The 251,740-nt window shown below is 54.5% G+C and overlaps 8 protein-coding genes and 1 pseudogene across 37 annotated transcripts; 6 read left to right on the forward strand and 3 right to left on the reverse strand.

Moving 5' to 3' along the window:
- The first annotated feature begins 13,190 nt into the window (after nucleotides 1–13,190).
- Nucleotides 13,191–56,282, forward strand: SPIRE2 (spire type actin nucleation factor 2). Of its 2 annotated transcripts, XM_030820974.1 has the most exons (15): nucleotides 13,191–13,533; nucleotides 29,062–29,105; nucleotides 34,265–34,621; nucleotides 37,583–37,663; nucleotides 37,784–37,948; nucleotides 39,702–39,788; nucleotides 40,185–40,308; nucleotides 42,419–42,588; nucleotides 43,244–43,433; nucleotides 44,766–44,878; nucleotides 47,605–47,739; nucleotides 47,921–47,988; nucleotides 52,198–52,225; nucleotides 54,536–54,651; nucleotides 55,018–56,282. In XM_030820974.1, exons 1-15 carry the CDS (start codon nucleotides 13,290–13,292, stop codon nucleotides 55,238–55,240), a joined length of 2,145 nt encoding a protein of 714 aa, XP_030676834.1. In that variant the 5' UTR covers nucleotides 13,191–13,289; the 3' UTR covers nucleotides 55,241–56,282. The 2 variants fall into 2 exon arrangements, 1 of the variants encoding a protein (XP_030676834.1); XR_004032023.1 differs by lacking the exon at nucleotides 52,198–52,225 and having other exon boundaries at nucleotides 55,018–55,162.
- Nucleotides 56,283–58,719: 2,437 nt separating this feature from the next.
- On the forward strand, nucleotides 58,720–99,802 carry TCF25 (transcription factor 25). Of its 6 annotated transcripts, XR_004032024.1 has the most exons (20): nucleotides 58,720–59,009; nucleotides 69,679–69,840; nucleotides 71,157–71,231; nucleotides 72,004–72,122; nucleotides 74,034–74,099; nucleotides 78,883–78,965; nucleotides 81,530–81,660; nucleotides 82,742–82,841; nucleotides 83,679–83,772; nucleotides 86,058–86,150; nucleotides 86,266–86,371; nucleotides 88,369–88,528; nucleotides 90,303–90,390; nucleotides 91,146–91,304; nucleotides 92,405–92,495; nucleotides 93,425–93,504; nucleotides 96,476–96,548; nucleotides 96,984–97,271; nucleotides 98,557–98,707; nucleotides 99,291–99,802. XR_004032024.1 is itself a non-coding variant. In XM_030820988.1 (18 exons), exons 1-18 carry the CDS (start codon nucleotides 58,818–58,820, stop codon nucleotides 97,140–97,142), a joined length of 2,031 nt encoding a protein of 676 aa, XP_030676848.1. In that variant the 5' UTR covers nucleotides 58,720–58,817; the 3' UTR covers nucleotides 97,143–97,288. The 6 variants fall into 6 exon arrangements, 2 of the variants coding, with proteins under 2 accessions (XP_030676848.1, XP_030676863.1); XR_004032025.1 differs by lacking the exon at nucleotides 98,557–98,707; XR_004032027.1 differs by lacking the exons at nucleotides 98,557–98,707; nucleotides 99,291–99,802 and having other exon boundaries at nucleotides 93,319–93,504; nucleotides 96,984–97,288.
- A 5,072-nt stretch (nucleotides 99,803–104,874) lies between these two features.
- Nucleotides 104,875–120,437, forward strand: LOC100581245 (tubulin beta-3 chain). Its single transcript, XM_012505305.2, is given in 6 exon segments — nucleotides 104,875–105,828; nucleotides 106,212–106,221; nucleotides 106,223–106,354; nucleotides 117,288–117,396; nucleotides 118,134–118,244; nucleotides 119,066–120,437. Coding segments are annotated over 6 exon segments (2,388 nt in total). The 5' UTR covers nucleotides 104,875–104,878; the 3' UTR covers nucleotides 120,142–120,437.
- An 11,097-nt stretch (nucleotides 120,438–131,534) lies between these two features.
- Nucleotides 131,535–150,885, forward strand: DEF8 (differentially expressed in FDCP 8 homolog). Of its 12 annotated transcripts, none has more exons than XM_030821037.1 (13): nucleotides 131,535–131,773; nucleotides 132,056–132,191; nucleotides 136,880–137,013; nucleotides 137,801–137,898; nucleotides 140,489–140,638; nucleotides 142,033–142,174; nucleotides 143,750–143,914; nucleotides 144,570–144,697; nucleotides 144,845–144,958; nucleotides 146,227–146,307; nucleotides 147,012–147,152; nucleotides 147,308–147,417; nucleotides 148,689–150,885. In XM_030821037.1, exons 1-13 carry the CDS (start codon nucleotides 131,677–131,679, stop codon nucleotides 148,789–148,791), a joined length of 1,599 nt encoding a protein of 532 aa, XP_030676897.1. In that variant the 5' UTR covers nucleotides 131,535–131,676; the 3' UTR covers nucleotides 148,792–150,885. The 12 variants fall into 12 exon arrangements, 11 of the variants coding, with proteins under 11 accessions (XP_030676897.1, XP_030676936.1, XP_004087524.2 ...); XM_030821076.1 differs by having other exon boundaries at nucleotides 147,063–147,152; XM_004087476.3 differs by having other exon boundaries at nucleotides 132,095–132,191.
- Nucleotides 150,886–154,580: 3,695 nt separating this feature from the next.
- Nucleotides 154,581–155,705, reverse strand: CENPBD1 (CENPB DNA-binding domain containing 1). Its single transcript, XM_030821137.1, is given in 3 exon segments — nucleotides 154,581–154,766; nucleotides 154,769–155,008; nucleotides 155,011–155,705. Coding segments are annotated over 3 exon segments (549 nt in total). The 5' UTR covers nucleotides 155,195–155,705; the 3' UTR covers nucleotides 154,581–154,641.
- Nucleotides 155,706–155,861: 156 nt separating this feature from the next.
- On the forward strand, nucleotides 155,862–186,219 carry LOC100587595 (AFG3-like protein 1). Its single transcript, XM_030821126.1, is given in 16 exon segments — nucleotides 155,862–156,019; nucleotides 160,908–160,995; nucleotides 162,005–162,073; nucleotides 164,959–165,108; nucleotides 168,927–168,994; nucleotides 169,834–169,958; nucleotides 170,168–170,376; nucleotides 172,825–173,094; nucleotides 175,135–175,243; nucleotides 176,944–177,051; nucleotides 183,551–183,666; nucleotides 184,181–184,375; nucleotides 184,454–184,648; nucleotides 184,841–185,015; nucleotides 185,018–185,104; nucleotides 185,107–186,219. Coding segments are annotated over 9 exon segments (1,092 nt in total). The 5' UTR covers nucleotides 155,862–156,019; nucleotides 160,908–160,995; nucleotides 162,005–162,073; nucleotides 164,959–165,108; nucleotides 168,927–168,994; nucleotides 169,834–169,958; nucleotides 170,168–170,376; nucleotides 172,825–173,028; the 3' UTR covers nucleotides 185,148–186,219.
- Nucleotides 186,220–188,933: 2,714 nt separating this feature from the next.
- On the reverse strand, nucleotides 188,934–203,772 carry DBNDD1 (dysbindin domain containing 1). 2 transcript variants are annotated; one of them, XM_030821206.1, is made up of 4 exons: nucleotides 203,519–203,772; nucleotides 192,341–192,487; nucleotides 191,884–192,024; nucleotides 188,934–190,567 (listed from the first exon to the last, which is right to left on the reverse strand). In XM_030821206.1, exons 1-4 carry the CDS (start codon nucleotides 203,547–203,549, stop codon nucleotides 190,410–190,412), a joined length of 477 nt encoding a protein of 158 aa, XP_030677066.1. In that variant the 5' UTR covers nucleotides 203,550–203,772; the 3' UTR covers nucleotides 188,934–190,409. The 2 variants fall into 2 exon arrangements, with proteins under 2 accessions (XP_030677066.1, XP_004087529.1); XM_004087481.2 differs by lacking the exon at nucleotides 203,519–203,772 and adding an exon at nucleotides 193,147–193,285.
- Nucleotides 203,773–203,837: 65 nt separating this feature from the next.
- GAS8 (growth arrest specific 8) lies at nucleotides 203,838–232,705 on the forward strand. Of its 12 annotated transcripts, none has more exons than XM_030821144.1 (13): nucleotides 206,252–206,497; nucleotides 206,704–207,015; nucleotides 210,145–210,231; nucleotides 213,725–213,922; nucleotides 216,773–216,979; nucleotides 219,969–220,023; nucleotides 220,724–220,929; nucleotides 221,518–221,685; nucleotides 222,049–222,135; nucleotides 224,536–224,745; nucleotides 228,221–228,351; nucleotides 230,177–230,242; nucleotides 230,890–232,705. In XM_030821144.1, the coding sequence occupies exons 2-13, from the start codon at nucleotides 207,013–207,015 to the stop codon at nucleotides 230,984–230,986; spliced, it is 1,515 nt and encodes a 504-aa protein (XP_030677004.1). In that variant the 5' UTR covers nucleotides 206,252–206,497; nucleotides 206,704–207,012; the 3' UTR covers nucleotides 230,987–232,705. The 12 variants fall into 12 exon arrangements, 10 of the variants coding, with proteins under 10 accessions (XP_003280689.2, XP_030677019.1, XP_030677052.1 ...); XM_030821171.1 differs by having other exon boundaries at nucleotides 206,253–206,497; nucleotides 213,602–213,922; XM_030821177.1 differs by having other exon boundaries at nucleotides 206,253–206,497; nucleotides 213,616–213,922.
- Nucleotides 231,125–234,145, reverse strand: LOC115837237 (annotated as a pseudogene).
- Between the last annotated feature and the right edge of the window lie 17,595 nt (nucleotides 234,146–251,740).

Below are 251,740 nucleotides of genomic sequence, written 5' to 3' on the forward strand. Positions count from 1 at the left end.
GAGGGTCACTTGAGCCCAGGAATTCCAGACCAGCCTGGACAATAGAGCGAGACCCCATCACTTTTCTTTCTTTTCTTTTTTGTCTTTTTTTTTGAGACGGAGTCTCCCTTTGTCGCCCAGGCTGGAGTGCAGTGGCGCGATCTCAGCTCACTGCAACGTCTGCCTCCTGGGTTCAGGTGATTCTTCTGCCTCAGCTTCCCGAGTAGCTGGGATTACAGGTGCGCGCCACCATGCCTGGATGATTTTTGTAGAGACAGCGTTTCGCCATGTTGGCCCAGGCTAGTCTCGAACTCCGGACCTCAGTTGATCCGCCCTCTTCGGCCTCCCAAAGTGCTGGGAGTACAGGGGTGAGCCCCCGCACCCGGCCGAGACCCTATCTTTTAACCAGCCTTGGCGGCAGAGCGAGACTGTCTCAAAACCAAACCAAACATAAGAATTCGTAAAAGCGAGTGCCTAGGGGAAGCTAATGTGCCTCAAAGCCCTGGGGAAGTAGAGGCCCTGGAGACCGGTCCCCATCCTCTGGCAGTGGCCTTGGAACCACTGAAGGGATTCAGCCCAAGGGCCGTGTTCCCGGCAGGCGTCTTTATTGTGTTGACTGCTTAGATGATGTTCAGCACCACAAATGCTCTTTGTGAGCCGAGGCAGAGAGTGGGGCCTTGGATTCCTGAGCTGGGGATGGAGCAGGAATGAGAATTCGGAGTTCATGAAACCCCCACAAAGACTCCTGCACGGCCCGACTCGGACACTGCAATCTGCTGGTCGAGGGCGATGGTGTGAACTCAGGGAACAGCCTGAGATCGCTCCACTGCACTCCAGCCTTGGCAACAGCAAGACCCTGTCTCCAAAACAAACAAACAAAAAACACAAAGCAATTAACAGAACTAGGCTCAGAGGTGACCGAGAAATTGAAACAGGCTGGAAATTTAAAATAACTGTGATTAATATGTGGAGGTCTCTTATATGAAAGGTGAGCAATATGCATGAGGAGGAAACTCATCAAATTGTAAGAAAGAACGCGATAACAGTTAGTGCTTCTGATGGGGCAGCAGTAGGATCAACACAGCTGAGAAAAATAGGAATTACCCACATTGGGAAACAAAGAAGAAAAAAAGTTTTTTTTTTAAAAAGCATCCAAGAACTGTGGGAAAATATCAAATGATACGCATGTAATAGGACCCCCAAAAGAAGAAGAAAGAACAAATCAGAAAAAATGTTTAAAGAGAAAATTACCAACAATTTTCCCAACATAATGAAAGACCACAGAATGTAGACCTGAGCTCAGAGCACACACAAATCTTGATAAATACGAGCTCCTGCCTCACACATGCACTGTATTCAAACTGTGGAAATCAGAGAGAAAACCATGAAGATGGCCAGTAACAAAGGTAAGAATTCCAGCCTGGGCAATATGTCAAGTCCCCGTCTCTACAAAAAATACAAAAAATTTGTATTTTTGGTATTGCGCAGTGTGGTGACGAGCTTGTAGTCCTGTGGGTAGAGGATTACCCAGGTGCCGAGGCAAGAGACTGAAGGCACAAACTGTTTCAGTATAATAAAATCGTTAGAATAAGAACAGTCATAATACAAATTAGATATAGAGATGATCATGGACAATTATCAATTATTATAAACATTAGGCCAGGCGCAGTGGCTCACGCTTCTAATCCCAGCACTTTGGGAGGCCGAGGCGGGCGGATCACGAGGTCAGGAAATCGAGACCACGGTGAAACCCCGTCTCTACTAAAAATACAAAAAATTAGCCGGGTGTGGTGGCGGGCGCCTGTAGTCCCAGCTACTCGGAGAGGCTGAGGCAGGAGAATGGCGTGAACCTGGGAGGCGGAGCTTGCAGTGAGCCGAGATCGCGCCACTGCACTCCAGCCTGGGTGACAGAGCGAGACTCGGTCTCAAAAAAAAAAAAAAAATTTTATAAACATTAATCATTAGCTTTTAATACTACTCTTTGTTGCATTACTAATATAACCTAGGAATAACTGGTGGGTATAGGGTCAGGTGCTGAAGGGACATTGTGAGAAGTGACCTAGAAGGCAAGAGGTGAGCCTTCTGTCACGACTGCGTCGGGGCCGCTTGAGGGCTCCATGGTCAAGCGGTAATGCCAGTGTCTGGGAAGGTACCCGTTACTTAGCAGACCGCGAAAGGGAGTCTCCTTTCCTTGGAGGAGTCAGGGAACGCTCTGCTCCACGAGCTTCTTGTGGAAGGCCGGATATCATGCAGGCCTGGCCGCAGTCATCCGGAGGCCTAAACCGCTTCCTGTGGTGCTCGGCTTCAATGGTTATACTCCTTGTCCACTTTCATGCTTCTCCGGTACTCCTGGTTCCTCTTTGAAGTTTGTAGTAGATAGCAGTAGAAGAAATAGTGAAAAGTCTTAAAGTCTGATCTTTCTTGTAAGTGCAGAGAAGAAAACGCTGACGTATGCTGCCTTCTCTCTCCCCTTCACCTACCTAAGAGGGAAGGGCCCCTATCCTGTAATCACGTGACATGCTTCACCTTGTCAATCACTTGGAAGATTCACCTTCTTTAGGCTGCCCCCTTGTCTTGTATGCAGTAGATATCAGAGAGCCCAGCCGTTCGAGGCCACTACCAGTCTCCGTATCTTGATGATAGTGGTCCCCCCGGGCTCAGCTGTTTTCTCTGTATCTCTTTGTCTTGTGTGTTTATTAATTACAATCTCCCTCTCCATACACGGGGAGAACACCTGCTAAGCCCCTTAGGGCTGGACCCTACATAGTCCCACCTACCTGGGAGGCTGAGGTGAGAGGATCAGTTGAGCCCAGGAGGCTAAGGCTGCAGGGAACTACCATCACGCCACTGCACTGCAGCCTGGGTGACGCAGTGATACCCTGTCTCAAAAAAAAAAAAAAAGGTGGGGGCACTGGGCGTGGTGGCTCACACTTGTAATCCCAGCATTTTCGGAGGCCAAAGGCCAGTGGATCACCTGAGGTCAGGAGTTCGAGACCAGCCTGGCCAACATGGTGAAATCTCATGTCTACTAAAAATACAAAAATTGGCCGGGTGTGGTGGCTCATGCCTGTAATCCCAGCACTTTGGGAGGCTGAGGAGGGCGGATCACCTGAGGTTGGGAGTTCAAGACCAGCCTGACGAACATGGAGAAACCCCATCTCTACTAAAAATACAAAATCAGCCGGGCATGGTGGTGCATGCCTGTAATCCCAGCTACTCAGGAGGCTGAGGCAGGAGAATCCCTTGAACCCAGGAGGCGGAGGTTGCAGTGAATCAAGATCACGCGATTGCACTCCAGCCTGGGCAACTAGAGCAAAACTCTGTTTTGGCTGGGCGCAGTGGCTCACGACTGTAATCCCAGCACTTTGGGAGGCCGAGATGGGTGGATAACTAGGTCAGGAGATCGAGACCATCCTGGCTAACACGGTGAAACCCCATCTCTACTAAAAATACAAAAACAAAATTAGCCGGGTGTGGTGGCGGGCGCCTGTAGTTCCAGCTACTTGGGAGGCTGAGGCAGGAGAATGGCGTGAACCCAAGAGGAAGAACTTGCAGTGAGCTGAAATTGCACCTGCACTCCAGCCTGGGCAACAGAGCGTGACTCAGTCTCAAAAAAAAAAAAAAAAAAAATTACAGCAGAGTTCTCATGAGAAATGATGCAAACAGAAGATAATGGAGCAGCATAATTAAAGTTCGGGAAAACACCATCAACCTAGGGTTCTTTTTTTTTTTTTCTTTAAGACAGAGTCTCACTCTGTCGCCCAGGCTGGAGTGCAGTGGTGCGATCTTGGCTCACTGCAAGCTCCGCCTTCTGGGTTCACACCATTCTCCTGCCTCAGCCTCCCGAGTAGCTGGGACTACAGGTGCCCGCCACCACACCCAGCGAATTTTTTGTATTTTTTAGTAGAAACAGGGTTTCACCGTGTTAGCCAGGATAGTCTTGATCTCCTGACCTTGTGATCCCCCCGCCTCTGCCTCCCAAAGTGCTGGGATTACAGGCCTGAGCCACCACTCCCGGCCTCAACCTAGATTTCTATACCCAGCAAAGATATTTTTCAAAAGAGGGAGGCCAAATCACGGCTTTTACAGACATACAGAACCTGACAGGATTTAATACCAGGAGACCCACATTGCAAGAAATGCTAAAGTTCTTCAGGTAGAAGAAATATGATAAACAGAAACTTGGATCTACACATAATAAATGAAAATCTCGGCCAGGCACGGTGGCTGACGCCTGTAATCTCAGCACTTTGGGAGGCTGAGGCGGGCGGATCATGAGGCCAGGAGATGGAGACCGTCCTGGCTAACATGGTGAAATCCCATCTGTACTAAAAAGACACAAAATTAGCCAGGCGTGGTGGCGGGCGCCTATAGTCCCAGCTACTCCGGAGGCTGAGGCAGGAGAATGGCATGAACCCGGGAGGCAGAGCTTGCAGTCAACCGAGATCGAGCCACTGCACTCCAGCCTGGGGACAGAGCGAGACTCAGTCTCAAAAAAAAAAAAAAAAAAAAAAAAATCCAGAAATAGATAAAATTAAGGCAAATATAAAACACCGTAAAAGATAATTGTCAGCCGGGGATGGTGCTTACACCTGTGATCTCAGCACTTTGGGAGACCGTGGTGGGCAGATCACAAGGTCAAGGAGCTCGAGACCAGCCTGGCCAACATGGCGAAACCCTGTCTCTACTAAAAATACAAAAATTAGCCGGGCGTAGTGGTGGGTGCCTGTACTCCCAGCTACTCAGGAGGCTGAGGCAAGAGAATTGCTTGAACCTGGGTGGTGGAGGTTGCAGTGAGCCAAGATTGTGCCACTGTACTCCAGCCTGAATGACAAGAGCAAGACTCCGTCTCAAAAAAAGAAAAAAATATATATATAATTTTCCGTCTAGGCCAAGTGGGGTGGCTCATGACTGTAATCCCAGCACTTTGGGAGGCTCAGGTGGGTAGATCACCTGAGGTCAGAAGTTGGAACTTGGTCTGGCCAACAGGGTGAAACCACATTTCTACTAAAAATACGAAATTAGCTGAGCGTGGTGGCGAGTGCCTGTAATCCCAGCTACTCGGGAGGCTGAGGCTGAGGCTGACGCTGGGGCTGGAGAATCACTTGAACCCAGGAGATGGAGGTTGCAGTGAGCCGAGATCATGCCAAGTACAGCCTGGGCGACAGAGCGAGACTCTGTCTCAAAAAAGAAAAAAAGCTGGGTATGATGCGTCATGCCTGTAATCCCAGCACTTTGGGGGGCGAGGTGGAGGTGGGTGGATTACCTGAAGTCAGGAGTTTGAGACCAGCCTGCCCAACATGGAGAAACCTGGTCTCTACTAAAAATACAAAAAATGAGCTGGCTGTGGTGGCGGGCACCTGTAATCCCAGCTACTCGGGAGGCTGAGACAGGAGAATCGCGTCAGCCCGGGAGGCAGAGCTTGCACTGAGCTGAGATCGCACCACTGCACTCCAGCCTGGGCAACAAGAGCAAAACTCCATCTCAAAAAAAGAAAAAAAGTTCATCTGTCCTTTGATCTGGCACATATTTTGTGATGGCCTGTTCTGCCTCTGCCTTCTCACTGAGCAGTGTGGGGAGAATTATGCCCATCAGTTGTGAGGAACTTCTGCATTTTTTTTTTTTTTTTTAAGGTGGAGTCTCGCTCTGTCGTCCAGGCTGGACTGCAGTGGCATGATCTTGGCTCATTGCAACCACCGCCTTCCAGGTTCAAGCCATTCTCCCGCCTCCGCCTCCCGAGTAGCTGGGATTACAGGTGCCTGCCACCATGCCCGTCTAATTTTTGTATTTTTAGTAGAGACAGGGTTTTGCCATGTTGGCCAGGCTGGTCTCAAACTCCTGACCTCAGGTGATCCGCCCACCTCGGCCTCCCAAAGTGCTGGGATTACAGGCGTGAGCCACCGTGCCCGGCTTTTTTTTTTTTTTTTTTTTTTTTGAGACACGGTCTCACTCTGCCACCAAGGCTAGAGTGGCGCAATCTCGTCTCACTACACCCTCTACCTCCCAGGCTCATGGTCCTCCTGCCTCAGCCTCCCAAAGTGCTGGGAGGACAGGTGTGAGGCGCCACGCCCAGCCTATTTCTCTCATCTTACAACATTCAGGCCCCTGGGCAGGCACTGGAGGTGCTTTCACCATCTGAGACGATGTCTGCTGTCACATGTGGGGAGGAGCTTGTCCACCCCATGTTCACACAGGAGCTAGTGTCCAAGTGACACATGTCAGCGTGTCCCATTCTTTTTTTTTTTTTTTTTCTGAGACACAGAGTTTCACTCTTCTCACCCAAGCTGGAGTGCAATGGCGAGATCTTGGCTCACCGCAGCCTCCACCTCCCGGATTCAAGAAATTCTCCTGCCTCAGCTTCCCGAGTAGGTGGGATTACAGCCCTGCACCACCATGCCTGACTAATTTTGTATTTTTAGTAGAGACGGGTTTCTCCATGTTGGTCAGGCTGGTCTCAAACTCCCAACCCCCAACCTCAGGTGATCCACCCGCCTCAACCTCCCAAAGTGCTGGGATTACAGGTGTGAGCCACCGCGCCCAGCAAGGACCCATTCATTTTTAAGCACCTTGCTTTATCTGTTGAAAAGAGAAACAAATTCAACATGTGTAAATAACTCTGACGGCCCTCAATAGGAAGCAGACAGAGCCTTGAATATTTCTCTCATCTCCTGACCCGGAATCGCAGTGTGAGTGTCTGTCTTCACCATACCGCACGGGTCCTGCTCGCTGACCCAGCCCGCCTGCTGTCCAGGGCTTCCTCTGTCTCCGCTTTGGGACCTCCCCATGGCCACACATTCCGCCCCATGGTCTGGATCCCTCGGGGTGTCTGGGTTCAGCCAAGCTCAGCCTCCGTGTCTTCTTGGTCACCATCCTAGAAACCTTGGAGCACCCCGGGCCGGAACCCTTCCCTCAGATCTGTCCTGAGTTCCCTTTCAGAGATCAAGCCCAGCCTGGCTCAATCTTGCACCCCTTGGGATCCACGGCCTGTATAGTTACTCTAAAATAAACTGAAAGCACAAAACCAGGGCTCTCAAATGTCTGCTTTTCCTCCTGGGCCCCGAGCTCTGACCCTGCCTGGCTGCACAGACCGTGACAAAGAGAGTATTCAGGGGCCTTGGGGGTGCAGGAGGCCCCGCTGCTCACCTGTGCAGTGTGCACAGAATCCCTCGGGAGGAGCCGACCTTGTTTTTGAGTCTGAAATGGAATGAGTAAGGCATGGCCAAAGAAACCTCTGCACTCCACTGGCCACAGGTGAAGTGGCTCTGCCTGCGGCTAGATGGTGGAGGAGGCCTTTGACCTGAAGTTGACTTTGTGTCTGACTTGGTCTGACTTCTGTCCCAAGGCACTCAGGGCTCTTGCTATGCCGCCTTCGACCCTGGGGGCCTGCACTCCTCTCCTGAAATGAAGAACCCTGGAATTCTCTGTGTAATTAGAGCCACAGAACACCTGGGGAACCAGCGCCAACTTACCTTCTTAGCCTCCAGGAACCTACAGTTGAGATCTTCTAGGCTCTGTCTTAAAGATGCTGAGAGGTATAATTCCCAGAGCTTTTTAATCTGTGGCCAACTGCAGTCATCAGCCACGCAGCCCCTCTGAGTGCACTGCCATGGTGTGCAGAAGATTTACAGCCCCTCAAAGGGCTCCATCTGATACTTTTCAAAGCACCAAACACAGAGCATGGGAAAAAGCAAACATGACCAGTGGGTTCCTGATTGACGTCGGCACCTGGAGCCCTTCCCCGCCTGCTGTGTTGATCTTTGTTTCCTTGTGTACCGTTGCTCTGCCTGTAAGAACAGAGGGACAGGCGCCTACCTGGGGTTGCCCTACTCTTTCCCCAGGCATAAGAAATCAGTGCCTGGTAAATTGGCATGAATGAGAAGCTTGTACCATAAGATAAACGTTTTGGGGGTGTTTCTGCTAATGTGATAACTTGATAAAGTCATTATCCAGCCCCAAGCACTGGTGGATTAATTGTCACACTAAATGTCTCTAGTTTGTCCCCAAGTGGAGCAGCCTAGTTACTGATAATTTCCCTCTCCCAGGATTTCCTAATCTACTGGAAATGAAGGACAAGGAGCATGTTTTTAGACGTAGGCAATCCATAACTGTACAAATGGCCTTGGTCTAAAGCGAGCCTGTCCAACCCACGGCCTGCGGGCTGCATGCGGCCCAGGAAAGCTTTGAATGCAGCCCAACACAAATTCCTAAACGTTCTTAAAACATTGTGAGATTTATGCACAGAGCTGTTGTTAGTGTATTTTATGTGTGGCGCAAGACAATTCGTCTTCCAGTGGGGTCCAGGGAAGCCAAAAGATTGAACACCCCTGCTCTAAAGCTTTCCAAGCTGACTTAATGACTGACCTACATCAATCTCTACAATGCTTCTCGTTGAGTCCCTTTTTTCATTTTTTGTTTTTTGAGACGGAGTCTCTCTGTGTCACCAGGCTGGAGTGCAGTGGTGCAATCTCGGCTCACTGCAACCTCCACCTCCTGGGTTCATGCGATTCTCCTGCCTCAGCCTCCTGAGTAGCTGGGACTACAGGCACGCGCCACCATGCCCAGCTAATTTTTTTATTTTTATTTTTATTTTTATTTTTTTTTTTTTGAGACGGAGTCTCGCTGTGTTGCCCAGGCTGGAGTGCAGTGGCACAATCTCAGCTCACTGCAAGTTCTGCCTCCCAGGCTCATGCCATTCTCCTGCCTCAGCCTCCCGAGTAGCTGGGACTACAGGCGCCCGCCACCACGCCCGGCTAATTTTTTTGTATTTTTAGTAGAGACAGGGTTTCACCGTGTTAGCCAGGATGGTCTCGATCTCCTGACCTCGTGATCTGCCCGCCTCGGCCTCTCAAAGTGCTGGGATTACAGGCGTGAGCCACCAAGCCCAGCCTTTTGTATTTTCAGTAGAGACAGGATTTCACCGTGTTGGCCAGGATGGCCTTGATCTCCTGACCTCGTGATCCTCCTGCCTCGACCTCCCAAAGTGCTGGGATTACAGGTGTGCAGGTTGGAGCCACCATGCCTGGCCATGTTTTATTTGTTTATTTGTTTTTTTTTTTTTTCAGATGGATTCTTGCTCTGTTTCCCAGGCTGCAGTGCAGTGGTGAGATCTCGGCTCACTGCAACCTCCACCTCCCAGGTTCAAGCAATTATTCTGCCTCAGCCTCCCGAGTAGCTGGGATTATAGGCATGTGCCACCATGCCCTGCTAATTTTTTTTTAAATTATTTTTCTAGTAGAGATGGAGTTTCACCATATTGGCCAGGCTGGTCTCGAACTCCTGACCTCGTGATCTGCCCCCTTGGCCTCCCAAAGTGCTGGGATTACAGGCTTGAGCCACCGTGCTCAGCCCTAACTTTTAAAATTTTTCCGTAAAATCTCAGTGTTCTAAGTCCTGCTGGTGAGTCCATAGGGATCCCAGGTAGGATGGTGGATGCCAGTTCAGAGAGGGTCACTGTACCCCACTCAGCTGACCTCAAGGGTCACTGTTCAGCCAGGTGAGTCAGCACTAAGTCCTTGCCAGGATGCAGCAGTGGCTGGAGGACTGAGCTCACAAATTACATCCTAAAACCTTGTGGTCGGTAAGGGACACGTGAGGCCCTTTGAGGAAGAGAGAAGGTGTCCCCTTGTGCCCCAGCCAGCTTCCCATTAGGGTAATTACCATCTTCTGCTCAATGTCCACGGCCAGTGCTGCACTGTGGCAGTGATGAGGCTGCAAGTCTGAAGAGTGCTCTGGGGTGGTGGCCAGTCGTGGTGAGAGCAACATCCCCCACCTTGACTTCTGGGAAGAAGCGGTGAGACCTACTCAGTGGTGTTGCAAATTGAAGTCTTTTTTTTTTTTTCTTTAAACAGAGTCTCGGTGTCCCCCAGGCTGGAGTGCAGTGGCGCAATCTCGGCTCACTGCAGGCTCCGCCTCCCGGGGTTCACGCCATTCTGCCTCAGCCTCCCGAGTAGCTGGGACTACAGGCGCCCGTCACCTCGCCCGGCTAATTTTTTGTATTTTTAGTAGAAACGGGGTTTCACCGTGTTAGCCAGGATGGTCTTGATCTCCTAACCTCGTGATCTGCCCCCTTGGCCTCCGAAAGTGCTGGGATTACAGGCGTCAGCCACCGCGCCCGGCCTTTTTTTGAGATGGAGTCTTGCTCTGTCGCCCAGGCTGGAGTGCAGTGGCTCGATCTTGGCTCACTGCAAGCTCCGTCTGCTGGGTTCACACCATTCTCCTGCCTCAGCCTCCGGAGTAGCTGGGACTACAGGCGCCCGCCACCATTCCCAGCTAATTTTTTGTATTTTTTAGTAGAGACGGGGTTTCACCATGTTAGCCAGGATGGTCTTGATCTCCTGACCTTGTGATCTGTCCGCCTCAGCCTCCCAAAGTGCTGGGATTATAGGAGTGAGCCACTGTGCCCGGCCGCAAATGGAAGTCTTTATCCCCATGCATTCTGAAGGGAGAAACCACCCTGTGTGTGGGCCCAAGGATCAGCCTCAGACGTCAGCAGAGAACAATTCCCCATCATCACACACCTGGCAGTGTGTGGGCCAGGGACTTTGGTTACCACGAATGTAGAAATTGCTGCTGCTGTGTAATCAGATGCCTCATGGAAGGTTTGCTGCTGCTGCTCTTCTGAGCCAGAACTTGAGATTCCTAACATCCGTTGTTGGTACCCATGCTAGGGGCGGCAGGGACACATCAGGACGGGAGATCTGCTTGAGTGCCAGGTTTGTCGTACACGGTGTTCAGGGCATGGCACCCCATCCCCACCCCGCTCATCTCCAATTTTCCTTCTGCAAAACCCTAGTGCGCCTATTAGTCTTTATGCATCTATTTACTAGCGACAGGGTCTCACTGTCACCCAGGCTGGAGTGCAGTGGTGCAATCACAGCCCACTGCAGCCTCGACCTCCCAGACTCAAGTGGTCCTCCTGCCTTACCCTCCCAAGTAGCTGGGACCACAGGCACACACCACCACACCTGGCTAAAGTTTTTAGAGTTTTGTAGCGATAGGGTCTCATGTTGCCGAGGCAGGTCTCGAACTCCTGGGTTCAAGCCATCGGGTTGCCTCGGCCTCCCAAGGTGCTGGGATTACACGCATGAGCCACCGTGCCCAGCCCACTCCTGTTACTTTTGTTTGTGTTTTAGCTGGGGGAACCAAAGAAAGATGTGAACGTTGCCCCGCTGTTGATTATAAAAACTTTAGGCATGGCTGGGCACAGTGGCTCACGCCTGTAATCCCAGCACTTTGAGAGGCCAAGGCGGGTGGATCATGATGTCAGGAGACCGAGACCATCCTGGCTAATACAGTGAAACCCCGTCTCTACTAAAAAAATACAAAAAATTAGCTGGGCATAGTGGCAGGCACCTGTAGTCCCAGCTACTCAGGAGGCTGAGGCAGGAGAATGGCGTAAACCTGGGAGGCGGAGCTTGCAGTGAGCGGAGATCACCTCACTGCATTCTAGCATGGGCGACAGAGGGAGACTCTGTCTCAAAACAAACAAACAAACAAACTTTAGGCACAATTCATCCTCATCAGACTCCTTTCTGCTTACAGATGAAAAGTCCAGCTGGACTAGGCGACGTGGCTCATGCCTGTAACCCCAGCACCTTGGAAGGCTGAGGCAGGGGGATCACCTGAGGTCAGGATTTCAAGACCAGCCTGGCCAACATGGTGAAACCCCCCAAAAAATTACCCGGGCGTGGTGGCAGGCACCTGTAATTCCAGCTACTTTGTGGCTGAGGCAGGAGAATCGCTTGAATCCGGGAGGTAGAGGTTGCAGTGAGCCAAGGTCGCGCCACTGCACTCCAGCCTGGGCGATAAGAGCAAAACCGCTTCTCCAAAAAAAAAAAAAAAAAAGAAAGGAAAATAAAAGAAAAGTCCAGCTGGACTGGGTGCGGTTGCTCACGCTTGTAATCTCAGTACTTTGGGAGACCAAGGTGGCCGCGCTGCTTGAGCCCAGGAATTCAAGACCAGCCTGGGCAACATGGTGAGATCCCATCTCTACAAAAAATTTAAAAAATCAGCTGGGCGTGGTGGTTCATGCCTTTAGTCCCATCTACTCAGGAAGCTGAGGTGGGAGGATCACTTGAGCCCAGGAATTTGAGGTTATAGTGAGCTACGATTGTACCATTGCACTTCAGCCTGGGTGAGACCTTGTCTCTAAAAAAAAAAGAAAAAAAAATCATTGTGGGACTTCTTTTCTGGCATGGGATCTGACTACGTTGTCCAGGCAGGTCTAGAACTCCTGGGTGACCAGGGAACTTTAAGTGCCCCAAGTTTCACCTCGGACCTGCATCAGAATCTCCAGCCCTGGAGCCCAGGGATCTGCATTTGATGCCCCTGGGTGGTACTGGCAGCACCCAGGCTTGGGACCGTTTATGCCCCAAGTGCATTTTCTTGCCCAGTTACTCAGATCTGGCACAGCTATGGAGAGGCCTCGGGATGAGCCCCAACCGAGTTCCCCTTGCGTCCCTCAGGCGAACACCCAGTCTCCAGGAGTGACCCGGCCTGAACATACAAACACGCCCCAAATGCGATGCAGGCCATCAGTGGCCAACCGTGTGTGTTTATTTTTCAAGGACACCCTGGAGACGTCACTGCAGGCACATTCCCTGCTAGGCAGAGGCATTTATTAAGGGCTTCATACCTGAAGGCCGGATGCGGGGAGTCGCCCTCACCCCAGCTACCCTGCGACAACCCCCGGAGGTCACCTTGCCCGGGGCTAGGGGAGGCCACTGCGGGCTTTGTCTGCTCAGCTCCTCCCGGCTCCCTCCCGCGTTCCCAGCGGCAAACCTCTCAGGCTCCCCGCGGTCACCGCAGTGCCCCCTGCTGGATGCCGGCCTGGGCTTGCGTGGGCATCGGCCGTCTGGGTCTGAGGGGGAGCGCCGGGGGTGTCACCGCGTGTCCGAGCGCGCGGGCCCTGGCCCATGTCTGCACTCCCCAACCCTCACCCCGGTCCTGCCCAGCACCCCAGAGGGGTTCTCACCCCGGCCTCGACCCCGCGCCCCCGCGTCCCCAGCCCTGAGCCCCAGCCTCTCCGTACCTGCCCGCGCCCCGCCCTCCCCCGCCGGGCCTCTCCCCCTTACCCCTCCCCCTCCGGGCCTCTCCCCGCGCGCCCTCCACTCCCCGCCCCCCCCCGCGTCCCTCCCCCACCTCACCCCTCCCCCTCCGCGCCCCGCCCCCTCCGCGCCCCGCCCCCGTCGCCGCCCCGCCCCCACCTGAGGCGCTCGCGCGGGGCGGGGCGGCCAGGCTGACCCTGCGCGGCGGAAGGCGCGGCTGCATGGACGCGGGCCCGGTGCGCGGGAGGCGATGACGGCCCCGCCATGGCCCGGGCGGGCAGCTGCGGCGGCGACGCGGCGGGCGCGGGGCGGCCGGAGCCCTGGGAGCTGTCCCTGGAGGAGGTGCTGAAGGCCTACGAGCAGCCGCTCAACGAGGAGCAGGCGTGGGCCGTATGCTTCCAGGGCTGCCGCGGGCTGCGGGGCTCGCCGGGCCGGCGCCTGCGGGATACCGGGGATCTCCTGCTGCGCGGGGACGGCTCGGTCGGGGCGCGGGAGCCCGAGGCCGCGGGTGAGGCCGGGGGCGGGGCAGCCGGCGGGGACCGCGGTCTTGGGCGTCCGTCCCGCCTCCTGGGTGGGGGTTGGCCAGGCGGAGAGGCTGCGACCGGTTCTGGAGCGGGAGACCCCCCTCTCTGCGAGACCCGGAGCTCCCTCCCTCCCCCTTTCCGTCCCTCCTTCCCTCCTTCTTTCCTCCTCCTTCCTCTCCCTCCCCCGCCCTGGACGTTCCCCTCCTGGACCCCCCCACCTGACGCCTCTCCCAGCGCGGGGCAGGCTGCTCCCCGGTGGCCTGGCTTCCTCCGGGAGAGGGACTTGGGCCGGTGGCTCAGGGAGCACGGAGCTGGGCCTTTGCTGGGGCGACTCCTCCCCTGCCTTCAGCAGGAAGGGAGACAGAAGCGTCCCCTTGGGGCATTTTCTCCTGGGTGGGAGGTGGGGGGCTGTGCCTCACTTGGCGTCTGAACTGACACTAAATTCCTGGGTTTAATTGGGAGAGGAAGGGGTGTGTAAAGTTGGGGGGAGAGCCTGCTTGGCGTTTCTATTCTTAACCATCAACCAGAACCAACAATTAAGCCCTAGAAAGATACTTGAAGTTAGTGAGAATGATGAGCTGAAGTGATTATTTACCCTTTACAAAAAAAAACCGAAAGTGATTTCCTCCCTGGAGAGCTGGAGTGCTGGCTTGGAGCATGTGATATCACCCCAAAAGCTGGTACCCTGCCGGGGGGCAGAGGCAGGCTGTGTGTTTGCTGGACTGTCTCCAGGCCTGAGAGCTGTGGGTTTGCATGAGCAGGCCTCTGTGGAGGACCAGGAAGGGCCAGGGGAAGGCCAGACAGAAGCAAGTGACAGAGCCACGCGGGGTGGGGGCCGCTGTGCCCCACCCAAGAGCCCTTCCTTGTTCCTTCACCAGGTCCTGCTCATCCTGGAGCCCCCCCCAGCTGCCTCCACACTCCTGCCATTTGCAGTATCCCACACAGGTGACAGCAAGAGCAGGCCCTGAAGTTTTACTCCCTCTGGAGAAACCCAAGGCGCAGGCTCGCCCGGGCCCCCAGACAGTGGCAGCGTTCAGATTCAGTGTGGCATCCCTCAGGGCTGTGCCCACTGCCGCCCAGAGGGTGGGCTGAGACGGCAGGTGCATGGGGCCCAGAAGGCTGCATGCTCACAGAGCCTCTGTGAAAGGGTGCCTGGACTTCACCCCATCCTTGGAGATAAGTGCAGAGCAGGAGGGGGCCGTAGGCAGCCTGGTTGGTCTGACCCTCTGCCCTCTGACTGTAAATAGGCAGCCTGGTCGGTCTGACCCTCTGACTGTAAAGATGGGGAAACCGAGGCACACAGTGGTAAGTGTTTGCCAGTGGTTAGAATGCAGAGCTCCTCATCTGTCTGAGCTGTGCGGGGAGCCCAGCCACCTGCTTCCTGTTGGTGCTGTGCAAGTCGTCCTCAGAGCACTGATCTGATTCTCTCCACCTCCATCCCTGGGTGGTGTGGCCCCTTCCTGGTCCTCACAGCCCCGGCAGCAGTTCCTGGCTGGGGTTCAAAGTTCAGGCAGGGCACTGTGTTGACCTTAGGGGGCGGTACCCACCTGTGGTCCAGTTCATTTTTTATTTGATACGATCTTTGTTTTCTGTTCATAACCCTGTCTTATGAAGGTGAATGAGGTTTATGACTTGCTGTCTCTTGAAGGTTTAAGAAAAATCTATTACCCTGAACTTTCTCTGCCATCCTTGTGGTGCTTCTGAGTCAGCTGAGACATCAGGCCAGCTGTCTCCTCAAAGGTGGCCAACCCAGCCTTTCTCTGTGACTTAAGTGATAAGTAAATACATTAAAAGATGCATATTTATTTCTGCCTGTAAATATCAATAGGAAAACATCCACATCTCACTTGTTGGCATTTTAGTCTCAGTTTTTTAGGCCAGTTGAATTTCTCAACCTGTAACCTTGGGTCTTCAGTACCCACCCCCTCACACAAACTGAATATGGGCAGTAGGTGTGTAAAACAACTTTGAAAAAAACCAACAACAAACTAAATCATATTTAGGAGGATGAATAATATTATCTTAGCATACAAGTAGTAATACTTCTCATTTCCAAGCTAACATTAGGAAAGAAATGACTAGAAGAGACTTCTTAATCTATACTCTGAAGACTTTGTAACTGCTTAGAAGCTTTTTTTTTTTTTTTTTTTTTTGAGACGGAGTCTCACTCTGTCACCCAGGCTGGAGTGCAGTGGCACAATCTCGGCTCACTGCAAGCTCCGCCTCCCGGGTTCACGCCATTCTCCTGCCTCAGCCTCCCAAGTAGCTGGGACTACAGGCGCCCGTCACCACGCCCGGCTAATTTTTTGTATTTTTAGTAGAGACGGGGTTTCACTGTGTTAGCCAGGATGGTCTCGATCTCCTGACCTTGTGATCCGCCTGCCTTTGCCTCCCAAAGTGCTGGGATTACAAGCGTGAGCCACCGCACCCAGCTGGCTGGTTTCTCAAATACATCTCGGACACAGTAGTAATGAGGGTCTGTGTAGTCCATGTGCGAGGTGGGTGGGATGGCCCTTCCTTCCATCACCTGCCCTCTTCACCCTGCTTGGCCACTTTACACGTGACCCTATTTTTTGAATGTTTTTTCTTGTCAACTTTGGATGCTAACCTTTTTCTTTTTTTCGAGACAGTCTTGCTCTGTCACCAGGCTGGAGTGCAGTGGTGCGATCTTGGCTCACTGCAAGCTCCGCCTCCCTGGTTCACGCCATTCTCCTGCCTTGGCCTCCCGAGTAGCTGGGACTACAGGTGCCCGCCACCACGCCCGGCTAATTTTTTTGTATTTTTCTTAGAGACGGGGTTTCACCGTGTTAGCCAGGATGGTCTCGATCTCCTGACCTTGTGATCCGCCCGCCTTGGCCTCCCAAAGTGCTGCGATTACAGGTGTGAGCCACCACACCCGGCCTGGATGCTAAACTTTTTCACAGGCAGGCCCCGCTCTTTACGCTAGGATGCCCCACGTTGCTGGTCCTCTAGGTATCTCCTGCCCTTGCTCCTGCCCCTCCCCCTTCTGCCTGGCTCTCAGGCCATCTGCCTCTAAGGCACCCCTAGAGCACTGGCTCTGGGGTTCTGTTTCGCAGCCCTGCACAGTCCCAGATGTCTAAGCCTTCCCAACCCGTTCATCTCGCGGCCTGTGTTCCAAACAGAAATGTCCGTAGTGATCTAGGCAGCACGGGGCACCGTGTCCATGTCTGGAGCTCTGCAGAGGGCAAAGCTCTTCCCTCCCCTGGTTCCCTCTCCATCCCACGACGTGCTGATGTGCAGGCCCCAGCTTCTTGCTCCCATTACTCCTCAAGGCAGAGTGATGGCAGCGCGTGCCCGCGTGAGGCGAGAGAGGGGCTCTGGGCCCAGGAAGCACCCCATGGTTATGGCCTGTGTGAAGGGGCATCCTTTTCACCCACGGAAGCCCGTTTGTGTGTCTGTGCTGGAGTCTGCCTTTCCGAGGAATGCCGTGGCCTCGAGCCCACAGCCAGCCTGCCTGTTCTGCCGCTGGATCTGGGCTGGCTGGGCCTCCTCGGTGGCCAGGATGTCTGGTGAGCTTGCCTTTATTTTAAAATAGCACTCTGCAAACGTGTGCACGTGAGTGTTTAGTTGTTTTCTGGAGATGGTGTCTGTAGTTGTGCTGGAGAAAAGCAAGAACTGATTGGAAAGATGAAATTCTCCTTCCAGAGGAGATAATATTTTCCTCCTGCTGTGTCTCCCTCTGGAAGCCAGGACACTTCTGGTTGGAATGCATTCCTTAAACCAGGTGGCTTCTGTCAGGCCTTCCTGACTCCTCACCAGAGCTGAGGGGCATCACGGCCAGCGTCACCTGCCCTCACTGTCCCCGGGCACCCTCGGAGCTCAGGCCCTGCTTCTATTGCACGCTGGGAGGGGCACTCAGTCAAGACATGGTATGGAGATGAGGCCAGGCAGCCCTGACAGGTGGGCATGTTTCAGCATCCAGGGGCGTTTGCGGAGCCGGGCTGAGCCGTGCCCTTCCATTCTCTTGTTTGCTCCTGTGATGAAGGGCCCTGTTTTTTGTTGTTGTTGTTGTTGTTTTTTGAGACAGAGTTTCACTCATGTCGCCCAGGCTGGAGTGCAATGGCACCATCTCGGCTCACTGCAACCTCAGCCTCCTGAGTTCAAGGGATTCTCCTGCCTCAGCCTCCCAAGCAGCTGGGATTACAGGCGCCCACCACCAAACCCAGCTAATTTTTTTTTTTTTTTTCTGAGATGGAGTTTTGCTCTGCTGCCCAGGCTGGAGTGCAATGGTGTGATCTCAGCTCACTGCAACCTCTGCCTCCCCAGGTTCAAGTGATTCTCCTGCTTCAGCCTCCCGAGTAGCTGGGATTACAGGCATGTGCCACCATGCCCGGCTAACTTTTGTGTTTTTAGTAGAGATAGGGTTTCACCATGTTGGCCAGGCTGGTCTCGAACTGCTGACCTCAGGTGATCCGCCTGCCTCAGCTTCCCAAAGTGCTGGGATGACAGGCATGAGCCACCGTACCCGGCCATTTTTTTGTGTTTTTAGTAGAGATGGGGTTTCACCATGTTGGCCAGGCTGGTTTCGAACTCCTGACCTCGTGATCTGTTGGCCACAGCCTCCCAAAGTGCTGGGATGACAGACGTGAGCCACCACACCCGCCTGGCCAAAGGCACTGTTTTGATTCCCATTTTACAAATGAGAAGACTCAAGTCCACAAAGGGAAAGCAGCCACCCAGGTGGAATCGGGGGCAGGTTCAGCTCAGCCCCTATGGCCTGCTGGGCTCGTGGGCAGGTTCAGCTCAGGCCCCTACGGCCTGCTGGGCTTGAGAAGCTTCGCCTTTGTTCCTCAGTTTCCTTCTCTGTGAAATGGGAGGGACAAGCCGCAGCGCTGCTGTTAACGTCTGTGCAGCCCCTGGGGCACGTCCGGCTCCGGAAGCACTGGCCAGTGGGGGTGGCAGCAAGGGATCCACACCTCTGCGCTCGTGGGACCCGCCTCGGGGAGCAGCACGTGTGGGTCCAGGCTGCGAATCCTGACTGGATTCTCAGGGAGGGATTCTGCAAAGTGCACCCGGTGGGGGCTGGGCACTCCTCCGGGGCATGTTTCCCTGTGATGTAAAATGACCTCCATCCCTGAACCCTCCCATGTAGAAAGCGGGAAGGAGGCTGGCCGCTGTGTGTGGGTGTGGGCGTGAGCTGGGTGTGTCTCTGTGAGCTGGCGTTTGTTTGTACATGGCATTCCCGATATAGTCTCACCTCTGAGCAAGGATTACCTCACAGGAAGGCAGTCCTGCAGCAAGCCTGTTTTCTTTATGGAGACATCTGTGAACCTGCCTGCGCTCGCGGTTGGCCGTCGTCGCAGACGCCCCATAAGCATAGCCCATGTGACTGTTCGCTGAGCCCTGGCTTGGGCAGCTCTTGCAAGTTCTGCCTTGTGCTTTTGAGCAAAGGCGTGGGGTCCCCGTGCTACTGTTGAGATTTGGTTAATGGTGGGGACGTGGCCCCATCCTCACTGCCACCTTCCAGGCCCTCGTACACCGACTCACCACCAGCCTGATGTCCACAGAGAGTAGTTTGTCTGCCCCAGATAGGAAAGAGTCTGCTATGTCTTTCTAATTCAGCAGCAGGGGTATTGGAGTGCTGGTGAGAGCTGGCTCCCACAGCCTGTAGGGACTGGTTGGTCTGGTCCTGGGATGCGGCCCATTTAAGCAAACATACTAGTGGGTCTCAGCACAGGAAGACAGGTTTCGGCTCTGATCGTTCATTCTGACTCCTCTGAGGGCGGATAGGGTTGAGGCCCGGTTTAGGAGGAAGGCGGGCGGGAAACACACCTGGTAATTAGGCAAATCAGCTCGTGCCAGGGAAGTCGAGGACACCTGGAGGAAGGGCCCAGCCTTGCCTGGCTACTCTCCTCCTCATTCCGAAGACCCCTTCATTCCAGCGCGTGTGTCTCTCTGGGACTAAGGAGCAGGAGGAGTGCGTGGGAATAGTTAAAGGAGTGTATGGGCCCGGTGCGGTGGCTCACGCCTGTAATCCCAGCACTTTGGGAGGCTGAGGCCGGCGGATCAAATGAGGTCAGGAGTTTGAGAACAGCCTGGCCAACATAATGAAATCCCGTCTCTACTAAAAATACAAAAATTTGCTGGGCTTGGTGGTGGGCGTCTGTAGTCCCAGCTGTTGAGGAGGCTAAGGCAGGAGAATCTCTTCAACCTGGGAGGTGGAGGTTGTAGTGAGTCGAAATTGCGCCACTGCGCTCCAGCCTGAGCGACACAGTGAGACTCCATTTCAAAAACAAAAACAAAACAAACATAGGTTATTCTCTTACAGTTTAAGAGGTCAGAAACCCAGGACGATCTACCTGTCGGGTCAGCACCCGGACCCTCACCTGCCACTGAAGCTCCTCTCGGTACATCTGCCTTGTCAGGGGTCAGCACCCGGACCCTCACCTGCCACCTTAGGCTCCCTTTGGTACATCTGCCTTGTCAGGGGTCAGCACCTGAACCCTCACCTGCCACTGAGGCTCCTCTCGGTTCACGCTCACAGGTTCTGGGGTTAGAACACAGACAGCTTTAGGGGCCGTGATTCTGCCTACTGTGGCGGGCCGGGGGTCGAGAATCTCAGGGAGTACCCACCACCCACCTCCAGATCCTCCTCCATGTCTCCAGGTATTTCCTTGCGTCTCTCTCCATCCTCCCTTCCATCTCATTTTAATGCATTTCAGGGAAGTAGTGGACGATAGGACAGGGTAGGACAGTTCCCCTAAATACTTCAGCCTGTGTGGTATTAAGCAGACACCGTTTGTTTATAGTTGTTTCTTTTGAGGTGAAATTTATATACAGTGAAATGCAAGAATCCTGAATGTACATTCACCCAGAACCACCTTGACTTCTGCTGTGAAGGTCTCACCACACCCAGAGAGCTGTGAAAAATATCCCCCGGCCGGGCACGGTGGCTCACGCCTGTCATCCCAGCACTTTGGGAGGCCGAGGCAGGCAGATCACCCGAGGTCGGGAGTTCAAGACCAGCCTGACCAACATGGAGAAACCCCATCTCTAGTAAAAAATACAAAATTAGCCAGGCATAGTGGTGCATGCCTGTAATCCCAGCTACTCGAGAGGATGAGGCAGGAGAATTGCTTGAACCCGGGAGGCGGAGCTTGTGGTGAGCCAGGATCCTGCCATTGCACTCCAGCCTGGGTAATGAGTGAAACTCCAGCTAAAAAAAAAAAAAAAAAAAAATCCTGCACCCAGATTCCAGTTCTGTAGGCCTTTGCAGGCCCCAGGAATCTGTGTTTCCAAAGCTGCCCGTGCCTGGCCCATCGCTGGGTTCTGGAATTGCAGGTCTTCTCCCTCGAGCAGGACTCGAGGCTCCGTTGTCGGGCCTGTTAAATCCAAATCCGAGTCCTGCTCCGGAACATCTGACCCTGACCTTCCCAAGTCAGCCTGAGAATCCGCATCTGTAACAAGTTCCCTGGTCTGCTGCTGCAGGAGTGAGGCACTCCCCCTCTCAGGGGACTCGGATGGTGGTGAGGGGGAAGAGTCCAGGTCCCCATGTCAGCCCTGGAGCCAAGGCTGGGCCCAGGGTCAGACTCAGCTGGGTGGCCTTGGGCCAGTTCCTCAGCTTCTCTGGACCTCTTGGACTGGGATTAATGGCATAGCTGCATCGTGAGGCGCATGTGACAGGGGTGCTTATTAACCAAGAGAGAGGGCACCCTCTGAGGTAGCATCTGACGCTGTCACCTCTCAGCTGCTGCCTTTCTGCTGTGACCAGCGGTGGGGTCCCCTTAGGGCTGATCTCAAGACTTGAGACACGCCAGGCAGGGGCTGAGTCGGGATCCCTGCAGGAGCGGAGAAGTGGGGGACCCAGGAGCACTGCTGAGGGCAGTTCTGTGGCCAACACACACCTCCCCGAGTCGGGTCTCTGTACACATTAATGCCTGGCATCCTGGGAGGACGCCCCGCGCGGGGGGCGTGTGAGTTTAAGGAAGAAGTGGGTTGCTGTCAGCCAGGGATCAGCCACCGCCCTCTGAGAGGGCACTGGCGGAAGTGAAATGCAAGCGGAAGCGCACGGCTCAACCACGTGGTTCCCTCTGACCCAAAGAACACGCTCTGTTTGCTAAACAAACAGACTCCCTGGTTTCGTGAGGGCGTTTCTCCCTCTGGGCTTCCATTTGCCTGCTCTCAGCAGCTGCTTTTTTTGTTTTTTTTGAGACAAGTCTTGCTCTGTCGCCCAGGAGTGCCTCGGCTCACTGCAGTCTCCGCCTGCGGGGGTCAAATGATCCTCCCACCTCCGCCTCCAGAGTAACTGGGACCACAGGCAAACACTACTACGCTCAGCTATTTTTTTTTTATTATTATTTTTAAGAGACGGGGTCTTACCATATTGCCGAGGCTGGAGTGCAGTGGTGCAATCTCACCTCACTGCAAACTCCACCTCCTGGGTTCGTGCCATTCTCCTGCCTCAGCCTCCTGAGTAGCTGGGACTACAGGCACCTGCCACCACGCCCAGCTAATTTTTGTATTTTTATTTTTTTATTTTTATTTATTTATTTTTTTTTTAGACAGAGTCTGGCTCTGTCGCTCAGGCTGGAGTGCAGTGGCGCAGTCTCGGCTCACTGCAAGCTCCGCCTCCCGCGTTCACGCCATTCCCATGCCTCAGCCTCTCCGAGTAGCTGGGTCTACAGGTGCCCGCCACCACGCCCGGCTAATTTTTTTATTTTTAGTAGAGACGGGGTTTCACCGTGGTCTCGATCTCCTGACCTCGTGATCCGCCTGCCTCGGCCTCCCAAAGTGCTGGGATTACAAGCGTGAGCCACCGCGCCCGGCCTAATTTTTGTATGTTTAGTAGAGATGGGGTTTCACCATGTTGGCCAGGCTGGTCTTGAACCCCTTCCCTCAGGTGATCCGCTTGCCTCGGCCTCCCAAAGTGCTGGGATGACAGGCGTGAGCCACCGTGCCCGGCCTACAGTAACTCTTATGGTAGGTGATGTCTCTGTTTCATCAGCGGGAACCAGGGAAGCAAGGAAGCCACACAGGCTGTTGGACAGCACATCTGTGTTTGCTCCAGGCCACCAGGCCCCCACCCTGAATTCTAAGACTGACGTGGGTGCTGCGGGCTTGATCACTCTCACACCTTGATTTCCTTACACTCGCACCTCCACATGCTCCAAATCAAAGTGCAGAGTGCAATGAAGGGTGTCCGGCAGCCAGGGGTGAGAGTGTGTTTTGTCTGTGCAGCAGGCAGGTGGCTCTGTCTCCTCCTGAACTCAGGGGCTGCCCTCTCTTTCCCTCAGTGTGGGTCTTGGGTTTTCTCTGCACAAAGGGCTCTCGTTCTCTTTCATGGCTGCCCAGTGTCCCCGTGTGAAATCTAGTAGAGATGGGGTTTCACCATGTTGGCCAGGCTGGTCTTGAACCCTGTACCTCAGGTGATCCACCTGCCTCGGCCTCCCAAAGTGCTGGATTTACAGACGTGTCTCAAGTGGACACATCTGTGTTTCGAGTGTTAAACTGTTTGGAGGGGGCCAGGCACTGTGGCTCACGCCTGTAATCCCAGCACTTTGGGAGGCCGAGGTGGGCGGATCACGAGGTCAGGAGATCAAGACCATCCTGGCTAACACGGTGAAACCCTGTCTCTACTAAAAATACAAAAAAGTAGCCCGGCGTGGTGGCGGGCGCCTGTAGTCTCAGCTACTCGGGAGGCTGAGGCAGGAGAATGGCATGAACCCGGGAGGCAGGGCTTGCAGTGAGCAGAGATCATGCCACTGCACTCCAGCCTTGGCGACAGAGCGAGATTCTGTCTCAAAAGAAACCTCTTAGGAGGGATGTCGTGAGTGTGTGGCCAGGTGCCTGTGCCTTCCAGGAGTGTTGGCGGTGGGTGTAGGGGGGCGGTGCGTGATTTGAAAGTTGCTGCAGGGTGCCTGCTTTGGACTGTTACCAGTTCATGCGTCCACCAGGAATGGGTGTGCTGCGTCCCCCTGTCTGCCCTGGCCCTGGTGCTTCTGAGACCTGGGAAGCAGGAAACCCCTCGACGTGGGACAGATCAGAGATGGCTTCACTCACTGTCAGTCAGCGTTTAAGCAGGGGCCACGCGTGGGGGTTGGGCCCGATGTAGCCAAATGCTATGGCCTCCTCAAGATGTGTGAGATCTTCCTCTGGGGGTGGGGTGAAAAGGGAAGTCGTACCCCTTCCCATGCAGAGAGCATGGGCTCCCCCAGAGCCATCCCTGTCCTGACCCCAAGCCTAAGAGAGTCCAGGGCAGGGCACCCTTGGGCCGAGCCTGGCCAGGGGGCCCTGGTGGCCTCACTGCCATTGTCACTGATGATCGTGCCTGTGTGTCTGCCGCCTGACTTTTTATTCGAGGTAACGCCATGTCTGGGAAGATTGAGCAGGAGTCATCTCTGTCCTGCAGGTGAGGAAGTGAGGTCACAGGGGCAAGACACCCAGCGCCAGTAGCCACAGGTTGGTCAGGATCCGACCTCCTCCCACCAAACCCCTTGTCTGGCTGGGCTGACGCTCCCAGGCAGATGGAGGCTGAGGCTGCCTGGTAACCTCCGTCCACCACCCACCTCCCTGCAGTGTGGGACGACCTTCCTCTCGAAGCTGCCGGGGGAACTGCAGGTGGCAAATGTCCCACAGACATCTGTCTTCCAAATGAAATCTGTCATCTTTTTTTTTTTTTTTTTTTTGAGTCGGAGTCTCGTTCTGTCGCCCAGGCTGGAGTGCAGTGGTGCGATCTCGGCTCACTGCAAGCTCCACCTCCCGGGTTCAAGCCATTCTGCTGTCTCAGCCTCCTGAGTAGCTGGGACTACAGGCGCCTGCCACCAGGCATGGCTAATTTTTTGTGTTTTTAGTAGAGACGGAGTTTCACTGTGTTAGCCAAGATGGTCTCGATCTCCTGACCTCGTGATCCGCCCGCCTCGGCCTCCTAAAGTGCTGGGATTACAGGCGTGAGCCACCGCGCCCGGCTGAAACCTGTCATCTTTTACAAGCACACACAGGATTGTTTCAAAGAAGACTCCCTAGCATCTTTGTTCTACTCATTTGTTATTTTACACAAAAGAAATCTGAGTCAGGTGCAGTAGCTCACACCTGTACTCCCAGCACTTTGGGAGGCTGAGGCGGGAGGATCGCTTGAGCCCAGGAAGTCAAGGCTGCAATGGGTCATGATTACACCCCTGCACTCCAGCTTGGGTGTCAGAGCAACACCTTGTTTCAGAAAAAAAAAAAAAAGGAAAAAGAAACCCAGGTGGCTTTTCTTCTCTCACTGCGGCTGTGCTTCCCTGCAGGGAGAAATAGGCTCTTAGCTCCTAGCGGTGGATGGAAACCAGGTGACCTGGTTCTGGCTCCCGCCTCGGCGTCGCACTAATAGACTTGATGAGAACTCTCGGGTCCTCCCTGCCCCCATCTCCTCCACCCTGGAGAGAATTTTTTAGATAAGCAAAAGGTGGTTTGCATCACCCTATGTGGCCACGTTGGTGACGTGGTTGTGGCAGCTCTGTGGCCACGTTGGTGACGTGGTTGTGGCAGCTCTGTGTGCACTTATACCTGGGTGTTCGGCTGGGTTGCTTGCTGTGGTCTGGCCATGCTCGGTGACCCAGTTGCCCCATTTATTAGGGGTATGGTCTTGGGTGAGTTTCTCAACCTGCCTGAGCCTCGATTTCCTCATCTCTAACAAGGGAATCATGGCACTAACCTTTGTGGGATGTCCGTGCAGATAGAGGCCACAGTAAATAATTTTTTTTTTTGAGATGGAGTTTTGCTCTTGTTACCCAGGCTGGTGTGCAGTGGCGTGATCTTGGCTCACTGCAACCTCCACCTACCAGGTTGAAGCGATTCTCCTTCCTCAGCCTCCTGAGTCACTGGGCATACAGGCATGCGACACCATGCCCGGCTAATTTTGTGTTTTTAGTAGAGATGGGGTTTCTCCATGTTGGTCAGACTGGTCTCCAACTCCCGACCTCAGGTGATCCGCCCACCTCGGCCTCCCAAAGTGCTGGGATTACAGGCATGAGCCACCGCGCCCCACAGTAAATAATTTTTTAACATCTAGTTTTATAACATCCTAGGCTCGGGCTCTGACTACAAGGTCTCTGTCAGCCTCCAAGTGTCCCCCAGATAATCTCTCATCTCAGAACCCAGAGACACCCCAAATCTTCGCAGCTTAAATACGTGATTCATGAACACGTAATTTTTTTTTTTTTTTTTGTGACGGAGTCTCACTCTGTTGCCCAGGCTGGAGTGCGGTGGCACCATCTTGGCTCACTGCAACCTCCACCTCCTGGGTTCAAGCGATTGTCCTCTCTCAGCCTCCCGAGTAGCTGGGATTACAGGCATGTGCCACCACGCCCGGCTAATTTTTATATTTTTAGTAGAAACGAGGTTTTGCCATGTTGGCCAGACTGGTCTCGAACTCCTGACCTCAGGTGATCTACCCGCCTTGGCCTCCCAAAGTGCTGGGATTACAGGCGTGAGCCACCGCGCCCGCCATGAACATTTAATTTTGATACTTTTTTGTTAACCTGTGGAGTATTTGAGCCAGAGGCACAAACGTTAAAATTATTCCAGCCAGAAGCTTCCCATACACTGAGGACCTCGCCTGACGTGGGCTTGGTCTGTGAAGGTACTGAAGGGCCAGCCAGCCGCCAGTCAGCCCTTCCCCACAGGGCCCTGGTCTTCTCCAGGGAGCACCTTTGTTTGGGTCTCATGTCTTCCACCTTCCCATGGCCTCAGCCCAATCACAGCTGCGAACGATCACAGCTGCGAACGTGCTGAACGCCCAGTGCGGGCCAGGACGGCCCAGGCCCTGGGGACCCCCACCGTGGGCCACTCACTGTTTTATTAACTCCATTGATGCAGGGGTGGATTGCTTTCCATTATGTTAATGGATCATACTCCCTTTATCTTTGGCAATCTACCTGGTTCTTGATGGCATTTTGAAAATATTTGCGGAGGTAGCAGGTCCACTGAGCAGACGATTTCATGGCTTAGATATAGATGCATATATACATCTTACCTCGTTCCAGAAAGAATTTCAGGCAGCTGGAGCTCTTGTTCTAGCACGGTTCCACCTGCATGTCCAGTTCAAGGAAGGCTGTAGAATCGGGTGGATTTTTTGCATCTCACCCAGTGCAGCATCTTGGGAACCCCGTGGGGAAGAGGGTTGGGGAGCACAGACCCTGGGGCCCCACTCCTGGCACTTATCAGCCTTGATACCTTGGAGGAAACATATTCGTCCTCCGGGTCTCTGTTTCCTCATCTGCGAAATGGGAAGGGGAGCAACCAGCTCCAGAGTTGTAAGTCGGCACTTGCAAAAGGCAGGTTTGCTCCCTGGCCTCCCTCAGGGCCAGGGTTAATAAACGAAATGCGTGATTCCAGCTTCCACCTGCATTTCCACTCGGACTGTGGTTCTCTCAGACAGGCATAAACAGTCTTGGGGGAACATCTCCAAATCGGGGGGTCTCGGTCAGACCTGCTCTGCAAAGTCTGTCTCTCCCTCTGACCCGGTGTTTCTCATCTGACTGCTGTGATTTCGGGGTGCATAACCTCAGTCCTAGGCAGGTGGTGTGTCTCACTTCAGACCATGGGGTCTTTCCTGAAGATGTGCCTTGATGGATGGAGCTGCTGCCTTGATGCCACATTTTTTTTTTTTTTTGGAGACGGAGTCTTGCTCTGTCGCCCAGGCTGGAGTGCAGTGGTGCGATCTCGGCTCACTGCAACCTCCGCCTGCCGGGTTCAAGCAATTCTCCTGCCTCAGCCTCCGGAGTAGCTGGGATTACAGGCACCTGCCACCACGCCCAGATAATTTTTGTATTTTTAGTAGAGATGGGGTTTCACCATGTTGGCCAGGATGGTCTCAATCTCAGGACCTTGTGATCCGCCCACCTTGGCCTCCCAAAGTGCTGGGATTACACGCATGAGTCACTGTGCCCAGCTTTTTTTTTTTTTTTTTTTTTGAGACAGGTCTAATTCTGTTGCCAAGGCTGGCACGCAGTGGTGCAATCTTGGTTCACTGCAACCTCCACCCCTCAGGCTCAAGTGATCCTCCCACCTCAGTCTCCCGAGTAGCTAGGACTACAGACATGCACTACCATGCCCAGCTATTTTTATGTACTTTTTGGAGAGATGAGATTTCGCTATGTGGCCCAGGCTGGTCTCACACTCCTAATCTTAAGTGATCCACTTGCCGTGGCCCCTCAAAGTGCTAAGATTACAGGCATGAGCTGCCGTGCCTGGCCTTCTTTTTTTTTGAGACAGGGTCTTGCTGTGTCGCCCAGGCTGAAGTGCACTGGTGCAATCTTGGCTCACAGCAACCTCAACCTCCTGGGCTCAAGAGGTCCTCCCAAGTAGCGGGACTACAGGCACCTGCTACCACGCCTGGCTAATTTTTTTATTTTTATTTTTATATATTTTTTGAGATGCAGTCATGCTCTGTTGCCCAAGCTGAAGTGCAGTGGCATGATCTTGGGTCAGCCTCCACCTGCTGCCTCCGCCTCCCGGGTTCAAGCAATTCTCACACCTCAGCCTCCTGAGTAGCTGGGATTACAGGTCTCCACCGTGCCTGGCTTATTTTTGTATTTTGTACTTTTAGTAGAGATGGGGTTTCATCATATTGGTCAGGCTGGTCTTGAACTGCTAGCCTCAAGTGGTCCACCCACCTCGGCCTCCCAAAGTAATTTTTTTTTTTTTTGAGGCAGAGTCTCGCTCTGTTGCCCAGGCTGGAGTGCAGTGGTGAAATCTCGGCTGACTGCAAGATCTGCCTCCTGGGTTCACGCCATCCTCCTGCCTCAGCCTCCCAAGTAGCTGGGATTACAGGTGCCCGCCACCACGCCCGGCTAATTTTTTGTATTTTTAGTAGAGACGGGGTTTCACCATGTTAGCCAGGATGGCCCTGATCTCCTGACCTTGTAATCCGCCCGCCTCGGCCTCCCGAAGTGCTGGGATTACAGGCATAAGCCACCGCGCCCGGCCCTCCCAAAGTAATTTTAAAATTTTTTGTAGCCACAGGGTCTTACTATGTTGTCCAGGCTGGTTTTGAACTCCTGGCTGCTAGCAGTTCTCCCAGCTCGGCATCTCAAAGTGCTGGGATTATAGGTGTGAGCCACCACATCTGGCCACCTCCTCCTCCTCCTCCTCCTTCACTCTTACTCACAGCCATGTTTCCCTAGGGCTAGCCCCCTGCAGTGCCCGAAACAGATGGTGGGACCTGTTGGCTGCTGTCCAGCCCTGACTCGCCTCTAAGTGGTCACCATGGAGGGGCTGCTGCGTGGGGCACTGGGGGTCTGTCCACCAGCTGACCATCATCCTTCTGCAAGCAGGGGTTGCCTTGCTCTCCCGGCCCGGGTACCTGGGTGTCCTGCTTAGAGCCAGCTGGAGCTGGGCCTCATGGGTGTGCGTCCAAATGACCGAGTGGCTGGGCCTGCTGTGAGCTTTCTGGTGTTCCGGCGGAGACTGGGGCTGTGGTGTGTGACCTTGAGGGGGAGGTGGGTGGACCGCAGTGTTCATCGGGGTCCTGGGGATGCTGACAAATACCTTAACTCTCTCTTCTCTTACAGAACCCGCAACCATGGTCGTGCCACTAGCCAGCTCAGAAGCCCAGGTACTTTTTAAAAAATTCCAAATATTACTTGATGTGTATTAAAACGTACCTCCATCTTAAAATGTAAATTATAAAGCATATATAGTTACACAGTTGTTTCGGGCAGGCAGGGTAGATAAAATACCCAGCAGGCTTAACTGCAGGGACTCGATGAAACGCCGTTCACGGAGAGTAGATGTGGAGGAGACCACGGGGTGGGGAGGGTCCCCGTGGTGCGTCTGGCCTGGACCACCGGGGTGGGGAGGGTCCCCATGGTGCTTCCGGCCTGGAGAAGTGGAGGCAGTGGCATTACCTCCTTCCACAGCTGGACAGATGAGGAGCACAGGTGATGTCTACAGGGCCGGCCTCCCAGACACAGAGCCGGGGTCAGGGAGAGGACTTCAGGTGCAAACAGGAAAAATCAGCCTGGTGACCAGTGCCCAGAAACCCCACCCGACCAAAACTCGAACCTCACCACAGGGCAGGGCCTTCCTCTCCCACTCACCTGCCCTGAAGTCATGTCTGGAACTTCACGTTTTCACTTTCTACTGCCATTTTAGTTTTCTTTGTTTGTTTGCTTTTGTTCATTTTATTTTATTTTATTTTTTTGAGACGGAGTCTCGCTGTGTCGCCCAGGCTGGAGTGCAGTGGCACGATCTCTCTCTGTCACCAGGCTGGAGTGCAGTGGTGTGATATTGGCTCACTGCAACCTCCGCCCCCCAGGTTCAAGCAATTCTCCTGCCTGAGCCTCTCAAGTAGCTGGGACTACAGGCGCCCGCCACCATGCCCGGCTAATTTTTGTATTTTTAGTAGAAATGGGGTTTCACCATGTTGGCCAGGATGGTCTCAAACTCCTGACCTCATGATTCACTCACCTCAGCCGACCAAGGTGCTGGGATTACAGGCGTGAGCCACCACGCCCGGCCTTTTTTTTTTTTTTTTTTAGATCTACCCTCTTGTTGCCCTGGGGGGAGTCCAGTGACGTGATCTCTGCTCACCGCAACCGCCGCCTCCTGGGTTCAAGCAATTCTCCTGCCTCAGCCTCCCGAGTATCTTCTGTGTTTTGTAAAACAGTTTTTCATGCCCAAGTGAGATTAATTGTTTAAAAAAAAAAACAAGAAGAAAACAACATAGATGGCCGGGCGCGGTGGCTCACGCCTGTAATCCCAGCCCTTTGGGAGGCCGAGGCGGGCGGATCACGAGGTCAGGAGATCGAGACCATCCTGGCTAACACAGTGAAACCCCGTCTCTACTAAAAATACAAAAAAAAAATTAGCCGGGCGAGGTGGCAAGCGCCTGTAGTCCCGCGACTCAGGAGGCTGAGGCAGGAGAATGGCGTGAACCCCGGGGGGCGGAGCCTGCAGTGAGCCGAGATCGCACCATTGCACTCCAGCCTGGGTGACAGTGAGACTCTGTCTCAAAAAAAAAAAAAAAAAAACAAAACATAGATTTATCACAGACCTATTTATATCTTATTAAACATAGTGGTATACTCAGGGTGGGTGTGACACAGACCAGAAGAGGCTATGTGTTTTGTTGTTGATAATTTAAAAACAATAATAAAACCGAAGTCTCTGTCACCACAAGCAACGCGTAACAATTCAGTGGTAAGACACCTGCCACCGTGGAGAACCTCGGGGTGCAGACATTTAGACAGCATACGCTCAGGTTGCCTGGCAGCTCTGTGGAGATGCCACTGTGCTGTACGTAGTGTCCTGGGACGTGAGTCGGGGCCCGTCTGTGTGGCTGTGTCCGGCTGCTTGTCATGTGTCTCACTGTTGTGTAATACGCGGGACAGTTTACCTTTCTGAAGCCCGGGACTCCAGGGCTGGGAGGCCGGCTGGCCCTGCTGTCCCGAGTCTGCAAACAGAGCAGCTGCTGCCTACCGCCTGGAAGACTTTCCAAAGGGGGCCTGCCGTGGCACATCTTAAACGTTTTACGGAGAGCCTGGTATGCGGGGACGCAGCCTGGACTGTTTGTCTCGGAGGCGCATACATTAACCTGATCGCCCTGTCCCCAGGAAAGAGGGCAGAGGATCTCCTTAACGTCTCACTCTTGGATTCCATGAAATGACTGCACAGCCCCTCAGTTACTGGGCAGGTGTCCTGGGCTGGCAGTACTGCCCACATGCTGCCCCAGGCCTGCACCTGCTGTGGGCGGGTGGAGGTGGGAGGCCCTGAGACTGGCTGCCTGCCCAGAATTTTCCTTATGGGAAAGCAAGTTTTTTGCTTTTCAGAGAAAGCTGCCACTGTCCTGGGCACAGAAGAGCTTTTATGGATACAGCCTTCAGATAAGAGGCTCGGGTTGGAGTTAACCCTTTCACCGATGTGATCGGGAAAAGCAGGGAGTGGTGCAGAGGGGCTGGGTGCTGCTCTGGACAGTGTGGGGGTTGGGGGCTTTGCTGCTTCCTCCCTGTCTGTCCTGTGCCACGAGGCAGAATCGGAGCCACACGACCAGGGACAGCAGGAGCTGAGGCCAGCCCCACCCGGCGCAGGTGGGAAACGCACTTCCTGCCATGCTGTCCTTCCTTGCCCTTCCCTCTGGGAATTTGTGTGAACGGCAGCTCTTCCAGTCGGCTTCCTCACACTCCGCCCTCCGTCACTGTGCCCAGGAGGGGCCCTCAGATTCCTCTCTGGAGATCCCTTGCCCCAGGAGACCCCCTGAGCCCTGGCCAGGGCCCTGCTGTCACTGGTCAGGTGTGGCTGTTAGGCCTTGGCTGCCGCGGCGCCCTCTGACTCTGATTCTAGGAGGTGTCTTGCCCGTCTACAGCAGAGATGAGACAACAGTGAGCTCCCAGGGTGGGCTGGGGCTCCACTCCAGTGACACGCTTCCCACCAGTGCCCCTGTAGGTTCCAGGGCCTTCTGCAGCGTTTCTGCAGGACAGACGAGGCAGGTTCCAGGACCTTCTGCAGTGTTTGTGCAGGACAGACGAGGCAGGTTTCAGGGCCTTCTGCAGCGTTTCTGCAGGACAGACCAGGCAGGTTCCAGGACCTTCTGCAGCGTTTCTGCAGGACAGACGAGGCAGGTTCCAGGGCCTTCTGCAGTGTTTCTGCAGGACAGATGAGGCAGGTTCCAGGGCCTTCTGCAGCATTTCTGCAGGATAGACGAGGCAGGTTCCAGGGCCTTCTGCAGCATTTCTGCAGGACAGACGAGGCAGGTTCCAGGGCCTTCTGCAGCATTTCTGCAGGACAGACGAGGCAGGTTCCAGGACCTTCTGCAGCGTTTCTGCAGGACAGATGAGGCAGGTTCCAGGACCTTCTGCAGCGTTTCTGCAGGACAGACGAGGCAGGTTCCAGGGCCTTCTGCAGCATTTCTGCAGGATAGACGAGGCAGGTTCCAGGGCCTTCTGCAGCGTTTCTGCAGGAAGACGAGGCAGGTTCCAGGCCTTCTGCAGCGTTTCTGCAGGACAGACGAGGCAGGTTCCAGGACCTTCTGCAGCGTTTCTGCAGGACAGACGAGGCAGGTTCCAGGGCCTTCTGCAGCGTTTCTGCAGGACAGACGAGGCAGGTTCCAGGGCCTTCTGCAGCGTTTCTGCAGGACAGACGAGGCAGGTTCCAGGGCCTTCTGCAGCGTTTCTGCAGGACAGACGAGGCAGGTTCCAGGACCTTCTGCAGCGTTTCTGCAGGACAGACGAGGCAGGTTCCAGGACCTTCTGCAGCGTTTCTGCAGGACAGACGAGGCAGGTTCCAGGACCTTCTGCAGCGTTTCTGCAGGACAGACGAGGCAGGTTCAGCCTTCTGCAGCTTCTGCAGGACAGACGAGGCAGGTTCCAGGGCCTTCTGCAGCGTTTCTGCAGGACAGACCAGGCAGGTTCCAGGGTCTTCTGCAGTGCTTCTGCAGTGCTTCTGCAGGACAGACGAGGCAGGTTCCAGGACTTTCTGCAGCCTTTCTGCAGGACAGACGAACTGTGTTCTTGGGCCTTGTCCCTGGCCTGACTCACCTGTTCTTGTTCTGCCCACCTCAGGCTCAGGTTTCCTGGGCTCCCAGCGGTGGGTGGGGGGAGCGAACACAGGAAATGAGAGGCCAAAGGGCCCCCCTGCAGGGCCACTGAGGCAAAGCGGCCCCAGGAAGTGGACAGTGCCTGGGGGAGGCGTGGCTCCATTGCCACACCATGGCCCCCCACCCTGGCAGCGTGGCACAGAGCTGAGAGGGGCCATGAGCAGCTGCCCGTCCTGATCCAGGTTGGCCAGTCGAGACTGTGGTCAATGGGAACGACCTCTCTATGCCTCCGTCCCTGTCCCCACGTCAGTGTGGCTTGAGGTGAGGTCGGTACATGATGTGCAGGGCCCGGCACAGCATCTGACGTAAGGAGTGCTGTCGTCATATTTGTGTGTGTGGATCTTTCTTTCCTTGTCGTAAAGGGAAACTATGAGAACGCTTTAAGACATGGAACACAGCGCTGTGCAACTGAGAGTGTCCTTGTAATAGTCATCGACCTCCTGTGTCTGGCTGTGCTGCCTCTGCCTCCCTGTCCCAGCAGACCTGACCCCCTGGGGGCCACCTGGGCCTGTGGCCTGGAAGTTGGTCCAGATGATGGTGACTAGGGTGGGCATGTCGGCACCCCCCAGATCACTCCACAGAACTGCTGGTGCCCTTTGTGGTAGATTATGAAAATCAGGTTCCCTGTCAAGTAAAATCGAGAAATGCTGAGTTAAGAGGTCGCTACTGTGAAACTTCACTGATTTTTAACGTGCTTTTAAAAAAACTTTTTGTTTTTTTTGAGACAGAGTCTTGCTCTGTCGCCCAGGCTGGAGTGCAGAGGCCCGATCTCGGTTCACTGCAACCTCCACCTCCCAGGTTCAAGCGATTCTCCTGCCTCGGCCTCCCAAGTAGCTGGGATTTCAGGCATGCACCACCATGCCCGGCTAATTTTTGTATTTTTAGTGGAGACAGCGTTTCAACATGTTGGTCAGGCTGGTCTTGAGCTCCTGACCTCGTGATCCGCCCGCCTCGGACTCCCACAGTGCTGGGATCACAGGCGTGAGCCACTGCGCCCGGCCGGGAACGTCCTTTTCATCCGGTCCATGTCTTGCTCGTGCCTTGGTCTTCTCTGGACCGACAGCTGCTGTCTCCCTGGCCGGGTGCTGGGCCCTCTGCACCCACCAGCCACCTTCTCCCCTCCCCGCCTCCCCCACCACCCCCCTGCAGTACCGCCCGGTTACTGCGCCCCTGTCCCGCAGACCGTGCAGTCCCTCGGCTTCGCCATCTACCGCGCCCTGGACTGGGGGCTGGACGAGAGCGAGGAGCGCGAACTCAGCCCGCAGCTGGAGCGGCTCATCGACCTCATGGCCAACAACGACAGCGAGGACAGCGGCTGCGGTGCTGCCGATGAGGGCTACGGGTGTCCCGAGGAGGAGGAGGAGGCCGAGGGCGTTCCCCGCAGCGTGCGCACCTTCGCCCAGGCCATGCGGCTGTGCGCGGCGCGGCTGACCGACCCCCGGGGCGCACAGGCGCATTACCAGGCCGTGTGCCGCGCCCTCTTCGTGGAGACGCTGGAGCTGCGGGCCTTCCTGGCCAGGGTCCGGGAGGCCAAGGAGGTGAGCAGTGCGTGGGGGCGACCGTGGAGGGTCCGGGAGGCCAGGGAGGTGAGCGGTGGGTGGGGGCGACGGTGGAGGGTCTGGGAGGCCAGGGAGGAGAGCGGTGGGTGGGGGCGACGGTGGAGGGTCCGGGAGGTCAGGAGGTGCCTCCCTGTGGAAGGGGACTGGCAAGGACAGTCTCTTTGTGGACAGAAAGTCAGGTTGTCGCTGCGACTGCCGCTGGCGTTATGTATTCCCACTTAACCCTCACGCTTTCTTGTTCTTTTTTTTTTTTTTTGAGACAGTGTCTCACTCTTTCACCCAGGCTGGAGGGGCAGTGGCTCGATCTCGGCTCACTGCAACCTCCCCCTCCCAGGTTCAAGCAATTCTGCCGCAGCCTCCCAAGTAGCTGGGATTACAGGCGCCCACCACCATGCCTGGTAGTAGAGATGGGGTTTCACCATGTTGGCCAAGCTGGTCTTGAACTCCTGACCTCAGGTGATCCGTCTACGTCGGCCTCCCAAAGTGCTGGGATTATAGGCATGAGCCACCATGCCTGGCCTCACACTTACTTCTTATCAGAGAGTTAAGTGATGGGCTCAGCCTCTTCCCCAACTGCTCTCTCCTGTTGCCTCTAAGTTGTTATCTTCTCCTGGCACCCGTCATTCTCTCTTCCTCCACTTGTACATCTGCAAGAGAGCGCCCTTCCTCCTGCCTTCCCACCAGCCTCTCCAGGCCCTGGTTCCTTCTGAAATACGATGCCAAAGATGGCCCCCTCTATACTCAGGAACCACAGAAAGGCTCTGCGACTTGCTTGGAGCTTTGGGTGGGGACGGGCCGTTCAGTGAGGAAACCCACTTGCTGGGCCTGTGACAACCCAGCCTCATTCTCCTGCCCCTTACAGGCGGAGGAGCCATTTGACAGATGAGCAAGTAAGTGCAGGCCCTAAGGCTGGGACCCTTTCCCGAAGCCACAAAGCAAGAGTCGGGCCGTGCTAGGCTCTGGCGTGGCTCCCAAGCCAGAGCTCTCCCCTGGGCCTCCTACCTCTCCATGGACTCAGAGTTAGGAGCAACCATCCCTCTCTGACTCTCTCAGCCTCTCCCCGGGCACGGCTGCTGCCCCAAGGGAGCTGATATTTTTCTGTGTCGTGGGGTCTCTGCACACGTGGGCTGTGCCTTTTATCCCATCAGCATCTCATGGAGGAGAACGAATGCCAGGCCTTGGAGAGGCAGGGGATTCTCTCGTGCCTCAGTGGCAGAAGGTGTTTTCGAAGTTAACTGGTGCTGGTTCGTCATTCCTCCCTGACCCTTTATGGTGCTGTGTTTCTCCTGTCCTCTAACCGAGAAAGGTTCCTGGCCAGCTTCCCTGACCCTCTAAGCCTTAGCAGGTGGTTTAGACACCCGGGGGGGCAGCCTGAGCTGCTTGGCCTCATCTGCAGCCCAAGCATGTGCCGAGGTTGGACGGCTCTCCCCCCACCCCCCAGATCCCATGGCCCATCTTCCATCCTCCCCCACCCCCTGGATCCCATGATCCATCTTCCATCCTCCCTCTCAGCTCCCGGATCCCATGGCCCGTCTTCCATCCTCCCTCTCACCCTCCGGATCCCATGGCCAATCTCCTGCCCTCCCCCCACCCCCCGGATCCCATGGCCCATCCTCCATCCTCCCTCTCAGCTCCCCCTTGGCCCCCTGGGTCATGCTTCTAACGTTCCCCACAATTAGCAGATGGTCCTCATGCTGTTGTGTCTCTGATCAGGCTGTTTTCTGCTGCTGAGATCAGTTTCTTACCCAATGAAACCTCTTTTATTCTTTTCTTAGAGACAGAGTGTTACTGTGTTGCCCAGGCTGGTCTCAAACTTTTGGGCTCAAGTGATCCTCCCACTTCGGCCTCCCAGAGTGCTGGGGTTACAGCTATGAGCCACTATGCCCAGCCAGGAAGCTCTTTCTTTAGGAGGAAACGGTTCTGTATGCAGGCAGTTGACCGAGGCGAAGTTTGGGGAATTGGTAGTGGGAATGAGTGAGAGAAGGGACTCTCCATGGGGTGGCTGTGTCTACCAAGGTGAAGTTTGGGGAATTGGTGGTGGGACCGACTGAGAGAAGGGTCTCTCCATGGGGCATCTGTGTCTGTTGGCATTTTGGCCAGGGGCGGCCTGTTCAGGAATAGGTACAGGTGCTCCCGGAAGGACAGGAGTGCCACCCTCTGTGCCCTTTGCCCTGTGCCCTGAGGCCTGTGGGCAGACACACACCTCACGGTGCCCAGGAGTGTCCCAAAGCAGTGTGACGGGTACCTGGGGCCGAAGCCAGGGTGACCGGTTCTGCCTTGGTTGTGGGGGCTGCGCCAAAGGGCAGGTGCTTCTCTAGGGTTGGAACTTCTTGAGAGCAGAGGCTCCATGCCACTGAGATCGTGCGTGACGGAGGCAGCAGGTGCCGCACCTTCTTCCCAAGTTCTCAGCACAGAGCGCTTCCCAAACAGGCCCTCACCACAGTGTTGGCACCTTCCCCAGTTCACAAAGTACATACCCATGTCTGTTTCCCTGGACTTGCTGGGCAGCTGCTCATCCACCCTCCCATCCACCTGTCCACCATGTATCCATTCACTCAAGCCACACACAAAGACTGGCCTGTGCCATGCTGCGCCGAGCCCCAGACGCTACTCAGAGAAGCAGCTCAGCGTAAAGGCCCGGCTGGGACCTCGAGCAGCTGCAGGGGCTCAGGGGGGTGGTAGGGTGCATGGCCCACCTGGGGAAGTGCTGTGTGAACTGAGAGTGGAGCCTCCACACCTGTGTCCGCCACCTGTGGCGATGGCTTGGTTTCCCCAGGTATCTTTTCGAGTCCTAAAGCCTGGGCCAAAATGCCCACTCATCTCTTTTCCGGCTGGTTGAGTGGAGCCCCCGTGACGTGGTCGTGTCCCTGACGGACGGGGCCGGTCTTGCATCTGCCATTCTCGTACCTCCCCTGGACTAATGAGCATGTGTGGTCACAGATGCTGCAGAAGCTTCGGGAGGACGAGCCGCAGGTGGAGACGCCCCGGGCAGAGCTGGACAGCCTGGGTCACACAGACTGGGTAAGACTCGCTCCCACCTGACCGGGCCAGTGACGCAGCCCAGCCTGCGGAGGGTCTCTGCCTGGGGGGCCGTGGAGCTTCACCTGGGGCTGAGAGCTGTTCTCTTCCCCCGGGGCCCAGGCCCGACTGTGGGTTCAGCTCATGCGGGAGCTCCGCCATGGAGTGAAGCTGAAGAAAGTGCAGGAGCAGGAGTTCAACCCCCTCCCCACCGAGTTCCAGCTCACGCCCTTCGAGATGCTGATGCAGGACATCCGGGCCCGGAACTACAAGCTGCGCAAGGTCATGGTGAGCGGCGCGGATGCAGAGACGCAGGCTGGATGCAGAGGTCATGGTGGGCGCAGAGGTCATGGTGAGCGGCGCGGATGCAGAGACGCAGGCTGGATGCAGAGGTCATGGTGAGCGGCGCGGATGCAGAGACGCAGGCTGGATGCAGAGGTCATGGTGGGCGGGGCGGACGCAGAGACGCAGGCTGGATGCAGAGGTCATGGTGGGCGGGGCGGACGCAGAGACGCAGCCTCGATGCAGAGGTCATGGTGGGCGGGGGTGGACGCAGAGATGCAGCCTCGATGCAGAGGTCATGGTGGGCGGGGTGGACGCAGAGACGCAGGCTGGATGCAGAGGTCATGGTGGGCGGGGCGGACGCAGAGATACAGCCTCGATGCAGAGGTCATGGTGGGCGGGGTGGACGCAGAGACGCAGGCTGGATGCAGAGGTCATGGTGGGCGGGGTGGACGCAGAGATGCAGCTTCAATGCAGAGGTCATGGTGGGCGGGGCAGACGCAGAGATGCAGGCTGGATGCAGAGGTCATGGTGGGCGGGGCGGACGCAGAGATGCAGCCTCGATGCAGAGGTCATGGTGGGCGGGGTGGACGCAGAGACGCAGGCTGGATGCAGAGGTCATGGTGGGCGGGGCGGACGCAGAGATGCAGCCTCGATGCAGAGGTCATGGTGGGCGGGGTGGACGCAGAGACGCAGGCTGGATGCAGAGGTCATGGTGGGCGGGGCGGACGCAGAGATGCAGCTTCAATGCAGAGGTCATGGTGGGCGGGGCAGACGCAGAGATGCAGCCTCGATGCAGGGGTCATGGTGGGCGGGGCGGACGCAGAGATGCAGCCTCGATGCAGGGGTCATGGTGGGCGGGGTGGACGCAGAGGGGCAGCTTGGCTGTTGGGCAGCCCACCCCGGAGAGTGGCCCAGGGTCCCTGCTCTCTGTGCTGGGTACTGGGTCATAGAATATGGATTAGGGAGATGTGGTCCCAATTCCCACAGCTCGATATCACTTCAGGGACCGTGACCAGGCAGGGAAAGGAAGTGCAGAAGGTTCTGGAAGACCAGGAATGGCCCCTGGAGGCCACAAGAGCCAAGGCTGTAGGATTTTTTTTTCCTTTTTTCTTTTTCGAGATGGAGTCTTGCTCTGTCGCCCAGGCTGGAGGGCAATGGCGTGATCTTGGCTCACTGCAGCCTCCACCTCCTGGGTTCAAGCGATTCTCCTGCCTTAGCTTCCCAAGTAGCTGGGACTACAGGCGCCCACCACCACGCCTGGCTAATTTTTTGTATTTTTAGTAGAGACATGGTTTCACTGTGTTGGCCAGGATGGTCTCGATCTCCTGACCTTGTGATCTGCCCACCTCGGCCTCCCAAAGTGCTGGGATTACAGGTGTGAGCCACCTGCCTGGCCTGGCTGTAGGATATTTTTGCTTTAACAAAAATGGAGCCCTTAGGACGCGCCAGCATGGTTCTTATGATGCCCCTGTGAGGCGTGTGCCACCCCACCCCACCTCCAGATGAGTCCCAGGTGCTGGAAGCTGGGGCACCCGGGTCGGGACGCGTCAGACCATGGATGCTGTGGCCGCCGAGAACATGGCCTGTGAATCTGCTTTGCATTTACTAGGGAAGCAGCTGGGTCCCTGCGAGCAGAGAGTGGGAGGGCGGGTAGGTGTGAAGATCAGGCTGTCCTTGGGCTGAGCGAGCCTCTCCCAGTCGCCCTGCACTAGCGGATGGTCCCTGCGGGGCCTCAGATCAGCCGTCCTCCCCGCAGGTGGATGGGGACATCCCGCCCCGGGTGAAGAAGGACGCTCACGAGCTCATCCTGGACTTTATCCGCTCACGGCCTCCACTGAAGCAGGTGCCGCCCCGGCCTCCTCCTCCTCCTCCTCAGGGGCCGCCCGGGGCCTGGTGCTGTCCTGTGGCCAGCCTGGGAGGTGTCCCACTGCGTCTGCATCACGGGTGAGGCGGGCTGGCTTCCTCTTGCCTGTGTGCCAGCCGGGGGCTCTGTGGCCCTGGGCCCTTTTTCTGGGAAGGGGCCATGTGAGCGATGCCCACCCCACCCCAGGTGCATGTGGAGCCCAGAGCCCCCTGGGAGCAGCACTCCCTCCAGGTGGGCCTGGCCGGCTCTTCCGACTCCAGAGTGGGCCCGTATCATGGCCACTTCCCCGCCGCAGGTCCCGCTTCCCCGCCGCAGGTCCCGCTTCCCCGCCGCAGGTCCCGCTTCCCCGCCGCAGGTCCCGCTTCCCCACCGCAGGTCTCTGAGAGGCGGCTGCGCCCGTTGCCACCGAAGCAAAGGTCCCTGCATGAGAAGATCCTGGAGGAGATCAAGCAGGAGCGGAGGCTGCGCCCGGTGCGGGGCGAGGGCTGGGCTGCCCGCGGTGAGCGAGGGGATGGCGGAAGAGAGCCCTGTGCCCCCGGCTGGGGTCCCCCATCCCCCTGGTCAGGTTGCATGTTGGAAGGTGGCGTCTCCCTGAGGGCGCCTGAACCCATGGAAGACACAGAACATCTTAATTTTTGAGGCACACAGGCTTTTGAAACTCAGCTTACTTGGGGATAAAAAATTTAAATTAAGATAATATGTATATATATATATATATATATACTTGTTTGAGATGGAGTCTCGCTCTGCCACCCAGGCTGGAGTGCAGTGGAGCGACCTTGGCTCACTACAACCTCCGCCCCCCCGGGTTCAAGCAATTCTCCTGCCTCAGCCTCCTGGGTAGCTGGGACTACAGGCACCTGCCACCACGCCCAGCTAATTGTTTTTTTTGTAGTTTTAATAGAGATGGGGTTTCACCATATTGGCCAGGCTGGACACAAACTCCTGGGCTCAAGTGATCTGCCCGCCAAAGCCTCCCAAAATGCTGGCATTACAGGTGTGAACCACTGCACCTGGCCAAAAATTAAAAATTTTGAGGCTGGGCTCAGTAGCTCATGCCTTTTAATCCCAGCAGTTTGGGAGGCTGAGGCGAGAGGATCACTTGAGCCCAGGAGTTCGAGACCAGGCTGGGCAATATAGTGAGACCTCATCTCTGACAAAAATTTCAAAGAAAAATTAGCCAGGTGTGGTGGCACATGGCTGTAATCCCAGGTGCTCCAGGGGCTGAGGTGGGAGGATTGCTTGAGCATGAGAGGTTGATGTTGCAGTTAGCCATGATTGCACCACTGCCCTCTAGACTCTAGACTGAGTGACAGAGTGAGACCTAGTTTCAAGAAAAAAAAAAAAAATCACTTTTTGAGGCCGGGCGCAGTGGCTCACGCTTGTAATCCCAGCACTTTGGGAGGCCGAGGCGGGCGCATCACGAGGTCAGGAGATCGAGACCACGGTGAAATCCCGTCTCTACTAAAAATACAAAAAATTAGCCGGGTGTGGTGGCGGGCGCCTGCATTCCCAGCTACTCGGAGAGGCTGAGGCAGGAGAATGGCGTGAACCCGGGAGGCGGAGCTTGCAGTGAGCCGAGATTACGCCACTGCACTCCAGCCTGGGTGACAGGGCGAGACTCCGTCTCAAAAAAAAAAAAAAGAAAAAAAAATCACTTTTTATGCCTCTCATTAAAAACTTTACGAGGCCATTGGAATTTCCTATGTCTTTTTTTTTTTTTTTTTTTTGAGACAGGGTCTCGCTCTGTCACCCCGGCTGGAGTGCACTGGCACCATTATAGCTCACTGCAGCCTCAACCTCTCAAGCTCAAGCGATCCTCCCACCTCAGCCTCTCGAGTAGCTGTGATGACAGGCATGCACCACCACGCCCGGCTAATTTTTGTGTTTTTTGTAGAGACAGGGTCTCACTCTGTTGCCCAGGCTGGTGTTGAACTTGTGGGCTCAAGTGATCCTTCTGCCTCAGCTTCCCGAAGTGCTGGGATTATAGGTGTGAGCCCCCACGGCCTGCCTAACATGATCTTATACCCTATTATCCTGCTCTTGGCCTGTATTTGCCACTCTACGTAGTTTACAATAGTATGACATATTTCAGCATTTAGAAGAAAAATAAAATAAAAGCAAAATTTTTAAATGTTTTTCTTTTCTTTTCCTTTTTTTTTTTTTTTTTTTTTGAGACGAAGTTTTGCTCTGTTGCCCAGGCTGGAATGCAGTGGCACCATTATAGCTCACTGCAACCTCTGCCTCCCGGGTTCAAGCGGTTCTCCTGCCTCAGCCTCCTGGGTAGCTGGGATTACAGGCATGCACTACCGTGCCCAGCTAATTTTGTATTTTTAGTAGAGATGGGGTTTCTCCATGTTGGTCAGGCTGGTCTCAAACTCTCAACCTCAGGTGGTCTGCCCACCTCGGCCTCCCAAAGTGCTGGGATTACAGGCGTGAGCCACCGTGCCCAGCCTAGTTCCTCATTTTTTTAAAATGGCTGGCTAGCCCTCAGTTTCCCCTTCTGCAAAGTCAGGGAATTAAGCCAGCTGGTGCACACAAAGCTGTCAGCTCCTGCCTACTGTCTCCCCGTTCACTGGCCCGTCCTGCCTTGGCTCCCGTCTCCCCAGGGTTTGGCTCTCTGCCCTGCATCCTCAACGCCTGCTCCGGAGATGCCAAGTCCACGTCCTGCATCAACCTGTCGGTCACAGATGCTGGGGGCAGCGCCCAGCGCCCGCGGCCCCGCGTGCTGCTCAAGGCACCCACCTTGGCCGAAATGGAAGAGATGAACACGTCTGAGGTGAGAACCCATGGGGATTCCTGAAAATAGACCAGGAATGGGAGGGTGGGGGCCAAGGAAGTGTGAAGGGCTAAGTTGAGCCGGGGGCAGCAGCGATTGCAGTGTCTCCTGTCCAGGGGCCCTCCCTTGAAACTGACGTCCTGCTGTAGGAGGAGGCCTGTGGGGCTCGGGGACCCTGCCATCTTGGCCGCTCAGAAGGGTGACTGGGAGAGGGCCTGGGCTGCCTCCTCCCACAGATGATGGAAGGCTGACAGCGGAAGTGCCTCGCTGTCCCAGGCCCCAGAAACAGCCCCCCGCTAGTTGATGTGACAAGGTGGACCCAGCAAGGCTCCCTGCCCAGCCTGGCTGCCTTGTGAATGGGACGCTCCTCTCTTCACAGGAAGGGCTGGCGATGGCCTTGTTGGGGGCCATCCCAGAAGGCTCTGCCTCCATCTGACCCTAGACCTGTCCTTTTCTGGAAGGGCTTGGGAAGGGCTTGGTTACTCGGGCGCTTACCATGAACTGTCCAGAGGCAGGCAGGCTGGGAAGTGGGTGGAGGCTGCCCCACGTCGCAGCAGACCCAGCGGCACCCCTGGGTCCTTTGCTTCAGTCCAGGCATGGGCAGGAGGCACTGGTGGGCATTGTCAGGGCAGGGCCGCATCTGGTGTGTCCACAGGAAGAAGAGTCTCCATGTGGGGAGGTGACGCTGAAACGGGACCGCTCCTTCTCAGAGCACGACCTGGCCCAGCTCCGAAGTGAGGTGGCCTCTGGCCTGCAGTCGGCCACCCAGCCCCCAGGAGGGATGGAGCCACCACGGCCCCGAGCTGGCAGCGCCCATGCATGGAGGCCTGGCTCCCGAGACCAGGGCAAGTGCTGCTTCTCACCCCCGTACCCCCCTTCGCCCCCACCCCGATCCATCCTGTGGGCACCCATCCCTCCACCTCAGCCCATGTCTTCCTGAGCAGGCAGCTCCCAGGGACCCAGGGAGCTCGTGCCTGCAAGAGGGCACCACCTCAGGCAGGCATCTCCCTTTTTTTAACTTGAAAACTTCTTAAGTAGTGCATGTTTATTATGAAAATATTTTTTAATATTTAAAAAGAATTCTCATGATTCTATTACCTACACATAATTATTATTAACATTGGGATATAGAAAGATAGCTAACTAGATGAGTGATAGACCCTTCTAGGCCTCTGAGAAGGGAGCCATGTGTCCGTGGTGAGCTGGCTGGGCTCGCAGCACATGGCTCTGGAACCTGAGCCATGATTCCTTCGACTCCTTTTCACGCTGCTGAGCACAGAACGATTCTTGCTGGCTCTGCAGGGCTGGTCCTACCACTGTGAGAGCTGAACTTCACAGACAGCCCTGGCGACTCAGGGTTCTCGTCACCCCACCCACCACATCCCACCAGGCACAGCCAGGCCTCCTTGTCTGCCTGCAAGGCCAGAGTCTTGGGACAATCACGTTTGGTGCTTATGGCTCCCTTCCCAGTGTTAAGAGGTCCAGGCCAGGCCAGTTCCAAACCTCACACTTAACCTAGGTCTCCCCCACCCGGAGCTGTGCCTCAGCCCCTTGGAGTTGGTGGAGGGAGGGAGGTCGACCCCCAGCTCCAGTGTGAGGTGTGGACTATAGAAGGAGGGTCCTGCCCGACGCATCTGTAGTCTGCCTCACTGGTGCTGTGGGACTGCCCATGCCAGCTCGTTCTGGGGCTGAGACACAGGGACCCTCTATACCACATGGGCCCCAATGCGTCCCAATGTGGAAGCCACACTCTTCGCTTTTTTTTCTTTTTGAGACAAGGTCTTCCTCTGCTGCCTAGGCTGGAGTGCAGAGGCCCTATCACAGCTCACTGCAGCCTTGACCTCCTGGGCTCAAGCAATCCTCCCGCCTCAGCCTCCTGAGTAGCTAGGACTACCGATGTGCTCCATGATGCCTGCCTAACTTTTATATTTTTCTATAGAGATGAGGGTCTCGCTACATTGCCCAGGGTGGTCTTGAGCTCCTAGGCTCAAGGTTCCACCCACCTCGGCCTCCTAAGTGCTAGAACTGCCGGTGTAGCTACTGCACGGCCGCTTCTCCACTTGACCTTTTGCTTGGTTCCCCTGGAGCCCTCCACCATCTCTATCATCCCCTCGTCACAGTCCTCCTTACCACAGCTCCTGCCAGGCAGTCCTGATGGAGCTTCTGCTCTCTGCCAGGTACCTGTCCCGCGAGTGTCTCTGACCCCAGCCACCCCCTACTCAGCAACCGGGGCTCCTCAGGGGACAGACCCGAGGCCTCCACGACCCCTGATGCCAAACACCTGTGGCTGGTGAGTGAGGGTGCAATTGTTGTCCAGGGCGGCCCAGGGGGCGTCTTTGCACCCAGCTTCCCGCTGCCAGCCAGGTGTGGGGGATGGGTCTGAGCACCTGTCTAGAGACTGTAGTCTGAGCACGTGCCTGGGGGCGTGGCCTGAGCACGTGCCTGGGGGCGTGGCCTGAGCGTCGGGGGGGGGAGGGTGGGGCGTGGTCTGAACGTCTTCCTGGCACCAGTGGCAGAGCTGCTGGCCTGGGGCCGTGGTCTCTGCTGCCGCCTGCTGGGGCTGAACCGCACTGCACTGCGGCCCTGGAGCCTGGTCCCTAATTGAAGGGTTCAGTGTGGGGTTAGGGCAGACGGTGAACCTGCGTGCCCTGTGCCTGGAGGTCAGTGTGAGGGGGGTTCACTTGGTTGAGACCTTGACTCTGGCCGTGACGCCGCCACGGTACTGCTCAGCCCCTCTGCCCTCGGTTTCTTATCTGACCTGTAATTGTGAGGAGCTCACCTTTGCTGACATCTTGAGGCCCACGTGGACCTGAGTTCTGGTGCAGGATTTAATCAACTGAGGTAAGGGGAGTGTGCAGCCGTGGGCCACGGTGGCAGCATGCAGGTGTTGGAGGGATGTGAACCATGTGGTTGCTGTCACTATTTGAGGTTTTATCCAGAGGCTCAGATGAGAACAGATGTTAAAATGCTTTGAGAACTATAAGCCTTATATAAATGCAAGGCACTGTTTGTATCCCCTGCCGAAATGCAGAGCTTGTCCCGTCAGCCTCGGTCATATCCCACCGAAACGCAGGGCTTGCCTAGGTTTAGCTATATATCACTGCATCAAAAGTTACCTCAAAACGCAGCATCTGAAAATAACAAACATGTATTATCTCACCCAGTTTCTGAGGGTTGGGACTCTGGCAGTGTCTTAGCTGTGTGGCTGTGGCTCAGGGTCTTTCGTGAGGCTGCAGTTAGGATGGCAGTGGGGCCTGATCTTGACTGAAGGCTCAAATGGGGGCCGGAGGAGCCGCTTGAAATGGCGTCCTCACCCAGCTGTGAGCAGGAGGCGTGAGTCCCTTACTGTGTACGCCTCTCTCAGGCTGCTTGGGGATCCCCACAGCATGGTGGCTGGCGTCCCCCAGAGCACGTGGTTCAAGAGTGAGCACAATGAAAGCCACTGAGTATTTATGACCAAGTCCAGAAGTGCCACATTGTCTCAACTCATTAGGAGTGAGTCACTAAGTCCAGCCTATTCTCAAGGGGAGGGAATTAAGGTCCACTTCTTTTTTTTTTTTTTTTTTTTTTTGAGACAGAGTCTGGCTCTGTCACCCAGGCTGGAGTGCAGTGGCACCATCTCGGCTCACTGCAAGCTCCGCCTCCCAGGTTCACGCCATTCTCCTGCCTCAGCCTCCCGAGTAGCTGGGACTACAGGCACCCGCCACCACGCCCGGCTAATTTTTTGTATTTTTAGTAGAGATGGGGTTTCACCGTGTTAGCCAGGATGGTCTCGATCTCCTGACCTCATGATCCGCCCGCCTCGGCCTCCCAAAGTGCTGGGATCACAGGTGTGAGCCACCGTGCCCGGCCAAGGCCCACTTCTTAAGGAATTAGAGGACGCATTTAAGATGACCACAAGTCACATGAGTGGTTCTTTAGCTCTGAAGTCTCAGAAGTGCTTTCTGAAGGGGGGCTACTGAGCATCACAGAACCTGGCCTTCCATCTGCCCTGGGCTCACAGCCTCACCTGGGGAGCAGGCGGCTCTTCTCTGTACCTGACCTGAGGTCTCCTGGCCACGGACGTTGTTAGCGTAACATCTGTGACATCTGAGGTGAATTGTTCAGATGGAAACAGCACTATCAGGCAATTGGCAACAGAAGCCCAAAGCCCTGGGTGCCTCAGGTCGGAGTGAGGAACGAATGCAAGGGCCCCAGCTCCCCCAGTGCCAGGAGCATGTGTTCATAGCTTTAGACAGGATAACCCACTGCAAATCCAAAGCAGAAAACATGGTCCAACTCCATCTCTGTGGCACCTTCATAGATGGTGCCCACCTGCCTTGGCAGTAATGACCAACACTGCGAACACTGTGCTGGCACTGTGTTTAAGGGCTTTAACTGAATCATCTCGATGGAGCTGAAATCTAGCCCCATTTTACAGAAGGGAAAACTGAGGCTTAGAGAGATCAGGTGTCAAGTTCTATGCGAAGCACAGGGAAGCAAAAATGGGACTCACTCAACATAATGTGGCCCCAGGAATCGGTGGCCAGGACACGGGAGGTGTGCTGAGTGCAGATGGGCAGATGCAAGCTGAGCCCCAGGAGTGAGGTGGCCTGCTGGAGGGTCCTGGACCTTCCGGAAAAGAGGACATCAGTTGTTCAGGGAGGGAAGATTTGAGATGGACTCTGGCTGGTGTGGATCAGCCCATGGTGTGTTTGCAGGCAGGGACACCTTGAACAAACATGGGCTGAGGGGAGTTTGTGTGGAGCGTGGCCAATGAAGGCTGGGCTGGCTGGCAGGGTCCGCTGGTCATGGGAGGCCTGGCCTGAGGCGGCAGGACCCATGAAAGACATGGGGATGGATGGCTGATGGACAGATGGCTGACGGACAGTGTTTTAGAAGGTCGCAGGCTTGTTTAGGCTGAGGCCAGGGAGGTGTGAGGGTCCTCAGGGAAGGAGAGTAAGCTCGGGGGGACTCCTGCGTAGAAAGACTTTCTGCCTGAGGCCGAGTGAGCACAGCCCCTGGCCCTGCCCCTAGGAGTTCAGCCACCCCGTGGAGAGCCTGGCGCTGACCGTGGAGGAGGTGATGGACGTGCGCCGTGTGCTGGTGAAGGCCGAGATGGAAAAGTTTTTGCAGAACAAGGAGCTCTTCAGCAGTCTGAAGAAGGGGAAGGTGAGGCTGCCTAGACGCGGGGCTACGCTCTTGCCCGCTGGGTCGGGCAGTTGCTGACAGGGCCAGATCCCAGGACTGTTTGCTCATGATCTGGTTGGGAGCCCTGAGGGGGCAGCAAGGACAGGGCGGTACCCCAGGGAGCTGTGGACAAAGCCGGGCTCCAACCTGTCTTTCCTGACAGATTTGCTGCTGCTGCCGGACCAAGTTCCCGCTGTTCTCGTGGCCGCCCACCTGTCTCTTCTGCAAGAGGTGAGCCTTCCCTTTAGCTGTCAGTTCACAAGGGAAGGAGGAGGCGAGAAACCTCTGGGCAGTGCCGCCCACAGAACTTCCTGTGATTCCAGGAATGTTCTAGCATGTTCCATGGCTGATAAGTCCACAAGATATGGTTAGTATGAATGAGGAGTTAAATTTTAAATTTTATTTAAATTAAATTAAATTTAAATTGCTAAGCAACTCCCAGTTTCAGCCAAGATGGGGTAATAGGCATCTTCCACAGCCAAGAACACACAGGATGTGAAACAATGGTTTTCAAGACAGCAGGCAACAAAAAGGAAACACAACAGGGCAGGCCTGCCATCAACACAGTCATTGCCTGGAGAGTTTCTAGGTCATGAGCCACAGCTGCCGGACTCCCCGAATGGAGGAGGTAAAGCTGAGAATCCAGGGAGACCACAGCAGCTCGAGTCCGCCGTGCAGAACTCTAGAGGAGAGGGCTGCACCGAGAAAGCCTCAGAGAAGGCCCCCCTCTCTGAAGGAAATGACTGAAGGCTGCAGAACATTTATCCTAAAGCAGAGGTTGGCAGACTATAACCTCGGGCCAAATCTGGTCCTTGGCCTGTTTTGCAAGTAAAGTCTCATTGGAACACAACCACACCCATTTGTTACTCGATCAGCCACGCCTAAAAGGTTTATTCTCTGGCCCTTTACACAAAAAATTTACCTTCCCTTGTTCTAAAGATCTGAAGGGACGGTGCTCAGGGCCAGGGATGAGTAACATCCGTTTCCACCAGCCACAGCCAGAAATGTCATAATTCACAGGGCACTAACTGGAGCGCACAGGAAGGCCTGGCCTCACTAGTGTGGAGTAAGTAGCCCAAAGTATCATAAAAGCAAGACCTGAAAGGATCAAACTGTTCACAGGTTTCTTAACTGATTCTGAGAACAAAGCTCAAGGATAAGAATTTTTTAAAAACCAACAAAAAAAAAAACCAGTACTCAGCAAGATAAAATGTCTGGCATGCAAAAAAAAAGACAAAAGTAATTACAATGTATTGTGGGTTTTGTAACACATGTATGAGTAGTGTTGATAACAACAGCATGAAGGTCAGGGAGAGGGGAAAACTGGAAGTATACTTTTCTTTTTTTTTTTTTTGAGACGGAGTCTCGCTCTGTCACCCAGGCTGGAGTGCAGTGGCGCGATCTTGGCTCACTGTAAGCTCCGCCTCCCGAGTGAGTTCCCACCAGTCTCCTGCCTCAGCCTCTCTAGTAGCTGGGACTACAGGCACCTGCCACCACACCCGGCTAAATTTTTGTATTTTTAGTAGAGATGGGGGTTCACCACGTTAGCCAGGATGGTCTCGATCCCCTGACCTCAGGATCTGCCCGCCTCGGCCTCCCAAAGTGTTGGGATTACAGGCGTGAGCCACCGTGCCTGGCCAGAAGTATACTATTTTAAGGTTCACTATGATAAGGTGAATCACTGTGATAAGGTATAGTAAGGTATTATACACGCTATACGAATATTACTTAAAGGTAGACTGTGATAAGTTAAAGATGTATACCATAAGTCCTAAAGCAACCACTAAAATAAAAAACGGTTACAGCTAATAAGCCAACAAAGGAGATAAGATGGAACCATAAAAAGTAATTAATCCAAAAAAAGGTAGGAAAAGAAGGAGAACAAAGAAATGAGTGCAAAAGAAAACAAATAGCAAATGACAGCCTTAAACACAACTGTATGTAGCATCACATGAACCGTTAAGTGATCCAAACCCAGGAAAAGCTAGAGTTCCCAGACTGAATGAAAAAGTAAGGCTGGGCCGGGCGCGGTGCCTCACTCCTGTGATCCCAGCACGTTGGGAGGCCGACGCTGGCAGATCAGAAGGTCGGGAGATCAAGACCATCCTGGCTAACATGGTGAAACCCCGTCTCTACTAAAAATACAAAAAATTAGCCGTGCGTGGTGGCAGGCGCCTGTAGTCCCAGCTACTCGGGAGGCTGAGGCAGGAGAACTGCTTGAACCTGTGAGGTGGAGGGTTCAGTGAGCCGAGATGGCACCACTGCTTTCCAGACTGGGCGACCCAGGGAGACTGTCTCAAAAAAAAAAAAAAAAAAAAGATAAGGCTGGGTATGGTGGGTATGGTAGCTCATGCCTATAATCCCAGCACTTTGGGAGGCTGAGGTGGGAGGATCACTTGAGCCAAGGAGGTCAAGGCTGCAGTGAGCTATGATGGTGTCACTGCACTCCAGCCTAGGTGACAGAGCAAGACCCTGTCTGGGAAAAAAAAAATCACCTAATTTTGTCCGTAAAATTACGTATATTTCTGTTGATACATGCTTGGAAAAGCCTGAAGGATGGAAACCATTACTAGCAGGGATCATTTCTGAGGATGTGGTGTCTACATTTTAATTCTCTCATGTTTGAATTTTTTTTTTTTTTTTTTTTTTGAGATAGAGTTTCATTCTTGTTGCCCAATCTGGAGTGCAATGCTGTGATCTCAGCTCACTGCAATCTCTGCCTCCCAGGTTCAACTGACTCTCCTGCCTCAGTCTCTCGAGTAGCTGGGAATACAGGCATGTGCCACCACGCCCGGCTAATTTTGTATTTTTAGTAGAGATGGGGTTTCTCCATGTTGGTCAGGCTGATCTCCAACTGCCGACCTCAGGTGATCGCCCACCTTGGCCTCCCAAATTGCTGGGATTACAGGGGTGAGCCACCATGCCCAGCCTTGAATTTTTTTTTTTTTTGAGATGGAGTCTTGCTCTGTTGCCCAGGCTGGAGTGCAGTGGCGCAATCTTGGCTCACTGCAAGCTCCACCTCCCCGGTTCACGCCATTCTGCCTCAGCCTCCCTAGTAGCTGGAACTACAGGTGCCTGCCACCACGCCCAGCTAATTTTTTTGTATTTTTGGTAGAGACGGGGTTTCAGCGTGTTAGCCAGGATGGTCTCGACCTCCTTACCTCGTGATCCACCCGTCTTGGTCTCCCAAAGTGCTGAGATTACAGGCTTGAGCCACCGCACCGGGTCTTGAATTTTTTATAAGAAGGTATTTTTGAAATCAGATATGGGAATTAAAACAAAATTGCATCACTGTTTAAAACTGAGCATCTCAATTAAGGCCCCTCTGGCTTCCATGGGGCTTTTACGGTGAGTAGTGTCAGGTACACACCAATGTCTACACATCTTCTTAGAAGGAATCTTAGATGTCTTTCCAAGACAGTGTGCAAGTGTTTTTTTGTTGTTTGTTTTTTTAAGACAGAGTCTCTCTCTCACCCAGGCTGCAGTGCAGTGGCACAATCTCCGCTCACTGCAACTTCCACCTCCTGGGTTCATGCCATTCTCCTGCCTCAGCCTCCTGAGTAGCTGGGATTACAGGCGCCCGCCACCATGCCCGGCTAATTTTTTGTATTTTTAGTAGAGATGGGGTTTCACCATCTCGGCCAGGTCGATCTTGAACACCTGACCTCGTGATCCACCGGCCTTGGCCTCCCAAAGTGCTGGGATTACAGGTGTGAGCCATCGCACCTGGCCGACAGTGTGCAGTTTTTAAAGACCCTTGTAGGTTTTTGTTTTTAAACATTTCAGAAGTATGTGACCCATCATGCCTCGGTTCAGAAACAAAAATCTGCTTAAGAGGGACTTTTACCATCAGTATTTGTTTGTTTTTTTTTGAGACAGAGTTTCGCTCAGTCCCCCAGGCTGGAGTGCAGTGGCGTGATCTCAGCTCACTGCAACCTCCACTTCCTGGGTCTCAGCCCCCCAAGTAGCTGGGATTACAGGTGCCTGCCACCACACCCATCTAATTTTTGTATTTTTAGTAGAAACAAGGTTTCACCTTGTTGGTCAGGCTTGTCTCAAACTCCAGACCTCAGGTGATCCACCTGCCTTGGCCTCCCAAAGTGCTGGGATTACAGGCATAAGCTACACGTCTGGCCCACCACCACTATGTTTAAACCTTACTCTATATCCTACTGCTTGGCAATAGAAAACTTGGCAGGAGAAAACTCCTGGAGCCAACCTTCCTGAGAGAATGCCGAGGAGCACGTATATTTTGGGTGGATACCTAAGTATAAAGAAAAGCAAGATTTTGGAGTAAAATAAAGTACTGAAGTAACCAAGCATCAAGCAGAAGGCAAGGATGGTTTGAATTCGGACGTGTGGAGGCCAGGATGTGACTCTTAGCTGTTTGTTTGTGGGCTTCCTCCCTGCTGACGCTGCATTTCCTCTGTTCCCTTCCAGAGCTGTCTGCACTTCCTGTAGCATAAAGGTGAGGACCATGTGGGATCTCTGGGGTCTGAGCAAGGTAGATGAGGGGCTCCACTGGCTTTGATTGGATGTGTTGGATGATGCTGCCCTCACCAGGCACCTCATCCATTTCCTTTCAGGCAGAATCCATTCCTGTACTTTCCAAGATAGTGTGCAGTTTTTAAAGACCCTTACAGGTTTTTGTTTTTAAACATTCCACATTGGTAGCCTCGTGCCAAAAAAACCCTTCACTTCCCCTCTAAAAGTCCTACCTTCTTACATTCTATAACTTTTTGGGTGTTTTAGGAGGGGTTCCTTATTGCAGTTGGGGTGTGTGCTTATGTGCAGGTGCACAGAGGTAAAGGGATCCTAACATTTAAAAGTATGTCAGCTGGGCTCAGTGGCTCACACCTGTAATCCCAGCATTTTGGGAGGCCAAAGACGTTGGCGGACCACTTGAGACCAGCCTGACCAACATGGTGAAACCCCATCTCTACTAAAAATACAAAAAAATTAGCTGGGCATGGTGGCACACACCTGTAATCCTAGCTACTCAGGAGGCTGAGGCATGAGAATTACTTGAACCTGGGAGGTGGAGGCCACAGTGAGCTATGATTTTTTTTTTTTTTTTTTTTTTTTTTTTTGAGACGGAGTCTTGCTCTGTCGCCCAGGCTGGAGTGCAGTGGCGCTATCTCGGCTCACTGCAAGCTCCGCCTCCCGGGTTCACGCCATTCTCCTGCCTCAGCCTCTCCGAGTAGCTGGGACTACAGGCGCCCGCCACCACGCCCGGCTAATTTTTTGTATTTTTAGTAGAGACGGGGTTTCACCGTGGTCTTGATCTCCTGACCTCGTGATCCACCCGCCTCGGCCTCCCAAAGTGCTGGGATTACAAGCGTGAGCCACCGTGCCCGGCTACAGTGAGCTATGATTGCACCACTGCACTACAGCCTGGGTGACAGAGACTCCGTCTCAAAAAGATAAAATACAAATAAAAGTATGTCACCATTCAGGCATGGTGGCTCATGCCTGCAGTTCCTGCACTTTGGGAGGCTGAGGTGGGAGGATCTCTTGAGCCCAGAAGTTCAAGGCTGCAGTGAGTATGGCTGTGCCTTTGCACTCCAGCCTGGGCAACAGAGCAAGATCTGTGTCTTCAAAAGAAAAAAAAAATATATATATATGTGTATATATATACACATATATATATACACATATATCTATACACATATATCTATATACATATATATACACACACACACACACACACACACATATATGTATATGTTACCCGTCAGGCCTCACTTCAGAAGCAAGACTCTGCTTAAGGAGTACTCTTACTACCACTATTTTTAACTCTTACTCTATATCCTGTCACTTGGCAATGGAAAAACTTCCACCTCATCCATGTTAAATGTTGATTATGAGCAGGAAATGTGGCAGGTCCGTATGGTATAAAAAGGGACAGTTCTTGCCCCCTAAGAAGTCCCTGTCCAGATGAGCGGCAAGCAGGAATCCCGTGCCAGTCTTCAGCCAAAAGGCACAGAGGAGACATCAGAGAGCACAGGGACAGAGAATATTCTCCAGGCAGCTCTGGCTGCCACGCAGGTCCCAGACTGGGGAGGGAGGTCCCCTAGCACCGAGTGTACCTGAGTGTCTGGTGATGGGAGGGAGGTCCCCTAGCACCGAGTGTACCTGAGTGTCTGGTGATGGGAGGGAGGTCCCCTAGCACTGAGTGTGCCTGAGTGTCTGGTGATGGGAGGGAGGTCCCCTAGCACTGAGTGTACCTGAGTGTCTGGTGATGGGAGGGAGGTCCCCTAGCACGAGTGTACCTGAGTGTCTGTGGTGATGGGAGGGAGGTCCCCTAGCACCGAGTGTACCTGAGTGTCTGGTGATGGGAGGGAGGTCCCCTAGCACCGAGTGTGCCTGAGTGTCTGTGGTGATGGGAGGGAGGTCCCCTAGCACGAGTGTACCTGAGTGTCTGGTGATGGGAGGGAGGTCCCCTAGCACTGAGTGTGCCTGAGTGTCTGGTGATGGGAGGGAGGTCCCCTAGCACGAGTGTGCCTGAGTGTCTGGTGATGGGAGGGAGGTCCCCTAGCACCGAGTGTACCTGAGTGTCTGTGGTGATGGGAGGGAGGTCCCCTAGCACCGAGTGTACCTGAGTGTCTGGTGATGGGAGGGAGGTCCCCTAGCACTGAGTGTGCCTGAGTGTCTGTGGTGATGGGAGGGAGGTCCCCTAGCACTGAGTGTCCTGAGTGTCTGTGGTGATGGGAGGGAGGTCCCCTAGCACTGAGTGTGTGGTGGTGCCTGGTTCATACCTCCTGCCTCTGTGCTGCAGGTGAAGATGCCATCTAAGAAGTTTGGACACATCCCTGTCTACACACTGGGCTTTGAGAGTCCTCAGAGGGTATCAGCTGCCAAAACTGCGCCAATCCAGAGAAGGGACATCTTTCAGTGCGTTCTTTGCCTTGCTGCTGATGTCACTGTGGTGGCTGGGCGTGAAGAGGGACTTGGGAGCTGGGGTAGAGGGGCGGCTTTGTCTGTTTGCTAGGACACCCCAAGGAAATGGAAATCCAAGGCAGAGACAGATCGTTGTGTAGGACTCTGGGAAGCTGAGCAGTATGAGATGGAAACTGGACTTGAGTGGTCAGGGAACAGGCTTTGCTGAGATGAACACTGCTAGCTGTGTTTGCTGCCTGAGGGCCACGGGGGGGCCTAGGGTGAAAGGCAGCCAGGAGGGGGTGTGGGATGCACAGGCAGGGAGGGGGGTGTGGCACCCTGGCTGGCTCCTCTCCCTGAGTGTCCTCTCCCACTCCCCAGGTCTCTGCAAGGGCCACAGTGGCAGAGCGTGGAGGAGGTGTTCCCTCACATCTACTCCCACGGCTGTGTCCTGAAGGACGTCTGCAGTGAGTGCACCGGCTTTGTGGCAGATGTGGTGCGTTCCAGCCGCAAGAGCGTGGACGTCCTCAACGCTACGCCACGACGCAGTCGCCAGACCCAATCCCTCTACATCCCGAACACCAGGACTCTCGATTTCAAGTGACAGCCCCAGGTGGCCAGGCCTCCAGGAGGCACCAGGCAGGCCCTGTACCAGGCTAGGACGCTCTGAGCTGTGCATGTACATATATACATATATAGATACATTTATAATATATACACACAGCCTATATATTTATATACACGGTTTCCTGGCCCCAGAGCTCATTTGGGTTCAGGCGCACTTCAGAACCCTCCCTGGGGGAGGCTGTTTCTTCTCAGGATTCCTTGCCAGGGAGGAAGGGGAGGGAACGGGGTGGGTTTTCTCACTGAGGAGACAGAGCAGAAGGTTCTAGATCCTGGCACAGACTGCATCCCATGTTCCCATTCTCTTCTGTGTCCCCAGGAATGAGAACGGCACTTTCCCCTCCCCAGTGGATGTCTAGGTGGGGATAGGGAATCTTGGCTCCCAGCTGGACCAGAGCGCCCTGCTTGCCTCTGCTCTCCCTTTGTGGGGACTCGGGCAGCAGAGGCATCTGGGAAGTCTGAGTCGGCGGGGTCCTCCTGGGAGGCACCCCCGCCTCTGTTTGAAAGGTCTGGCCAGGCACGGTGGCTCACGCCTGTAATCCCAGCACTTTGGGAGGCCGAGGAGGGAGGATCACCTGAGGTCAGGAGTTTGAGACCAGCCTGGCCAACATGATGAAATGCCGTCTCTACTGAAAATGCAAAAATTAGCCAGGTGTAGTGGCAGGTGCCTGTAATCCCAGCTACGCAGGAGGCTGAGGCAGGAGAATCGCCTGAACCCGGGAGGCGGAGGTTGCAGTGAGCTGAGATCGTGCCACTGCACTCCAGCCTGGGCAACAGAGGGAGACTCTGTCTCAAAAAAAAAAAAGTCTGTGCCAAGCTGCTCCCTGCTCTTTCCCGTTCCCTGGGGTCCAAACCACATGTGTGCTCCCTCTCCTGGCCCTACCACATTCTGGTGCTGTCCTCACTCGCCCTGGCCCAGAGGCCCCTGCAGATGCTGGGCAGTCCCAGTCCAGGGAGGAGCAGCTCTGCTGATCTGTGCACATGGCCACTCTCGGCCTAATAAAGGAGGTCTCACAGACTTCTGTCTGGGATGTGCGCTGAGGATTCACCCAGCATGCAGCATGCCACGTTCTCCCAAGGTTGAAGGTGGGCTTGAGGGGCCACTTGCCCTCCAGGACGAGGAAAGGCCTCCCTGGCTTAGCACAGTCAGGTGCCCACCAGGCAAGGGCTCCAGGCCTGCTCTGTCCATGCAGCCCTGGCTGCCTCTACCAGCTTCGTGGTCCTGGCCACCTCGGTCAGGGCTGCATGCAGACAGCACAGACTATGGCCCATCAGCTCCTCTGGCCACACCTGCTGGCCTGGGGGGCACTTTGGGCTCATTTCCCAGATCCCTATTCTTGTTCTCTAGGGAGAGGATTCACAGGGGCAGGAGGTGTGACTGCAGGCTCTAGACAGGCCCTGTGCCGAGTGCTGTCTGCTCACCGGCGCCCGGCTTATCCTGTTACAGGCCCTGCCCTGCTCCTCTGTGACGTTCTGCTGTCATCTCACCTTACAGATGAGGGAACTGAGGCTCAACACGGTCAAAGAATTTGGCCAAAAATACACAGCTCACCCAGGAATTTTGACTCCAGGCTGTAATGCTGGCCATGCGGCCTGGAGGTCAGAAGGGACAGGACTTGTAACTGATGGGCCTGCGGTAGAAAATACTCCTGTCAGCTGGGGTCCAGGAAATCCAAACACACAAAATTAGAGCCCCCAGTAAAAACAGCCAGCTTCTAGCACGTGTGTAAGCACTTCATGGACTGTCCGGCCTGGATTTTTATTCCTGTTTAAAAATAAGAAAACAGGCACAGAGAGGGTCAGCGATCTCCTCCGGTCACACAGCCAGCAATAAGCTAATGTGTAGTGCTTGGTGAGGACGACACTTGTTCTGGTTCTACGGGGGTTCACACTCCCTATCATGGGGAGACTGGGTTGTAATTCATACAGGAACACTTGGAAATGAAAGCCCACGTTAAAACCCTAACCCACAGCAGGTGCAGTGGCTTATGCCTGTAATCCCAGCACTTTTGGAGGGTGAGGTGGACAGATCACTTGAGGTCAGGAGTTCGAGACCAGCCTGGCCAACATGGTGAAACCCCATCTGTACTAAGAGTACAAAAATTAGCCAGGCATGGTGGCACATGCCTGTAGTCCCAGCTACTCGGGAGGCTGAGGCAGGAGAATCGCCTGAGCCTGGGAGATGAAGGTTGCAGTGAGCCGAGGTTGCGCCACTGCACTCCAGCCTGGCCAACGGAGCAAGACCTCATCTCAGAAAATAAAACCCTAACCCACCCTGGGACGGGCCAGGCCGGCCCACCAGGGCTGCTTCCTGGGTTCATGAAGCCACGGTAAGTCGGGCAGGAGGCTGCTGGCACCTGTCTTCTCTGTGCCTTCCTGCCCCCATGTCCCCAACCCCAGGTACAGGAAGCTGTGCCGTCCGCCCACTGAATCGAGCGCTGTCTAAGCCTCATCTACTTTATTTTTTTCATTTTTTTGAGACAGGGTCTGGCTCTGTCACCCAGGCTGGAGTGCAGTGGCGCGATCTCGGCTCACTGCAGCCTCAGCCTCCCGAGTAGCTGGGATTCCAGGCACGCGCAGCCACGCCCGGCTAATTTTTGTATTTTTAGTAGAGGCTGTTTCACCATGTTGCCCAGGCTGGTCTCGAATTCCTGACCTCAGGTGATCCGCCCACCTCGGGCTCCCAAAGTGCTGGGATTACAAGCGTGAGCACCGCGCCCGGCCCTCAGATCGTGACAAACGCGGGCGGCCTGTCCTAGAACTGTCGGAACCACTGTCCCTAAGGAGTCCTCAGGCGGGCAGTGAGGGCCGCGTCCCTCAATGGTGCCCGAGGGGCGGCGGCTCAAGGCCAGGGCAGAGGCGGGCATCGACGGCTGGATCACTCTAATGACACCGTGACACGAAAAGGACCAACTAGCAGCGCACGAGACGCAGCTGAAATGTTCCAGGCCCGGTGCGGGGACAGGACCTGGCAGGCCGAACGCGGCTGCGGGTTCTGGGCCACACGGATGGGCAAGGCCGGGAAGGGCCGACTGTCGCCGGCTGCGCACCCCTTACCCCCAATCAAAGCCCGTCATCTCCGCGGGGCACCTCTCTATGGCCGGTGCCCACGGCGCGCAGGCACCCAGCTCTCCTGAGACCTGGCCCGGACCCACTGGAGCCGGCCCGGACGCCGCAGCTGAAGCGGGGAAGTTCCGGAGACTCGCGACGCGCAGGCGCCGCAGCCAGCTCCCCCGCCCCCGCACCCCGCCCCAGGAGTGCGCAGGCGCCGCAGCCAGCTCCCCCGCTCCCCCACCCCGCGCCAAGAGTGCGCAGGCGCCGCAGCCGCTCCCCCGCTCCCCCAGCCCGCCGCCAGCCCCCCCCCCCACCCCCGCCAGGAGTGCGCAGGCGCCGCAGCCAGCTCCCCCGCCCCCTCCCACCCCGCGCCAGGAGTGCGCAGGCGCCGCAGCCAGCTCCGCCGCTCCCCCACCCCACGCCAGGAGTGCGCAGGCGCGCCGACCGCCGAGTTTTCTGCACTTCCTTCTCCCTCTGTCCAGACGTCGTGGGTGTTCGGTCTTATGTCGCGCCGGGCCCTCCGGAGGCTCAGGGGGGAACAGCGCGGCCAAGAGCCCCTCGGGCCCGGCGCCCTGCAGTTCGATCTCCGTGATGAGGATGACGCGGAAGAAGAAGGGCCCAAGCGGGAGCTGGGTGTTCGGCGCCCCCGGGGCGCAGGGAAGGAGGGCGTCCGAGTCAACAACCGCTTCGAGCTGGTGAGGAGCGCGGCGGCCCCGGTGGGGGCGGGGTGGCCCGTGACGTTGTGGGGCGGGGCGAGCGTCCAGTCGGGTCGGGGAGCGGGGGTCCTGATGCCAGGGGTGGGAAGGGTGACGTGGGTCCCAGCTGCAGTGGGGAGGGCGGGGCCGTGCGGCGGGGCCAGGGCGACGCGGGTGGGCGGTGGCGTGGCATGAAGACGGCGGGCCGCGGAGTTAAATTGGGTTCTGATCCCGGCGGGGTGGGCGGGGCTAAGGGATGAGGCGGGGCCATGTCGTCGGGGCGGGGCGACCGAATGGGCGGAGTTAAGCGGGGTCCGGGCTGTGGAGAGGGCGGGGCCTTGATGCCAAGGGCGTGGCCAACGTCCGCGGGGCCGGGCCACGACGTGGGCGGGGTTAAACGGGCCTGCGGCCACGTGGCTGTCGTGGGGCCCTGATGCTAAAGGGTGTGGCTAAAGATGGGGGGCGGGGGGGCGAGGCGATGGCGTGGGCGGGGTTAAATGGGGCTTGGGGCCACCGTGGGGGTGGGGCCATGGCGTAGGGACAGGAGTCGGGTGGGGCAGGAGTCCGGTGGGAGTGTAGAGTCTCTCGGTTCCAGGGTTGAGGAGTTGCCAGGCCTCTGCGAGCATTCTCTTTTAATCCTCGCAACAACCCTGCCTAACTCAGGGCCTTGCTCTTCGCTGCATCCCCATCAGGCTAACCCAGCGGGTTAGTCTTACTCTTCGCTGCATCTCTGGCAGCCCGTTTCTGGCACAGAGAAGTAGCAGTTTGACTGTATGGTTTGCTCATGCGGTCCTGTGACGTTTTCTCCTAAGCCCTGGCCTCCGTCTGTAGCTCTGCCTCTACGAGCTCTGCGATCCTCCCACCTCAGCCTCCTGAGTACGTAGGACTACGGGTGGTTGTCACCACACCCGGCTAATTTTTTTTTTTTTTTTTTTGTAGAGATGAGGTTTCGCCTTCTTGCCCAGGCTGGTCTAGAACTCGTGCTGAAACAATGTGTCCACCTCAGCCTCACAAAGTTCTGGGACTACAGGCGTGAGTCACCATGCTTGGTTGACTGCCCTTCTCACATCAATTCCACCTGTAGGGGTCCCCAAGACCACCGTGAAGGTTCAGTAATTTGCTAGAGTCACAGCAGTTACTGAAAGCTTTTTTTTTTTTGAGATGGAATCTTGCCCTGTTGCCCAGGCTGGAGTGCATTGGCACAATCCTAGCTCACTGCAACCTTGAACTCCTGGGCTCAAATAGTCATCTCACCTTGGCCTCTCAAAGTGTTGGCATTACAGGCGTGAGCTACTGTGCTTGGCCCCGTAAGTCTTTTTAAATTTTTGTCAGTGTAATTTGTGAGAAATGATATCACATTATTTTATTTTACACTTCTTTGTTAGTGAAATGCAGCACCTAGCTATATATTCGTTGACCATTTATATTTCTCTTTGTGACAACCTGTTTAAATCCTTTGCCTTTTTATAGGGAGTTTGGACAGTCTTTTTGTTCGTGGAAGCTTGCTATCAATTGTCTCTAACGTATTTTCTCAGTTTGTGTTTGTTCTTTAACTTCTTTAATTTCTGCATGCTGAAAGATACTGGAGCCACTTTTCTCATTGTTACACATCTGTCTCTCTAGAGTGTCTTCACATAACTCTTCCCTGACGTGACTTTTTTTTATTTTTTGAGACAGAATCTTGCTCCGTTGCCCAGGCTGGAGTGCAATGGCATGATCTCGGCTCACTGCAAGCTCCGCCTCCCGGGGTCATGCCATTCTCCTGCCTCAGCCTCCCAAGTAGCTGAGACTACAGGTGCCCACCACCACGCCCAGCTAATTTTTTGTATTTTTAGTAGAGACGGGGTTTCACCATGTTAGCCAAGATGGTCTTGATCTCCTGACCTCGTGATCTGCCCGCTTTGGCCTCCCAAAGTGCTAGGATTACAGGCGTGAGCCACCGTGCCTGGCTTTTTTTTTTTTTTTTTTTTTTTTTTTTTTGTTACAGACAGGGTCTCAATGTGTTGCCCAGGCTGGCTGCTGGTCTCAAACTCCTGGGTTCAGGTGATCCTCCTGCCTCGGCCTCCTGAGCAGCTGGGACTACAGCATACCCTACTGTGCTCAGCTTGTTCTTCTAATGCTTTTTTTTTTCCATTTAAATATTTAATCTTTTTGGTTTTTATGTTTGTGTTGGTGGGAATTTGGAAAAAGTGTGGTTCATGAGTTGACAGGATAAGAGTCTGTAAGGTCAAAACCACACAAGCCCTTGTGGACTTTCTGGAGTGAGTTTGAGTGTCAATAACACTAACAGCCTCCATGGATGAGTGACTGCTTATCGTGCTGTGTTGTTAGGAATTTCAGAGAATTTTATCCAGTGGCACACATAAGTCTTAATTTAAGCATTCTATACTTTTTTGCCCTTAAAACTCATATTTGGAAATAATATAATCGACATGTTTATTGGCATTCTGTTAAATAGCTCTTAGTAAATGGAAGTATGTGAGACGGTAAACACCCACTTACGACTGAATGGTTGTGAATGTGAATGCATGGATGAGAGACATGGTGTGTCTCTTTTTAAAAAATGTTATTTATTTAGAGAGAAGATGTGTATGTGTTGCCTAGGTTGGTCTTGAACCCCTGGGCTCAAGAGATCCTTCCGCCTTGGCCTCCGAAAGTGCTGGGATTACAGCTCCCAGTACTTTGGGAGGCCGAGGTGGGCAGAACACCTGAGGTCAGGAATTCGAGACCAGCCTGGCCAACATGGTGAAACCCCGTCTCTACTAAGAATACAAAAATTGGGCCAAGCATGGTGGCTCACACCTATAATCCCAGCACTTTGGGAGGCCGAGGTGGGCGGATCACAAGGTCAGGAGATCGAGACCATCCTGGCCAACACGGTGAAACCCCGTCTCTACTAAAAAAATACAAAAAAATTAGCCGGGTGTGGCAGCGGGCGCCTGTAGTCCCAGCTACTCTGGAGGCTGAGGCAGGAGAATGGCGTGAACCCAGGAGGCGGAGCTTGCAGTGAGCTGAGATCGCGCCAGTGCACTCCAGCCTGGGCCACAGAGCGAGACTCCGTCTAAAAAAAAAAAAAAAAAAAGAATACAAAAATTAGCCAGGCATGGTGGTGGGTGCCTGTAATCCCAGCTACTTCAGAGGCTGAGGCAGGAGAATTGCTTGAACGCAGGAGGCGGAGGTTGCAATGAACTGAGATTGTGCCACTAGACTCCAGCCTGGGCGACAGAGCGAGACTCTGTCTCAAAAAAAAAAAAAAATAAAAATAAATCATAACAATAATTGTGGATTTGTCTATTTATTTCTACTTTGAACCCTGTCAGTTTTTGCTGTGTGTGGGTGTGTGTGCGTTTTGGTTTTTTAGAGACAGAGTCTCGCTCTGTTGCCCAGGCTGGAGTTCAGTGTCACCATTATAGCTCAGTGTAACCTTGAACTCCTGGGCTCAAACCATCCTCTCACCTCAGCCTCCCAGCTAGGTGGAACTACAAGTGCGTGTCACCACACATGGCTGATTTTTTCAATTTTTTTTTTGAAAAGCAGTGTGCTGGGATTATAGATGTGAGCTACCATGCCTGGCCTAGAATATTTTTTGAACTGATTGGTAATGAAAATAGCCTATCAAAATTTGTGGGATGCAACTGAAACAATGATTACAACTTTATCATCGTAAATTTTAAATTAGAAAAGTGTTTAAAAATCTAGAAATTTACCTGAAACTTCTACCTTAAACTAGAAAAAGAGCAAATTAAACTCAAAATGTGTAGAAGGAAGAAACTAATCAAAGAGAGGAATGCATATGGACACAAAGGAGAAAATCAGTAAGACCGAAACTTGGTTCTCTGAAAAGATGAATTGGCAAAACCTCTAGATTGACAGATGGAGGGAAAAAGGGAAGGTACATTACCATTCTGAGGGATGGGAGCGTGTTCACAGGTGCAGATGGTGCAGATAGTAACGGGCGACAAGGAACTTCCTGCTAATAAGTTTTCCAGGTTAGACAAATGGGCAAGTTCCTTTAAAGATAAAACTTATCTAAATTGACATGTGAAGGAATAAAAAAATCTGAGTCCTTTTATCTATTAAAGATACTGAATTTTTAAAACTATAAAACATTCCAGGCTAGGCTTGGTGGCTCACAGCTGTAATCCCATCACTTTGGGAGGTCAAGGCGGGTCTATCGCTTGAGCTCAGGTGTTTGAGACCAGCCTGGGCAACGTGGCTAAACCCCATCTCTACAAACAATACAAACAAATTGTCCAAGTGTGGTAGCACTCACTTGTGGTCACAGCTACTCGGGATGTTGAGACGGGAGGATTCCTTGGACCCAGGAGGTGGAGGCTGCAGTGATCTGAGATGACGCCACCGCACTCCACCCTGGGTGACAAAGTGAGATCCTGTCTCAAAAAAAAAAAAAAGTTCCAACAAAGACAACCCCAGGCCGGGTGTGGTGGCTCACGCCTGTAATCCCAGCACTTTGGGAGGCCGAGGCGGGTGGACCACCTGAGGTCAGGAGTTTGAGACCAGCCTGGCCGACATGGTGAAACTCCGTCTCTACTAAAAATCACCATTTTTTTTTTTTTTTTTAGGAAAAATGGATATTTTCCTCTCCCCCTAAAAAAAGATAAAACTCCTTCCTGGTTATTAAGTGAAATGCCCATCGAGCTTTGTCCTAAAGAAGATCAGCCGTGGACAAGAACTTTGTGAAATGTTCCCCATTTGAGACCCTAAAACTAATGAAAGTCACAGCTTTTGGGTAGGTAATAAGGCGTTTTGTTTTGTTTTGTTTTGTTTTGTTTTTTGAGACGGAGTCTTGTGCTGTTGCCCAGGCTGGACTGCAGTGGCACCATCTCGGCTCACTGCAAGCTCCGCCTCCTGGGTTCACTCCATTCTCCTGCCTCAGCCTCCCGAGTAGCTGGGACTACAGGCACCCGCCTCCCACGCCCGGCTAGTTTTTTTGTACTTTTAGTAGAGATGGGGTTTCACCGTGTTGGCGAGGATGGTCTTGATCTCCTGACCTCGCCATCCGCCCACCTCTGCCTCCCAAAGTGCTGGGATTACAGGCGTGAGCCACCGCGCACAGCCAGTAATAAGGTTTATTTGAGGGTGATCGACAGCATTTTAGAGCTGATGCATGCCAGTAGAGATTGCAGCAAATCATGTGTCATCACCAAAACTTCACTGAAGAAGCAGAACTGGGCCTATCACACGTGCTGTCCGTGTATACAGATCTACAGACAGGCTCTTCTGCCTATGACACGTGCTGTCCGTGTACACATATGGGCTCCTGGGTCTATCACACGTGCTGTCCGTGTACACAGACGGGCTCCTGGGCCTGTGACACGTGCTGTCCGTGTACACAGACGGGCTCCTGGGCCTGTGACACGTGCTGTCCGTGTACACAGACGGGCTCCTGATCCTATCATGCGCTGTCCGTGTACACAGACGGGCTCCTGGGCCTGTGACACGTGCTGTCCGTGTACACAGACGGGCTCCTGATCCTATCATGTGCTGTCCGTGTACACAGACGGGCTCCTGGGCCTGTGACATGTGCTGTCTGTGTACACAGACGGGCTCCGGATCCTATCAGTGCTGTGTACACACGGCTCCTGATCCTATCATGTGCTGTCCGTGTACACAGACGGGCTCCTGGGCCTGTGACACGTGCTGTCCGTGTACACAGACGGGCTCCTGGGCCTGTGACACGTGCTGTCCGTGTACACAGACGGGCTCCTGGGCCTGTGACACGTGCTGTCCGTGTACACAGACGGGCTCCTGATCTGCCTGTACACGCCTGCTGTCCCGTTGTACACAGACGGGCTCCCCTGTGCGTCCTGTCCTGCACACGTGCTGTCCCGTGTACACAGACGGGCTCCTGGCCTGTGACCGTGCTGTCCGTGACAGCGGGTGGGCTGGCAGTGCTGTCCGTGTACACAGACGGGCTGGGCTCCTGGGCCTGTGACACGTGCTGTCCGTGTACACAGACGGGCTCCTGGGCCTGTGACACGTGCTGTCCGTGTACACAGACGGGCTCCTGGGCCTGTGACACGTGCTGTCCGTGTACACAGACGGCTCCTGGGCCTGTGACACGTGCTGTCCGTGTACACAGCGGGCTCCTGGGCCTGTGACACGTGCTGTCCGTGTACACAGACGGGCTCCTGGGCCTGTGACACGTGCTGTCCGTGTACACAGACGGGCCTGGGCCTGTGACACGTGCTGTCCGTGTACAGCGGGCTCCTGGGCCTGTGACACGTGCTGTCGTGTACCAGACGGGCTCCTGGGCCTGTGACACGTGCTGTCCGTGTCACAGACGGGCTCCTGGGCCTGTGACACGTGCTGTCCGTGTACACAGACGGGCTCCGGATCCTATCATGTGCTGTCCGTGTACACAGACGGGCTCCTGGGCCTGTGACACGTGCTGTCCGTGTACACAGACGGGCTCCTGGGCCTGTGACACGTGCTGTCGTGTACACAGACGGGCTCCTGGGCCTGTGACACGTGCTGTCCGTGTACACAGACGGGCTGGGCTGTGACGGCTGGTGTCAGACGGGTTGGGGTGACGTGCGGTGACACAGACGGGTTGGGGTGACACGTGCTGTGGTAACAGACGGGCTTGGGGTGACGTGTGTCCGGTAAGCGGGTTGGGTGGAACGTGCTGTGTGTACAGACGGGCTCCTGGGCTGTGACACGTGCTGTCCGTGTACACAGACGGGTCCTGGGCTGTGACACGTGCTGTCCGTGACACAGACGGGCTCCGGATCCTATCATGTGCTGTCCGTGTACACAGACGGGCTCCTGGGCCTGTGACACGTGCTGTCCGTGTACACAGACGGGCTCCTGGGCCTGTGACACGTGCTGTCCGTGTACACAGACGGGCTCCTGGGCCTGTGACACGTGCTGTCCGTGTACACAGACGGGCTCCTGGGCCTGTGACACGTGCTGTCCGTGTACACAGACGGGCTCCTGGGCCTGTGACACGTGCTGTCCGTGTACACAGGCAGGCTCCTGGGCCTGTGACACGTGCTGTCCGTGTACACAGACGGGCTCCTGGGTCTATCACACGTGCTGTCCGTGTACACAGGCGGGCTCCTGATCCTATCACGTGCTGTCCGTGTACACAGACGGGCTCCTGGGCCTGTGACACGTGCTGTCCGTGTACACAGGCAGGCTCCTTTCCACTGAAGTTCAGCTTGGCATAGAGCTTTTTATGAATTCGATTTGTCAAACACCTCAAAATAAGAATTTTTTTCTTAGGAAGTCAGCATGAGTTAATAAAAGTAAATCGGGTGTTGGCCGGGTGCGGTGACTCACGCCTGTAATCCCAGCACTTTCGGAGGCCAAAGCGGGCAGATCACCTGAGGTCAGGAGTTCGAGACCAGCCTAGCCAACATGGTGAAACCCATCTCTACGAAAAATACAAAAATTCGCCTGGCATGGCGGCGCATGCCTGTAGTCCCAGTTACTCGGGAGGCTGAGGCAGGAGAATCACTTGAATCCGGGAGGTGGAGGTTGCAGTGAGCCAAGATCCCGCCATTGCTCTCCAACCTGGGCAACAGAGCAAGACTGCGTCTCAAAAAAAAGAGAAAAAAAAGTAGGCCGGGCGCGGTGGCTCACGCCTGTAATCCCAGCACTTTGGGAGGCCGAGAGGAGCGGATCACGAGGTCAGGAGATCGAGACCATCTTGGCTAACACGGTGAAACCCCGTTTCTACTAAAAGTACAAATAATTAGCTCGGCGTGGTGGCGGGCGCCTGTAGTCCCAGCTACTCGGGAGGCTGAGGCAAGAGAATGGCGTGAACCCAGGAGGCGGAGCTTGCAGTGAGCTGAGATCGCGTCACTGTACTCCAACCTGGGGGACACAGCGAGACTCCGTCTCAAAAAAAAAAAAAAAAAGTAAATTGGGTGTGGTGGCGTGTGCCTGTAGTCCCAGCTCCTGGGGAGGCTGAGGCAGGAGGATCCCTTGACCACAGGAATTTGAGGCCAGCCTGGGCAACACAGTGAGACCCCATCTCTAAAAACAGAAAGTAAACCAGCACCCAGCTTCACTAAGAGACCTCGTCATCATTTGAATGTTGGAGATGGTGTAGATCCAGTTTACCAGTGACCACCCACAGGTTAGAAACATTTCACCAGCAGGCTTTGTTTCAGCTTTCTTCCTTTACTGCAGGGTGCAAAGCAGCCAGCCCATGCCTCGGCCCCAGCCTCGCCAGCAAAGGCCAGGCAGAAGGAGTTATCACCATGAGAATCACTGTCATGGTGCTGCTGGGATGGGATAAACCTCGTTTTGATGGGGTGTCAGTGTTTTCAAGTCAGGGCTCTTTTTACATAACACATCTCTACTACCACGGATTTTCTCGACGGGTGTAAGATGCTGCTGACTTGTCTCAGCGGGCGTAAGATGCTCCTGATTTGTCTCAGCAGGCGTAAGATGCTCCTGAATTGTATCCTTGTCATGTGGGAGCCTCCACTGGAGAGAAAGCCGGCCGACCGGCGAGCACAGACCTGCCCTGTGCTTTCTTGTCTTCGGCAACCACGGCCGGGTTGTCTGTCTTGCGATCCCGCCAGGAAGAGTCCCCAGGTGCAGCCGAGTCTCAATTCTGTTTCAGAAAATATCTCAGGGCTGTGGGGCTTGGACCTGATTTTGTCTTCTGAGCTTTGTGGTTTTCAAGATGTTTTAAATTAAACAGGCAGTTTTATTTATTTTTGAACCTTAGTGCATCCAATTGGATCAATCAGAATCTCCTAGTTCATAAAGAATTGTTGATGCTGGTCTCTGTTAGCTTTTTAAAAAAAAATTTACAGATAGAGTCTTGCTCTGTCGCCCACGCTGGAGTGCCGTTGTGTGATCACTCCAGGTTCCAGATTCCAGGTGCTGGGCTCACGCAGTCCTCAGCCGCCTGAGTAGCCGCGACTCAAGAGGTGCGTGCCACCACACCCTGCTAATTTTTTGTAGAGATGGGGTCTCGCTGTATTGCCTGGGCTGGTTTTAAACTCATGGGCTCAGATGGACCTCCTGCCTCAGCCTCCCAAAGCGCTGGGATTATAGGTGTGAGCCACTGCACCCAATCTGTTAGCCTCTTTTTTTTTTTTTCTTGAGATGGAATCTTGCCTTGTCGCCCAGGCTAGACGGCAGTGGCGTGATCTTGGCTCACTGCAACGTCTGCCTCCCGGGTTCAAGTAATTCTCCTGCCTCGGCCTCCCGAGTAGGTGGGATTACAGGCACGCGCCACTGCACCCGGCTGATTTTTTTATTTTCAGTAGAGACGTGGTTTCACCATGTTGGCCAGGCTGGTCTTGAACTCCTGACCTCGTGATCCACCCGCCTCGGCCTCCCAAAGTGCTGGGATTACAGGCGTGAGCATCCGCGCCCAGTCAGCCTCTTTTATTTGTTCATTCTTTAACTAGCTGAAGAGCCAGAACTTTCCAATTCTCACCCTTCTCCCACTGCCTGTCTCCCCTCCAGTCTGTATGTGAATGTATGTTGTGAGGTTTTATCCATTTAATATTATGCTCCTAAGATTCATCCATATTGTGTGTGCAATGTGCTTCATTCATTCATTCATTCTCACTGCTATAAAAGGTTCCAGACTCGGCGTGCTGGCTAACGCCTGTAAATCCGGCTCTTTGGGAGGCTGAGGCAGGAGGATCGCTTGAGGTCAGGAGATCGAGACCAGCCTGGACAATGTGGTGAGACCCCATCTCTACAAAAAATTTAAAAAATTACCCAGGCATGGTAGCTGATGCCTGTAGTTCCAGCTACTTGGGAGGCTGAGGCAGGAGGATGCTTGAACCCAGGAGGCCAAGGCTGCAGTGAGCCAAGATCACACTGCTGCACTGCAGCCTGGACGACAGAGCGAGACCCTGTCTTAAAAAGAGAGAGAGAGAGAAGGTTTCATTGTATGAATTATTTTTGTTGTATGTCATTTTCTTTTTCTATTTTGAGACGGAGTCTTGCTCTGTCGCCCAGGCTGGAGGGTGGTGGTGCGATCTTGACTCACAGCAACCTCTGCCTCCCAGGTTCAAACGATTCTACCACTTTAGTCTCCCAAGTAGCTGGGATTACAGGCGCCCGCCACTGTGCGTGGCTAATTTCTGTGTTTTTAGTAGAGACAGGGTTTCGCCATGTTGGCCAGGCTGGTCTCGAATTCCTGACCTCAAGTGATCTGCCTGCATCGACCTCCCAAACTGCTGGGATTACAGGCGTGAGCACCTCACCTGGCCTATCATTTTCATTAGGAAAAGTTTGTAGGTTGATGGGTCCTTGGTGCCTTTTTTTCCTGCCTACTGCTGGAGAGGAGTTGAGGCTTGAGGAGAAAGGAGGAAGAAGGAACTTCAATGCATTGGCTGGATATATATATTTAACTTGCAGGTGGTCTTCCGTAAACGGAGTGAATTACAATATTTGAGGAGTCTTCCTTACCTAATTTCTGAAGGCAGAGATACCCCATAGCCTCGTCCCGGCTTTCTGTAGAGCTCACTGACGAAGTCCCCCTGAGCCAGAGCTGAGTCACTGCTGTGTCCACCAGTGTCGGGTTCTTGCATTCTTTCCCATCCAGCGTCTCGCACTGACCCTGGGCGTCCCCAGCGCAGGCCCGTCACATCTCACTATTCATATCTCAGCATCAGCGTTCACACGGTAAGTAACGCCCTGGCTCTTCTCCAACCTCTTTTTCCAGATAAACATTGACGACCTTGAGGATGACCCTGTGGTGAACGGGGAGGGGTCTGGCTGTGCGCTCACAGACGCTGCGGCACCAGGGCACAAAGGAAGGGCTCAGCGTGGAAACACAGAGAGCAAGACGGATGGAGACGTCGCCGAGACAGCGCCCCCAGAGCAGGTGGGGGGCTGAGCGGTGAGGAGGTGGCATCAGATAGGACAGTTCCAAGGCACCCAGCCACATGTGTCCTGTGCTGTGATTTGCCTTGGAGGTGTAATTTTCTGACTTCAATTTTGGTTAAATGCTAGTTGCCCCCAAATTTACTTGGGAACCATGATGAGATTTGCATGAAATGAGTAAAGGTCGCAGGCCTGTCTCCTGCATTCAGGAGTCTGCGTGTGCCCAGCAGTGTGTGTAACACGTGTGTTCTTCCTAACCATACAGGTGCGCTCTTCCTAACCAACCACACACGTGTGACCTTCCTAACCACACACGTGTGTCCTTCCTAACAACCACACACGTGCGTCCTTCCTAACCATCCACACACGTGATCTTCCTAACCATCCACACACGTGCGTCTTTCCTAACCATCCACACACGTGATCTTCCTAACCATCCACACACGTGCGTCCTTCCTAACCATCCACACACGTGATCTTCCTAACCATCCACACATGTGCGTCCTTCCTAACCATCCACACACGTGCGTCCTTCCTAACCATCCACACACGTGATCTTCCTAACCATCCACACACGTGCGTCCTTCCTAACTGTGCCCCGAACGTTCACTTGACTGGGTTGGGGGTCTGGGTGCTGGCGTAAGTGAACTTTGAAGAAACACGCAGGTCAGGTTAACGTGGGATGGGCAGAGATGCAGACAGCCTGCTGCCGCCCTCCACAGCACAGAAGAGGGGCCCTAAAAGGAGAGCTTGTGTTCATTTATGCAACAAGTGTTCTTGGGCGCTTGCTGGGTGCTGGGAACGCGCCTTTGCCCCCCAGGAGCCTCTGGTTAAGAGGGCAACATAGATGTGAAGTGACAGGTGGGTCCTGACTTAAGGCTCGGGGTCCTGGGGGCTTCTTGCTGTCAGAAGGGGTTGGCCAGGTGCAGGCGTAGGGGACCACAGATAGGTTCGGTGTCAGGCGGCCAGGGCACAGCAAGGCCCCGGTCTTAGGGTGGCTGCAGTGTGGCAAAGAGTGGCCGACACAGTGAGAAATGAGAGCTGGACCCGGTCAGAGTCCTGTGAGCCACTGTGAGGCTGGACACTAGAGGGCCCTGGGGACTCCTCTAGCACAGCCCAAGGGACATGAGAGCAAAGGGCTCAGAGGGGTGGGAAGGTGCCTGCTGGAGAGAAGAGAGTGAGTTGAAGGGCCTTTCAGGACATGGAGGGAGGGGTGGGGACTGCTTAGATGAGGGTAGAGTCACGCTTGCTGCTTTAATTCTCAGTTCTTGAGATTTACTTCTCATTCCACTGATTAAAATGTGTTTCTATCATTAGTCTAATGCAAGTGGCAAACTCCGGAAGAAGAAAAAGAAACAGAAAAATAAGAAAAGCAGCACGGGAGAAGCATCGGTATGTGAGTCGGGCCTGGCTGTGCCCTCTCCCTCTGCCTGACGCCCTCTCCCTCTGCCTGACGCCCTCTCCATTCTCTTCTGGCTGTTTTTCAAGGTGGTGTTGAAAGAAGTTTACGTTAATATTTTTATTCCTTCCTATTAGGGGTATAACTGAGAGATCAGAGAAAAAGAAAAGGAAAAACTACTTGCTAAATTGTGCTTCCTGTTTTTACCCTTGTTCCTTGGAGGGTCAGCGCTCTGCTGTGTCTCTGTGGGAATGTGTGATCTGATGGGGGCGTCCCTTCTAGTTCGGGTGCTCCTGTGGCCCGTGGGACACTTGCTGTTTACCCTGACATCTGTCCCATGCTTTTGGGTTAATTGGATGGTGGGTATAGAACCCACCACTGGAGCTAGTCTGTCATCAGAAAAAAATATGTTTTCATCATTGCCCTTCGTCCTCGTCTGAGTGTGTCCTGAGACGAGGGTGTAGCTTTGTTGCTGTTTAGTTGGAGCCACAAGTCCCAACCCTGTTTACCTGAGGAGGTGAGCACACCTGTAGGATGTGGAATGCCCAGTTTTTTCTAGGGTCCTTCTGGTTCTGTGAGCGCTTCTTAGGAAACATCTCTTCTTTTTTCTAAATGGGTGGTTGGTACATAGTTTTTGACGTATAGTGTCCTTTAGGAAGTAAATACAACGTAATAGGTGTCTTTTAAGATAAGTAATTTTGTTATTGTTACAACATTTAAAATAATGTCAGTGTGGTGATTAAGAGGTTGTTTTGGGGCCTTTAGGAGAACGGACTAGAAGATATCGATCGCATCCTAGAGAGGATTGAGGACAGCGCTGGGTGGAACCGTCCCGGCCCAGCTCCCCTGAGCTCCAGGAAGCACGTGCTCTACGTGGAGCACAGGTGTGGCCCCCGCCTTTCTCTGCCCCCGCCCTTCTCTGCGGCTGCCACTGAGACTCCGTGGGAGGAAAAGGTTCTCTAAAAAAGGAAAAAGAAAATGTGCTATCTTTATTTAAAAATAATACGAGTTTATTGGCCGGGCGCGGTGGCTCACGTCTGTAATCCCAGCACTTTGGGAGGCCGAGCCGGACAGATCATGAGGTCAGGAGATCGAGACCATCCTGGCTAACATGGTGAAACCCCGTCTCTACTAAAAATACAAAAAATTAGCCGGGCGTGGTGGCGGGCGCCTATAGTCCCAGCTACTCGGGAGGCTGAGGCAGGAGAATGGCTTGAACCTGGGAGGCGGAGCTTGCAGTGAGCCGAGATTGCGCCACTGCCCTCCAGCCTGGGCAAGAGTGCGAGACTCCGTCTCAAAAATAATAATAATAATGATAATAATAATAATAATAATAATAATAGTTTGTTATTAATCATTTAGGAAATAGGCCGGGCGTGGTGGCTCACACCTGTAATCCCAGCACTTTGGGAGGCCGAGGTGGGCAGATCACCTGAGGTCGGGAGTTTGAGACCAGCCTGGCCAGCATGGAGAAACCCCACCTCTAGTAAAAATAAAAAAATTGCTGGGCGTGGCGGCTCACGCCTATAATCCCAGCACTTTGAGAGGCTGAAGCGGGCGGATCACCGGAGGTTGGGAGTTCGAGACCAGCCTGACCAACATGGAGAAACCCCACCTCTAGTAAATGTACAAAATTAGCCAGGCATGGTTGTGGGTGCCTGTAATCCCAGCCACTCAGGAGGCTGAGGCGGGACAATCACTTCAACCTGGGAGGCAGAGGTTGCAGTGAGCCGAGATCACACCACTGCACTCCAGCCTGGGTGACAGAGTGAGACCCTGTCTCTCAACAAAAGGAAACAGGAAGAAGGAGGAAAGGAAGTCATCCATATTCAGAGGACTTTTAGCTTTACTTGTTACGTATCTTAGAGAGTTCTCTCTTTTTTCTTTTTTTTAAGAGACAGAGCCGGGCGCAGTCGCTCACGCCTGTAATCCCAGCACTTTGGGAGGCCGAGGCGGGCAGATTACGAGGTCAGGAGATCGAGACCATCCTGGCTAACATGGTGAAACCCTGTCTCTACTAAAAATACAAAAAATTAGCCAGATGTGGTGGCGGGCACCTGTAGTCCCAGCTACTCAGGAGGCTGAGGCAGGAGAATGGCATGAACCCGGGAGGCGGAGCTTGCAGTGAGCCGAGATCGCACCACTGCACTCCAGCCTGGGCAACAGAGTGAGACTCCATCTCAAGAAAAAAAAAAAAAAAAAAAAACAGGATCTCTATCACCCAGGCTGTAGTTCAGTGGTGTGATCATAGCCCACTGCAGCCTCAACCTCCTGGGCTCAGGAGATTCTCTTGCGTCAGCCTCCCAAAATGCTGGAATTACAGGTGTGAACCACCATGTCTGGTCAAAAAGTTCCTCCTTATCCTGTCATCCTTAGATGATTATTCATCTCTTGATCTTACAGATGCTTAATGAATCGTTGTCTGTACTTCTGAAATTATTGCCAGCTTAAAAAAAAAAAAGCGCCTTGGAGTCAGTTAAGACGCAGTAGTATAGTCCCAGGGCGCGTGCGCTGCCCCGACTCAGCCTCAGAAACAGACGTGTGCCGCTCACAGTGCCTCTTGACACAGCACTCACTGAGCGTCCTCACGGCGCAGTGACAGCAGCTTCCCCGTGGTGCCCGCAGTGGCGAGGCCTCAGCCGTGGATGGGGTGGTGATTTTAGAGAAGGGCTTGGAAGCTGCCTGTGAAGCCAAAAGTCCGTGTTCTCTCCTTGACCGTTAAGTGGCTTTCTGACGTTTTTGGAATTGTCGTAGAAGATAATTTCATGTTTCTTTCTACGATTTTCAATTCCCAGACACTTGAATCCAGACACAGAACTGAAAAGGTATTTTGGTGCCCGGGCAGTCCTGGGGGAGCAAAGGTAAGGTGCACACTAAACTGCATTCTCACAGCTGCTTCATTCCTTCTTAGACTCTTGGCCGGGGGTGGTGTTCCTGAAGCCAGTTCACGATTGAGGGAGAGCATTTAAAGCCAGAGTGCACACATAACCCTCAGAATTGGGATCTGAATGGGAGTCCACAAGTCTGTGAACAACCTTGTCTGTGACCGTGGGTTGTGGAGATGCCCAGAGTAGTTGGTCTCCATCCCTCACACTGCCTTGTCCAGCATAAGGTTTCAAAAGCCAGGCCGAATGCAGTGCTCACGCCTGTAATCCCAGCACTTTGGGAGGCTGAGGCGGGCAGATCACCTGAAGTCAGGAGTTTGAGACCAGCTGGGCAACATAGTGAAACCCCGTCTCTTCTAAAAATACAAAAATTAGCCAGGCGTGGTAATCCCAGCTACTCAGGAAGCTGAGGCAGGACACTTGCCTGAACCCAGGAAGCGGAGATTGCAATGAACTGAGATCACACCACTGCACTCCAGCCTGGGCGACAGAGCGAGACCGCGTCTCAAAAAAAAGTTTTCAAAAACTGTTAAATTTTAAGATTCTAGTTTTGTCGTGGTGGCTCACGCCTGTAATCCCAGCACTTTGGGATGCCAAGGCGGGTGGATCACCTGACGTCTGGAGTTTGAGATCAGCCTGACCAACATGGAGAAACCCCGTCTCTACTAAAAATACAAAAAATTAGTCAGGCATGGTGGCGCATGCCTGTAATCCCAGCTACTTGGGAGGCTGAGGCAGGAGAATCGCTTGAAACCGGGAGGCAGAGGTTGCGGTGAGCCGAGATCGTGACATGGCACTCCAGCCTGGGCAACGAGAGCGAAACTCCATCTCAAAAAAAAAAAGATTCTAGTTTTGCTTCTCAGAGCAAAACTAACATGAAGTTCAGGTTCTGAGATAAGTTTCTTTCTTTCTTTTTCTTCCTCTGTCACCCAGGCTGCAGTGTAGTGGTGTGATCCCGGCTCACTGCAACCTCTGCCTCCTGGGTTCAAGCAATTCTGCAGCCTCAGCCTCCCGAGTAGCTGGGATTGCAGGTGCACGCCACCACGCCCAGCTAATTTTTTTTTTTTTTTAGTAGAGATGGGGGTTTCACAATGTTGGCCAGACTGGTCTCGAACTCCTGACCTCAGGTGATCCACTTGCCTTGGCCTCCCAGAGTGCTGGGATTACAGGTGTGAGCCATGGCGCTCAGCCCAGATAAATTTCATCTGTGTCCATTCAGTAGTTCTTAGCGGTTGGGCAGCCCTAGATGAGGGTGGCTGGCTGTGACGGGGAGCCCAGGGTCTTTCAGCTGTTAGAGGAGGAAGAGCTGGGGCGTCGGCTTCTGGGTCTTTATGTAGGACGTATGTTTCACCTCCGGACTCTCCAGTGAAGTGTCCAGAAGGCTTTGTCTTTTTTTTTTAGAGACAGGGTCTTGCTGGATTGCCCAGTCTGATTTTGAACTTGTGGTCTGAAGTGATCCTCCCATCTCAGCCTCCCAAATAGCTGGGACTACAGGCACATGCCACCGCTAATTTATTTTATTTTATTTTTTATAGAAACAAGGTCTTACTTTGTTGCCCAGGCTGTTGTCAAACTCCTGACTTCAGGCGACCCTCCTCCCTCTGCCTTCTAAAGTGCTAGGATTACAGGCATGAGCCACCATGCCTAGCCAGACACCTCCTGTTTTATTGGACCATGGAGAGGATTGCTAGTCTATAATGTGTCCTGGTTTTGCACTTCTGAGTTCGTTTTGTTTGTTTTTTTTTTTGAGACAGAATTTTGCTCTTGTTGCCCAGGCTGGAGTGCAGTGGCTCTATCTTGGCTCACCACAACCTCCACCTCCCGGGTTCAAGTGATTCTCCTGCCTCAGCCTCCTGAGTAGCTGGGATTACAGGCATGCGCCACCATGCCCAGCTAATTTTGTATTTTTAATAGAGATGGGGTTTCTCCATGTTGGTCAGGCTGGTGTCGAACTCCAGACCTCAGGTGATCCACCCGCCTCAGCCTCCCAACGTGCTGGGATTACAGGCGTGAGCCACCGCACCCGGCCTGCACGTGTGAGTTCTAAGCATTGTTTTTTTTTTTTTTTTTTTTTTTTTGAAGTGGAGTCTTGCTCTGTCGCCTAGGCTGGAGCTCAGTGGTGCGATCTCAGCTCACTGCAACCTCCGCCTCCTGGGTTCAAACGATTCTCCTGCCTCAGCTTCCCAAGTAGCTGGAATTACAGGCGAGTGCCACCATGCTCAGCTAATTTTTGTATTTTCAGTAGAGACGGGGTTTCACCGTGTTGGCCAGGGTGGTCTCGAACTCCTGACCTCAAGTGACCCGCCCGCTTCGGCCTCCCAAAGTGCTGGGATTACAGCCCTGAGCCACCGCACCCGGCCTCCCAAAATGCTGGGATGACAGCCCTGAGCCACCACACCCAGCCTCCCAAAATGCTGGGATGACAGCCCTGAGCCACCACACCCAGCCTAAGCGTTGTCTCTGCACCACGGTGTACCCAGGTCATTTCCTCACCCCAATGGTAGCATGTGTCCAGATGTTGGCTACAGTCCCCGGTGTCTGCAGGCATTTCTGTGAAACTGCCCAAGAAAGTATATATCCTGCATGCTGCCAGCACCTTCAGTAGAGTCACGCAGCTCACACCCAGGTCCTTCACCTTCTTACTCGTAGTGGACGGTAGTGGTTTGGAAACCTGCCATCGTGTGTGGGCAGAAGTGTTGGTGTTTTGATCATGGGTGGATCAAGGATGTTTTCATTGCTGTTGTTCACACTGTCCCTGGATTTCTAACAGGTTTTGCTTCGTATTTTACTTTACATTTTTGGTGTTGATGGGTGTCTTCGGGAATATTAATGAAAAACAGACTTTAAAATGTCGCTTTGTCATCTGTATTTCCCTGAGCTGAGGGCTCCACCTTGTCCCACCCTTTGTTTGCATCTGCTTGGTCTGTCTTGGCTGTTTCTTTACATTTTTGCATGGTTTTATTTCTGCAAATTATAATTATTAATAATAGTTAGTATTATAGTTATTAATACTGATTACTCATAGTAATTAGTTGACAATAATTGCCTTTATTATGTTTATAGCATTGTTAAACTTTTTGTTTATTTCTTTAAAAATTTAAGACCTGGCCGGGCGCGGTGGCTCACGCTTGTAATCCCAGCACTTTGGGAGGCCGAGGCGGGCGGATCATGATGTCAGGAGATCGAGACCACGGTGAAACCCCGTCTCTAGTAAAAATACAAAAAAAAAAAATTAGCCGGGTGTGGTGGCGGGCGCCTGTAGTCCCAGCTACTTGGAGAGGCTGAGGCAGGAGAATGGCGTGAACCCGGGAGGCGGAGCTTGCAGTGAGCTGAGATTGAGCCACTGCACTCCAGCCTGGGTGAAAAAGCGAGACTCCGTCTCAAAAAAAAAAAAAAAAATTTAAGACGTACCAAAAGACTTCCATGGAGAAGCCACAGTTCCCTTTTTATTCATTCCTTGTCCTGGTCCTCCAAGACAAAGACCTGGCCTGTTTCCATTTCTCCTTCTGGTGGTTCTCTCGGAAGCTCAGAATAACAGGCACTGCTTTCTCTTGGGTCCCTGACTTCCTGCTGCGACGGGAATAACAGGCACCGCCTTCTCTTGGGTCCCTGACTTCCTGCTGCGATGGCCGGGTCAGCTCGTTGACCCCGGCACTTCAGCACTCCTCCCGTTGCTCAGGACGCCTGCCAGCCTTCAGAGCTCCTCCAGGCGCCTGTCCCCTCCCCACTCCCGGCATCTGCCCAGGCTGCCTCGTTAGGTCTGTTCTGGAGGCTTCCTTACTTGTTTTGTGGGACAGCTCACCGTGGGTCAGGCTGTCCCTGGGATTCTGTACATCTGTCCCAGGAGGGTGCTAAAGGGCTGACTCTCCTAGGCCTGGGTGTGTGCTGCAGGCAGGAGCAGCAGGCTGGGGCCACCTTCACGTCAGGAGGACCCACCACACTGGCCTCCACTCTGCGGTGGCTGAACTGTGGGGGGCCTGGGGCCAGGGCAGGGATGGCCCCGTGGGAAGGGAGCTGCACCGTGCTGATGGTGACCGTGGGCATGGCTGCTGCTGTCTGTGCTGCCGCGGCTACCACGCCCCACCTCTCCTGCACCTGTGTGCTCAGGCAGAGTGCCCTCAGCTCTGTTATTTGGGGGTCTCTGCCACAGGAGTCAGGCCCACCCTAAGCACTGGTCAGGTAGTATCTGAGCTGGGCGGGGAGGGCAGCTTGGAAAAGGCGTGGAGCTGCTGCTACCTCTGAGATGGTTGGTTTCTTAGGTTGAGTGATGGGCATGTGGATATGAGCATGTTATTCGTTCTTTTCGTTTTCTTTTTTTATTTTCTTCTTGAGAGAGGGCTTTGCTCTGTCGCCCAGGCTGGAGTGCTGGGATCACAGGTGCAGGCCATCACACCAGGCGAATTTTTAAAATCCTTTGTAGAAGTGGGGTTTAGCTGTCTTGCCCAGGCCAGTCTCGAACTCCTGGGTTCAAGAAATCCTCCCATCTTGGCCTCTCAAAGTGCTGGGATTACAGGTGTGAGCCCCTGTGCCCGGCCAGAATTGTTTCTTTCTCTCTATGGGGCCCTCCCTGCTCTACCCGTCCCTGCAGCAGTTGCTGACGCTTGTTTGCATCCTGTCCTTAACGCGTCCCCACCCTGCGCCACATGCCTACTCTGCCCCTCAGTTTTGCTTCCACGGCCCCTGCAGGGATCAGGCAGCCAAGCCTTGGTCCCCACACACCACAGGAAGTAAAGCTGCACCTGTGTCCCGTTCTCCCCAGGCCACGGCAGAGACAACGCGTGCACCCCAAGTGCACATGGCTGACCACCCCTAAGAGCACCTGGCCCCGGTACAGCAAACCAGGTGAGGGTCTGCAGAGGCTGCTGGGGTGGAGGGTCGGGGGGTGGTCTGTGCACTGGCCCCGGTACAGCAAACCAGGTGAGGGTCTGCAGAGGCTGCTGGGGGTGGAGGGTCAGGGGGGTGGTCTGTGCACTGGCCCCGGTACAGCAAACCAGGTGAGGGTCTGCAGAGGGGCCCCGGTACAGCAAACCAGGTGAGGGTCTGCAGAGGCTGCTGGGGGTGGAGGGTCGGGGGGGTGGTCTGTGCACTGGCCCCGGTACAGCAAACCAGGTGAGGGTCTGCAGAGGCTGCTGGGGTGGAGGGTCAGGGGGGTGGTCTGTGCACTGGCCCCGGTACAGCAAACCAGGTGAGGGTCTGCAGAGGCTGCTGGGGTGGAGGGTCGGGGGTTGGTCTGTGCACTGGCCCCGGTACAGCAAACCAGGTGAGGTCTGCAGGGGCCCGGTACAGCAAACCAGGTGAGGGTCTGCAGAGGCTGCTGGGGGTGCAGGGTCGGGGGGGGTGGTCTGTGCACTGGCCCCGGTACAGCAAACCAGGTGAGGGTCTGCAGAGGCTGCTGGGGTGGAGGGTCAGGGGGGTGGTCTGTGCACTGGCCCCGGTACAGCAAACCAGGTGAGGGTCTGCAGAGGCTGCTGGGGTGGAGGGTCAGGGGGGTGGTCTGTGCACTGGCCCGGTACAGCAAACCAGGTGAGGGTCTGCAGAGGCTGCTGGGGTGGAGGGTCAGGGGGTGGTCTGTGCACTGGCCCCGGTACAGCAAACCAGGTGAGGGTCTGCAGAGGCTGCTGGGGTGGAGGGTCGGGGGGTGGTCTGTGCACTGGCCCGGTACAGCAAACCAGGTGAGGGTCTGCAGAGGCTGCTGGGGTGGAGGGTCAGGGGGGTGGTCTGTGCACTGGCCCCGGTACAGCAAACCAGGTGAGGGTCTGCAGAGGCTGCTGGGGTGGAGGGTCAGGGGGGTGGTCTGTGCACTGGCCCCGGTACAGCAAACCAGGTGAGGGTCTGCAGAGGCTGCTGGGGTGGAGGGTCGGGGGGTGGTCTGTGCACTGGCCCGGTACAGCAAACCAGGTGAGGGTCTGCAGAGGCTGCTGGGGTGGAGGGTCAGGGGGGTGGTCTGTGCACTGGCCCCGGTACAGCAAACCAGGTGAGGGTCTGCAGAGGCTGCTGGGGTGGAGGGTCGGGGGTGTGGTCTGTGCACTGGCCCCGGTACAGCAAACCAGGTGAGGGTCTGCAGAGGCTGCTGGGGTGGAGGGTCGGGGGTGTGGTCTGTGCACTGGCCTGCGCTGGGCACCAGGGGCGTCAGTGACTCTTGAGCTGAGACTCTGCTCCAGGAGCGCCGGTGTGCAAAGTGTGCCACACTGAGGGCCTGAGTGCTGGAGGCCTGGCCCAGTACCTCAACACGGAGCCTCCCAGGCACAGTCTTTGTGTGACTGTCTTTTAACGCAGGTTCTTCCTACCGTTCTGCCATCGACCTTTCCCTTACGGAAGCAATCGAGTTCATTTTAAACGGCAATATTTTGTATATTATTTCAAACTAATAAGTGCGCGTGATTTTAAGATAAATCGCAACAGTGAAGACGGGCATGGAGTGTTGGGTGCCTGGTTGTGTGGTGTGGGGAAGTGCCAGGAGGCCCTCCACACTGGCCTCCGCTCTGCGCAGTGGCTGAACTGCGGGGCCCTCAGGGGCCAGGGCAGGGACGGCCTGTGGGAAGGGAGCTGAGCGGTGCCCTTGGTGATTGGCATGGCTGCTGCTGTCAGTGCTGCCACGGCTCCCACGCCCGGCTCTCCTGCGCCTGTGTCTGAGGGGGTGCCGGAGATTGCCGGCGTACATTCTGTAAGGACACATCTAGGAGCGAGGCCTGTGCTGTCAGAAGGTGAACCCTGCTGCCTACAGCCCCTTCCCTTCCTAGCAGGAGCCCTGCTCACTGCAGACAGTGGTTCCATGGCCTTGTGTTCCTGCAGGACTCGGGCCTTGGGCAGGGCCATCAAGAAGGTATCACTACAGGAGACCTAGTGCATGGAGGTCCTGGGAGGCTAAGCTTTTCAGGGTTATCAGAAGAAACTGGGTCCCATACACCCAGTCAGACAGGAGGAGCAAAGTGAGAGGGTGGCCACACGTCACAAAGCTCTGTGGCTTCAGAGGCCTGGCGCTGTGGCCGGCTGTGCCACCGCACTCCAGCCCTGCCTTTCCACGGCCACCCTGGACATTCACCTCAATCAGATGTGGTCTGGGGACAGTGCTTGGCCTGGTCAGATCTGGTGATCTGTGGACTGTGTGTGTCCTTGTCCCTGAGATTCCCTCCAGGCCAGTGGGGCTTGAGCTGTATCCGAGTTCTGGAGGGAAACAAGTCTTGATAGGAAACTAAAGCAGATGGGATGCCGTCTCCTGGTGTAGGTCAGACGGCGGGTGTTTTGGGAAGGTGCCCGGACTGGGTGGTACGCGTGAGACACACTCAGGTCAAGTTTGTCGTTATCGCAGAGGCCTCCTCAAGAGCACCATGAAAGTGAGGGCTGTGCTGGGAGCTGCCCACGCCCCTGCTCCCGGCACACCCTCCCTGAGCACTCTCCCCTCCCAGGTCTGTCCATGCGGCTGCTGGAATCAAAAAAAGGCCTCTCCTTCTTTGCGTTCGAGCACAGTGAGGAGTACCAGCAGGCTCAGCACAAGTTCCTGGTGGCCGTGGAGTCTATGGAGCCGAACAACATTGTGGTGCGTGGTCCTTGCAGCCCCTGACAGGAGCAGGGGCCGTGTAGCCACCACTGCCCTGGGCCGCCTGCTTCCCTGGTGACTGGGGGAGGCGTGCTGCCTCCTGCCCTTCCCAACAGAAAGGGTGCCAGTCTCTGCAGGGCGGTCTGGCCCTGTGACCAGAAGGAGATGTGTTCAGAGGCTCTAGGCAAAGTGAGCTCCATCCATACTCAGAGAAGAGGCTGGAGCGCTGCTCTCTCAGCCGTTCCTGGGGACCGTTGCAGTAGTGCCATGTGACACAGGCCCAGGACTCTGGGGCTTCTCACTGCTGCCCTTGCCTCCTGCGGCTCAGCGCAGGGGAGCAGCTCAGATTCCCTGCCCCTGGACAGCCCCCGCACAGCCCCGGACGGCGCCCGCGCAGCCCCGGACAGCCCCCACGCAGCCCCCATACAGCCCCTGCATAGCCCCCGGACGGCCCCCGCGCAGCCCCCGCAGAGCTCACCGTCATCTCCCTGTGGGAAAGGCAGGCTGCTGCTTTCCATTTCTCTTTCTTGGGGCTTAGTGGGGAGTTAGGTGGCCCCTGGCCTGGGCATGTCAGCTTCTGAGTTCTTGCTTTAGGCTGTGTAATTGGTTTAGCTTAGCGATAATAACTAGCCTATTTTGAGTTGGGGGGACATTGTGAGTGTCGACCCTGGTAATTCCCCCGCTTTTGTTTTTGTTTTTGGAGTCGGAATCTCACCCTCTCGCCTAAGCTAGAGTGGATTGGCGCAGTCTCGGCCCAGCTTCAGGCGATTCTCCTGCCTCTGCCTTCCGAGTAACTGGGATTACAGTAGGCACACGCCACCACACCCAGCTAATTTTTGTATTTTTATTAGAGACCAGGTTTTGCCACGTTGGCCAGGCTGGTCTCGAACTCCTGATCTCAAGTGATCCTCCTGCCTCAGCCTCCCAAAGTGCTGGGATTACAGGCGTGAACCACTGCGGCAGCCTCCCCTGGTTTTAAATGTCTGAAAGAAAGGCATGCCTGGGAGCTGGGGCCTTGCTGAGTGTCTGTCCCCGAGGGCTGCGTGTGCCTTTCCTCCAGGGCTGTCCTCCCTTCTGGTAGGTTCTGCTCCAGACAAGCCCTTACCACGTCGACTCGCTCCTGCAGCTCAGCGATGCCTGCCGCTTTCAAGAGGATCAGGAGATGGCTCGAGACCTCGTAGGTAAGGCAGAGCCCCCACCCCATTCCCCTCAGCTGTGGGAGCACCTCAAGCCATCAAGACAGATGCGATGGTGTCAGATGACGGGGGTTGCCAGGATATCCATGACAGCTTTATTGAGATCCAACCTACATAGCACAAAACTTACCCATTTAAAGTTTTTGTTTGTTGGTGTTTAGTATATGCCACAGCCTCCCGAGTAGCTGGGACTACAGGCGCCGCCACCACATCTGGCTAGTTTTTAGTATTTTTAGTAGAGACGGGGTTTCACCGTGTTGGCCAGGATGGTCTCGATCTCCTGACCTTGTGATCCACCCACCTCGACCTCCCAAAGTGCTGGGATTACAGGCGTGAGCCACTGTGCCCGGCCCTCTGGCTTTTATTTACAATGAAGTTTTCAAGGTTCATCCTCATTGTAGCATGGATCAGAACGTTGTTCGTTTTTATGGCTTAGTAGTACTCCACTGTGTGGACAGACCACATTTTGTGTATCCGTCATTAGTTGACGGCCGTGTGGGCTGTTGTAAATAATAGTGCTGATGTGAGCGTGCACCAGCAGTCTTAGGTGGACACGTCTGTGCTGCACACGTGGACGCCTGGTTCTGTCAGGACGTGGCAGCAGTTGTGCCTTCTGGTGTTGAAGGTGTTTCCGTGTCAAGCTCACAAGTTCTGTGGTTGAAATAAATGCAGCTTGGCATCTGGGGAGCCCAGGGTCATGTCTGCCCTCTAGTGTCCGGGACTCTAGTTTCGTGGCCGTCCGTCCAGACCTTTCCTTGTTGACCATCATCAGAGGAGGGGCCGTGGCCATGACACCCTCCCCTGGCGTCCCTGTGCCCGCAGAGAGAGCGCTGTACAGCATGGAATGTGCGTTCCACCCCCTGTTCAGTCTCACCAGCGGGGCCTGCCGGCTGGATTACCGCAGACCCGAGAACAGGTGAGTGCAGCCGCCCTGGAGGTGACGCAGCTCCCCCTCCGTTCTCCTGCGAGTGAGGCTGGGGAAGGTGTAGCGGGCACCTCATGGCTGCCCTCCAGGGTGGACCAGGGCCCACAGGTCTAGAGTGACCCACCTTCCTCTCTCTGGGCTCAAGGATAGAGGGATTGGATTGTCTCAGCCCAGGTTTACATTTGTCTGTGGAGATGCCTGACGGTACTCTGGAGGTCAGAGTGGGAGGTCTGCTGAGCCCAGGAGCTCAAGTCCAGCCTGGGCACCACAGTGAGACCCCATCTCTTAAAAAATAAAAATAAAAATAAATGTTTGTGTTAGAAGTGAGCCTGGCTGGGCACAGTGGTTCCTGCCTGTAATCCCAGCACTGTGGGAGGCCGAGGTGGGAGGGTTGCTTGAGCGCAGGTGTCGAGACCAGTCTGAGCACCGTGGCAAGATGCAGCCTCAAAAGAACTTTTTTTTTTTTTCTTTTGAGACAGCGTCGCTCTGTGCCCAGGCTGGAGTGCAGTGGCGCGATCTCGGCTCACTGCAAGCTCCACCTCCTGGGTTCAGTCAATTCTTCTGCCTCAGCCTCCCAAGTAGCTGGGACTATAGGCACGTGCCACCGTGCCTGGCTAATTTTTTGTATTTTTTAGTAGAGACGGGGTTTTCACCATGTTAGCCAGGATGGTCCAGATCTCCTGACCTCGTGATCCACCCGCCTTGGCCTCCCAAAATGCTGGGATGACAGGCGTGAGCCACTGCGCCCGGCCACTACAGAACATTTTAAAAACTAGCTAGGCCTGGTGGCGCGTGCCTGTGGTCCCAGCTACTTGGGAGGTTGAGGCGAGAGTATCATTCAAGCAAGCCCAGGAGGTCGAGGCTGCAGTGAGACGAGATGGTGCCAGTGCACTCCAGCCTGGGCAACAGAGTGAGACCTTGTCTCTCAAAAAAAAAAAAAAAAAAGAAGAAGAAGAAGTGAGCCTGACACACCACATCTGCACAGTGGGCTCTGCAATGTCTGGCTGAGAAAACCCATCCCTGGCAAGTTTAGAAGCTTTGGAAGGCTTTGCAGGTTTGACCTTAAATCATTGAGGAGCTCAGAGTCAGCCTGACCCTCGCTCCCCCTGTGCTGAGCGGCCGCATGTGCGGGACTCTCTTCTTTCTGATACTTCTGCCCCTAAAGCCATCCCTCTGGCATCAGGCCTCGCTGGTCAGACCTGGACTGGCTTCCACCAGGCCTTCCCGCAGCCTGTCCTGTGGGCCCTTTGTGGAGCAGACCTGCTTCTGCCTGCTGTCCTGCCCTCCTGTGTGCGGCGCCTGTTTCTCTGGCCGCCCTGGGTTGTCTCCAGTGTGGGATCCGCTCCTACCCCCTTGGCCCTCCTGGCTAGCCAAGGTCCGCCGACCCGTTCTGCACGGATTGTCTGCGCTGTGTGCTGGGCTGGAATTTCCTCCACTGGTTTTGTCTGTGTTAGTTTTGTCTCTTCCAGTGAAATTCTTAGTTCTTTGAAGTAGATAATAAAATATTAATATTTCCAGACACGAGAGACAGTGGGCTGTTGATGGAAGTAGCAGCCCACCAGCATTGGAAAGTCACAGGGCTCCATGTATCCAGCCTGAGTGCTGTTAGCCACTGCTGAGATTGGAGGATAAATTAAGATCATAATTGTAACAAGAGATTTTAACTCTCTTCCCGTAAATGATAAATAATAAAAAAACAAGATAAAGATTTCAGCGGGGCGCGGTGGCTCACGCCTGTGATCCCAGCACTCTTGGAGGCCGAGGCGGGCGGATCACGAGGTCAGGAGATCGAGACCATCCTGGCCAACACGGTGAAACCCCGTCTCTACTAAAATTAGAAGAAATTAGCCGGGCGTGGTGGCAGGCGCCTGTGGTCCCAGCTACTCGGGAGGCTGAGGCAGGAGAATGGTGTGAACCCGGGAGGCGGAGCTTGCAGTGAGCCGAGATCGCGCCACTGCACTCAAGCCTGGGCGACAAAGCGAGGCTGTCTCAAAAAAAAAGAAAAATTTCAAAGAAGTTTGATTTTCAGTATGCAAATTCGTGTATAACTCTTTAAAGGACGAGGAGAGCGCTCACCTCCTCTCCAGACATGAATTCCTGTGTGCCAGGCATGTAGGAAATGCCAGCAGAACCCAGAGAGCAGAATGGGGGTGGAGTGGGTGGTGACCGCAGTGCTGAGCAGAGGGGTGGGGTGGAGCGGATGCTGACCTGGGCGCTGAGCAAAGGGCATTCTCTTTTGTGTTGCTGTAATTCACGTGGAACTATTTTGGATCTAGGAGCTTCTATCTGGCCCTCTACAAGCAGATGAGCTTCCTGGAGAAGCGAGGCTGCCCGCGCACAGCGCTGGAGTACTGCAAGCTCATCCTGAGGTGAGTGTGCTCAGGGTCAAGCCCGCCCACGCTCCCTGTCCTGGCTGCAGGCCCACTCTCAGCCTGACGATGCCCCTGTTCCCCTTTGCTCTGCCCTCTGCGCTGCCTCCGGAAGTCTCGAGCCGGATGAGGACCCCCTCTGCATGCTGCTGCTCATTGACCACCTGGCCTTGCGGGCCCGGAACTACGAGTACCTGATCCGCCTCTTCCAGGAGTGGGAGGTGGGTACGAGCCTGGTGACGCCCTGTGGAGGGACGGACACCTGCTTCTCCTCCGGTTTTCTTGGTTCGGTATCTGTGTGCTCAGGGGACAGTCTGGGGATGAAATGGTAATCGTCCGAGGGCAGAACCACGTCCTCCTGCCTTGTTTGTCTCCCTTGCCGCCTCTACGGAGTGGAATCTGGTTTTCTTAGGGACAGTACAGCAGCCTTATGTCAGAATCCTCATACATGTGTACACATGCACACGTCTGCCTGCAAGGACCGTGATGCTGGTAATGATGAAAAACTGAGAACTCCCTGGCTGGGCGCGGTGGCTCACGCTTGTAATCCCAGCACTTTGGGAGGCCGAGGCGGGCGGATCAGCAGGTCAGGAGATCGAGACCACGGTGAAACCCCGTCTCTACTAAAAATACAAAAAATTAGTCGGGCGTGGTGGCGGGCGCCTGTAGTCCCAGCTACTCGGAGAGGTTGAGGCAGGAGAATGGCATGAACCCGGGAGGCGGAGCTTGCAGTGAGCCGAGATCGCGCCACTGCACTCCAGCCTGGGCGACAGAGCGAGACTCCATCTCAAGAAAAAAAAAAAAAAAAAAAAAAAGACCGAGAACTCCCAAGCTCCTCATGGGCAGTTCAGGAAGATGCAGCCAGGAGGTAGAAGGAGGGTTGGTTGCGTGGGGCTGACACAGGGACCCCCAGCACATCCGTCCTGTTCCACGGGAAGAGTATGAGTATAGCAGGAGAGACTCTTAGACAGGTGTTGGAAAGATAATTTTGGTGTATTGGGTTAGACATAATGCATTAAAGTTAATCTCAGCTGTTTTCTCTTTAATGCAGCTCCTAGAAAATTTAAATTGACACCTGGGCTCCCATTAGGTTCCTCTGTGGTAGTGCTTCTCTGGAAGGACACGTGGGGCTTTGTAATGCTAACCTCCATCGGGGCCTGGGGCTGGGGAGAAGGCGGCGCCAGCTCTTGACTTTGTGTTTCTGTGTTGAATTTTTTTCATAGCACATGTTCATGGATAATGAAAGTGGGTAAATTATTTTGAATTTGTAAGCATTTGGCATAGTTGGCCAGGAAGTGTCACCCCCAGGAATGTGGTTTATAGAAACTCCTAGAGCTTACAAAAACGACGGTGCAGGGAAACCTCAGGGAGTCCCCCAAAATGGGGCTGCATAAGATTGTTGATGATGGTGCTTAAGGTCACAGAACTGTGAGTCTGTGATCCCATTTTGATAGAAGAAAATGCAGAGTCACATGTCTACAATGTGTGACACAGGCTGAGAAAGGCAAGAGAAACTCGCGCGGTGGTGGGCTGCTCTCGTCTTTGTAAACTTTCCACATGGGGAGTGCCAGCTGCTCAGCTTCAAAGAGGACCCCGTGCAGCAGGTGGGACCCTCACTCCGCACAGCCTCCTCACTCCGGCTCAGTCTACGCCTCAGGCCCCCCCACATCCTCTGTCTCTTCTGCACGCGGAAAGCTCCCAGGTGGATGTTTTAAGTTATCTTTATGCTGAGTTAGGAAGAGGCCCTTGCATTGCCTGCAGAATATACCTGCTCGCCGCACGGCTCACGGGTGACGTCAGAGCGTCACTGGAATACACCTGCTCGGGGCAGGGCTCACGGGTGGCGTCAGAGCGTCACTGGAATAAACCTCCTCGCGGCAGGGCTCACGGGTGGCGTCAGAGCGTCACTGGAATAACCTCTCGCGGCAGGGCTCACGGGTGGCGTCAGAGCGTCACTGGAATAAACCTCCTCGCGGCAGGGCTCACGGGTGGCGTCAGAGCGTCACTGGAATACACCTGCTCGCGGCAGGGCTCACGGGTGGCGTCAGAGCGTCACTGGAATACACCTGCTCGCGGCAGGGCTCACGGGTGGCGTCAGAGCGTCACTGGAATACACCTGCTCGCGGCAGGGCTCACGGGTGGCGTCAGAGCATCTGCAAAGTCACGTATTTTGTCTTTATGACTTAGGCTCCACACTCTGTTTCTTCGTCCCTTGTAGGCTCATCGGAACCTGTCCCAGCTCCCAAATTTTGCCTTCTCCGTTCCACTGGCATATTTCCTGCTGAGCCAGCACACAGACCTCCCTGAGCATGAGCGGAGCTCTGCCAGGGAGAAGGCCTCTCTCCTGATACAGCAGGCGCTCACCATGTTCCCTGGAGGTGAGTGCTGCGTCTCGCCTGGGGTAGGGGTGTGTCCTGCCAGCCGTGGGGGCTGCTCTTCCTGGTGGTGGAGGCCAGGTCCCAGTCCTTCCCCACACCTACAGAAACATGCATTCTCTGGTAGGGCCTGCAAACCTGCCCTACCAAACCTTAAAGATGGTCGGCTCATCTCGGAACCCGCTGCGTGCCACACCAGGCACGAGGAGGTGGCAGGCATCCCGACCGCTGTGGGCCCTGTGTTCTAGAGACAGAGAGAGAACTGGCTGGGAGGTGCAGGGCACTGGATTTTACCACTGCTGGGGAGGAGAGCAAAGCAGGGGAAGGTCTCGGTAGTGCCGAGGTGTGGCCGAGAGGGTCGTGCTCTGCACCATGCTGGGATGCAGAACGGAGGCCTGTGCCGCCCAGACAGACTCAGCCTGCACAGCCCTGAGCCCTGACTGCATCTGGGTAGCTTTGATCCACACACATGTGGCGGGCACAGTGAGGCTGCCACCCGGTCAGACCTTGGGGGCTGACCCTGCCTGACAGCATGTGTGAAATGCCTCTTTAAGACAGGTCTCCTCTGAGGGGCTGTGAGGGGTGAGGGTTATTTGCATGCAGCTAGTACACACACACTTTGTGACCACTCATCTCCTATTAGAACGTCCTGGAAGCAGCATCCTTTCCGCGGTTCTGGGGGTTTCTAGGGCTCTGTCTGGGCCCCGTGGAGGCCCATGGCGTGGGGTTAGGGCATCTTCTAGCACAGGCGGAAATGTGCCCCCGAGAGGGGCCTGGCCAGGCCTCGGTCTGCTCGCTGACCCCAAAAGCTTCGTCTCCTGTGTCTAAGAAGCACCTCTGTTCTCCTCTGGGGCTGAATGCAGCTGGCCATATGCTCCACCGGTGCAGCCGTGTCTGGGAACAGGGCTGGGAGGCCCTGTCCTTTGTGGCAGAGCTCTGCTGCCGTCTCCCACGCTGTAGTGTCAGCACCTCCCTTGAAGGCAGGCGGGCTGCCAAGAAGCCGCTGCCACTTATCCCAGAGCACTGGAGATCACTGCAGGCGTGGGGGTGGAGCAGGCTCTAACCTCGGGGACCATTCCCCCACATGGCAGCCTCTGACCTCAACCTGCAGTGCTGGCTCTTCCACTGGGCACAGGTGGCCTCTGCTCCCACCAGCCTGCCATGGGGTCCAGTCTTTGTGATTAAAACATCCAACCAGCCAGGCACGGTGGCTTACGCCTGTAATCCCAGCACTTTGGGAGGCCGAGGCAGGTGGATCACCTGAGGTCAGGAGTTTGAGACCAGCCTCGTCAACACGGTGAAACCTTTTCTCTACCAAAAATACAAAAATTGACTGGGCGTGGTGGTGTGTGCCTGTAATCCCAGCTACTCGGGAGGCTGAGGCAGGAGAATCGCTTGAGCCTGGGAGTTGGAGGTTTCAGTGAGCTGAGATTGCACCAATGCACTCCAGCCTGAGCGACAGAGTGAGACCCTGTCTCAAAAAAAACCCAACCCCGTGTTTGTGGAGGGTGGTGGGTGAGTCTCCCTTGGATGCAGATGGGCCCTGGGAGGCTCCTTGGGGTTGGTGTGAAGGAGACCCCCAGCCTCAGGCCCTGGGCACGCCAGCAGCAGCAGCTCAGAATGCCACCCAGAAGCAAGCCGCTGGCCCTGCAGACTCTCCACCGTGGGACAGCTGTGTCTGTGACAAGGACCTTGCTGTGTCCCTTACCACCTCGGGGGCTGGGAGTGGCTGGGGTGTGTGCTGAGGGCCCCCACAGAGCCTCCGCTTCCCCTGCAGTCCTCCTGCCCCTGCTTGAGTCCTGCAGTGTGCGGCCCGACACCACCGTTTCCAGTCACCGCTTCTTCGGACCCAATGCTGAGATAAGGTAAAGAGTGGCTGGCGGTGCCCGTCTGTGGGTGCCTGTGGGTTCGGAGCGTGGGGGCCGTTTTCACTCATCCTGAGAGGCCGTGAGGGACCTGCTCCCAGCAGCAGGAGGGGCTGTGGTGGCCTTGGGGACTGTCATTTGACATGGGAGGGCTCTGGAGCCCCCATCTGTGGAAAAGCCCAGGTGGGACAGGTGAGCAGCTTCCAGCTTAACACCGAGTCTCATATGAAGAGGCTGCCAGGCGCGGCAGCTCATGCCTGTAATCTCAGCTTTTTGGGAGGCCAAAGTGGGAGGTTGGCTTGTGCCTGGGAGGTCAAAGCTGCATTGAGCTGTGTTTGTGCCCCTGCACTCCAGCCTGGGTGACGGTGAGACCCTGTTTCAAAAAACAAAATAAAGAGGAAGCAAACACAGGAGAAAGTGCACGCCACGGGGTCCTCCCTTGGCCCTCGGGAGCCAGTGTAGCCTCCAGGGCTCACCCTGTGTGCACACAAATGGCCCTGCCCTGGGTGCATTTTCACATTTCTGTGACGTCAGTCCTGCTTCCTAAAGAACATAAACAGTGCCCAACAGGCTCACGGCATATACCTGTGTGCCCCAGCCCCCGCCCTCAGGCCAGCAGCCCAGGGGCCTCCTTTCACTCCAGGCCACAGGGCACTCCCTGGACCCTCCGTCTGCCCTTCCCTGGGGCTGTGCTAGCCTCGAGGCAGGCCCTGGCCTGAAGAGGGGTTCTGCTCACAGCCCTTGCTCTCCCCCAGCCAGCCGCCTGCCCTGAGCCAGCTGGTGAGCCTGTACCTCGGGAGGTCACACTTCCTCTGGAAGGAGCCAGCCACCATGAGCTGGCTGGAGGAGAACGTCCACGAGGTTCTGCAGGCAGTGGACGCCGGGGACCCAGCCGTGGAAGCCTGTGAGAACCGGTGAGCTAGGGGTTGACACAAGTCCTGCCACGCCCCCTCCTCAGGGACCCTCATCCCAGACATGGGGGCCTCCAATTCGGGAGGTGAGAAGGGCTGTCAGCAGCTTGGCCTCCGTTGCTGTGGGGCCTGTGTGGAACCTACAAGACAGCGCACAGTCCCTGGCCTGTCCCAGAGGCTTCCTGGGAGGCAGCTGTGGTCATCAGCACAGGGTCCCCAGCTGCTGTTCCCAGGTTGCTCCGGCTGGAGTGGTGGCTTCTGGTCTTGCGGTGTTTCCACATGAGCTGAGATGATGACGAGTCTCTCACACCAGCATCTTGGGAGTAAAGAAATCTCCTGGCAGAGATGAGACAGTCTCCTGTCCTGCGTGTGAACACTTTGGAGGCTCATGCCCTGATACGCTGCATCTGACAGGCAGCCCCTTGCTGTTCTTGTCTCGTTTGCCTGTGCCCTTGGCCCTGTGCTCGTTCTGTGCGTCAGCACCGTGGCTCTGCGCGGCGGTGTGGCCAGGCTCAGCGAGGCCGGCGTGGGAGTGGTGCCCATGTGCATCTCCACGGTGAAGTCTGTGTGTGCGGACGTGAGGCTGTGCCCGGGGGCGCCCAAGAGGTGCCGGTACCCCAGCCGCTGGCAGTCATGGGCCCTGTCTGCGTGTCCGCTGTCCCCACTGGACTAGACATTTCTCATGGACAGGAGCATTTTGTTCCCTGTACTGCCGACCGAGAGTGATTTCCAGTGGGGACGAGTGGCTGCGCGTAGCCGCAGCAGTGACGGTGGTGACACACCCAGGTGTCCCTTCATGTAGATGAACTCAGTGAATTCCCAGAAGAAGCCACTGGCCACGGCTCCCGTCGTCCTTGTTCTTCGGATGAAGAGGCTGAGTCACAGGCCATGTGGCTGGGATTGGCCCCCAGAGGCTCCCCTGCCTCAGGCCAGGGTCCAGCCATGCTGCCTCTGCTGGAGAGTAAAGTGTACAGTTTTCGGAGCCACCAGAGATGGCAGCGAGATGCCTCGTGCTGGGTGGGGGTGGGGGCCGCGGTGCCATGGCGGTTACCGTTTCCTTTGCTGTGCTTTATCTACTGTGCCTTGTTTCTCCCCGGCCTTAGGCGGAAGGTGCTCTACCAGCGTGCACCCAGGAATATCCACCGCCATGTGATCCTCTCTGAGATCAAGGAAGCCGTTGCTGCCCTGCCCCCGGTAAGGGAGAAACGCCGGTCACATGCACGTCCCTTCTGCTCCGGGCAGTCCACATGCAGGCGTGTGTGGTGCAGGCTCCCTCACCAGCCCAGCCCTGCCACGGCAGGGGCAGGGGTAGTGCAGAAGGCTCCTCCTTTCCTGGCAGCCAGGGTCCGGATGCTTGTTTTGAGAGAGAAATCCTTTGGGGCTCAGAGCACAAGCTGAGTAGGCACCATGGTGAGCTGCTCCATCCGTGGTCTCGTGAGCGCGTGGTGCAGCTGCTGGGGATTCTCTGTAGTCACAGGGTGTGGTCCTGCTCTGACGCCTCCTGTGCTGGAGGTGCTGTTTCTATCCCAAAACCTAAAGATTTTATACTGTTGTTAAGGGATAAGATAGAACCAGTGAGAAAACCAGCAAGTCAGTGGGTCGCAGGACCATTGGCCTTCCGCTGGGGACAGCTTAGTGCCTCCTGGTTTAACTTCAGCTGCTCTGCGGGCCCTTATGACCGGCATGGCTGGCTTTGTCTGGGGCTGTGAGCTGCTGACTCTCCTCAGTAGAGTGGCAGCACGTGGCACTGTGCAACCCGAGGGCAGCTCAGGGTCCTTGTAGCCTGCATTCGCTGAAGTGGGAGCTTCTGACACGTGAGGACGTTGGTAGGCGTGAGCGGCACATGACCCCCTTCCTTCCCCACCACACACACTCTGGTGTGCAGGGCAGACGCTGCGCAGGTTCGCCTCGACTCCTGTGAGTGTCCTGGTGGCAGAAGGACCGTCCCACCCTCACCCAAAGCTCGTTGGTACAAAAAGCACAGCCGTTTCTGTCAGACTCTGTGGCTATCTCTCAGCAGATGCATCCAGTCCACGCTGGAGTCGACTGAAGGACTCTGCTGGGAGAGGCAGAGGCCCCCTGGCAGCATCCGTAGCATCTTCGTTTTATGTCCCTTTCTGAAGGACGTGACCACGCAGTCTGTGATGGGGTTTGACCCTCTGCCTCCTTCGGACACAATCTACTCCTACGTCAGGCCAGAGAGGTACCTCCCTCCTTCCAGTTCCCACCTCCCAGCTCCCACCTCCCTCCTCCCACCTCCCAGCTCCCGCCCCCCACCTCCCAGTTCCCACCTCCCAGCTCCCACCTCCCTCCTCCCCTCCTCCCAGTTCTCACCTCCCAGCTCCCACCTCCCAGTTCCCACCTCCCAGCTCCCAGCTCCCAGCTCCCACCTCCCAGCTCCCAGCTCCCACTTCCCAGTTCCCACCTCCCACCTCCCACCTCCCAGCTCGTACCTCCCACCTCCCAGCTCCCAGTTCCCAGCTCCCACCTCCCAACTCCCAGCTCCCACCTCACAACTCCCAGCTCCCACCTCCCAGCTCACCTCCCAGCTCCCACCTCCCAGCTCCCACCTCCAGCTCCCAGCTCCCACCTCCCAGCTCCCACCTCCCACTCCCAGTTCCCACCTCCCAGCTCCCACCTCCCAGCTCCCAGCTCCCAGCTCCCAGCTCCCACCTCCCAGCTCCCACCTCCCACCTCCCAGCTCCCAGTTCCCACCTCCCAGCTCCCACCTCCCAGCTCCCAGCTCCCAGCTCCCAGCTCCCACCTCCCACCTCCCAGTTCCCAGTTCCCACCTCCCAGTTCCCAGCTCCCACCTCGCAGCTCCCAGCTCCTACCTCCCACCTCCCAGCTCCCAGCTCCCACCTCGCAGCTCCCAGCTCCTACCTCCCACCTCCCACCTCCCAGCTCCCAGCTCCCAGTTCCCAGCTCCCACCTCCCAGCTCCCACCTCCCAGCTCCCAGTTCCCAGCTCCCACCTCCCAGCTCCCAGCTCCTAACTCCCACCTCCCAGCTCCCAGTTCCCACCTCCCAGCTCCCAGTTCCCACCTCCCAGCTCCCACCTCCCAGCTCCCAGTACCCCACCTCCCACCTCCCAGTTCCCATCCTCCCAGCTCCCAGCTCCCACCTCGCAGCTCCCACCTCCCAGCTCTCCAGGTCCCACCTCCCAGCTCCCAGCTCCCACCTCCAGCTCCCAGCTCCCACTTCCCAGCTCCCCCAGCTCCCACCTCGCAGCTCCCAGCTCCCAGCTCCCACCTCCACCTCTCCCACCTCCCAGCTCCCACCCCAGCTCCCAGCTCCCACTTCCCAGCTCCCAGCTCCCAGCTCCTACCTCCTACCTCTACCTCCCAGCTCCCAGCTCCCACCTCCCAGCTCCCAGCTCCCACCTCCCAGCTCCCACCTCGCAGCTCCCAGCTCCCAGCTCTCTCCTGCAGCTCTGAGGTCAGGGCTTTGGGGCTCACAGGGACTGGCGGCCTCCTTCCGACCCAGATGCTGAGAGATGGGGTGCAGGGTTAAGTGGGTCCTTCCCCTCACAGGAAGGGAGAGGAGGAGTGGAGCATGTTATTTGGGGGTCACAGCTCTGCGTTTGCAGGCCACGTTCTTTCCCATCTCCATCGAATGTTCGAGGGCTTGCGTGTCAGCCTCTGTGGCAGGTGCGGGTGACACAATGGAAGCAGATGTGTAGTGAAGTGGGTAAAACACACTAATTTTAGAATCCAGAAATAAATATAAAATCAAAACTGCACCAGCCTGGCCAACATGGCGAAACCCTGTCTCAACTAAAAATACAAAACTTAGCCGTCTGGGCGTGGTGACTCACACCTGTAATTCCAGCAGTTTGAGAGGCCAAGGTGGGCAAATCACAAGGTCAAGAGATCGAGACCAGCCTGGCCAATGCGCTGAAAACCTGTCTCTACTAAAATACAAAAAAATTAGCTGGGCGTGGTGGCGCACACCTGTAGTCCCAGCTACTTGGGAGGCTGAGGCAGGAAAATTGTTTGAACCCGGGAGGCAGAGGTTGCAGTGAGTGGAGATCGCGCCACTGCACTCCAGCCTGGCGACAGAGCAAGACTCTGTCTCAAAAAAAAAAAAAATTAGCTGGGCGTGGTGGGTTGTGCCTGTAATCTCAGCTACTCAGGAGGCTGAGGCAGGAGAATCACTTGAACCTGGAAGGAGGAGGTTGCAGTGAGCCGAGATCACGCCACTGCACTCCAGCCTGGGTGACAGAGTGACTCCATCTCAAAAATAAAAAAAAAACTCCAGTAAGCTGTTTGGAGGAAGAAGGGGTGGCTGTGCTGAGACGCAGAGGAAGGATGGTGGCTGTGCTGAGTTGGAGAGGATGAATGTGCCCTCACCAGGCTCAGGGGAGAGAGGGTCCTCGTGTTCCACAGCAGTCACGATGTGCCGGGAGCAGAGCACACAGCACGTTGGGAGAACAAAAGCCCCATGGCCAGGCCGGGAGAGCAGGGCTGCGGGGCAAGAGGGCTGACTCCCAGGTTGCCAGTGTGTCTGGCTTTCAGAATCTGGGTCATTGAGAGGCTTTTTACCTTTCCTTCTGGGCTCGAAAGTACTTGCCTTACTCAGGCCCCGTCACCCACACGGTGGCCATCGTGATTCTTCCTGCTGGTAGGGTGTCGTAGCATTGAGGAATCGCAGTTCTTTGCTGCCTCCCTCCGCTGTGGACCCCAGGCTTTCGCCCTCCCTAGAGCTCCTTGGGCCTGGGCCGCTCAGAGCTGGGCTGCGGTAGCCCTTTGCACCGTGAGAGTCTCCGCTTAACTCAGGCCCTGGAATCTTCTGCCTTCGTATAAGGAGTGTGTGCTCTCAAATCTTCGGTGCTGAAGGAGACATTGAAACTGCAGCTTTTCTGAAAAGGAAGGCAGCTGTGCAGTGGCCGATGATGGCTGTGGGAGCCTTGCTCCGGACCCCATGCCTGCCTCAGCCGAGTTGGTCTCCCTCATCCTGTTCCCGCTGTCCACACCCCACCCTGAGCTGATGAGGAAGCCTCACGGTCCCCCCAGGGAATCCAGGGCCTGTGCTTAGCTGCTGCTGCTCTGCCCCCTGGCGGCCCCTCCGTGTCCCTGCGAGGGAGGCAGCTGGCAGGCAGCCCCGTGAGCTGGGTTGGGTCCCACAAGTCTCATTTCGGTGTCATTTCCGACTTTTCTTGACTTTCTCTTTCAGGCTAAGTCCCATCAGCCATGGAAACACAATTGCACTCTTCTTCCGGTCACTGTTGCCAAACTATGCCCTGGAGGTAGGTGGGGCTCGTCCCAGCCCCTGCCTCCCAGTGGGTGCGGGCACATCCGTTCCATATCCATTCCGTGCGGATGTCGAGCCCTCCTTGAACCGGGACTGTGCCGGCTGGCACAGGGAGCAGGGGAGGACCAAGGCTGCACTGTGCCAGCGGGGTGCCCGTTCTGCCGGGGAAATTGGGGCCTGCCCAGATGGTAGCAGATGCAGGGCCTTGAGTCAGCCCAGCTTGATCCCACTCTCTGTGCCTGGCTTGGTCTAGACGCAACATTTGGTTTTGAGAGCTTCCTCTTCTCACAGGGACCTGGGGAGGGGAGGGTTCAGGGCCTGGTGCTGGGGCAAGGGCAACCTCAGGCTCCACGGTGCCTTCCTGCTTGGGCCCTGGGCCCCTAGTCCCAGCACATACAGCCCCCTGCTCAGGCGTGTCCCAAATCTGCAGGGGGAGAGGCCCGAGGAAGGAGTGGCCGGGGGTCTGAACCGCAACCAGGGCCTGAACAGGCTGATGCTGGCTGTACGCGACATGATGGCCAACTTCCACCTCAACGACCTGGAGGCGCCGCACGAGGACGACGCTGACGGGGAGGGGGAGTGGGACTGAGCGTCCGCAGAGGTGACCGAAAAGCCGTACGATGATGTTCCTGATTTCTGTGCTGGTCGGAGTCGGCCAGTTGCCTGAAGTAGGGGTGCTGACTGTGTCGCTACCTGGTCCACTGTTTCTCCTATAAATGTAAATGGGTCACGCTCTGCTCTCCGCACGTTCTCCTTTCCCAGGCACTGAGCGCCGTCCCGTGCCCTCGGATTCGAATCACGCTCAGTCCATTCTCCTCCCAGTTGCCTGTGGGTGAGGTGGGGCCCAGACCACATGCTTCCCGTGCTCCCAGAATCTGGGCACGGGTTGAGAAGGGGCCCCACGGGGTCTTCAGTGCAGGTCCCTGCTGAATGCCAAGGCCCTGGGTGCACGTCCTCCTTGAACTTGCTCTGGAGTTCGCCTTGTTGGTAGAGGGTCTCGGGGCAGGGGTGGATCAGACACAGCCGGCCTTCAGTCTTGTTCCTCCAAGCAAGTGGGGTGGATATGTTGGGGTCCTATGGCTGGGTGCCGCCATCTGTTGAATCTGACAAAATAATTTTTTTTTTTTTTTTTTTTTTTTTTTTGAGACAGAGTGTCGCTCTGTCAGCAGGCTGGAGTGCAGTGGCACAATCTCAGCTCACTGCAACCTCCACCTCCTGGATTCACGCCATTCTCCTGCCTCAGCCTCCCGAGTAGCTGGGGCTACAGGCATCCGCCACCACGCCCGGATAATGTTTGTATTTTTAGTAGAGACGGGGTTCCACCATGTTGGCCAGGATGGTCTCTCCCTCTCTTGCCCTTGTGATCTGCCCGCCTTGGCCTCCCACAGTGCTGGGGTCACAGCCGTGAGCCGCTGCGCCCGGCCTCCCACAGTGCTGGGGTCACAGCCGTGAGCCGCTGCGCCCGGCCTCCCACAGCGCTGGGGTCACAGCCGTGAGCCGCTGCGCCTGGCCTCCCACAGCGCTGGGGTCACAGCCGTGAGCGCTGCGCCCGGCCTCCCACAGTGCTGGGGTGACAGCCGTGAGCCGCCGCACCCGGCTCAGCCAAAATAATTTTATTAGCGAACTTGAGGGCAGTGCCCAGAATTGAAGGCGAAGCCCCAGAAGCATGTTTTGCAGAGAAAAGTGCCCAGGGAAGCTCTGAGGGCCCATGTAGCAAAGATCAGGGTACAGTCGGTCTGAGGGTGAATGGGCCACTCGGACCAAGATCCCAGCCTGGGGGGAGGGCTTAGCTGGAGCAGGTCCTGGCACAGTTGACTGATGCTGCACAGAACCTGTGCATCGCACGGTCCCACGGTGCTGCAGCTGCAGGAGGGGTGGAGGCTGTAGCCAGACAGCATCAGAAGCCAGCGTGGTTCTGGAAGGATGAGAACACCAAGGTGTTAGGGCTGCAGCAGGGGTCCTGTCCCCTGGCACCCCTCACCGCCCTAATCTTTTACCCTTAGGAGGCAGCAGGCAGGAGGGGCTGCCCAAGGCTCTAGGGCGGCCAGTGTGGCAGGAAACACGTTCCAGCCCCAGCTAGGTACTGGTCCGTGGACCCACCTCCCAGAAAGCCCATCACTGTGTAATCCTCTAACCTGGGGTTCCCCGAGGCCTGTGAGTTCATCCTTTTGGCAGTTCCTGGTGTCTCCTTACTCTGCTCAGCATTTCCTGGGCGGGAGTTTAGGGCGCAGGACCCTCCCCAGGATGAGAGGGCCCCACTGTCCATGACGAGAGTCGGCCTGAGGGCTGAGCCACGTGTGCCCACCTCAGACGCGGGCCTGAGGGTGCAGCCCTGGCCCTGTGCTGGCCGTTTCTAGGAGCGGTGCCCTGAGGTCCCAGCTGTGACAGCCCCACGCTCTGCAGGAAGACATCGTGGGGGTGGGGAGTTGGTGCTGCGGCCTCGTTCCTCTCTGCAGTGAGTGAACGATGTTTGTGGTCAGCAGGAGCCTGTGGGGAGCGCAGGCTGGGCCTCCCGGTGTCCCACCCAACCCTTTTTCCATGGGGGATCTGCACTCAGCTCCAGGGAAGATGGTCGGGATAACCGCAGTCTGCCGTAGGTCCCCACCCTCCACAGCCAGGGTGGTCCGTGGTGAGCTCCAGCCATCGAGATGGGGGGTCTGCTAGAGTCTTCACGGTCTTTTCTCTGAAAATGACAGGCAAGCAAGGAGAGCCGGGTCCCCTGCCTCTTCCATTCCAGATGCCTTGAGTCCACCCAAGTGGGGATGTGATGTTTAGAGCTGCAGCAGCCGCCCTACGGTTGGGAGTCAGAGATGAGCCGGTGTTCCAGGGACAGTGCAGCAGAGGCTGAGCGCAGGCCTGCTGTGCTGAGAGGTGGCTGGATCACTGATGCTTTGGCAGTGGTGCTGGGGTTTCTGTCATGACCTGCAGCTGAGCCTTTTTCTAATGACCGTGAGATCTGAAAGACTGCTTTGAAGGACACCTTCAAAGGAAGCCTCTGCCATGCGTGTGGGGAATGCTGGATGCTGCTTCCTCCTTTGGCCCTGCTCAGCCCAGCGAGAGGCCAAGGCACATGTGGCTCCTGGGTGCCCATAGGCAGCGTGGCTACCCGCTGGGCCCGTTTCCACCGAGCCGGAACCCCCCAGTCTTCAATGCAGGCACCACGGGGGGCCCACGAGAAACCCTGCTTGCCACCTCCCACACCCCCACCCCCAGGTTCAAAGGAAATGGCCCCTGAGCCAAGGGCTGAGACCAGCCGTGGGTCCGGCTGTCCTGGGGAGCTGTACTGGAGCCCACCACGGTGGGACCGTTGCTCCGGCGGTGACCCCACCTCCGTGTCTGTGGCATCGGCTGGACAGGCCACTCCCTGGGCCACCGAGATGTTTCACCTCGCAGCCCTCGGGCACGCATTGAGCAGATGCGTCTGCGCTTGCGTGTGTGTGTGGGTGGGTGTACATTTGTGTGTGTGTGTGTGTGTGCCTGTGTGGGTGGGTGCACATTTGTGTGTGTGTGTGTGTATGTGTGTGGGTGGGTGCACATTTGTGTGTGTGCCTGTGTGTGTGCCTGTGTGGGTGGGTGCACATTTGTGTGTGTGTGTGTATGTGTGTGGGTGCACATTTGTGTGTGTGGTGTGTGTGCGCGCGCATATGGTGCACATTTGTGTCTGCGCATGTGTGGGTAAACGTGTGTGGGTGTGTGGGTGCACATTTGTATGTGCGCACGTGTGTGGGTGCACATTGTGTGTGTGTGTGCACATTTGTGTGTGTGCATGCCTGTGTGTGTGCACGTGTGTGTGTTGCAGGCCCTGGATGCCAGACACTGAATAAACGCAGGAAGGCGTCTGTGTTCATTCTCCTCGTGGGTCACTGGTCCAGAAACACCTGGGTGGAAAGTGCTCTGCGGGAACGGTGCCTCTGCCTGTAGGGGGGACCCTGGTGAGCGGATGGGCCAGCTGCACGTGTCTTCCGGCCACTCAACACGCAGTGTTTCCAGGGGCACGAAGAGATCAAAATTGAGATGTGATTAGCTGTAGGATTTCATTTAATCACAGATCATCCCGAGGCTAATTTATCTCCCCCATGACCATAACGCATCAAAAAGTTGACTTTTTCCAGCTCAGCTGTGCCTCATCTCCTTCCCACGAAGCCCTGGCAGGCACATCCAGTGAGAAACCACAGTGGGAGTCCTGTGGCAGGGTCACCCCACTTCCGATGCCCTCCAGCTGCATCTTGGCAGGAAAAAGGCTGCCCAATTCTCATGACCTTTGAAGTCCCGGGCTGGGGCGTAGCAGTGGAGGCTGGCGTTAACCGCCGTACATCTCAAAGGCCTCATTGGGGAGCTGCAAACAAGAACATCCCTGAAATGCAAGGACACAGCGCTCGGGGCAGGGGCTGCTCACCGGCTCATGGCCAGAGGTGAGCGGGGTCTGGGACTGTGAGGTGCTGTGGACGTCGGGGGCTCCTGGGGCAGGGACACAGCCACGGCCCTCACACCAGTGGAGCCGTCTTCCTTCCCCAGGCAGGCTCGGCCTCCTCACGCCCCAGGACCCTTCTCTCCCCTGTGCTTATGCTGGAAGCACAGCGTGAGGGGGCAAAGGTCACGGGAGGCAAAAGGCTGGGCTGAGGCCGAGGCTGCGTGGCTGCGGCTGGACACCAGGTCCTGTGGTGGTGTGGGCAGGGTGCGCTCTCTCCTCTCAGCAGCCTGGGGCTGCATGTGCTACCAGAAACAGGTGTGCCTATTTGAAGGTGGTTTGACCAAGTCTCCCAAAGCTGAAGATAGGTCCCTGCCCATGTCCCCGGGTGGCACTCCACAGATGCACCTGTGTCCATCAGATGGTATCGTTGATAGTCTGGAGCCACCCAGATGCCACGTCGTCTGTTCACGCCGTGGACACCACAGTCTGAGGCAGAGGATTGCAGCCACCGGCATGGGCGAATCTCAGCCAGAGAGAGTGAACTGGGACACCATTCACGTGATGGGCCAGATGGGCCGGCAGCGGCTCGCTGGGGCCATTCTGGGTGGGCTGTGTCTGTTGGTCTGGTGCTGTTTATGTGGCTGGTTCAGGTTTGTCATCCCTCAACTTGCATATTTATCATTGGTACATTTTTATGTATGTTGTACCTCAATTTAAAAATTAGGGCCAGGCGCGGTGGCTCACGCCTGTAATCCCAGCACTTTGGTAGGCTGAGGCGGGAGGATCACGAGGTCAGGAGATCAAGACCATCCTGGCCAACATGGTGAAACCCCGTCTCTACTAAAAAAATACAAAAATTTGCTGGGCGTGGTGGCACGCACCTGTAGTCTCAGCTACGCAGGAGGCTGAGGTATGAGAATTGCTTGAACCCGGTAGGCAGAGGCTACAGTGACCCGAGATCATGCCACTGCACTCCAAGAGACATTTAAAGCAGACGGGGTGTGGGGGCTCACCCCTGTAATCTCAGCATTTTGGGAGGCTGAGGCGGACGGATTACCTGAGGTCAGGAGTTCAAGACCAGCCTGGTCAACATGGTGAAACCCCATCTCTACAAAAAATACAAAAAATAGCCAGGTGTGGTAGTGGGTGCTGTAGTCCCAGCTACTTGGGAGGCTGAGTCATGAGTACTATTTGAACCCAGGAGGCAGAGGTTGCAGTGAGCCAAGAATGCACCACTACACTCCAGCCTGGGCGACAGAGTGAAACTGTGTCTCAAATACATAAAAATAATATATATATATATTTTTGAGACTGAATCTCTGTTTCCCAGGCTGGTGTGCAGTGGTGTGATCTCGGCTCACTGCAACCTCCGCCTCCTGGGTTCAAGCAATTCTGCCTCAGCCCCCCAAGTAGCTGGGACTATAGGCTCCCGCCACCACACCTGGCTAATTTTTGTATTTTTAGTAGAGACAGGGTTTCACCATATTAGCCAGGCTGGTCTCGAACTCCTGACCTCATGATCTGCCTGCCTCGGCCTCCCAAAGCGCTGGGATTACAGGGGTAAGCCACTGTGCCCGGCAATAATAATTTTTTTTTTTTTTTTTGAGACAGAGTTTTGCTCTTGTTGCCCAGGCTGGAGTGCAATGGTGCAATCTCAGCTCACGGCAACCTCCACCTCCCACGTTCAAGCTATTATCCTGCCTCAGCTGGGATTACAGGCACCCACCACCACACCTGGCTGATTTTTGTATTTTTAGTAGAGACAGGGTTTCTCCATGTCAGCCAGGCTGGTCTTGAACTCCTGACCTCAGGTGATCCACCCGCCTTGGGCTCCCAAAATGCTGGGATTACAGCCCTGAGCCACCGCGCCCAACAATAACAAAAATTTTTAAAGCAAAACTAAAGATTTATAAATTGTAAAATGCAGATATAACAAGTGATTAATATTTACTGTACCAGCAAATATGAATAATGTTAATGTGCTCACAGACGGAGGTGGCTTGTAAGTGGTGTGAGCATTTCTTTTTTTTTTTTTTGGAGACGGAGTCTCGCTGTCACCTGGGCTGGAGTGCAGTGGCGCGATCTCGGCTCACTGCAAGCTCCGCCTCCCGGGTTCACGCCATTCTCCTGCCTCAGTCTCCCGAGTAGCTGGGACTACAGGCGCCCGCCACCACGCCCGGCTAATTTTTTATATTTTTAGTAGTGACGGGGTTTCACAGTGGTCTCGATCTCCTGACTTCGTGATCCGCCGGCCTCGGCCTCCCAAAGTGCTGGGATTACAGGCGTGAGCCACCGCGCCCAGCTGGTGTGAGCATTTCATGGTCAGAGTTTGGCATTGGGGCGAGAGACAGGATGGATTTTAACTCGAACATCACAGACACAAACTGAAAACCCTGATGCGGTGCCTGCACCGTTGCCTCCTTTTCTGCACCTGTAAATGGGACGAGTAATTCCATTCCCCCTCCCGCTTCCGCCTTCAGAAGGTTTTCGTCAGCACAGACGTTGTCTTCAGCAAGGAAGTGCTGGGAACGCCCTGGAGTGAACCCAGGAAGATGCCTGCAGTGGGTGCCAGGGCGCCTCCCCACCGTCCCTGCTGGGCCTCGCGGCCACGCCCAACTGCTGTGAGCGGCCTGCGGAGCACCACGTGCGACAGCTGGCTGGAGGCGAGAGGTCTGCCTTTGATGTGGCTGTTGGTGCAGGACCTGTGGTGCCTTCCGCAGCGGAAATGGCGCGCCGCCCGGGGAGGACGGAAGCAGCATCCTGGGTACCCGTGTGAGGATGAGCGACAAGATGACTGGAGGGTCCCGGAGGACCTCACCAGGGTGCCCCCCAGCCGGTCCCCTGCCAGGAAGCGACACCCCCAGCCCCAGGGCTGCAGCTGAGGGGGTCGCTACTCTCACTGGGCGAGGCTGGGCCCTTGGGGGCAGGGACCAGAGTGGCCTCAGGCTCTACGAGATGCCTGAAAGCACCGACCCCTCCAGGGCTCACTCGCATTGGACACTTTCATGCTCTGCCCTGGCCGGAAGCCCCCTCACCAACTCCTGCAGGGTTCACTCAGTTTCCAGAACTTTAATTATTGGAAAATTCTCCCTGGTCCAGCCCCCGAATCTCCCGTGAACGTTGACAGCTGAGTTGCTGCTCCATGCATGCTTTGGCTGAGAGCAGAGGGAGCCCCTGTCCTCACTGAGCTGCTGCCATGGGGAGGGGTGAAGGGTGGGGCCATCCATGGCCAGTGACTGAGGCAGAGGAGCCTCTGGAGAGGGCAGGTCCTGGGGAAGCTCCGGACTCCCAGAGGGGCCAGGTGGGGGCCCTGGTGACCAGGACAGACTGTGGTGTTTTTTAACGTAAAGGAGATATGCTATGTGAGGGACCCCCTGTGTACTGCGTGCCGCCTGGTGGCAGGCTGGGCCATGGTAGGTGCTCACGCCCCCGGCATATGCCCATCATGTGGCCGCCCTCCATGGGAGGGGCTCCGAGGATGACTTTTAAAAATGCAGAGAAAGGCTCCATTCTTCCCAGGACCTCAGCGCAACCCTGGCCCAGGGAGGCAAGAGACAGAGGCCAGGAAGGGTCCAGAGGTGTGGAAATGTCCTGGGGACCTGAGCAGCAGCCACCAGGGAAGAGGCAGGGAGGGAGCTGAGGACCAGGCTTGTCCACGTTGGTTGTGAGAATCCCTGAGCCCAGGGGGTTGATTCCAGGAGGTGTCTGGATTGGCTGGGCCATGCCTGGGCTGACCTGTCCAGCCAGGGAGAGGGTGTGAGGGCAGATCTGGGGGTGCCCAGGTGGAAGGAGGCAGGCATGGGGGACACCCAAGGCCCCCTGGCAGCACCATGAGCTAAGCAGGACACCTGGAGGGGGGAACTGTGGGGACCTGGAGGCCTCCAACGACCTCTTCCTGCTTCCTGGACAGGACTATGGCTGTGCAGGGATTTCAGAGAAGACTCCTGGGCTCCCTCAACTCCACCCCCACAGCCATCCCCCAGCTGCGGCTGGCTGCCAACCAGACAGGAGCCCGGTGCCTGGAGGTGTCCATCCCTGACGGGCTCTTTCTCAGCCTGGGGCTGGTGAGCTTGGTGGAGAACGTGCTGGTGGTGGCCGCCATCGCCAAGAACCGGAACCTGCACTCACCCACGTACTGCTTCATCTGCTGCCTGGCCCTGTCGGACCTGCTGGTGAGCGGGGGCAACGTGCTGGAGACGGTCGTCATCCTCCTGCTGGAGGCCAGCGCACTGGCGGCCCGGGCTGCCGTGGTGCAGCAGCTGGACAATGTCATTGACGTGATCACCTGCAGCTCCATGGTGTCCAGCCTCTGCTTCCTGGGCGCCATCGCCGTGGACCGCCACGTCTCCATCTTCTACGCGCTGCGTTACCACAGCATCGTGACACTGCCGCGGGCGCGGCAAGCCATCGCGGCCATCTGGGTGGCCAGTGTCCTCTTCAGCGCGCTCTTCATTGCCTACTGCGACCACGCGGCTGTCCTGCTGTGCCTTGTGGTCTTCTTCCTGGCCATGCTGGTGCTCATGGCCGTGCTGTACGTCCACATGCTGGCCCGGGCCTGCCAGCACGCCCAGGGCATTGCCCAGCTCCACAAGAGGCAGCGTCCGCTCCACCAGGGCTTCGGCCTGAAAGGCGCTGTCACCCTCAGCATCCTGCTGGGCATTTTCTTCCTCTGCTGGGGCCCCTTCTTCCTGCATCTCACACTCATTGTCCTCTGTCCCCAGCACCCCACGTGCAGCTGCATCTTCAAGAACTTCAACCTCTTTCTCACCCTCATCATCTGCAATGCCATCATCGACCCCCTCATCTACGCCTTCCGCAGGCAGGAGCTCCGCAGGACGCTCAAGGAGGTGCTGATGTGCTCCTGGTGAGCGCGGCACGGGCAGCTCTAAGTGTGCTGGGCAGAGGGAGGTGGAGATACTGTGTGGCCTGGTTCTGGTGTGACCCTGGGCAGTCCCTTACCTCCCCGGTCCCCATTTGTCAAAGAGGATGGACTAAATGACCTCTGAAGGTGCTGAAGCGCGGACCCTTCTGGGACCAGGGAGAGGGGTCCCTGCTAAACTCCAGGCAGGACTTCTCACCGGCAATCGTGGGGAACGGAGGAGGACAGGGGGAGTTTGTGGGGCCTCAGGCTCCGGGCACCAGGGGCCGACCTCAGGCTCCTGAAGAGACATTCTCTGCCCACTCCTGGGACACTCCACCAGCCCCAATGACTGAGCAACATCCACCCCACCCCATCTTTGCTGCCAGCTCTCAGGACCCGTGCCCTCGTCAGCTGGGATGTGAAGTCTCTGGGTGGAAGAGTGTGCCAATAGCTACTCCCACGGCAGCCCCAGGGGCTTTGTGACCAGAAAGCTTCATCCACAGCCCTGCAGCGGCTCCCGCAAAAGGAAGTGAAATCCCTGCCTCAGGCCAAGGGACCAGGTTTGCAGCAGCCTCGAAAGTGGTGTGGGGCTGAGCCCTCCTGAGGGCCAGTTCTAAGGCTCAGACTGGGCACTGGGGCCTCAGCCTGCTCGCCTGCAGCAGTCGGCCAGGCAGACAGCTGTGGCAAATGCCTGACTCAGTGACCAGTGCCTGGAAGCACGGGGCCAGGAAAGTCTGGTAATAAATGTGACTCAGCATCACCCACCTTAGCCCCTTCCAGAAAGTGCTTGAAGTTTGCGGGTGGAGGGACAGGGGAGGGGAAGGTGGGCAGGGGTGAGAGTCAAGAGAGGGAAGAAAAGAATCCCGGAAAACGTGGCTGCCTCCCCAGGTGAGGAAGCCACAGCCCCAGAGGCCCCAAATGCCTGGGGAGTGTGGAGGTCCCAACTAGGCTTCTGCTGACCCTTCTTCTCAGTTTTCTCTCTGTGCTTACAAACCCCAGCCTAGAGGAAGGACGAGCAGGTGCAGCAGGGCCCCAGTCCCCTCCACTCTGACGCTGTCCTAGCTGCAGAAGAGGCGGGTGCCCAGCCTTCCCTGTGACCACATGTGACCTCAGCCGGGATGCATCCCGTTGCTGGCCCCAGCCCTGAGTCCCTCAGCCATGATGAGCCATGAATGGGACCCTCCCTGTCCACTCTGAGATGCCTGGAAGGGGGCTCAGTGCAGGCGGGCTGGGGGCTGGGTCGCTGTCTGCCCAGCACTGCCATTCTGGGAGGAGGCAGGTGGGGAAGGGGTGGGGGGGTCTGTGTTCAGCCAGTCCTGGGAAATGCTTGATGTGAGGCCTCTGAAGGTGGGGATGAGGCAGAGGTCCAGCCAGTGGACAAGTCCCTGGGAGTGAGTACCTGAGGATGAACGATGCTGCCTGGTGCTGGGGAGCAGTGGAGCCCCTGGGCCATCCCTTTGCTGAAACCTGGGCATCTCGCTGAAGAGACCACCTCCATTTCCTCTGCAGAGACTGAGCACTCAGTCAGCCCCCTTCCTGGGACAGGCTCATTGGAGGCTGCAGGGCTGCCATCAGCCGACTCCTAGGCAGGCTCAGTCAGCAGGCCCCTGGCCAGCCCCACCCCTGCGTCAGCTCCAGCCCTGACTGCCGGCCTCAGGACTGGGAGCTGCTTCCTGGCAGGGCCCGCCTCTGCTGGGAGACCGTACGGTGAGTCAGCCTTAAGCCTGGCACCAGAGCCCTGCGAGGATGGAGCAGGAGCTGGCTGGCCTGAGGCTGCAAAACTTCCTCCCTCGTGGAGACAGGGAGGCACCTCAGACGCTCACCCGGGACTCCCTTGAACAGGGACAGGGAGGAACCCCAGGCAGCTAGACCCCAGTCACAGCCACATGAGCACATTGTGGGGCAGGGAGGGGCATCTCTAGAGAACAAAAGATCCATTTCTCGACTTTCCAAACTGGAGAGCTTCTTGAGAGAAAAGAGAGAGACACAGGTACAGGGACGCGCCACCCACACACAGCCCTGTGCACACAGAGCGGACACAGGCGTCCACAGGCAACTTCGCAGGTGCTCATTTTGTGAAGGGAATGCGGATCTGGGGGCGGGGTGGGGTTCGTCTGTACATCGTGCACTGTCAGACCCTTCCTGAAGGATTTTTGTTATTGAAATATCAGAAGGCCCTCGTTATAAGGTGGCGTCACTGTCATATCTGGCCCAGGAGGAGGCCAGTGCCGTGCCGGCGAGTCCTGTGCTCCCTCCCTTCTTCTCTGACCAGTAAACGCATCTGCAGTCGTTCCCCCGAGGCCTCCCTGCACGCAGTCTCCGACCTCAGAGAGTGAGTCAGATAGAAACCGCTGCCCACCCTCCCCCACCCTGGCCGGGTTCTTGCCTGGCTTGTGCGTCCTTGTGACAACTCCTGACACCGATGCGCACCGGGCAGGGGCACGTCCAGGTGTTGTGCGCGCCCGGGCCCACAAAGGTCTTTTGCACTCTCATGGCAGCCCCTTGGTGGAGAGGGTCAGGTGGCCCCCCCCCACTGCGGAAGCCGGCGACCCAAGGAGCTCACTCTCGGCCGCCGCCACCCCTGTGTCCGCGCCCTTCCGAGCTCTGATCGGACGCTTTGTTTCTTCTCAGGGGGTTCAGGGCCTGCGCCAGCCTTTACCTCCCTCCCCCACCCAAAACCGGCAAAGCTCAGAGCACCTTGTCTGCCAAAAGACAGGGAGCTGGGAAGGTGCGGGTTGGTGCCTAACCCGGCGTGGGGAAAAAAGATCCTCCTTACAAAGCCGCAGGGTGGGGCTGTCGCAAGGGCGGAACCGAGAGGGTAGCTGGGGGCGGGGTTCCCAGGGCCGAGATGGGCTATTGTCCTCCCTGGAGCCCGGCACCCCCACTGCCAGCTCCTCTGGGAGGCAGCCCCTCCTTTCGAATGCGCGGGGCCCGCAGACCGCGCCCGGCCCAGCGCTGGGGGTTCCTTGGCTGCGGGAGGGGCGCCGCATTGCGCGCGGCGGGCGGGGACGCGCGGTGCCGAGGATGCGGGCGGGGACGCGCGGTGCGGAGCCTGCGGGCCGGGCGGGGTTCTGCGGCGGCGCCTCCCGATTGGCCACCCGCGGTGACATCAGCCGATGCGAAGGGCGGGGCCGCGGCTATAAGAGCGCGCGGCCGCGGTCCCCGACCCTCAGCAGCCAGCCCGGCCCGCCCGCGCCCGTCCGCAGCCGCCCGCCAGACGCGCCCAGTATGAGGGAGATCGTGCACATCCAGGCCGGCCAGTGCGGCAACCAGATCGGGGCCAAGGTGAGGCTGCGTGCCCCGGCCTGTCGCGGGCCCCGGGGCGGGAGGAGGGAGGCGCCGTGCCCCGCGGGCCGCACCTCCAGCTGCCCCCGCCCCTGAGAACCTGCAACAAAGGATGCGCCCAGCGCCGCGCTGGGCGGCCGGGACGCGGGGCCCCCGCCCTGGGACTCTCGCCCGCACCTCTCTGCCCCTGCCCAGGTGACCTCGGGCTGCCGAGGCTCAGCTCACGTCAGTCGCGAAGCCTCAGCCCCCTCCACACCTGCACCCCCTCCACACCTGCGCCCCCTCCACACCTGCACCCCCTCCACCGGGCCTCCGCAGGTGCAGCTGGGAGCCGTGTCTGGGCGTGGCCCTCTTTTTCCGGGCCGCGGCATAGCCTTCAGTGAGACGGGTGGGGTAGTCAGGTTTGGGTGGGGTGGGGGGTTCTCCTCACAGCCGTGATTCCCTCGGCCCGAATCCCCCACTGGAGGAGCCGAACGTCCCCTGAGAGGCTAGAGCCGCCCCGATGTCCCCAGCCTGCTCCGACACCCCTCGGCGTCCTAGCTCCACCCTGTCCCTTTGTTGGAGGGGTTGGGCCTGGACTCGAGATGACCTTGGTCCAGGATCAGGCATTCCATCGGCGCAGCGGCTCCTGGGCAGCCCCGCGGGGCTTGACCGCGCCCACCCAGGGTCTACCAGTCTGGGGATAGGATTGGATGTGGGAACAAAGCCGGGCTGTGGGGTGTGGAGGCTGCACCATGGCGCGCCCCTCCCTCCATTGTTAGCCCACCTCGCAGATGTTGGGGCCACGCAGGAAGGGGCGTTGGTGCAGCTGTGCAGGGATCCCCGCCTAAATCATTAAGGGGACGTCGTGTCCCCTGGTCCTGGGAGGCTGTCCCTGGCCCAAGGTCACAGAGCAGGTGCGAGAGAGCCGGGTTGGCCCTTGGTTCTCAACCCCTGCAGGAGTCAACCTGGGGCTCGGGCGGGGCGGGTTGGGGGGGGCTGCTTGCCAAAGGATCTGCCCTCCGAACAGTGTTGGGGAACGGGGGATGGGGGAGGCTGGCTTTGTCAGGACCAAGGCCAGGGACCCAGCTCAGGGCTGGTGCGGCGCTGATTCTGGGAAGGAGGGGTGGAGGAGAAGGTCCTGGAGGGGAAGGGGCCAGAGAAAGGCTTCCTCCGGAGGCTGTTGCCATGGAAACCAGGCAGGAACAAAAAGCTAATTACAACAGGGCCAGCCACGTGGCTGACATGTAAATTGCAACTTTGGCTCCGGGTGGAGGCGCCTCTGAGGGTGGGAGGCCCAGTAGTGGGGAGACTCTCTAATCACCCAAGGAGACAGCTGTGCCTGCCAAGGAGAGCCTGGGGGAGGGGAGGCGTGGGGGACAGTGGCCTCAAATCAAACCAGGACTCCCGGAGCAGCCTCTGACAGCTGCCTTGGCCTGATGGGAGGGGCTGAGGGCTCATTAATGTGGTCACTGGGGCCAAGCCTGCCCTGAGCATCTGTTCCTGGGAGGGTCAGGGGTCGCTGGGGGGTGGGAGGGCAGGCAGCCCTGGGGCCCACCTGGGGTTTCTCCTTCTATGGCTGGTATGGGCCCAGAGCTGTGGTCCCGCAAGGCACTTATCAGGCAAGAGCTGGGACCTAGAAGTCAGGTCCACACGCAGACATCTCCTGAGGCTCCATGGTTAGCAGAGGGAGCCCTTGTCCCCTGGACCCTGTCCTTGGCTGCCTTGTGCTCTGCTTCTCAACACTGGAGCTCTTAGTTTGCTCACTACTTTTTATTCCTTTTGAGTTGTTTGTTTTTTCTTATTTTGTTTTAAAAATTAATACCTGGCCGGGCACGGTGGATGAGGAATCTCATGTAATCCCAGCACTTTGGGAGACTGAAAGTGGAGGATCACTTTAGCAAAGGAGTTCAAGACCAGCCTGGGTAACATGGTGAAACTCCGTTTCTAAAAAAAAAAAAAAAAAAAAAAAAAAAAAAAAAAAATTAGCCTGGCGTGGTGGGCCGCACCTGTAGTCCCAGCTACTTGGGAGGCTGAGATGGGAGCACCACTTCAGCGTGGGAGGTCGAGGCTGCAATGAGCTATGACCGCACCACTGTACTCCAGACTAGGCGATAGAGCGAGATCCTGTCTCAAAATAATAATAGTAGTATCTGATTCTTTTTAACAACGCAAACAACAGAGAAGGAAATTTTCTCGGGGGGCAGCAAGAGCGTCTTCCTTTCCTCTGCTGCCCTTGTGGAATCCATGGGAAGCAGTTCAGTGGTTTGCGTCCAGCCGTCCCCTCGACCTGGAAGGTCTCCAGAGGTCAAACGCGAATTCCCCCGGGCCAGGCCCGGCGTAGGGGATTCGCCCCCTGGCGGGAAGTTCCTTGGCCATTCTCGGCCTCCACTCCCGCAGCTGGTAGGGGGGCAACGCGGCTGCTTCCCTGTCTGGGGTCCTCGGGGGGTGCCTGGCTGGGCAGGAAGGCCCGTGCACTCTGGGCAGAGGGAAGTCGGGGTGACTCGAGGCCGGGAGCAAAGCCGGGTCCCGGGCGGTCACGCGGCAGCGCGGACGACTCACCGCGGTCACCCCTGCGCTGGGAGCCGAGCCCCCAGCATCTCGCGGGGATGCGGTAAGTCGGGCGCAGCCCGCCCGGAGGATGAGAAAACCCGCAGCCCGGAAAGCCGAGCGGCCGCCTGCAGTCACCCCTGGGGGGCAGGGGCGGGCCGGGCTGTGCAGAAACACCGGGGCCGGCGGGACGCAGGACGCTGCCCCGCTGCCGCAGAGCTGAGTCTGGAACCCCGGGGTGTCCTTTCCTGGGGCCTGTGCTCCTCCCTCCCCGGGGCGGGGCGCGCCTGCAGCGGCGGGGGGGGGCCTTTGTCCTCTGCGCGGGCTTCGGCGCCGCCTCCTCGCGGCCGCGGGGAGGGGCGGGGCCTGGCTCTCTCAGCCAATGGGAGACGGCGTCCCTGGCTCGCCCCGCCCCCTCGCCTGAAAGACCCCGCGGAGCCGCGGACCGGGCGGGAACCGCATTCAGGTCCTGGAGGGGCTTGGAGGCCCCAGTCTCGCAGCCCCTTCATCGGGGATCCCCGCTCCCACCTGCCTTGGCCACTGCCCTCAAAGCCCGGCCCTGCTTTCCCCAGGATCCCAAGCGCAGCGCGAGGTCAGCACCAAGGACAGCGCCCGGGCCGAGCGCCTGGCCTCGAACGCGGGTTCTGCTTTGTGTTTCCAGGTTTTTGTTTTTGGTTATGAGACGAGGCCTGGCTCTGCCGCTCGGGCTGGAGTACAGTGGCGCGATCTCGGTTCACTGTAGCCTCGGCCTCCCGAATAGCTGGGACCACAGGCGCTCACCACCACGCCTGGCCACAATTTTCGTTTTTTCTTATTTTCTTTTAAATGGAGTTTCGCTCTTGTTGCCCAGGCTGGAGTGCAGTGGCACGATCTCGGCTCATTGCAACCTCCACTTCCTGGGTTCAAGCGATTCTCCTGCCTCAGCCTCCTGAGTAGCTGGGATTACGGGCTCCCGCCACCACGCCGGGCTAGTTTTTTGTATTTTTTAGCAGTGACGGGGTTTCATCATGTTGGCCAGGCTGGTCTCAAACTCCTGACCTCAGGTGATTCACCTGCCTCAGCCTCCCAAAGTGCTGGGATTGCAGGCGTGAGCCACCACGCCCGGCCGATTTCCTTTTCCGTAGTGATGTTAATAATTTACTTTATAAAATTATATTTTATTGTTTATTAAATATGTAATATAGGCCGAGTGCGGTGTCTCACACGTGTAATCCCAGCACTTTGGGAGGCCGAGGTGGGTGGATCACCTGAGGTCAGCAGCTCAGGACCAGCTTGGGCAACATGGCAACACTCCCTCCCTACAAAAAATAAAAAGCAAAAAAAATTAGGTGGACATGGTGGCACACTGGCCTGTGGTCCCAGCTACTTGGGAGGCTGAGGTGGGAGGATCACTTGGGGGAAGTGGGCAGAGGTTAAAGTGAGCTGAGATCATGCCCCTGCATTCTAGCCTGGGCAACAGAGCAAGACCCTATCTCAAAAAAAAATAACAATATATTTTACTACTTTGTCTCAAATTATAATTTTATTAATTTTAACTACAAAAGCAATTAATATATTCTTCTGGTTAAAAAAAACTGAAATATTGGCCGGGCGCGGTGGCTCACGCTTGTAATCCGAGCACTTTGGGAGGCCGAGGCAGGCGGATCACGAGGTTAGGAGATAGAGACCACGATGAAACCCCGTCTCTACTAAAAATACAAAAAATTAGCTGGGCGTGGTGGCGGGCGCCTGTAGTCCCAGCTACTCGGAGAGGCTGAGGCAGGAGAATGACGTGAACCCAGGAGGCGGAGCTTGCAGCGAGCCGAGATTGAGCCACTGCACTCCAGCCTGGGTGAAAAAGCGAGACTCCGTCTCAAAAAAAAAAAAAAAAAAAAAAAACTGAAATATTGCAGATAAGCCTGGTGCCCATCTAGCCACCTCTCTATCCAAGTGGGAACAAATTTCTTTTTCTATCCTTCTGGTCCATTTTTTTTAAGTGACCTGTGCATGTGGTTTTAGAACTTTAAATAGTATCTAAAACCTTTTAACAAAATGAAGCCAACATGTGCTGAATGTTTTCATGTCAAGCTTTGTGCTAAGGCCTGGATGTGGGTATCATTCACATGTTCATCTCACAGATGAGAAAACAGGTCCCGTGAGGCACAGCGCCTGGCCCATAGCTGTGCTCATACTGGGCCTTGAATGCACTCTGGTCCATTGCTTCTGCTGCCCTGTGCCTCACTCTGCAGAGGACTTCCCATAGATGTGTTTGTTACTCTCTCCACCCCTCCTTTACAGGGGCTGGTGGTTGTGGGTTCCCTGGAACCATAAATTTGGGGTGTCCCAGTGCTTTGGGGAGCAAGGTCCCCGACTCAAGTGGACTGCCAGCAACTAAATTAATGGAGGGTCCTCAAAGACGGCGTTAGGGAGGCAAGCAGTAGGTGGGTAGCTTGGACAAGCCCCAAATGCCTCTGTGACCTTTCTGTACTTTTTTTTTTTTTTGAGACAGGGTCTCACTCTGTCACCTGGACTGGCATGATCTAGGCTCACTGCAACCTCCCTGGCTCAAGTGATCCTCCCATCTCAGCCTCCTGAGTAGCTGGGGCTATAGGCATGCATCACCATGCCCAACTACTTTTTTTGTTTTTTGGTAGAGACAGGGTTTCACCATGTTGCCCAGGCTGGTCTTGAACTCCTGGACTCAAGTGATCCACCTCTCTTGGCCTCCCAAAGTGCTGGGACTATAAATATGAGCGACCACGGCCAGCTGAGTCTCACTCTGTCGCTCAGGCTGGAGTGCAGTGGAGTGATCACTGCAACCTCCACCTCCTGGGTTCAAGCAATTCTCCTGCCTTAGCCTCCCAAGTAGCTGGGATTACAGGCACCCGCCACCACACTGGCTAATTTTTTTTTTTTTTTGAGACGGAGTCTTGCTGTGTCGCCCAGTCTGGAGTACAGTGGCATGATCTCGGCTCACTGCAAGCTCCGCCTCCCAGGTTCACCCCATTCTCCTGCCTCAGGCTCCCAAGTAGCTGGGACTACAGGCGCCCACCACCACACCCGGCTAATTTTTTGTATTTTTAGTAGAGACAGGGTTTCACTGTGCCCGCCAGGATGGTCTCAATCTTCTGACCTTGTGATCCGCCTGCCTCGGCCTCCCAAAATGCTGGGATTACAGGCGTGAGCCACCGCGCCCGGCCTTTTTTCTTTTTTTAAGTTAGGGTCTCGCTCTTGTCCCACAGGCTGATGTGCAGTGGCTTGATCTCAGCTCACTGCAACATCTACCCCCTGGGTTCAAGCGATTCTCGTGTCTCAGACTCTGAAGTAGCTGAAATTACAGGTGCACGCTACCACGCCTGGCTAATTTTTGTATTTTTAGTAGAGACGGGTTTTGCCCTGTTGGCCAGGTTGGTCTAGAACTCCTGACTTCAAGTGATCTGCCTGCCTCAGCCTCCCAAAGTGCAGGGATTACGGGGGTGAGCCAGCGTGCCCAGCTATAAGCGGTTTTCTTTCTATTTATTTATTATTATTCTATGAGACAGAATCTCGCTCTCGCCCAGGCTGGAGTACAGTGGTGCAATCTTGGCTTGCTGCAACCTCCGTCTCCTGGGTTCAAGCAATTCTTTTTCCTCAGCTTCCTGAGTAAGTAGCCGGAACGTGTGAGCCAGCACACCTGGCTAATTTTTGTATTTTTAGTACAGACAGGGTTTCACCATATTGGGCAGGCTGGTCTCGAACTCCTGACTTCTGGTGATCTGCACACCTCAGCCTCCCAAATTGTTGCTATTACAGGCATGTGCCCCTGCATCTGGCCTCTATTTATTTATTTATTTTGAGATGTGGTCTTGATATGAATTCCTAGACTCATGCTTCTCATGCTTGCTACCGCCAAGTCCTGCTTCCTGCACAGCAGTTTCCACTAAAGTCACCCCTTTACGAGAGGCATCTTTTTTTTTTGAGATGGAGTCTTGCTCTGTCGCCGAGGCTGGAGTGCAGTGGCGCGATCTCAGCTCACTGCAAGCTCGGCCTCCCGGGTTCAAGCGATTCTCCTGCCTCAGCCTCCCGAGTAGCTGGGACTACAGGCGCCCACCACCACGCCCGGCTAATTTTTTGTATTTTTAGTAGAGATGGGGTTTCACCGTGTTAGCCAGGATGGTCTCGATCTCCTGACGTCGTGATCCACCCGCCTCGGCCTCCCAAAGTGCTGGGATTACAGGCGTGAGCCACCACGCCCGGCCTACTAGAGGCATCTTAAAACACATCTCCTGTGTCTCCTAAGCACATGTATGTCTCCACTCCTGGGGTCCTCCCACTTCAGCCTCCCAAAGTGCTGGCATTACAGTCGTGAGCCACTGTGCCTGGTCCCACCAAATTGTTTTCTAACGTGCTTTTTTCTTGAGGAATCTTTTCTGCAGCACATGAGTCACATGTAGAGCCCCTTGTTTCTTGAGGCCTTCATACCCTTCAGGTCATCTACAAGTCACTCCTGAGGAGTAAGGGCAAGGGGCATTGGGAGAGGTCAGGCAGCCCCGGGAAGCCTCCCAGCATGTGTCCCAGGAGGCCTGCTGCCTGCAGACACTGCTCCCAGATGCAGCGGCCTTGGCCATCAGAGTGTGTCCCATAATGAGGTGGCAACTTCCCTGCAGGCCTTGCTGTCACCCAGGGGTGTGGGTCTCCGTGTGCACACAGTTCTACATTTGCCATATACCATTTACATGCTTTACACATATTAACCCACTTTCATCTCAAAAAGACTTGCTGTCATCATGCCCATTGTACAGATGAGGACACTGAGTCACAGAATCCTAGTGAACTGTGCAAGGTCACACAGCTGGCAAGGGTGGGGGAATGGTCTGTGAACCCAACAGGCCCAGCCCCTGAGTCTGGGCTCCGCTCGGCAGCGGTCATGGGAGCAGAGTCTGAGAAGCAACGTAGGTACCTGCTCTAGGGGGAGAAAGGTGGAGGTGGCAGGTAGAGAGAGGATGACCCCTGGGGGCTGGGACGATGGCAGCCCCACGCGGACAGGCTGGGTGACCTCAAGCAAGTCGCTTCCCATTTGGGACCCCAAGGACCCTTCTGCAGACCCAGCTGGGGGTCCCTGATGAGACTGGCTCTCAGCGTCCCTTTGAGTCCCGTCGGCTGAGGCCAGTAATGTCCCGGCACCATCGCTGGACATGGTTTGCTCTGACGTGGAGGGGCAGGTGTAGCAGCCCAAAGCGATGCTGAGCTCCGGGCCTCTGATCCTACTCTGCCAGACACTGTGGGTGTCTCTGCCCGCTCTGTGTCTCAGTTCCCTTTCTTGAAAAGAGGGGATAGTAAAAACTAACCCTCAAGGTGTTTATTACCCATGCCCTTCATGGAGGAATCAGCTGGCCCAGGCCCTTGCCAGCAGGTGAACAGCTGGGCCTGGGGGTCTGGGTGTGGGTCTGTTGAATCTTGACCCACCCCGGAGCTCTGGTCAGCCTGGACGTGCAGGTGTGAAGGTGCATGTTTATTATGGCAATTTTCTGACAGATAACAGAGTGGGACTCTCTTCTGAATGGGGCTAGTGGAGGCCTTGGGTCAAAAGCCCTAACTTTATACCGAGGGCGATAAGGCTTCACAAGGGAAAGGGCCTGGCTGGGGCTATGGGCCGCCTGCCAACCCCTCCTCTCCCACTTTGCCTGCAGTTCTGGGAAGTCATCAGTGATGAGCACGGCATCGACCCCAGCGGCAACTACGTGGGCGACTCGGACTTGCAGCTGGAGCGGATCAGCGTCTACTACAACGAGGCCTCTTGTGAGTGCCTGCCCCAGCCTCCCCACCCAGCCCCAGACCGACCAGGTCTCAGCACTTCTGTCCTCCCATCGGTTGGCTGAGATGCCGGCAAGTGTAACTGGATGTCAGGCATCCAGACACACTGAATAGACAATAAATCACAGTCACAAAAGTGAGAGCCAAACATGTTAGTGCCATGAGGGCCTCTGCATGTCCAGGGGCACAGACAGGGATGGGGCAGGCCGGAGACTCCGGAGGCCGTAAGAGGGCCTAGAGAAGGGGCCACCTGGAGGGCTTAGTCAGGCTATTTAGCAACAGGCGTAAAGTGATTTCCATATCAAAGTGGTGATGCACCCACCTGCCCACATGGACATGTGATTTAAAATTTTATTTAATTTAATAGAGACAGTCTCAATATGTTGCCCAGGCTGGTCTCGAACTCCTGGACTCAAGTGATCCACCTGCCTTGGCCTCCCAAAGTGTTGGGAGCGCAGGCATGAGCCCCTGCGCCTGGTGGATGTGTGAGTGGATCCTGCCTGTGTTGCTCGGTCCTGTCCTGCTCCGTTCTTACACACAGTGACGCTTAAGGGTGAAGAAAGTTGCTGAAGCTTGCCTTTGTTCCAGGACTCTCCGACTTCAGAGTAAAGGCTCTTAGGATGTGAGAACGAGGATGGCAGGCGGGCACAGATTTTAGAAAGAATGAGGGAGAGGCTCTGGCCCTCTGTAACCCAAATCACCGAGCCCCTCTCTCCCCTTAGCTCACAAGTACGTGCCTCGGGCCATTCTGGTTGACCTGGAACCCGGAACCATGGACAGTGTCCGCTCAGGGGCCTTCGGACATCTTTTCAGGCCTGACAATTTCATCTTTGGTAAGTTTCCCCTGCTGCAAGCTCTGATGGCAGACCCCATCACAGGCAAGCCCAGGTCGGTGGACGGGGGTGGCTGTCAGAAACAAGGAATGGTCAGCTCCTCACGTGATCCTGAACCGTGGGAACTCATCTCTCCATTCTACAGCTGGGCATTGGAGGCCCAGAGAAAGGGTTCTGTGGGGAGAGCAGAAACCACTCATGCATTTCAAGTGGAATGAAGTGTAAAGCAGACAGAAGCTTACAGAATTGCTAGAGAGCTGGTGAGACAGAACGGGGCCTCCAGAGGACTCCGGGGTCCAGGAGCACGAGGCCTTGCTGCGGCCGAGAGGTCCGGACGTTCCCGTGCCTGTGTCCTGGGGCCGGGCCGTGGATGCGCCACAGAAACAGGAGGGCCTCGCTTCACTTCTGCCTTCCCGACCCCAGCACATCCAGCTGGTAGATGCCAACTCGCATCCAGCCCCCAGCTGCCAGGGATTCTGGGGTGGCTGTTTGGGCTCCTGGCACTGCCAGTCAGAAGGAAGGTATGCTGGAACAGGAGGGCTGATCCATTTACCCAGGATCCCCTCAGGAGGCAGAGGCTCTCTCTGGTGTGACCCCAAGTTCTCAAGACCCTGTCCAGAGCCCTCGTCCTGAGCACTCAGCAGCGTCAGCTCAGGGAAGCCACGGAGGGTATGAGAAGGGGTGGTCAGTGGGGCCCACTTTACGGAAGACAGAACAGGCACGGGGCTGCCACGGCTGCCCTGGGATGTTCAGGCAGGGGCTGGAGGTCTGGACTGCAGAGTCCCTGACCCCTGTCTCCTACCCCTCTTCTCCCTGCACAGGTCAGAGTGGGGCCGGCAACAACTGGGCCAAGGGTCACTACACGGAGGGTGCGGAGCTGGTGGATTCGGTCCTGGATGTCGTGCGGAAGGAGTGTGAAAACTGCGACTGCCTGCAGGGCTTCCAGCTGACCCACTCCCTGGGGGGCGGCACGGGCTCCGGCATGGGCACGCTGCTCATCAGCAAGGTGCGTGAGGAGTATCCCGACCGCATCATGAACACCTTCAGCGTCGTGCCCTCGCCCAAGGTGTCAGACACGGTGGTGGAGCCCTACAACGCCACGCTGTCCATCCACCAGCTGGTGGAGAACACGGATGAGACCTACTGCATCGACAACGAGGCTCTCTACGACATCTGCTTCCGCACCCTCAAGCTGGCCACACCCACCTACGGGGACCTCAACCACCTGGTGTCGGCCACCATGAGCGGGGTCACCACCTCCTTGCGCTTCCCGGGCCAGCTCAACGCTGACCTGCGCAAGCTGGCCGTCAACATGGTGCCCTTCCCCCGTCTGCACTTCTTCATGCCCGGCTTCGCCCCCCTCACAGCCCGGGGCAGCCAGCAGTACCGGGCCCTGACCGTGCCCGAGCTCACCCAGCAGATGTTTGATGCCAAGAACATGATGGCCGCCTGCGACCCACGCCACGGCCGCTACCTGACGGTGGCCACCGTGTTCCGGGGCCGCATGTCCATGAAGGAGGTGGACGAGCAGATGCTGGCCATCCAGAGCAAGAACAGCAGCTACTTCGTGGAGTGGATCCCCAACAACGTGAAGGTGGCCGTGTGTGACATCCCGCCCCGCGGCCTCAAGATGTCCTCCACCTTCATCGGCAACAGCACGGCCATCCAGGAGCTGTTCAAGCGTATCTCCGAGCAGTTCACGGCCATGTTCAGGCGCAAGGCCTTCCTGCACTGGTACACGGGCGAGGGCATGGACGAGATGGAGTTCACCGAGGCCGAGAGCAACATGAACGACCTGGTGTCCGAGTACCAGCAGTACCAGGACGCCACGGCCGAGGAGGAGGGCGAGATATACGAAGACGACGAGGAGGAGTCCGAGGCCCAGGGCCCCAAGTGAAGCTGCCTGCGGCTGGAGTGAGAGGCGGGTGGCGGCCAGGGCCAAGGCCAGCGGTGTCTGACCCCCAGAGCCATGTTGCTGCCGACTCCGTACCCTGCTTTCCCCTCACCCTAGGGCTCCCTTGCCGCCCTCCTGCGTATTTATGGCCTCGTCCTTCCCCCACTAGGCCACGTGTGAGCTGCTCCTGTGTCTGTCTTACTGCAGCTCCAGGCCTGACGTTTTACGGTTTTGTTTTTTACTGGCTTGTGTTTATATTTTCGGGGATACTTAATAAATCTATTGCTGTCAGATACCCTCGCTTGGTGCCAGAGATTTCCTTTTATTCTGGAAAGTTGTGTCCAGTGAGTGGAGGGGCTGACAGGGAGGCCCAGGTGGACAGGCAAGAGCTCATCCTCTCCCAGGCTGGTGGCTGAGAGGGGCCTGTGCTTGGGGCCGGAAGGTGTCTCAAGGCACAGCCCGTGGGGAGACCCCGGAAACGGGGGGCCTGGGAGAAGGAACGGGAAGTACCTCATTCCAGACCCCGAGACGCAGCCCTCCCGACTTGGAAACAACCCCACACTCATTCCCTGGTCTCCCACAGAGCGGCTTGCAGCCCGGAGATATCTCCCACCTGTCTGTGGGCTGAAAGTTGGGGCAGGTGGTCCCCGCTGCAGTGGAAACTGCCATCAGACCTGAAGCCTCCGGTCAGAACCAGGGAGGTAGGGAAGGGGTCCTGAGTGCTCCCTGAAAAAGACGGTGTGTTGAGTGTCTCGGGGCTGGGCCCTGGGAGGGGCTGCTGGGGTCAGGGAAATGCGGCCACAGGACGCAGGCCAGGGCTGCCAGGAGGGACGTATCAGCCCACCCGCCCCCGGCAGCCCCTTCCTGGGGTGCACGATACTCGGTGCCCAGCCACTCAGGGCGTGGCCTGCGGAGCCGCTCACCTGCTTCCCCACATCCTCCTACAGGGAAAGAACCTGAGCCCTCCACAGCCGCCTCCCTGCTGCCCCGCCCCTTGGAGCTGAGGGGCGTCAGCAGCCTCGGTCTCCCAGGTTCTGCCCAGGGGTACCCTGAGAGTGGCCCCTTGTTGAATCACCCTTCAAGCTGGCAATGGGTGCAGAAGACAGGCCGTGGGCACTGCGGGCCCCAGCTTCAGATGCAAGGACTGGAGGCCGCCATCGAGTTCTGGCCCTGACTCCCCCAGTGTGGATGGGGCCGGGATGTGTCTCCTCCGCCAGCTGTTGCTGTGTAACAGATTCCCCCAAATCTACCTGAAACAGCACGGGGTCCTTTCTCTAGATACAGTGTGTCAGCTAGATCATTCCGCTCCTCTCAGTGTTGGGAGGGGCCAACTGCAAGCTCTGACACCTCCCTCTTGGGGTTGTTGTCCACACGGCTGCCGGCCGTCCCCTCGCGTGGTGGGGCGGGGGCTGGAACCACCTCTTACATGGCACTGGTTCTTTTGTGTTTTTTTGAGACGGAGTCTGGCTCTGTCGCCCAGGCTGGAGTGCAGTGGCGCAATCTCAGCTCACTGCAAGCTCCGTCTCCCGGGTTGACGCCATTCTCCTGCCTCAGCCTCTCCGAGTAGCTGGGATTACAGGCGCCCGCCAACACGCCCGGCTAATTTTTTGTATTTTTAGTAGAGACGGGGTTTCACCGTGTTAGCCAGGATGGTCTCAATGTCCTGATCTCGTGATCCGCCTGCCTCGGCCTCTCAAAGTGCTGGGATTACAGGCGTGAGCCACCGCGCCCGGCCAGCACTGACTCTTAAGTGTGCCAGGCCCATGTCAATCACAGGCCTGGCATCACTGTGCCATATTCGGTGGGTTCAAGCAAGACCCAGAGCCAGCCTAGATGCAGCCAGGGAGGGAAGAGCCCTGTGGCGGAGACTCCCGGTGTGTGTGGTTCCTGGGAGGCTGCCTGAATACAGCCTGGCCTGCACCTGCAACTCCACACATGTGGAGCTGAGCTCCTGGCCCCCAGCCCTGCTTCTCCACATCCCTCATGTCGGCGGCGCCAACCACGACCCCCCAGGTGCTCAGGCCAAACACCAGGGGCTTTTCTTCCTCCCAGGCCCACATCTGCTCTGAGAGCAAATCTGGCTGCACCTTCAGAACACACCCAGAGCCCAGCGCCCCTCATGTCTGCTGCTGCCTCGGGGCTTCCCCGTCCTGTCCATGCGACCGTCTCCTCACTGGGCTCCTACAGCTGCCCGGCCGCTCCTCGCATGCAGTTTGGCATGTGCTCCCGTGCCACGCTGTCCTCCATATCCTCTTGTTATATCTGCCCTGCCCACACCACGCCCCTAATGTTCCTAGAACCCTGCGGCCCGGGGAATGCCCTCTGCCTAAACATCCTCCCTGTAGATACCCTACGGCATCACCCTCAGGAGACCCTTCCCGGCCCCCCGTGCTCTGGACTCTCCTCCCAGAGCTGCTTTATGTGCAGCACTCAGCACCCACATCAGGAGAGTATGCCTTCGGGGGAGGGGTGAACAAAGAGGGTCGAATGGCTGGAATGGGCCTAATTAAGGGGTCCTGGAGCACTGAAGGTGAAGGGGCGGGAGGGCTGGACCCTGGTGAGAACTGGAGCCACAGGAGAGGCCACCCCGGCTGAGCTGAGGTCTCTGAAGGGGAAGATCCCCATCAGAGCAGAGGGAGCCCCGGAGCCAACACCCTGACCTCTCTCTCCTCCGTCCCTCGGCCTCCAGGCACCCTGACCCCTCTCTCCTCCGTCCCCCGGCCTCCGGGCACCCTGACCTCTCTCTCCTCCGTCCCCCGGCCTCCGGGCACCCTGACCTCTCTCTCCTCCGTCCCCCGGCCTCCGGGCACCCTGACTTCTCTCTCCTCCGTCCCCCGGCCTCCGGGCTCCCTGACCTCTGTCTCCTCTGCCCTCCGGCCTCCTGCTGAGCTCAGCTGTAAGTCAGGGGACGTCCAGGTCAGCCTCCAGGCAGAGAGGAAGGCCAGGAGGCATGAGAGGTGGGTCTGGGGCCAGTGGAAGGTGAGAACCTGGCCCAGGTCTAATGTGCCATTTAGTCCTCAAGTGTCTCCTCCATGGGGTCAGCTGCACAAGGGACTTCTGTGTTGTTCCCGTTGGACCCCGTAACCTAGAAGAATGCCTGACTCATGGTAGGTAAATATTTCTGGAATAAATGGCTTGAATTGTGGTCTTTCATGTAACAACAGACTGGACATGGGGCAGTGCCAGGGTGGGGCTGTGTGTTGGTCTCATCCTTACTGGGTGAGCCCCTTCATCCTGGCGGCCCCTGCTCCAGTCGTTAGAAAACCGCCTTTACAGGCCGGGCGCAGTGGCTCACGCCTGTAATCCCAGCACTTTGGGAGGCCGAGGCAGATGGGTCATGAGGTCAGGAAATGGAGACCATCCTGGCTAACCTGGTGAAACCCCGTCTCTACTAAAAATACAAAAAAATTAGCTGGGCATGGTGGCAGGCGCCTTTAGTCCCAGCTACTTGAGAGGCTGAGGCAGAAGAATCACTTCAATCCAGGATGCGGAGGTGCCAGTGAGCTGAGATCCCATCACTGCACTCCAGCCTGGGCGATAGAGTGAGACTCCGTCACAAAAAAAAAAAAAAAAAAAATTATGATTGTTATGTAAAATGATTGTGTGCCACAGAGATGACCAGGTTTCTTGTGGATTTCATCTTAACCGTGGCTGTCCTAAGACTTTTGTCATCCACAGATAACTGTGGTCTTGTTTGACCTTTTTTTTTTGTTTTGAGACCAAGTTTTGCTCTGTTGCCCAGGCTGGATGCAGTGGCGTGATCTCGGCTCATTGCAATCTCCGTTCCCTGGGTTCAAGCGATTCTCCTGCCTCAGTCTCCTAAGTAGCTGGAATTGCAGGCACCTACCACCACACCTGGCTAGTTTTTGTGTTTTTATTTTTATTTAATTAAATTAATTTATTTATTTTGAGACGGAGTGTCGCTTTGTCTCCCAGGCTGGAGCGCAGTGGCCCTATCTTGACTCACTGCAAGCTCCGCCTCCCAGGTTTACGCCATTCTCCTGCCTCAGCCTCCCGAGTAGCTGGAACTACAGGTGCACAACAATAAACTTCGTTTTTCTTCTGTTTTCATAGAAATACCTCATTAAAAATCCGTTCACCTTCCTCACATACATAAGTTTAGCCCAGATGCAACCTCCTGTTATGGGAAATAGCTGTTTAACGGACCTGATCTTGTCTCAGCACCAGGAAATCACTACAGCGATATGTGACAGTGTATCTAAATTTATTCTTTCCCATCTATCCCAATGTGTCTTTTTTTTTTTTTCCTCTCGAGACAAGAGTCTCGCTTTTGTCGCCCAGGCTGGAGTGCAGCCATGTCAGCTCACTACAACCTCCGCCTCCCGTGTTCAAGTGATTCTCCTGCCTCAGCCTCCTGAGTAGCTGGGATTACAGGCGCGCATCACCATATCCAGCTAATTTTTGTATTTTTAGTATAGACAGGGTTTCACCATGTTGGCGAGGGTGGTCTCGAACTCCTGACCTCATGATCTGCCCACTTCGGCCCCCCGAAGTGTGGGATTACAGGTGTGAGCCACCGCGCCAGGCCCAGAGGGATCTTTTGAAAACAAAATTATATCACTTATCTGCTCAAAATCCTTCAATGGAGAGACCGGCCACACCAAGTGTTGGTGTGGACACTGAGGAACTGCAGGAACACTCACACCTCCCAGCAGGAACATGGAAAGGCACAACCGCCGTGGGAGAAAGCCTCGTGCGTCTTAGGGAGTAAAAACACTGCACGCGACCCAGCCATTCTGTTGCTAAATATCGTCCCGGAGAATGAAAACGTATCTCCACACAGTGATGCACACACAAATGTTTATAGTAGCTTTATTTATAACAGCAAACTCTGGAAACAGCCCAGATGGCCATCAACAGGTGAATAGATAGACAGTGTGGTCATCCATGCATACGCAGCAACAAGAGGTATAAACCACAGACATCTGCTGCCACATAGATGTGTCTCAAAATAAGTATTTTGAGTGAAAAGAGCTAGATGAAAAAGGCCTATGTACGATGTGATTCCACCTCTATAAAATTATAGAAATGCAACTTATCGACGGAAAGCAGCTCGGTGGTGTCTGGGGACAGAGCTGGGTTGCGGCAGGTTGCAAAGGGCACAGGAAATATTTGAAGATAATGGATAGCTTTTTATTCTTTTTTACGAATTGTGATTTATTTATTCTTTTTCACTTTTGTGGATACATAGGTGTATATATTTACGGAGTACATGAGATATTTTGATACAGGCATGCAGTGCATAATAATCACATCTGGGTAAATGGGGTATCCATCACCTCAAACATTTAGGCTTTCTTTGTATTACAGTCCAGTTATACTTCTTTAGTTATTTAAAAATATATAACAAACTATTGTAGACTGTAGTCGCCCTGTTGTACTACCAAATATTAGATTTTATTCCTTCTATCTAACTATATTTTTGCATTCATTAACCATCCCCACGTCTCCCTCCACCTTTCCCAGCCTCGGGAAGCTATCCATGAGTTTAACTCTATGCCCGTGAGTTTAATTCTTTTAATTTTCTTTTTTTTTTTTTTTTTGTTTTAGATGGAGTCTCACTCTGTTGCCCAGGCTGGAGTGCAGTGGCAGGATCTCGGCTCACTGCAACCTCTGCCTCCCAGGTTCAAGCAATTCTCCTGCCTCAGCCCCCTGAGTACCTGGATTACAAGCACTTACCGCCACACCTGGCTAATTTTTGTATTTTTAGTAGAGACAGGGTTTCACTATGTTGGCCAGGCTGGTGTTGAACTCCTGACCTTGTGATCCCCCCGCCTTGGCCTCCCAAAATACTGGGATTACAGACGTGAGCCACCACACCCAGCCAATTTTTTTTCTTTTTGTGAAGTAGTCTTGTTCTTTCTCCCAGGCTAGATGGAGTGCAGTGGCGCGATCTCGGCTCACTGCAAGCTCCGCCTCCCGGGTTCACGCCATTCTCTGCCTCAGCCTCCTGAGTAGCTGGGACTACAGGCGCCCACCACCACACCCGGCTAATTTTTTGTATTTTTAGTAGAGACTGGGTTTCACTGTGTTAACCAAGATGGTCTCGATCTCCTGACCTCGTGATCCACGTCAGCCTCCCAAAGTGCTGGGATTATAGGCGTGAGCCACCGCGCCCGGCCCCGGACAGTTGTTTTAATTTTCTTTTAGCCTCCACAAATAAACGAAAACGTGCAAAGTTCGTCTTTCTGTGCCTGGCTTATTTCACTTAACATAATGACTTCCAGTTCCGTTCATGTTGTTACGAATGACAGGATCTCATTCTTTTTTCTGGCTGAATGGTTCTCCGTTGGGTAAAGTACCACATTTTCTTTATCCATTCATCTGTTAATGGAGGATAGGTTTATTATCTGCTTCCTTCTTGGTGCTCATCACATCTCTGATCATGGTCATAGTTTCTCAGGTGTATACATATGTCAAAATCTATAGAGTTCTACCCTTAAACATGTGCAGTTTATTGTATGTTGATTATATCTCAACAAAGCTGTTAAGAGACCAAGTGTGGTGGCTCATGCCTGTAATCCCAGCACGTTGGGAGGTTGAATCTGGTGGATTGCCTGAGCTCAGGAGTTTGAGACCAGCCTGGGCAACATGACAAAATCCCATCTCTATCAAAAATACAAAAATTAGGGGTCGGATGTGGTGGCTCACACCTGTAATTCCAGCACTTTGGGAGGCCAAGGAAGGTGGATCACGAGGTCAAGAAATCAAGACCATCCTGGCCAACATGGTGAAACCCCGTCTCTACTGAAAATACAAAAATTAGCTGGGTGTGATGGCACATGCCTGTAGTCCCAGCTACTTGGGAGGCTGAGGCAGAAGAATTGCTTGAACCCAAGAGGCGGAGATCGCAGTGAGCTGATATCGCACCTCTACACTCCAGCCTGGCGAAAGAGCGAGGCTCCATCCCCCACCTGTCCCCACAAAAAAATTAGGAAGGTGTGGTGGTGTGTTTGCGTAGCCCTGGCTACTAGGGAGGCTGAGGCAGGAGGATCCCTTGAGTCCAAGAGGTTGAGGCTGCAGTGAGTCGAGATTGTGCCACTGCACTCCAGCCTGGGCGACAGAGTGAGACCCTGTTTAAAAAAAAAAAAAAAAAAAAAGGCTGAAAGAAATTTCCATTGGCTCCCATCTCACCACAAATCAAAGCTAGTGTGTTCCATTAGCTCATAGCCTCCCATGTCTGGTCTCCCCTCACTTCACCTTGTGCTAAACTCCAGCCACTTGGACCTGCTTCCAGTTCCTCATTCACAGGAGGCTCTTTTGGTTCCTCGAGGGCTTTGCACTTGCGGTTTCTACTTGGATGCCCCTCCCACTCTTCAGTGGTTCTCTCCTTCTGACCCCTGAGTCTTGGCTCAAGCATCTTCCTCCCCTGATCTCAGTCACTGTCTCGTAAAACTGTTTATTTCCTTCTTGTGCTCACCACATCTCTGATTAATTTGCATCTTTGCTTCTCTGGTTCCTTGAGCGATGGGACCTTGTCTGTTTTCTCACCACAGCGTGCTAGTGCTTTGAGCAGAGCATGGCATATATTTGGTGCTCAATAAATTTGTTTGTGGTGGCTCATGCCTGAAATCCTAGAATTTTGGGAGGCTGAGGTGGGCAGATCACTTGAGCTCAGGAGTTGGAGACCAGCCTGGGCAACGTGGCAAAACCCTGTCTCTATAAAAAATACAAAAGTTAGCTGGGCATGGTGGTGCATACCTGTACTCCCAGCTACCTGGGTGCCTGAAGTAGGAGGATCATTTGAGTCCAGGAGGTGGAGGCCAGCCTTGGCAACCCCATCTGAAACAAACCAAAACAGAACAGTAAATGTTCTAAACCAGTATATAAATGATCTGTAACTGCAGATTCTCCCAGAACTCCAGCCTTAGCTGGAGGGTCACTTGAACCCAGGCATTCAGGGCTGCAGTGAGCTATGCTCATGCCGCTGTGCTTTAGCCTGAGTGAGATCTTGTCTCTTAATAAAAAATAAGAATAAGATGGGGCCAGGCGTGGTAGCTCACGCCCGCAATCCCAGCACTCTGTTAGGCTGAGGTGGGTGGATCACTTGAGTCCAGGATTCCGAGACCACCCTGGGCAATGTGGCAAGTGTCTCCACAAAAAATACAAATAAAATTAGCCAGGTGGTGGCGCTTGCCTGTGATCCCGGCTACTCAGGAGGCTGAAGTGGGAGAACCACTTGTGCCTGGAAGGTGGAGGTTGCAGTGAGGTGAGATTGAGCCGCTGCACTCCAGCCTGGGTGACAGAGTGAGACCCTGTCCCAAAATAAATAAAAATTTAAAAATTAAAAAAATGTGTTGTTGACGCTGGGCGCGGTGGCTCAAGCCTGCAATCCCAGCACTTTGGGAGGCCGAGGCAGGCGGATCATGAGGTCAGCAGATCGTGACCTTACTGGCTAACACAGTGAAACCTCGTCTCTACTAAAAATACAAAAAATTAGCCTGGCGTGGTGGCGGGCGCCTGTAGTCCCAGCTACTCAGGAGGCTGAGGCAGGTGAATGGCGTGAACCCCGGAGGTGGAGCTTGCAGTGAGCTGAGATCGCGCCGCTGCAATCCAGCCTGGGAGACAGAGCTAGACTCCGTCTCGAAAAAAAAAATGTGTTGTTGAATGTCTACAGAGGAATAGAGGTGGTCATGACACACTCTATGTTTGTTTATTTACTTATTTTTAGAGACAGGGTCTTGCTCTGTCACCCAAGCTGGAGTGCAGTGGGTCCCTGCAGCCTCAAATTCCTGGGCTCAAGCAATCCTCCCACCTCGGCCTCTCGAGGTGCTGGGATTCCAGGCATGAGCCACCGCGCCTGGCCAACACATTCTGATTAAGAAAGTAGACTTCAAACTGCGTGTAGAGTGTGGGTTTGTCTTTGTCTCTCCTTGGAGGAGGGTTGCCATTGCTTCTGTAGACACTGGTTCGGATCCACAACCTGTTCTAACGTGCACTTGGGCAGTGGGCCACCTGCTGGGAGGAACCTCCTTCCTCTCAGGGCCAGCCTCAACCGGGGACCCATTCCTTTCTCAGTCCATGTAAGGAAGCACCCTCTGTGTCCAGGCACTGGCCGTGAAGCAGCAAGGAAAGCCAGCAAAATGCTGCCTACAGCTCTTAGCTTCTGGTGGTTGGGGGCTGGGGAGAAGAAATAATAAATAAAAATGTGCAAAACAAAAGACATCAGACAGTGACGAGCGATCAGGGAGATGATGAGTGAGTGAGGGGAAGGGCCCTGCCTCCCAGAGATCACTGAGGACCACTGAGCAGAGACAAGGAGGTGGCCCTGGGGTTACTGGGGAGGAGTGCTTCACAGAGGCTCAGCCAGGCAGGGGCCCCGGTGGGGGTGGGCCTGGCCTGTTGGGGAGAGGAGCCAGGAGGTGAAGGTGGGGGCTGACTTCTTCCCAGGGTCCCTCTCACTGACAGGCTGAGGATGTACTGTGGGGCTCAGGTAGGAGCTGAGATGGGGAAGGGCTTTCCAGAAGGAGGAGCTGGGAGAGAGGCCAGGTGGATGTGGAATCTCTAGGACTGGGGACCTTGAAGCAGCAGATGGGTTAGCAGCTCAAGGAAGTCTCCCTCCAGGTCTGAGTGCATGGAGGGGCACAGCGTCCGAAGCCACCCAGAGCTGGGGTGGAATCTCACTCCACCCTTTCTGAGCAATGTGGCCTTCATGGGGCTGATGGAGTTGCCTGTCCTGTAGGTGACTGCTGGCCCCCAGGCTTCCGTAGGGTTAAATGAGATGGTGTTGGCAACACTGCCCCCGAAATCTGGCCGTAAACTGGCCCCAAAACTGGCCATAAACAAAATCTCTGCAGCCCTGTGACATGTTCATGATGGCCATGACGCCCATGCTGGAAGGTTGTGGGTTTACCAGAATGAGGGCAAGGAACACCTGGCCCGCCCAGGGTGGAAAACCGCTTAAAGGCATTCTTAAGCCACAAACAATAGCGTGAGCAAGCTGTGCCTTAAGGACATGCTCCTGCTGCAGGTAACTAGCCAGACCCATCCCTTTATTTTGGCCCATCCCTTCATTTCCCATAAGGGACACTTTTAGTTAATCTAATATCTATAGAAACAATGATTATCACTGACTTGCTGTTAATAAATCTGTGGGTAAACCTCTGTTCGAGGCTCTCAGCTCTGAAGGCTGTGAGACCCCTGATTTCCCACTCCACACCTCTATATCTCTGTGTGTCTTTTTTTTTTCTTCTTTGAGACAGAGACTCACTCTATCACCCAGGCTGAAATGCAGTGGCGTGATCTTAGCTCACTGCCACCTCTGCCGTCTGGGTTCAAGCGATTCTTCTGCCTCAGCCTCCCGAGTAGCTGCGATTACAGGCGCCTGCCACAGCGCCTGGCTAATTTTTGTATTTTTAGTACAGACGGGGTTTCACCATCTTGGCCAGGCTGGTCTTGAACTCCTGACCTCGTGATCCACCCGCCTCCGCCTCCCAAAGTGCTGGGATTACAGGTGTGAGCCACCACGCCCGGCTCTCTGTGTGTCTTTAATTCCTCTAGCGCTGCTGGGTTAGGGTCTCCCCGACCGAGCTGGTCTCTGCAAGATGGTGTGTGGCTCCCACTTGGGAGGGCCCCAGTTACTGGCACTGTCATCACCATGCCCAGTGAACAGAGTGGGCCAAGCCCAGAGGCAGCCGAAACCACACCTTTCTGCAGGGAGGGGAAACTGAGCCGTGAGCTCAGGGCAAGGGCACCAGTCCCATATGCTGGCCTTCATCCGTCCTCAGCTCCTCCCTGCGGGCACAAGCGGGGGCAGTGAGTCTTCCACCCGAGAAGCGTAAGAGTAGGGATATGGGGGCGGGGAGCAGCAGGCCTGCTGTGTGTGTAAACAACGGAAAACCAGGGCCCACAGACACCAGCTGTCTCCGAAGTCCGGCTGCCCGGCGCCTCCATGGAGCAGCGTCCTAAACGCAGTGTGGCCGTGTCGTCCTCTGTAAAGAGGGTAGAGCCGCGCGGAGTCCCTCCCTCTCCAGCCGTGAAGCCCCCGCGGGGCCGTGCAGGTGGCAAGCGGCACAGACAGCGGCTGCCTGCACACGGTGGTTCTCTGTTCCTTTTTTCTCCTCAACCACTGAGGTTAAAAAAAAAAAGTTAAAAGCCACGCTTTTTTTTTTTTTTTTTTGAGACGGACTCTCGCTCTGTCACCCAGGCTGGGGTGCAGTGGCGCGATCTCGGCTCACTGCAGGCTCCGCCTCCCGGGTTCACGCCATTCTCCTGCCTCAGCCTCTCCGAGTAGCTGGGACTACAGGCGCCGCCACCACGCCCGGCTAATTTTTTGTATTTTTAGTAGAGACGGGGTTTCACCGTGTTAGCCAGGATGGTCTCGATCTCCTGACCTCGTGATCCGCCCGCCTCGGCCTCCCACGGTGCTGGGGTTACAGGCGTGAGCCACCGCGCCCGGCCCACCCATTTTTCTTAAACGTGTTGTGGCTTGGATTTCAGCCAGGCCTTTGGTGATGAGAGGAAACCCAGGACGCGCAGCCCCGGCTCAGGCGGGTGGAACAGCCGGGCCCAGGTGCCATGAGCCTCCGCGCCGCAGGCGGCAGCAGCGGGCGCCGGGCTGGATCCAGCGCAGCCGGGAGGCCGGGCAGATGCGAGGCGGCGCGGCGGCGGTCAGGTGAGCGGGGCCGGGGCTGGCGGGGGCCGGGGCTGGGAGGGCGGCTCGCCCGGCGCAGGGGCCTCGAGACCTCGGCCGCCCCACCCCGGGGACGCCGCGGCTGCTCCGGCGTCCACGCGAGCTGCGTGCGGGGCTCCCGGGCGGTCCAGGGGACCCGCGTGGCCGTACCCCCCTCCTGGGCTGCTCCGAGCCTCAGTTTCCCCGTCTGTGGAATGGGCGGGTGGGAGAGATCTGCCCCCCGAGGAGCCCGGGAGACCCAGCGAGCTCCTGCGGGTGTGGCAGGTGGGGGAGGCACAGTCCTGGGGTGGCTTCTCCCTGCAGCAGGTGGCGAACCCACGGCCAGGCTTCCGTGGCAAGCAGCCCTAGAGGAATGGCCGTCCTGTCCCTGCGAGCCCCTGGGCCCTGGCAGGCGATCCAGGTATGGGCAGACAGGACGCTATTGACTGCGCACACCGGGGTGACTTCTCAGGTTCTCGGGGTGGCAGCTGCAGTGATGACACCACTTCCCGGGGGTCACACCGCGGGCAGGACGCGGGAGGCCAGGTCCATGCATCCCGAGTGTCCTGAGCTTCAGCCCAGGGTCCCCCCGTGCCCGGGCACCCCGCCGGCTTGCTTTGGTTTCCTTTCATTGCTAAGTTGTGGAGTCCTCCCCGATGAGAGCAGTGGGCTCTAGAGAGGGGCAGGGGGTGGCCAGACCTCTTGCTTTTGCTCTTCCACTTCCGGCCCGCTCCTTTCTGAGGCCAAGTCCCACATCTGGGTGCAGAACTGGTGGGGTGAGCCTGGTGAGAGGGGCAGGCTGGCGTTCTGCTCAGAGTCCACCGCCGCCAGCATCCCCAGGTCAGTGTGTGAGCAGAAGCTAAGGCTGCGAGGCCAAAGGCCTCCCCTCAGTCATCCCCTGCCCATGCGCCAGGCCTGGGGCTGACACTGACTCTTAGTAAATAGGCAAATGAAAGATGCCTTTTTTCACAGCCCAGAGGGGAGCTGGTCGCCTAGAGGACAGCTGCTGAGCAGAACAGAGGTGTCCCTGCCAGCGTGCCTGCCTTGCCGCTCCTCTGGCCGTGTTTTAAACACCAGGAGGTTTCCAGGGGCCCCCCCAGGCATAGTTCCTGCACCCTTTTTCCTGGGCTGGTCACCATATGTGACGACAGTGCCAGTCTGTTCTGAGCAGCTCTGGGCTCCTGGCTTCACTGACATCATACACAAGTCCTTAGCCCTTCCCTTCACCCCAGAAAGTAGGTGTTCCCCCTGATTTATAGGCAAGACAATGGACAACCAGAGTCTAAATCAGGGGTGATTTTTTTTTTTTTTTTTTTTTTTGAGATGGAGTTTTGCTGTGTTGCCCAGGCTGGAGTGCAATGGCACAATCTGGGCTCACTGCAACCTCCACCTCCCAGGTTCAAGCAGTTCTCCTGCCTTAGCTTCCCAAGTAGCTGGATTACAGGCTTGCACCACCATGCCCAGCTAATTTGTTTGTGTTTTTAGTGGAGACGGGGTTTCACCACGTTGGTCAGGCTGGTTTGAACTCTTGACCTCAAGTGATCCACCCACCTCAGCCTCCCAAAGTGAGCCACCCACACCCGGCCCTGATTCTTAAAAATAACAGTAATAGGCCAGGCATGGTAGCTCACACCTATAATCCCAGCAATTTGGGAGGCAGAAGCAGGAGGGTTGCTTGAAGCCAGGAGTTGGAGACCAGCCTGTGCATCAGAGTGAGACTCTGTCTCTACAAAAAGTTAAAAAAAATTAGCTGAGCATGGTGACACACTGGAGTTCCAGCTACTTGGGAGGCTAATATGGGAGGACCCCTTCAGCCCAGGAGTTTGAGGCTGCAGTGAGCTGTGATCGCACCACTGCACTCCAGCTTGGGTGACAGAGCAACACGCATCTCAAAAAAAAAAAAGGTAATAAGTTGTAATCAGTATTTATTGGGTGCTTACTATGTGCTGGCCAGTGTTCTCTGAACTTAGTATTAACTACTTTAATCTTGACAACAACCCTGTATGGTACTGTTGTAATCCCCATTTGAGACATGGGAGAATGGAGGCAGAGAAAGGTTTATCCACTTACTCAAGGTCACAGAGCTAGGAGCTGGCAGAGTTGGGATTCAAGTTGGGCGTGTCTGTCTTGTTACCGTCCAACTATTGGGATCATCAGTCAGAATCTTTTTTTTTTTTTTTTTTTTTCTGAGATGGAGTCTTACTCTGTCACCCAAGCTGGAGTGCAGTGGCTCAATCTCAGCTCACTGCAGCCTCCGCCTCCTGGGTTCAAGCGATTCTCCTGCCTCAGCCTCCCAAGTAGCTGGGATTACAGATGCCCACCACCACGCCCGGCTAATTTTTGTATTTTTGGTTTCAGCACATGGGGTTTCACCAGGTTGGCCAGGCTGGTCTCAAACTCCTCACCTCAGGTGATCCGTCCACTTCTGCCTCCCAAAGTGCTGGGATTACAGGCGTGAGCCACCGAGCTCGGCCTTTCAGTCAGAATCTATTTTGGCTGCAAGAGACAAAAACCTCGCCCCATAACACTGGTGGGGATATCGTGTTTCTCTCACTTGAACGAAGCCTGGCTGTGAGCAGCTCAGGGCTCAGGTGGAGTCCCCTGCAATCATGTCACTCTCCCCAGTGTGGCTGTTCCAGCTCCAGCCTTTACATCTGCATTCCAGGCAGCAGGAGACAGGGACGGCTGAAGAGGGGCAGCCCCTACCTTTAAGGACAATTCTCAGAAGTCTTTCTTTTCTTTTTTCTCATATGTATATACACACACATACATATTTATGTAAAAAAATTTTTTTATTTTTATTTTTTGAGATGGAGTCTGGCTCTGTCGCCTAGGCTGGAGTGCAGTGGCACCATCTCCGCTCACTGCAAGCTCCGCCTCCCGGGTTCACGCCATTCTCCTGCCTCGGCCTCTCCGAGTAGCTGGGACTATAGGCGCCCGCCACCACGCCCCGCTAATTTTTTGTATTTCTAGTAGAGACGGGGTTTCACCGTGTTAGCCAGGATGGTCTCGATCTCCTGACCTCGTGATCCGCTCGCCTCGGCCTCCCAACGTGCTGGGATTACAGGCGTGAGCCACCGCGCCCGGCCCATGTTTATATAAAATTTAATAGAGATAGGTCCTCACTGCACTGGGCCTCGCCTGATGCCGTCCTTCTGCCTTGGCCTTACAGAGTGCTGGGATTTTAGCTGTGAGCTAGCACGCCTGGCCCATTACTGTTATTTTCAGATAGCCCTGATTTAGTCTCTGGTTCTCCCTCTTCTTGCCTATAAATCAGGGAGAACACGTACTTCCTGGGGTGGATGGAAGGGCTAAGGACTTGTGTATGTCAGTGAAGCCAGGAGCCCAGAGCTGCTCAGATCTGCCTGATCTTCTCAAGCCGAGGCAGTCAGAACAGTCACCTTACCAGGTCTATCTGCTGGGGAGGCTGGGAAGTTATGTGACAAACAAAAATGAGGCTCCTCATTCAGGAAGAAGGAGGAGTGATGTTGGGGCAGCCTGATTTCTCCTGTGTCCTGGGTGCTCCCTGGGAGACTGGGGAGGTGCTGGCACCGGGTGGCCGCCTCTGACTCCGTGACTCACCCAAAGTCATCAGGTAATAAGGGAAAGAGGTGGGACTGGGGCCCACTCACGCCCCCTGTCTCTTCCCGCTGCCTCCCTGTTTGGGTCCACGGGCAGCCTGTCCATGGGTGCTGGGTCCTTTCAGGCTGGCGTGCAGGTGCCCAACCCACACTCCTGCCCCACAGGCACAACAGGCAGGACAGGTCCCATAGGTGGTGTGGAGTCTTGCCCAGTTGCAGGGCAGCCATGTGGGGTTGGGGTGGCCTCCTTATCCCACTGCCAGTGAGGGAATTAGTTCAAATCCCAGTTCCCCCAGGCCACAGTGTGACCCTGAGCAGGGCCGTCCCCTCTGGGCTCAGCTCTCTTTCTTTTGGGAGAGGGGACAGAGGATAAATCATGGGATTGTTTATTATAATTGTGAATTATTTCAGACTGTGACAGGTGTGGTGAAAGCATAACTAACACTGTTGCAGTTACTGAACAACTTTAAAAACACATCTCCGCCTTCCTATAACATCAACAGACCTTACAGCGAGCTTACTTTGTGCTTAGTCTCTGTTAACTCATTTCACTCTCACAATGGCCCATTATGGATGGGGAAGTGCAGGCAGGGAGGCTAAGGAATGTGGCCCAGGAAGTTAAGTGGGAGGGCTGGATGCCAACTGCCTCTACTCCCACCCCAACCAAAGTCCCTTCCTCCCTGCCAGGAGCCATCAGTCCTGTGTGTTCTGCAGTTTTCTGAGCCTCCGGGTGGGGAAAGAGCAGTTCTTGATCCTGAGCTTCTGCCACGTGGAGAACTAGGCCCCTCCTGCCTGTTTCCTGGGCTCCTGAGACACAGAGCCGTGGGCCTGGTTCAGTTCGTGTTGCTCATCACAGGATCAGAACCCAGGCCACAGAGTCTGGATGCATTCTGTGTGTGCTGGCAGGGAATCCTCCCAAGATCCCCCACTCCTGGGCATGGGGAAGGTGGGCCCTACTCGCTCACATGTGGCAGAGCAGGAATGGGCCCTGGCACTGTCCCCAAGTGTCCAACCCCGAGTCTTGAGACAGGGGCTGTGGTTTCAGGGTGCTCTGACAAGAAAGCACCTTTGGTTGGGGCCCAGGAAGGAGGAACACGCTTCTGGGAGGTCTGTCTCACATAGCAGGTGGATAGCAAGCTAGAGCGGGGCTGAGTGAGTATCTGGGGCTGAGGCCCAGAGAGGGTCCCATAGGTGGCTCTAGGACTGGAGCTCTGCAACGTCGGGCCAGAGGACCCCGTGCTGGGAGGCAGGGAGCTTGGGCCCCTCGGATGGGCCACGTGCCCTCGTGGGACCCTCATTGTCACCGTGAGCTCTTTCCAAGGGGACGCCACCAGTGGGGGCCTGGGCAGGAGGCAGCTGAGGTGTTTCAGGAAAAGGTTGAAGATCAAGCCTGTGGTGTGAGGACTACCCACTTTAGGGAAGTGAAAGGCCAGCCTCACCCCACACACCCCAGTGTGGTTGGGGAAAGGGGGTGGTCTGTGGTGAGCCTGGTACCTGGGGACTCATCCTGGCCCTGCCTGGCCCTCAGGTGGGATGCTATGGAATATGATGAGAAGCTGGCCCGGTTCCGGCGGGCCCACCTCAACCCCTTCAACAAGCAGTCTGGGCCGAGGCAGCACGAGCAGGGCCCTGGGGAGGAGGCCCCGGACGTCACTCCTGAAGGTGGGTGCTGGTGGGAGTCAGGGTGGGAGCTGGGCAGGTCTCTGACCGCTTACGTGGACCCCTCCTTTCTTCCTGCTGCCTCCTGCGCAGCCCTGGCTTCCCACGGAGCTGGCACCTTGCCGGCTCTTTTCTTTTTCCCATCTTTTCTGTGGTTCTGTGGTTTGTTTCTTTGTCCCCACTAGAATTCACATTCCTGGGAGCAGGATTTGTGCCTGACCCATCACTGCTGTGTCCTGGGGCCCAGCACATAGGAGGTGCTCAGGGAACACTTGCTCATTGAGGTCAGAGCTGAGACCTGGTGAGGGAGAGGTTAGCCGAGGGAACGTGCTCTGGGCGTCAGGGTGGCGTGAGCCTTAGAAACTGCAGGTGAGGTCATCAGGGAGTGCTCGGAGCGGGGCAGCTGCAGAGGCGGCCTGGAGTCGACACTGGGGTTCGCGGATTTTGCCGTATAGCCATTCAGTGGTTTTTCTCTAGTCCCCGTGGTCGTGCATGAGGTGTTTAGAAATGGGATGTTTCTATAATGCTGTCTTGAGGACTTTTAGCACTGAGTATCATTCCACCTCCTCATTTTGAGTGGCTCTTTCCTGTCTACACAAGGCCATGGGCTCCTCTGTGAATGCAAACTGGACGGTGCGCAGATGTGAGTGGTGCCCGGCTCTCACAGTGCCTCCTTTCTGTGTGGCTTCCTGAATGCCTTTCCCACTCCTGGCTATCTCAGCTCCTCCCTAGGGGATGGGAGGCAGGAGGTAGCAGCTGACCCTCCATACCTGTCCCCGTCTTCCCCCAGAGGCCCTGCCTGAGCTGCCCCCTGGGGAGCCGGAGTTCCGCTGCCCTGAACGCGTGATGGATCTCGGCCTGTCTGAGGACCACTTCTCCCGCCCTGTGGTAAGGTTTTGGATCTGGGAGGGGAGAGGGACTGAGGGAACCCCCAAAGCAGGAAGGGCCAGGGTTTCCTTGTGACTCCCTCCCAGGTGGCAGGGCAGCATCCTGTGAGGTGGGGTACAGTCTCACTCCATTGTCAGGCTCAGCAGCCCCCACCTCAGCCAGGGCTCCTGGCTTCGAATCTGAGGCCTGCATGACACCATAGACCCCCACCCTCAGAGCCTGAGTGAAGGCAGGTGGAGACAGCCTGGGGCCCTCAGAGCTTGAGTGAAGGCAGGTGGAGACAGCCTGGGGCCCTGGGAGCCTGAGTGAAGGCAGGTGGAGACAGCCTGGGACCCTCGGAGCCTGTGTGAAGGCGGGTGGAGACAGCCTGGGACCCTCAGAGCCTGAGTGAAGGCAGATGGAGACAGCCTGGGACCCTCAGAGCCTGAGTGAAGGCAGGTGGAGACAGCCTGGGACCCTCAGAGCTTGAGTGAAGGCAGATGGAGACAGCCTGGGGTCCTCAGAGCCTGAGTGACGGCAGGAGGAGACAGCCTGGGGCCCTGGGAGCCTGAGTGAAGGCAGGTGGAGACAGCCTGGGATTGGGGTTCGTGAACCTGGGGCTGCTCCTATATCCTGAGCTCCATGTCTTCATGAAGCAAATGTGCAGAGAGTAGGTTCCCTCTGGAGTCCTTGAGGTCCTGTAGACTTGCCGAGAGTCAGGGTGTGGGAGGCAAGGGGAGGCCCGTTGTCTGCCTCCTACTGACCAGTTGGTGTTACACGGCCACTCTTGTTTGTTCCGTATTTTGTTCCATGGAAGACTTGTGTTGAAGAAGAAAATGGGGAGGATATAATGATTTTTTTAAAAAAGTTTGAGGCCAGGTGCGGTGGCTCACGCCTGTAATCCCAGCACTTTGGGAGGCCGAGGCAGGCGGATCACGAGGTCAGGAGATGGAGCCCATCCTGGCTATCACGGTGAAACCCCGTCTCTACTAAAAATACAAAAAAATTAGCCGGGCGTGGCGGCGGGCGCCTGTAGTCCCAGCTACTCCGGAGGCTGAGGCAGGAGAATGACGTGAACCCGGGAGGCGGAGCTTGCAGTGAGCCGAGATTGTGCCACTGCACTCCAGCCTGGGGGACAGAGCGAAACTCCGTCTCAAAAAAAAAAAAAAAAAAGTTTGAAAACCTTTTATTTTTATGCAAACCATCTCCAACTTTTGAGGGAAACATTACGGTAACATTAAAATGTAACTTTGAAAGGATTTGGGCCAGAGCTGCTGGCTCACGCCTGTAATCCAGCACTGTGGGAGGCCGAGGCGGGCGGATCACGAGGTCAGGAGTTCAAGACCAGCCTGACCAACATGCTGAAACCCCGTCTCTACTAAAAATACAAAAAAAATTTAGCTGCGCGTAGTGGAGCGCCCCTGTAGTCCCAGCTACTCAGGGGGCTGAGGCAGGAGAATCGCTTGAACCCGGGAGGCGGAGGTTGCAGTGAGCCGAGATTGCGCCGCTGCACTCCAGCCTGGGCGACAGAGACTCCGTCTAAAAAAAAAAAAAAAAAAAAAAAGAGGGAGAGACTTCATATATGTGTTTCGTATCTTTTTTTTTTCCTTTTTCTTGAGATAAGGTCTCACTGTGTTGCCCTTGCTGTGAAGTGCTGTGGCACCATCATGGCTCACTGCAGCCTCGGCCTCCTGAGCCCAAGCGATCCTCCCACCTCAGCTTCCCGATTAGCTGAGACTACAGGTGTGCACTGTGATGCTCAGATAATTTTTCAATTTTTTTTTTTTTTTTATAGACATGGGGTCTCGCTTTCTTGCCCAGGTTGGTCGAAAGCTCCTGAGCTCAAGTGATCCACCCACCTCGGCCTCCCAAAGTGCTAGCATTATAGGTGTGACCCACTGCACTCAGCTTGTTTTGTATATTACAACATTTTGAGCACTTCCTTTGGGCCACAGACTGAGCTGCAAGGGGGAGGGGAGGGTGCCACCTCCCCTTCGCCTGGGTCTCAGAGCCCAGCAGCCTGGAGGAGGAAGATGGCTCCTAAGGGCGGGGTCCAGGCTCCCCAGCTCTGAGACGTGCTCCTGTTTTCCCCGGGAGCACCAGAGTGTTCTGAGCCTGGGCCGTTGCTGGGCCGTGAGCCCCTGGTCGCTATGTGGCGAAAGCAGCCGGAGGTGCTGGGGCTGGCTCTTGGCATCTGCCTGGGCTTGGCAGTTAAGCTGGAGGCCACTTACTGTCCTTCATGACAGCAAATGTCACTTCCTTAGCTTTCCTGCAAGAGGAAGCTGTTCAGAAGTAAGTGAAGTGACATAACAAAAGGGCATCTGGATTTCTCAAAGAAGGAAGTTGTCTTTTGAAAAGCATCTTTCAAACGTTAGGTTTTCAGAGGCCTGTGGGCAGACAGGTCGGGCTAGGAACGCGCAGGACCAGGCGGACCTTGGCCGTGCTGCCACCTTCCCTGCCCTTGAGCAAGTCCTCGGTGCCCTCTGGGTTCAGTTTCCTTCTCTGGGTGAGGGGTGTCGGGGTCTGCTCTGGGCCTGTCTCGGCGGATGGGCCTTAACAGGGAGATCCTGCAGGGTGGGCATCTGACTGCCTCCATCCCCAACCTGGGCAGGGTCTGTTCCTGGCCTCTGACGTCCAGCAGCTGCGGCAGGCGATCGAGGAGTGCAAGCAGGTGATTCTGGAGCTGCCGGAGCAGTCGGAGAAGCAGAAGGATGCCGTGGTGCGACTCATCCACCTCCGGCTGAAGCTCCAGGAGCTGAAGGTGGGTGTGGGGCCGCCCCACCATGGGGCAGCCTGGGGCCGAGGCCAGAGCGGTGGAACCAGGAGGACCCTGCCAGCCTCTCGCTCCCTCTCAGGCGGTGGTCTCTCTCTCTCGGCCTCAGGGGCTGAGGTGGAAAGGCGCGAGACAGGCAGGTTGGAAGACGGGCCCTCACCCCACTGCAGAGGTTTCCCTATTAGCCCAGACCCTCCTGTTGCAAGGAACAGAAACTCAACCCTAAGTAGCTTAAGCCGAAAAGAAAAATGTATTTGCTTGGTGACTGGAAGATCCTCCAGTGTCAGGAATCTTGCGGTCTCCCAACTCGACTTTCTGTGTCTGATCCAGCCTCAGGTAGGCCTTCCCTGTGTGGTGGCACAGACGGTCCCGGCAACCACATCTTGCTTTCCAGGAGCTGAGCCTCCCTGTGCAGATGACAGCTGCCTTTTCACAGCGATTGTAGCAGGAACCTCAGGCCTTTCATTGGCCAGTCCTGACCCGATGACAGTGACTGATTGGCCAGTTCTGGGTCATGTGCCCACCCCTGAGCCAATGACAGTGGCTGATTGGCCAGTTCTGGGCTGTGTGCCCGCCCACTGACCCAATGACGGTGGCTGATTGGCTAGTTCTGGGCTGTGTGCCAGCCCACTGACCCAATGACGGTGGCTGATTGGCTAGTTCTGGGCTGTGTGCCCACCCACTGAAGCAAGCGGGTGGCTTGAGTTCCTCCGTGAGCGAGCCACATGGACAAGGACGGGTGGTGTCTTGACGGTGACAACAAAAGAAGGTGGTGGGTCCCAGGCCACAGATGTTCCTGATGCAGGCCTTGGGTCTGTGTGTGCTTTGGCCTGGCTGGCCTGTGTCCCCTGTGCTGATTCATGCGTCCCTGGGAATATGGAAAGTAGAATATTCATTAGGAAACAGGTAAATTGGTGGTAACAAAAAAAACCCCAAAACATAGTGGCTTAGAGAAGATGTGTTCGTTTCCTCACGTAAAAACCCCATAGGTGGTCTGGGGCCTCTATGACAGCTAATGCTGTTGGGGAGGGGCTCCTTTTCCATTGCCCTGCACCTAACCGGCAAAAAGCAGGAGGGGCAGAGAGGCTGGGTCGTTCCCGCTCACATGCCCATGGCCCGGCGCAATCCCACACAGCCCCTGGCTGAAAGGGATGCTGGGAAAGGTAGCAAGGGATGCTGGGAAAGGTAGCATGTGACCTTGGTGGTCCTTGTCCAGCTGATCATTGTTTACTGTGAAAGGGAGAAAAGGGACGTGGCATTGTGCTGAAACTGACAATCTCTGCTCTAAGTGGTGCCTGGAAGAAATAAGTTGAGGGGCTTGTGCGAAGGGAAAGGAACTTCAGCCCATCTCACCTGTGACCCCTCCCTGACTCACACTGCAGGACCCCAATGAGGATGAGCCAAACATCCGAGTGCTCCTTGAGCACCGCTTCTACAAGGAGAAGAGCAAGAGCGTCAAGCAGACCTGTGACAAGTGTAACACCATCATCTGGGGGCTCATTCAGACCTGGTACACCTGCACAGGTGGGCCGAGACCCAGATAAGGAGTGAGGAATGAGAGAGACCAGAGTTCCTGCCTCCGCTGGGTTCACATTCAGATCTGAGCTGTCCGGTGTGGTGGCCACTAGCCAGACATGGCCAGTCAGAGTTAAATTAACTAAACATGCATTTCCTCAGCTGTACTGTCTACATTGGACAGTGCTGTTCTGGATGAGAAATTAAACTAGTGAATTACATGGTGTGTCTAGTTTGTACAATGAAGAAAAAGGGAAAGGACCTAGCACGTGTTAGGGTGGAGTGAATGTGACTTCAGGGCAGAATGTAAAGGCATCATGTGACCTTTTTTTTTTTTTTTTTTGAGACGGAGTCTCGCTCTATCGCCCAGGCTGGAGTGCAGTGGTGCAATCTCGGCTCACTGCAACTCCACCTCCCGGGTTCACGCCATTCTGCCTCAGCCTCCTGAGTAGCTGGGACTACAGGTGCCCGCCAACACGCCCGGCTAATTTTTAGTATTTTTAGTAGAGACGGGGTTTCACCGTGTTAGCCAGGATGGTCTCAATCTCCTGACCTTGTGTTGCATCCGCCTCGGCCTCCCAAAGTGCTGGGGTTACAGGCGTGAGCCACCGCGCCTGACCGGCATCACGTGAATTTTAAGCAAAAACTTGAAGGCCAGGGAGCAAGCCAAGAGAATATGTCTGGAGGAATGTTCTGGTGGGGGCAGCCGTGTGGTTGATGTGTCCAGTGTCTTGAGGAGGAGCAGAGCCAGGTGGGGCTGCAGCTCTGTGTCTGCGGGAGGTGGGCTCAGAGGTTGCTGGGGCTTTTAAGTGCAGTGGGGGTCACAAGTGGGTGCTGGACATACTTGAGCTTTAATAGGTTACTCTGGCTGCTGATAGAGCTTGGACTAAAGAGGGAGGTGACTGAGAAGAGGAGGATGACTCTGATTGGGTTGGGGCAGGTGGTGGGAGTGAGGAGTAGCTAGGTGCAGTGCCAGCTGAAGGTTTGGAAACGGAATGTAACAGATGAGAAAATAGTCTGACTGGGTGCGGTGGCTCACACCTGTAATCCTAGGGCTTTCAGATGCAAAGATGGGAGGATCGCTTGAGCCCCAGAGTTCCAGGCTGCAGTGAGCTCTGGTTGCATGCCTGCACTCCAGCCTGGGCAACAGCAAGACCCTGTCTCTTAAAAAGTACAAAAACAAAAACAACAACAAAAAGAGAGATAGAAACCCGTCAGGATAACTCATGATGTTTAAAGGGTGGAGCTGCTGAAACCGAGGTGGGGAAGCTGAGGGGCATGGGGTGGAGGGTGGGAGATTCGTTGGTTACATTTGGACAGGTTGGGTCTGGTGGTGGGGGTGGCAGGTTGGCCCCAAACACGTGAGTCAAGTTGGAGGACAAGGTCTGGGCCGCCTTTGGGGCATGGCTCAGGGGCCAGGGACAGGATCCTTGAGGTTCTAAGGCCTCCCTTGGTGCCAGGAGGTCTTAGATTGATCGGGGCCTCAGAATGGAACCCACGGGGAGGGGGCAGGCCAGCTGAGGGTGGCCTGGGCTGCAGGTGCACCCTTCCCACTTTTGAGAAGCGTGTGTCCCTCCACCCTAGGGTGTTATTACCGCTGTCACAGCAAGTGCTTGAACCTCATCTCCAAGCCCTGTGTGAGCTCCAAAGTCAGCCACCAAGCTGAATACGAACTGAACATCTGCCCTGAGACAGGGCTGGACAGCCAGGATTACCGCTGTGCTGAGTGCCGGGCGCCCATCTCTCTGCGTGAGTGGTGGCAGGGAGAGAAGAGGGTGAGGGAGCCGTTCCTGGCGGGGAGCCGGGTGCTCAGGTGTGTAAGGGCATGCAAGTCCGACAGCTGAGTGAGGGCCTGGGGCAGTCCCTGCATGTTAACCTTAGGAAGTGACAAGGGTCCATTGCTGCCATTTTTTCAGTTCTCACTGAAGCAAACTGAGGTTCCATCCATTCCGTTCCACTTCACTGAGGAGTACCTGGAGGGCTGGGACCAGGCCTCCGCCTCCCCGTGTGAAAGCCTCATAGCTGGGGACTAGGGAGAAGTCACACGGCACGGAAAGCCTCATAGATGGGGTATAGAGAGAAGTACACGCTGTCGTGCAGATGTGCACATGTGCGTCAGCTCCTCTTTCTAGAGAGCTGGGGTTGTTAATTCATGGAGTCCCTGCCTCAGTCCTACAGTGAGGCCCTGTTTATATCCCATTTTACGGATAAGAAAACAGGTCAGTGAGACCCTGGGACCACCTGAGGTCTTCCGGCTGAGGATAGGACGAGTCAGGAGGGAGCCCTTGGCCTGGCTGGCTGTCTCCCCGAGGGCTGTGGTCCATGGGAGGACAGACCAGGAGGCTGGAAAACTGTGTGGGGCTTTGGTGAGGCAGGGACACTCATGGCCCCTCTGACCCTGCAGGGGGTGTGCCCAGTGAGGCCAGGCAGTGCGACTACACCGGCCAGTACTACTGCAGCCATTGCCACTGGAACGACCTGGCTGTCATTCCTGCACGCGTTGTACACAACTGGGACTTTGAGCCTCGAAAGGTGGGGGTTGGAAGGTGGGGGCGTCCCCCTGGGGAGGGAGAGCAGAAAGGGGGTTGGGGTGTGGAGCCGGTGTACCCCTGGGTGGGTGCTGCTGGCTGCGCGGGCCCTGGGTGGGTGTGAGAGGTGTCGCCCGGCCGTGCCTGGCAGGTTTCTCGCTGCAGCATGCGCTACCTGGCGCTGATGGTGTCTCGGCCCGTGCTCAGGCTCCGGGAGATCAACCCTCTGCTGTTCAACTACGTGGAGGAGCTGGTGGAGATTCGCGTGAGGCTGGGGCTGTGGAAGTTGGGGGCAGGGGCGCTGTGTCCGATGGGTCCTAGGGCCGGGCCAGTACCCTCTTCTCCTCTGGGCCGTGGGAGGTTCTGAGCAGAGGAGGGAGGCCACCTGCTTAGGGTGAGCCGGGCGCCGTGGCTGCCCCTTTGGATGAAGGTGCTGGAGCCGTGTCCAGTAGTGATCTGATGCCAGGTGTGAACACAATATTAAATTTTGTAATAGCCACGTTAAAAAAGTAAAAAGAACTGGGCACGGTGGCTCACACCTGTAATCCCAGCACTTTTGAGGCCGAGGTGGGTGGATCACTTGAGGTCAGGAGTTTGAGACCAGCCTGACCACCATGGTGAAACCCCATCTCTACTAAAAATACAAAATTAGCCGGGCATGGTGGTGTGCGCCTGTATCCCAGCTACTCAGGAGGCTGAGGCAGGAGAATTACTTGAACCCGGGTGACTGAGGTTGCTGTGAGCCGAGATCGCGTCACTGCACTCCAGCCTGGGCAACAAGAGCGAAACACTGTCTCAAAAAAAAGTAAAAAGAAACAAATGAAGTTAATGTTAATAGTATATTTTATTTAGCCCAATATATGCAAAATGTTATTTCAACATGAAATCAATGTACATTTTTGAGATATTTACATTCTTTTTCTTTTTTGTGCCATGTCTTTGGCTCCAGCATGTATCCTCTGCTAAATCTCACCACACAGCAGCCACTTTGAGGTGCTCCATGGCTGTGCATGGCTGGTGGCCACTCTCTTAGCCAGCGGTGAGGCAGGAGGTAGGGCGGGAGCCGAGGGCAGACGGGAGCTGCAGTCCTGGCAGGACGTGATGGCGTCTCACGCGAGGTAGTGAAAGGAGTCAGTTCCCATTTTACCCAGGAGGAGACTGTGGCAGCAAGTTGAGTTGCCAAGGCCAGGGCTGGGGAGGCAGCTGGGATTTCTCTGGAAGTTTGGCTTGGTCCGGAGGCTGCTGGTCCCCAGACAGTTGTGTGCCTGTGGGGCCGGGTGAGGGCAGAGGGAAGGGAGGGTTTTCTGGGCCATGGTAAGTGAGCCTCCTGGTCTTGCCCAGCCTGGGAGCTGTGATTTTGGGTTTTGGTGAAGCACTCAGATCTCGGCCCTTCGTGGGGAACCAGCCCCTCCTGGCCCTGCCGTGGCCCCGGGTGTGAGGCGAGACGCCTGTGAGCAGGGCTCCCTGTGAGGCCCATACAGGGGCAGTCCTGTCCTGGCTGAGGCGGCCTGCCTGCTCCCGCCTTGTTTGCAGAAGCTGCGCCAGGACATTCTGCTCATGAAGCCGTACTTCATCACTTGCAGGGAGGCCATGGAGGCTCGTCTGTTGCTGCAGGTCAGACTGCCAGCAGGACTGGCCCCCGATGGGTAGCGCAGCCAGGGCGGTGAGGCACCTCAGGCTCAGGTCTTTTCCAGACAGCTTGTGCATGGAGTGCCTTTAGCAGAAGGTCTCCTCACCACGGTCCCAAGGAACAAAGCAAACAGGTGTTATACCCACAAAAGAGTTCTCCAGTTAGTTCCGTTTGGGAAACCCTGCAGCCTTTATGTGAATCTGCATGAGGTGGGTCCAGCCCAGCCCTCTCAGGCAGGTTGACCACAAAACACAGTTTTCAAGGTTCGTCTAATTATTGTTCAACAGATACAGATGTTGCAGATTCTGGAGCAGTGAACGAAGCAGGCAGGAATGCTTGCCCTTAGTGCCTTTCAAGTAGGGAAGACAAGAAAAATCAGTTGTGTGTTGGGGTGGTGAACTCTGTGACAAGATAGAGAAGGAAGGGTGGGGAATGCGGGGATGCAGTGTGGCTGGGAGGGGCTGCATCGGGCAGTGGAGGGCGGGGTTACACAGGTCAGGAAACGTGGCCCGAGTCCATCTTCCCCTGTCGGCTTCCTGGGGCTCCTGGATTCTACTCCTGGGGCCCAGACCCTTGTGTAGCTCGTTTCTCTGTGAGCACCTGGGCCCTGACCACTGCAGCGACCATGGGTGGGCAGTGGGAGGGGCCCTCCCCGGTGCAGGGGGTCACGGCTGCTGGGACTTGGCAGCTCCAGGATCGGCAGCACTTTGTGGAGAACGACGAGATGTACTCTGTCCAGGACCTCCTGGATGTGCATGCCGGCCGCCTGGGCTGCTCACTCACCGAGATCCACACGCTCTTCGCCAAGCACATCAAGCTGGACTGCGAGGTGGGGCTCTGCCCGAGGGCCGCTCTTCTCCAACCCCACCCCTGAGGGGGGATTGGCAGGAGAAGCAGCCCAGCCCAGTGTGTCCTAGGCCTCGGAGTGCCCAGAGGAGTTGGCACTGACGTGCCCATGCCCCAACCCCACACTGTTCCCCCCAGCGGTGCCAGGCCAAGGGCTTCGTGTGTGAGCTCTGCAGAGAGGGCGATGTGCTGTTCCCGTTCGACAGCCACACGTCTGTGTGCGCCGACTGTTCCGCCGTCTTCCACAGGTGGGTGTGGCCTGGGCCCTGCACTCAGGGGCTGGGGCTCTGCCCTGTCCTCTGGGGAGCTGCCCCTTGGCCTCCCGTAGGGTGATGCCGTGGGAGCTGGTACTGTTCCCCGAGAGAGGGGAGACGTAAAGACTCTTTGGGTCTTTGCTGACCCTGAGATATGAAGTCAGACCCTGATGTCTGTGACGAAATGAGAAGTTCCCTTAGGAGCAGCACCCGGGGGATGAGGGGGCTGCCCCTTCCCAGGTCCCTCCCGGACCAGCCCCTGAAACTCCAGCTTGGTCTTGGAAGTGTTCACAGCATCCCAGCTGCTCCCTTTCTCCACTAGGATTGAAGTCACTCTTTCAGGGTTAGTGTAGGCGAGAGATTCCCAAACTTACAGTTCCTGCCACCCTTTAATGTCTCAGTGATTTTTTCAAAGTGTTTCTAAGCCAAAGAAATTCCTAACACTTTGATTTATTAAGTACTTATGCTCTCGCGTTTTTTTCCTTGCCGCTAGACCAACAGGGAAAAATATTTATGTTCAAACAACTTTATAAGTATTTATATCCTAAAGATTGAGTGGCTCTTGGAAAAATAATATACACAAATTAGAAGAAAAATATTCTAATTTCATTCTTCAGTAAGTATGATTACTTACTAATGATATGGGTACACCTTTTGGGCCCCACACATCTTCCAGACCTGGAATCAGATGGACACTCCCCCCAGTTTCTGTAACTGATTTTTGCCTGGAATTTGCTGTTTTTCATAGCAACTGCTGAAATCCCAGCTCTACAGACCTATGGTGTCATACAGATGGGACTGTGGCAGAGACTAAGGTTGAGACTGAACTCGCTCGAGCTGGTCGTTTGATCAGTGTCTGACAGATGATAATTACTGCTATGTTCTGTTTAAGAGTTTCAACTAGGCTGCAGTGCCCCAGGGTGCCGTGATACACAGTTTGGGAGCCAGGGGAGGTGCCAGGCACAGTGGGATAGGAACAGGTGGGAATCGTGAGGAGGGCTCCTGGCTCAGCCCCTCAGCTGTGTGAACGGGGACCTGTGTGGCCGGGGGATAGCAGGTAACGTGAGGACCCCTGGAGGTCCACATCTGTACGCCGGTAAGCGCTCTGCACACGGCCATACAGTCGCTTGCATCTGGGTGCAGACCCCGATTCTGCCGTTTGGTAACGGCTGTAGAGGGGATGACAGGAGCTGACCTAGGACGCTTGGGGGGATCCAGTGCTGGAGTTCCCTGTGCAGAGCCCCCCGACCTGCTTCTGTCCCCAGGGACTGCTACTACGACAACTCCACCACATGTCCCAAGTGTGCCCGGCTCAGCCTGAGGAAGCAGTCGCTCTTCCGGGAGCCAGGTCCCGACGTGGAGGCCTAGCGCTGAGGAACGGTGCTGGGCACCCCGCCTGGCCCGCCAGGACCCGCCCTGCCAACGTCAAGTTGTTCGTTCTGCTCTGGAGACCCCTGGGGTGCGGCCCCTGGACCCCTGCACCCCTGCTGGGCCAGAGCGGGTGGGCAGTGTCAAGACCCGCTGTCTCCCAGGTGCTTGCTGGGACTCGGGGTGGCCGCACCTGGCTGTCACCTGGGTGTGCTGCTGTGAGGGGTCCTTGTGTGGCCCCCATCCTTCCCCCAATGCAGAACTCCATGGGCAGGGAGTTGGGGGGACGTTTCACCTCCCCCATGGCACAGAGCCCTCCACACCCCTGGACCAGGGCATCCGGGCCTAGAGATTCCACAGCCCCCGTCCTGGCCACCCTGGAAACTCATCAGGCCAAGACCCCGAGAGAGCTTCAGAGGAGTGTTGATAACACCTACGGATGCGGCTGCAAACACCCAGCCAAGGGCCGAGTCACCTGCCGTGGGGTTTCGGCTCTGTCTGGAGGCTCCATCCCTTTCAGCCACTCGTCGCCTTGGGGATTTCTGGTTGTCCCCAGCTGGGGCTGTTCACAGTTGTCACCTGTAGACCTGCCTCTCCCTGGCCTGAGGTTCAAAGGCCTCATAGGGTGGTCAGTCCAGTGGGGTTACCTGTTTCTGTACAACAGCAGGGAAGGGGGCCATGGAGCTTTTCCCTGCTGGGTGCTCCTGCCTTGGCCCAGCCCACCTTTCCTGGTGCTCCAAGCTAGGAGGCCGTGGCCCCAGCCTGAGGAGGGTGTCCTGGCCTCCAGGTGTGGTGCAGGGACTGTGCGCTCTGGGGAGGTTCCAGTTAGGCGATGGGATCCTGCAGTGGTCTGGTGGCATTTCTTGGAACCAGATTTGCCTGAGGAGCTCTGTTCTGCTGCCTGTGGAGGGCTCCAGATAGCTCAGAAATGACCAGCCACTGGCCTTTTGTTTGGGGGCCTGAGGTCAAGAGCTGAGAGTATTCGCTCGACTGAGCCCATTCAGGAAGATCAGGGCAGGGGCGTGTGGGAGGTCCCTCACTCCACAGGACAGAGGCCCCTGGACAGCAGAGGAAACCTATAGCTCTGGGTGGGGGGACACTTGGCTTTGGTGTTTGCACTTTACAGAAGCTGCGGTCCACGAGGGGCCTCAGGAGAGGACGTGTCAGGACGTGGCTTCCCAGCCTTCTGCCTTGGGCAGTGGGGGCGCTCCTGTCCGTCCTTTTCCCCCACACCCTGGACTGTGCTTGGCTGTTGGTGCACATGGTTGGCACACACGGTGGTGGGCAGAGGGCAGAGAATGCCACTGCTTGGATATTTGTCCCCTTTGACCAGGAAACCCAAGAGGAGACACCTCAGCAGAAAGGCTGCCCGGCTCACTGGCTCATTCCAGGAGTGGGAGAGACGGCAGGGTCTCCTCTTTGCCCTGCGCCATCAGGAAGGGGATGGAGTCCTCTCCCCACCGTGGTGGCTTTAGGCAAGGTTCTTACTGTCTGCTCTGCCTCGGTTTCCCCATCTGGAAAATGGGGGCAGGGGTACTGACCTACCTCAGGTGGAACGGTGAGCAGGGAACATGTCGGAGTCCTTTAGAGAGTGTGATGTGAGGTTGGATCAACAGTGTGGGTTCCTGCCCTGCTTCCCCTTCCTCTTTGGGGCTGAGGAGGGGGTTAAAGGCCAAATGCTGTTTCCCAGCACCCCAAAGTCTGCACACGTCTCATGAATGCATCACATTTCTGTCATATGGATATTAGCTATTCTGAAATCTGTGTAATCAACTTCACATTATTCAAGTTACAAATCACTGTGTCCATAGAAAAACTGTGCTGGTATTTGCTAGACAAAGGGTTGGACCCCTTTTATTTTTACCTGCCACCCAGCATCTCCCCCACCTGCCCCTTCTGGGTGACACAGTCTGTAAACAGAATCACGTATGGGTCTTTCTGTGGGTCCGTAGCACAGCAGGAAGAGCCCGGTGCCGCCAGTACCTCGTGGAAGACCACACGTGGGTGGTCCCACAGCGTGGGACCAAGGTGGCCTGAGGGATGCCCAGTGGTAACAATGCTGCTGTCACTGTCTCATTAAATGTATGTCCTTTAGCCTGGTGTGTGTGTGGTGAATTGGGGACAAAGTAAGAGAAATTGGTCTGTTGACATACAAGTCATTTGCCGGCTTAGAGAAGACAGCCTTTGCCATCCAATGGGGTTGAACGTAATCTGGTATGAGGCGAAGTAACATGTCCTGATTGGTTGGGAGAACTACCTGTGGTGGTGTCACACAGACGTGTTGAACGTCTCTGGGCTCAAGCTGTTCTCCAGCCTCCGCCTCCTGAGTAGCTGGGACTACAGGTGCACGCCACCATGCCCAGCTAATTTTTTGAATTTTTAGTAGAGATGGGGTTTTACCATGTTGGCCAGGCTGGTCTCAAACTCCTGGCCTCAGGTGATCCACCTGCCTCGGCCTCCCAAAGTGCTGGCATTACAGGCATGAGCCAAGGCGCCCAGCCAGGCATCGATTTTTTAGTGTCCAGTGTCCTTCCAGAAGGACACTCCCACCAGCAGTGTATGACAGTGCCCATTACCTATAGCCTCGACAGCAGATGGTGTTGTCATACCTTTCAATGCAGTGTGAGAAAAGTATCTTTGTCATTTTAATTTGCATTTCTCTAATCATGATTGAGGTCAAACTTTTCATGTTTCAGGATCTAATTTATTTATGAATTATGTGCCTATTTTTTCGACTGGGTTCTTGGTATTTTTTTCTTCTTAATCTTCTGAGTTTCTCACATATTGGCAATACTAGCCTGTTATTTGTGAGATGTAAATATTTTCCTTGTGAATTGCCATTTGACTTTGTGTTATTTTCTTTCCTATGGCAAAGTTTTACTTTGCTTACATTTTTATATGGTCACATTAATACTCATTTCATCTAGGTTTTAACATCTGGAAGGGCTAGTCTCCCCTTTGCAATTTTTCTTTTTTTTTTTTTTAAGACGCAGTCCCATTCTGTTGCCCAGGCTGGAGTGCAGTGGTGTGATCTTGGCTCACTGCAAGCTCCACCTCCCAGGTTCATGCCATTCTTCTGCCTCAGCCTCCCGAGTAGCTGGGACTACAGGCGCCCACCACCACGCACGGCTAATTTTTTTTTTTTTTTTTTTTGAGACGGAGTCTCACTCTGTTGCCCAGGCTGGAGTGCAGTGGCGCGATCTCGGCTCCCTGCAAGCTCCGCCTCCCAGGTTCACGCTATTCTCCTGCCTCAGCCTCCCTAGTAGCTGGGACTACAGGTGCCTGCCACCACACCCAGCTGATTTTTTTTGTATTTTTTAGTAGAGACGGTGTTTCACTGTGTTAACCAGTATGGTCTTGATCTCCTGACCTCATGATCTGCTCACCTCGACCTCCCAAAATGCTGGGACTACAGGCATGAGCACCGTGCCTGGCCATTTTTTTGTATTTTTTTAGTAGAGATGGGGTTTCACCGTGTTAGCCAGGATGGTCTCGATCTCCTGACCTTGTTGTGATCCTCCCGCCTCGGCCTCCCAAAGTGCTGGTATTACAGGCGTGAGCCACTGTGCCCGACCTCAATTTTTCTTTTTTAAAAAACGTTTTCTGCTGGGCATGGTGGTTCATACTTTTAATCCCTGCACTTTTGGAGGTCCAGGCTAGAGGATCACTTGAGCCCAGGAGTTCCAGACCAGCCTGGGCAACATACAGACTCCTTCTCTACCAAAATAATTAGCTGGGGGTGGTGGCATGTGCCTGTAGTCCCAACACTCCAGAGGCTGAGGTGTGAGGATTGCCTCAGCTTTGGAGGTCGAGGCTACAGTGAGCCAAGATTGTGTCACTGCACTCTAGCTTGGATGATGGAGCGAAACCCTGTCTCAAAGAAAAAAAAGTTTTCCTGGCGATTCTTATACATATATGAGCTTTTATTTTATTTATTTTTTTTGAGGCGGAGCCTCGCTCTGTCGCCCAGGCTGGAGTGCAGTGGTGCGATCTCGGCTCACTGCAAGCTCCGCCTCCTGGGTTCATGCCATTCTCCTGCCTCAGCCTCCCGAGTAGCTGGGACTACAGGCGCCTGCCACCACGCCCGGCTAATTTTTTGTATTTTTAGTAGAGACGGGGTTTCACCATATTAGCCAGGATGGTCTCGATCTCCTGACCTCGTGATCCACCCGCCTCAGCCTCCCAAAGTACTGGGATTACAGGTGTGAGCCATGGCGCCTGGCCATATATGAGCTTTTAAAAGCATATATGTAAATAAATTTTTAATGACAAAAGAAAAGCATATATCTAAATAACATTTTAATGACAAAATTTGATGCTCTCAAGTATCAAAACGGAAATACCAACAGCAAGGTTTCCAGGGATGTCAAACAGCACAGAGCAGGGAGGCCTGGCTGGGCCTCCACTGTTGAGGTCATCATGGTGCTTCTTCTTTATTCTGATTAACTTTTGGTTACACACATTGAAAAATGACCTAACAGAGTTGTTTTGAGTGGCGCTTTTTCTCATTGCACAGCTCCTGGTAGCAGTTTATTGCATCATTGATTGCTCTGGAACCTCCCAGTCTCCAGTCATCCCTACGGCTGTTACTAGCAAGGACCTGCAAGCCAGCCTCAGAATGTGAGAGGGCTGCCTGCAGTCTTCCTGTGGTTAGCTGCCACAGCGCCCAGGGACCATCTTCCCTCTCCTCCTCCCCCACTGCCGGCTCCTGTTCCAGCCGCATCAGTTCCTCATTTGAAAGATCTTCTTCATGGGACTGCAGCAACTGGTCCACAGCAGCCTCAGCAACCTCTTCAAAGGCCACATTTCTGGCAAGGGTCATAATGTTTTTTTGAAGCTGTGCAATGTTATCTGCCTGGCAAAAACGCTGGGCCTGAACACACTCAGGCCAAATCTTCTTCCACACTCTGTTCATTAGTGCTGGTTTGAGCTCCTCCCATGCGATGGCCATGTCCACAGCATCTATGATGCTGTAGTTTCTCCAAAATTCCCTGATCATAGCTGTATCCTCACCATCTGTTGCTTCTAGGATGTGCTCAAAAGTCCCTCTCAGATAATGAGCTTTGAAGGTAGAGGCTACACCTTGACACATGAGCTGGATTGAGTCAGTTGTACTGTCATGAAGGTATTCTACTCTTGTTGTTGTACTCTTTTTTTTTTTTGAGACGGAGTTTCACTCTTGTTGTCCAGGATGGAGTGCAATGGGGCGATCTCAGCTCACCACAACCTATGCCTCCCAGGTTCAAGCAATTCTCCTGCCTCAGCATCCCGAGTAGCTGTGATTACAGGCCTGCACCACCACGCCCGGCTAATTTTGTATTTTTAGTAGAGACGGGGTTTTTCCATGTTGAGGCTGGTATCGAACTCCTGACCTCAGGTGATCCGCCCATCTCGGCCTCCCCAAGTGCTGGGATTACAGGCGTGAGCCACCGCGCCTGGCCTGAAGGTACTCTACTCTTAGTTATCAGAAAGATCGCTCCAATTTACAGGGTGGCATGACGCACTGTCTAGTATGAGCAATGCTTTGTTGGTGAGATTATTTTGGGCACAGTATTTTTCAACGGCAAAAAAAGTAAGTGAACCATTCATGAGAGATGCTCCTGGTCACCCAAGGCTTTCGGCTGGAGCGCCAAATCACGGGCAAACTGGGCTTCAAGTACCCTTCAGAGCCTTGCAGGTTTCCGAGCGGTACACCAGTAAGGGCTTCAACTTAAAGTCCCCAGCTGCACTGCCACCAAGCAGCAGCACCAAGCGATCTTTGGATACTTAAACCCTGGCTCAGCATTCTCTTCCTCGGAAATAAACGTTCCTTCGGGCATTCTCTTCCAATCAAGTCCTGTCCCATCTACGTTAAAGACACCCGGGGGTGTACTCACCTTCTTCGATGATGCTTTTCAGCATTTCTGTGAACATGTCCTTATTGCTGGGAGCTGTGCTGTTCATCTTGAAGTGGGGCAAACAGCGGCGCTCCTTAATCTCACAAGCCACCCTTTACTTGCATGAAACCTCTCCATTTGAGAGCCTTCGCCATGTTCACGCTGTAAGTCATCAAACTCAGCCTTCTCCTGAACGATGGCGGCGCTCAAGGGGGCATTTGGCTGGCTCTGGTCTTCCACCCACAAGCTCAGCAGCCGCTCCATACTCGCCATCACTGCACTTCGATGGCGAGTCAACCGAGAGGCTCTCAAAGGAGTAGCTATTTGCGAACTCGCTTTTTTTCTTTACTATCTCGGATGGTCGCCACTCTAGAGATAGCAACATCTAAGGCCTTTGCGATCTGACTGAGCTTCTCACCCGCTGCAAATCGTCGTAACACTTCCAATTTGAAGTCAAGGGTAATCACTTTCCGTTCCCTTTCGGCACTACGGATGACAGTTGCATCTGTGGGCCTCTTCCCAGGCATTTTTGCCTCCAAAATGTCAGAAAATCACAGCGGTCTCAAGTGCAAGAACGCTGTGGTTCCTCCTGTCCCCTTGCAGAACTCGGTCAACAGAAAACGAGGCTGCGAAGAGGCTCAGGCTGAGGTCCTGGAGACGTGGACGGGTCGCCATGGGCAGGCCCAGCCCCCCAGCCTGGCCCAGTTGCTTCACTGTCCACTCCGAGGAGGCCGCGCCGGTCTCCCGGTACCGCTCGAAGTCCGCGTGTTGGGGCCGTGCGGCCGCAGGCACATACAAGCGGCCTGGGTCCTGGGGCTCCAGAGAACAACCGACCAAGCAGACGAACGGAACTCCGTGAGGGGGACACTGCGGCAGAACGTCCCGGGGCGGTTTTCTAGTTCAGCGAAGGGCGGGCCGGGCAGGTGTTCTGTTTCGGGAGCTGCTGTCCATGGAGACCCCAGAAATAAGTGTTGATGCAGATGCCCGATTTAAGATAAGTCTAAAGGCGCTGGGTATCCCCTTAGCGCCCAGCTGTCTGGGCAGTGCGAAGCTGCGCTGGCGATCAAACCCTGGAACGGTCAGGCGACGGCGTGGACACCCAAGACAGGGCCCCCCGCCGCGCACGCGCGAGGCCACCCTGCACTCGCGGGGCCGTAGGACCGCTCTCCCGTTGCGCATGCGCGCGCTGGGGCGGCGCGAGGGGGCTGGGGCTGGGGATGTGGTACCGGCTGCTGGCGGCGGCCGGTAGTAGAGCGGTGGCCGGGCCCCTGGTCTGGCTGTGGCGATGTGGTGGCTCGGGAGGCGGCAGGACGGCCAAGAACAGCGCGAGGGCCCTGGGCACGGCCTGACAGGTGAGCGGGGAGGCGCTGTCCGCCAGTTCCGGGCGGCTGGTGTGCGCTGGACGCCGCGTGACGCCATTCGCCTGCGCCGGCCGCGGGGGAGCGCGGGAGCGCGGCGGCCCTGAACTGGTCCGGACGGTGAGGCCGACAGCCCCTGGCCGGAGCTTCCCGCCGCCCGCCTCCTCCCGGGCGCCGCCTCCGTCTCCACACTCCTGCCCTTCTCCCCGCTACCTCTTCCACCCACTTCTTGCGGAATTCCTGCTGTTTCCCGGATGCCCGCTCTCGGACATCGGAACCGGGACCTCCAGCCTCCTCTCTCGGCTCTGTAAAGAGCCGGCCTTGAGCGCTTATGCACTTGAGTCCCGCCTCCTCGCGAACCAGCTTTGTGGCTCCGCGTGCCAGCCCGTTTCCTCCTGGGCTCGGCGGCGTTCGGCTATATCCACCTCGCAGTTACTGCGAGATGAACCCGATACGATAAGAGGCGTGAAAGGGTTTTGCAAACTGTTCTTTGTACAGCGACCAGTCGCTGTCGTAACAGCTAATACTGAGAGCTAAGGGCTTTACGGGGATTATCTAAGTCATATACCCGCCCTATAGGTAGATATCGGTATAAGCCTATTGTTATTTATTATTTTTAAAAATTTGGGAGCAGGGCCGGAGTCTCGCTGTGTTGTCTAGGCTGGTCTCGAACTCATGGGCACAAGCGATTCTCCTGTCTCAGCCTCTGGAGTAGCTGGGACTACAGGCTTGAGCCACCGTGCCCTGCTCGTATCCCTGTTTTATAGGGTTAGGGTCTAAGACCGGAATATTCTATATTTTAAGATTGCTTTATTTTTTGTATTGATACATCCCAGTGGGCAGCAGTAACGTTGAATTTTTTTTCTAATGCAGAGTTTTTGAATTTTGATCCCAGAAAGCTGTCATGGTTTTCAGACAGCAGTAAAATAGTAAAAAAAAAAAAAAAAAAATACATGGGTATTTCTGTCCTGTCTTCAGGAATGAACTTCCCCCCCGCCCATCTCCATTCATTTGGGAAACTGTATGATGGTTTTGTTTCTAGCAATATGAGTGAAAGCAATCTTTCACCTGCGGCCATGTGGCATCAGCATTGCAGAGGCCCTCCTGGTTGTTAACGCATGTTGAAAGTCAGCAATATGCAATATCGGTGTGTACAGCCTAATATAGCCCAGGGGAGTTTTGAATCATTGAACTGCTATAGACCCCTTTATGAACGGAGGACGGACGTTGAATGATCTTTGAGTTCCTTCCCGGACTGGATCATTCATCTGTTTCTCATTTATTAGAGATAGATCTGTTAATCATCTACCAGGGAATATCTTGGTGAACACGACAGGCAAGGTCTCTGCCCCACTGGCTTGCCGTCCTTTGAGAGCTTTATGACTTATGGACTGAGGGTGACATGCGGAGGTTGGAGAGGTGGTAGCAATTTGCCTTTTTTTTTTTTTTTTTTTTGGGACAGAGTTTCCCTCTCCTTGCCCATGCTGGAGTGCGATGGCGCTATCTCGGCTCACTGCAACCTCCAGCTCCCAGGTTCAAAGCGATTCTCCTGCCTCAGCCTCCTCCCAAGTAGCTGGGATTACAGGCGCATGCCACCATTCCTGGCTAATTTTGTATTTTTAATAGAGACGGCCGGGCACGGTGGCTCACACCTGTAATCCCAGCACTTTGAGAGGCTGAGGCTGGCGGATCACCTGAGGTGGGGAGTTTGAGACCAGCCTGACCGATGTGGAGAAACCCTGTCTCTACTAAAATACAAAATTAGCTGGGTGTGGCGGCATGCACCTGTAATCCCAGCTACTCGAGAGGCTGAGGCAGGAGAATCGCTTAGAACCTGGGAGGCGGAGGTTGCAGTGAGCCAAGGTCGCGCCATTGCGCTCCAGCCTGGGAGTGAGACTCCGTCTAAAGAAAAACGGAACAAAACAAAAAACACCTTAACAGCTCTCTTCATGGAAGCTTACGTTGTGGAGGCATCCGTGCAGTTGTCTTTCATTCATTGAGCTACCTACTCTGTCGTTGTTCTGGTAGAGTTTATGTGCTGTGCAAGGAGGAACCAGACAATGAATAAGCAAGTATTAGGCATGTTAGGAAAAGGAAGCAGAATAAAGGAAGTAGAAAATGAAGAAAGGGAATGGAGGAGGGATAAACCCTGTTATTTGTTGTGTCCAAGAGTGCACTGCCCTAGGGTGGGTCCGGCCTTGTGTTCTGTGTGATCAGCATGAGGAAGATGTTAGTGATAGACAGTGAGGCCAAGGAGGGGCAGGGCCTCGTAGGCCTGCTGAGGTTGCACCTGTGTGCTGTGTGTGAGTCTGTGGGACCCAGAATAAGGGTCAATTCACTTATGGCCTGACTGGAAGGAGGACAGCAGCACTTTGCCCTGTTTAAGGGAGTTTGTGTTTTGTCCACCTTCACATCTTGGCTTTGCATATACAAAAACTAATTTAGCAAGATTATCTACTGTGAGCTGTGAACTGACTTGCAGAAAACTCCAAGAAGGAATGGTAGACTCCTGTCTCAGTGTTTACATTTGCTGTGAGAACTACATCGGACTTAACCAGATTGTCTCCTAACCAAATCACAAAAGGACTAAATTGTGAATTAAAGCAAAGGAATTGGATGTTTTATCAAGTTTTGCAAGCCTGAAGAGTCACACTTTGTACCTTCAGGGCTGTAGGCTACCTGGTATCTACCCAGCCACCAGCACCAGCGCCACACTGTCTTTGAGGTGGTCCTGGGGTGGTCATGGAAAAGCTCTGGAAGATTGGGGCATCAGAATTCTCATTGCACACTTTCAGCTACCAGCTGTCTTCAGGCACTCACATTACCTCTCAATTTCTACTTTCTCAGATGGGCAATGGGGGTCAAGTGAAGTAAGAGGCACCTGGCACCCCACAATGTGCAGTACGGCCACCTTCTGTTCTTTGTGTTGGTTTCCTGTTGACCCACACCTTGGGTTCCAAACCCCCATCAGAGAAACATTCATGGGATCCTTCGAGAGTCATTGCTTCCTCTTTGTCAGGGAATGTGTGCTGTTGGTGCTGGGATGGCTGCTGCAGATCGATTTCATTCACGATGTGGAAGCTTTTGTTAGCCCCACAGCCTTTACTGTCAGCATTCTCTTTCTGAGCTGCTTTTTTTTTTTTTCTGATTTTAATATCTTTTTCATAGCATGCCTTACTTTTTAGTGTACGATGGTCTTTTATAGGGATATTTGAATAATGTAGTTAATTAGAAAGTTACTAATTGGGGAATGATTTTACTTTGGGGTAGTAGCCAGCTGAAATAACATAGGTGTTGTCAACTATGGGTCTTGTTTCATTATAATAAAATATTGGGGGCTCACGCCTATCATCCCAGCACTTTGGGAGGCTGAGGCAGGTGGATCACCTGCGGTCAGGAGTTCAAGACCAGCCTGACCAATATGGTCAAACTCTGTCTCTAATAAAAATACAAAAAGTAGCCAGTGAGGTGGCGTGCACCTGTAATCCCAGCTACTTGGGAGGCTGAGATAGGGAGAATTGCTTGAACCCAGGAGGCAGAGGTTGCAGTGAGCTGAGATGGCGCCACTGTACTCCAGCCTGGGTGACAGGGCAAGACTGTGTCTCAAAAAAATAAAATAACATAAAATATTAGGGACAATATAAATTCACTGGTTATGTTGGGATTTTGTTGGATACAGTTAGTACTGGGTTGTTGAGTTTTTAGATTTTGTTTTTTAATTTTTTTGTGTGTGTGGTTTTTTTTTTTTTTTTGAGAGAGAGTCTCACTGTCGCTAGGCCGGAGTGCAACAGCTATCTTGGCTCACTACAACTTCCACCTCCCAGGTTCAAGCAATTCTCCTGCCTCAGCCTCCCGAGTAATTGGGATTACAGCCACCCACCTCCATGCCCGGCTAATTTTTGTATTTTTAGTACAGGCAGCATTTCACGATGTTGGCCAGGCTGGTCTTGAACTCCTGACCTCAAGTGATCCTCCTGCCTCAGCCTCCCAAAGTGCTGAGATGACAGGCATGAGCCACACTGCCTGGCTGACGTTTTCCTCCTTGAAGACTGAAGAAAATACAGAGCTGCTGGAAAAATTATTTGTTTTCTTGGCCTGACAAAAACTTTAACCTCTTGCTGGATGCTGTATTACCTGCCTGTTGTCCCTGCTGTGAATAGCCGCTGCACTCCAGCGGGACCCCATCTTAAAAAAAAAAAAAAAAAAAAAAAAAAGGCTGGGCTCACACCTGTAATCCCAGCACTTTGGGAGGCCAAAGTGGGCAGATCACCTGAGGTAAGGAGTTTGAGACCAGCCTAATCAACATGATGAAACTCTATCTCTACTAAAAATACAAAAATTAGCTGGGCGTGGTGGCGGGTGCCTGTAGTCGCAGCTACTGGGGAGGCTGAGGCAGGAGAATGGCATGAACCCGGGAGGCGGAGGTTGCAGTGAGCCCGGATGACACCACTGTACTCCAGCCTGGGCGACAGCAAAAGTCCTTCTCAAAAAAAAGAAAAGAAATTAACCTCTTGGTTGACCAAAGATGAGTCATAGTGTATTTCAGTATTTAAATTTTACACAATTTTATGTTTTAGTCTTACAGTCTTGTTTTTGAAGCTGCAATATTTTAAGTTACTAAATAAATTACCTGAGTTTCTAAGCTGTGAAAGTTTTTTGGGGGAGTTTTTTCTTGCTGTTGGAGGCTATAGCTGTAAAAAGTTGCAGTGCATTTCTGCAGTGAACTTGTTCCCGTTTATTCTGTTGAATCATATTTCTAATGGGATATTTAAGGCAATAAGCTCACAGCTCATCCTGCTTCCTCCAGTGGTTGTGGCCAGTGAGAATGTGCAGTGCTGTATCGCAGAAGAAGCGAATAAGCTCATCTGGTCTCTTGTTTCAGTGCCTCCAGGGGATCCACTTTCAGAAGCCGACTCTGCAGGCAAGACCGACGTTATTTTCCCGGTGGCTGTGTTCAAAACCACCCAAAGGTACCTGTCTTTCATCCACCATCGTTAGCAGCGTGAGGTTTACGGGAACTGAGTGGCTTCCTCACAGTGTGTCTTCTACAGGGAGGGACCACGGGGCGAGGATCCAGACAACTCAGGGCACACCCCACTCCACCCCGCCCCATCCTACCCCTTCCTGGCTCCCATATTGAGCCACACAACATCCAGCACTTTCTCCATGTTTTTATGGTGTTGATATCTCAGTAAAGCGGGTGAGAGAAAAGCTCTTTCCAAAGAAAGGTGCTAGATGAATCTTTTGGAAGGTATGGGAACAAACCTTGGTTTCTGCGTGTCTGACTCTCAGGACCAGCTAAGCGTCATGTTTGGAAAGCAGAACAGAAACAGTGTGCAGACTGGCATTAGCTCAGAGCACACTTGCCCACTGGGAGCCCTTCTGTAGGCCGTGGACCTGTACTTTGTGCTTTGCTTCCAGAGACAGTTGACCGAAGCCCCCGGAGACCCTGTGTCCCCACAGAGTAGAAGGTGCTCCCTGCACTTGCCTCAGTGTTAGGACCTGACGGCACATGCTGATTGTATGAAGCAGGAAAAGAGGCAGGAGGAGGGAAAACTGGCCTCGGTGTCACTTCCTCTATATCGTCCTGATAGTGTGGTTGCTTTTGTTACTGTGATTCTGTCTTCTAAAATATTAGAACCAGGGTGGGCGCCACCGCCCGTAATTCCAGCACTTTGGGAGGCCAAGGCAGGCAGATCACCTGAGGTCAAGAGTTCGAGACCAGCCTGGGCAACACGGTGAAACCCCGTCTCTACCAAAAATACAAAATTTAGCTGGGTGTAGTGGCAGGCGCCTGTAATCCTAGCTACTCGGGAGGCTGAGCCAGGAGAGTTGCTTGAACCCAGAAGGCAGAGGTTGCAGTAAGCCGAGATCGCGCCACCGCACTCCAGCCTGGGTGACAAAGCGAGATCTCTGTCTCAAAAAAAAAAAGAAGTGAAATGAAGTCAAATCCTGGAACCTCATCATTTTGTCCCTAAGGGTTTGAGAAATACTTTAACAGGAGTGGAAGGAACACAAACTCCGAAACATCAACAGCACCAAAAAAAGGTAAAAGGACCAGTTTGAAAAATCAGACTTTGAAGTTTTACAGTTGAGTACTTTTAAAGCATTCACTGAATGGGCTGATCTCCTTGGGAACTGACAGGCAGGTGGGCCTGTGAGTGTGTGATGGTGACATGGTCTTCCCTGAGCTTGCTCCTGGGTGGTACCCATCCTTCCCAAGTCACCAGCACCACCTCAACCGGTTTAGATCCTAAGCCTTGACAAATCATTTAAAAATTATATCATGGTGTGATGGTGTGGATTGGGTTTTGGGATTGGCAAAGTCAGTATTTTGTGTTTCCCCTGTGAAATGTCTCCTGCTTGGGTACTGGTGAGCATGGGGTGAAGAAACACAGAAATCATGTTGGGAGGTGTGGTGACTTGGCTTGCTACGAAAGGAATGTTTCTTTTTTTTTTTTTTTTTTTTTGAGACAGTCTCGCTCTGTCACTCAGGCTGGAGTGCAGTGGCACAATCTCGGCTCACTGCAACCTCTACCTCCTGGGTTCATGCCATTCTCCTCATTGTCCTGCCTCAGCCTCCTGAGTAGCTGGGACTACAGCCACCCGCCACCATGCCTCGGTAATTTTTTTGTATTTTTAGTAGAGACGTGGTTTCACCGTGTTAGCCAGGATGGTCTCGATCTCCTGACCTTGTGATCTGCCCGCCTGGGCCTCCCAAAGTGCTGGGATTACAGGCATGAGCCACTGCGCCCGGCCAAGGAATGTTTCTTTGAAGATTCATGTTTGTCCTTAAAATTTGTACAAATTTTTACTCCATCTTGTAATATGTTTGCTATTTCTGGGGTCACCTTGTCCTTCTCTGGCCTTTCATGGTGTTATTTTGTGGTGGTTGGAGTAGCACTATATTTGTGAAGGGGACGGTGTCATGGCTTACTTGTCCTGGAACATTACAGGAAGAGGCTGGTAGGTCCGTGGGTCACAAGTGTATGTAGGAGGCCAGATTTTTTGGAGGAGAGGCAGACTCTGCTTAGAACAGGTGGTTTGTGTTCCCTGGTTCTCTTGAGAAGAGGGACCACCCATACCCGTCTGTCTTACCATTTTCTTCCTTTCTTTCTTTCCCCTAATTACAGCCAATTTTGGGACTGTTACCCAAAAAAGTTTGCTATTAAAACTCAACATGAAGCCAGCAAGGTGAAATTTTAGGGATTTTAGATGTATCTGAAGCTGCTTCTCAGCAGTATCTGCCCAGCCTCATCCTTTTCCTGTTGTCTATTTCCAGAAGGAACTGGTGTTATTAAAATTGTGTGTTGGAAAGTGTTTTTCTGTTTTCTGAATCCTCTTTCTCTGGAAAATCATATGTAATTGCTTTTTGAAGTCTTACTTTGTTTTCCCTCAGAGACTGGTGAACTAGAGAATACAGAGTCTGGAGGAGACGGAGGCAGGAGAGGAGGGAAGCGGGATGACTGCCTGGTGGAGGCGGATGCAGAGGATGTGTGTGCGTCTTAGTCTGCACCTACTGCTGTAACAGAATACATCAGACTGGGTAATTTATAAACAGGGTACATTTACTGCCTACAGTTGTGGAGGCTGGAGTTACAAGATCATAGCCTGGACAACATGAACCCCGTCTGTACAAAAAATACAAAAAGAAGCAGGCGTGGTGGTGCGTGCCTGTAGTCCCAGTTACTCAGGAGGCTCAGCCGGAGGATTGCATGAACCTGGGAGTGGAGGCCGCGGGGAGCCGTCATCACACCACTGCGCTCCAACCCGGGCAACAGATTGTGAGGGCGCCAGTCCCATTCGGGAAGGGAGAGCCCTTGGGGCCTAATCCGCTCACAGGGGCCCCGTCTCTTAATACCTTCGCCTTAGGGATTGAGTTCCAACATGGAAATTTTGGGGGAACACATAAATTTAAACCCATATCAATGTTTCTGCTTGTTTAAAGGTGAGTTGTTGAATTAGTTCATAAGTTTCAAAGAAATTGGTTTCTAAAAATGTACTGAGGCCGGGTGCAGTGGGTCATGCCTGTAATCCCAGCACTTTGGGAGGGTTGCCTGAGCCTAGGAGTTCGACACCAGCCTTGGCAACACAGTGAAACCTTGTCTCTACAATAAAAACAAACAAATAAAAAATTAGCCAGGCGTGGTGGCGTGTACCTCTGGTCCCAGGTACTCAGGAGGCTGAGGCAGGAGAATTGCTTGAGCCCTAGAGGTTGAGGCTGCAGTAAACCATGATCGTGCTACTGCACTCCAGCCTGGGTGACCAAGTAAGACCTTGTCTCCAAAAAAAAAAATTAAATAAAAAAAATAAAAATGTGCTGAGATTTCTATCTGGATTTTATTATTATTTTTGAGGTAAGGTCTCCCTCTGTCATTCAGGCTGGAGCGCAGTGATACGATTACTGCTCCCTGTAGCCTTGACCTCCCAGGCCCAGATGATTCTCCCACCTCAGCCTCTAGAGCAGCTGAGACCACAGGCTTGCACCACCGCTCCTGGCTAATTTTTTTTTTATATTTTGTAGAGACGGGGTACCCCAGTGTTGCCCAGGCTGGTCTTGAACTCCTGGGCTCAAGCAGTCCTCTCACCTCGGCCTCCTTTAGTGCTGGCACTACAGACCTGAGTCACCATGCCTGGCCTCTATCTGGATTTTAACAGACCCACAGAAGAGATAACCCTAGCAACAGTGTCTCAAACACAGTGTTCTCTGTGGACTTTCTGCTTCTCCTGGGGCATCTGGTGAGCTGCGGCTTTCAGTGTGTGTCATACACCACGTAAAGATCTTTCCTCATGAGAGGAACTGAGGCTACATTGTGTAGGGTCAGGAGGAGGGGCTTGGAAAACTTTTCTAATAACATCTGAAAAAGGAAATAGCCATTTTCATGAAGAAACTACCTTCATTTAACTGGAAATGTGTTTTCCTTTTTCCACAGGGGGACTTCCCCTGGGATGACGAGGATTTCCGCAATCTGGCCCTTTTGGGGGCAGGCGTTGCCATGGGATTTTTCTACCTCTATTTTTGAGATCCGGGAAGAGAGATCACTTGGAAGCACTTTGTACAGTATTACCTGGCCAGGGGTCTGGTGAGAGGAATTTATCGTTTACCTACCTGGGAAGGAGGCCACTGTAGTGGTGCACGTGGTCTGCGATGCCCTTAAGAAGCTGTGAGCTCTGAGGCCTGGGTTGAAAACCCCTTGTGTGGTAGATGTCCTGGGCAGTCCCACCCTCAGGTCATAGATGAGGCACAGGTTTACTTTTCCCAGTAGCCACCCCAACAGAAGGTTAGGAAGCTCATTTTTTAGATGAGACAGTTTTACTTTCCCCAACAGAAGGTTAATATTAACATTTTGGCCTTTTTTTTTTTTTTAGCTTCTGCTTCTGTGAGTAACTTCTGGTTGTCTGATTGTGTCTGTTTATCATCAGGTGTTAGTTTCGTATCTAATTCAGATCTTTTCTTTCCCCTAGTGTACCCGTGTCCCCTCCTGCACCCCTGTCCCTTGCTGGCTGACCCTGGACAGCGGCTGGGGCTTTGCGTCTGTGCACAGGTGTAGGGACCAGCCCCACAGGGTCGGTGGGCTTCTCCCTGTGCGCGGCGATGAGAGAGTGTAGAAATAAAGACACAAGACAAAGAGATAAAAGACATCTGGGCCCGGGGGACCACTACCACCAATGCGCGGAGACCGGTAGTGGCCCCGAATGTCTGGCTGCGCTGTTGTTTATTGGATACAAAGCAAAAGGGGCAGGGTAAAGAGTGTGAGTCATCTCCAATGATAGGTAAGGTCACGTGGGTCACGTGTCCACTGGACAGGGGACCTTTCCCTGCCTGGCAATTGAGGCAGAGAGAGAGAGTAGACAAAGAGAAAGACAACTTACGCCATTATTTGTGCATATTAGAGACTTTTAGTACTTTCACTAATTTTTTTTTTTTTTTTTTTTTTTTTTTTTTTGAGACGGAGTCTCGCTCTGTCGCCCAGGCTGGAGTGCAGTGGCGCGATCTCGGCTCACTGCAAGCTCCGCCTCCCGGGTTCACGCCATTCTCCTGCCTCAGCCTCTCCAAGTAGCTGGGACTACAGGCGCCCGCCACCACGCCCGGCTAATTTTTTGTATTTTTAGTAGAGACAGGGTTTCACCGTGGTCTCGATCTCCTGACCTCGTGATCCGCCCGCCTCGGCCTCCCAAAGTGCTGGGATTACAAGCGTGAGCCACCGCGCCCGGCTAATTTTTTACTGCTATCTAGAAAGCAGAGCCAGGTGTACAGGATGGAACATGAAGGTGGACTAGGAGCGTGACCACTGAAGCACAGCATCACAGGGAGACAGTTAGGCCTCCGGATAACTCCAGGAAAGCCTGACTGGTGTCAGGCCCTCCACAAGAGGTGGAGGAGCAGAGTCTTCTCTAAACTCCCCCGGGGAAAAGGTGACTCCCTTTCCCGGTCTGCTAAGTAGCGGGTGTTGTTCCGTGACACTGAGGCTACCGCCAGACCACGGTCCGCCTGGCAACAGGTGTCTGCCCAGACGCTGGTGTCACCGCTAGACCAAGGAGCCCTCTGGTGGCCCTATCTGGGCATAACAGAAGGCTCGCACTCCTGTCTTCTGGTCACACCTCACTATGTCCCCTCAGCTCCTATCTCTGTATGGCTTGGTTTATCCTAGGTTATGATTATAGAGCGAGGATTATTATAATATTGGAATAAAGAGTAATTGCTACAAACTAACGATTAATGATATTCATATATAATCATATCCAAGATCTATATCTGGTATGACTATTCTTGTTTTATATTTTATTATACTGGACCAGCTCCTGTCCTCGGTCCCTTGCCTTGGCGCCTGGATGGCTTGCCTACCACACACAGGGGCATGTGGCACCACCAAGCCTCGGCCTGTCCTTCACTGGGCCTGGTCTGTCGGGTTGCTGAAGGCTGGTGAAGCTCTGCTCAGGGTTTAGTATAAAGTTACATGAGAGCAAGTGCTGTGCTTCTCAGTTGCCCTCAGAAAGATGTTTTTTAAGTGATACAGTGTTAAGATCTGAACTTTCTGTAGGAAAGTCTTGTTTTTCCACCAGGGTTTGTGCCTAAGGCTTTTTTTTTTTTTTTTTTTTTTTGTCAGACAGGGTCTTGCTCTGTCACCCAGGCTGGAGTGCAGTGGTGTGAAGTCTCGACCTTCTGGTTCCAAGCTAGCCTCCCACCTCGGCCTTCTGAGTATCTGGGACTATAAAACACATATTTTTTTTTTTTTTTTGGAGATGGAGTCTCGCTGTGTCGCCCTGGCTGGAGTACAGTGGCACGATCTCTATTCACTGCAACCTCCACCTCCCTGGTTCCAGTGATTCTCCTGCCTCAGCCTCCTAAGTAGCTGGGATTACAGGTGCGTGCCACCACGCCTCCACGGGAGGTGGAGGTTGCTAATTTTTTGTATTTTAGTAGAGACAGGGTTTCACTGTGTTGCCCAGGCTAGTCTTGAACTCCTGAGCTCAGGCAATCCTCCCGCCTTGGCCTCCCAAAGTGCCAGGATCACAGGCGTGAGCCACTGTACCTAGCTTGCAATTTTTTTTTTTAGAGACAATGTCTCCTTATGTTGCCCAGGCTGGTCTCAGGCTCCTGGCCTCAAGTGATGCTCCTACTTTGGCCTCCTGAAGTGCTGTGATTACAGTTGTGAACCACCACCCAAGGCCTTTTTGTCTGGCCAGAGGGTACACACCTGTCTTCAGAGAGGTCCTTGATGACTCCTTATGGGAGGAAGGGATTGCTGCTGCAGCCCCTCTCTGCTGTTGGTCTTCACTCACAGCTGCTGCTGTGAGGAGGGGTGAGACAGATAAATTGGCCCAAGATGCCTGCTGGTGTGTGGGTTCTGGACAGATCCCAGAGCTTCTGTGAGGTCCTCTCCAGGTATCTGACATGCTGACCGTGACGCGGTTGTGTTACGGTCAAGAGGCATCTGTCATAAACACGTTCGTGTTGGTCACATGACCCTGAGTTGTCAAGGAAAGTAGTGTGGTAGTGGTTTCAGATTCTGTGGAGAGGAAAAAGCAACGCTGTTATCATGATACCTGACGAAATGGCTGTACCCTCAAGTTGTGTTTTTGCTGCACACTGGCTGTCGGGCTGTGTTCGCCGCTGGGTGGCTGCGTAGAGGCCTTTGGGGTTGCATTTTCATTCTTGGTGGCACCATTTTCTTGTGGTATCTGCAGCTGTGTGGGCGAAATGTTTCTGGATGAGTTCTGGAAGACTTTGCTGTATTGTCAGTCTGAGACTTCTATGCCTTTTAAGATTTTATTTTTTTCAGATGGAGTCTCACTCTGTTGCCCAGGTTGGAGTGCAGTGTACAATCTTGGCTCATTGCCACTTCCGCCTCCCAGGGTCAAGCAGTTCTCCCTGCCTCAGCCGCTTGAGTAGCTGGGATTTTAGGCACGCACCACCACATCTGGCTAATATTTGTATTTTTAGTAGAGACAGGGTTTTACCACATTGGCCAGGCTAGTCTCGAACTCCTGGCCTCAAGTGATCCACCCTCCTCAGCCTCCCAAAGTGCTGAGGTTATAGGTCTGAGCCACCGCGCCCTGCCTTCCTTTTAGATTTTTAAGTCACTCTGGACTCTTTGGTGCTCAGATGTACCAAATTGTAACTCTTCATGAATTACATGCACAGGCCAGGCTAGAAATGTCCAAATCAGTCAGAAAACAAAACTCGGATCTGCACAGCAGAATAGATGCAGCTTCTCAGACACCACTGGAGTCTCGGTCTGCACTGTGGAGCTGGTCTGAGGATGAGGCCCGTGGTTTACTGTTGAATATGATACTCACTGCTTTAGCTGTGGGCTGGTCTGAGGGTGAGGCCCCTGTTTACTGTTGAATGTCGTACTCACTGCTTTAGCTGTGCTGATTATTTTTCTCTTTTTCCCAGGTGGACCGGCTGGAAGTCGTGAACAAACAATTTGTGTGTGTTATTCCTACCCCGGGACCTCTTCTGAGGTGAGGGGTGAATTTAAGGCTGAGTATTCCAGACATAAGTTTATTTTGTGTAAAAATGTAGTTTTCTATTTTTTTCGGTGAAATACTCCCTTAGTATCCATCACCTACTCGTTAATGTGATTTTTTTTTCTCATTGGTGTGTATCAATAATAAAGCCTTCCAAGGAGGACAGGAGCCCTTATAAGACTAACTAGGATTCAGATTTGCCAAGCAATGTCTGAGAACAACTTATCAAGGATTGCGGGGAGAGAAGAGACAAAGATAAAAGAGTAAAAAGCAAAAAGGAACGGCTGGGCATGGTGGCTTTTGCCTGTAATCCCAGCACTCTGGGAGACAGAGGTGGGCAGATCACTTGAGGCCAGGAGTTCAAGACTAGCCTGGCCAACATGGTGAAACCCCATCTCTACTAAAAATACAATAATTAGCCGGGCATGGTGGCCTGTGCCTGTAATCCCAGCTACTCGGGAGGTTGAGGCATGAGAATTGCTTGAACCCGGGAGGTGGAGGTTAAAGTGAGCCAAGATCATCCCACTGCACTTCAGCCCGGGCGACAGAGGGAGACTGTCTCAAAAAAAAAAAAAGAAAAAGAGACAAAGGCACACCCCAACAGTTGTTGGACATTTTACACTTTCGTCTAGAACTTAAAGACTGTAATTTTGTGGGGCCAAAACCAGAGCCTTCTGCTGTTAGTTAGTTTCCTTTGGAGCTAGCCTCGGCACAGGCCTCGTCCATCTTGTGGAGGTTCAGGCTAGGAGAAGAGGCAGTGGGAGGTGCGTGTGTGACGGTCGGGCTCAGTGTGGGACACGGCAATGCACCCTAAGCTTGCTCTTGCTCTGCAGAAGCTCGTGTGATTTAACATTGGCAGTGTTGACACCTTCGAGCGGAACCTGGAGTTGGCTCAGTGGGAGCTGGGGATCGAGCCCCACAACCAGGCAGCGGTGGTCTACACCAGCAAGAGTGACGGGTGAGGAGGATGGCGAAGGGCCTCTGTGTGAACACAAAACAGAAATGCAGTGTTTAACCTGTTTTGGAATGTGTTTCTCAAGCTGATTATAGGCATCTGTAATAAGCAATGTCTGTAGTAAAAAAAATGTACTTTTATATATATGTATATATATGCTTATATGTATTTTTTCTTTTTTTTTTTTTTTTTTTACTGTTTTTCATGAGAAGAGAATTGAAGCAGGGAAGTATTTGGCTAGGCAGCATTAAAAGAGAAAACCAGTCGTGGGTGTCATTGTTGGAGCAGAAATTCCCTGAAGTCCCATAGGAAGCCTTCCATAATTGGCCATGCAGCAGGATCACTGCGAGAGCCCTGTCAAAATGCACTTTCATCATTTCCACCTGCCACTCCTGCAGAACTGTCGAATTAATGTCCAGAGGTGGGGCTTGTGCACCTGTGACTTCCCCAGGCTCCCCTTTGGGCAGCCCTGACCCATCCTCCCAGGTGCCGGGTGTCCCTGCACACAACCCTGTAGCCCCCATGTAGTACCTGACACTTGGTCGTTCTTTTGTTTTTTTTTTGAGACAGAGTCTTTTGCTCTGTTGCCCAGGCTGGAGTGCAGTGGGGCGATCTTGGCTCACTGCAAGCTCTGCCTCCCAGGTTCACGCCATTCTCCTGCCTCAGCCTCCCTAGTAGCTGGGACTGCAGGCGCCCGCCACCACACCCGGCTAATTTTTTGTATTTTTAGTAGAGATGGGGTTTCACCGTGTTAGCCAGGATGGTCTCGATCTCCTGACCTCGTGATCCACCTGCTTCGGCCTCCCAAAGTGCTGGGATTACAGGCGTGAGCCACCGCACCCGGCCGACACTTGGTCATTCTAAGCTTCCCGTGGCTCTCATATTATCTTGGATTTCCACTGCATCGTATGTTCTTAAAGTAATTATGGACATGAGGGCAAAGAGCAGATGAAGTACTCCGTGCATCCCAGGACTCAGAACAGAAGTGAGTGTTGCTAAGTGTGGATCCTGTTTTCGTGTTTACTGCCTGGGTTTGTCATTGCTCTGTCTTCTCTGGCCCTTCTGCCCTGAATTGAAAACTGAACCGAGAGAGAGTACAAATCCAGTACCAGCTTTAGCCAGGAGGGTGTAAAAATTGGAATCGTGGTGTGGGCGGTTTCTTTGAGACGTATGTTTGAGCACAGAGTGGGGCCTGCAGTGGGGTGAGAGAAGGTGAGGCAGGTAGAAATCTGGAGATTAACTCTCAGATTCTAGTGGCAGGGCCTCAAGTGCCTGCGGTCTCCTGCTGGAGCTCCCAGATGTCATCTGGGTGCTGTTTATTGCTGACTTGGGTTCTGTCTTTGCTTGTTGAGTTGCCAGGAATGCCTGGTTGTATGTGGGGCTGAAAGTGACTGCAGAGCCCTGGAGGAGGGTTGGCCTCAAGCCTCTGAAGAGCAAGAGCAAAGACAAACAATTAAGCCGGAAGACATTTGGTGTCTTCCTGTGACAAAACAAGCCCGGTGGGCCCTAGATACGAGGAGGCCTTTCTGGGTCTGCTGGTGGCACCTCCTGGGGGAGACACTGTGGTGTAAGCTCCAGCAGGGCTGCTTGGCCAGGTGGAGGAGGTGGTGGGTGGTGGAATTGGTCACTCTCCTGCCCCACCAAGCCAGCCACAGGTTACGTCAGGGAGATAGAAATGCCTGTGAACAGAGCCTTCAGAACTGGAGAGGTCTAGTGCTGGATGGACTTTGACACATTAAAAAAAAAAAAGAAGCCGGGCACGGTGGCTCACGCCTGTAATCCCAGCACTTTGGGAGGCCGAGGCGGGCGGTTCGCGAGGTCAGGAGATCAAGACCATCCTGGCTAACACGGTGAAACCCCGTCTCTACTAAAAATACAAAAAAAATTAGCCAGGTGTGGTGGCGGGCGCCTGTAGTCCCAGCTACTCGGGAGGCTGAGGCAGGAGAATGGTGTGAACCTGGGAGGTGGAGCTTGCAGTGAGCCGAGATCTCGCCATTGCACTCCAGCCTGAGCAAGACTCCGTCTCAAAAAAAAAAAAAAAAAAAAAAGACTGAGGGCCGGCGTGACGGCTCACATAGGTAATCCCAGTGCTTTGGGAGGCTGAGGAAGGAGGATCACCTGAGACTAGGAGTTTGAGATCAGCTGGACAACATAATGAGACTGCGTATCTATAAAAAGTTAAAAGATTATCTGGTGTGGTGGCATGCATGCCTGTGTTCTAACTACTCAGGAGGTTGAGGCAGGAGAATCTCTTGAGCCTGGGAGTTCAAGGTTACTGTGATCATGCCACTGCCGACCAGCCTGGGTGATAGTGAGACCCAATCTCAAAAAAAAGGAAAAAAACCTGCTCCCTTTTGTGTAGCAAAACAAAGTCCCAGAGCAGTCTCTTCTAAGAGACAGGGTTTTGCTTTGTCATCCAGGCTGGAGTGTAGTTGTGCAGTCATGGATCACTGCAGCCTTGAACTCCCAGGCACAAGCAAATCCTCTCACCTCAGTGTGCTGAGGAGCTGGAACTACAGGCACACGCCAGCGTGCCCAGCTAATTTTTGTACTTTTAGTAGAGACAGAGTTTCACCAGGTTGGTTAGGCTGGTCTCGAACTCCTTACCTCAGGTGATCCACCTGCCTTGGCCTCCCGTAGTGCTGGGATTACAGGTGTGAGCCAACACGCCCGGTCATTTTTATATTTTTTGTAGAGACAGAGTCTTGCCATGATGCCCAGTCTGGTCTTGAACTTCTGGGCTCAAGAGATCCTCTCATCGTGGCTTCCCAAAGTGCTGGGATTACAGGGGTGACCCACCGTGCCTGGCACGCAGGTGCTATTTCTGACCTCCTGAGCGTGACAGGTAATACTCTCTTCGATTTTCCAGCTCTTTCTTGCGAAGCCTGGTGCCCACCCTTCTCCTGGTTGGCATTCTCCTCTATGCTGCCAGGAGGGGCCTTATGGGAGCCAGGCGCAGTAGACGAGGAGGGGCCTCTTCAGTGTTGGTGAGACGACAGCCAAGATCTGAAAGGGCAGCATCGATGTGCGATTTGCGGACGCAGCTGGGTGCGAAGAAGCCAAATTGGAAATTATGGAATTTGTGAATTTCCTGAAGAATCCCAAGCAATATCAGGAGTTAGGAGCACAAATTCCAAAGGTATTGATTTTAGAAAACGCAGTAGTACTCTGAGCTCCAAGTCAAAGCCAGAGATGGCTGTGGGTCAGAGTTGGCTCTTACTGCTGTTTTATTAGTTTAATATTAATTACATAGAACAGTAGGTACAACTTGTATGAACAGGCTTGGGATCAGATGTAGCTGCCTCTTGGTAAGCTCAGACCCAGCCAGCGGCTAGGTGTGTGCAGGCAGCCAGCGGCTAGGTGTGTGCAGGCAGCCAGCGGCTAGGTGTGTGCAGGCAGCCAGCGGCTAGGTGTGTGCAGGCAGACAGCCAGTACGTTGTGGGTGGTGTGGGTCAGGGTGCCGGATCTGGCTGCTGGGCACACAGGGCAAGTTTATCTCTTGGTGCCATTTTGGGGTCATGACTCTTTGGGGGCCTGAGAGAAGCCATGGATTTTTTTCCCGGAAATATTTGCATTCACAGAAACTTGATTCACACACCCTTTAAGTCACCTGTGGGATTTGGACCAGGCTGAGGACACCCAGATCCTTGCAGTGGCCTTGCACCCCAACCCCCAGCACCTCCCGACGGGGTGGGCATTCACTGGGTAGTTTGTTCCAAACAGCGTATAATGATTATACCAAGCACTGGGAACCTGGGGCGGAGCCAGAAGGTGACAGACCTGTTTTCCACTGTGATGAGCACGAGGCTGGGAAGCAGGTGTGTGTGACGGATGTGCAGAGCCTCGGGCCTTCTGCTCCTGTTGGAGCTCCACTGGCAGCTGCCACTCACCTCAGCTTATAGTCAGGTGCTGCGGTGGGTGGTTCTCTTTGCCTTTCAGAATTTTTTTTTTTTTTTTGGAGACAGAGTCTTGCTCTGTTGCCCAGGCTGGAGTGCAATGGCGCGATCTCGGCTCACCGCAACCTCCACCTCCTGGGTTCACGTGGTTCTCCTGCCTCAGCCTCCCGAGAAGCTGGAATTAACAGTTGCATATTACCATGCCCAGCTAATTTTTGTAATTTTAGTAGAGACGGGATTTCACCATGTTAGCCAGGCTGGTCTCAAACTCCTGACTTCAGGTGATCCACCTGCCTTAGCCTCCCAAAGTGCTGGGATTACAGGTGTGAGCCACCGCATCCGTTTTTTTTTTTTTTTTTAAATTTATGTCTATTGCTGCTGAACAAATTATAGTTTTTTTCATACGCATGTATTTGCTGGGGAAAATCTGTATGATGGAGTGGGTGAGGTAGTCAGGTACCAAGAAAGGCCCCTCACGTGGTATGTTGGTCCCCCTTTCCCAGCAGGCAGGGGCTCCTGCGAGAAGGGGCTATGTCAGCCTCTGTGTTACATCACAGGCCTTGTGCTGTGCTGTGGATGTCAGGAAAGAGTTAGTGGGGTCAGGGCCCATCTGGGTTTCCCGTTCTTGGGTATGAGGTACAGTGATTCCCCAAAATTACCTCTGCCTGTGGCATCCCCCATGAGAATCCATCATGAAGAGCTGGCTGTGTGTGTAGCCATGGTGGGTGCCTTTCCTGGAGTACATGGGTAGGACAGGGTGTGCTGTGGGCAAGTCTAGCCCTCTCCTGCCCTCTAGCTCCTTAGGCATCCCTAATGGGATTCTTCTTAGTCAATCTCAGAAGTCACCAGTTTGAACAGCTCTCTGTCCTGTGTACCGTCTGCTCCCCTTTTAAAGAGCCTGATGTCACCATTGTGTTTCAGGGAGCTATGCTCCCTCGTCCTCCTGGTACCGGCAAGACCCTTCTTGCCAAAGCAACTGCAGGGGAGGCCATGTGCCCTTCATCACTGGGAGCGGGTCTGAGTTCCTGGAAATGTTTGTTGGCGTTGGGCCAGCAAGGGTAGGTGGATGGGAACCTGCTGCAGGTGGCCTCAGCACCATGCCTGGACCAGGACTGGTCAACTTGAATAGCTTGGTGTGGGGCCCTGGGCATGGGCATGTGTAGGAGGTGCTGGTGCACCGAGGCAAAACGGGTCCGAGGTTTCTGAGGGGAGGGTGGAGGATAACTGGCATTCCCGACTTCCTACCAGTAGCAAAACCAATTCTGTGTGGGTTCCTGTTTCAGGTTCTTGACATGTTTGCAATGGCCCGAAAAAACGCTCCATGTGTCTTACTCATTGATGAGATTGATGCGATTGGCAGGAAGCGAGGCCAAGGGCACTTTGGAGGCCAGAGTGAGCAGGAGAACCCCTGAACCAGGTGCTTGTGGAGATGGACGGTGTGTGCAGCTGTTCCCCTGCAGCTGCTTAGCAACAGTCTGCACAGCCTTTTTCTGTACAGTCACCCCCAGAAGAGAATCCCTCATTATTCTGTCTTTTTTTTTTGAGATGGAGTCTTGCTCTGTTACCCAGGCTGGAGTGCAGTGGCCCAATCTCGGCTCACTGGAAGCTCCGACTTCCGGGTTCACGCCATTCTCCTGCTCAGCCTCCCATGTTGCTGGGACTACAGGCGGCTGCCACCATGCCCGGGTAATTTTTTTTGTATTATTAGTAGAGGCGGGATTTCACCATGTTAGCCAGGATGGTCTCGATCTCCTGACCTTGTGATCCGGCCGCCTCAGCCTCCCAAAGTGCTGGGATTACAGACGTGAGCCACCGCGCCCGGCCTGATTATTCTGTTTTTAAGGAAGGCTGCTCTCAGGCAAACGTGCTGGAGAAAGCTGTGTTAGATTCACAAGCCTCCTCCAGTGCGTTCTCCTGCCCCCAGATGGAGGGGGGTTCTCTGGAGTGTGGAGCCACCTGCTTCTGTGGGGAGGGGGACCAGGTACCCAAGCATGGCCGCTTCTGACGGTGCCCACAGGGTGGTGTGTGCACAACCCATGCTTCTTCCACTCTGAGCCTTGTCTTGCTGCCCCTGCATCACCCAGAATCTCACAGACCCCCCAGACCTGCCTCCTCTCAGAGTGATTCTAGCTAAGATGTGGCTGATCGTCGTCTGTCAGTCCTGCTAAAGCCTCATTGGACACGTCCAGGCTTCTGTGCCAGCTTTCAGATTTGGAAAAGCTTTCACTTAGACCTTTGGCAGATTTGATTTTCACTTTGGCTTTAGGGCTGTGTTGGGGTCCCTAAGACCACCCCAGATGTGGTGACTTGCTAGGAGAACTCATAGGACTCAGCCTATAGTAGCACTCAGGGCTTTAATTTATTACTGTTAAAGGACACAGCAAAATCAGCCAGGGGAGAAGGCGCATTGGGTCGCGGGGAGACCAGGTGCAGTGTTGAACCCTTCCCCAGTGGAGCCGCATGGGACGTGCTGACTTCCCGCAGCATCACGCTGTGAGCACGGCTGCCTGATGTTGACCAAGAAGCTCAGGAGAGGCTTGGTTCCCGGGGGTTTTTGCTGGGGGCGCACAAAGCGTTTGGGCCCAGGGAGCTGTTTTTCTCAGGGAATGGTGGGAGCGCTCCCAGAATCACAGCGCCCAGACACCGCCCTTGCGAGCGGGCCTTTGTGAGGACAGCAGTCAGGCCTGCTGTGTAAACACTTTTCTCTACCGGCCAGAAGCATTTCCTAAATACTGTTTTGTCTTTAGTACCCAGTAGTAATTCTAACTAGATTATGACTGTTTTGATATCTGGAAGGGACCGACTGGAGAGAGGAGGGAAGTGGGGCCCTCAGCCTTTCTCCTCCCTTCCCCTCTTCTGGGCGTTCCATTTCCTGTGCAGCCCCTGGCCTGCCCTCCTCCACTCCAGCACCACGTGGTGTCAGAGGCTGCAGGAACCAGTAATAAGTCAGGATAAGGAGGGCCCACGCCCTGGACTTCTCTGTACCCCCTGAGCCAGGCTGTGGGGTTCCCAGTTAGCGGAGGGATGGCTGGTTACCTGCCATGCACATATTGGGCTTGCTGCTCAGGCTCACCTGCTTTTCCTGTGTCCAGGGTTCAACTCTGCCACCAACGTCATGGTGTTGGCTGGCACCATCCACTGTGACATCCTGGACCCCACCCTCATATGGCCTGGCCGGTTTGATCGCCAGATTTGCATTGGTGAGTACCCCTTTCTCCGGGTTGGGCCTTTATCCCCTTGGCCAAAAAGTTTGTTTAGGTGATTTGCAGTGTATTTGGAGATTTTGATGGTAATTCTGAAGCAGTTAATGTAACATTTTGAAAATGTGTGAGAGCCGCAAGTTGCTGCTATCAGTCCTGCCCCTGGCAGTCCACTTCTTGGCAAGAATATATGTGATTGGGCCTGCAGGGATGTTGCTGCAATACAGACAGGCGGGAGAGAGGTAAAAGATACTTATTCTCCAGCTTTTTTTTTTTTTTTCACTACTGTAAAAATTTGATAGTCGGCTCAGCGTGGTGGCTCACGCCTGTAATCCCAGCTCTTTTGGAGGCCGAGGCGGGCGGATCACGATGTCAGGAGTTTGAGACCAGCTTGGCCTATATGGTGAAACCCTGTCTCTACTAAAAATACAAAATTAGCTGGGCGTGGTGGCGTGTGCCTGTAATCCCAGCTACTCGGAAGGCTGAGGCAGGAGAATCGCTTGAACCTGGGAGGTGGAGGTTGCGGAGAGCCAAGATCGCACCACTGCACTCCAACCTGGGCAACAAGAGCGAAACTGTCTCAAAAACAATAAATAAATGAAAAAATTAAAAATTGATAATTTAGAAGACAGCAATTTATCCCTTACTCTTCACCCTGATGGTCAGCCATCGTCGCCTTCCGCCTACCCTCTTGTGTTTGTCAGGAAGCATTAATCCCGTGTGGCCCTTGTGTTGCTTGCTGTCAAGTCGCGTGGCCCTGGGTTGAGGGGTTTAGTAGCTGTGGAGCTAGATGTGCGTGTGCCCCGGCTGGTTTCTGCCATTGCTTCCAGCTCTGTCTGGAGGATGACAGCAGAGACCTCCACAGAGACCCCAGCTGTCCTTGCATTTCTGTGATATGGTTGTGAGCGACTGTTCTGAAGACCCAGAAAGCACAAGAGCCCAGGCCTCCCTGTCTTCATTAGGCCCCCCGACATCAAAGACAGGTCCTCCATCTTTAAGGTCCACCTGCGCTCACTGAAGCTGGACTACAGCCTCAATAAGGACGCCCTGGCGAGGAGGCTGGCAGCGCTCACGCTAGGCTTCAGTGGTGAGTGCTGTGGGCTGTGCCGTCCCCCACATGGTGGGAGCCATGTGTGCTCTGCTCCTTGTCATGGGGGGTGGTGACTGGCCGTTCTCATTCAGTTCTGGCGGTGCTCACCCTTGTCTGCAGGACTTTTTACCTGTTGAGAGCGTTCAGAGGCCTCAGAGATCAGTTTTCTTAGCCCCAAAACTAATTTGTACCCCCTTGAATTTCTGTTTTAATTACAGTCGGACTTAGTGAGTCTCACTGCAGAGCTGACAGTAATGTCCCAAGGGGAGGATCTGGCAACCTGATGCTTCCTGCAGCGTTTCTGCCTGGGGCTTGCCCTCCCTGCTGAGGAAGCTCGTTTGCTTTTCTCTCTTCTTTTTAATGGAATCCTGGTCTATGCTAGGAAACCTACTTCCCTGCCTAGGCGGGATCACCCTCAGGAATGAGTGGGGACTTTCCGGGGGATTCCTGTTCTCCTCACCCATGCTCCGCAGCTGTTTGCTGCCTCAGTACCTCATGGTTATGCGGCCATTGGCCACGGCTTCTGACCTATGCCCACCTGCTCCCGCCACCCCTGGAACATTCTGCTGTGGCGTCTCCTCACCTCCAGCTGCCGTGGCGCCCCCAGCGATACCTGTCCCTTGGCTCCCCACAGTGTCCTGCCTAGTGTCAGGTGACGTGTATTCACACAGGATTGTATGTTTGCCTGCTGCAGGATGGTGAGTGAGGTCTTGCCTGGCAGGCATCTGAAGGATGTCATCTGTCTTAGACACAAAATGTGCTTCCTCCCTTTTGTTCTCTCCTCTGGCTGACTTCAGATGTCTGTTTACATACCAAAGTTAAAAAGCTGGAATGTTACCAAGACTGCTTTCTTCTGCCCCTAGAGGGGGATGACTCAGCAGGGATGACTCAGCACTACCCCTCAACAGAGATGACTCAGCAGAGATGACTTAGCATTGTCCCTCAGCAAGGATGACTCAGTACTGCCCCTCAGCAGGGCTGACTCAGCAAGGATGACTCAGCACTGCCCCTCAGCAAGGATGACTCAGTACTTAGCAGGGATGACTCAGCACTGCCCTCAGCAAGGATGACTCAGCACTGCCCTCAGCAAGGATGACTCAGCACTGCCCCTCAGCAAGGATGACTCAGCACTGCCCCCAGCAGGATGACTCAGCACTGCCCCCCCCGCCCCCAGGGACTCGCACTGCCCCCAGCAAGGATGACTCAGCACTGCCCCTCAGCAAGGATGACTCAGCACTGCCCCAGCAAGGATGACTCAGCACTGCCCCTCAGCAGGGATGACTCAGCACTGCCCCCAGCAAGGATGACTCAGCACTGCCCCTCAGCAGGATGACTCAGCTGCCCCCCTGCCCCCCCCAGCAAGGATGACTCAGTACTGCCCCTCAACAGGGATGACTTAGCAGGGATGACTCAGTACTGCCCTCAGCAAGGATGACTCAGTACTGCCCTCACTCAGCAGGGATGACTCAGCACTGCCCCTCAGCAGGGATGACTCAGCACTGCCCCTCCAGCAAGGATGACTCAGTACTGCCCCTCAGCAAGGATGACTCAGCACTGCCCCTCACAGGATGACTCAGCAAGGATGACTCAGCACTGCCCCCAGCAAGGATGACTCAGCCCCTCACAGGATGACCACTGCCCCTCAGCAAGGATGACTCAGACTGCCCTCAGCAAGGATGACTCAGTACTGCCCCTCAACAGGGATGACTTAGCAGGGATGACTCAGTACTGCCCTCAGCAAGGATGACTCAGCACTGCCCTCAGCAAGGATGACTCCCTCAGCAAGGATGACTCAGCACTGCCCCTCAGCAAGGATGACTCAGCACTGCCCCTCACAGGATGACTCAGCAGGGATGACTCAGCACTGCCCCTCAGCAAGGATGACTCCCCTCAGCAGGAGACTCAGCACTGCCCCTCAGCAGGATGACTCAGCAAGGATGACTCAGCACTGCCCCTCAACAGGGATGACTCAGCAAGGATGACTCAGTACTGCCCCTCAGCAAGGATGACTCAGCACTGCCCCTCAACAGGGATGACTCAGCAAGGATGACTCAGTCCCCCTCAGCAAGGATGACTCAGCACTGCCCCTCAGCAGGGATGACTCCAGCACTGCCCCTCAGCAAGGATGACTCAGCACTGCCCCTCAGCAAGGATGACTCAGCACTGCCCCCAGCAAGGATGACTCAGCACTGCCCCCAGCAAGGATGACTCAGCACTGCCCCTCAGCAAGGATGACTCAGACTGCCCCTCAGCAAGGATGACTCAGCACTGCCCCTCAGCAAGGATGACTCAGCACTGCCCCCAGCAAGGATGACTCAGCACTGCCCTCACAGGATGACTAGCAGGGATGACTCAGCACTGCCCCCAGCAAGGATGACTCAGCACTGCCCCTCAGCAGGGATGACTCAGCACTGCCCCTCGAGGGATGACTCAGCAGGGATGACCAGCACTGCCCTTCACAGGCATGACTCAGCAGAGATGACAGCACTGCCCCTCAGCAAGGATGACTCAGCAGGGATGACTCAGCACTGTCCCCCCAACAGGCATGACTCAGCACTGCTCCTCAACAGGGATGACTCAGCAGGGATGATTCAGCAGAGATAACTCAGGGATGACTCTGACTGTCCCTCAGCAGGGATGAGTCTGTTTTCCTCCAATGGAAGCATCTGTAGTGCCCATCAGCAGGTGAACGGCCAAAGTGGTATATACTGTAGTCAAATACAGCTATAAAAAGGAATAAAGTATCGATGCATGCCACAACATGGGTGAACCTAGAAAATACTGTTCTAAATGCAAGAAGCCAGGCACAAAAGGCCACATAGTATACGTTTCCGTTTATGTGAAATGTGCAGAATAATAACAAAAACGTATAGAATAGCAAATCTGGAGGGACAGACATGAGGTGAGTGGTTGCCAGAAGTGGAAATGGGAATGAACTATAAATATAAATAGCACAGGGTACCTTACAGAGATGATGGAAATGTCCTAAAACTAGATTATGGCAATAGTCGCACTACATGATCAGTTTATTAAAAATCGTTGATGTGTGTGTGTGTAAAATGGGTGGATTTTATGGTTTATAAATTATACCTTAATAAAGGTTAACAAAAAATGTGGTTAAATAGTGGTGACTGATGGACACCTCCCACTACCTCTAAGTCTCTACTGAAGTTCAGCCTTGGCCTCTACTGGAGATTTTCCTCAACAAAACTGATCTGGGGGCCGGGCACGGTGGCTCACGCCTGTAATCCCAGCACTTTGGGAGGCCGAGGTGGGCAGATCACTTGAGGTCAGGAGTTTGAGACCAGCCCGGCCAGCATGGCGAAACCCTATCTTGATTTTTAAATACAAAAATTAGCTGGACATGGTGGCACATGCCTGTAGTTCCAGCTACTCAGGAGGGTGAGGCAGGAGAACCTCATGAACCCGGGAGGCAGAGGTTGCAGTGAGCCAGGATTGTGCCACTGCACTCCAATCTGGGTGACACAGCAAGACTCCATCTCAAAAAAAAAAAAAATCAATTCTGCAGGAAGCAATTTTCTAAACAACATATGAGACTTGGGATCTTCCAATAGCTTTCATGCCCCTTCTGGGAGCAACATTTAGACATTGAAAGGGATGGGCCTTCCAGGCCGCAGAGGCCCAAGGAAGCATACTAGAATCAGGTTTGAATGCCTAGTCTGGAGGGCAAAGGAGCCTTCTTCCCTGAAGGGAACGGATGAGATTTCCTGGGAAAAGCCTCCTGGAAGCTGTAGGGACCTTCCTGGGCCTCCTCAGGACAGTACTGTTGTGAAAGAAGTGAACAAAGTGAATTTCCTTTTTTCTTTTTTTTTTTTGAGACAGAGTTTCGCTCTTGTCAGTCAGGCTGGAGTACAGTGGCGTGATCTTGGCTCACTGCAACCTCTGCCTCCCAGGTTCAAGCAGTTCTCCTGCCTCATCCTCCTGAGTAGCTGGGATTACAGTCACGTAGCACCATACCTGGCTAATTTTTGTATTGTTAGTAGAGATGGGGTTTCACCATTTTGGTCAGGCTGGTCTCGAACTCCTGACCTCAGGTGATCTGCCCACCTCGGCCTCCCAGAGTGTTGGGATAGAGGTGTGAGCCACTGAGCGCAGCCTTACAGTGCATTTTCTGCAGCTTGGTGGGGAGCGGTATCCATCTCTGTCTTCAGCTCAGCAGACTGTAGAGTGGGCTGGATCACACAGCCTCCTGCATCTAGGCCAGCTTGGGGAACTGGAGTCAGCTGTGAGGAAGGGTCTCCTGGGGCAGCCACACCAGGCGATGCCAACACGGTCTTGCTTGGCCTGGCTCTCCCTGGTGCTGTTCTGAGGGTGGAGAACAGGGAGGTGGCCAGTAGCCATCCTTCATGGTCCACCCCAAGCTGTGAGAGCTGACATTGGTCAGGTGGAAGAGCGTTCTAGCTTCTGCTGCTTTATTTAACCATTTATCGAAGTATAATGTATACGTAAAGTACTTACGATATCGAGTATCCCAAAGCAAACACCAAAGCTTTTTTTTTTTTTAAATGAAGTGATGGAGTCTTGCTCTGTCACCCAGGCTGGAGTGCAGTAGTGCAGTCTCGGCTCACTGAAAGCTCCGCCTCCTGGGTTCAAGCTATTCTCCTGCCTCAGCCTCCCAAGTACCTGGGACTACAGGTGGGCACCATCACGTCCAGCTAGTTTTTTGTATTTCTAGTAGAGATGGGATTTCACTGTGTTAGCCAGGATGGTCTCGAACTCCTGACTTCATGATCTGCCCGCCTTGGCCTCCCAAAGTGTTGGGATTACAGGCGTAAGCCACCGCTTCCGGCCCAAAGCTGCTTATTTTTATTTAACTTAAAAAAATTTTATAGAGATGGTGTCTTGCTACTTAGCCCAGGCTGGTCTTGATCTCCTGAGTTCAAGTGATTCTCCTACCTCGGCCTCCAGATTTCTAGGATTCCAGCTGTGGTCACCGTGTCCTGCCACCAAAGCCTCCTGAGGGCCGTCCTGGTGTGATTAGAGGGCTCTGAGCAGGGCCAGCTGTGCCATCTGTGCTTTTCCTTTGTCCTGTTACCTGCCTGTGCACTGGGCCTTTAGGGCACTGAGATCATCCCTCTCCGTCCTGTCATGCTGTGCTGTCATCTTTAGTCAAGCCGGAGGATATGGTGCCTCACTGTGTTTCACACACAGCTGTTCCCACTGGCTTCAGACGGGCCTGTTTTAAGGCTTTGGGTGAGGTATGTGGGAAGTGGGTTTCACTGCAAAGCAGAAGGCAGCATGGAGCTGGGGCTTGGCCTCTGCTGTCTGGTATAGACGAGCCTGGGGATCAGGTGTAGCTGCAGACACGGCTGGGCGCAGAGGGAGCGGCCTCATTTCCCAGCCACCTACTCCTGCCCTGCTTCACTCGCCCGGGAATGTGATGTATAGGTCTTGAGAAGAAGACCCAGGTCCTGCAGCCCAGTGAAAAGACAACTGTGGCTTACCACGAGGCCGGACACGCGCTGGTGGGCTGGTTCCTGGAGCACGTGGACCCCCTGCTGAAGGTTGGTCTTCCCACCCGGAGTGAGCCCACCTGGCAGGCTTGGGCCTGGTATCTCTGGGCCAACCTATGGTCATGTGGGCATGGTACATCCAAGGGTTGGCCCTTTAGCTTTTTAAGGAATATACTGCTCTAGAATTTGTCAAAAGATCCCTTTGGGGTGGGAAAGCAGGGCAGTGGGTTCCAGATGGGGCCTTGGCCATGCGACTCCAGGAAGCAGCCTCAGTGTTAAACCCGCCTCACTCCTGAGCTCTGAATTCGACCGTCGGCCTCTCCAGAGCCTCTGCAGGGCGGGCAGAACAGAGGCGGTTTCCATGTGACGCTCCCAAAGGCAGGTGCACTTCTCGGGGCATCCCCATGGTGGGGGTGGGGGGGCCTGGGTCAGGCTCTCTTCTCTCCTGTTCCAGTAAAAGGACCTGTGGTCAGAGCTAGGGTCAGGTGGCCGCCTGCTCCAGGGTGGCTCCTGGAGGAAGTGGGGACAGTGTTTGGGGTGATGAGGGCATGTGTCCTGTCCTCAGGTGTCCATCATCCCCCGGGGCAAGGGACTTGGCTGTGCACAGTACCTGCCCCGGGAGCTGCACCTCTACACCCAGGAGCAGCTCTTCGACCACATGTGCGTGATGCTCGGGGGCCGGGGGCCGAGCAGCTTCAGGCAGATCACGACTGGGGCTCAGGATGACCTGAGGAAGGTCACCCAGAGCGCCTACGCCCAGGTAAGGGTGGGCATCCCGCGGCACGGGCTGCAGGAGGCTGTGTTGGGCGCAGGCTCATCCTGGGTTCCGCACGTGCAGATTGTGCAGTTTGGGATGAGTGAGAAGCTGGGCCAGGTGTCCTTCGACTTTCCCCGACAAGGCGAGGCCCTGGTGGAGAAGCCGTACAGCGAGGCAACCTCCCAGCTCATTGACAAGGAGGTCTGGCATCTCGTCAGTGCCGCCTACAAGTGCACCCTGGACCTGCTGACACAGTGTCGGGAGCATGTGGAGAAGGTGAGTGTGGCCTCTGCCCAGACGGGTCGTGGGTCCCATGTTGAGTCACGGTCATGCCACACCCATCCTTGAGCTTGCTGAGGTCTGGGCCGTGAGCACGTCCTCAGAGCGGGTCCCATGTTGAGTCACGGTCATGAGCTTGCTGAAGTCTGGGTCCTCAGAGCCGTCTGACAGGTAGGCCGTTGTTTCCAGGTGGACCAGTGGCTGCTGGAGAAGGCAGACATGGTGGAGCTGCTGGGCCCCCGGCGCTTCGCGGAGAAGTCTACCTATGAGGAGTTTGTAGAGGGCATGGGCAGCCTGGAGGAGGACACATCCCTACCCAAGGGGCTGAAGGGTTGGAACCAGGGACAGGAGGAGGAAGACGTGGAGCAGCCTGTGCAGGGGGGCTCTGCGTAGCCTGTGGTGGCTGCCTGCACCTGCTGCTGGGTGGAATTGGGGTGACTGTCACTTACCTGGGGCTTTGCAAAGCAGCTGCGGAATCTCACCCAAAACAAAATAAAACGTGACAACTGTGAATGGGCGTTTTAGATTAGGGTGCTCTGAGCCCACATGCAGGGAGTGGGCAGAGGGGGTACCCTGAGTCCCTGAGCCCTCCTGCTGGAGGACAGTTGGGTCCAGGGTTAGACGGGAGAGGCCCCAGGGCTCTGGTCCCTGTGGTGCTGAGGAAAGCACGAGAGTAGCTTCAAGAGGAGCTTGCATGGGGCATCTTGGAGACACCAGGCCTTCCTGGGGCCTCCGTGGAGGAGTGTTGATGTGGTCATAAAGTCACTCGGAGCCTGGGCCCAGCACAGAAACCCTCACCATTTGGTAGAATTGAGAAAAGGAGAACGTCAGCCAGGTATCAAGGGGAAGTCAGGTTTCTAAAGCAGTTGTTTGGATTGGTAGAAGCTGATCTGCTGATCTGTCCTTAAAAAGGAGCCCACACCACCCACAGGTGCATGGCTGAGGGAGGAGGTGGAGCTGTGGGGCCTCACACCTGGGTTCCCCATCAGGGTACCCCCCCCTACCCCCGCCTGCGCCTCGGCTCTGTGGCAGCACTGCTGAGTGTGAGGGAATTGAGTTGCTTAAAAAACCTAGCCCCTGTCCTTGGCTGGAGGTGCTTTCGCTGCAGGATGTGTCTGAATCATCACTTCTGTTCCTGTGACCCCTTTTTGTTGGAGTCTTGGAGGGGGAAGCTCTGCAGGGCCCCAGCCGGCTCAGGGGTGTTTGTGGAGAGGCCATGGTTCTGAAGCCCCAGCACGCGGCTGCCTCTGGCCCTGGTACCTGTTCGTGAACCGTTTTCCTGGGGTTGGGTAGCTCCTGATTTTTATTAGGAAGGCCCCTTCTGGGCTCTGAGCTCTAGGCCCTTTGGCGCCTTGAACTGAGGGAGGCTTTGCTTTTTCTTATCTGGGGTGTGTGGGACTTGATGAGGATGCCCCATGCGCTTTCTCCAGCACATGACCTGCCTCCAGGACTCGCTGGGGTCAGCAACAGCAGGGCAGTGTCAGCCTCAGCCACTGCCTTGGGGTGGGTGGATGCGTGTCTAGGTCACCTGGGTTGGGACCTGGGAAGACGCCCATTTGCAGATGTCCTGGGTGGACAGCGGGAGGAGGAGGCCCTGCTTGCTGCCCTGGACACTGTTTGTTCTCAGCCTCTCTCTTGACCTAGGCCAGATCAGACACTGGGGCTTTGTAGTATATTTTATAAATCGCTTGTTATGTTGGCCTTGGAGCCTCAAAAATATAATTTCCACCTGGGGGTGAGCACGTTCAACTTTTGCTGTTTGTAAAATGCGTATCATTGGACTAAAAAACCCTCCAGCACTCAGCCTTCATCATGGCCTCCACCAGACCCAGAGTAGCTGAGCCACTTGGCGTCCGGTTGGGGCCTGGTCTTAGGTCCCTTAGGTGGAGGTGGGGCTGCTTCCTCAACCCCAGCAGGCCCTGTGACATGACAGCATCTGGTGGCCTCCAGGATGCAGGGTGGTCACGGGCTGTGGAAGGTCATGGCCCTGGCCCCACTGTGGTTCCCTTCAACACCCCTGGGAGAGCCTGGGTGTCCCTCTCGTCACCTCCCAGCCGGCTGCACGTGCCTGGGGTTCTTCATGATGATCTGGGTGTGGGATCCTTGTGCCTCCCCCACCGGGCTGTTCCCTCCAGACCTGTGTTCTTGGCGCCTGCCTTCACCCTCGCCTTTTCAGGGCTGTCAGGCGCCTTCCCCCCAGCGTTCCCGCATGTATCCTTCACAAGCCGGTCCTTATGTAAATCTGGAGCCATCTCACCCCCTGAATCAGACACACCATGTTCCACGGTCTTTTCCCACCTGTCCTGAGTATGACCTGCAGTTTGCCTCATCAGCCTGTCGATGGTGGCTCAGCTGCACCTTTGCTGAGAAGCACCATTGGCCCAGCAGAGTGACACCTGCGGGCACTGCTCTCTGTGCTGTAGCAGTCTGTGCACTCTGCGGGGACACGAGCCTTCAGCCCCTGTATTTCTCAGCCTGCCTGCCTCCCTCCCTCTGCCAGAAGGGAAGGTGGAATGGGGTGGAATGCGTGTACCTGCCGGTAGCTGTGCACCCTTCCTTGAAGATACATCACTGACTGAGGCCGTTTCTGGGTCCATGATCATAGGACACCTGGCTGAGAATCTTCATGGAGGGGAGGTCCAGGCTTCTCCCCTCAGGGCCCAGCATGGGAATCACACAGAGACCCGTGGGCCTGGCAGAAGGTAGGTCAGCCCTGGCCAGGCTCCATGGCCACCTCATTTCATGAGTAATGACAGTGGGCAGGAGTTTTGGCCTCATCTGGTACCTCCCCAGGACCAGTGCCAGTGGCCCCTGGGACGGGAGTGTGTTGAGAGTGACTCCGTTGCTGGGGAGTGACTCCCTCCCCTGGCCCGGCCACCTTTACGAGCACGTGGGGCGGGATTCTGTGACTCCCTCTCCTGGCCAGGGCCACCTTTACGTGCACGTGGGGCGGGATTCTGTGACTCCCTCTCCTGGCCGGGCCACCTTTACATGCATGTGGGGCGAGATTCTGTGACTCCCTCCCCTGGCCCCGGCCACCTTACGTGCACGTGGGGCGGGTTTCTGTGACTCCCTCCCCTGGCCCGGGCCACCTTTACGTGCACGTGGGGCGGGATTCTGTGACTCCCTCCCCTGGCCCCGGCCACCTTTACGTGCACGTGGGCGGGATTCTGTGACTCCCTCCCCTGGCCCGGCCACCTTTACGTGCACGTGGGGCGGGATTCTGTGACTCCCTCCCTGCCCGCCCCTTTACGGCACGTGGGCGGGATCTGTGATCCCCCCTGGCCCCGCCACCTTTACGTGCACGTGGGGCGGGATTCTGTGACTCCCTCCCCTGGCCCCGGCCACCTTTACGTGCACGTGGGGGGATTCTGTGACCCCGCCTGGCCCCGGCCACCGTTACGTGCACGTGGGGCGGGATTCTGTGATTCCCCGCCTGGCCCCGGCCACCTTTATGTGCACGTGGGGCGGGATTCTGTGACTCCCTCCCCTGGCCCCGGCCACCTTTACGAGCACGTGGGGCGGGATTCTGTGACTCCCTCCCTGGCCCCGGCCACCTTTACGTGCACGTGGGGCGGGATTCTGTGACTCCCTCCCCTGGCCCGGGCCACCTTTACGTGCACGTGGGGCGGGATTCTGTGACTCCCTCCCCTGGCCCCGGCCACCTTTACGTGCACGTGGGGCGGGATTCTGTGATTCCCGCCTGGCCCCGGCCACCTTTATGTGCACGTGGGGCGGGATTCTGTGACTCCCTCCCCTGGCCCTGGCCACCTTTACGAGCACGTGGGGCGGGATTCTGTGACTCCCTCCCCTGGCCCCGGCCACCTTTACGTGCACGTGGGGCGGGATTCTGTGACTCCCTCCCCTGGCCCCGGCCACCTTTACGTGCACGTGGGGCGGGATTCTGTGACTCCCTCCCCTGGCCCCGGCCACCTTTACGTGCACGTGGGGTGGGATTCTGTGATTCCCCCGCCTGGCCCGGGCCACCTTTACGTGCACGTGGGGTGGGATTCTGTGATTCCCCTGCCTGGCCCGGGCCACCTTTACGAGCACGTGGGGTGGGACTTTCACTTCCTTAATGATTCCTTCTGTTGTGTGACTTTGGGATTGGAAATCTAGGACACTCATCCCCCAGATGTGACCCAAGTGAGCACAGCAGAGCCCTCGGGCTGCTGCAGCTGGGGAATGGTCAGGGCACAGAGCCCAGGGCAGCTCAGCCCCTGCCCCTCAGCAGGCACCTCGTTCACTCTGGTGTTGGAAAGGAAGAGACTGCGGCCAGGTCTTTGAATGCGCAGTGATGCTTTAATCCCACTGTTTGCAAACGAGCTCTGTGGAAGCTCAGCAGGAAGGATGGAAGATGGGGAGGAAGACCCTGGCGGGTGGAGGTGTGGCCAGGGACACAAGGCTGCCTTTATGGGACTGAAAAGAGAAAGCTGCTGGGCTGTGTGTGACTGGAAACCAGGGAAGGAGACCTGGCTGAGGCAGGAACTGGGTTCGCCAGCAGTGCTGAAGGGCAGCGGGTGGCTCAGAAGTGGGAGCAGGTGCCGCCTCTAAAGTCCCGTACACAGAAGGAGCTCAGGGCATGCCTGGGGCATCTCCAAAGCTCTGCTGACGGTGAAGGCCAGGAGCCTGTTTCCCTTCCCCAGAAGTGTGCTCATGGGAAATGGGGCAGGGGGCAGGTGGGCTTGGGGATGGAAAGTAAGCTTACACTTTGATATCAAACTCATTCTTTGACTTGCTGTCAGGCAAGAAGCCTATTCTGTGAGCTTCAGCATAAAAGCATTGGGAGGGCGTGAGCTGGGGCCCCCAGACACCCCCAGAGCAGAGGGAGCAGGGCCTGTCAACCTCCTGTGCTGCTCCCGGACACAGACCCACGGGGTCCCATGGGCCCCAAACCTGCCCAGCAAGTTTAAGGGCCGTGGGCAGGCCATGTAGCCGGGCAATGGGATGTGAGCAGAAACGAGGATGTGGCCTCGTAGTGGGTGCAGGACAGGGAGAGGTGAGCCCCACCCCGAGAGCATTCCGGGAGGTGTCACCAAGTCTCCGAGGCAGTCTGGTGATATTTGGTGTTCTGAGCTAAGGAGGGAATGGGCTTGTCTGTCACGCAGGGGCCAAGAGAAGCAGGTGCAGGTCTTAGAGCTGAGCCTTGGGGAGGGGACCCTAGTGAGACAGCGCCTCTGTGGAGTAGAAGAAGGGGCAGGATGGAAATCAAGGTGGGAATTTTGGGGCCGCTTCTCCGTGTGCTTTGCTGGACAGCACATTGTCCCATTAGCCAAACCCGCCTCTGGCTTCTGAGCTTGGTAGCACAGGAAGACGCGAGGTTGGGGCAGCCCCAGGAGTTCCTGGAGTGGCTGTCAGAGGCCTGGGTCCCCTTCCCCCAAGGCTGCCATGGGCCACTCCATTCCTCACCACGTTCCCGGCAGTGACTCCGTGACGCTGCCTTCCTGACGCAGGGCCCAGGAACAAGCTGGACGTAAGGCCACTGGGCTGTGCTTGTGCTGGGGCTCCCAGAGGCATCCAGGGGCCCCGTTTGTCCCCCAGGAAAGCCGGCTGGTCTCCAAGTGAGGCGAAGACCCGTGCCCAGCAGACAAGGCAGGTCTCGGGGCAGGCAGAGAGCCGCCCCCATGGTGTGTGTCAGGAGGTGATGGCTGGAGCCTCGTGGGCGGGCGACGTGTGTCTGCTGGGTCAGGACTGCCCAGATCTGCCATCGTGGTGTTCTGACCCCATCCCTGCAGGACCTGGGGCAGGTGGAGATGGCCTAGTCCTCTTGGGGCCTCTCCACAGTGAGAAACGTGTCCAGGACTGTGGCCTGCCGCTCGGGGTCGCCTAGGGGCTGCTTCTCGCGCTTCTGCTCAGCCCTTGTCCTCGTCCAGGAAGGGGAGCGCAGGCAGCCGGCCCGGGGCAGTGGGTGCAGACCTAGGGGGATGTGGGAAGGGGAACTCAGGGTGGCCGAGAGGCCTGGGGGGATGCCGCGGAGCTCCAGGTCCCGCCGGCCTCCTGGGCCAGGCATGCACACATCTACCTCTAGCAGGAGGCCCCCACTGCACACTGGCCCCACCAGACAGGTGGACGTTGTGGTCTGGGTGGGGCCTGGGCAGGGTCTTTTCTGGTGCTCCCGGAGTCACTGTACAGTTGAGGCTGAGCCTCTCCTGCCTGGTCAAGGGACCCTGGTGGGGCCTCCCCAAACTGTTCCCCCCGCAGGTGTCCCACCTCAGCCAACCACCCCCCGTCAGCCCTGCAGGCCTCTTGGAGCCTCTGCCCCATCATGGGCCTTGAGTCTCCCCGGTGCAGACTCTGTGGGGCTGGGGATTCGGGTGGGCTGGAGTCTGAGCCCCTCACTCTACCTCCCCAGCCACAACAGCCATGTCTGGGCTCATGGGCTGGGTGGGAAGGGTTGCCGCCAACATGGAGCTGGTGGGAACTGGCCAGGGTCAGGCAATGGCCTTGTCCTGGAGGTGAGCTGGGGGCTGGCTCGACAGGCCTCATTCCCTCCCAGACACCTGGGGCTGCAGCAGCCCGGGACACACAGGCCGACACCCCTTCCTGACACCTCCAGGAAGCATGGGAGCAGCTGGCCGCTGGCAGGATTCACAGTGGGGCTGGTCCTTCTAATGAGGTCCTGAGTGGCCTGGGGGGTCGGGAAGCAGAGGCTGGGCCAACTGTCCTATGCGGGGAAGGCTTGGCCCTGATGCTCTCACAGTTACTGAAGTTCACACAGGTCACGTCAGTGTCCTACATTGGTCACTGTCAGAGACTGAGGACACGCTGTGGCATCCTCATGAGTGGTGAGTCCTGTGCTCTCGTCATGGCTTAGGAAGGAGACATGACAATGGCCGTGCTGGGGGCCCTGCTTGCACGCAGTGTGAGGACACTGGAGCTGCCTTCAGGCCAATGGCAACACTTCCGTGGGAATCAGAGGAAGTTAAGTGAGCTGAGGAGGGGCCCGGGCTGGTGATCACCCCCACCTTTTGTTCTTGGCCCAATTTATGATGAAAATTCGTATTCATTAAATTCTGCTTTTGAGGGGACAGTGCCTTTAGCCTTCTGTTGCTCACTTGAAGAGTAAAGTTTTAAGCAGCTGTGATGGGGAAATTGCTTCAAGTTGGGCAAATAGCAGCGTGGTGAAATGAAGTGGTGATAGATTCTTGCTAAAACACACGTGAGCCATCCCAGGACTTCCCAAGGGGCCTCAGCCCGCCACGCACACCTCCCAGCCCTGATGCCGGCCTCACCTGCTGGGGACTCGGTGTTGAGGTTCTCGTCGTCCGAGTCAGCAAAGACCTCGGCCAGCTCCTGGTCGGACATGTCGGTCAGCTCAGTGAGGTCCAGGAGGTCGAAGTGGACCTCCAGAGAGGAGACACTGCTCAGAGGCTCTGAGGGCAGAGGGCGTACGGTCAGCCCTCAGGCCCGCCCGCGAGGCTGCTCAGGGCCCTGGGGGTCTAGGAGAGTGTGCGCTGTCTCCTCCCACAAGGCTGTGGGTGAACCACAGCTTACCGCAAAGCCCACACCAGCAGGATCTGATGAGTGTTGCGTATACTCATGACTAGAAGGCTCCCACTTGACAGATGGTGCAGCTGAGGCCCAGACCCCCCAGGGAGTGTTTGGACAGGAGGTGGCCCCTGCTGCCTTTTCTCCTGGGGGAGCTCATGGGGTCCCCATAGAGTGCGCTGGGCAGGGAGCAGTACTTACGCCTCCTCTCTGTGACCTGCAGGAGCCCCGGTGCTGGTACTGGGATGCTCCCCACCTCCTCCTCCACAGGCGTGTGGCCATTGTCCCCTGTCCCCTGGGCTGGGACGCCCAGCGCAGCCTGCGGCACCTCAGCCTCCTTAATGATCTCTGCATCCAAAGACACAGGGTGTCACCTTGAGATCCACAGGGCTCCCACATCCCACCAGGACGCGGGGCTGGATGTGAGGACTTGGCACATCCAGTCCTTTGAAACTCTGGGCAGTGACCAGCAGGTGATGGGATGGCTGGGCTTGTGGCCTCATACCTGGACTCCAGACAAGGGGCTGGGGGGCTTCAAGGAGGCTGCCCCTTCCCCTTGGGCCCTGGCCTCCCTAGTGAACAAGGAATCTGAGATCCAGATCACCCTTGGTACTCAAGCACCCGTGGAAGCAGACCATGCAGGCGTGGAGGTTCCCCCAGGGCCCGCGTGGCTGTCCCCAGTGCCGTCCGTGGAAGCAGACCATGCAGGCGTGGAGGTTCCCCCAGGGCCCGCGTGGCTGTCCCCAGTGCCGTCCGTGGAAGCAGACCATGCAGGTGTGGAGGTTCCCCCAGGGCCCGCGTGGCTGTCCCCAGTGCTGTCCTGGCCTCTGATTTCTAGCTTGGCCCAGGGTCCCCCGAAGGATCGCCCATGGATTTCCATGTCCAGCCTCTTGGTCCCCTTCAAAGCAGAACAGCCCCTCTCCACTGTGGACTGACTTTTCCTTTTAAAAACTGATGTTGTATTTGAGTACAGAATAATACATTCTCAGTAAATGAAAGTTACAAACCAGGAGGAATAGGCAGGCCTGCCATTCTGTGATCCCTTAGCCACCAACCACACCTCACAGTTGCGCAAATATTCTTCCAGGTTTCTCCCATGTTTATTTTTTTTACTTTCTTTAGATGGAGTCTTGCTCTGTCACCCAGGCTGGAGCGCAGTGGCGCGATGTTGGCTCACCGCAACCTCCACCTCTCGGGATCAAGGAATTCTCCTGCCTCAGCATCTCGAGTAGCTGGGATTGCAGGCACTCGCCACCATGCCTGCCTGCTAATTTTTGTGTTTGTTTTTGAGACAGAGTCTCGCTCTGTCACCCAGGCTGGAGTGCAGTGGTGCAATCTTGGCGCAGTCTCGGCACACTGCAACCTCTGCCCTTGGGTTTAAGCGATTCTCCTGCCTCATCCCCATGAGTAGATGGGATTACAGGCACGCACCACCACGCCCGGCTAATTTTTGTATTTTTAGTAGAGATGGGGTTTCACCATGTTGGCCAGGCTGAACTCCTGACCTCAGGTGATCTGTCCGCCTCGGCCTCCCAAAGCGCTAAGATTACAAGGTGTGAGCCACCAAGCCTGGCCTCATTTTTTTTCACAAATGTAACTGTACCTTTTTTTTTTTTTTTTTTGAGACAGAGTCTCGCTCTGTCACCAGGCTGGAGTGCAGTGGTGTGATCTCGGCTCAGTGCAGTCTCCACCTCACAGGTTCAAGTGATTCTCCTGCCTCAGCCTCCTTAGTAGCTGGGACTACAGGTGCCCGCCACCATACCCAGCTAATTTTTTTTTTTTTTTAAATTTTTACTCGTGATCGGCCGGGCGCGGTGGGTCACGCTTGTAATCCCAGCACTTTGGGAGGCCGAGGCGGGCGGATCACGAGGTCAGGAGATCGAGACCACGGTGAAACCCTGTCTCTACTAAAAAAAAAAAATAAATAAAAATTAGCCAGGTGTGGTGGCGGGCGCCTGTAGTCCCAGCTACTCGGAGAGGCTGAGGCAGGAGAATGGCGTGAACCCGGGAGGCGGAGCTTGCAGTGAGCCGAGATCGCGCCACTGCACTCCAGCCTGGGCGACAGGGCGAGACTCCGTCTCAAAAAAAAAAAAAAAATTTTTACTCGTAATCCACCCGCCTTGGTCTCCCAAAGTGCTGGGATTACAGGCATGAGCCACTGAGCCTGGCCCAACTGTTTCTTTTTTATACTTAACTATTGTTTTGTCAGATGAGAGCAGGAGGCCCCTTGGCTGCTGACCCAAAGCCAGGGACATTGGCGACTCTTATGTCCATCCCTCCACAGATCCCCTTAGCCCCCCTCCCCAGCTGCTCACCCTCATCCAGGGCCACGTCATCCTAGCGGCCACCTCACTTGCCTCAGGCAGCCAGTGAGCCCTGTTAGCCAGAGTCAGGCCTGTCCCTGGGTGCATGCTCCCCTTTGTCCCTAGGCCCTGCAGGTCCATCTCTTAGGGAAGAGACAAAGCACTCGCTTTCTTCCCCGCACCCATTACCCCTGCAGGAACCCGTTTCCAGAGCGCCCACCTTCCCTCAGCTGCTTCCTGGACCCTGCGTGGCAGGGGCCTTCTGGGGACACCAGCACCTGCCACCTGAGTGGGTGCCCAGCGCACGCTTGTCAGATGGACAGGTGCCCTCCCGCTGCCGCCAGCAGCACCCCGAGGAGCCTATGGGGTATTTTTGGCAGCCCTCAGTGGTGAGCACTGATCGTAGCTGGGTGTGCTTAAAGCCAAGGGGAGCAGCTGCTGCCATGAGGCTTTTGCTGAGGGGGCTGCAGCTGGGATTCACAGTGCCAACATCTGCCTGTGAGGGGTGGGCCTGTCCTTCCCCATGGCACTAGCTGGCAGCCTAGATACTGCCAGGTGGGCCTGGTGGGTCTGCAGCATCTGTCCCAGTGCACCCCCAGCCCTCCCCAGCAGAGCCAAGGGAGCTGAGGCCCGCAGGTACCCGGCCTCCTGAGTGAGGGGCACCGGTGCAGGGCTGGGAGGTCCCCAGTGGCTTAAGAGCTGGGCAGTGTGGTTGTGGGCAGGTGGCCTGGCAGCGAGCTGAGTCTTAGGCTCTGCCTGGGGGCAGCCCCGTGGCCTGACAGTGTACCCTCGCCCCATCGGCCGCGTGATCATTCTGTGGCCCACCTGCCTCCTGTCTCAGAAGCCGAGTGCTGTGTCATCGCGTGGCCCATTTCAGGCCTGGGGGTTGGGCGGGCTGGACGGGGCTCGTGGAATCTGGTTTCCACCTTTCCACTGGCATCTGGAATGAGGTTTCTGAGCATCCTAAAGGGTCAAGTTACTGATGTCCTGGCGCATCCCCAAGCCCGGCAGGGATACCTGCCCGCCCAGGGGGCACAGGGGCCAGGGCGTGAGATGTGGACTCCGTTCCAAGGCTGTGAGCAGGGGGACCTCCCGGACATCAGCAGGAAGAAGCCTGCTTGACCATTGTCCATAGCGCTGAGGGGGCGTCCAGGGGAGGGGACTCCCCCAGGAGATCCAGCCTGGCCCTTGGGCCCTTCCTCAAGGAGAGACAGTGTAGCCCGAAGCCCCAGGCCCCCGCCCACAGTGTGTTCATGTCCTGCTGGACTGTGCTGTGGTCACAATTCCAAAATGCTTCCACACAGCTCAGAGCGGTGGCCGTGGCTGGAGAGGGCGTAGCTCTGTCCTAGCCTCGAGTCTCAGGAGGGTGCTGCAGCCGGCCCTGAGGGTGCGGCAGGGGCCTCAGACCTGCCAGGTACAGGACAGAGCAGGCACTGTCCTTGTGGCATGGCTGACCCAGAGCCCTGAGAGCAGGTACGAGTGGGGAACCAATGTGCAGGGATGTCAGTCACCGGCCAGGAGGCCCTGCTGTCAGGATCCCCAGCTGAGGAAGGCTACAGGGGCTCTTACCTCCCCAGGTTTACAGGCCAGGCATGTCCTCCGTGGGCACCCTCACCCCAGAGCAGCACTCTGGGGTGTAGCCGTCAGCTCCACCTCTGTCCCTCCCTGCCCCTCCTTCTGTCTTGAGGGGCACCCCCTCCCCTCCTCTCTCTCTTTTTTTTTTTTGAGATGGAGTTTCACTGTTGTTGTCCAGGCTGGAGTGCAATGGTGCGATCTTGACTCGTTGAAACCTCCGCCTCCTGGGTTCAAGTGATTCTCCTGCCCCAGCCTTCCGAGTAGCTGGGATTACAGGCATGCACCACCACGCCCAGCTAATTCCATATTTTTAGTAGAGATGGGGTTTCTCCATGTTGGTCAGGCTGGTCTCAAACTCCTGACCACAGGTGATCTGTCTGCCTCGGCCTCCCAAAGTGCTGGCATTACAGGCGTGAGCCACTGCACCTGGCCTCTCTCTCGCTCTCTCTTTTTTAAGAGACAAGGTCTCACTGTTGCCCAGGCTGGAGTGCAGTGGTAAAACCATAGCTCACTGCAGCCTCAACCTCTTGGGCTCAAGTGATCCTCCCGCCTCAGCTTCCTAAGTAGCTGGGACCACCACTCCTGGCTAATTAAAATTGTTTTGGTAGAGACAGGGTCTTGCCATGTTGCCAAGGCTGGTCTCGAACTCCTGGGTTCAAGCGATCATCCACCCTGGCCTCCCAGCCCCTCCTCTATGGCAGCCCCCTGATATCAAGGAAACCTCGGGCAAGAGCAGTTCTGCAGAGAATCTCTGGGGACAGCACCCGCAGAGGCGGGTGGGGCCGGTGGTTCTGTGTTAATAATGACAGCTGGGTGTGCTGGTGCACACCTGTGTGGCAGCTACTGGGGAAGCTGAGGCAGGAGGGCCGCCTGAAACTCAGGAGGTCAAGAATGCAGTGAGCTGTGATCGAGCCACCGCATTCCAGCTTGAGCAACAGAGCGAAACCCTGCCTTAAAAAAAAAAAAAAGACAGTGGCTTACGGTTCTCTAGTACAGTCCCAGCATTCTGTATTGACTAACTCCATTCTCACCTCCCCCAACTCCCAGCTACATGGGGAAGACTGGGCTTTGTACTTGAGAGGAGGAAGCTGAGGCACAGAGTAGCTCAGCGTCTGTCCCCAGCATGCAGCACAGGGCTGGCCACAGACGCAGCTGGAGCTCTCAGCCGTCACCTGTCAGCCTGTTCCTGATCATGGCATGGAGATGGGAACCAGGGATCCTGGTCCAGAGCCCAGCAGAGGGAGCAGGAAGTCCCCCACGTGCTGGCTTAGGTTCCCTGGGTCCTGACCTGGGGGGAAGTGGATCTCTGAAGGAAGGTGGGACAGAGGTGGAGTCTCCCCTTGTAGCCCCCCTCTCACTGGGCGGGGCCCCTCATCTAGACGAAGGCTCTGATTCACTCATTCACCCAACCAAGACTTCCGAATTGCCCTCTGTTCTGGGGACATGGCATAGACAAAATAGATGATTCCTGTCCTTCTGAGGGGCGGTCTGTGCCAGTGAGCAGTGCTGGGCTGTGCTCCCATTTTAGGGAGGATCTGCGGAGGGCGCTCTACCAAGACTCGGAGGAGGAGCCTGGAGGTGGGAGGGAGCTGTGTGATACGGGGCGGGGGTGGGTGGGGACCTGCATGAAGGCCTGAGCAGAGTGCATTTGAGGACAGCTGGGGCTGTGAGGCAGGGCAGGTGTGGTGCGTGCAGGTCGTGTGGACATCGTCAGGACTTCGGTTTGTACACTGAGTGAGCTGAGAGAAGCTGCTGAAGGGTTTTGAACTGAGTGGGACAGCGTCTACCTGAATTTTTTTTTTTTTTTTTTTTTCCTGAGACCAGTCTCCCTCTGTCACCCAGGCTGGAGTGCAGTGGCACGATCTCAGCTCTCACCCAGGCTGGAGTGCAGTAGCACGATCTCCGCCTCCTGGGTTCACGCCATTCTCCTGCCTCAGCCTCCCTAGTAGCTGGGACTACAGGCGCCCGCCACCACACCCGGCTGATTTTTTGTATTTTTAGTAGAGACACGGTTTCACTGTGTTAGCCAGGATGGTCTCGATCTCCTGACCTCGTGATCCGCCCGCCTTGGCCTCCCAAAGTGCTGGGATTACAAGCGTGAGCCACTGCGCCCGGCCTTTTTCTTTTTTTGAGATGGAGTCTTGCTCTGTCGCCAGGCTGGAGGGCAATGGCGCGATCTTTGCTCACTGCAAACTCCGCCTCCTGGGTTCAAGCGATCCTCTTGCCTCAGCCTCATGAGTAGCTGGGATTACAGGCGTGCGCCACCACGCCTGGCTAATTTTTGTATCTTTAGTAGAGATGGGGTTTTACCCTGTTGGCCAGGCTGGTCTCGAACTCCTGACCTCATGATCCACCTGCCTTGGCCTCCCAAAGTGCCGGCATTACAGGTGTGAGCCACCGTGCCCGGCCAATACCTGCATTTTTACGATGAGGCCAGCAAGGGCACAATCCAGCAGGAGGTAAGTCTTTAGGCACCCTCTGCTTGTGCTGAGATGGGGGCCCCAAGCAGGATCTCAGTCAAACAGCAGTCCCCTTCCCCATCTTGCACTGGAGAGGGGCATGTGAATGCCAGCAGTCCTCATTATAGATCCTGGGGCCCCAAGGGGCCACAGACAGCTTCTGGGACAAAGGTCTAGCCCTGTGGAGCTGCACAGCAGCCCTGTGTGGAATGAATATCATAGTTGACTCTTAAGAAGTATCTTTTTGGCCGGGTGCGGTGGCTCACGCCTGTAATGCCAGCACTTTGGGAGGCCAAGGCGGGCGGATCACTTGAGGCCAGGAGTTCGAGACCAGTCTGGGCCAACATGGCGAAACCCCGTCTCTACTAAAAATACAAAAATTAGCCGGTGTGGTGGTGCGTGCCTGTAGTCTCAAAAAAAAAAAAAAAAAAGCATCTTTTCATATTTCCACATTCCTGAGACAGCAACACATCTGTAGCTGATGGTGTCAGCATTGATGGGATCCAGTCCTGTAAGCATTTGAAGCCACCATGTGTCTACTCTGATCCTTCCCCATCTCCCTTTGGGAGTGGCCTGGTCTTTATTCTGTAAACTCTGGTGCCTTGGTCTGTGTTGAGGCTCTGGGGAAGGAAAATTTGGAAGATGCAGCTTTTGCCATCAGGACACTAATTTTTTGGCCAGAAGAATGTGATACCAGGGACACACAAGATCTGAGCCCCCAGGAGGGGCAGGATTGATCTTGGCATGAAGAGTGTGCAGCTGCTATAAGGCACGCTTGTGGGTCCTCAAATGATTGAGCCTAGTGTGTAATACATGCAGCATACAAATATGTGTTCGTTGACCTTATCAGTAAAGTTCTGGTCAACAGTAGGCTACTAGCAGTTAAGTTTTTGGGGAGTCAGAAGTTCTATGTGGATTTCTGACTTTGAGGGAGGTTGGCGCCCCTGACCCGTACGTTGTTCAAGAGTCAGCTGTACGTGTACGTTCATAGCGTGACTGACAGTAGCCAAAAGTGGAAACAATCTAATGTCCTCGGTGGATCAATGGATAAACAAAATGTGGTCTGTGCCTACCATGGAGTGAGATTCAACCCAACAAGGACGGCGGCACCGACACAGGATACCACGTGGATGAGCCTCATCACCTCATTCGAGTGAAAGAAGCAGGCCCAAAAGGACAAATGCTGCGTGACGCCGCCCTACGAAATGTCTAGAACAGGCAAGTGCATAGAGATTCCAGCAGTGACTGTCAGAGGCTGGGGGGTGGGCAGTGGAGAAGGGGAGAATGGGTATGGGTTTTTTTCTGGGGAGCTAATGAAGATATTATAAAATTAGATAGTGGTGGTGACCCCACAATTTTGTGAATATACTAAAACAGTGAGTTGTACACTTTAAAAGGGTGAACTTTATATGTCAATAATATCTCAATTTAAAAACAATCCTCAATGGAAACAAAGGTTGATCTTGGCTGGAGGTGACAGGCAAAGCCAGGAGGAAATGACAGATACACTCACAAACACTGTGAATCAGCCACACACCAGACCCCCAGGCACAGCCCCAGAGCAGGCTGGGACTGGGTAGAGCGAGAAGCATCAGCTCTAAGCAGCTTGTATCTAGTTCATGGCTGCATTCCTGGGACCTAGCACACAGTAGGTGCGCAGTAAACAAATTAGGGTGAATCAAGGAGCCCACTAGCCCACGGTTAGTGAGGAGCTGTGCTAGGAATCACCCAGGCCTGTCTGACACCCTCTCAACAAGCGTGTGGGAAGAGGACAATTCCTCACGGGTGAGACCTGCTGCTTTTCCCAGGCTGGGAAGCAGAGGCTCAATGCCAGGCAGGCATGGGGGTGGGTGCTGGCAGCCCCCAAGGTCTCCAGGGCCAGGGCAGAGGCAAGCAGGTGTTTTCTGATGCCCCAGGAAGGACCCCAGAGTGTGGGGTCACAGCAATGTTCTGGTCCTTACCTCAGCACAGCCCCTATCAAGGGGGACCCAACCCCCCTGCAGGGGCTGCTGGTGCCCTGGCTGATGAGTGGGCACTGAGGCAGCACCTCAGTGAGGGAGCCAGGAGTTGGGGTGCCTCAGCCCGCTCCCCCAGGCTTCCGTGAGGGCTGATTGCTGATGCCCTGTGTTCTGCTGCTGACCTATTTTCCAGCACATTCTCGACTGGGAAACTTGGCCCAAATCCTGTTCCCTGTTGTGTGCCCAGGGCCCTGCCCAGGGCATCAAGGAGGCACTTGGCACACACCACTGTATGGACAGATGAGCTAATGAAGTGAATGAATGAATATCATAAACTAAATGGCTGGAAGGAGAGATGGTCGCAGAGGCAGGGGCCACCTGCCCCCCTTCCCCCAGCACCTTCCTCTCTGGATTTGGACCCCCAAAGTATTTCAGGGATGCTGGAGTGGTCCTGTCTAGATTCTCAGCCTCCTAAGGATCCCTCTCTTTCTCCCTGTGGACCCTCAGGCAGACTGAGTTGGGGTGGGTTACAGCCCTGACTTCCAGGTGGGGCCCTCAGAGAGGGCACATGTCACATTCCTGTGCACACGTGCACCTCCGTGTTCTGTACATTTCATATGAAGAAATCATTAATTCCTTTAGGTGCAAAAATATTGTTTTAATAATGCTTTATAAAAATCATATTTTGGGCCGGTTGCAGTGGCTCACGCCTGTAATCCCAGCACTTTGGGAGGCCGAGGTGGGCGGATCATGAGGTCAGGAGATTGAGACCATCCTGGCTAACACAGTGAAACCCCGTCTCTACTAAAAATACAAAAAATTAGCTGGGCGTGGTGGCAGGCGCCTGTAGTCCCAGCTACTAGGGAGGCTGAGGTAGGAGAATGGCGTGAACCCTGGGGGGCAGAGCCTGCAGTGAGCCGAGATTGCGCCACTGCACTCCAGCCTGGGCAACAGCGAGACTCTGTCTCAAAAAAAAAAAAAAAAAATCATATTTTGCCGGGCATGGTGGCTCACCCCTGTAATCCTAGCACTTTGGGAGGCCGAGGCGAGCGGGTCACGAGGTGAGGAGATCGAGAGCATCCTGGCTAACACAGTGAAACCCCGTCTCTACTAAAATTACAAAAAATTAGCTGGGTGTGGTGGTGGGCGCCTGTAGTCCCAGCTACTGGGCAGGATGAGGCAGGAGAATGGCATGAACCCAGGAGATGGAGGCTGCAGTGAGCCAAGATCATGTCCCTGCACTCCAGCCTGGGCAACAGAGCAAGACTCCGTCTCAAAAAAAAAAAAAAATCATATTTTACAGATATTTCTGAATTATTTACCAGTGAAATAATATGGCTAGATTTGGTTCAAACCACTAATGAAGGGAGGTTGGTGGTAGTCTGGAGAGGAGGCTGTGGGCCTGGGGGCTGGGATATCACACATGGGCCTTTGTCCCGCTATTCCCTCTACTTTTGTAAGGTTTTCAAAAGTAAGTGATAAGTTATGACAGTTATAGTCACCCACGTGTGATCTCATGAGGTTCCACAAAGTAGGCATCACTGGCCACTTTGCAGACAAGGAAACAGGCGTTGGTGTCAAGAGCGTGAGCCCTCAGTGGACAGGGCCCTATCTTCCCACTAACTTCCCACCCCAGGCAGGGTACTGCACAGAGCCGCGACCCGTGCACTGATTGAGTCAGGTATCTGAAGCCCCCAGCCAGTGAGTGATGGGCTCAGAAACTGAACCTGCTTTCTCTGCCTTTTAAGCTGCTGGGAAGTCCTCCTTTTTTCCCAAAGGAGGAGGGAGAAGAGATTAACCTCCACTCCCAAATGCCTTGGGCTCCCACAGCCCTGTAGGGGAAGCAGAGCTGTCTCCACTGACAGACATGGAATTTGAGGCTCACAGGAGCCTGACTGCCCACAGTTCACAGCTGGAAACAGCTCTGAGGCCCCCAAGCCCTCACTCCCAACCTCCAGGCTTCCTATGTCCACAGAGCTGCTACTGGGAATACCCAAGGGCCTGGGACTATCAGTGTTAAGAACGAGCTCTGGTCCCTCCCACAAATGACAAATCAAAACCCAAACCCACCAGCCCTGGGGCATTCGTCCCTACACCTTGGACTGCAGATACACAGGGTGGGTGGACCTGCTCCTCCCGGGGACAGCCCTTCGGGCTCCAGAGGATGCCACTGTGTGTGGCTGGGGGACTGGGAGGTTCCCATGTAGTTACAGAGTGGCAGGCTGGCCTGCCTGTGCCCTCAGGCACCTGCTGGCTCCCTGGAATGGGAGATCTAGGAAACCAGGAGGTGGTGGGCTTGGCTGGGCAGGTGGAGGAGTCTGTAGTTTGCATCCAAGTTCCTACCTAGGCAAATGGAACCCCGAAAGCCCTTTCGGAAAAGGCTCTGACTGGGAAGGGGGAAGGTTCTGAGAGCTTTCTTCCCGTTACCGACTCCAAGGTCCTGCAGTAAGGCCTCCACCATCAGGGCAGGGAGCGCTCCACGCGCGCCTACCCTCCCCGTTGAGCGTGCGCCCGGGCCGCTCCCGGACCAGCCACCCTTGCAGCTCTGGAGCCCCCGGCAGGCCGCGCCCGTGCATGCCCCACGCCCCCAGCAAGACCATCTCAGCCCCTTGCCCCTGGCAGGATCCCTGCCCGCGGTCTACGGCCCTCGCCCCCCGGGAACTCGCGGCTGGGCGAACAAAGCGGAGGCGCTTGCAAGCGGCCAGCGTCGCCCCCACGCCCCACCGACAGGGACCCCAAACTCCAGCCCCGGAACGCCCCTCCCCCGCTCCCCGGGTCACCGGCTGGCTTGGCTGGGAGGGGGCTCAGGACGAAACTCCGGGCCACCCACCAAGGAGCGTGCCGGGCACGGCTTCCCGGGCCGGGAGCGCAGAGAACAAGGGGGCGGAGACTCGGTTCGGGTGCCCCCAGCCCCGCGCGGGGACCGCGCCTGGGAGGTGCCCCTGGCCCACCGGACGCCCCCGAGCTGCCAAAGGGGTCTTCGCGACTCCCGGGAGCCGCGAAGGGTGAGCCCTGGGGGGAGGGGCTGCGGCTCGCTGCGGGGAGGCGCTGCTCGGGGGTCTCGGGGGCTGAGGCTGAACTCACCTCCGGTGCCGGCGCCCTCCGGGGGCTCCATGCGGCCGGTGGGGTCTGGGAGGGGCACGGGCGACGGCGGCGTCGCCTGGCCCGGGAGCCCCAACAGCTGCGGCAGCGACTCGGCCCCGGCTCCGGGCGCCGCGCATCGGGGCAGCAACCGGGGGGCCGCGGCGGCAGGGAGGAGCCCGCGGGGCGGGGCGCGCAGCTGCTCCCGGGCCTCGGCCCCCTCCCGGCGCCCCCCCAGCCGCAGGACAGGTGCGGCCCCGCCCCGGCCCGCGCGCGCCCCCTGCTGGCCCCTGGCCCAGCGGACCCCTCCCCCGCCGACCCTTCCCTCGCGGGCCTCGCCCCGCCGCGGACACCACCGGGACCTGGCTGCGACCTCCCGACCCCGGCCGGGCGTCCGGGGCTCCTGCGCACTCACTCGGCCGCCGCGCCCGCTTGCGTCCTCTTGTTCTCTTCCAGGTACTTGCGTGTGGGGCGCCGACTGTGTGCGGGCGCCCCTCGGGGCTGGCGAGGGGCACAGGAGGGGCCTGACTCGGGCTGGGTAATGACAGAATCACAGAGCGCCCTGGAGGGTGTGAGTTAACGCGGTGGGTGGGCGGGGGCGAGGGCGTGTACTTGGGAGGCTGGAAGGGGCGGGGTGGGGGATGGGCGGTAAGGAGAGGGCGGGGGGCGGGGGCCCGGGCTGCAGAGAGCGCCAAGGCAGTTTCGATGAAACTGACCCGCATGTACCTATCGCCCAGATTCACCGATTACCAACTCATGGCCTGGGCGACTGCTTCTCTGTCCTCATTCACTTCCCTCCACTGCTGGGTCATTTTGAAGCAAATTATATACACATTAGATCATCGCATTTGTAAATACTTCAATATTTATCTCTCAAAGTCCATTTGTTGGAGCATGGACTCATGCCTGTAATCCCAGCACTTTGGGAGGCTGAGGTGGGAGGACAGCTTGAGCCCAGGAGTTTGAGACCAGCCTGGGGAACAAAGCAAGACACTGTCTCTTCAAAAAATAAAAATAAGAACATAAGCCAGGTGCAGTGGCTTGGAGGCTGAGGTGGGAGGTTCGCTTCAGCCCAGGAGTCCAAGGCTGCAGTGAGCTATGATTGCATGTCTCAAAAAAAAGAAAAAAGAAAAGAAAAAGTCTAGTCTTCATAAACACTCTTGTTATCCCAGCATCCAGGCCTTCACTGAGTTGATGCAGTGGCCTGAGGCGGTGTACCTGGTGGATAGTGGGTGGCAGGAAGCATCAGACATCAGACAAGAGGGCAGTTGGTTTGTTTGTATTAACATTTGCGCTGGGATTTTGCAGGAAACTCAGATGCCATTTATCTGGGTTTCTGAGCTGCACAGCTTGACACTGAATGGAAGTATCTTAAGCCACATATGTGAAGAAAGGGCTCTTTTCCAAAAATCTGAACTCGAATTCAATATGAAAAGAACAGGTCGCGGTGGGCCCTGTTGGGAGCCCAGGGAGCCGCAATTCAGGGCTCCCTAAATGATTCATCTCTGCAGTCCACACCGACAGACCAAGCTGTGCTCTTAGCTTCTGAAAAATGAATACCCTGTCTAGGCTATCCTGAGCTAACCCTCCTATTCTTGCCCTTTTTGCTGAAAGGAATTATTGTTAATACAGCTATTTAATTCAGGACGCTCATCCAGACTTCTGAAGCAAAAAGCCAATCAGCATGAAGCTGCTAGCATATTGGTTTTGTGAAGCAAGTGTTAAATTATAATAATTACCCCCACTGTGCTCTCCAGCGTCACTGTCTGACCACCCTGTTCCTGGGGGAGGAGGCCCCTCTCAGGCCAAGGGAGTCTGGCACAGTGATGCTGGCTCCTGGTTGCCCAGGCACAGTGACCAGCCAGACTTCACAAAGGCCTCAGGGCTTACTATAAATAAATCACGGCTTTGTGCAAGCTGAGCCAATGCAGTTCTTCCAACTGGCTGCTCCTCTCCAAGAACAGTCAGGACTTGGGTGGGCAAACAGGAAGTCTCTCATCACAGTGGTTCTCAGATTCCCACCACTGTGTGGGTGCCTGAGGCCTGAGCACACCCAGCTCATGTGGCAACTTCCTCCCCCAGCTGGACAGGAAGACCTAAGTCCACCAAGCCTTCTTTCATTTCTCACACTTTGCCCCCGGCAGAACTTTCTCCGAGCATGGATTCTGGAATCTTCATCCCCAGACACATGGGAGAACAAGATCTGCTGCAAGACCTTTTCTTTTTTTTTTTGAGACGGGGTCTCATGTCTCACTCTGTTACCTAGGCTGCAGTGAAGTGGTGTGATCTCGGCTCACTGCAACCTCCACCTCCAGGGCTCAAACGATCCTCCCACCTCAACCTCCAAGTAGATGAGCACTTTTTAAGAAGATGTTGAAGATGAGAGCTTAGCGCTGAGCGTGGGGCTCACGTTGTGCTCCCAGCACTCTGGGAGGCCGAGGCAGGAGGATCACTTGAGGCCAGGAGTTTGAGACCACTCTGGGCAATAAAGCAAGACCCCGTCTCTATAAAAAACTTTTGTAAAAAAAGCTGGGTATGGTGTCTCACACCTGTAGTCCCAGCTTCTCAGGAGGCTGAGGTGGGAGGATTGCTTGAGCCCAGGAGGTCGAGGCTGCAGTGAGTTGTGATCACAGCCTAGGTGACACAAGGAGACCCTGTCTCCAAAAAAAAAAAAAAAAAAGCACCTGTTTATGACAAACCCTGTAGGTAACAGGGTGGTTTCAGGGATGGCAGATTCATTTTAGAAATTGTAAAACGGCTAGCAGTTTTCAGAACAAGAGATTAGTTAGAAAAGGAAAGTGGCAACTGTCTGTTTTCTGCAGGGCCTGTCGGGAAGCCTCTGGTTTCTTTTCATCCCTGAGGACTGGGGAGGAGGCCTCTTCAGGAAGAGCAGTTTGTTTTTGTGAAAGGGATACTTCCTGATTTCAAGCATTTGGAACTAAACTGGAACATATTTTTCTTTCCGATTTCTGCGTTTTTTAGGTGTGTGTAAACCCACCAGAGCAGCAGCTGGGAGGGCCCCTCCAAGGTGGGCGGGTGGGGTGAGTGAGGCCCAGAGGATCGCGTCTTTGCCCAGATTTGAATCTCATTTGGGTAATGTTTCAGAGCCTTGGGTGGCCGATTGATCATTCATTCAGTGGCCCTTCATCAGGACATCTGTACTGAGCACGTGCTGTGTGCTGTTCTAGGCGCTGAAGGATAGAAGGGAACGGTTCTCCCCTCATGGAGCTTAGGTTCCAGCAATAAGCAAAACATGTCCTGCAGCGAAAGGCTTCTGGGCTGCCGGCGACATCTTCCCAACTTTCACAACCAGGTTCCTTCCGGACGCCCGTCTCCAGGGACGCGCTCCCGCCTTGGCAGGGCTGCTGCCCGGTGGAGTCTCGCGAGGATCTTGTGACTTATCGCGGTATCGCCCAGCGGTTGCCGGGAAACGGCGTGGCTTCCGGGGGGCGGGCGCATTGGTCCCGGAGTCGCGGCGGGGCCTGTCCGCTGGCGTCATGGTGAGCAGGGGCGGGAGCGGGGCTCAGGTCCTCGGCAGGGGCTTGGAGACCTCGGGGCAGGGAGGCCTCCGTACACAGAGACCCTGGGAATGGGAGGCCCGGAGCTCTGGGTTGCTGGAATTGAGAGCCCGGTGCTCTTGTGAGGGTCTCCGTGGGGCAAACTCAGGATGCTCCTGGCCCCGGGGCCAGCCCGCACTCGGAGCTGAGACCTGGGCTCTCCAGAGCCCTGTGCTCCCAGGAGTGGTCATAGAACGCCCAGGGCCCGGGGTCGGCGGCGCACGGTCCTCAGAAGAGTGAACACGCGTCAAGGGGACTCCCATCCTGGAATGGGAGACTCGGTCTGTTGGATCCCTGGGACCTAGGGTTTCACCTCACGAGGCTTTGCAGCGCACCAGGGTCCCCATGGAATAGAGCCGGAGGCAAGAATTACCCTAAGACCTTTGGTCTCCCGGATGGAGAGCCTGGGGCACACCAGAGTGGCTAGAGATCCCTGTACACCAAGGAGGCCTGGACAGGTCCAGTGCCCTTGGAGTGCCCAGGGCACAACCTTGGGATACAGGAACCACTGTTCCTTGGAAAGCCTGGCAGGAGTCAGGCCCAGACCGAGAAGAGGAAGGCGGAGCTCTTGGCCTCATCAGCTCCGTCTCTGTCTTTCTCATGTAAAGGGCTCTCCCTTTGTGATACAGGAATTGTCAGTAACTCAAATTTCTGGGCAGGCGTGGCAGGGTGGGTTTCAGCTGGTGGTGGGGCGAAAGCTCTGGGAACCCCACCAGGTCTGCAGCTGGCTGTGAAGGTCCCAAATGCTAAGTGATGCTGAACCTTCCTCCACGGCCTATAGGGCTTTGTGATGAGGTCTCCTTCTTGGAGTGGAGGGATTAGAAAGAGCAGTACATTACGAATTAAGATTTAAGTAGATGGGTTTTCTGACCCAGGAAGGGTCTTCTGAAAACCGACTGCGAAAGAAACTACCAAACTAGGCCAGGAGTCTGGGCGCGGTGGCTCACGCCTGTGATCCCATCACTTTGGGAGGCCGAGGCAGGCGGATCATGAGGTCAAGATATGCAGACCATCCTAGCCAACATGGCGAAACTCTGTCTGCTAAAAATGCAAAAATTAGCTGGGCGTGGTGGCGTGTGCCTGTAGTTCCAGCTACTCGGGAGGCCGAGGTTGCAGTGAGCCGAGATCGCACCACCGCACTCCAGCCTGGCAACACGTCTCTTAAAAAAAATAATAAAATAAAAAAAAAAGCAGGGCGTGGTGGCTGACGCCTGTAAACCCAGCACTTTAGGAGTCCAAGGTGGGTGGATCACTTGAGGTCAGGAGTTGGAGACCAGCCTGGCCAACATGGTGAAACCCCGTCTCTACTAAAAATACGGAAAAAATTAGCCAGGCATGGTGGCGGGTGCCTGTAATCCCAGCTACTTGGGAGGCTGAGGCAGGAGAATTGCTTGAACCTGGAAGGTAGAGGTTGTGTAGGGGGATTTTTAAGGAATCAGAGAGACCGGTGGGGTTCAGCAGGATCTTTATTAATTATTTAGGTGCACCAGCCCAGTCAGATTAACATCCAAAGGACTGAGCCCTGAACAAAGAGTTAAGTTACCTTTTAAGCTTTTCTTGGGGGTGGAGGGAGATCTGTGCAGGGGGAAGCATGCTACAGACGTGAGAAACAAAGGCAGTTGTTCAGTTGAAACATGCATTACATCATTTCTTCCTTTTTAAGGAAAAACATGTTTTGCGACTTGAGTTTATCTGCCAAGTGACCTTAGAGCCGCACAGCTAGAGAATCAGGGCCTTCACAATGCCTGGGAAGGGAGGAGAGACAAGGCTCACTAGCCACAGAAAAATAGGCAGTTAATTTTTAAAGGGCTCCAGCTCTTTCTCTTTCTCAGGGGGAGCTGGGTTCTCTTACATACAACTGAGTTTCCGCTTTCACACTTTTAAATTTCTTTTAATTCCTGTTCCAGTTGCAGTGAGCCAGGATTGCACCACTGCACTCCAGCCTGGGTGACAGAGCAAGACTCCATCTCAAAAACAAAAACAAAAAAACACAACAGCAAACACTAAGCACAACCAAACTACTGCTGTTTCCATTAGGTTGTGGGAATGTGGGCCTTGGTCTGTTGGAAACTTGGACCAAGGAATATGGGTGATATTTCTGTTTTCTTCTCATCAGTGTTTTCTAAAATTTCCACATAATATTTTCTCTCTCTCTCTTTTTTTTTTGAGGCAGTGTCTTACTCTGTCACCCAGGCTGGAGTACAGTGGCACGATCTTGGCTCACTGCAACCTCCACCACCCAGGTTCAAGTGATTCTCGTGCCTCAGCCTCCCAAGTAGCTGGGACTACAGGTGCCCACCACCACGGCTGGCTAATTTTTTTGTATTTTTAGTAGAGATGGGGTTTCACCACGCTCGCCAGGCTGGTCTTGAAATCCTGACCTCAAGTGATCCACCCGCCTCAGCCTCCCAAAGTGCTGGGATGACACGTGTGAGCCACTGCGCCTGGTCACCGTATACCGGGGAATGAGTGGGTTTGGAGTGGGTTCCCTCTCTTTACTTTTCTTTTTTTTTTTTTAAGGTACAATTTTCTTTTTGAGATGGAGTCTTGCTTTGTTGCCCAGGCTGGAGTGCAGTGGTGTGATCTCGGCTCACTGCAGCCTCTGCCTCCTGGGTTCAAGCGATTCTCCTGCCTCAGCCTCCCAAGTAGCTGGGACTACAGGCGCCCGCCACCATGCCCGGCTAATTTTTTTTTGTATTTTTAGTAGAGACGGGGTTTCCCCATGTTAGCCAGAATGGTCTTGATCTCCTGACCTCGTGATCCGCCCACCTCGGCCTCCCGAAGTGCTGGGATTACAGGCATGAGCCACCGCGCCCGGCTCCTCTCTTTTCTAGAAGGAATGTTCTCCTTCTCGAAAGGAAGGTTTCTCCTTTGTGCATCTCCAAATGCAACAACAGGATGTGTGTGTGGTTAAGGGTGGGAACACTCAGGGCAATGATGTGCTCCAGGTGAGCAGAAGGGAGAGAGGTTCCAGAACCTTCTCTGCCAAATGTCCTTGGGAGCAAATCAGAGCCAGCCAAGAAGGAGAAGCTGTTAGAGTCTCTCTTACTTGCCCCATTATCTCCACCAAAGGCGCCCAAAAAGAAAGGGAAGAAAGGCAAAGCCAAAGGCACCCTGATTGTCGATGGGCTCGCTCCAGAGGACATGAGCAAGGAGCAGGTGAGCAGAGCGGGCTGTGGCCCAGTCCCTGGGTGGGCGTGGGCGGGCATCACGCAGGGTGCCTGCATGAACCTCTCACGTGGCTGCGCTGTGTGTCCATCTCGCCTTTTGAATCCTCTGTTCTGTCCAGAACACGCCCCCCCGTAGCTCGTAATTCCCATCAGCGGCAAAGCTTTCGCCTGCACCATGTCTTTTCAGAAAGGCAATGCAGCCTGTTAAAGAGCTTTGTAATAGGGCGGTAGGAATGTGGAAGGACATGTTTTTCTGATCTAAAAGCTGTTTTTAATTTCGTGTATTCTCTTTCAATCTTACCCTTTTTTTGCACCTGATGTGTATAGACTTATCATAGAACACATGTAGCATTCTCCTTTATCATTATCTCAGAAAGGAAGTTTTTAAAAGAAGGATGATTTACTTCAAATCACATCTGCATCTGATTAATCATTCTTTTTTTTTTTTTTTGAGACGGAGTCCCACTCTGTTGCCCAGGCTGGAGTGCAGTGGCATGATGCGATGTCGGCTCACTGCAAGCTCCGCCTCCCGGGTTCACACCGTTCTCCTGCCTCAGCCTCCTGAGTAGCTGGGACTATAGGCACCCGCCACCTCGCCCGGCTAATTTTTTTTTTTGTATTTTTAGTAGAGACGGGGTTTCACTGTGTTAGCCAGGGTGGTCTCGATCTCCTGACCTCGTGATCCGCCCGCCTTGGCCTCCCAAAGTGCTGGGATTACAGGCGTGAGCCACCGCGCCTGGCCAGTCATTCATTGTTTTTGATAAAAGTCCCAATAAGGAGTAACAGCATCAGGGCTGCCTTTTTCTTGTTGCTTATTTTGGGGAGGAGGTGATGTTTTTATAGTTTCTTTGTAGGAGTTAGTTTAAGTCCCTTCTTCATTTGGATGTAGTTAAGGGCTACAGAACATAATTACATAATTACAATTTTACCTAAAAGGCTCCTGGAGACGGCAGCGTGTGGCAAGCGTGATGCACCCTCTGCCCTCTACCCTGATGGACGGCTGCCTGTGGGCACCTGACATGGGACATGAGGGCTGTGTCAACTCTGTGTTATTGTTAGTAAATGTTACCTTCTTTTGATAATTGTAAGATAAAAAATCAATAGGAAGGAGACTGAAAGAGCCACATGACCTGAAGTTGGAGCTAGGCAGAGGTCCTTGAACAATGGTAAAGAATGGCTTTATTTTACATGCAGGCAAACCGTTGGCAGTTTAAGCCAGTGGCTAAGCAGAGAGGTGATGAGGTCAGGTTTGTGTTCCGGAAAGATGTCTGGAGCTGCTGGGTGGAGAATGGATCGAGCATTGCGTTGTCCCAGCACGTGAGCTGCTGCCCGTCTCCCTGTTTGCTTCCCATTGCTGTGGAGACAGGTCTTGTGGGGCAGTGGCCACGCACTGCTCATCGCACGTTGAGCCACAGACGCAGGAGGCTTCTGCAGGGGGCTTCTGCAGGGTCCAGGCAGGTGGGGAGGGATGGGGCTGACCTGGAGACTCCGCCCTGCAGCACAGGACAGTTTCGTCAGTTCACCGGGGAGTGCCCTGTGGGCTTAGGACTTCAGGGCTGTTTTGTTCTGATTTTCCAAGAGAAGCTGGAAATCTGGATATTTATAAGAAATCTGAATATTGAGTGATGGCAAAATCTCAACACCATGTGGGCCAAACAGACCAGTCAGGAACCCTGGTTCAGGCTCTGCCCAGGAGCCACTAAAGGTCTGTGACGTGAAGGCATTTGTCGCTGTGCTGTGAGACACTGGTTGGACTCGGGGTGCTGTGTCTCCCTCACGTCCGCCTGGCGTCCTCAGCTCGGAACCCCTCCTGCTGCTCCTTCTTGATTGGTCGTCGTCTTGTTGTCTTTGGAGGTGAGAAATGTGTTTTCCCTGTGGGGAATGTGGTGTTGAGAAAGAAAAAAGTTTACAATAAGTGGCCTGGGGCTGTGCCCGAAAATGACTGATTCTGACGGAGTCTCGCTGTCGCCCAGGCTGGAGTGCGGGGGCGCGACCTCGGCTCCCTGCAAGCTCCGCCTCCCGGGTTCACGCCATTCTGCTGTCTCAGCCTGCGCAGTAGCTGGGACTACAGGCGCCCGCCAGCACACCCGGCTAATTTGTTTGTATTTTTAGTAGAGACAGGGTTTCAGCGTGTTAGCCAGGATGGTCTCGATCTCCTGACCTCACAATCTGCCTGTCTCTGCCTCCCAAAGTGCTGGGATTACAGGCGTGACCCACCGTGCCTGGCAGTAACTGATTCTTAAGGGAAATGAGCTCCCAAGAAAGCTGGAAGCCTGTCCTACATTTTTTTTTAACCTATTTGCAGATTCGCAGTTGAACCCTCTTGAGGGTTAGGAGTCTACTGGTTTTGTATATTTTTTGCTTACCATTATATCTTTAAAGGTGAATTTTTTTTTCACTTAGCATTATTATATGAATTTGTTTAAATGCTGCTAAATCATTTGCATATTTTTTTTTTGGGTTAATGTGATATTTCTCCTAGTTGATATACTCTAATTTTTCAACCATTTCCATCTTTATTTATTTATTGTTTAGAGACAGGGTCCTGCTCTGTCACCCAGGTGGAGTGCAGTGGTGTGATCACGGCTCACGGCAGCCTCGACCTCCCAGGTCCAAGCAATCCCCCTCCCTCAGTCTTCTGAGTAGCTGGGACTACAGGCATGTGCCACCACTCCTGGCTAATTTTTTTCTTTTTTCTTTTTTTTTTTGTAGAGACAGGGTTTTGCCATGTTGCGTCGGCTGGTCAACTCTGCGGCTCAAAAGATCCTCCCACTTTGGCCTCCCAAAGTGGTGGGAGCCACCATGCCTGGCTGTGTATTTTTTGAGACAGAATCTCACTCTGTCACCCAGGCTGGAGTGTGGTGGCATGATCATAACTAACCGCATTGCAACCTCCTGAGCTTGAGTGACCCTCCCACCTCCGCTTTCCCAGTGGCTGAGACTGTAGGTGCCATCATGCCTGGTTAATAAGAAAAACTGTTTGCAGAGATGGGATCTTGCTGTGTTGCCCAAGCTGGTCTTCAACTCCTGGGCGCGAGGGATCCTTCCACCTCGGCCTCCCAGAGTGCTGGGGTTGCAGGCGGGAGCCACCGCACTTCGCTTATTTCCCTGTTTAAACTGGCCTTAGATTATTTCCTTTTTGATATTTTTGCTGTTGTAATAATGGTGTGGGTAATATCTTTGAGCAAGATGCCCTTATATTTCTTTTGAGAAATTTTTTAGGCATAAATTCTCAGGAATGGATGAAAGGATATAGTTATTTTATGATTATTGGCCAAATTGAAGAGAATTCTGCCACTTGCTGAATGTATTCTGTCTCTGGAGCTTCCTAGCCTTATATTTTAACTTTTTACATTCAGCTGTTTGTTTTTAGGTGAAGTTGAGTCCTCCCTCTTTCTTCCTTGCCTTTCTCCGGCCACACGCCCCTTTGCCGTGCATGGGCCCCTGCTCAGTGCCTCATCTGACCCACTGCACCTGGCCAGGTGGAGGAGCATGTCAGCCGCATCCGGGAGGAGCTGGACCGCGAGCGGGAGGAACGAAACTACTTCCAGCTGGAGCGGGACAAGATCCACACCTTCTGGGAGATCACACGGAGGCAGCTGGAGGAGAAGAAGGCTGAGCTGCGGAACAAAGACCGGGAGATGGAAGAAGCTGAGGAGAGGCACCAGGTGGAGATCAAGGTGAGTGGGGCCAGCCTGCACGTGCTCACCTGGTCACCACACAGCCACAGAGGAGTGGACCCAGTGAGGGTGCGGGTGCAGCCTGCACGTGCTCACCTGGTCACCACACAGCCTCAGAGGAGCTGGGCCCAGTGAGGGTGCGGGTGCAGCCTGCACGTGCTCACCTGGTCACCACACAGCCACAGAGGAGTGGACCCAGTGAGGGTGCGGGTGCAGCCTGCACGTGCTCACCTGGTCACCACACAGCCACAGAGGAGCTGGGCCCAGTGAGGGTGCGGGTGCAGCCTGCACGTGCTCACCTGGTCACCACACAGCCACAGAGGAGTGGACCCAGTGAGGGTGCGGGTGCTGGCTGCACGTGCTCACCTGGTCACCACACAGCCACAGAGGAGTGGACCCAGTGAGGGTGCGGGTGCAGCCTGCACGTGCTCACCTGGTCACCACACAGCCTCAGAGGAGTGGACCCAGTGAGGGTGCGGGTGCAGCCTGCACGTGCTCACCTGGTCACCACACAGCCTCAGAGGAGTGGACCCAGTGAGGGTGCGGGTGCAGCCTGCACGTGCTCACCTGGTCACCACACAGCCTCAGAGGAGTGGACCCAGTGAGGTTGTGGGTGCTGGCTGCACGTGCTCACCTGGTCACCACACAGCCACAGAGGAGCTGGGCCCAGTGAGGGTGCGGGTGCAGCCTGCACGTGCTCACCTGGTCACCACACAGCCACAGAGGAGTGGACCCAGTGAGGGTGCGGGTGCAGCCTGCACGTGCTCACCTGGTCACCACACAGCCTCAGAGGAGTGGACCCAGTGAGGGTGCGGGTGCAGCCTGCACGTGCTCACCTGGTCACCACACAGCCTCAGAGGAGCTGGGCCCAGTGAGGGTGCGGGTGGGACATTTTCTGTTCTTGGCTTTGGGAGTCACAGCCTTATGTTTTTTATAAAAGCCAGAGGGAGAGACCCTGCAGGTCCTGAGGATTTAAAATGCTGCTTCCACAACATGGAAGGAGTATGGGCTCTGGGGGCAGACTGGCCTGTTTGCAACTCAGCTCTGCCACTTAATACCCCATGAGCTGGGGGTGCCCCTCACCTCCCAGCCTTGGTGTCCTGCTCTGTGCCTCAAGTGTACAGGTTTGCATAGGTGAACACACATGTGTAGCTGTGTACTGGTGAGGCATGCAAGTGAGCAGGTGGATGCAAGTGAGCAGGTGTGTGCAGATGAGGAGGCGTGGGCAGGTGAGGAGGTATGTGTAGGTGAGGCGTAGGGAGGTGAGCACGTGAGGCAGGTATGTGCAGATGAGGAGGTGTGTGCAGGTGAGCAGGTAGGTGCAAGTAACCAGGTGTCTACAGGTATGTACAGGTGAGGAGGTGTGGTACAGGTGACCAGGTGTGTACAGGTACGGATAGGTGAGGAGGTGTGGTACAGGTGTGGTGCAGGTGACCAGGTGTGTACAGGTACGGACAGGTGAGAGGGTGTGGTACAGGTGTGGTACAGGTGTGGTGCAGGTGACCAGGTGTGTACAGGTACGGACAGGTGAGAGGGTGTGGTACAGGTGTGGTACAGGTGTGTACAGGTGACCAGGTGTGTACAGGTACGGATAGGTGAGGAGGTGTGGTACAGGTGACCAGGTGTGTACAGGTACGGATAGGTGAGGAGGTGTGGTACAGGTGACCAGGTGTGTACAGGTACGGATAGGTGAGGAGGTGTGGTACAGGTGTGGTGCAGGTGACCAGGTGTGTACAGGTACGGACAGGTGAAGGGGTGTGGTACAGGTGTGGTGCAGGTGACCAGGTGTGTACAGGTACGGACAGGTGAGAAGGTGTGGTACAGGTGTGGTACAGGTGTTGTACAGGTGACCAGGTGTGTACAGGTATGGACAGGTGAGAAGGTGTGGTACAGGTGTGGTGCAAGTGAGCAGGTGTGTCCAGGTACAGACAGGTGAGAAGGTGTGGTACAGGTGACCAGGTGTGTACAGGTATGGACAGGTGAGAAGGTGTGGTACAGGTGTGGTACAGGTGTGGTGTGGATGACCAGGTGTGTCCAGGTACAGACAGGTGAGAAGGTGTGGTACAGGTGACCAGGTGTGTACAGGTACGGACAAGTGAGAAGGTGTGGTACAGGTGTGGTGCAAGTGAGCAGGTGTGTCCAGGTACAGACAGGTGAGAAGGTGTGGTACAGGTGTGGTGTGGATGACCAGGTGTGTACAGGTACAGACAAGTGAGAAGGTGTGGTAGAGGTGACCAGGTGTTTACAGGTACGGACAAGTGAGAAGGTGTGGTACAGGTGTGGTGCAAGTGAGCAGGTGTGTCCAGGTACAGACAGGTGAGAAGTGTGGTACAGGTGACCAGGTGTGTACAGGTACGGACAAGTGAGAAGGTGTGGTAGAGGTGACCAGGTGTTACAGGTACGGACAAGTGAGAAGGTGTGGTACAGGTGTGGTACAGGTGTGTACGGTGACAGGTGTGTACAGGTACGGACAGGTGAGAAGGTGTGGTACAGGTGTGGTGCAAGTGAGCAGGTGTGTCCAGGTACAGACAGGTGAGAAGGTGTGGTACAGGTGTGGTGTGGATGACCAGGTGTGTACAGGTACAGAGAAGTGAGGAGGTGTGGTACAGGTGACCAGGTGTGTACAGGTATGGACAGGTGAGGGGGTGTGGTACAGGTGACCAGGTGTGTACAGGTACGGACAGGTGAGGGGGTGTGGTACAGGTGACCAGGTATGTACAGGTACGGACAGGTGAGGGGGTGTGGTACAGGTGTGGTACAGGTGACCAGGTGTGTACAGGTATGGACAGGTGAGGAGGTGTGGTACAGGTGTGGTGCAGGTGAGCAGATGGTACTCCCATTGCCCTTCAGGTGTACAAGCAGAAAGTGAAGCACCTGCTATATGAGCACCAGAACAACCTGACGGAGATGAAGGCTGAGGGCACCGTAGTCATGAAGCTGGCACAGAAAGAGCACCGCACACAGGAGGGTGTGCTGCGCAAGGACATGCGGGCATTGAAGGTGGAGCTCAAGGAGCAGGAGCTGGCCAGTGAGGTGGTGGTGAAGAACCTGCGGCTGGTAGGTGTGGCGGGGGCATGTGGAGGCTGACAGGTTGTTGGGATGGCAAGGCTGGTGCTGCTTGAACTCCTGTTTATTCAACAGCAACTGGGAATTCCTATTTTTGCATAAGACCTTCTACATTTTGGCAATTTGTTGAATTTTTTTTTCTAAAGTATGCATCTAAACAAACTCCATTTTGGGACCAAGTACACAATTCTGTCTCAGACCTGAGCAAAAAATTGACGTCACCGAAGAAAAATATCCAGCTTAGGATCTTTCATGTGCTGCTGACACCTGACACCCAGAGACCTTTCGTAGGGAATAGCGTCGTATGCATTTAGTAGAATGCAAACCAACCATTAAAATATCCAGTGTGTTGACTCCGGGGCACTGTGACAGTTTGTCACACAAGCTGGTCTGATTTTTACTTTTGAGGCTGGGGGTTTCCAGGGCACCATTAAAATTCATCTGTGCACCTGGTTCAGTGGCTCACACCCATAATCCCAGCACTTGGGAGGGTTAGGTGGGAGAATTGGTTGAGTCCAATAGTTTGAGACTAGCTTGGGTGAAATAGTTGGACCCCATGTCTAAAAAATTAAAAAAAAAAAAACATTAACTGGTGTGGTGGCACATGCCGATAGTTTCAGCTACTTGGGAGGCTGAGGTGGGAGGATCCCTTGAGCTCAGGAAGTCAAGGCTGTGGTGAGCTAGGACTGTGCCACTGCACTCCAGCCTAGGTGACAGAGTGAGACAAAACCAAAAGGAAAGAGATCATTTGCTGAGTGTCCGTTAGCTGCTAGGTCCTGATCTGATCTCTGACAAAACGCCTGCCCGACTGGGGCTGTTGGTCTAGAAAGGAGAGACAACAGGTGAGTTGGAAGACAAAATAAATGTCTCAGATACAACAGAGTGTCTAGTGGGGAAGAGTGCCACAGAAGGATCGAAGTGGGGAGAGGTGGGCTGCGGTTTTGTACAAGTAGGTGACCAGCTAGGAGACAGGATGGGCCAGTGGGAAAGCCCAGAGTGACGACGAGGAGACTGTGAGAGAGGGTCAGAGCTCGTCCGTCTCGAAAGCCGTGATGAGGACTGGAGAGGGGTCAGAGCTTGTCCGCCCCAAAAGCTGTGGTGAGGACTGGGACTTTGACCCTGGGGGAGTCTGTTGCCCTCTGAGAACTTGGGCAGAGGAGAGATGTGTCTGACTAAGGTTCTTCCTGGCTGCTGGGTTGAGAAGAATTTCTGAACACATTTGCCTCATGCCTGGAAGCAGTCCAGCCTCCACTGAATCTGGAAGAAACTTGGTGACGTTGCTGACTTTGCAGCAAAGCATGAGAGTGCTGAAGTCTTGAACCCTGCAGAATTACCTGGTCTTAACCCAGGTCCTGGATATGGTATTGTTACATAATCAGAGTTTCCTGTTGGGTAAAAATACGGCTTTAGGCTGGGTGCGGTGGCTCACGCCTGTAACCCCAGCACTTCGGGAGGCCGAGGAGGGCGTATCACGAGGTCAGGAGTTTGAGACGAGCCTGACCAACGTGGTGAAACCCCGTCTCTACTAAAAATACAAAAATTAGCCGGGCATGGTGCCGCGCACCTGTAATCCCAGCTACTTGGGACGCTGAGGCAGAATAATCACTTGAACCTGGGAGACGGAGGTTGTGGTGAGCCGAGATTGTGCCACTGCACTCCAGCCTGGGCAACAGAGCGAGAGTCTGTCTCAAAAAAAAAAAGAAAAATTATTGCTTTAAAAATAATTTAATTTTTGGCCGGGCGCGGTGGCTCACGCCTGTAATCCCAGCACTTTGGGAGGCCGAGGCGGGCAGATTATGAGGTCAGGAGATCGAGACCATCCTGGCTAACACGGTGAAACCCCGTCTCTACTAAAAATACAAAAAATTAGCCAGGCATGGTGGCAGGTGCCTGTAGTCCCAGCTACTCGGGAGGCTGAGGCGGGAGAATGGCGTGAACCCGGGAGGCGGAGCTTGCAGTGAGCCACTGCAAGAGATCGCGCCAGTGCACTCCAGCCTGGGGGACAGAGAAAGACTCTGTCTCAAAAAAAAAAAACATTCAATTTTTTATGCAAATTTTAAATATATAATGTTTATTTAAATATAATATATAATAATTGTTTATTAAAAATATATGTTTATTTATTTTTAGAGATGAGGTCTCACTCTCCCAGGCTGCAGTGCAATGGTACAATCATAGCTCACTCCAGCCTCGAACTCCTAGTCTCAAGTGATCCTTCTGCCTTAGCCTCCCAAGTAGCTGGAAGTATAGATATGAGCCACCACACCCGCCTAATCTTTTTTTTTGAGATGGAGTTTTGCTGTTGTTGCCCAGGCTGGAGTGCAGTGGCACAATCTCACACAACACACACAACACCACAACCTCCACCTCCCGGGTTCAAGCGATTCTCCTGCCTCAGCCTCTCGACTAGCTGGGATTACAGGCATGTGCCACCATGCCCGGCTAGTTTTGTATTTTTAGTAGAAACGGGATTTCTCCATGTTGATCAGGCTGGTCTTAAACTCCTGACCTTAGGTGGTCTGCCCACTTCCGCCTCCCAAAGTGCTGGGATTACAGGCGTGAGCCACCGTGCCCGGCAATCTTTAAATTTTCTGTAGAAGATCTTGCTATGTTGCTTAGGCTGCCCTTGAACTCTTGACCTCAAGTGATCCTCCTGCCTTGGCCTCCAAAGTGCCGGGATGACAGGCATGAATACTTAAAATGCTGCTTTAGGCAAAGTGCAGCAGGTTGGAAGCTACACTCGGCACCTGGAAAGATCCCACAGCTCTGTGTGGACGTGGCTGCTGCTCTTCAGGCTGTGGGATGGTTTGGCAATGGAACCAAGCTGGGTTCAGTGCTCACGATGTCTGTTCATGTTCTCTCTCAAGCTTAGAGGTGACTTTAGTTGAGGGAGGTGAGTTAGGAGATGTGGAGGTGACCAAGGGAGCGGGCTTCCCTCTGTGTGCGGCTGTCTAGTAATGGCCTCTTTTCACCTGTGCAGAAACACACCGAGGAGATCACCAGGATGCGGAATGATTTTGAGAGGCAAGTTCGAGGTCAGTTTCCCATGTGCTCATTGTGTACGACGCTGCTAGAGACACCCCCCGCCCCATCAGAGAGGAATTCACTTCCAGATGCTGTTAACTCAGGGAACAAAAACTAGATTAAAACAGCCCAGGCATGCAAGAGAAAGAATGTGGAAGTTTCCAAGGCCAGTGGACCCACTCAGAATCCCAGAACAACCTATTTGCATGTGAGTTTGGGAGGCTGTGCTTACCACACACGTTCCCACTCCTAGCTAAAATCAGTAGTCATCAGCAGGTGGTAGCTATTCAGTGCCATGGGCAGCATTCTTAAAATAGTCTTCTCCATGGCTCCTGGTCTGAGAAGGCTCCAATTTCAGAAGTCTGTCTGTTTTACTAATAAAGGCTGATAGTCTGTGGCTGGATGGCCACACAGGCCTTGGTTACTGCTCACTGGGGTCAGCCGACATTCAGCTGTTGGCACCCCCAGTGCAGGAAGCGATTAGCAATGCCAGTCGGTGGCAAAGGCAGGCTGACAGTGGTGTGTGCGCTGAGTATGAGCATCAGCAGAAAGCGCTCCGTCTAAACCCCTTGGTTCTTCTCCTGCACAGCTTGCTTGCAAAGCTGTTCTGACCAATGGGCGTTTTGGGCCCTGTTTCCAGGCTCCACGTTCTGTAGCCGTAGGGGCACCACGTCTTCCTCTGCTAAGCTGCTGTTTGCTGCTGCCTTTCAGAAATTGAGGCCAAGTATGATAAGAAGATGAAGATGCTGAGGGACGAGCTCGACTTGCGGAGAAAGACTGAGCTCCACGAAGTGGAGGAGAGGAAGAATGGCCAGATCAACACGCTGATGCAGCGCCACGAGGAGGCCTTCACCAACATGAAGAACTACTACAACGACATCACCCTCAACAACCTGGCCCTCGTCAACTCCCTCAAGGTGCTGCGCCTGGCGTGGGCTGGGGAGACACGCTCTGCCTGTCCTAGAATGCGGGCTGCAGAGTCCTGGGGATCCAGACCCCAGCTCTCCACCCAACACGCCCAATACTTTTTGTAAGATTATTTGACAATGTCCCTCTCGTATCCTTAACTGAAATTCCTAAATAATGTAACCTATCTCTACCTATTGTTAAAAGCAGTCAGGATATTGCCCTCACCATAGTGCAGAGGGGGAAGTAATAAAGTGTTTTCTGGTTTGTAAAAGCTCAGATGGAACTGCAGTGAGGGCCGTGATGTGGCTGGAGTGGATAAGTGTCATCGTCACTGCATGCTGGCAGTGACAGGATTTTCTGGAATCTTGAACAAAGTGTTGTCCCTCAGTCTGCATGGAAGCTGCATTCCCAGAAAACTCAGAATCAGTTGAAGCTGCAGAAATACTGTTTATACATAGAGCAGGTCTAGGTGCCAGCGTGCCTGAGGCTGGCAGGAGCGGTGACGGGCAGGAGAGCACCCAGCTCTCTCCATGCAGGCCACAGCCCCTTTGCTTCTGCCTGCTGAGCCCCTGCCGGGCCTGTGCTTGTGCCTGCAGGAGCAGATGGAGGACATGCGGAAGAAGGAGGAGCACCTGGAGAGGGAGATGGCAGAGGTGTCTGCGCAGAACAAGCGCCTGGCAGACCCTCTCCAGAAGGCTCGGGAGGAGATGAGCGAGATGCAGAAGCAGCTCGCAAACTACGAGAGGGACAAGCAGACCCTGCTTGTGAGTTTCCCGCTGGATTCCTCTCCCTCCTTGGCACGAGCTTGCCTAGGCTAAGGAGGGAGGAGCGTCACAGGGAGGGGCTTGGCCCTTAGCGCAGGAAGGGAGATGAGGGAGGCCTGCATTTCTCCTTTCTCTGCCTTTGTTCTCCTGGGGAAAGTAAAGTCTGGGGGTGTTTTGGAGACAAGGCCCTCATCTTCCAGCGCGTGCTACCGACCTGCCTTGGTGGGACTCAGCTGCTTGTGTCCTGGAACCAGGTCTTTCTGGCGATTATTTTTGGCCTTGCCATCTCCCAGGAGCCCATGTTACTTGGATGACTGTGAATCTTGAATACTTGCTGTCCCCTACTCCCTGTTTTTCCTCCAGTGCACAAAAGCCCGTTTGAAAGTCACGGAGAAAGAGCTGAAAGACCTGCAGTGGGAGCATGAAGTGTTAGAGCAACGGTTCACCAAGGTGAGCGGGCACCAGGCTGGCCCTGCAGAGGGGGGTGGGTGTTAGAGCAGCGGTTCACCAAGGTGAGCGGGCACCAGGCTGGCCTTGCAGCGGGGATGGCACCCTGCTAGCCAGGGACAGGGCTCTTCTCGTGGCCCCTGGACCAGCTTCAGATGCCTTGGCCAGGTTTCTGGGTTCTGAAGCTGGAGGCCCTGTTCCCTGTAACTCATTCTGCACCTTCTGAGAGGCAAAAACCTGTGGCCTATTCTGCATGCATATCCTGCAGAAGGCCTGGGGTCTCATGGGGAGTGGATCACACATGACTTTTGTCCCCTTAAGAGCTGACCTCTCAAAGCACATGAGGGAGGCTCTTAAGTGTAAGTGAAAATGAGTCTCTGGCTGCTCAGCGCTGGTCCTCACACTGGCGAGTTTTATGAGCTCCCTTCCAGGTTTCCTGCATGTTCTAGTGTGGATGTGACTTTGTGTGTTACGAACACGGGATCAGGCCATAAGCACAACTTGCTTTTTAATCTCACAGTGTATCAGGCTGCACATAGGAAGCGGTTTCATCCTTTTCACAGCCACTTGGCGCCGCATTTCATGAATGTTTGATCATTTAGCTGACTCCCCTGTGTTTCTAGTCCTCTGCTGTTAGAAGCATTGCTGCCTCAATGCTTTTGAATTTGTCTTTGTGCACTTGTGTGAGATTGCTTCTTAGGAAAGCCACTTCCTAGCAGTGGGATTGTTGAGTCTGAGGGGTCTGTGTTTAGGATTCTGATCGTCTGTCCAGAGGGCTGCTCTGAGTCACACACCTGCCAGGGGGCAGAGGGGCCGTTTCCATCCTCACCTGCACCAGATCTGACAGGTTTAAACCTTTGCAGCAATGACTGGGTGGAAAACATCTCATTTCGTGGGCATTTCCAAGATTCGCAGTGAGTGGTAGGGATGCTTGGCCCTGTCTCTGTCCCGCAAAGACACTCCTTGCCTCTGTTCAGTTTCACAGTTCTGGCCAAGGACCAATCCTTGCACCATGGGGCACTCAAGGCTTTGTCTGTGGTGTGCGTGGCCAGAGCATCTTATCTTGAGCTGCAGTTATGTGTGCTGTTTTGTTCTCTAACCTAATTGAAATGTATGAACACAAACGGTTGTAGTGGGATTTGCGCCTCGTAAACATCCCATCTGTCTGTCAGATCTAGACCCACCTTCAGAGACACCTCAGGTCCTGCACGACGTGCATTGCTAGGCTGTGCCAACTCTTGGCACCTAAGGGAAGGGTGCCTGCAAGGTAGCCAGTGAGATCCTGAGGACTGCTGTGTTAGAGGCCTTCCTTCTCCCTGTGGGTTTTCAGGTGGACATTGTTGGGAAGAGGAGAGCAGAGACGTGCCTGGGTTGGAGCCTTGTTCTCTGCCATATTTTCCTCCATTTGAATGTGGTTCCCGACAGTGTCAAAGTCACTGTCTCTTCCTAGAGAACCGAGAGCTCGAATTTGTCAGCAAAATTTAGAGACCAAGGCACTTATTTGTGTTTATTTTTGACATGGAGTTTCGCTCTTGTTGCTCAGGCTGGAGTATAATGGCACGATCTTGGCTCACTGCAACCTCCACCTCCCGGGTTCAAGTGATTCTCCTGCCTCAGCCTCCCGAGTAGCTGGGATTACAGGCGCCCGCCACCACGCCCAGCTAATGTTTGGTGTTTTAGATAGAGACGGGGTTTCTCCGTGTTGGCCAGGCTGGTCTCAAACTCCTGACCTCAGGCGATCCACCCACCTCACCCTCCCAAAGTGCTGGGATTACAGGCGTGAGCCACCGCACGCTGCTCAGAGTGTTCCCTTTTTTATAGTCTTCAACAAAGTCTAGCTTTTTTTAGAATGTACAATTAATAAGTAGAAGAATTAGGAGGTAAAAAAGAATGGTTTTACTGGCCGGCAGGCAGCTGGCTCCAAGGCCGTGCTCCAGACCCGCCATCTGTGGGGCGGACAGCACACGTGATGATGCCAGGATCTGGGGCTGACCAAGGGAGCACGTCCTCCAAGGGGCCCCACCTGCAAGCTGCCTGCTGGATGCCGTGGATCTCACATCTCACCTGAGCCCACAGCCCTCACTCGGGCAAGACCGGCCTCGGCCACCGGCGAAGCAGATTTCAGGATGGGGCTGCTCCAGCCCTTCAGGACACTCATGGCTTCCAGAGACACCGTCCTGAGAGGAGGGCTTATGCTGATGTTTTCCTCCTGCCTTCCGCTGCGTGGTCGGCTCGACAGAGGGCCAGGGCGCAGGCACAACACACTGACCCCCGTGCGTGGGAGTGGGCACTGTTGGGAAGCAGCGTGTTCCAGGCAGGTGCAGAGGTGGGAGGCAGCGTCTTCCCAGCGAGATGTCCCCAGGTGAGGGGCCTCATCGCCCACCCCCAGCGCTGTCCCTACAGGTGCAGCAGGAGCGGGACGAGCTCTACCGGAAGTTCACTGCAGCCATCCAGGAGGTGCAGCAGAAGACAGGCTTCAAGAACCTGGTGCTAGAACGCAAGCTGCAGGCTCTGAGCGCTGCTGTGGAGAAGAAGGAGGTGCAGTTCAACGAGGTCCTGGCTGCCTCTAACCTGGACCCTGCAGCCCTGACGCTGGTGTCCCGCAAGCTTGAGGTAGGCCCTAGACAGGCTCCTGGTCCCAGTGGGCGGCCTCATCCCTGTGGCAACAGTCTTCAGTTCTGTGCTGCTCCTCGGATGGGCACAGAGACCCCTCGGTTAACCACTGGGGAGGGGCATTCGTGGGTTTCCTGTGGCCTGAGAACAGAGCGGGGCTGCCTTAGGCGTGGATGCCTCTCACCATCTGCGCCGGCGGCCTCTTCACCGTCTGCGCCGGCGGCCCCTTCTTCACCGTCTGCGCCGGCGGCCCCTTCTTCACCGTCTGCGCCGGCGGCCCCTTCTTCACCGTCTGCGCCGGCGGCCCCTTCTTCACCGTCTGCGCCGGCGGCCCCTTCTTCACCGTCTGCGCCGGCGGCCCCTTCTTCACCGTCTGCGCCGGCGGCCTCTTCTCATCAGTTCTGCTCAAGTCTCTCTTGGATCTTCCCTTGCCCCTGTGTGACCTCATGGTGCCTCCTAACCTCTGAGCCTCTGCCCACTCCATTTCTCAGGCTTGGCTCATCTGAGCATGGAAGGCTCTAGTCATCTGAGTGCAGCCTGAGAATGGCCTTGTGGGTGGAAAAGCCACTCTTGGGATCTCTGTGGGCCTGGGCTCCTCTGTTGGTGATAACAGACCCAGACACAGGCCTGGAGGGTGGTTGTACTTCCTGAGCTCTCAGCCCAGGGCACCACCCGCATCCTGGGACAGAGATGGCACCGGGAGGCCCTGAGATGGGCTGGTTTAGGACCTGGACAGTTACAGACGGGGTAAGTGCAGGGCCGTGGGAGCCTGGGGACCCTGACCCCACCTTTGCAGTTACTGGGGACATGAAGGCTAAGGAGAGCCCAGAATATTCCCTCATTCTGTGTCTCAGTTATTTATGGTGCTGCTCTGCTTGGTGTCCCGGGTGTGGGCGAGGGCAGTAAATAAAGCACATGAGGCCTGGGTCCCTCACAGGGAGAGACAGCATCAGCTGGAGGATCAGGAGGAGGCTGGAGCCTGCGACTGTCTCACAGGTGATCTCTTACCTGTGTCCAGCTTCTGGACCTGGGCCTTGCCTCTGTTCCCTAGACCTGGTTGGGGAAAGTCACAGAAGCAACAGGACACAGGGCAAAGGGTCTTTGACACTGGAATCCTGGCCAGCTGAGGCAGTCTGCAGCTGCCAGGCCTGTGGCTTCCTCGGGGCCCTCTGAGTTGGATGACACGTGCCCCTGGCCCAGCTGCTGCCCCTGAGCTTGAAACAGCTGGTCTTGAAGCCTCCACCAAGAGCCCCAGCAGAGGGAGGCTGGGGTGCTGCAGAGATGCAGCCTTTGGGGCCGCAGGGTACCCGTCTGTCTCTGCTGCTTGTGCTGGACTCGTCCTTGAGTGAAACAGATGCCTGGGACACAGGCTTGAGGCTTCCTTCCTGTCTGTGGAAGCATCTTTCATCCTGAGAACTATCACAGATGGCATTTTTGTTTGTTTGTTTTCAAGACTTAAGTGTTGCTCTGTTGCCCAGGCTGGAGTGCAATGGCATGATCCCGGCTCACTGCAACCTCTGCCTCGTGGGTTCCAGTGGTTCTTGTGCCTCAGCCTCCTGAGTACCTGGGATTACAGGCATGTGCTACCACGCCCAGCTAATTTTTCTATTTTTCGTAGAGACAGAGTTTCACCATGTTGGTTAAGCTAGTCTTGAACTCCTGACCTCGAGTGATTCGCCCGCCTTGGCCTCCCAAAGTGCTAGGATTACAGGTGTGAGCCACCACACCCAGCCACAGATGGCATTTTTTTTTTTTGTAAATTATTTTATTCCTTGATGATTTAGAGGGACTATCTTCAAACCAGTACAAATAGTTCATACATAATACCTGGCCATTTTCTTCTGAAATCTCTCTCTCTCTCTCTCTCTTTTTTTTTTCCAAGACAGGAGTGTTGCTCTGTCACCCAGGTTGGAGTGCAGTGGCGTGATCTCGGCTCACTGCCACCTCCGCATCCCGGATTCAAGTGATTCTTCTGCCTCAGCCTCCTGAGTAGCTGGGATTACAGGCATACAACACCATGCCTGGCTAATTTTGTATTTTTAGTAGAGATGGGGTTTCACCATGTTGGTCATGCTGGTCTCAAACTCCTGACCTCATGATCCTTCCGCCTCGGCCTCCAAAGTGCTAGGATTACAGGCGTGAGCCACTGCGCCTGGCAATTTTTGTATTTTTTTAGTAGAGATGGGGTTTCACCATGTTGGCCAGGTGGGTCTCAAACTCCTGACCTTGTGATCTGCCCACCTTGGCCCCCCAAAGTGCTGGGATTACAGGCGTGAGCCACCACCCCTGGATACCTGGCCATTTTCTAACCAGTTGAGTAATTTGTTGCACAATAAGCTACCTCACGTCTTTTAGCAAGAAATACATTAAATTTGAGGGCCGGGCGCAGTGGCTCATGCCTCTAATCCCAGCACTTTGGGAGGCCGAGGCAGGTGGCTCACAAGATCAGGAGATCGAGACCACACTGGCTAACACAGTGAAACCCCGTCTCTACTAAAGATACAAAAAATTAGCCAGGTGTGGTGGCGGGCGCCTGTAATCCCAGCTACTCAGGAGGCTGAGCCAGGAGAATGGCTTGAACCCGGGAGGTGGAGGTTGCAGTGAGCCGAGATCACGCCACTGTACTCCAGCCTGGGTGACAGAGCGAGACTCTGTCTCAAAAAAAAAAAAAAAGGAAAAATACATTAAATTTGAATAGTAAAGACATTACATAATGAATTAGGACACAGTTAAAATTTGCTTTAAGTATTTCTTTCCGGGGGAGGACGCCACACTTCTACTCAATGAAGAGAAGCATTCTTACAGTCCAGAGGTCTTATTTTTTTAACACCTATGATGCCATGAGTTCATAGGGAAGAGGTTCCAGCAGCTCAGGCTCCTTCCCATCGGTTCTCACAAAGCTGCTCTGGGGGGAGCAGGCTGCTGCTTCATTTGAACCCAGGTACCTTTCTCTTCGGCTTCTTTTTCTGATCACTTTCCTTCCCGCGTTTCAGGAAGCTCTGTCGGCTCTTAGAGTGCTCCGCGTGCTCAGTACGCACATAATTCTCTCGGCAAGAATCTTGCCCTTCACTTGTTTACAGCAATGGCAACAGCGTGCTGGCGAACACTGCAGACTTCAGTCCAGCCATGGCAACACTTGTGGGCCTTCCTTTTTGAACAGCGCCCATTCCCTTGATGTCTGCAGTATCGCCTTTCTTACAGGTTCGCATATACGTGGCCAGAGGAACAACTCTTTTCTAAAAGGCCGGAGAACATGTATCAGTGCCTCTCCTCTTTCCGTTTGCGTTCGTCATTTGGGTGAATTACTGGAAGATGGCGGTTCCTGCTGAAAGGCCACAGATGGCATTTTTAAGGTGATTGGTTCACATGCAGTTCAGCTGAACACAAATGCACGTGCTCATCACTGACACCAGGCCGATGGTTAACCTCATTCAAGTCACCTAATCTCTGTCTTTTTTTTTTTTTTCTGAGACAGAGTCTCACTGTGTCGCCCAGGCTGGAGTGCAGTGGCACAATCACAGCAGTGAGCCCCTCGCTGAGCCGCCCTGGGAGCACCCAGGTGTTGGACAGATGCGGGACTGAGGCTGAAGAGGCTGGTTCTGAAAGGCCCGTCAGCTATGCCTTTGAGTTTCGGGCCAGTTGGGAACTATGGAAGGACTGGGCGGGGGAACCAGATCAGGGCCCACTCTGCTACTGATGGGGAGCACAGGGCTGGAGGGGGCTGGTTGGGGCCAGCACAGAATGGGGACGGGCAGAGGGTTTGAGAGCCGCCAGGAGGCTGAGTCCACAGGCAGGGCTGGGAGGGGCTGAGGTGACTTGGTGTTCGCACATGGGGGAACCACGGGTCCTGGCCCAGTGGGCGGTGGTGCCTGTGGGACCCTGGTCATCTGGGATGGCCTGAGGTAGTGAGGCTGTATAGGAGGGGACTCACCTGGGCTAGAGGCACTGTGGCCTGGGGACTGAAAACTCATCTTTGTCTGCTCAGCACTGGGCCCAGTGAGCACAGACAGGTGAGGGAGTGAGGGTCCCACTGTTGGGAGGTGGGGGAGGCGTGTTTCCAGCTCCTGGCTGAGGGCTGCATCCAGCCTGCTGCTAAGCCACCGAAATGAGGGTGAAGAGAGCAGTCGTGACCTTTGAGGGTCGTTGCAGCTGCGCCCACGCGCCAGGGTGAGGATGGAGGATGGAGCTAAATGTGGGTCAACCGCTCCTTTCCTGGTCATTGTTACCTTGACTTCTAAGTGAAGAATCTTCCCGGGGAAATGACAGAGGCCCCCGCAGGGACACTGTTCACGGTTGGGCAGGTGTGAGGGGGCAGCTGTGTCAGTGGGCAGCAGAGACGGCTCTAAAGCCAGGCTGGGCCCAGCAGTGCCCCACAGGCAGGAGCCCAAGAAGCCTGTGCCTCGCCACGTGGTGAGACCCTTGCCCACATCTGGCCGGGGCCAGTGCTGCTGAAGACTACTTTCTTCTATTACAAAAAAGTGGGATAGCCGGGTGCGGTGGCTCACGCCTGTAATCCCAGCACTTTGGGAGGCTGAGGTGGGCAGATCACGAGGTCAGGAGATCAAGACCAGCCTCGCCAAGATGGTGAAACCCCATCTCTACTAAAAATACAAAAATTAGCTGGGCATGCTGGCGGGTGTAATCCAAGCTATTTGGGAGGCTGAGGCAGAGAATTCCTTGAACCTGGGAGGCAGAGGTTGCAGTGAGCCTAGATCTGCACTCCAGCCTGGGCAACAGGGCGAGACTGCATCTCAAAAAAAAAAAGTGAGATAGTACATTCACAAGCCTCAAGAAATTTAAGCAATATGTAGGTGGTGTTTAGTGGCCAGTCTCCACAGTGTGGCTGCACGCTGCCTGCCCTCACCTCATCTGCATTTCTTGTGGGTCTGGACTGTTTTTTGAGTTTTTTTTTGAGACGGTGTCTTGCTCTGTCACCCGGACTGGAGTGCAGTGGCTCAGTCTCGGCGCAGTGCAAGCTCCGTTTCCCAGGTTCAAGCAATTCTCGTGCCTCAGCCTCCCGAGTAGCTGGGATTACACAGGTGTGAGTCACCGTGCCCGGCTACTTTTTGCATAGTAGAGACGGGGTTTCGCCACGTTGGCCAGGCTGGTCTTAAACTCCTGACCTCAAGTGATCTGCCCTCCTTGGCCTCCCAAACTGCTGGGATCACAGGTGTGAGCGGCAGTGCCCGGCCTGGACTGTTGATGGAGAGGCAGGTTGTGCAAGCTCAGGCTCCCAGTTCTCTGTTTCTTCCTTGTTTTCTCTCCACCCTTGGAGACCTTTTTCTGCTGACAACCCTGTGTGGATGGATACATCCATCAAACCAGGCTGCTATTCCCCGGACCTCTCAGAACCCCCGCTGGAGTCCCCAGGCCACCCCCATTGCCTCGGCCAAAAGATGAGTCTCAAACTCCATCACCTCTCTTTCCTCAGGATGTTCTGGAATCGAAGAACAGCACCATCAAGGACCTGCAGTATGAGCTGGCCCGGGTCTGTAAGGTACGGATGTGCCCTGCCCTCCCTCGGGCACCCCCTCGCTGCCCAGACTGTTCTAAATGCAGGTGGTCTCTGAGGACCCCACCTGTGCCCACTTTGTACCTCATTTGACAAGGCAGCTGTCACTGTCCCCATGTGAGGGTGCAGTCATAGCCGAGAGCATCTGGATTCTGTGTGGTCTGGGGCAGTGCACTGTTGTCTAGGCCACGTCTCTGCTGGGATGGGTGTAGGGGGACCTGGACCCTTCCCTGGTCAGCCCCTTCCCCTGGGCAGGGAGTCAGAAGGTGCTGTGCCCACTGGGGAGGGCAACAGACGTCATTCAACAGGGGAAGGGACAGCGTGAAGAACCTGAGAGGGAAACACCCATCCAGGGCCCAGAGCCCTCCCAGACCACAGCTCTGCCCTGAGTGTCCCTGCCCTCTACCTCTGTCTCCTCATTTGTGGAATAGGAATAGGGACAGCCTCTGCCTGTCCTGCTACCTGAGCCAATGCAGTGAATGTGCTTGGTGCTGTGTGAAATGATTGATAAGCCTTTGGCTTTATCCTTCTACACCGTGATGCTCACGTCGCCCCTCCATGGAGCTGCACTCAGCTCTGGTGGTCCTGAGCTTTGGGACCCTCAGCTCCCTGACACTGCCCTGTCTCCACAGGCTCATAACGACCTGCTGCGCACGTATGAGGCGAAGCTGCTGGCCTTTGGGATCCCTCTGGACAATGTGGGCTTCAAGCCCTTGGAGACAGCTGTGATCGGGCAGACGCTGGGCCAGGGCCCCGCGGGACTGGTGGGCACCCCGACGTAGCTGCCCCTCTGGGGGGCCACAGCCCAGAGAGCCAGCCTAGGAACACTCTCGGGATGACACCCCTTTTCACACCAAGGGCAGCAAGTTTTTTAGATTTTATCATCAGCAAATGAAAGCTTTTCACATGTTCTTGCCATCCTCTTTCCTGGCTCTGTGGAGGAAAACCATCTGCAGGACCCTCACCCATGGCGTCCCTGTCGCTCCCTTCCCTGGGTGCAGCACGTCCGGCCTGTATCCAGGCCTACTCCCTGCTACTCCCTGGTCTCACCTCCGACCACCGTCAGCAGCACCTTCTCACAGTGCCCTGCACTCACCTGGGGGCTGGGGCAGTGCCACGCTGTGCTGCCTGTCTTTGCGCCACTGTTGTCCCATCGAATGGACAGCTTTGCAGGTGCTGGCACTGACTTTATTGACACCTGAGTCACAGCTGCCCAGTGGGATTCTCCAGGGGGCCAGGGCTTCCCTAGGAAGTGGTGAGCCAGTGCTCCCTGATGAGCACGAAGCCCGCTCTGTTGAGGGCTGGGTGGGCGCAGCCAGCATGCGGGAAAGGGCAGGCAGCCTCCCGCTGCCATTCTTCGCTCTAGCTCCCTTGGTGGGTGGTGTAGGACCAGGGGCTCAGCAGCAGGGGCATGTGGAACTTCTGGGCCTTGCTGGTGATGGTGAAAACAACCTGAGACGGAGAGGCCAGGAGAGAGTAGAAGGGGATGGCAGCAAACCACCTATCTGACCCCAGCACACATGGGAGAATTCAGCAGCCCAGTCTGAGGGTCGGGGATGGGGTGAACCTTCCGCACCAAAGGGACACTCCACAGAAGCCACAGCCCAGTAAGTCAGGTGCTTCCGCGGCGGCTCCAGTGTGGGGTGAGGCAGTGAGGTGAGGCCCAGAGAGCTGGAGTTGGCTCAGATGAAAACCTCTGTCAACAAAGAGGGGATGAATCACCCTTGGCCCGGCCTCCCCACAAAGCATACCCTGGGCAGGTGAGTGACGGGTGTGTCCTCATAGAGTCTATTGCTGCCTGGACACCTTTCTTTTGGGAGATCAAAGCAAGTGAGCTCACCTACCTGCCACCGCCCAGGACCAGTCTGCCCACTGCCTAAATGATGCCCGGCCAGCAGGACGTGGCCTGCAGATCCCAGTGAGTCGTGAGCCTCAGCCCCCTCCAGCCCACTGGGGCTCTCACCTCCACGTATGGGTAGAAGCTTTCCTGCCCCTCTTCCTCCAGTAGCCCTCAGTGTCGAAGGTGACCTTGTAGGTGCCTGCCTTCATCTGGTCTGGCGTCAGGAGTCCAGGACAGCGGCCATCTGGGTCTGTGTGGCTGGGGAGAGGATGAGGCTGCGGAGACGGGGACGAGAAGCCCCCCACCCCAGCTCTCCTGGGTCTGCATCCCAGTGGGCCTCAGACACTGCCACCTGTCAGACTTGGGTGAGCAGACACAGTGGGGCTGTTAGGGCCTGCAGTTCCAGAGCAGTCTAGGGACACGACTGCCCTGTCTTTAGGAAATCACAACACAGAGAAGCAAAAAAAAAAAAAAAAAACTTACTGCTCAGTTTATCCCATGAGCAGTAACCACTCTACAGCTGGCATATATTTTTCCGGATTTTCTCTATGCATAACTATATTTGTTTACAAACTTAAAATAACTCATACAGTGGATTATACTATTTGTATTGTTTTGTAACCTGTGGTTTTCACTTAAAACATTGTGTATGGCTGGCCGGGTGCGGTGGGTCATGCATGTAATCCCAGCACTTTGGGAGGCCGAGACTGGTGGATCACGAGGTCAGGAGATGGAGACCATCCTGATTAACATGGTGAAACCCCATCTCTACTACAAGAAAATTAGCTGGGCATGGTCACGGGCACCTGTCGTCCCAACTCGGGAGGCTGAGGCAGGAGAATGGCGTGAACCCGGGAGGCGGAGCTTGCAGTGAGCCGAGATTGCACCACTGCACTCCAGCCGGCAACAGAGCGAGACTCCGTCTCAAAAAAAAAGAAATGTGTGTGTGGCTTTCTGGGTCAATAACTACCAAACCGTCACCCACAGAGTGGGCCTGTCCAACTCCACGGAGCGTCCGTGTTGTGTGCCCTGGTCCCTTATCAGGGTTCTGAACAACTGTGGCTTTGCCCATAGTCACCTCTGGGAAACTTCCCATCATTCTTGCCAGCTGGTCTTTAAAGTGCGCGCTTCTACTGTGATTAGAAAGAGCAGCCCCAAACAAGGTGGCTCACACCTGTAATCCCAGCACTTTGGGAGGCCGAGGTGGGCGGATCACCTGAGGTCGGGAGTTGGAGACCAGCCTGAGCAACATGGAGAAACCCCACATCTACTAAAAAAAATTAAAAAAAAATTAGCTGGGTGTGGTGGCACATGCCTGTAATCCCAGCTACTAGGGAGGCAGAGGCAGGAGAATCACTTGAACCTGGGAGGCAGAGGTTGTGGTGAGCTGTTACCACACCATGGCACTCTAGCCTGGGCAACAAGAGTGAAATTCTGTGTCAAAAACAACAACAAGAAAACCACCATAGCGTGTGTGCATGGGGGTAATGGGACGCCCAGCCCACACAGTGCTGTCCTAATTTCTCAGGTGGGACCTGGACCCATCGTGTCTCAGCTTTTGTGAAGGACCAAATGACCGTAGGAGCGGCACGGTCAGACTCCCTCTGATCCTATGGGCCCAGCCCTGCCCTTCTGGCTGGAAGGGAGGGGGCCTGCCTCTTAGGCAGGGGCCATAAGGCCTGAGTGGGTGACATCTGCCTCTGGAAGTGCCCCGCAGAGCCTGTCCCCGTGGCAGTGGGCAAGACCCCATGGAGGAGGGGCCTGGCTGGGAATCCCGGCATGTACCTGGGCTTCCCCATGTGTAGAAGGGGTAATTATGGTGTATGGAGAATGAAAAGAGTGGAAGTAATGTCCAGCGTACTGCCTGGCACAAGGTTACTCATTATCTCAGGGACAGGCCTTCGATTCCACCTCAGGCCTCACCTAACCACCACCCCCCGCACTCGCCCTGGCACAGCTGCCAGGGAGAGGCAGAAACTCACTCCCGCCCCATCAGGGTCACGGGGGCCTGAGGCTGGAGGGAGGGAGGAAACAGCTCCTCTCCTCATCCCTGTATTTTCAGAGGAGGAAACGGGCTGAGAGAAGGAGAAGAGAGAGCTCCCAACCTCACTGCCAACCCGGGCAGAGAGGAGGGTCGGCAGCGGTGAGCTCCGCCCTCCAGCCTCACTGCCTGGCCCCTTAGTCCCCGCCATCTGTCTCAGGGCGGCACTCGCCCTCCCAGGGCCTCTCTCCTACCTTGTCCTCAGCTCCACCCACTGCTGGCTGTGGTCCTCCAGCCGGGACAAGCGGAGACAGAGGCCTCTGGCTGGGAGCCCCGAGGCGGTGTCCAGCACATGGGTGGTCAGTAGGCTGTCCGGAGGCTCCGTGCTGCTGCCCTGGGCCAGGAGAAGGAGGCCAGGGTGAGCTTCTGGAGCCCTGTGCCCGCCTACCCACCCCAATCCTGCGTCCACACCAGCTGTGGGGCTCAAACAGCCCTCTGGACAGAGTTCTCCCAGCTGCCCAGAGGACAGGGGGCAAAGGTGACTGGAATTGCCTAGTCAGCTAATGAGGCACCAAATGTAAACAGCACAACCTGTGCCTCCCGACCCTCCCCCACGAATCCCTCTGGCTCCCCCTGCCCCACTGGGGACACCCACTCTCCCACCCACGGCCCCCACGAAATGGCCATTTCCCCCCGGGCCCTCGGTTCCAGCCCCTGGGGTGGTTCTCCCGGAACTGGGGTCTCCTCCGCGCCCCGGTTCCTGGGTCCTCGACGCTCAGCCCCCTGCAAGCAGCTGAGGGGACAGGAGCCCTGCAGGTCCAGGCCTGGCCCCCTAACCTCCTGGGGGCCTAGGTGTCGCTGGAGCCTCAGCAGCCGCGGGACGGGGACGGCCCGGGAGCTCATCCTGCCCTGCCGGACTGCGACGCCCGCGGCAGAGGGAAGAGCGGGGCCGGTCACCCCGCCCCGGACCACCTCGTGCCCACCAGGAGGGCCCCAGCGGGCTTTGCCCAGGAAGGTGTGCTGGTGGGGAATCAGGGCGCACAGACCTGGGGCCCGGAAGCGGAGTCGCGAGGACCTGCTGGGGGGTGGTGGGGGCGGTGGGCGGGGGGACGGGGCGGGGCCGCGGTGAGAGGGGGGAAGGGGCGGGGCCGCGGTGAGAGGGGGCGGGGCCGCGGTGAGAGGGGCGGGGCGGGGCCGCGGTGGGAGGGTCGGGTGCGGGGCCGCGGTGAGAGGGTCGGGGGCGGGGCCGCGGTGAGAGGGGCGGGGCGGGGCCGCGGTGAGCGGGGGCGGGGCGGGGCCGCGGTGGGAGGGTCGGGTGCGGGGCCGCGGTGGGAGGGTCGGGGGCGGGGCCGCGGTGAGAGGGGCGGGGGCGGGGCCGCGGTGAGGGGTCGGGGGCGGGGCCGCGGTGAGAGGGGCGGGGGCGGGGCCGCGGTGAGAGCGGGGACGGGGCGGGGCCGCGGTGAGGGGTCGGGGGCGGGGGGACGGGGGCGGGCCAGTTGGGTCCCAAGGAGACCTGCGCGGGAATGGGGAGGGCGCCGGGACTATGTCTCTTTCTCCTGGGAGGTTCAGAGGCCCGCAGATTTCTCATGGAAGCCCCTCACAGAGCAAGTAAGTTTCCCCCGACAGGCTATGTGACCTTGCCTCGGTTTTCTCATCTGTAAAGTGGGAGCAGCAGTGACTCGTCAGGTTGTTGAGATGGCTCCGTACGGGAAGCTCTCTGAGCTGGCCTCCCCCTCCCCGCCCTTCCTCCCCACAACGCGCGATGGATGAGCGCAGGGTGGAGGCCCGTGCCCTGCAGAAAGTGAGAAGAGCCACAGAGCTGCGTGTGCCGGCGGGTATCCATCGTTGTATTAACCTTACGTAATATATAGAGAACACATTTAGCCTGTATGTTACATGTGTGAAGTCCTAATTAGGGAAAGGGAGGCAGGGGAAAGCCTTCTTCATGCCCCAGGACACACAGCCCTCCAGACACCCGGCGAATATCACATTCTTCCCGCGCCCCAGTCTCACCAGATGCCTGAAGGTTATTAACGCACTGCATCCTTGGCGAGTTTATCCCATAAACTCTCCAGCAAGCCTTTGTTTCTGTGCAGTTTCTCTTCTGCTGGCTGCCCGTCTTCTCTCTGGCAACGTATTTTCCTACTTTCTCTAGTAAATCTGTCTTCTCTTACGTACAACTGTCTTGGTAAATTCTTTTATCCTCAAGCCACTGGCAGTCGTTCACCTGCCACAATGTATTAATGAAATAACAGACATTCTCTATTTAAAATCTGGAAAACGCTGCACCCGCGTGATGGTGCACTGGTTGTCCTGCTCTGGGATCTGGGAATTTTTTTTTTTTTTTTTTTTTGAGAAGGAGTCAGGCTCTGTCGCCTAGGCTGGAGTGCAGTGGCACGATCTCGGCTCACTGCAACCTCCGCCTCCTTGGTTCTAGCGATGAGTAGCTGGGATTACAAACGCCTGCCACCACACCCAGCTAATCTTTGTAGTTTTAGTAGAGATAGGGTTTCACTGTGTTGGCCAGGCTGGTCTCGAACTCCTAACTTCGTGATCAGCTCGCGTCGGCCTCCCAAAGTGCTGCGATTACAAGCATGAGCCACCGCGCCTGGCCGGGAACTTCTTTCTTCCTGTCAAGCTGCATTTCCAGTTCTTGGATGTTCAGCATGGGTGATTTGTAGATTAAGAATTAGGCCACTCAAAGGCCAGGGAGGAGACCCCTCTCAGCAAAGGTTGGGAGTATTCTGGCTACAACTACGTTGGGACTAGTTAGGAAACATCTATTTGGGATCCAAACATGCATGACATTTGTTGTGGCTTCTGTTTATAGGAGATAATCCCAAAGAGAGGCTCACACCTGTTATGGCAAATGCCCATGGGTGCCAGAGGCCAGAGACAACCAGACTGGCCCCAGTGGGGAAAATTCCATAAACACCAGGGTACTCTGCAGCCCTTTAAAAAGCATGAAGCCCATTTGTGTGTAAGATGAGAATTCCCCTGGAAAAACAACTAGTGACAAAGGACAAAACAGTGTGTAAAAGGGGGGAGGCTTGTAAATTCGTATCTAGCTTTCACTGAATTGCAAGGATTAGCTAATTTAATCCTCATAACAACCTCATGGTGTATTGTTGTCCCTATCTTACGAAGCAGGAAACTGAGGCACAGGGAGGCCATGTACTGGAATATTTCATAATAGGATACACAAAACAGTCATCTCAGTGACCACCTCTCGAGATAAGCAGTTGCAGATGGACTATATTTATTTTGACTCTTTAACCTTTTGTACTCTGAGAAATTCTAGTGGGCTTGTATCACTTTTTCGAAAGTCTCAAATGTTATAAATAAAGTGACAAAACAATGATCAGTCCTTTTGGGGGTTGCCACGTAACCTTCCCCCGCTCCTGAGACTCTCCCTGCAGAGGAGAAGCTAATGGCCTAAGGAGGGAGAATGGCAGACCAAGGGGCTGTCAGAATTCCTCTCCTGGCCTCTCCAGGGTAAACCCCCCGTCTTGCTCCCACCTAGACTAAGAGGGACTGCAGGGTCCCCTTTCCCAAGGAAACTGAGACCCTCAACCATGCCTGACCTCCTGGCATCTGCCCCTCTCTGAAAACCAGGGTCACCACTGGGATGTCATGTGCTCTAGAAACTTCCTTAATGAGATGACCAGGCTCCACACCCCAGGGCCTTTTTTTTTTTTTTTTTTTTGAGACAGAGTCTTGCTGGAGTGTAGTGGCATGATCTTGGCTGACTGCAACCTTCGCATCATGGGCTCAAGCAATTCGCCTGCCTCAGCCTCCTGAGTAGCTGGAATTACAGGTGTGTGGCAGCACGCATAGCTAATTTTTGTATTTTTAGTAGAGACAGAGTTTCACCATGTTGGCCAGGCTGGTCTTGAACTCCTGACCTCAGGTGATCCACCCACCTCGGCCCCCCAAAGTGCTGGGATTACAGGCGTGAGCCGTCGCACCCAGCCGAACACTCCAGGGCCTTTATGGCACCTTCAGGCAAATTTGAAAAAGAAGCATCGTCTTCAAGACTCTTATCTTCCAGAAAATTGTCATAATAAATATCCAAGTAGCCTATCTTTGGTTTTTAAATCAGTTATAAAGTACAAAAACGTTTCAAAATTATAAAGATGTCTGCAGTGTGTGGTCTGCAGAGATACAGAGTAATGACACACTGTACGGCCTGAACAACATTTTTCTGTCTGTAGAGCCAACCTCCTCTCTCTGACTCATTGGAACACTTATTTTATTTTGTGGAATGAAGTGTTGCCTGATTCTAGAATTGCAAATGAGGTCAATTGAGATCTTTAAACTGAGTTTGTTGTAATTGTGTCTTCAAACAGGATTCTGTTCTGCAGAGATTGGGAGACAGAGGCCTCACCCTTCCTGATGATTACCTTTCAAAGCGAGGGCTCTCAGGCCTTGAGAGAGGCCCTTCTGAGTTGCAAGACATATTTACAAACTGTAAGCTTTTTAGTAAATGCTCCAAGAAAGGGAGGTTGGGGCGTATCGTCAGAAGTTGGCTAGAGCAGAGGTCCCCAAGCGGGCCACATAGTAGGAGGTGAGCGCACGGGCGAGCGAGCAAATGAAGCTTCATCTCCATTTTCAGCTGCTCCCCATCGGTTGCATTACCTCCTGAGCCCGCCTCCATTCAGATCAGCAGCAGCATTTGATTCTGACAGGAGCACGAACCCTACTGTGAACTGCGCATGTGAGGGCTCTAGGTTGTGTGCTCCTTTTTTTTTTTTTTGAGACGGAGTCTCACTCTGTCGCCCAGGCTGGAGTGCAGTGGCGCAATCTCAGCTCACTGCAAGCTCCGCCTCCCGGGTTCACGCCATTCTCCTGCCTCAGCCTCTCCGAGTAGCTGGGACTACAGGTGCCCGCCACTACGCTCGGCTAATTTTTTGTATTTTTAGTAGAGATGGAGTTTCACCGTGGTCTCGATGTCCTGACCTCTGGATCCACCCGCCTCAGCCTCCCAAAGTGCTGGGGTTACAAGCGTGAGCCACCGCGCCCGGCCAGTTGTGTGCTCCTTAATGAGACTCTAAGGGCTGATGATCTGTCACTGTCTCCCAGATGGGACCGTCTAGTTGCAGGAAAACAAGCTCAGGGCTCCCACTGATTCTACATTATGGTGAGTTGTATAATTATTTCATTATATATTACAATGCAATAATAAAAGAAACAAAATGCACTGTAAATGTGCATTTGAATCATCCCAACCTTCCCCTCAACCCATCTGTGGAAAAATTGTCTTCCATGAATCTGGTCCCTGGTGCCAAAAAGTTTGGGGTCAACTGGGATGGAGCGTGGTAGAATTTCCTTACTGCACTGAGCTTTCGTTTTAATGGAAGCAGCAAGGGTGGAAGTGCTGCTGGGGCATCCTGGGGGTGCAGCCTTGTGCTGCGGGAAGCTGGGCTGGAGTACTTCTGTCAAGTCCCCTAGTGTGAGGGTTTGGATGAGTTGTCATGTGCTGAGGGTTCAGCAGTTCTCCGTGGGTCCCTGTCCACTTAATTGGCCCCCAATAATTGTTTCTGAGTGCAGAAACTAAATTTTAACTTCATTTCACACATACTGTTTCTAGCCATTTTCCTCTACTGCCTCATGTATTTTGGGGAGTTACAGTTTGACTGAATCAATCTCAGCTGATCCCTTTTATTTTCATAGGAAAAATCACTAAGGGCACTTCTACATATGTTCTTTAGGTTTGTTAACTGAAGAATCATGAGGTTTCCCAAATTTGGAAAGGAAAGCTTTATTTCTCATAAAGAGTTGCAGCTTGGTCATCTGGACAGGCTGGAAAGCATAGCCTCTGGCCAGAAGCCAGAATTAGGCTCTTCAAGGGACAGAAGAATAAGATGGGGATTTCACTGAATGGCTTGGCCAAATATACATACCCCCATAAGCTGTACAAGAAGTCATGAATATGTATGAGAGGAGAAAGGTGTGCATTTATGATTGAGCTTCCTGCCTCTCCCTGGGTCCAGTGTTCAAAAAATGGCACTGTTAGCATGACTCGAGGGTGGAGTTTTTGGGCCTCTGACCTCCAGGTGAAGTAGAGGATGCAACGACCCTCACTATGCATTCTCTGTAGACCGGCTAGAACCACTGCCTGGTCAATGATCTTTCAGTGGAGAGGAATGCTGGTTAGTTGTGTTGAAACCACAAAAATGGAAGGGCCATATTCTGGCACTTGGTTGATGTCGGTGGTGGAGTCTCCCCAAAGGGCTGATTGCTGTTTAGCCGTTTGGGAAGAAAGCCTCATGGTGGTTAGTGAGGAAGGGGGTATAACAAGGTGTGTCTGAGTTCCTGTCCAATCATGGCTGGGAACTCAGTTTTCAGGCTTTCTCTGGAGTGCCCTTGGCCACAAGGGTTTCTGTTCAATCAGTTGTGGGGTTGTTTAAGTGTGTATCGGCTGGGTGTGATGGCTCACACCTGTAATCCCAGCACTTTGGGAGGCCGAGGCAGGCAGATCAAGGGGTCAAGAGATCGAGACCACCCTGGCCAACATGGTGAAACCCCATCTCTACTAAAAATACAGAAATTAGCTGGGATGGCGGCATGAGCCTGTAGTCCCAGCTACTCAAGAGGCTGAGGCAGGAGAATCGCTTGAACCTGGGAGGCAGAGGTTGCAGTGAGCCAAGATTGTGCCACGGCACTCCAGCCTGGCAGCAGAGTGAGACTCCGTCTCAAAAAAAAAAAAAAAAAAGTGTGTCACCTCCAGCCTCGCTCTCTCTTTCCCTCCTGCTCTGGCCATGTGATGTGTCTGCTCTCCCTTTGTCTTCTACCATAATTGTAAGTTTTCTGAGGCCTCTCCAGAAGCCAAGCAGAGATTGCAGTGCTTCTTGTACAGCCTGCAGAACCATGAGCCAATTAAGCTTCTTTTCTTTATAAATTACCCAGCCTCAGGTATTTCTTTGTAACAATGTGAGAACAGAGTAATACAGAAAATTGGTACCAGAAGTGGGGCATTGCTGTAAAAATACCTGAAAATGTGGAACTGACTTTGGAACTGGGTAACAGGCAGAGCTTGGAAGATTTTGGAGGGCTCAGAAGAAGAGAGGAAGATGAGAGAATGTTTACAACTTCCTAGAGACTGGATAAATGGTTGTGACCAAAATGCTGACAGTGATATGTATGGTGACACAGGCTGACAAGGTCTCAGATGGAAATGAGGAAGTTATTGGGACTGGAGCAGAGGTCATTTTTGTTGTGCCTTAGCAAATAACTTGGCAGCACTGTGCTCCTGCCCTAGGGATCTATGGAAGTTTGAACTTGAGAATGATGACTTAGGGTAACTGGTGGGAGAAATTTCTAAGCAGCAAAGCATTCACAATGTAGCCTGGCTGCTTCTAACAACCTATGACCATATGTGTGAGCAAATAAATGATTTAAAATTGTAACTTATATTTAAAGGAGACACAGAGGGTAAAAGTTTAGAATGTTTGCAGCCTGGCCATGTGGTAGAAAAGAAAAGCCCATTTTTAGGGGAGGGATTCAAGCAAGCTGCATAAATTTACATATGTTAAAAGGAGCCAAGTGCTAACAGCCAAAACAATGGGGAGAAGGCCTTGAAGGAATTTCGAAGACCTTCAAGGCAGCTCTTCCCATCACAGGCCTGGAGGCCTAGGAGGGCTGAATGGTTTGGGCCAGCCCCAGATCCCTGGCAGCCTCGAGACACTGCTCCCTGCATCCTCACCACTCCAGCTTCAGCCATGGCTCAAAGGGGCCCAAGTACACCTCTGGTGGCTGCTTCGGAGGGTGTAAGCCATAAGCTTTGGCAGCTTCCTTGTGGTGTTAAGCCTGTGGGTGCACAGAGTGCAAGAGTTGAGTCTTGGGAACCTCTGGCTAGATTTCAGAGGATCTATGGAAAAGTCTGGATGTCCAGGAAGGAACCTGCTGCAGGGGTGGTGCCCTCATGGGGAACCTCTACTAGGGCAGTGGAGAGGAGGGGAAATGTGGGGTTGGAGCCCCAGTACAGAGTCTGCACTGGGACACTGCCTACTGGAGCTATGTGAAATGGGCCACCATCCTCCAGACCCACCAGTAGCTTGCACCCTGTACCTGGAAAAGCCTCAGCCTCTCAATGCCAGCTGATGAGAGTGGCTATGGGGATGCTGAACCCTGCAAAACCAGAGGGTCATAGCTGCCCAAGGCCTTGGGAGCCCACCCCTTGCATGCCTGGATGTGGGACATGGTGTCAAAGGAGATTATTTTGGAACTTTGAGATTTAATGATTGCTTTGCTGGGTTTTGGGCTTGCATGAGGCCTGTAGCTCCCTTCTTTTGGGTGATGTCTCCATTTTGAAATGGGAATATTTACCCAGTGTTTGTAATCCCGTTGTGTCTTGGCAGTATATAACTTGTTTTGATTTTACAGGCTCATAGGTGGAAGGGATTTGCCTGTGTCAGATGAGACTTGGAACTTTGAACTTTTGAGTTAATGCTGAAATGAGTTAAGACTTTGAGGGACTGTTGGGAAGGCATGATTGTATTTTGCAATGGGAGAAGGACATGAGATCTGGGGGGCAAGGGTTGGAATGATATGGTTTGGATCTGTGTCCCCATCAATTCTCATGTTGAATTGTAATCCCCGGTGTTGGAGGTGAGTCATGGTGGGAGGTGATTGAATCATGGGGGTGGATTTCTTATGAATGGTTTAGCGCCATCCCCACTTGGTACTGCTTTCATGACAGTGAGTGAGTTTTCCTGAGACCTGGTCATTTAGAAGTGTGAGAGATCACCTTCCTCACTCTCTCTTGCTCCTGCTCCCACCGTGTGAGATGTCTTACTCCCCTTTGCCTTCTGCCATAGCTGGAAGCTTGCCAAGGCCTTCCTACAAGCAGAAGCCACTATGCTTCCTATACAGCAGAGCCATGAGCCAACTAAACCTCTTTTCTTTATAAACTACCCAGCCTCAGGTGTTTCTCTATAGCAATGTGAAAATGGAATAATACAGAGGGCTTATGATTTTATTTTTACCTCTCAGATTATGTTTTAGTAGAAGAAAAGAGTGAAGTGAGCCAGGCATGGTGGCTCACACCTGTAATCCCAGCACTTTGGGAGGCCGTGGTGGGTGAATCACAAGGTCAGGCATTCAAGACCAGCCTGGCCAACATGGTGAAATGCCATCTCTACTAAAAATACAAAAAATTAGCAGGGTGTTGTGGCGGGTGCCTGTAATCCCAGCTACTCTGGAGGCTGAGGCAGGAGAATCACTTGAACATAGAAGACGGAGGTTGCAGTGACCTGAGATCACACCACTGCACTCCAGCCTGGGGAACAGAGCGAGACTCCATCTCAGAAAAAAAAAAAAAAAGAAAAGAAAAGAGCTAAGTGTAGCTGTGGAAGGCCAGGTCTCACTAACACCGGCCTCCATTACAACTGTCTCAGCACTGACTGAGTAGTTAGGTTAAATATTAAAAGCTAATTGAGCCAGTGCCCTTGTAGCAGGACAAGCCACAGACAAAACCCCTCAGACACTGAGTTAAAGAAGGCGGTGGTTTATTCGGCCAGGAGCATTGGCAGGACTCCTGTCTCAAGAGCTGAGCTCCCTGAATGAGCAATTTCTGTCCCTTTTAAGGGCTCACAACTCTAAGGGGGTGTGTGTGAGAGGGTTGTGATTGATTGAGCAAGCAGGGGGTACGTGACTGGGGGCTGCACGCACCGGTAATTAGATCGGAACAAAACAGGACAGGGATTTTCACAGTGCTTTTCTATACAATGTGTGTAATCTATAGATAACATAACCGATTAGGTCAGGGGTCGATCTTTATAAAGCCCATGGTTTGACACCAGGCTGTCTGCCTATGGATGTCATTTCTGCCTTTTAGTTTTTACTTCTTCTTTCTTTAGAGGTGGAAATTGGGCATAAGACAATATGAGGGGTGGTCTCCTCCCTGACCCTCATACAAAGCCTGGAATGTAACAAAGAGCCCACTAAGAGTTTTTCCTAGGCCTTTCCTGGGCCTTGAAGCATGACAAGATAATGACGGAATTTTTACAGGACTCTTTTAGGATTAAACAAGTTTTATTGGGGTTCTGAAGAAACTCCTCACACCACCGCAAGTAAGTTTATTGAGGGGCTAAAGAAACTCCGCAAACCTCCATGATTTAGCAGGAGATAAGGGTAATCATCCCAGCACCTGGACCCATTTAGATTAAATACATTTTCTGAGGCTCCAGAGAAGGTTTTCAGGACTCAGATCTTAGTTGTAGATGAGAAGTTAACCACTTATGTCTGTAGATGAATGCACACTTACGCATAGACATATAGCTTAGAAGGTATATAAGCTTTGGAAAACTTTGTGACTTTGAGTTGGTCTGGTGATAATTTCCAGGTCTTCTCCCTGTAACCGGTTACAAACATAAAAATTCTCTTGTCTCCCAGTTCATCTGCATCCTGTTATTGGCAGTGCGAATAAGCAGCCAACCCTGGGTTTGGTCCAGGAACATAGTCATGGCTTAGATCACTGCAGGGGAACAGGAAAGCCTAACTATGGTGATAGTTACATATAGATCTAAAGCTGCTTTACTTGAAATGTCTCTGAACTGGCTCGTATGTAGGACAATCCTTTACATGTTCTAGATTGTAAAAGAAGATAAGAAAAGAAAAATAGCTCTGAGCTATGTGAGGTGTGCAAATTTTATCAGGCCCCCAGGTAACGTAAGTGTGGGACTTCAGTCATGCTCTCTACACCTATGCCTGGGGGCAGTTGCTTAAAGGCATCTAGAAATCCTCTCCACTGACTGCCCTGCGGACTCAGAAACTGGGTTTCCAACTATTAGCCTTTGTTTTTGTTTCTTTTCAAAGAATTTTCCCCTCATTAAATGCCTGATGGCTAGTACCATCTAGCAGATACCCTCTACTACCGAGTCCCAAATGAGGATTCTGCTGGCTTTAACTGAACGAGAAAAGGGACTTAGATTGTTCTAAGCGGGGAACTGACTAGATTTTGAGCACTCCATTTCCCCTCTTGACTCTCCTGGGGACATTTTGGTCTGAGAGCCCTTCTCTCACCTCAAGAATCAGATTCAGAATCAAAGGCTGAGCTTGTTTGCAGCCTCAAAGCTGATGGCCCATGCATCTGGGGCACTTCCTTCTCCGCACCACCGCTGTTCAACTTTCTTCTGGGGGAAACTTCGGCGCATTTCAGTCATGTGTCTGCTGGGAGGTACAGGGAGGCTTGATTCTTCCTAGGCCTGCAGGGATGGTCTCTCTGCTCTCCTTGAGCTTGACTGGGTCTGGACAGAGAGTGTGGATCTTAACTAAAAAAAATCTATTCCTTTTCATAATCTTTTTTTAAATAAGAGTAAGGTGTTTGTTTTTACATTTTTATTTGTCTGTAGAAGGAGAGTGAGGATCTAGGATTCCCCTGGTGGAAACAGAGGCATTCCTTCTGTGATTGGTGCCCTCGAGTGGACACACACACACACACAAGTACATGCACATATGTGTGCAGATACACACGCACACACACCTGTGGGGTATGATGAGGTTTCTTTTCAAATAATCTGATCAGTATTTTATTCTTTAACTCACAGTACCCCCGCCCCCGTCACATGCATCCATGTGAAGAGACCACCAAACAGGCTTTGTGTGAGCAACAAGGCTGTTTACTTCATCTGGGTGCAGGCGGGCTGAGTCCAAAAGAGAGTCAGCGAAGGGAGATGGGGTGGTGCTGTTTTATAAGATTTGGGTACCTAGTGGAAAATTACAGTCAAAGGGGGTTGTTCTCTGGCTAGCTGGGGTGGGGGTCACAAGGTGCTCAGTGGGAGAGCTTTTGAGCCAGGATGAAGGAATTTTACAAGGTCATGTCATCAGTTAAGGCAGGAACAGGCCATTTTCATTTCCTTTGTGATTCTTCACTTGCTTCAGGCCATCTGGGTGTATATGTGCAGGTCATAGGGGATATCATGACTTAGCTTGGGCTCAGAGCCCTGACACCCCCTTTCTCCTTTTTCTTCTTTTTTCCTTTTTGCCTTTGTTAGATGCCCTGGCACGCCACAGCACTAGGCATTATCAGTACCAGCTCACATTCCTTTCCTTATTTGGAAAGAGGACTAACTTTCTAGCTTGTTACAGATACCCCTTCCCATTCCTCTCCACTTTCTTTTACTTTCCCACCTTATCTAAAAAAATCAAGTGTTTAGCCAACCGGGATTAGTTTAGATTGTACGACCTGACCCCGGCCAATGGAAAAAGTTACAGGGACAGGACTTGCATCAGGAATAAAGGCTCTTGTGCCCCTTTGTTCAGGTGTGCTGTCATGGCAACTGGCCAAGGAGGCACCCATCTGTGCAGAAGTAAAATTGCTTTGCTAAGAATCCTTTGTTTGAGTCGTAGCAGGACAAGCCACAGACAAAACTCCTCAGACACCGAGTTAAAGAAGGAAGCAGTTTATTTGGCTGGGAGCATCGGCAGGACTGTTGTCTCGAGAGCCAAGCTCCCTGAGTGAGCAATTCCTGTCCCTTTTAAGGGCTCACAACTCTAAGGGGGTCCGCGTGAGAGGGTCATGATCGATTGAGCAAGCAGGCGGCACCTGACAGGGGCTGCATGCACCGATGGTCAGAGTAAAACAGAACAGACCGGGAAGCTTCACAATGTCTTCCTATAATCTATAGATAACATCAGTTGCTAGGTCAGGGGTTGAATTTTAACTACCAGGCTTATCTGGTTCCTTGGTTTCAGGTCTGGTTCCTCGGTGCCAGGCTACCTGCCTTTAGTTTTGCTTCTCTTTCCTTTTCTGAATATAAAACTATATAAAACAATATGAGAGGGTCTGTCTTTCTTCTCTCATTTCCCCCCTTTGAGACTCTCACTTTTTATTAGTGGGAGTTCTCACTCTTATTTTCATTACTTACGTCTTCCTGTGCAATAGATTGATAATGATTCATATAGTACACTTGTGCTGATACATAACATGAAGTGACATTGAGAGACTGGGCTATATGCTCAGCTAATTGCAAAAACAAATTTCTTGTTTTTCCTGAAATTTCTGGTACTGGCACATTCAGTTCATCATAGAAGGTTTGAAGTACTGGTTCAGGAGAGTGTTTATAAACTTTTCCTCAAACCATGATATTTACTTGAACATGCAGTCTAACTCCATCAATTTCTAGGGTTACACGCTCCCCTTCTTTCTAGCGAGGATTAAGGGGGTTGGTTATTACTAGTTCTAAGGGGTTACACTGACCACTGGTAGAGTAAGGGCCACTTTCCCTTGCTGAAAGGTGGACAGGATTTTTTCATTTTTTTATCCAAGTAGCCTAAATGACACAAGACTAGTATCCACATTTATTTTTACACAGTCTTAATTTATGATAAATGTACTTATTTTCTGCCATATAGCTTCTTTCTTAATGAAGAGAACCACATCCTATTTCTAACTTATTGCTACTAATGACAGCACAGGCGTCAAATTTCAAGGTGACTCATTGGACCACTTCTTTTTTTTTCTGTTTGGCTAACACTTTACTTGTATCGTTTATGAGCCCCCAGCAGTGTTCAGTTCTAATCTTATTTTAAAAGCTGTGGTCATGGAGGCTCAGATGGGTCATAACACACATTAGGTTGGTCATTTCCGGGCTAGGAATGTAGTTTAGACTGTAGTTTAGATTTAGTGGTTACTTGTATAGACTAACATTATACCAACAAGTTCTTTTTAGAGTTCCAGTACTCTTATAATAACCATAAAATAATAGGACCGTAGTGAATTTTTGTCCTACTTCAGTGGCTTGATGTATACACTGGAACAGCCCTCAGTCTGAGGAATGTCAGTTGAAGTCCTTACTGTATAAGTCCAAATTTTAAGGAAAATGAGTCCCGCATGAGTTTCCTCAGCTTTGGCTGTGTGTGCACCAGTCAGCTTCCGGGTGTGACCGGGGCAGGGCTTGTCGTCTTCTTCAGAGTCACTTTGCAGGGGTTGGCAAAGCTGCTCCCATCCACCTACACCTCTCAGTCTACTGATGTTTAAGGATAGTCTCAGAGGTTGGCCCACTAGAGTAAACTGAGTCCAACACCTCTACACAGTTATGTTCGACTGGGCTCTCTGATACCCGGAGCAGGTGGTGGGGTTTAGAGTGTTGTTAACTTCAGTGGTTATGCGGGGTTTCCACAGAGCAAGCTTTGGTATCTAGTTAGTCTAGCATTCATTAGCTAATGATGTCCTTTGCTATTTATTAAAGTCACCACAGCATGGGGGACTTTATGTTTAGGTTTTACCTAAGAGTTAGCTTATCTGCTTCTTGTGCTAACAGGGCCATTGCTGCCAGGCCCTTAGACATGGGAGTCAGCCTTTGGAAACCCGTCTAGTTGTTTTGAGAGATAGACCCCTGGCTTTGGCCAGGGCCCTACAGTCTGGGTTAAAAATCCAACTGCCATTTTTTTTTCTTTTTGACACATAGAGTGTAAAGGATTTTGTCATGTTAGGTAGCCCCAGGGCTGGGGCGACATGAGTTTTTCTTTTAACTCCTGAAAAGCTTGTTGCTGTTGGTTGTAATAGATGTAGTTTATCTAATCTACATTTTTATTAAGTTTCAGCCACTAAAATATTGACTTAAATTCTGTAGCTATTTGATTTCAAGCTTTAAATTGATCTGCTATTCCTTGCCGGCCTCCAGTTGCATCTAAATAGATGTGAGAGTCGAAAGACCCAAAAGGGGCTTCTCTCACTTTACGATGTCTTATTTTTTTCCCACTGGTTGATGAAATGCCAGGGTGGAAGGGATACCCAAATGGACTAAAGCACAAGTGCCACTCTAGTTATTCGGCAGAGTGCCCAGTAAAGGTCCACTACAATCCCACCACATCCACTCGGGATGAACAAGGCCGATTGATAAGCTCTTGAAAATTCTTAAGCTCACTGCATCCCTTCGGTCTTCAAGGAATGCTAAGTTTCCTCCCTGTCGTGAGAGGCACGAAGTGAAGTTGGTGTTGGGAGATGGAAGCTGGATGGTCCTCAGGGGCTGACCTGCAGGGTGCCGGACTTTGGGACATAGCAGAGAGAGCTTGGCATGACTTATTGCTCCAGCTGTAGAATCCTGGAAAAGAGCTACCATGCAGCCTATGCCTGGTCGACTAGTGACCGCCTTAGTGAAGGGGAACAATGTGGACCTCTGGCCTGCCACGTGCACAAGCATAACAATTGATTTATTTAATGTGCAGATGGAATATTTGATCCATTTTAACCAGATATTTGCGTCTTTGTATCCTGTCTTAATTGCTAAAGTTTGTTTTAAGTCTTTAACTTCTATGATCCTCTATTAAAATGAATGTATAATTTAGGAAATTACAGAAACTGGTTGGGGCAGTCCATCCTTGCTCTGTAGTGGTCCACAGAACATTGGACCAACTATGGCATGAAAGCTCTACATTGGGGGGCAAGACTCCTGGTTGGCACTGGGGTTTTTATTGAAATCTCCCCAGATTAAATGGTCCTAGTTTACTAATGCTCAGTCTAAGGAGAGTCAGGAGGGACAGAGGTACTTTTCTGAAGTAGAAAGCTGTCTTGATTTGGCAACTCTCCGCAGGGTATAAACAAGGCAAGCACTAAATGCAATAGTTTGAGGTGAAATTGACTTGGTTATGTTAATAACTAGATGGTCAGCAATAGAATGAGGAAAGAAGAAAGAGCAATAGAATAGATGAAAAGAGTTTAAATGTTTCTTAGCTTTAGTTTAGTAGGTTTTCCCCGGGACTGTGGCCCATGAATCTGGAGTGGGTGGTGCTTTCTTGACTCGGGTGTGATGTGTCCATCCTTTTTTGCTGTACAAACAGCAGTCTTGGTGGTTAGCAGCAGAAGGTAGGGTCCTTCCCAGGTGGGCTAGAGTTTTTCTTCTTTCCACCCTTTGATGAGAAAGTGATCTTCAGGCTGTGGCTGGTTTACCGGAAATTCCAGGGTGGTACATGTGCTAAGACATTTAGTTTTTGAGGGAAAGGAAAGTGGAAGATAAACCAAGTATACAGTTTTTAAGAAATTGACCTTTTGTTTTCAATGTGGGGACCTCGGCAGTGGATTTTATAGTCCTTAGTGTCTTTTACTGAGAAATTTCCTTTAGCACCTAATTTTATTAGTTTTTAAACCAAAAAAAGCCACATACCATTTTATATTTAACAGTGCTTCCTGTACGATTTTTATACAAGATAAGTTAAATTTTACCTTTATATTAGTGTGTTTTAATGTTAAACCTAATTTTAATAAAACCTTGTAGACATATTTATCCACTTTTTAGTATTTGACTATAAGGTAAGATTTTATAGAGTCTTTTTAACCTTTTATAATTTTTGCTAAAGAGCAGGTTGGTGCTTTAAGAAAAACCTGCTATGCTTTTATTTTAATGTCGAGTTTACAGAAAAACTAGATGATACCTCTTTAACTTTAGCCAATGTTTACACACAGAATTTTCTTTCCAATTAATATTTTAAAACTTGATTAAACATTAAAACAAAATATACATATTTTTAACCTTTTAATGTAGATAAAAATTTATGTTCTTATGCCTCCTTATAATTTTATTTTAGTTTTACATTTAGGAGGGCTAATTACTTTTAAATTATACAACAGTTCTTGCATAAATTCCTTTCTTATAACATTTTTCTCTTTTATGACTTTCGCAGACAATTTTTTGACATGCCTCAACTTCTGACTTACTACAAATATTTCTTTCTTTAAACAACCAGTTTATTTATTTCAGGACAAGAATTTACCGTATAATACTCTTTTTACATAAATTACACCCCCCCCTTTATTTTCCTTTTTTTTGAAGATGACAACCATTCTTTTTCAAAGCGAACTTCTTTTATGTCTGTGGACTAGACTGTCTAAGGCCACAAGAATAGAAGTTAGTACAATACATGTTATGCTGTTAACTTATAGCAAATTTTACTTTTGTTGAATACCGTGTAAGTTTGGGATTTTAATTATCCTTTGCTATTAATAAGACCTTGTTTTGTCCAAATTAACTTAGAATTGGTGTAGATTTTTTTTGGGTAGTAAGCTACTTTTTTTGCTTTTTTGATTTAGGATACTTCTGAACTGGTGAGGTGTGCTCACAATGAGGTTTCCTCTAAAAGTTACTGCTTTACTTTTTTTCTGTTAGCAAAGCAGTTGCTGCTACAGATTGAATGCATTTGGGCCATCCGTGGGTTACTGGGTTAAGGATTTTTGATAGGAAGGCGTCATTGCTTTCAGGATACGCCCTTGTTTACGCTGACAACCAAGTGGTAATTGGAGTGTTATCGGGTTATGGAGAATACCTTCAATTATCAATTACAGGTTTTAAATTTACCTTGGCTTTTAAAGAAATAGGGTACACTGGGTTTTTTTTTCTTAACTACTTGTATGTATCTCTCTTTGGCTTTCCTTTTGCCTCTGTCTCTTCCTCTCTTTCTCTGCCTCCCTCTTTCTGCTCTCTGCCTCTCTTTTCTCCTCTCTGTCTCTCTCTCTGTCCTCTCTGCCTCTCTCTCTCTCCTCTCTGTCTCTCTCTCTCTCCTCTCTGTCTCTCTCTCTCTCTGCCTCACTTATGCTGCAGTTCTCTCAACCACTGTGGAGAGATCTAAAACCAGCTGTAACCAGGTGTCTATGTACGGGAACTGGTCTGGTGCCCTGGCTTTACAGGTTACCTTGTGCCATATCTTTGAAACAAGGGACCTGTCC

This window comes from Nomascus leucogenys, chromosome 2 (assembly GCF_006542625.1).
Source record: "Nomascus leucogenys isolate Asia chromosome 2, Asia_NLE_v1, whole genome shotgun sequence".
In the NCBI taxonomy this organism is placed as follows: domain Eukaryota; kingdom Metazoa; phylum Chordata; class Mammalia; order Primates; family Hylobatidae; genus Nomascus; species Nomascus leucogenys.

Bases quoted from the DNA above. Each gene is read 5' to 3' on its own strand.
- SPIRE2 (XM_030820974.1), top strand. From the start codon at position 13,290: ATGGCCCGGGCGGGCAGCTGCGGCGGCGACGCGGCGGGCGCGGGGCGG. The intron at 39,789-40,184 runs GTGCCGCCCCGG...TCCCCACCGCAG, and splicing joins CACGGCCTCCACTGAAGCAG to GTCTCTGAGAGGCGGCTGCG. The intron at 47,989-52,197 runs GTGAGCCTTCCC...GTTCCCTTCCAG, and splicing joins ACCTGTCTCTTCTGCAAGAG to AGCTGTCTGCACTTCCTGTA.
- DBNDD1 (XM_004087481.2), bottom strand. From the start codon at position 193,237: ATGGGAGAAACCTGGAAGAATATTTGCGCAACTGTGAGGTGTGGTTGG. The intron at 192,488-193,146 runs GTTTGTAACTTT...CTTTGGATGCAG, and splicing joins AGGCCTGCCTATTCCTCCTG to AGATCATTAAGGAGGCTGAG. The intron at 192,025-192,340 runs GTAAGTACTGCT...CTCTGCCCTCAG, and splicing joins GCAGGTCACAGAGAGGAGGC to AGCCTCTGAGCAGTGTCTCC.
- DEF8 (XM_030821029.1), top strand. From the start codon at position 136,620: ATGGGCCACGTGCCCTCGTGGGACCCTCATTGTCACCGTGAGCTCTTT. The intron at 143,915-144,569 runs GTGAGTGGTGGC...CTGACCCTGCAG, and splicing joins CCGGGCGCCCATCTCTCTGC to GGGGTGTGCCCAGTGAGGCC. The intron at 146,308-147,011 runs GTCAGACTGCCA...GGGACTTGGCAG, and splicing joins AGGCTCGTCTGTTGCTGCAG to CTCCAGGATCGGCAGCACTT.
- TCF25 (XM_030820988.1), top strand. From the start codon at position 58,818: ATGTCGCGCCGGGCCCTCCGGAGGCTCAGGGGGGAACAGCGCGGCCAA. The intron at 72,123-74,033 runs GTGTGGCCCCCG...TTCAATTCCCAG, and splicing joins GTGCTCTACGTGGAGCACAG to ACACTTGAATCCAGACACAG. The intron at 86,372-88,368 runs GTGGGTACGAGC...CGTCCCTTGTAG, and splicing joins GCCTCTTCCAGGAGTGGGAG to GCTCATCGGAACCTGTCCCA.
- GAS8 (XM_030821144.1), top strand. The intron at 220,930-221,517 runs GTGCTGCGCCTG...TTGTGCCTGCAG, and splicing joins CCCTCGTCAACTCCCTCAAG to GAGCAGATGGAGGACATGCG. The intron at 224,746-228,220 runs GTAGGCCCTAGA...TTTCTGAGACAG, and splicing joins TGGTGTCCCGCAAGCTTGAG to AGTCTCACTGTGTCGCCCAG.